General features: G+C 52.4%; 12 protein-coding genes across 41 annotated transcripts; 7 read left to right on the plus strand and 5 right to left on the minus strand.

Moving 5' to 3' along the window:
• Positions 1-2349: 2349 nt before the first annotated feature.
• Positions 2350-81214, minus strand: RGS3 (regulator of G protein signaling 3). Of its 7 annotated transcripts, XM_083807104.1 has the most exons (24): positions 81169-81214; positions 77141-77290; positions 70039-70089; positions 68463-68521; positions 67715-67809; positions 66766-66834; positions 66072-66132; positions 64452-64542; positions 64046-64113; positions 59825-59906; positions 58852-58957; positions 58238-58577; positions 57753-57792; positions 53383-53573; positions 51762-51845; positions 44010-44121; positions 37861-37901; positions 25797-25919; positions 11360-11992; positions 8655-8728; positions 5278-5379; positions 4524-4585; positions 3734-3900; positions 2350-3648 (listed from the first exon to the last, which is right to left on the minus strand). In XM_083807104.1, exons 1-24 carry the CDS (start codon positions 81197-81199, stop codon positions 3463-3465), a joined length of 3018 nt encoding a protein of 1005 aa, XP_083663230.1. In that variant the 5' UTR covers positions 81200-81214; the 3' UTR covers positions 2350-3462. The 7 variants fall into 7 exon arrangements, with proteins under 7 accessions (XP_083663230.1, XP_083663231.1, XP_083663232.1 ...); XM_083807105.1 differs by lacking the exons at positions 77141-77290; positions 81169-81214 and adding an exon at positions 76104-76487; XM_083807106.1 differs by lacking the exons at positions 64046-64113; positions 64452-64542; positions 66072-66132; ... (4 more) ...; positions 77141-77290; positions 81169-81214 and adding an exon at positions 62280-62468.
• Positions 81215-88931: 7717 nt separating this feature from the next.
• Positions 88932-92865, plus strand: POLE3 (DNA polymerase epsilon 3, accessory subunit). Of its 3 annotated transcripts, XR_014574411.1 has the most exons (6): positions 88932-88997; positions 89133-89212; positions 89774-89859; positions 90533-90651; positions 90765-91006; positions 91131-92865. XR_014574411.1 is itself a non-coding variant. In XM_083807137.1 (5 exons), exons 2-5 carry the CDS (start codon positions 89147-89149, stop codon positions 91289-91291), a joined length of 432 nt encoding a protein of 143 aa, XP_083663263.1. In that variant the 5' UTR covers positions 88945-88997; positions 89133-89146; the 3' UTR covers positions 91292-92865. The 3 variants fall into 3 exon arrangements, 2 of the variants coding, with proteins under 2 accessions (XP_083663263.1, XP_083663262.1); XM_083807137.1 differs by lacking the exon at positions 90765-91006 and having other exon boundaries at positions 88945-88997; XM_083807136.1 differs by lacking the exons at positions 88932-88997; positions 90765-91006 and having other exon boundaries at positions 89028-89212.
• Positions 92866-92996: 131 nt separating this feature from the next.
• ALAD (aminolevulinate dehydratase) lies at positions 92997-102815 on the plus strand. Its single transcript, XM_083807126.1, has 12 exons — positions 92997-93117; positions 96544-96691; positions 96917-96967; positions 98794-98890; positions 99431-99566; positions 100067-100150; positions 100430-100518; positions 100827-100882; positions 101526-101613; positions 102142-102228; positions 102445-102574; positions 102677-102815. The coding sequence occupies exons 2-12, from the start codon at positions 96579-96581 to the stop codon at positions 102754-102756; spliced, it is 1011 nt and encodes a 336-aa protein (XP_083663252.1). The 5' UTR covers positions 92997-93117; positions 96544-96578; the 3' UTR covers positions 102757-102815.
• A 273-nt stretch (positions 102816-103088) lies between these two features.
• Positions 103089-103990, plus strand: HDHD3 (haloacid dehalogenase like hydrolase domain containing 3; the record flags this gene model as incomplete). The annotated part of the gene is made up of 1 exon (XM_083807127.1): positions 103089-103990. The coding sequence occupies one exon, from the start codon at positions 103089-103091 to the stop codon at positions 103803-103805; it is 717 nt and encodes a 238-aa protein (XP_083663253.1). The 3' UTR covers positions 103806-103990.
• A 404-nt stretch (positions 103991-104394) lies between these two features.
• On the minus strand, positions 104395-115088 carry BSPRY (B-box and SPRY domain containing). 6 transcript variants are annotated; one of them, XM_083807121.1, is made up of 8 exons: positions 114890-115036; positions 114460-114558; positions 113338-113568; positions 111480-111505; positions 111119-111329; positions 110920-111027; positions 110365-110489; positions 104395-106184 (listed from the first exon to the last, which is right to left on the minus strand). In XM_083807121.1, exons 3-8 carry the CDS (start codon positions 113352-113354, stop codon positions 105658-105660), a joined length of 1014 nt encoding a protein of 337 aa, XP_083663247.1. In that variant the 5' UTR covers positions 113355-113568; positions 114460-114558; positions 114890-115036; the 3' UTR covers positions 104395-105657. The 6 variants fall into 6 exon arrangements, with proteins under 6 accessions (XP_083663247.1, XP_083663246.1, XP_083663243.1 ...); XM_083807120.1 differs by having other exon boundaries at positions 111119-111335; XM_083807117.1 differs by lacking the exon at positions 110920-111027 and having other exon boundaries at positions 110365-110484; positions 111119-111267; positions 114890-115088.
• A 74-nt stretch (positions 115089-115162) lies between these two features.
• On the plus strand, positions 115163-129174 carry WDR31 (WD repeat domain 31). Of its 3 annotated transcripts, none has more exons than XM_083807124.1 (10): positions 115163-115476; positions 117434-117567; positions 118364-118493; positions 118971-119045; positions 122108-122252; positions 122342-122442; positions 123007-123074; positions 123526-123667; positions 124133-124295; positions 125777-129174. In XM_083807124.1, the coding sequence occupies exons 2-10, from the start codon at positions 117521-117523 to the stop codon at positions 125929-125931; spliced, it is 1026 nt and encodes a 341-aa protein (XP_083663250.1). In that variant the 5' UTR covers positions 115163-115476; positions 117434-117520; the 3' UTR covers positions 125932-129174. The 3 variants fall into 3 exon arrangements, with proteins under 3 accessions (XP_083663250.1, XP_083663249.1, XP_083663251.1); XM_083807123.1 differs by having other exon boundaries at positions 115184-115607; XM_083807125.1 differs by lacking the exons at positions 115163-115476; positions 117434-117567; positions 118364-118493; positions 118971-119045 and adding an exon at positions 121787-121978.
• On the minus strand, positions 128050-135863 carry PRPF4 (pre-mRNA splicing tri-snRNP complex factor PRPF4). Its single transcript, XM_083807116.1, has 14 exons — positions 135710-135863; positions 135025-135202; positions 134637-134823; positions 134323-134410; positions 133743-133822; positions 133417-133510; positions 132377-132471; positions 131996-132054; positions 131312-131435; positions 130057-130146; positions 129006-129128; positions 128747-128854; positions 128543-128661; positions 128050-128365 (listed from the first exon to the last, which is right to left on the minus strand). The coding sequence occupies exons 1-14, from the start codon at positions 135779-135781 to the stop codon at positions 128172-128174; spliced, it is 1611 nt and encodes a 536-aa protein (XP_083663242.1). The 5' UTR covers positions 135782-135863; the 3' UTR covers positions 128050-128171.
• Positions 135840-136431, plus strand: CDC26 (cell division cycle 26). The gene is made up of 2 exons (XM_083807138.1): positions 135840-136009; positions 136133-136431. The coding sequence occupies exons 1-2, from the start codon at positions 135929-135931 to the stop codon at positions 136325-136327; spliced, it is 276 nt and encodes a 91-aa protein (XP_083663264.1). The 5' UTR covers positions 135840-135928; the 3' UTR covers positions 136328-136431.
• A 1169-nt stretch (positions 136432-137600) lies between these two features.
• On the minus strand, positions 137601-164849 carry SLC31A1 (solute carrier family 31 member 1). 7 transcript variants are annotated; one of them, XM_083807132.1, is made up of 6 exons: positions 164743-164849; positions 149731-149791; positions 144984-145099; positions 142728-142800; positions 142167-142335; positions 137601-141493 (listed from the first exon to the last, which is right to left on the minus strand). In XM_083807132.1, the coding sequence occupies exons 3-6, from the start codon at positions 145092-145094 to the stop codon at positions 141292-141294; spliced, it is 555 nt and encodes a 184-aa protein (XP_083663258.1). In that variant the 5' UTR covers positions 145095-145099; positions 149731-149791; positions 164743-164849; the 3' UTR covers positions 137601-141291. The 7 variants fall into 7 exon arrangements, with proteins under 7 accessions (XP_083663258.1, XP_083663255.1, XP_083663259.1 ...); XM_083807129.1 differs by lacking the exon at positions 164743-164849 and adding an exon at positions 158432-158498; XM_083807133.1 differs by lacking the exon at positions 164743-164849 and adding an exon at positions 156695-158323.
• Positions 164850-164859: 10 nt separating this feature from the next.
• Positions 164860-192153, plus strand: FKBP15 (FKBP prolyl isomerase family member 15). 3 transcript variants are annotated; one of them, XM_083807101.1, is made up of 29 exons: positions 164860-164996; positions 165467-165576; positions 165896-165986; positions 166619-166688; positions 167929-168003; positions 169098-169196; positions 169666-169815; positions 170802-170870; positions 172345-172488; positions 172938-173083; positions 173860-173908; positions 174638-174757; positions 175009-175108; positions 175869-175972; positions 177398-177491; positions 178000-178109; positions 179264-179374; positions 180076-180170; positions 180846-180948; positions 184390-184561; positions 185068-185204; positions 185532-185687; positions 186380-186532; positions 186900-186992; positions 187462-187572; positions 188111-188218; positions 188422-189182; positions 189688-189778; positions 190207-192153. In XM_083807101.1, the coding sequence occupies exons 1-29, from the start codon at positions 164944-164946 to the stop codon at positions 190279-190281; spliced, it is 3750 nt and encodes a 1249-aa protein (XP_083663227.1). In that variant the 5' UTR covers positions 164860-164943; the 3' UTR covers positions 190282-192153. The 3 variants fall into 3 exon arrangements, with proteins under 3 accessions (XP_083663227.1, XP_083663229.1, XP_083663228.1); XM_083807103.1 differs by having other exon boundaries at positions 186395-186532; XM_083807102.1 differs by having other exon boundaries at positions 165899-165986.
• A 736-nt stretch (positions 192154-192889) lies between these two features.
• On the minus strand, positions 192890-224755 carry LRSAM1 (leucine rich repeat and sterile alpha motif containing 1). Of its 6 annotated transcripts, XR_014574410.1 has the most exons (26): positions 224716-224755; positions 221162-221344; positions 219277-219333; positions 217626-217670; positions 217084-217161; positions 216072-216140; positions 215143-215227; positions 213888-214009; positions 212371-212461; positions 211139-211269; positions 210515-210544; positions 209834-209956; positions 209178-209317; positions 208268-208312; positions 207132-207202; positions 206244-206343; positions 204664-204751; positions 203835-203909; positions 202234-202314; positions 199896-199991; positions 199199-199297; positions 198499-198630; positions 198062-198143; positions 197628-197773; positions 193907-197304; positions 192890-193705 (listed from the first exon to the last, which is right to left on the minus strand). XR_014574410.1 is itself a non-coding variant. In XM_083807111.1 (25 exons), exons 2-25 carry the CDS (start codon positions 221231-221233, stop codon positions 197179-197181), a joined length of 2184 nt encoding a protein of 727 aa, XP_083663237.1. In that variant the 5' UTR covers positions 221234-221344; positions 224716-224755; the 3' UTR covers positions 192890-197178. The 6 variants fall into 6 exon arrangements, 5 of the variants coding, with proteins under 5 accessions (XP_083663237.1, XP_083663239.1, XP_083663240.1 ...); XM_083807111.1 differs by having other exon boundaries at positions 192890-197304; XM_083807113.1 differs by having other exon boundaries at positions 192890-197304; positions 224658-224747.
• A 56-nt stretch (positions 224756-224811) lies between these two features.
• Positions 224812-227459, plus strand: RPL12 (ribosomal protein L12; the record flags this gene model as incomplete). Of its 2 annotated transcripts, XM_083807301.1 has the most annotated exons (7): positions 224812-224985; positions 225070-225143; positions 225290-225388; positions 226025-226106; positions 226550-226636; positions 227165-227277; positions 227367-227459. In XM_083807301.1, the coding sequence occupies exons 1-7, from the start codon at positions 224949-224951 to the stop codon at positions 227370-227372; spliced, it is 498 nt and encodes a 165-aa protein (XP_083663427.1). In that variant the 5' UTR covers positions 224812-224948. The 2 variants fall into 2 exon arrangements, with proteins under 2 accessions (XP_083663427.1, XP_083663426.1); XM_083807300.1 differs by lacking the exon at positions 227367-227459 and having other exon boundaries at positions 224814-224985; positions 227165-227295.
• Positions 227460-233165: the final 5706 nt, after the last annotated feature.

Raw genomic sequence — 233165 nt, forward strand, 5'->3', positions numbered from 1 at the left:
CATTGCATTTTTTGAACCAGCCCTTCAGGACTTCCGGATCATTTTTCCCCTTTTTCCCCTTTAAAGCATTTCCTCGGAGCCCTTTGCCCCCTGGCTGCCGTCCCCTTGGTGAGCTTCATCCCGCGAGCACGCCGAGGGCACCCGCGCCTGGCAGACTTTACCCTGCGTGCACACAGCAAACAGAGCAGAGCTGTGACTACCAGCAGCTGCGCAACCACGGGGTTTTAGCCCCAGGATAAATCCCTGCTATCTGCCGAGATAAGTCCCGCTCCAGCATCCCTCCTTTTTGGGAGGCAGAGATTCCCCGATGGGGATTCGCCTGAAGCAGCGATTTTTCACAGCATCCACGGTGCCACCACACGTCTTGGGCACAGGTAATGTTTTTTTCTCTGTGAAAGGCTGCTCTTTCCTCCCCAGGGCCACCCCAAACCAGGTGACCCCCGCAACAACCCCATCCGTGACCCGATGTCCCCCATCCATCTCCCACCCTGCTGTTCCAAGTTCCTCACACCCTTCACACCAGAGCATGAGGCCTTGAAGAAAATGGGGCAGCTCATCTGCTTTGTACCACGGAGGGGACAAAGCTGGAGCTCCGGCGTCACTGCAGGGTGTGTGATGGGACACATCCTGCTGCCGTGGGCCAGCAAGGGGCAGTGCCAGTCCCCGAACAAGGGACACACACCTGATGTCTCCGCCTCCCACCCCAGCCTCACCTTTCCGACAGATCAGAGCATCTCCGAAGCACGTGGGGATGGTGTTTGCAGAATGACTCACGCTAACCTGAGCTGCTGGTAATAAATTCTGTTACAGCAATAACCAAACCTCCGTCGCTAATGCGGGGCTATTTCCGTCTTCTCCAGGGAGCGACCCTGAGCGCCCCTATCTTCGTCTTTCACACACGCTGGTGCCTCTGTCCCTGAGGGGACTGTCTGTGGGCAGCTCAGTGGTGGTGATGCAAAGCTGGGCACCAGATTCCTGCTCCAAGTGTCCCAGAGTAGCTCCAGCCCTTGCTGCCCGCCCTGACAGATGGGTTCAGACAATTCACACAAGCAAGCGTGGTTGGGGCACGTGCTCCTGGGCATCACCCAGCCTCAGGAGGGGGCGCATGGCAGCCAGAGGTGGCACAAGGCACTGAGCTGCGCACGCTGTCCCCACGCAGCCCCCCCCAAGCAGGGCAGCCCCAGGGGGGAGGAGAAGGGCTGAAGGCTCTCAGGGATGGGGACAGTGAGAGAGTTTGGAGGAGCCAGCCAGGGCAGCCCTGCCCCACAGGAGACATGGGCACAGGGTGGTTCATGGGGCTATGGGGACATCCTGGGGCAATGGGGATGTCCTGGGCCACGTGTTGGGGCTCAAAACAGCCGGGATGCCAGGACCGTTGGCACTGTTGCCCTGGGGAGGAGAGCTCTGCCTGGGCGACGGGGACCAGGGGACATCCCTACACCAGCCAGGGCCAGCAGTGCTTGCAAGGAGGCTGCACCAGCAATGGTGGCCAGGTCACAGCTGGGGGCCATAGCAGGGTTGTCAAAAGCAGCCCCAGGAGAGCCCCGCAGGCATTCTGCAGCCTGGAGGCATTCTGGAGGCGTTCTGCTTTCAGCCAGCCCCGGAGGGTCCCTCAGCCCTGCCTCAGTTTCCCCACCTGGGCATCACCCACTGGCTGGATAAGGAGGGAGGCGCGGATGGATCCCCAGAAGGGACTGTGCATGTTGGGGGAGCTGTGCCCACAGGACACAGGGGCACCACGCCACCTCCACCCCCAGGCATCCTCAGCAGCCCCTCCACACCACGAAAGGGACGGCTCCCTGAGCCACAGCCCCGCGATGCCACGGGCACATCGAGCCACCCAAGCCTGACCGCAAGCGGCTGCAGCGACGGGCACGAGACATTTTAACTATGGGACGCGCCGTGACCGGCCCCTGCAGAACGTCCCCATCATGGACCCCAGCTGTGCCGGTGGGGAGCAGCCCTGCCGAGGCACACAGCCCAGACCTGAAATAGTGATGCCAGGCTTTCTGTTGCTGCTTTTGGTGTGTCCCCAGAGGGACCTGGTGCTACACGAGGTCACTTACGTTTCTGGGCATTTCCTCATTCAGAGGCTCGTGCCCCGCTGTGTATACACAGCAAATGCTGTCCCTGGGAACAGACTCATTTTGGGCAAAACTTTCTGTTTCTGGCCTCAGCCTTTAACCCAGGAGCATCTGGCAGCTGCTGCATCATAAAAAGCAGCTCAGAAATTCATGGAACTAGCTTTTTCCCATCTTTAGCTATGCAATAACAGGATTTTACGCTCCTTGGTGAAACAGAGCAAGCCTGGCTCCACCAGCACTGAGAAACATGCCATGAAGAAAAGGCTACAAGAAATTATATTCTCCTTTTATTTACCTATGACCATGACAATGTATTTTTGCTAGCTGCAGAGATGCTTCGCACTGTAAACTGGGCACCCGGACGCATGCAGTCCGTCCAGCTCCGCCAGGTTCAGCAACAACCCCCGCGTCTCAAAACGCAATATTTTTATCCAGAGTAGGGAGAGCATCTGATTCACAGAGCTGCTTATCTCCATCAGCAAACCCTCTGTCGTCAGGGCAGGATATGTACACCCAGGCTCCCCCAGCGGCCCGCTGCTAGGGAATGTTTTTTTTCCTTTTTTTTCCTTTTTTTTTTTTCAGATAAAACCTGCAAACTTAGAAAATGTTGCACGCACTCATAAAAGAGAAGGCTTCCGCTCCATGGGAGAACGCCGCCGCGACACGCACAAATATTGCACTTGTAATTCGGAACGGGAAAGGACACGAGGATTTCCTATTATACAGCAATGCGTCCAGCTACAGGAGGTCAATAAATAAACCAGGAGGCGAGGGGTGGGAGCAGGAGGGTCGGCTGCACCCCTGAGGCGCAGGGCAAGGACCTGCCACGAGCGAAGGAAGCGCCAGGCCCCTGCAAGTTGGCTGCTCCGGGGTAGCCAGGAGGCACCTCTGGCAGGGGAAGCGCAGCAGCACCGTGGGGACGCTCCAGTTCAGAAGTCTTTTGTCCAGGGATGGTGCTCGCTTCGGTGATGTTTTCCCCTTGCCGGAGCCCTGCACAAAAGTCTTCCTCCTCCCTCCTCCTTGCCGAGTCAGGATCTCTCATCGCCTTCCAGCGATGCTCACAGCTCAGGCTTCACAGTAGTCTTGTGGGAGCTTCCCTCCTGGCTAAAATCCATGCCGGAGCCACCCCGAAGGCGTCGTACCAGCGATGGTGAGATGGGGTGGGTGACGGAGCAGTACCAGACTGCTTGGCTTGTTGGTCCCCTCAGCCTCGTGCTCGGTGCCTTCGGCTGCCCCACGCCCGTCGGCCGCAGGGGTATGGCTCGGGGGCACGACCAGCAGCAGGAAGGCACGCTCCCGCCGTCCCCTCGGTGAGGCCACCACCGCCGGTTCCATGTAAACACGCAGCTCCCAGTCTGCCCCGAGAGAGTCCTTGGGTCTACAGCGGGGAGCTGGCTTTCTTCTGGTTAATTATGTCTAAGTACAAGTCAGAGCGCAGGAAGCGGGGGTACGAGTCCTTCTCCATCAGCCCGTAAATCCTCTTCTGCGCGAGGTCGAAGCAGCCGCGGGTGATGTTCTGCAGGTTCTCCTTGGTGTGCTCCCGCGTGTATGAGTCCAGGTTCACCTGTGGGAAGGGAGAGCAGCACCGTGAGCAGCTCTGCACGGCCACGAGGCACGGAGCCACGCGCCAGGGCAGGAGCCAGCCTCACCTCCTTGCAGGACTGGATGGCGATGTACTCCGCAAAGATCTTCTTGGCCTTGGAGACCATCTTGGACTGGGATTTGATCTTCTTGTACTCCTCGCACGCCAGCCAGAACTCCAGGTTCTCCTCGCTGAACTCGGTGCGCAGGAAGGCCCTGAAGGCTGCGAGCCCATCTGCGGGACAGACACACGGCTCTACTCCCGGACAGACACACGGCTCTACTTACAGAGGTGCAACCTAAAATCCCTCCCTACGTCACCCCCTAAAAAAATCCCTCTCAAATTCCTGTGCAAAGCAGAGGGTGCAGGCAGCACTGCCTGGCCTGGGAGCACCAATGTGAGCCACACGAGTGCTGAATGCCCAGGTCTCAGCCCAGCGGCGTGCACACAGAGCCGAGAAGCGGAGGCTCGGTGGGGAGCGGGGGCAGCGATGGGGACAGGACCCCCCTGCCATCCCTGCGGGGATGTCAGCGTGATGTGGGGTGCCCCAGCTGCGATGCGTGGTAGGGCAAGAAGGGGAAAGGGTCTAAAGCAGCTCCTGCTCTGCAGACCCCAACCTTGCATGCCAATCAGAGCCTTTCCCTCCCCAAGAACCTCCCCCCCCCCCCCAACTCCTATAGCAAAGTCCCCCCCAGCCTGGGAGGAGAAAAATGGGTACAGGAAAAGGGCAGCTCATTGCCAACCCCCTGCTCCCCCCCAGGCACAGGAGGGATTAACAGAGGAAATCGCAGCTTTCCCCATGCACATGCCTGGACATCCCCTGGTGGCAAAGGCAAACGAGAGGGGCAAACACTCACATTTGTGCAGCAGCAGCTTCTCCAGGGACTCCCCCCACTTGAGAGCTTCCTCGGGCGCAGGCCTGCAGGAGAAGGGCCGTGCGTTGGCAAAGCTGCGGCTGCTGCCTGCCACACGCTGCCCCCACTGCCCGGGGGCAAAAACCTTTCCAGCAGCAGCAGTATCACCGCGCGCCCTGCTACGGCCGGCACCGGCACCCACAGCACACGAGCAGCCACAGGCAGCAGCTCTGCTGGAAGGCAAGCTCTGCCTTTCGAGTGGCAGGAAGAAAATCTGATATACAGAGGGCTGGCTGGGCAGCCGTGGCTGAGCGAGCACTGGAAAAGCTCGGGGCAATGCTCAGGAGCTGCGTGACAGCAGGGATTTCAGACACCCCATTCAAGCCGCCAGGCACGAGGCCGGGCAGGGCTCGTCTCCGGCTGCTGGAGCACCTCCAGAGCCAAGCGGTTTCCCAAAGCATCCTCCAGCCAGTTGAAAGTTTCACGTACTGGGCAAAAGCTGGGAAATTTCCAGCCCAAGCTGCTGCTGTGCTACTGGCACAGGGCAAGGACCTCCCCGCTGCCTGAGGGGGTTATTCAGCCAAAAAAGTGCTTTTAACACAGCTCTGGCTACACGAGCTGTTTGCCCGCAGCCTCCCCCCAGCCGGGGTGACCACCCCGGAGGTGACACTCAGCCCAGCCAGGGCTTGTCCCCAGCCCCCGTGCACCTGGGTGCTCCCCGGTGCCGTGCCCCACGCCGCCCACCCGCGGCACCTACTTGAGCGACTTGAGCACTTTGTCCAGCTTGCCGGAGGGGTTGGCTCCTGGGGACTCGTTTCTCCGCCGGAAAATCCCCAGCCGGTTCTTCATGTCCTTGGCTCTAGAGAAGAAGAGCGAGTGTTAGGAGGCGGGCAAGGTGGGACGCACACAGCACCCAAGGGTGCCGGGACCCGCTGGCAGCCTCGTCTCGCCCGCCACCTACTCCTTCATGGTGTGCCGGCGCTGCAGGCTGCCGTTGTGCGGCCGCTGCACGCCCAGCAGCATCTCAGCGTGAAACTCCAACGGCTGCGGCTTGGAAAGGTCACGGAAAAAGGGCATGGCTGTCGGGACGGCGGCTCCCGGCGTGACCGGCCCGGCCAAGCGCTCGGGCGCTCTGACGCCGGCTCGGGGCCGTGCTCCTGCCCGGGGCAGCGGGTGCGGAAGTGGGAGGGCTCAGCACGAGCGCTGCGAGCGCTGCGTGGCGTGGACGAGGCGTGGGTGAGCAAGGGCTGTGTCAGCCCCGCCGCTGCTTCGGGCGGCCCCGCCGTTGCTGGGGAAACTCTAGGAAAGGTGGAAAAAGCAGCGCCGAGGGCGGAGAGTTGGGGCCTTTCAAGGGATGGCGGGGAAAATAATCGCGGCGGGGATTTACGAGCGCTATTTATAGAGCGCGGGCGTCCTGGGGAATGCGGCGGGGCCGGCGGCGGGGCTGAGTAGGGTTCGGAGCTGAGCGGGGACAGCGGCGCTTTGCCGTGTCCCCTCTGCGGGGCTGGAACCCTCTGGTGCTCACACTTGTCTGGTGCCAGCCTGGGGTGGGCACGGCCATGGGGATGTCTCTGTAACGGGGTGGCTGGGACATGCTGGTGACCCACAGCACCGCCACCCTCCTTGGGTCCCCGTACTGCTGTCCCTGGAGAGACAGACACACGTGCACCTGGGCACGGAGCTCCCCGTTTCCCCAGGAAGCTGCCACCAGCACGAAGCAGCAAATTTTGGCAGCTGCCATGGGAAAGGGCCCAGCCCTGCCAAGGCTCCCAGCGGGCAGCGGAAGGTGGCAGAGGTGACGGGGCCAGGACGGGCGCGGACGATGCTGTCCCCTCGTGGCACAGCTCCTGCATGACACCACAGCATGCTGGGGACACGCAGGGGACACACAGGGTGACACAGGGCACAGGGTGTTTGTCCCGCACAGAGGGCACTGAGGCCACCAGGGTGGATGGAGCCTCAGGGGGGCACGGCCGGGCCACCCCAGCCACCTCCCACGGGTCCCACATCGCTGGGTGCCCGGAGGAGCCACCCCTGAATGTGGCCTGAGCCCCACAATGTGCCCAGGGCTGGCTAGGGACACACAGGACACGGGAGGGTTTAAGTTGCCCCACTCTGACTGATGCTGTCTGAACCCACAGCTGTCCCCAGCTGCTGCCAGGCACCATCACAGCCCTAACACGGGACAAATGGATCCAGGCGAGGAGCCTCACACTCCAAACCCCATCTGCATCCCATCACCGCCCCACCAGCAAGCCACCGCGCGGGACGAGCCACCCCACACAGCTCTGAGCAACAATTTCAGCACTGTTCCCAGTTTAGCAACACGGCCACCGCAGCTGGGAGCCTGGCAGGGCTCGCAAAGCACTGAGGAGCCCTTGTGTGCGCACATCCGTGCGAGGGAGCAGCGCACGTGGGCTGCCCGCTCCGCACAGCCCTCTGCAAGGCGCCGGCCACCCGCAGCGGGCAGCCCCGCAGCGCGCCGGGCTGCAGGTGCTCACCGGCAGATCTGCCAGCTGCAACAGGCCAGGAAGCAACACCCAGAGGAGTTCCCACGTTTAAAACCTGCAAGACACCGCTCTCTCACTGCTCCCCTTGCAGATGCTTGTAAATAAATAGCAAACAGCTCAAAACGTGGTAGCACCAGCTGTGGGCATGCACAGCGCTCAGGTGCAGCCAACCTGCAGCATAAGGTGCCACAGCGAAAATAACGTTTCATAAGGAATTGCCGGTTTATGTCTGCAGTCACCCCTATACAGTGATCTGCCCCCAGCACAGCTGCGAGGCCCCGTCCAGCCCTGCCTCCCCGTGCCACATCCAGCCCTGTCCCTGCCAAGCGCATCGCCCGTCCCCGTGGGGAGCTCCGCTCCTACCTTTCCAGGTATTTCTCGGAAAAGTCCACCATGGTGTGGTACATCGGGGAGCGCCCGCCTGCGAGCAGAGACGGTGCCAGAGAGGCGAGTGCCGAACCCCGGCCACTTGCACCATAAATACTCCTGGTGGCCAGCTGGCCACCCGGCCGCGCAGCCAATAGCCGGGCGGTGCGATGCGCCGCGCTCCCCGCGTCCACGGCTGCCTCAAGGTGAGCACAAAACCCTCCCTGCACCCGCCCCCGGCCCCCCGCCGCCCCGATTCCCCCAGCTCACATGGGGGATGTCCCTGCTGCAGATGGCAAGGGATTTATTTTAATTTCAAGTGTCTGGAGTAAAGGGGGGGGTGGATAATGAAAAGAGCTAAAAATAGCCAGCTGCAGCGGTGCGTGGGAGCGCGCGGGACAACAGTGCCGCTCGCTGGCAGGCTGCGCGGCCGTGAAGCCGTCGAGCCGGCGCGTGCAGCCGCCCGCCTGCACAGCCAGGGCAGCTGCAAACACGTGTGGCTGCTCCACCTGCCCCAGCCACGTGCAGCGGGGACGGCCCCGGGCCCCGGCACCCTGCGGCAGCGATGCCCCGACGCATCCTGCCTTGCAGAACCGGAGGCAGCTCGTTCCAAAACAGCCCTGCCGGCACTCCAGCCTCCAGCAAGCTGCAGTTGTGATCGTGGGAAGCAAAGGCCACGGCTTCCTTGCCCTCGCCCAGACCAGCTCCAGGGCATCCCAAATCCTTACCGGCAGTGGCAGGGCTGTGGGTGTCCCTTGGTGGCCCCCATGCTCGGGGCTGCCCCCACCATGCTGCCAGCGTGCTGCGATGCGCAAGCCCCACAGCCTGTCCCTGCAGGGTGAAACCTCCTCCCGGCATGGGGCCAGCAGGAAGGAGGCCCCCAGGTCACGTTTCACAACTCACGCGTCCTCTCACCGAACCCGGCGTGGCCGGAGAGGAGCTTTGCTGACCCCGGGGAGCTGCATCCCCATCCCCCCAGCTCCTTCGTCCCATCCGTCAAAGTAACACCAAGCCACGGATGCTCCCCACTGGGCTGGGCAATGTCCCCGGAGCGCATCCCACCTCCTCCCCGAATATCACAACTATGTGAAACCATAGCTCGTGCCCATCTTTGCTGCTTTCCTCCTGGCAAAGCTTGGGTGAAGGAGATGGGGGGGGGGACCCCAAAGGTTTCCCACATGAGCAGGGCTCAGCCCGACTATCTGACCATGGGAAGCAGCCATGGCACAGTCCGATGCCACCACAGCGTGACACTTACAGGCTCCTGCTCCTTTTCTTGCGGGAGGTCTCGTCCCCTTCATCGCAGCTGCATTCGGGGTCACCTCCGCTCAGCTGTAGGGAAGAGAAAAACAGCGTCTGCATCACCATACTGGTGCATGACCGTGTAGGTGCCAAGTGCCACCAAAAAGCCCTGCCAGCATCTCCTACGGGTCCCCGTGCCCACACAGCAGCCACGTGGCTCCTTCCCCCAGCCACATCTGGCTGCAGCAAAGTGAGGGAAGCCAAGCTCCTCTCCCCTCCACCACGGGAACCTGCGTCCTCCTGCCTGTCCCACGGCACCCCCAGCCCACAGTGGACACCTCACAGGTGGTGGCCCGGGTTCCCCTCTAGTACTGACAGCAGCACCTCCTGCAAGGACACCCACATCCCCCTTCCCGAAGCTTCTATCCCAGCTGGGCTGGGCACCCAAAAGAAACTCAGGGTCCCCCGGAGAGGCTCAGCCAGAACTGAACCACATCATGGCAGCTTTGGGGAGCACCCAGGGGTTCCTCTCCCTGACCACCACCCTGGGGTGGCCTGGGCAAGGTGGGCGAGGTGGCAGCACCTCGGAGGTGCTGCAAGGTTGGGGTGCCACCAGTGCAGCCTCTGAGCTGTGAAGCCCAGGGCCAGGCATGGGGAACCCTTGGACCACCTTAGCTCAGGGGCTTTGCTACTTCACCCGTTACTGAGCACGGCTGGAAGGGGCTCACGGCCAGCCCCACACCCACACCCAGCCCCACATCCAGCCCAGCCCCACGCCGCTTGCTCAGGGCGCTTTCCAGGATCGCCGTCCCGCAGCCATGCCGTGGGAACCAGCTGCGCAGCCCAGCGGCCCTGGGCTCGAGACTTTTGACACTTCCTTCCATTCTGCGCCCGGGTTTCCGGAGTTTATCAGCCCCAAACAATGCGGCCCCTGCAAAGCGCCTTCCCCCCGCAGATAGGGCCCGGCGGGCGGGCCGGCCAGGGCGACGTGCAGCCGGGGCACGCTTCCTGCCATTGTCCGGAGAGGCCCCGCCGCGCTCAGGGACAAAAGGCAGCAGTGGCAGACCTCGGCCCGAGGGGTCCCAGCGCTCCCGGCCACAATGTGCTCCTAGAACAACAGGGCCCCGACCGCGGGAAGGAGGGGAGCAGGGATCCGTGGGCATGATGGTGTTAAAAGGGACAACAACATGAGCCCCTCTGCAGTGCTGCCGGGGAATAAAACACGGTCTGGTGGACATAGCAAGGCCACTGGGTGCCGTAGTCCTGCAGGCATTGCTGGGGCTCGGTGCTGCCGCGGGAGGGGATGCAAACGGGAACTGTACATTGTACGCAGTGTCCTGGTCTGGGAAGCTCAGAGGGTTTCATTGGACTCCTCAAAATGCACAGAGCTCCAAAAGTCCCTCCCAAGGGTAGGCGGGGGAATGGCCGTGGCCGAAGCCCTGTGCACGGAGAGGCAGCGCGGTGGGAGCAGGCTGGAGGACCCAGGGGGGAGGCGGGTTGAGGCAGCAGCCACCCAGAGCCGGACAGAGCCACTGTAGGAACAGGGACAGCCAGAGGTTCCCTTGCTAGCACTGTCTGTCCCCGTCCCTGCTCTGAAAAAGCCAGGTCTGGTAGGCAACGGGGCTGTTTCTTTTGGGGGAGCTCAGCTTGCAGCCTGGTGGCAGCCGGCGCTGCAGCAGCCCCTCGCTGCCGAGCTGTGTGCTCGTGGGCTGCACACACAGCGGCACCGTGAAACCTGCCTCGTGCCATGCCGGCACCTCAGGAGCCCCGCCACCGCCACCACCTCCAAGAGGGTCTGGGCTTCCCTTTTGCACAGCAGCCCCATCTGGCTGCTCTGTCAGCCCTATAAGGGCTCTCACCTGCTGGCCAGGGCCTCTGAGCCCAAATCACGCTCCAGGAGACAGCCTCAGAGGTGGCTTTTGAAGCAGCAGGTGGCTGGCATAGGGAGGGTTAACCCCATCAAGGGTTTAACCCCATCGTGCTGCTGTGCTTGGTGGCGTGCAGGGCTCGGCACCAGCACCTCCTGCCAAGGAGCCAGCCGAGGTGAAGCAGCATGCAATGTGGTCCTGAGCACTGCGCGGTGCTCTCAAGCAGTGTGACGTGGTCCTGAGCTGTGTAACAAGGTCCCAAGCCACGCAACGCGGCCTTAAGCCATGCAGCGCAGTCCCAGGCAGCACAACACGGCCTCAAACCACGCGATGCAGCCCTGAGCAGGGCCCTACCCACGGCCGCTGGCAGGGGCTCAGGCAGGCAGGACAGCACGCGGCCGCTCTCAGCGCTTTCACCCAGGGGGACTGGGTGTGGCGGTCTGGCTGGGATGTTAACTTTCCCTGCAGCAGCCCATACGGGGCTGTGCTCTGCGCTTGTAGCTAGAACAGCACTGTCCTGGCCCTGCCACTGTGAGCAGCATTTCACACGTGCAAACACCCGTGTGAGCCTCTCTCTGTGGATCTCGGCAGATGGTGGCTCTTGTGGGGCCCTGTGGGCTCTGGTGACACCATGGGGATGCCCACCCCAGCACCAGCACATGGTGACATCCCCAGGGTGCTGAGTGTCCCCCAGAGCTGGCACTGGGGACCTCCCTGGCCTGTCGGACACCAGCTTTGCCACGGTCATGGAAAGAGGGGCCCCACACAGGGACACCTCCACCCTGGGGACATCACCCATCCCCAGGGCCAAGCAGGACCCAGCCGCCCCGCGGAGCCAGCACCTTCCACGTACCTTCCTGTGACCCGAGAACAGCAGGGTGAGCTGGTGGATGGAGCCGCCGTTCTTGGTGAGCTCCTTCTTGAGGGTCCTGGGGGAGGGCAGGGCCCAGTGGCCCTTGGTGCCCTGGCTGTCCGAGCAGTTGAGGGTGGTGTCGGAGGTGAAGCAGTGGCTCTTGGCCTCCTGCAGCAGGCTGCCCTCGCTGTGGGTCCGGCGCCGCAGGGAGTTCTGCACGCTCAGCGTGTAGACAGGCTGACAGCCCGACGTCTCGATCATGCTGCTGCGCTTCGCCTCGCTCCTCTCCAGGTAGTTCTCGTCGCTGTCGTCGTCCTCCTCTTCCTCCTCGTCCTCGTCCTCATCCTCCTCCTCGTCTTCCTCGTCCTCACCGTCCGTGGTGCCGCCGGCTGTGCCCGCCGCGCTCTGGCTGAAGGTGCTGTCAAGCCGCACCTCGGGGATGACGAAGGCCGGCAGGGCGCCGTGCCGCTCCTCTCCCTGCTCCGGCTGCTTCTCTGCCGGGAGAGGCCCCTGGGCGGCTGCCGGTGCCTCGGCCGGAGCCGGGGCCTCTGCGGCCGGAGGAGCTTCGCCTGCAGCCGCCTTCCCGTCCTCTGAGTGCATCTGCCCCGGCTTCTCAGCGTCCGTCTCCAGCATCTGCCCAGGAGATAAAGAAGGATGAAGGCAGGAGCATCCCAGATCTCTCGCTGGCCACCCTCCCACGCAGCCTCTCCACTCCTAACATCCCAACCACAAGGCTGGCCCCAAACCCTACAGCCCTAACAGTGCTCCAGTGGGGTGGGACGGCATTGTCGCCTTGTCCCCCCCCCCCCCCCCCCCCAGTCCCACTCCTGCTCCCCAGAGCACCACGTCCCCGCTGTGGCTATGGGGTGGCAGCAGAACGGAGCCACCCAGCTCTGTGCTCCAGCAGCACCGTGGGCGAGCGGGTTTGAAGGAAACCAGAGGTCATGGGGTCAGTGGTTCCACCACGGAGGCAGAGCTCAGAGCAGCATCCTTACCCCGACAGCTCCCTCCTCCCTTTGGGAGCAGCTGAGGGGCCCAGCAGAGGCAGGAAAACCCAGAAACACTCACCCAACAGCTCCAGCCCCTCCTGCCTTGCATTATTAAGGGCAGGAGGGAAGTGCTGGGCTCTGCTCATCGGCCGATTGCCCAAGGCTCAGCCTGGCCACAGCCCTGAACAGTTCGGCCCCCCCCGGCCGCGGGGTGCCCCATGGCCATGCGCTGTGTCCTTGCAAAACCACAGCCGCTCCTACCAGCTCTGGTCAGTTTTTTAAGCCTTTGGGGCCGTCTTTTTCCAGCAAGCGTTGCCCTTTCAAAGGGAAAAGCCTGGGGTAGCCCAAGGGAAAAAACCCCAAGGATTTTTCGTGAGCCGGGGGAGCCTGTGACGAGCTTCCCTGCCAGAGCTGATCCTGTCCCCCCTGAATTTCCCTTGGCACGGATGCTGGGTGAGCCAAAGGGGCAGCAACAGCTCGGTAGGGGAGATGGGGTGAAGCAGATAGAAAGCCCCACCCCAGAAAGCGCTGCCCACGCTGGTGTGCTGGGGCAGGTGTTATACAGAACCCCAGGTAACAAGTCGCACAGCAAAAACCATTACCGTACCCCAGACAAAATCCGGGCATTTTCAAGATCCCAATGGAAAGCAGAAAGTCAGAGTTAGCAAAGCCACCACCCCCATATAAATCAGGTTTACTCCAAAAGGAGTTGGGAATTAGCCCGTCCAGCCTCACATCCCAGTACAAAGAGAGGTGAGGGTGCAAAGACCATGCAGCACCCAACAGCACCCACAGGGACCTCCTAAAGGGCCCCAAAAACGGGCCAGGTTTCCAAAAACTGCTCAGGTTCAGCTGCCCACAGCCAGCTGCCACCTGGGCAGCACACAGGGCAGCTCGCCCACGGCTGCCCGTGCCTTGGTCATCCCCAGAGGTGCCCCCTTACACCAGTGACCATGGAGAGGACCCGGCTCCATCCCCTGCAGCCTGGCGTGCAGCAGCCAGCAATTTGGCATCATCCGACCTGCCCCAGAACAGCTGGATGTGGTGGGAGGCACAAAGCAAACGCTGGGTTCAGCCCATCCCTGGGGCTCTTTCACTCCCCCAGTGTAATTTCTTGCAAAAGGGGATGTTTCCAGACCTGCCGTGCAAGGATGCCATTTGCACCAGTGTGTGTTTTACTGATGTTGTTTACGTCTTATTTGTATTGCAATCACTGTCATCATTATTTCATGAAATAATTAGAGGAGAAACCCACGCAGCCCTCAGTTCACCCCTGCAAAGCCCTCCCTGTCCCTGACAGCTCCCTATCTGTCCTGTCCTTCTGCTGAACGTTTCTGGTTGCCCACATCTGATAAGGCCCTAGAAGGAAACGAACAGGCTCCTTTAAAATGAGAGACATTTGGGGATTAAATTAAATCCCTTCGCTAATTCAATCAGAGAATCTGCAGCTCTTCAGCGGCACAGAGGATGTGAGCAGGAGACTTGCCACCAAGCGAAGGTTTCATCTTGGGTTGAAAGCATCACCGGCGCTGTGAAATCCTGTCCCTGCAGAAGAGCCATGGATGAGCTCTGCTGGATGTCACCTGGTGGTGGGGAAAGGCAGGGAAGGATGGGACAGGCACGTGGTCGTGGTTGGTCAATGAGCCCAGCCAGGGCTGGAGGCACCAGGGACTTCATCAGCATGGAGCCAAGGGACACCTTGCTAGGCAAGGCCAGTTTGGGCCAGTGAGGACAGGGCTACGACCAGGTTTCCTTCCCACCATCATCGTAGCCAAGGGGCTCCAGGAGGAGGCAGGAGACGGAGGCAGTGTTGCTGCTGCCTCAGCAGGGAGGTGAAGGGGACTTCTGTCCTTACTACTTAAGGACTCTGCTGAAGCACTTGGCCTCTGCTCAGCAACTTGGCCTCACTGCCCTCAACATCTGGGTCTTCCATCCTTAAGGTCTGCATCCTCCTGTCCTCCGTATCTGGGTCTCCCTGTCCTGAGCCAGGGAGGCTGAGGAGCTTCCCTGCCTCCTCCCCAGGGGGCCTCACACATCACTCTTTCAGTTTCTGCTTCAGACTTCGTTGCCAAGGCAGCACGTCCCAAGAAGGGGAAGAGAAAATAGAAGAAAGAGCTGTCTCCAACCCCAGCACAGCTTTCTGGGGTAGCATTAGGGAAGAAGAAGGCTTGCTTTGAGATCTACTGAGTCCCTAATATTGATTACCCCATTGACCAAACCTCAACACACCTCAAAAAAGCCAGACTTTGTCCTGCCTACTCCAGCATCTTCACCTCTACCCGCTGCCTGGACTCCCTCTGCCTTTGGGCAGCTCATCAGTCACTGCCACGAAGGTTTTCCTGATGCCAAGACGGAGGAGAACGACTGCAAACCTCTGCTCTTCGGTCTGCAATTTGATCCAGTTTTTCTGGTTGCTGCTGCTCTGACGCCAGCAGAGCAACCTTCAACCAGCAGATGTGGGTTTGTCAGCGCGGCCTCGACTTCTCCAGCACTTCTTTAAATAACATGCCCTTTGTGGTGGCCCATGGCTGGGACTTCCAGCTGGGAAAATACCGGCCACAGTGACAGCACAGATGTGAGATGAAGCCTGTGCTGGCCTTCCCCTTGTGCTGCCTGTTCTCACACGTTGCCAGAAGTGCCGTGATATCTGACAGCCCTAAATCCACGGCTATGGGAGGTCAGGGGATTTTTTTGGGGGCCTCAGCTTCTTATTTCAAAACCTTGTGCTCCTCATGACGATGGAGATGCTGTGGCTCAAGCAAAGCCTGGACACAAGAAAACTGAATTCAGCCTTTCCTGGCCGTGATGTGAATGCTCAGATTTTGCAATGTGCATCTTTCTCTTGTGATGATACTGGGGAAGAGGAGGCTGAATGTGCCCATAACTGCACTGTCCTGTGCCCAGGCAGCTCCTCAGCAAAAATCGGGCTGGGAAAATAGGGAGGTCCCTGCAGGTACTACACTGTTGGACATTGAGCAGAGCAGGAGAGCACAGAACATGCTGCTCCAACTGCGCTGGAGCTCCCGAGGTACTGCTGGAGGAGCTGCTCCCATGGGCTGCCCCTGGACTGCAGCATCCCTGTCCTCCTCCAGTCCCATGGAAGAACTGCTCTGGTTCCTGCTCCCCCTAATCCTACCCTTGTTCAAAGGTGCCCCCAGCTCACCCATCCCTAAAAGCATTTAACCCCATGGCAATGAGACCACATCTCTCTCCAGGGAGATTTTGGGGAGGACAAAGTGCATTCCCTGTGCAGTGGAACACCCCTCCCCAGGGCAGATGGGATGCAGGAGCAGCACCTACATCCCCCAGGGAAACACCAATGTTTCCAAAATACATTTTTCCCAAAGTAGTAGGGAAAAAAAAAAAAAAAGAATTTCAGGGGTCTTAGCATGGGACAGACTGTGTGCAGAGCCATCAGATCAGAAACTTCTAACTGGCCCTCTGCAACGCTACCAAAATCATTGATGATGAGCCCCTTAAAACTTAAAAAGAGGCCATTAAAGACCAATCAAACACATAGCTATGGGAAGCAGCATCTAAAGACACAGCACGGGATTGACAGGAACGAAATGAAGCCAGAAACTCAAAGCAGAACTACCAAAACTTGAGTAAATTTTCTTTGGTCATTCTGAAAGTGCTCCCGAGCATCAGCCCCCAGCAGCGCCGCTCCTCGTCCCTGAGCTGCAGAGGCTCAGCGCAGCGTGGCCGGAGGCCAAGGGCACATCGCACAGCAGGGTTCTCTACCCATTCGCTGCTTCATTACTGCATCGATGAATAATTGATACAGAGCAATTAACGTAACAGCAGAAGCAAGCGGGGATGTATAATCCCAAACAGCAGGATCCAACAGCGTGCTGTGGCGGGGTGGCGAGGGTGGATGTATGCCTCCAGTGAGACACCCACGGGGGTGTGAGTGCCCGTAATGCCCAAAAAAACTGGGCTTGAAACGTTTCAGAGTCCTGGAAGGAGAAGCTGCCCTCCGTGGGAGGAAATGATCCCATGCCAGCAGCCTGCACTAATCCCATTACCCCATTACCGCCATCCCCAATTGATGGCTCTGGAAATGGGCCCTGACTGGGGCATTGCCCAGCCCTGCGGCCGCACTCTGCGCCTCTCCCGGAGCCGCCCGCTCCCTGCAACGCGGCAGGGGACAGGAGCCGCTGCCGTGCCAAGGGCAGCAGCCTGGCACGTGGCAGGGGCCGGGATTTACATTGCAGGGGTCAGGTCCCGCTACACGCAGGATGGAGCCAGGTCGGGTGGCTCTTGCACTCTGCATTTTGGGATCAGATGGCTGAAGGTGTCGGCAAACGACATGGGACAAAACCTCCCTGTGCCACGTGCTCCAGTTAATGTAGGTTTAATGCCAGTGCAGCACCGACTGCTTGGCCCCCGGACAGCCTCGGCCACCTCAGCCCCCGACCTGTCCCCAGCCCAGTGCCTCCCTCCCCACCGAGGCTACGAACACGCACCCAGCTCTGAATTTAGAGGCAAGGTCTGAATTTGTTCTCTTGTCCCCAGTGCCAGTAAACGGAAAGTTTCCAAAAGGTTGCAAAAGCCCTGGGGCAGAAGGTGCGTTGTCGCGCTGCGATGCCGCTCTCTGCAGCGAGAGCCAGCCGATGTGGAGCCGACGGCACAGCCACACACAGCCCAGATTTGCAAGGGAACCTCAGAAAGTCCCCATCACTGCAAACACCCCCTTGTGCCCTCCAGTGCTGCTCTTTACCAGCCCTTCCAAAGCTGCCACAAACAAAGCCGGGCGGCAGCAGCAGGTTCCCCAGGAGACTGCCAGGAACAGCCCGCGGGGACCGGGACCTGTTATTTAAAAGGACACCAGCGCTCCCGAGGCACGGCACAGCTTCCCCGACCTGCCAGATCCCGCCCAACCAAGGCTACAGCCCTCAGGCTGCAAACTTGGCAAGCAAAACATACCAAACGCGGGCTCTCAGATGCATCCCAGCTGGAGCAGCATCTCCCTCCAGCCCCGACGTGTGCCCGCGGCCGCGGTCTGGCGGACGCTGGCGCAGCGCGGCTCTGCCCCTGCCGTTATTAATGTCTGTGTCAAGCAGCAGCTGAAGCCGCCCCAGCCTCTCCCAGACACCGCTCCCTCGTGCCCCGCGTGCTATTTACGGCTCTGCGAGCCATCCCTGGGGGCACCATTACCTGCTGGTAGGAGTGGACGTCCGCTCTGCCTGGAGGGAGAGCCATGCATCACACCGAAACCCGCCGCCTCGGCTTCCGCAGCTCTCCCCTTCTCCTGCCCTGTCCTGCCCCTGAGCGACGCTGAGCCGCAGACCAATTTCGGTGCTGCTAATGAAACCCTGCTGCAGGTGGGCGGTTGGGTTTTTTCCAAAGTACTTTCTATGGAAAAGGGGCAGCTCTGAAGAGGGGGATGCTCTGCGGCGCGGCGTGCCAGGGGTTATCTGCACCACCGCCACCTTTCACTGATGGGTGCCCACGGCCGCGGGGGCACGCCGTGCTCAGCTCCCCTTCATCGGGGGTGCACAGCCCAGGGTGTCACCATGCCAGGGGTGCCTCCTGGGATTCAGAGCACCCCCAGCCCCGTACTTGGAGATACGGCTCCAGTCTGCCCAATCTGGGCTCCAGCCTTGGTCTGCAGCCTCCCCGACCCAGGTAACCCAGCGCAGGAAGGCAGTGAGATGATGTCTGGGTCATAAATATCCCTGGCAGTAAGAAAGCAGCAGGGTGGGGAAGGGAAAAGAAGGAGCAGATCCCAGCAGCAGCAGCAGAGCGGGGCTCGGAGAGGGGCACGGATCAGCACACAGACTTGAGCAGGCCCTGTAGCATCCAATCTTCAGTCCTGTCCTGGCCCTGAGCAAGATCCCAACTCTTTCCCTTATCCGTGTGATCCCAGAGGTCACAGCTTGCCCGGGGAGAGCCCAACCACTGCTGCCACCCCTAGCGTGTCCCCAGGAGAGCCCCACAGCTCGACGGGGATGGCTGTGGGGGCTGGCATCCCCACCACAGGTACAGGTGAGCCACCTGACGGCCATGCAGAGCCATCTCCCGCACCCAGCGCAGCCAGGCTGAAACCCAGTTTGTCAAAATGTGTCCCCACATCCCGAGGGCTGAGCCCTCAGCATCCCTCCCCTGCAGGGGCAGCAGGCAGATGTTACACGGTGTGGTGCTGGCTGGAGGGGAACCTCTCCGTGGTGTTATCAGCAGGGGCAGAGCACTGTCCCCCTGCGCAGGATGAGGGAGGTGACGGCAGGAGCCTGAGCTGCTGCACTCAGCCACCGCAGAGCTGTTGCAAAGGACTCGTCCCAGTGGCGCTCACAACAGGACCACAAGGTCGGCGCTGAAAGCCACTGCTGCTGCTGGCACGGATGGTGGCAAGGAAACGACCGCCTTAGAGAAGGGATCTGGCAGAGCAGCTCTGGCTGTGACCAGCACCGACAGGGCCATGTCTGAAGGTATCCCGATGGTGCCGACGACCCCAAGGGTGGCTACAAAGCCTAACACAACCCACCTGCGGTCACCAAACCTTCCCCTGCAGCTGCATCAGGAGGTGCCTGTTATGGGACAGGATGCTGAGGCTCCCGGAGGGAGCAGGATGAAGCTGTCTCCAACTCCTGCGCCACTCTGGGCATCACCACCCAGAGCCCCCCAGCGCTTCAAACATAACATCCTTCAGCTGTGCAAAAATTTCAGGGTTCAAGTAACTATTGCAATGGCATCGGTGACCCCCCTCCTCCTCCCCAGGGCCACCTTGTTTCCCTGGGGCACTAGTGGGTCCCCGAGGGTGCTGGTGCAAAACCACCCCAATATCCCCCATCAACGTCTTGGCACTGCATGGACACGATGCCTTAGGGAGCTGTGCAGCACGGGGCACAGACACCAGCAGCTTCAGAGCCAGCCTGACTGTGCATTCGCAGCCCCCTGCTAGAAGGAAAGAGCAGCTTCCCGAACCAGGAGCTGTTTGGGTGCAGGAGAGCAGCGCTCCAGCCCAGCAGACGGTGCCAGCCCTGCCTCGCACAGCCAGCATCCCCCCGCCACAGGCAGCGCTGCGCCAAAGCACTTCCAGCGCCTTCATTAAATCACATCAGCGCTGGCTTCAACCACTTAGTCTGTGCCTTTGACAACCCCGTGCAAATGATCTCAACGATGCTCAACCCCCCCCGGGCTGCTGGCACTGCTCCCTCCAGCATGTTCGCTGTTACGAGTCCTTCTGGGGATTCACGAGAAACAACCTTCAAGGGTTTAAAAATGCCCCTGGCTGCAACAGAGGTGCCGGTGGCTGCTTCAGCCCACACTCCACCACCACGTCCTCCTGTTCGGGGGGACGTGGCATTGCACGCAGGAGCACATTGCACACAGAAGCACATTGCACGGCGCCAGAGAAACAGGAGCTGGTGTTTGCTGGAGGGGAGAGGTCTGCTCGTCTAATGGCTTTGGAGTCCAGCTAAGCAAACGAACAAATAAAGCTGGAGCCAGGGCTTTCAGCTGGCCCCATCTGCTCTGCCGCCCCTCCTGGTACGCGCGTGCCTTGGGAGCCTGCGAGCGGCTGTCCCGAGCTGGTGGCCCCAGTCGCATCTCCGTGCCACCATGAAGTGGTGGACACTGAGCATGATGGAGCCAGGGCTTGGTGTGGGGGGAAATGCTGAAAAGCCTGCCCAGGTGAACCCTTGCCGCCCTGCGCTTTTCACCACATCCTTGTGCTTGGGAGTGGAAGCCAACTGTTGTGCACGAAGGGGTCAGGGGGATGGAGGAGCCCCAGGAGCCCTCAGCACCCACATGGGCTCGCCTGCACTGCAGGGAGCTCACAGCCAGGTCAGGACAAGACCCTGCATAAAGAGCACCCCTATGTTCATAAAGGGATGTTTGGGACATGCTTTGAAGCACCACAGGGAGCTGAAGCATCCCCCCACATAGCCTTCAATGGCCTGGTTGTGTCTGGGGCTTGCTCCTGTGGAAGAGGGCTACCAGCCTCCCGGGAGAGCTGACCACAAAAGGGAGCACACTAAACACTCGGGATGGCTCGATCTGGGTGGCTCAAGCTGCGTCTACTTCTTCTATGCTCACATTCACACACATTGCTATCTATTTAACTCCTATCGCAGCTGAATTAGAGTCAACGTGTTGTCCTCCTGGCCCAGCGGGTGCCGAGGGCGAGCTCCCCATGTCAGCGTGCATCGAGGTCACCAGCGTGGATTCAGGGCCCCGCTCGCTCTGGTGGCACAGGGACCTGCGGCGGCGATGTTTTCCTCCAGACTTCTCAGTGGTCGGAGCTGAGCTGGACCCTGCTGGCAGGGGGACAGGGTCTCCGTTCCTGCAGCCTCCCAATTCACGGTGTTACCAGAGCAGCCTTTGGCTGTCCTTAATAACAAGTTTTTCCGGCCCAGGGCGAGACTGGGCTGTGCTCGCTGGCTTGGAACAACACAATTATTTGCTTTACTTTTGTAACCTGGCTCATAAGCGCTGCCAGCTGAGGCTTTAACCCTTACTGAGGCAGAATAAACCCCGATGTTTTCTCCTCCATTTGAGCAGCCTGACAGCAGGAGCAGGGGGCTGGGAGGGCGCGTGGCAGGGGCCGGGCTGGCCCTGTGGGTACTGCGTGATGCGGACTGAAACCTTGGTCCAAAAGCAGCGCAAGGTGCAGATTCCTCCCCTCCTTCCCCCTCAGAGATCTGATGGTGCTGACCATGCCCCCGCTGAGCACAGTGCCCCATGAGTGCTGGGTCGGGGAGAGCATCTCCCCCGTGTCCCCCAGCCGAGTGCTTGTTCCAGCCACCCCAACACCTTGGCCGCACCAGCTCAAGGGCGCACACGGGGAGCCTCCAAAGGGATGGGGAAGAAAGAGAAACGGGTTGCTGAGGGCAGCGAGCTGCTGGGCACGGGGAGGGCAGAGGGACGCAGGCACACAGCAAGGGGCACGCCGGGGGCCCGGGGGGTGAGGAAGAGGAGGCAGGGCAGGCATGGGGGACAGGGGAGGGGTTGCCCCCACCTCCAGGAGCCTCTCCCTGCAGTGCAGGCGCCAGGGGAGTGCGGCCGCCCCTCCGCCTGCAGATCCACCGCCTCGGCACGAAGCCCTCCCGCACCCGCTCCGGCCCTGGTTTCAATCATCCCTCAGTTACACGCTGTTTGCTTTTGTTGACAGCACATTTACTTGCACTTGTCAAGCACGCTGTGAATAGTGAGAGAATCAGCCCTGCCCTTCCTGATCAGAGGAAGGGGCAGGATGGGGCCGGCCCGGCCCTCCCGCGGGCGGCTCAGCCCCAGGGCCGGGGCGCAGGATCGGTCCTCGCCTGCTCGCACCGTCGGCAGCCACGGGACAGAGCGGCGGCCGGGATCTGAAAAGTGCTGCGGATCCACCACCTCCCACGGGAAACAAGGGGAGCGCCCGTCCTGGGCTCCCACGGCCCAAAGTCCACACCACAAAGTGTCCGTAATTATTTAGCTTAAGGATAATCTACATCTTTCAGATACAGCCAGCCATCATCTCCGAGGTAATCTCAGGTCACGGAGTCAGAAGGAAGAGTAATCAGCCGTTCTGAGTGTGGAAGACACAAAGAAACAAGCAGTGAGAATCAGACGGTCGTAGCAGGTTCGTTATCATCAGGGTGTTGTGCCACTAATTTCAGCCCCGGCAGCCAAAGCAGCTGGAACAGCTCCAGCCCTGGTGCCTTGTCCTCACCCCTGCTCTGCAGATTGCCCTCTCATCAGTCCTGCTAATGTGGAAACTGGACCAGTGCAGCAATGCAGGGTTAAAAAAAGCACCGTGCTCTGCACAGATGGCCATTATTTGGCCCAAGGAGGCAGCCTGGCTAACTCGATTAATTCATAAAGCTGCTTTTGCTGTAATCACATTGCCGTGGCTGTGGTTCCTCACCAGCACTGGCCCACCTCCCGGCTCCGCACCTCCCTGTTTGGGGACGTTTGTCACCAAATGGGGTCCCCCCAGTGATGTGTTTTACGGGGCAGGTCCACAGATCCCTGTCCAGCACAACCATGGGGCAGGGAGCAGCTGCCCAGGGCAGACCCGGATCTGATTACAAAGGTTGGGAAGGGTTTGTGGATGGAGAAAATACCAACAAAACAACTCCTGGGAGCTGCTGCAGCCCACAGGACAGGCTCGCCACTCAAGGAAGTTCAGCCAAGTCCTACAGTGGCAGCAGAGAGGCCACCAGAGCCCCACTTCCACCCACATCCCATCACCTCTGCAGGAGCCACCAAGGGACTGGCCAGCAGGACTACACATTCAGCCTGCAATGACTGGCAGGAAAAGCTCATCAGGACCACGGCTGGAGCTGGTTTATCCCTCAGGGATTTCTCTCCCTACACCTCCAGAGCTGGATGCACCAAGTGCTGGTGGCTCCCAGAACGCAGCAGCTTCGCCTCCCAGGAGATGCTCCCCGAGGTGGTGACGGCAGCTGCGCAGAGCCATGTCCCTGAGCCAGAAGAACATGGCCCCGGGGGCCTTGAAAACCAAGAAGTGCCATCCCAAAGTGCCAAATCTGTCTGAATTCCCACACCACCACGCAGCTTTACTCAGACAGTCCAGCCCCTGCTCTCCAGATGGGACCGTCCTGCAGGAGCGTCTTTGCCCCACCACACACCATGTGCTCGGTGCAGGACTAGCAGCAGCATTACCGTGTTGGGGGGAGAAGCCGTTCCCTCCGTGGGGGCTGCGGAGGAGCCGCTCCCTGCCCGAGCAGTGTCCCCTGCTCTGGCGGCAGCACGCAGCTGGCACAGCGCGCGGCTCCGCCTGGCACCGAGGCCACGCCGGCTCTTGGCTCCCGACGCCCAGCAAAGCCCACGTCCCCAGACAAGCTGCCTCTCGCCAAGCTGGAGCAGTTTCGAAGGCTTTGAAAATCAGATTTCCATTTGGAGTAGAAATCAGCCATGCAGAAGCTGATATTCCCAGCCTAATTTTCCTGTTCACAGAGCACAGACACCAGCCGATTTCCCTAAATAGCCCTAATATCAAATGGCTTGCAAGCAACAAGCAAAAGCTAATGGACCACTTCTCCATTTCAAGAAGCAACCGATTTTAGAATCACAGAATCACAGAGTCATTTGGGTTGGAAGAGACCTCTAAGATCATCGAGTCCAACCCTTGACGTAGCACTGCCAAGTCCACAACTAAGCACCACATCTACACACATTTTGAATACCTCCAGTTATGGTGACTCAGCCACTTCCATGGGCAGCCCGTTCCAATGCCTCACAGCCCTTTCAGTGAAGAAATGTTCCCTAATTTCCAACCTACACCTCCCCTGGCACAACTTGAGGCCATTTCCTCATCCTACCGCTTGTTGATCAGGAGAAGAGACCGACCCCAACCCCGCCACAAGCCCCTTTGCAGTAGTAGTAGACATAAGACTTGGTCTCTAGAACATGTTCTCCATGTCCTCTGGCACATTTTCCCAGCTCCTGCCCCCCGCACACCTCCCGCAGTGCCGGTGTCCCCAGGGATGCCCACCCTGACGCAGACCACTCGCGGCAGCCCTGGCTGCAGCCCAGCCACATGCGCGGGCACTTAGCGTGCTCTGATGCCACACTGAGCATCCTCGTCTTGCTGCTCAGGAGCTGCTCCCCGCGCTGTTTCCTCTCGCCCTTCAGGACCATGTTTGTTTTAAACTTGTAGACAGGGCAGTTTCTACCTTGCTGGGATGGAAAATGGCGCTATGGACTCCGTTAAGCACCAGGCAGTTGCTCCCACTGCTTCTTTTCTCCCTTCTAGCCCTATATCCTACCAGTGGGATTTCCAACAGCTTCAGCAAGTGTAGACAAATTCCCATTGTCACAAACCCGGAGGGCTCACCCTGGCTGTCCTCCACTCTCCAAAGCTTTCCCTCTTCCACAGAGGCACAGAAAAGCCTTAGAAAGGTTTGTGCCCTCTCTTACAGCCTTTTTTCACCTGTCTGGTGGCCAGGCCCCTGAAATAGCCCAGGAAGCAGGCACTCCCCAGAGCTTTGCTCTGAGCCACGGGGCTTGTAGGTCCAGCAGAGTGCCAGAACTGAGGCATAACCCCACACCCTGCCTTGGACGCAGAGCCTGGGGTGGGGAGGGAGAGAGAGCTCATATTGTGATGGAGAGCTGACAACATCTCCCCCATTGGAGAAGCTCAGATTTAATGAGACCCTGCAGGGCTTCGTCTCGGATGGCCTCCCAGACCAGGCTGGATTGCACCCAGGCCGGGGCAGAGCCACGGCACCGCGTCATGCCTGCAAGCCACAGCACGGGCAAGCGAGAGAGGTGGCAGAGCCTTGTCACCGGACTGAGCTGCCCGGGGCTCTTCGCATGGCTACAGCTTTGGTTGTTAACCACGTTCTCAGGCTTTTTGCGTTGTTGCTATTTTGGTAGGTCTGGAACAGGCAGGAAAAGGAATCCGGAGGCTCCTTCTCCTGCAGAGCTGATGTTTGGGCTGACCCAGCGTGGGACGCTGCGGGGCACAAGCCGCATTGCTCTGGCAGCAGCGCAGCTCACATGGCGAGAGTGAAAGCCACCTGCCCCCGAGCCCGACCAGACCCAGCACCAAGGCTGCACCCACACTTCCCCTGGGCACGGGAGCTGCTCATCACCAGGCACAGGGAGGTATTTGGGTGTTTTGCCCCCAAGATTCGCATTTGCATCACTTAAAGCACTTTAACTGCTCAGCACAGTGTGTTTCCCTAGTCCCACAGCTGTGGGTCACCCACCAGCCATCCGAACCCAACCCCTGGGGGACCAGAGGAGCCCAGCACAGACTGCCGCTGTCACATACCTCCCCTTAGAGGCATCCCCGGCCACGAAGCAAGTGGACAGAGGTGTTAACCACATCCACACCAGGCACACATGCCCGACAGTGCTTCAAACCCACTCCACGCACACATTTCTCGTGCCAACACTGCCGAGACCACACTCCCAGGCCAGGCTGAATCTCTTCAGTGTGGGAAAGTGCTGGTGCAGCCGTGCTAGGTAGGAAAACCAGCGCTCAGAGGGCCTTTCTGTGCTTCGAGGCCGTCAGTGGGGGCCGGACCAAGCCTCAGAGTCCATCTGAGTGCACAGAAGGGACACGTCTCCGCACCACTGCTCCCATGACCCGAGCCTTTTAATCAGGACCCAGAGATCACGGCCTCGACCTCTCCCTCTGGACTGAGTCCTGCCCTACAGCCAGGCTCTCCAGAGAGGCTGTACACTGGGTTGCACGGTCTCAGCTGTCCAAATACAGATGCTAGGAGGCGTCAGGAGCTGGCAGCTCGCTGAAGTCTGCCTCGACTCGGGTCAGCGGATGCAGATGCAGCCACTGCTTCCCCAAGCAGGGCGGGAAGCTGCAGACGCAGCAGCGCCTGAATGCAGACTCACTCCTCACCTGGCAAAAACCAGCCCCCGGAGCGAGCCGCCTGGCAGGAGCATCACCAGAGGAAAGCCCCCACCGCAGGCAGAGCCCCGTGATGCTCTGAGCAGGGATCTCGAGCAGCAGGGCTGCGTCCGCACGGGTCGCTTACCTTGTTCTCTGTAGGAGCCGATGCCGGATGTTGCTGCTTGGTGATGTTCTCAGCCAGACACCAGCAGATCCTCTTCTTCTGCTCCTGGGAGTAAGCCTCCAAACTTAATAAGCACTCCGACTTCTGACGTAAAGGAAACACAGGCAGAGAGAAGGTCATTAGCTGTGTGTCGCAGGCCCCAGCTTTGTTTGCAAACTACTCGCTTCCAACACACTGTCAGATGAACACGAGTGTAACGGGAGAGCGCGCACCAGCGTCCGGCGCTCTGGGCATGAGAAAGTAAAACAGATGGGAAATCAGCTGCACAGTGGCATCTCCTCCAGACAGAGGGAGAAAGGCTGCTGCGGTGCAGAGCAGCAGATTTCTGCTATAATAAGTGGGAGCAGAGCAGTACGGCGCGGGCAGAGCACCAGCAATTCTGCACCCTGTGCCATCACAGTGCAAACTTGCTAATTCAGCTAAATTAGATGATGGAAATTGCTCTTTGCTGTATGCAAACATCAGTGAGGGGCTGTAGCGCGAACTGATGAAAACAAGTGCCTTTGGGCTGGGCAGGGCTGGGAGGGGTGCAGGGGCAGGCCAGGCTCTCCCTCGCTCCTTCATTAAGGCACGCATCGGGGTCGTTTGGAGGAGGATGCTCCAGCTCTGGTCACGCGCCGCCTGTGAGCAACGTGCAGCAAGGGAGGAATGGAGAGAAAGGACAGGAACCCACCCCAGCTGAGCCCATCGCAAGCCTCAGAGCCTGCCCACCGCCCCAGCCCCTTCCCTACACAGCCCTGTTGTGATATGGACCTGTTCCTCTTTGACATGTCTTCTTTGGGCCAGGTCCCTCTCATTTAAGAAAGCTTCTGACCAAATTCTCTTACAAATGTCTCTCAGTGCTTAAAATGCTCATCTCTTGTGCTAAAAAAAAAAATTAGGCTTTAGTAGCAACTGATGTCCATTGGGATTTTGCAGGTCTCGCTTTAAAAAGGGTCCAGAAATGCCCACGGCTGGGTTACCTCCTTGTGTGGTCAGATGTGAAAAAGAGCAGAACTTTGGGACAGAACCGCAAAGGAAGAAAAAAGTCACACACTAAAAGGGGATAAAAAAGGCCTTTCATTTCCCCCTAGGATTTCCTTGCAAAGGGGCAGGACTCTGCTAGCCTGTTTTTCCCAGAAAGGTCAGACAGAACTAAGGAACTTGCACTTTGTGACTCCAGAGACAACACAACCAAAAGGGGAAATGCCATTTAGTCACACCATTTAAGACTCTGTTTGCATTGGATGCTAACTCGTTCACGTGTAATTCAAAATTCCTGCTAAAGAGGTAAACAAACCAGCCTCCTATGTCAGCTCTAGAAAAACAGATCTCTAGTCCAGCTCTTTGTCCCACCAAGGAGACTTCCAGAGAGACAAGATTTGATTTTTCTTACTTCTGTGCATCACAACATCTATTCCTGGAGCAGAAATGGGCTTAAATATTGAAAATGCATACTCAGGCTTGCTTATAAACCATCAAAATCAAACAGAGGTTTGTGATTCAGGGACACAAGGTGCTGTGTCTGCCCTTGCCCCGTATCCCAACTGCTCTGATGCTCTGTGCACCCGCTGGCGCAGCACAGTGCTCTTTCCCACACCTGATGTCTTGGTTCCTCCCAGTCCCGTGCCGGCAGATCACCAGGCTGTACCCCTGTGACACCCACTGGTCCCTCAAAAGGCACTTAATTGGTTCTGCTTTCAGAGGAGGGGATGGGTGCCCATCTGCCGTGCTGGAAATCCAGGCTGGCACTTACCCACCCTGCTCTTGGGGCAGAAGCAAACAATGGCAAGGACTCAATGGAGCCTAAAAAATATCAGCACAGCTGCTAAGAGCCCAGCGCCACAATGATGCTGTAACTAATGTACGCTCCGCTCCCTACCAAGCTTTTGCAATTCCCCGGGCGCAAGGTTTAAAGCGATTCCAAGGGCGTCTCATCTCCCCTTGCTCATGATGGATGCACAGCTCACCTACCCCTGCTGTGCAGCCCCTCGCTGATTTGATTACAGTCCCCATCTCTCTGATTGAATTTGGCATAAAGCGATGCTCAGCCGCCACCGGCTGCCGAGAGCAAAGTGCCCCTCTGCCTCCCACTCAGCCTCAGCAAGCCGGCGAGGCTGCCCGGCCCCAGCCCGGTGGTATTAAGGCCAGGAGAGGAGATCACCCTTTTGTCCGGTCCAAGAAGTCAGATGGGGAAGCCAACTGCTCCCCCCTTTTTTTTTCCAAGCTGTATTTCAGTTTTATCCAACCCGGGAGCACAGGCTGATTGATCCCTGAGGCACCGTGGGCAGGGCTGAGGTGCGATGTGAATTGCCAAAATTGCATTTGCCCGATCTGTACACATTTTGCTATCATTTCTACTCTACAGCTGTGAGGTCTCAGCACCTTTACAGTGATCTTAAACCTCTCCAACACATTTTCAAAGAGAAGAACCATGTCTCACCATCTCTCATCAAACTGCTCCCCCCAGACAAGGTGCACCTGTGTTGGGGAAGGACGCAGCCCAAACCTCAGGGCTGAGCACTCCCAGCTGCTAAAGCACAGGCTCCGGCTTGCAAAGTGCTTTGGGATCCGGCCAGACGGAGAACAGACCGACTGCTACGTGGGACAGAGCTCTACCTAACGGCACATGTCCCCAGAGGCCAGCCCCAGCCTAGGGACCAAGCTGAGCAGCTCAGCACAGCCCGGAGCAGGGAAGCAGGGCTGCAGCACGAGCCGCCGCGCTCGGGAGCCGCTCTGGGAACCGGCCTCCCCGCTATTGTTTTCATTCAGGGAGGCTGCCGCTTCGCCTGCCAATATTTACAAAGAGAAAACAGGGTTTAATCTCACAGTGCTGGGAAAGGAGGATGCAGATGGCGTGAAGGGGGCGTTTGTGACCAGATAAAGTGAGCGACTGAAGTGGCTGCCAGTTGCTTTCTGACTGCGCTCACCCCAGTGTTTCGAAAAACATGTTATTGCAGGTGCCACACGGGAGCCTCCGGTGAGCCCCCGGCTCTGGGGCAGTGCCGGACCCCGCACCAGGGCAAGGACCCATAGGAGAGCAGAAGTAAAACACGTGTAGGTGGAGGAGGACCCAGACTGGTCAACACAAGCCCCAGATGTGCCGTTTTTCGGCCAGGGATTGCCCAAAGGACGATTCCCATTTGCTACATGGGAAAAGCTCTCTGCTGCCGGTGTCCCCGGGCTGAGCCCCAGCCCCACTGCGGGGAGACGGCAGGACTGGGGTCAGGGCAGGCAGAGCTCCCGGGTGCCCCGGCGGACACCAGCTCCACAGCCCATAGATCAGCCGAGGGCCTCCTGGAGAGCAGCACCATGTCGCAGGAGGGGCCCCCAGACCCTACACACCAAGCCCCTGTGCTGCAGACACGTCCCTCGGTGCAGGACCCAGCACAACAGCATCGTGTGCACAAGCACGGCTCTACACATCGCTGCAAAGCAAAGATGCAATAATAACGAGCCAGCCTCAGCCTAACACCTTCAAAGCCTTGAGCTCAGCAACCGGCCCGGCCCAGGGGCTGAGTCCATTCATTGCCACCACCCCTCACACCAGCAGATGCAATCCCAGGGCAGCCAGGTCCCTGTTTTCCCCAGCAGATCAGGGGATGTGCTCGGCTCCCCTCCCCAGCCCCATAAACCCCCTGCAAGGTTCATGGCAAGGTGCTGGGGGGCCACGGCTCACAGTCCAGCTCAGCTTTGCCCGGCCCCTGGCCTCGATCGTTCTGAGCCTTGGTCCATGGCCAAAGCCAGCAGAGATCCCAGAGGGGAAGTACCTCGGAAATGGGCTCCAGACTACAATAGCTTTCAAATCACAGAGCAAACCCTCCACCGGCGAAACAGCAAGCCCTGGGAATATCCTGTGCACAAAACACGGGCAACTGCTGGCTGGTTACTTCATGACCCGCAGACCTAGGTCTGATGAGAAAGTTCAGTCTGCTCCTGTGCTGGGGGGGCCATGGGGGCCATTCTCTTCCTGTGGTTTTTGGACTGCTGGGCACACCGGTGGTGCCCAAAAATCAAACACTGGTGATAAGAGCACGGGTCCTGTTGACAGCCAGGATAACCAAAGGAGCTCACGGGTGCTTGAGCAGAAGACGTGCATGGAGCAGCCATTCATGGAGCACAGCCATCTCTGCAGAGAAGAGCAGCTTGTGGCTGTGCGGCTTATTTTTCGGCCAGGGAGGCTCTATAGCTGAAGGTAAAGAACAGAAGCATCCCATCCTTGCTTGCAACACCAAGGGCTGGCTCCTTGGAAATGGGTTTTCGTTGTCCTACAGCCACCCATGGACAGTGAGCGGTGCCAGCATTAAGGCAGCACTGCCACTGCACGCTGCAGAGCCACCCGTGCAGGGCCACCCGTGACCCCAGCTCCCCCCGGGCCGGTCTCTGGCACAGCGATGCTGCTGCCGAGCATGTGTGGAGGAACGATGCCGCAGGGACACCGCATAGGGGCAGAGCCTGGAGGATGCTAAGCCTCCAGGAGGATAAGATAATACAAAGCACCTTTTTTTCACCCATGTTCAGAACAGCCAATGAAGACAGGGCTCGATTTGTTTTTGCAGAGCAGCAGGCTGCCCTTAAGTGGTTCATGGTGAAGGTGACAGCCTTCGCGGGAATCCCCAGCCCCAAGATTAGCTAGATACTGAGCTCCCCATGCAAACACTGCTTGGGCAAAGAGAGATCAGGTCCAGCACCTTCCTGCTCTGCAAGCACCCTTCCCTCTCAGGCAGGAAGGGAGGCTAGTGCCTGAGCCTTTTTTAAAATCTCTCCGAGACTTTAACCACATCATATCAGCTGCTCTTTTTGCCAACTTGTAGGAATTAGACCACAGAATTAGCACCAGGATAAAAAAATTAAGAACTTCTCCAAACAGTACATTTTGTGGTCGTCTCAAAACTCAGGTTCACGTTGAACAGCAGAAAGACTCACAGAACCAAGGAAGCAAAGTTCCCCTGCTTATCTGTTTCTCCAAGAGGAACATGAGCCCTCCCTGCTCTGCCCTGAACTGGGAGCTGTCGTAACACCTGGCCATGCATTATGCCAACCCAGAGCTTCTGCCCCTGGTGTCACTTCATATCATCTAACCTGGGTGAACACGCACTGGCAGAAGAGACAGAGCCCAGGGTTCTGTCTGCACAGAGGAGCAGCCTGGCCACCAGCTCCAGAGCCATGGCTTTGCGTGCTCTGGCCCAGAGTAAATGCCAGGAGAATGCTGGCTTGAAGCAAACGAACGTTATTTGAAGGAGAGACCCTCTAATACAACTGCAAGCGCTCCAGTTGCACTGAAATGTGGGACACATCCTGGGGATGCAGGGCAGGGCTGTATTTTAGGAATGCATCAGCATTTGGGGTAATCTGTGCATGGGTTCACATCATGACATCCTTAAGAAGCACTTTTCAAGGCGTTGGCAGCCTTGCTCTGGTGTTAGATCCCCGTGCCTGCAGTTTGGACTTCTCAGCACTGTGCCCAGAGAAATCCAGCGACTGAGACCTGCCATCCTTTGGGTGGAGGAAAATGGAAATTTCCGTTCAGGAAAGAGTTAAGCTGTTGCTGCAGGCGTGAGACGGCAGAGATTCAGCCTGTGCAGATCGAGCATCCAGCTTTCACGTGAGCTGGGTGACTCAAGGTGATGCACGCCACAGCCCCGCTTGGTGTGCGGCTCCGGCAGCCCAGAAATGAGCCACCACTTGCAAGACACGCAGGAATCAAAGGAAATGTCAAAGAGCAGGAAGGGATTTTTCATCTGGCAACATCTCCTGAGAAGGACCAGCTCGGTGGGTAGGGGAGGGAATCATCCTTTTTGCCAAACAGGACTGGGAGCAGGAAGGGGGAGGCAGAGGAGCACACCACATCTTCTCTAAATGTGATTCAAATTAATGTAATAAAACTGACAGGAGCAGGCAGCAAGGAGTGTGCCTGGATTTTTGTTAATGAAGCCCTTAAGTGTGACCTATTCCAACATTTCTAGCCTTGGCTGAGGTGTATGCTCCATTGCAGCCCCTTGGATAAATGAACTTTGAAATCCCAGGGGATCTTCCACCTCACTGCAGCACAACAAGCCCCAGCCACGAGCTCATCTGACAAATAACACTGCCCACAAATCTGACAAACGTCTCTTTTCCTATTACAAATTTGAGAGAATGAGATACAACTTGAACTGAGCACATAATCCACCCCACAGATAACCGCTAATCTCCCACCTTCTCCCTTCCTGCATGCAGCACCCGGTGCCAGCAGACGCCTGACTTTCTTTTTCCAGGCACCAGAACCCCAACTACCTCCACCCCGCGTCGCTCCAGCATCAGGAGGACACCACAGCACAAAGCTCAGGATTTCGTGTTTAGCTGAGGCTGAGGGACTCCTAAATCACTGCTATTTTTTGTCCAGCAGCTGCAGTTAAAGCCCTCCCGCAGGGACTTGTGCTGGGGGCTCACACACCGGGCCCTCCGGCTGCCTTGGGGTCAGGGCCGGGCACAGCCTTGAGGTTTTCTGAGCCCATCTCTTTAAGCTGGCCTTTTTGGCGTTGAGTTGGAGCCATTTGTGGGTGTTTTCTTGTATTAAACACCAGAAGTAGAAATGGAGCACTTCAGAAGGAGGGACCAAGACATCGTGGAGGCTGCTCAAGCCTCGTCAGGGAGCAGAGGAACCAGGAGGGGCAATCACACTGCAGAGCCCAACCCAGGGTACCAGGTCTTCTAAAATGCCAGGAAAAAGGAAAAGGGAAACGAGTTCCTTGGCTTTGACTGCCAAAAACATCCTGTTTGGAGTGGAAACAAATTCATCCCAAAATGCAATTCTTCTGGCCGTTACTTTTGGGTCAGAGAAGAGAGGAATGGGGAAAATCCCGAACTGAATCCCAAACTTTTATCATTACTGATTCCATCTTTACATTGCAGGAGCTTGTGGCTGCTGATTACCCTTTCTTTCCCCAACAAACCTTCCTCAGTCACTTCTTACCCCTGCAGACCTGTGTGTACAGTCCTCTCACCCTCCTGATTTGTGAAAGCAGCATTAGCTTTGACCCACCTTAACAACTAACCCCACTGCTCTGTCACTTAACTACCCTCTTTATCACCTCCTACTTCCCCAAATTTTGAGTCATACACACACATTATCAGGCATGATTTGCTCTTTTCTACCATGTCAACAGCTATTCTGGATGCAATAAAGTAAGAGCCAGGCTTCCCGAGCTCTCCCAGAGAGAGCAATGCTCACAAATGATGCTGTTGAGGTTTGAGACCAGGGTTTTTAACTATTTATTAGGTACCACAGCAATTTCCTGTCTTTCTAGGTTTCCAGGCCGTGTTGCGTCATGGCAAACCAAGTGCCTCTGAGGGCATCTGCTCCAGTATCTACCACGTTGGAGTGTGTCCCTGAGCCTTTAAGGCCTCTGTACCACAAGTAAACTGCTTTTCTAGGTTCAGATTCCCTGCATGGAGACTGGGGCCTAAAGTGATTTAAATTTAGCAAAGCCCTGTTCCTGGGAGGAACAGAGGACACCATGGGGAAAATTAATTATCCTATGGAACAAGCCGGGATATCTCCAGGAAGGCCACGGAGGTGTGCACGTTACACAAGGCACAGTATCGGCCCTCACTGCAGCAGTGGCTCAGGTTAAGGAGCATTTGTTCAAGGGGTGCCCTTGCCAGCAGCTGCGACACAGCTCCATCCCCGCCGGGGGATGCGAACAGGAGCAGCGCCCACGGGACCACACGGGAGCAGGGATGTGGCCGCAGAGACCCAGGACTGAGGGGACGGTGTCAGTTCTCTGAGGCTTGCCTAGAGGATCTCCCGTGCGGACGATGCAGATCTCTGAAGCAGAACGAGATCAAGCACAGATCCACAGCATTAATTTGCTCGGGTCTGTAAGCGTGCTCAGCGCAGCAGGCCAAGGAGCTGCTACTGGAAAGATTTTCTGTCAGAGCAATTTCCCCAGAGAAACACCAGTGTCTGCAGATGAAAACTTCCAGAGAAAAAGATCGATTTTGCTAGCGCTGCTACAATGAAAAACTTAACGAGCTATTTGATTTTAAGTCAGTTTGGTCTGAACATGTTGGGTTTGAATCAAAAATTTCTAACAATGCAATAAAACACTGATCTGCGGTTTCCTATCAGTGGGATATTTCCGGAGCGGGAAAGGGTGTGAATATGGTCCTGGACCACGCTCACGTCTCTGGACCAGCTCCCCGGGAGGCGATCCATTCCCACCGCACAATAGGTGCTTTCTCTGACAGGTTTTACACGTGTCATCACAGGGGCTGTTCGTGCCCTGCAGGAAAGGGGCGATGGGGCCAGTCACCCACACGCAGAGTCCTGTGGGGTGGAGAAATGGGGCCCACACTGACTCAACCCAAAGCTTTTGCCAGCAGGGGCTGCACAACTGACTTTAAACTGTTTCATTTGGATTTAAAATACTGACACGGAACTGGGTTTGTATGTGTTGGTAGCACATTCATATAACAGCTGGCAATTAGAGAAGTTACACAAGCTTCCAGGTCTACCTGACCAAAAGGTACCGTCCTCACTACCCAAATCCTGCCTTGCTGGGACCACCACAAGGAGCCAAGAGCGGACAGCTCAGTGCAGGACCCTCCTGTGGTCCTGCACCCTTTCCAGCACCAACCTACATTCAGCATTTCCCACCCAGGAGGCCATGTGCTCCACCGGGATCGGGGCCGTTTGCACAAGGACTTCCAAACACCACAGTTCACACCCTGAAGAGCCTGTAAAATAAACACTGCTCCTGCTGTAACCTACACAGGGCTATAAAGATCGCAGTTTACCATAAGCCTGCAAATGCCTATAATGCACAGGATTTAAGCCCTGTGAGTGTCTTATTGACACGTGGTTAGGCAGGATGACTAACAGCAGCTTTTCCATGACACACCAGTTTCCCTGAAGGTTGAAGTTTTCTTTCTTGTTGAAAGTTAATTAGGCAACCCCTAGACATTTTGAAACATACTTTCATTTCAGATCGCACTGGATCCAAACGCGCAAATGCCACCTTTTGGGGCAAAACATCACCCACAACATCACCCCTCTGGGTGAGAAAGGAGCAGGAGGCGCGCAGGCTGCTCAAGGCCTCAGTAAAGCAATATTCCTCTGGCAAATGTTAAGTCGGCCCGGCCCCGTGGGCTCCCTTTCAACTCACAGCAGCACTAAGTACATTACAGCTCGTTGCGGGTGATTTGTGGGTAAGGAACAGCAGTACGAGTGCTTCCACCCACCCGCAGGCCCTGTCACGGCAGCGCAGGGACCTGTCTGCCCAGGTCTCGGTGACGGAGGAGCTGGGACCAACCCTAATGCCCCAGCCAGGCCCCCGCAGAGCGGAGCCCACGGACAGCTCCCATCAGGACAAGGCCCTGCTGACCAGCCCAGGGACGGGGCACCGGCTGCAAAGGGCAGGCCGGGAGCAGGTCAGGAAGGAGAAACACCCCTCATGGGTGACACGGGACAGAAAAGCCACATCCAGACGAGTGTCCTTTCCTTCTGCACCCTTCCTCAGAGCTTTCTAGCTGCCAGGAGTTGTCGCAGGGGTGGGCAGCAGGACAGAAGCATCTGCCAGCAGGACGCAGGCTCAGGGCACTGCTGCACCACAGTGCTGGGACCCTGAGGGTGCCGGGAGTGTGCCAGGGCCACCACCACACTGGGGACACCCTCGTGAGACTCCCACTGCCCCGAGTGCAGCCTCGAAGCAGAGCCAGCCGCTCTCTGCAGGCAGCCATCCTTGCAGATGGAAACCATCTCATTACCCAGACAAGGATGCTGAGCTTTGCACCAGCACAACAGGAGGTCACACACAGGAGCCTGGCACCCAGCAGACCCCACGTCCGTCAGGCAATGGGGCTGGGCTGGCCTGGAGACCCCCAGCGCAGCCCCCTTGTGCCACTGCAACACAGGAGTGCTACGGTGGGTCCCGGTCACTGCTTTTATTTAACAGCAGGCCATGTCTCAAACACAGCCCTCCACAGAAATACCCTCAACGGGACAAACCAATGCCCCCACCAGCCCAGCAAAGCGTCCAAGCCCATGCAAGGCCTCCATGCACAGCCATCCCACAGGAATGCCTTTAAAAAGGACCGTTCCCTCCCTCTCAGGGGCTACCAAGTCTTAAAGCCTCCAGATGACAACCCCAGGTCCCTGCAACTAAAGCTTCACTGCTGGGAAGCGAATGTGGGGGAAAAAAGAGGGGTGACCTGATTGTGACATTCTTCCTAGCTCTCCTGCAGGAAGATGCTTGAACACCCCCAGGCTGGTGCCCAGAACAGCATCCCGTCACTTAGCAAGAGCCCATCTCCATCCACCTGAGGTCCCCTTCCACTGAGGACGGTTCAGTGAGCCACAAGAAAAGCCTTTTTCTCCTGTCTTTGCAGGAAAGACCCAACAAAGGCCATGGGGTTGGGGGATCCCCACACATACCCCGCAGGCTAGGGCACATCAAACCCAATCTCCCCACCTTGGTGAGACCACTGGGACCCAAAGCAACCCCAAGGGTCCAGGAGGAGGCCTTTGGGTGGCACAGGGCATCTCCTGCTCAGCAGGATGCCACCTTCAAGCTACGGGCTGCCCTGAAGACAGCCAAAAGCTGGGGCTTGCACAGTGCAGGGTGCAAGCACCCACTGCTGGCTACAGGCACAAGGCTGCCTGCTCCGAAATACCATGGGCGGACAGGAGGAACAAGAAGGGTTTTGCAGAGACCCATAAGCGTGGCCTGTCCAGATGTACTGTCCTCTACAGGGGAGCATGCCTGGAGGAAGGTGAATGCTTCACATTTTCTATGCAACTGCAATGCTCCAAGTGCAATGGGCTCAGCAGAGCCCTAAGAGCCAGGGCCACCTAAGCCCAGCAGAAGGTGAAAGCTAAGCCCTTGCTGCATCTCAAAGATGAGCCTCACAGGGCCACATGAAACGCAGCCATCTCTTGTTCAGTTACTCCTACTTAGGAGCCTGGAGCTCTGAATTAAACTCCAAGATCCACAGGCATTTTTCCAAGCACACAAGAGAAGGCAGGAGCGCCCCATCGCCCAGCCGGGACGGCACCGGCAGGCAGCCGCCGCAGCATTTGAGTCACAGCATGGGGGCAGCTGGGCACAGAGACATCACCCGCGCCGAGCAAGGCCCTGAGGAGGCAGGTCCTGCCCGACCGCCCCGAGAAGAAATAAAGACAGGGAAGGAACAAGAGGGGGACCTAAGAGAGAGCTCGACAGCCCACGGTTGCGCAGCAAGTCAGGCTTTGGCCCAAGTCCCAGCCGCTCAAGGTGAACAACTTCCATCCTGGACATTTTCATCCAACTTTCACAATAGCTTATTATTTCGTGGTGCTGCTGAGCAATGTTTGCCTTTCTCCTCAGCGCCCTGGGGATCTTTCCCAGACCCAAACTTCCACGCTGAAAACACAAGGCCTTGAAACCAGGAACACGCTAAAGTCAGTTGAAAGGAAAAAAAATAACAGCTGCAGCATTTAGTGATTAGGCAGGACCAGTCACTGTGAACCAATTTTGCAGTCTCCTTGGCTGCTTCACGACACAAAAGTAACCGTGCCAACGTCTGAGCGATCTCAAATCTGTTTAGAGCATTTAGCCGTGCACCAGCCACGCGCATTTTTAGAGCTATGATTGTGTCTGTCTTACACTGAGCTTCCTTATTTTATTAGAGGGCTTCAAACCTGGGCGCTTGAAAACGAGAAAAGCAAGATTCCTGAAAAATAAAGTGAACACAGCTGGCAAGGAATCCCTGGGTGAAAGAACCCCAGGAGAAATCAAAGGTGAGATGCAGCGAGGAAGGTCCACCTGCAGTGCACAGGGGGGGAAAGAAAGCCTGTCTCGGTGCTGCCCAGCCTCTCCCAGCTCTCAGATTCCTTTTAGCAGCTTCTTACTAATATATTCTGGCTACAGCCATTATGTTTCCTTTCCAGACCTCTGGCAAACAAATTAAAAAGGAAGTTAAATACAACCCGTCCTGTGCTTCTTGCCCCAGCAGACAGAAGCAGAGTTGTTAGTACGTGTTCAGCTCCCACTGGAAAGTTAATTTGGAAACCAGCAACACTCACCTCTGCAAGGTAAAGGATGCAGAACTTCCGATCTTCCAAACCTGTAAAGAAGAGAAAACAGGATCAAAATTAAGCTACAACTGCATTTCTGCAAGCGGAGACACTGACAGAGGAATTGGCTAAGAGACAGCGTTTAATGAATATTTATTGTTGTCATCCTACAGTACCAGGCTGTGATCTGGGAGTGATGTATGCTGCATCTGCGGGGCCATGCACCGGGCAGGCTGCGCCTGCATGGTTTCTTGCATCAACTCACTGCGCTATCACAGATTCTCCTTTGGGCTTGTCCTTTTGGGAAAAGGGTTGATTCATTCAGAGGCCACGTGTGCACTCTCCTGCCTGGTGTGCCACGGCACGTGCAGCTCGATTCATTTTGGGTGCCTGTCCTGGGCACCAGGGTCGGGTCTCTCCACATTTCCACAAATGCTTTGCTCCCAGGAGGACTCACCAGAGCAGCTCTCGTTCTTATGTCCTTGCTCACTCCCAGCTTCTCCCCCCGCAAGAGCCCCCAGAAAGGGCAGCTCTGCCTAGTGCTGCCTGTCCCAGCCTCCATCAGAGCCAGGAGCTGGGGTCGGTGCTTCTCCAAGGAGTTGGAGCCAAACCCCAGAGCACAGGGAAGCGACTGAGATGGGGCAGTGGCAAGAGCCCACCCTGCTCCACCAGGCTGAGGGCGGCTCCCCAAGGTCCTGCCAGCAAGGTGCCACTCAGGAGACATGTCCAAGGGACCTCCCCTTCCACAGCTTTGGGAAGGGAGAAGGTGCTGGAGGCAATGCAATGGCCAATGCTGCAACCCGTGTCGTGCTAAATCACAGAGCAGCCCAGTCTCCTCCCCGCCTCGCCGCCAGCTGTCCCTGGGGACGAATGTGTCATGCTCCGGCTGCTCCACCAGGCTGGCTCCTGCAGGCCCAGCCTTCCCTGTCCCCAGCACAAAGGCTTTGCTGAGGGTTTCCCTGGTCTTTGATCCCCACTGGTGGGACACAAGTCTGCCCAGCCCAGGGGAAGCCAGCTCCAGGCACACATCAGCCTCGCAGGAGGAGGACATGAAGCCACCACGCAACTGGGTCCCCTCGGCTCTGAAGCAGGACACCCACCTCCCAGAGCCGCTGTGTCACCGCGCTTCCCACCAGCGTGCCCTGCCAAGGCTTTGTCCTCGCTAGCGTGCAGCACTGCTGGGCAGCAGCTTTCATAACCCTTTTAACAACGTTATCTCTGCCGTGAGATCAGCTCCGCAGTCTGGGCACGGCTGCAGATCCTTTCCAAAGCAGCATCAGCACAGGCTCTGCTTCGTTTCAACAGCCCGTGCTGTGCCCACGACGGGAACAGGCTCCGCACAGCGGTGGAAACGCCCCGCTCCCAGAGGGCAGCGATTCTCCTGCCTGCACAGGCAGCAGCCCAGAGGTACAGATACGGGCTGCGACCCACTGAAGGGCTCAGATGTCACTTGAGTCCCTCTGCAGGCAACAAGAAGCCCGTGAACAAGCGCAACAGCCTGGAGCCGTTTGCTGGATGTCTCTTCCAGCTGCCTTTTGGGGGACGGCAGGCTTGCCTCCGCTGCCAGCTTTGCTTTTAGAGCACATTGCAGCAAACAGGCTGGAAAGTCACTAAAGGGATACTGTGCCATAACACGCTGCTGGAACCCAGCCCCAACAGTACTGGTGCCAAGGACCTCCTGTATGAGGAGCTCCTGGGTGTTTCCGTGGGGGTCCCCCCCTGCTCCAGCCTGGCCAAGAGGCTCCAGCACCGCCCCGCTGCATCCTCACCTCCAGGAGGGCAGTGGTGACGGAGCACCTGCCCACCTCTGTATTATGCAAAACCCATCCACCGCTCTCCACAGCTCTGCCCAAGCTCTCCCAGCACCCACAAAGCCCAGCAGGACCATCAGGGAGCGTTTTCCTTGCTAAGCCACAGCCTTCGATGGGAGCCCCTCAGCCGGAGTTTTTCCCACGGAGGGAGGGTTTGGACACAGGATCCGAGCCTCCTGCTGGCACACATCAACCCTTTCTGCTGCTTCTGCTTCCCATGGTGGCCAACAGCACCAGACGTCCCATCTTCTCAGCTGGGCTCTGCACAGCATCAGCCATGAGCAAATTCACCACAGAGGCGAGAGGCCCAAAGGGGAAGCATCCAGGCAGCAAGCAGAGAGCAGCTCCTGAGCTCTCCAGCCCATCTTGCAAAGCAGCTTGCAGGAGAAGCAATGGCCCAGCCACTTGTCCTCAGGAGCTTTAACCCTGTCTGACCCGAGGAAGAGGCCACCCCCAGAGATGTGCACCCTTGGCAGGGAAAGGTGATGCTGGAGTGCAACAGCCTGGGGTAAGACCCCGCTCTTTGAGCCCCTATTTATTCCTTCTGGCTTTCCACAGTAAGAAGTGAATCCAACAAAGCCCAAAACCACCAGAATTAAGTTCTGTTCTGTTCCCTTCTGTGTATCTCAGTGCTAGTGACCTCCGCAGCCAGCAGGTCCTGTCCCCATCCCTGAGGCTCGCCGCCTCATAATCCACGTGGCCAGGCAGCACAGCGCCTATTGGACACGCAGAGCAGGGAGCCAGCCTAGACTCGGGAGCTGCCACAATCCCATTCTTCCATGAAGAATTGCCTTCAGCTGGGAAAAACTAGGAACTAACAGACTCCTCACGCTGCCCAGCCCCCCAGCTGGGCTCCAGCTGATGCCGATCCCCAGCAAGGCATGACAGGAGGCAGGAGAGCAACGGCAGTGCCAGGAAGGACAGACCCGAGCGCAGATTTCAACACAAACCAGGTTTGCTGGGATTCTTTCCCTGGGGATTCTCCAGTCTCCGCAGGGCCAGGCGGGAGCTGCCCAGCTCGTGCTGCTCGTCCCCTGGCCTGCAGCCCACCAAGGCCACGAAGGACAAGGGGGCAGCCTCAGCCCCGCGCAGGGCTCCGTCCCCACCCGACACTGTGCCTTTTTTTGACAGCCGAACAGTGTGAACACCTTCAGCCAAATACCCTGAAATGCTAAAAGGAAATAAGCAGGAGGAAAAAAAAAACTCACTTTAAGATATTTCCGTTTCTTCGTGACGCGTTGTGACAGGGACTGGTTTGTCTTTCACTCGACCCATCCCTGCCCCGGGGCTGGGCTGCTGCACAGGCTCAGCACAGGCAAGAGGAGCATGCGAGGTTTGCGGGGACACGTCCCCGTCCCTGGCTAAGCCCCGTGTGCCCGTGCTAATGTGGGGCAGGCATTTACGCAGCTCCCGGCACAGCAGCAGCCTCCAGCGCCACCCTGCCTCTGCCCACCTCCCCTGTGCAACCCAAGGAGAACACGCGCCGCTCATGGGATTCGGGTGGTGCACACCAGGTATTGGGTCAAGAAGATGGGAGAAAATGGAAAAAAAAATGGTCCTGCTCCTTTCCACAGCCTCTGCGTGGCACAGGGGACAGTGACAATGGCCACAACAAGGGCACCCTGCTCCCCAGCCATCGTATCTGCCCAGCGAGGGCAGGGCTGCATCCAGTACCCTAAGAGGAGCTCACAGGGTGCTGGGGGGCCCTGGGTGTGTGGCGAGAGAGAAAGGCTGCTGTGCACATCCAGACCAAGCACTTGAGAGCGGACAAGCGTGTCACCCTCTGTGGCATGTGTCCTCAGGGAGGTGTAGTTGGGTGTGAGCCCATAAGGCATGCCAAAAACCTCAAAAATCAGAGTCTGGGCCTCTGGATATCATGAAGCTGTTGGCTGCAAGACAGAGTGCATTGGGATGTTGGGGACAGCAACGGGATCCGGCCTAGGGATGGGGCTCACGGGTGGGGGTCCTCACTCGGGTTGCTAAATGGGATCACTCTTCTGTCCCCAAGCCAAGCACACACCCCCGGGGGGGGCAGGATCCCAGCAAGGCAGCAGTGGTAGCATGGAAATTCCCACAGTATCTAGTGAGGAAGCCAGCCCTGTCGCACTGGAAACATTGGCCGGCGTGGTGCTCATCAGCCATGTTCAGCTTCTAAAGCAGGAAGACAGAGCATTGTAAAGCAGATTATACTGATTTGCTTTCGCACAGTGCAGCGAGCGGCAGAAACAGGAAACATCACAATGGTCTTCAGTGTACCGGAGATGTCTCAATTGTTATACTCAGCAATACGCCTGTTCCTATTAATGTGCCATTCAGTTATTTAGGAGACCAACAGAAAATCTCTGGCAAAAGGGACAGGCATCTTTTCGCTTGTTCCACCCACCTTTGAAGCAGCCCTACCCAAACCAGGAGGGCGAGCTGCCTGAAAACTGACTGCGCTGGATTCCGGGCGTACGGGGGGCGGTCCAGCACGGCGGACACAAACATCCCCTTCGGAGAGGCTCCCTAAGCTGCTCCAGATGTGATCTAGCCAAGTTATTATGGTAACAAGGAAATAAGTGGCAGAAAACTGCTCACGAAATCCAACTGCTGTGCCTGAGGTTAGGAGGCACATTCCTGTGCCGAGCTGCAAACAGACCTTGTTGCATGGAGCCGCCGCTGCGCTGCCGGGACGAGCAGCACGAAGGTGATTTCTTCAAGGAGGAGAACAAGAGCAGGGCTGTTCAGCAGCCTTTGAGAGCAGCCAGGAACCGCACGTGCAACGAAGCAGACGCTGACCGACAAGTGCTTCAGTAAGGAACAATTTCTTTTGTCCTTTTCTTAGAAACAAACGCTGCTGAGAACAAACTCAACAAATCCCAGAGAAGCTCAATGGCTTTTCTAACCAGCTGGTGCCCTCCGTGTCCCTCTTCCTCCTCACTGTTTCTGCCCCCACTAAACAGGTCAGTGAATGAATCTGGGCACAGAAAAGTTGTTGGAAATGGGAAATAAGAGATGGGCAGCCCGCAGTGCCATTGCAGATCCCCAGCACCAAGGCTCACGCATCGCGGGGCAGGTGGAGAGCCGCAGCTCAACACCAGAGCTCCCTGTGCGGCTGGAGAAAATCATGGGAAGTGACAAAAGTCATCCTGAAAATTATTTCTTTTGGAGGAGCAGCCACGCTCTGGATTAATCCCTCTTGTTCAGAGCCACAGAAAAACGCAGAGATGTCTGCTCACACAACTACAGAGTAAGTCTGGGCTGGAAGCAGCCTCCGGCCATCTCCGTTCCGCACCCCTGCCCAAAGCACCCAGGTCAGGGTGCTCAGTGCTGTGTCCATTCGAGTCCCGAACACCTCCAAGGATGGAGGTCCCACAGCCTCTCTGGGCATTTGACCACCCTCATCACATGAAAGCTGTTCCTCACACCTAACCCCAGTTTTACACAAGCCCCATCCAGCAAAACCCACTGCCTGGGGCTGCCAGAGCCCTGCACGGCCAGAGGCGGGCGGCCATGCACAAGAGGAGCCCGTGGCCAAACAGAGACCACACCAAAGAAGGAACAAGGTGGGACTGGGCCTGTGGCCAAGAAGTGGCTCCACTGTAGGAAATAGGATGTGGTAGAGCAATTTGCTCATTCCTCTTTTGACCCCGAGTAGCTACGGCCATCATAGCCACACAGCCTCAAAATTTCATCTCAAAATAACTCATTTCAAGACATGCCCCTGCCCTAAAAGCCCTCCGTGAACCCTCAACTGCATGTGAAAGCCCAACCAAGGTGAAGTGAGCAAGGGCACAGCCCACAGCCTCCCACCAAAGCCAGGGTTTGCTCTTTCCTCCCTGACGGGGTGTGCGGGGGGAGCGATGCTAGCAGAGGGAAACCGTGGGCGGCCGAAGGGAGAAGTAGCGAAGCAAAGGTCAGTAGGGCTCAGCCAGCCTCTCCTAGAGACAACTTCTGAGCTCTCTCGAGGCACCGCTGGTGAAAACCTCAAAACTTCGTTTCCTTTCTCAGCAAGCCCCCGCCGTAGGCAGGGTAACAGCGGTGAGGGAAGCAGCCCAGCAGAGCAAGACCCCAGGGAGCGCCAGTCCCGAATTGCTCAGGCAGGGCTCCGAAGCTGTGCCACCCAAGTGTCCCCAGGGCATGCCAGGGGATGGAGCTCCCTGGGACTGGGTTAATGCAGGGCTGGGAAGGGTGCTGCTGTACCTGCACCCCAACAAAGGACGATCTGGCAGCATGAGCTGGCCAAAACTGCTGCGTACTGGAAGTAATGGGACAGGGGGGTGCTATCCTGTTGCTGGCCAGGTGGCTTTGCAGCTAGCAGCCCAGAAAATGACCCGAACACCTCCAGCTGCTGCCGCAGACACTCACCCTCCTGAAGCTTCACACTCTGCAGGTAGAGAGGGTTCCTCAGCACGTTGCAGCGCCCGGGCTCGTCCTCCTTGGTGAAGAGCAGCAGGTCCGAGTACACGAAGAGAGTCACCTGGATGGCACAAGAGCAGTAAAGAAGGTATCAGGAACTCATCTCTTGGCACTCAGTGTCTTGGAAAGGTCCTCCACCCCGAGGAGACGCACCAGCCATGAGAGGCAGCCCGGACACCCCTGCCTTAAGGGTCTGGTTGCTGCTACACCCCTCGGGGTGCTGCAAGCAAGCCTCAGACAAGGCTCCCCCAGCTTGGCAGCCACGTACCGAGGCTTGTGGAGTCCCGTGACAGAAGGGATAAACCTGCCCGACAGTGCAGCGCCGCGCAAACACACCCTCTCTGCTCTCTCGTGTCACTTCCCATTTACATAAGTTATAAATCAGGGGAGCAGGAGGAGAGAATGAGTTACCAACTAATCCCAGCACACTGCAGAATTTGCAGCCTAAAAGCAAATGTGGTCTCCCTGAACACACTCGCGGAGGAGCCTCTCCCTGTTTTCACTCTGCATGCCCTCTTTTGTTCCCTTTGAGGGGGAAAAAAAAAAAACCACTTTTTTTTTTTAACAAAAGCAGAATCCACAAGAGCAGTTGCAGGGAGCAAACTTTATACCTTTTAAACACCACTGACAGGTAGAAAGCAAACACTGAACTGCACGTCTGACCAGCTCTGTGCTTGAACAGCCACTCAAGTGTCCTAGAAGCTGGGAGCTACTCCAGAGCAGTAGTATGTGCTCACAACTCAAAAGGCAGATTTTGTTCTGTTTCTGGCTCTTGCCTGAGGTTGCTCGTTCAATCAGTACAGATTATTGTGTTTTTTAAAATGGAAGAATCAGCTCCTCCGCCGTACTGGAGATCCTTGACCCAGAAGCCTGGTTGGGGTGAGTGGCCTGGTGCAATCGCTGTGCCAGGAGCTGAGGTTTGAGCCTGTCCAGCTCTTCGGCAGAAGGTGGGGGCATGCAGCAAAGCTTAGAAGACGCCAGGAAGGGGCTGCAACATGCCAGGGGGCACACTGATGCTGGACCCTCTGCATAACGCCAAACCATGCTCTGCTCTGGTCTCAGGACACAGCACATGAGCACACGGCTGCTTTTAGCCACTCCTCAGGATGCTCCCAAATGCCTCCCAGCACAAAAGGAGAGCACTTTGCAACACCGAGCAGCAGCAAGGAGGGTTTTGTGGCCTTTTAGCAACTCATTTGCAAAAGCAGAAAACAACCCAGCATCCCAGGGGCTGGCACCACTGCCACCACCAAGTCACCCTCTGAAAGGTGACTTTGCCCAGGACAGGGTCTGAGTCACTGTTTATGGGGACGCATTCCCGGTACAGTTTGTCTCCGTGCCCGGCGGCTGACGGGCACATGTCAGGAGGGGGACAAGCTGGGCAACAATTTATCACACAGCGCTGAGTCGCATGTCAGGACAGCGCATCTGACTTTGCAACCAAAATCAGGCCCTTCCCACATGATTTCTCCTTGCTGTGCAAATTCGTTTTTGTGGGATTCTTAATAAGCAGAAAGCTACCAGCATAGCTTTAATGGACAATTAAACCAGGGAGTGTCTGTTTCTCTCTGTATTATTTGGAAAATCCCTTCCCCTTGCTCTCAACACAGCGTTGGCCTAGTGCCCACATTTCCCCTCTTCATTACTTCTGACATTATTATTACTAATACAAGGAACAACAAAGTACAAACCACACTATAAACTTTCTTCCATGCCTCTCTTGCTCCACGCAGTACCCTTTCTGGGGCATGCCTCAGGGCCACCCCAGGACCCTCGGTCTCAATGAGATGTTCAGGCATTCTGAGAAGAGCAGCTCAGCAAAGCCAAGGAAGTAAAAGCACGACCAGCAGGCGATAAGAGTAGAAATGGAGGAAAGAAAACGCACACCTAACACACAAGGAATTTTAAAGGGAAAGAAAAAGGGACAGAAGAACTAGCAGGGAAAAAATACTACTTTGAAACCAAACGGATTTAAATGGGGAATCATGGCAACACAAACACATGCAAAGTGTTCGCGGGTACCATTGTGCTTTTACGGGAAGATGGGACTGATTGAATTCAGGATGCAGAGGAGATAAAAGCACAGTTGGTGCTGGTTAAGTAAGAGCATCTCTATTAGATGCTGCTTCCAGGAAGACATTTGATATCAAAGCGGCTCCGCACAGCAGGGAGGTTTACAGAAGTTGGGGGGGGACACAATGCGAGGGTGCCCCTCGCAGGCACGCATGGCACAAAGCCCACCAACAGCACCCCAGTGCTGCAAGGCAGGGCTCCGGCTGGCCCCGCTGGTGGAGGTGGGAGCGAGACCCCACTGCAGGGCTGAGCACGGAGCCTGGAGCCCTGGCGACCCTTGGGCAGCAGCCGGGAGGTGGGAGAAGAGGTGAGGGCTGGAGCCAGCCGGCCAGGGATGCACCCAGGGCTGCCCCCACGCCGCCACCGAGGTGCAGCGTGCCCCTAACAGCCCCTTGCAGACAGGTCTGGTACCTGCCACGATGCACCACGGGGCTCAAAAAACCCAAAGAGCAAACAAAATAAACACAGCGCCTGCACTCATCCAGGCATGGCACAGAATCCACCAGAGCTGCTCCTCAGAGAGTTCGAGTATCTTTGTCTGTTTTCCAGAACTAACTTCACACTCTAAAATGAGAAAGAAAACGAATGGGATGATGAAAGGACTCCTCTGAAGGCGGAGACAGGCACACCTGTGTTATTACTAGAGTGGAGCATGGCCACATGGCAGTCATCACACCAACATTTCAGTGGGAGTGAGTAGATTTCTCAGGAAAAAACGTTTGGAGAGGCTGACACTGATGTCTCAGAAACCGTGCATCAGTGTGTGCTTGCTCCACAGCAAGCAGCAAAGACCCTTCTGCGGATAGATTTGACTAACTACAGAACTTAACTAGCAAAACATTGTTACAGAAGGAAGAGGTACGTTTAAAGAATTTCATAAAAGAAAACATGAGAAAATGAAAGCCAGGAGGAGAGGTGGGAAGTGCTGGGTTATGTGCTTCCCCAGGAGGGGAACAGGGGACCAGTGCCGCACCGCCGCAGAGCCCTGCCGCAGGAAGGGGGAAGCAATGGCCGTGCCTCGTCAAGCAAAACATGGTAAAAAAACATAAAAAGGTGCTCAGGAATTAAGCCTTGCAGCCAAAGCACCCTCCCAGTTAGGCTTAAGAGCTTTCCTCCTAAGCCTGTCCTCTTCTGCATACCTACGCACGGCCGCTGCTGTTTGGGGTAGGGCAGGGAGGAGTCTGCAGCCGGTCACTGCAGCGGTGCATCAGCACGGCCCCGGCAGGATGGGTCAGTGCCAACCCTGCCTGCTGACACAGCTCCCCCTCTCCAGCAGGAGTTTCACAGCCATGCCCAGCAAAGCAGAGGGAGCTGAGGAAGCGAAGTGAAGCAGAGGCAAAGCGAAGAAGAGATCTTCCATGACAGAGCTCTCAGATGCTGATCACACAGTGGTGATCGCCTGCATCTCTGGCCAGAGATTGCTGTCTGCAGTTGGCTAGAGCAAGCCCAGGTACCTCGATCACACATCTTTCCCTAGGACTGATCCACACATATTTTATATCCCTTTACTAGTACTGGATTCTTCTCCAAAAGAAATGGGTGCAACCTCAAAGTCCAGTTAGAACAGCAGGAGGGTTGTATCTGCAAGGCTCACGTGTCCCCAGTCACTGGGATGGCCTAAATGAATGAAGCTTTCTTAATCTTCCTCAAATTTTCCAAATCTAGAGTTATCCTCGGGGCTGTCTGGGGGGCCCATGCAAATCTCATATACTCTAGGAAGCAGACATGACTGGTGGACTCACCAGACCACAAATAACGCTGCTCCCTGCATATAGGCTGCTAACACCCACTCACTTCTATTTGCTGCTCCCCGATCACATGCTTCAAAGTCACAGCTTTCTGGGCTACAGCTCTGCACAGCCAGTAATTCACCTGGTTTTCACAGAGACCACAGGAATGGGAGCACACAAACAAAAATAATCAAGTTTCCACAGCTTAGTACATCGGCATCAGTCAGCTGAGCCCCAGTCTAAGTACAGAAGCAGTCTAAGTTTGTGGGCAGGGTAGGTGCACACACACTGGGCACGGTGCTTTGGAGATGGGCAGGAACTTCCCAGGTCAGGGAAACTTTATCAGGTTCAGTATATGCTAAAGCCTTTGAGTCACTGTTTGTCATGCTACAGCCCTAGCCCTCTAATCCTGGATTTTGACTTCCGAATGGGCCCGTACTAAATAGATGTTCTCCTACCAAGACATCCCAAGCCTTTCAGCCCACAATGCATTTACCCTTTTACAACCTCACACATTTTTTCTGTCAAGATTATTGGCAAGGGGGCTATATACTCAGCAAGGAGTTTATACGCTCAGCTAGACTTTGATGAAGACACAACACCACACTTGCCCAAAGCAGATCCATGGTGATGATTTCACCTGTCAATCTTGAGCCTCACCTTGGCTTACTGGAATCAAACCCTTTTCTACTGTGAGCATTTGGGGAGAGCAAGCACTGAAGGCTTCAAAGGGTTGTGCACCTATGCTCAAGCACAAGTATAAGCAGTGGCCGAGCAGATGGGGAAATGGTGTCACCCAAATCAGAAATGATGAAGATGAGGACATAAAGAGGCAGTGGAGAAGAAGGAATGGAGTGTGTAGGACTAATGTGGTGGAGGGAGGAGGTGAACACAAGCTTCTGATATTGTCAGCCAAATGAAGCTGTCTAAAAAAAGACTGAAAATAGGATCTTGAAACATCTGTGCCAGGGAGTAGGGTTTTAGTCAATCCATTGTGTTGGCCAAACCCAGCCACCCACTGAAACAAGGAACTGGCAACTCCATCAACGGCCAGGAGGGCCAAGAATTTGCATTCAACACCTAGGAAAAACAACAAAAGGCCCTTCCCTTGCAGAGAAGGGCCTAAAGCCTGGGTGTGCTGGTCTCCGTTCACCAGACTCCTGGCAGAGCTGGGGTTTTCGGGGTTCAGGGGAGGACCATCCTGACCTGCAGACCCTGCCAGGATGGCAGAGAGCTGAGAAGGGGCTGAGTGTGGTCTGTGTTGTGAAAGTACCACAGGGCATTCGGAAATTGCCTCCAGGTATGTTAGAAAGGCACCAAGAAGGACAAAACCCACATTCAACACCTTGAGCGCAGTCGCCTGCATCACGCAGGTTCCTCTGGCACTCCGCAGGCTGGAGGGATTTCAGAAGACTGTAAAAGCGGGAATTGCAACAAAGTCTAGACAGGATGTGATTAAGGCCTGAACAAGGATTGCCGCAGAGGTAAGGTCAGGGAAAGGACAGATTCTGGCAAGCCTCCAGAGAGATAGGTTGACTCCTTTAGGAGATGGGAGAGAGCTTGCTCAGTGACAAGGATGCATTGCCAGGCATGGAAACTGCCAAGGGGAAAAGATTCTGGTGTAAAGAATAAAAATGAGACGCAATCTCCATTTCCAGCCCCTTCACCTGGGCTCTCTTCTCTCAAGCCACTCAAGCAAAGCAGAATAACACGCAGTCCTGCAAACCACAGGAGCAGTGGTCCAGTTTGAGAGAGGCTGCATGGGAGAAGCAATGGAAAAATGGGAAGATACAAGGCACAAGGTAGAAAGGACCCGTCAGAAACAAGACAGCCTCTGCTGAGGCAGCAGAGAAGCCTGGAACGGGAGTGAGCTCAAGTGAAGAGAGAAGTCGGAGCCCTTCTGAACCAGGGAATCTCCATTGTGGCCAGGCTACTTTAGGTCCTGCTGGCCTCAGAAGTTTCTCTCACAGCCTGTCAGGACTAAAGCAGACACCCTTGCCTTGCTCCACCAGAGAAGGGAGGTCTCTGGCCTTCCAGAAAAGTACACACCAATTCCTTGAAGCTCTGCAAAGCCCTGCTGTGACGCTGTAAGTGACGCACTGCAGACATTCCCAGGGATGTGGCTGATGTCCCGGGGTCCTACCTACAGCTGCTGGCTCCTGACAGTACCAGGCTCATCACCACACCCCAGTTCATGCTGAGGGAAAGACTCCTGCCTTCCAAAGCAGATGCTGCCACATGCTTGTTCCCATTCAGTGCTTCTATTTTTTTATTCTGCGCTTAGTCACAGCTTCTTGCCTTGCCCCTCTGCCAGGCGTTCACAGACACTATAGCCTCAAGGCACCATCATTCTCAAAGGCGGTCTCACGTTCCTGGCCAGTGTACAGCATCCTGCCCTTTCCTGGCAGCAGCTCCAATTGGGAAATCCTCTTCCAGCCTCACGCTCATCCTTAGGGTATCATAAGCAAACAGAGTCATTTCCCTGAGACAACCTCCTCCTAATCCCGTCCGCAAATAGGTCTCCAAAATGGCTAAGGTGGCCATTTGGTGACCGAGCAGCACACCTCCTTCAAACATGCTTGTCCTGAGACTCTCCATCATCTAAATATGGACATCCTCATGCACATATGCTTCACCCCAGCTAAAAAATGATGTGAGTTACTCATAATTATTTTACATTTGGCTGCTTTTTCAGACCTCTGAGTCTGACCAGAAGGCAAGTAACTCCAAACCATCCAGGAAAAGCATCCCGACTTCAAGCTAGCCACCACATTTCCAAGCCATCGCAGCACAGCTGTGCTGCATAGCCATGCGTTTATCTGACTTTTCATTCAGGCAGGTGCCCAGAAGGCCCTGAACAGCAAAGAACAGCAGGACAGACAGGGGAAGAGTTTTATTTACAAATGAGTGACAAGTTCCCTAATGGGTGATACAATTTTTCACAGAGCTTGGCAGGAAAAAAAAAAATAAAAAAAGAATCAAGTCAAAATAAGAGATGAATTACATGTTGAAAACCAGAGGGACAGTGAGAGAAGTCACTCAATGCAATCTTGAACGGTTTTGTACTGTTCAAGCAAACCATTTCTGGGATTCTGCCACCCAAAAGGTGTTACACAGAAACTAAGATTACTCAAGTAAAAGTTCCTCTGTGGTTCTGTGAAGATGACACATTGTTCAGTCCAACTAAATTCAAAATATTCTGTACAGTAGTGAGATTCACTGAAAAGGCCCCAAAAGAAACTGTAGTTTCCTTCAGCACTTGTGAGCAGTGCACGAGTGGGTTGTCCCGGCTGCACTGTTCACTGAGACACCTTCTCTGTCCCACGTTGCACAGTTTGCAGACTTTACAGCTAGAAGCGAGCAAAGCCAACAGAAAATGTACTCAACATTTCCAAACTCTGCCAGTTTGGATGCTGAGAGCTGTCGAATACATGGGTTCAGCCTGCAACCAAAACTTAGTTGTTTCCCCAGATTTTTAATAGCTTTCTAATAATGTTGCAGAAAAGAAGCTGAAATAACACAAAGGAGAGGATTTTGGAAAGGACACGAGACCTGCTTCATGAACTAAATTTCTAAGAAGCCCTGTGGTGTGTTCTATGGCTAGATCTCTAAACTGGCACAAAATATTCTTGAACTCCCTCTTCCTGAGTCTGAGACTGGCATCAATTTGCCCTGCACAGTTTCTCCTTCATGAGTGTGAAGGAAGACAAGAAAGAGCTGATTTCTACCAAAAAGGACATATCAACATTTAGTTTATCCCATGGTAAACTGACTACAAGTTTTTCCAAATATCATGGTAATAGAAGTACCGCACAGTAGACCATTTCCCTTCTCAATCTACTACATGTGTGCAGAAAAGCGAGTTCAGAAAGCTCAGACAGCATGGAAAGTGTCTTACCTGTATAGTCCTGCTTCTGCTCTCATGAAGAAGCAGCTCCTCTGACAGAAGCAGAGTCCGGGCTGGGTTGCAAAGATCTAAGGGCTACATTTGAAAGGAAAATGAAAAAAAAAAAAGAAAAAAGAAAAAGAAAGAAACAGTCAAACCTTCCACTGGAAGTGTGGTTTGCCAGAAAAACTTTCCACCCACCAAACCCACTTTGTCTTCACTTCAAGCTGTAACTCATTCAGGGAGAGCCGCCCCACGCTGCCCTCAAAAGGACAGAAAGCCTGCAGTCCAGTGCCACGACAGAAAAGAAAACCTTACACCTAACACCTACGTCAGGCTCATCTATAAAAAGACAATAATCAGCTGCTCGCTGCTTTGTACTTTAACAGCTCTGCACCACGCAGGCTGGGTTATGGGTGCTCTTCAGCAGGAAGCACAACCACAGCAGCAGCACGTTAGGTTCCCACCTCCCTCAGACGTTTGCTACACGATTTTATGGATGCCTTTCACGTAAGTTTAAGCGCCTTTAAGAAGACTGGCCTTCCCATGCCACATCCAGCTCGCAGGTCAGCGCCTCCAGCTCGTCTCGGTTTCACACCGGAGCAGAGCAGGAGAGGTTGAGCTGTCCCGGCTGCTGCCCAGCCCGGGCAGCCCAGCGCAGCCCTCGGAGGATCCTCCGGAGCCGCACGGCCAGCAGGCGGGGGCAAGGGAACCCTGCACGGGGGCTGTGTAGGACGAGACCGTGCAAAGCATAAAAACCACTTCCTGAAGTGGCAGAAACGGCCCAGACTCAACCTAAGACAAATTTTGGCCAGATGAGTACATAGCCAGGAGTGCTAACTGTGTTCCTACCCAACACCAAACGGAGCGCGCAGCCGTGGCTGGTGGTAAGGTCAGCAGCCACCCAGGTGCTGCTGGGGAGGACAGAGGTGAGCACGAGGCCAGCCCCCAACACCAGCCCGTCTGCCCCTGAGGAGTTCCTCATCTCAGGCCAGAGTCACAGACAACAGAGATCATGGGTTTGAGCCCAAAGCAGATGGCCTGAGCTGACACGATAGTATCGCTGCTAACAGGAGGATCGATGGCTTCCCACAGCCTCAGAGATGCTGCATCCATCAGCAATGTCCCCAAATATACAGACCTTCTGGGGTTTTGGCCATATGAAGGGCAAAAATGGAAGGCACGGAAGTAGTTACACCTACCACCACCACATTTAGGGTGTGATTTCATGAAAGTCATTTGTGGAACTGGGGAGCGAGAACATCCTCTGCCAAGACACTACTGCTCTGGATCCTTGTCAATTATTTTAGTGCTGGCCACCAACTGGACTACAAAACCTTTGTCCACACACTAATAACAGCACGAAGAACCCACATTGATCTTCAGTTGCGCCAAGCTGGTTGCTGAAGCCTGAACACTGGTATACCTTCTCCTGTTTCAAGCAAGCACCCAAGGGCCTGACTTGAAAGCTGAAAAGGGAAAGTCCAGCTCGGGCAGGACACAGCTCCCTCAGAGAAAGTACCTGGCACCGTGCTGAGCACAGCCAGCTCTGGGGAAGAGAGCTGAGGCTGACAGGGGATCCACGCATTGGTATATTGGTACGTACTTCCAATGTACTTCCAGCCACACTCACCTGCACGAAGACGGGGAATACCAGCACTTTGGGAGCCAGCGTCACGTATGTGCCGTAGCTGGAGTGTGGGATGTGTGGCCTCACTATGGTACAGTTCTGGTAGTTCCCATAGCTCTTCATTGTCTGCACAGTCTTCATCAGCCTGGATTTTCTCCCAGAGCCCATGTGTGACTTCCCTTTGCATCCATTTCCTGGACCAAGAGAGGAAGCAGAAGCGCACAGAAAATCAGAAGAGAGCTCTCGCAGAGTTACCGCACGTCGCTGGCGCGGCTCCTGCTCTCACAGGCTGGAGGATGGCACAAAATCTAATGGGAATAGCTGGAGCCTGGAGCTGCAGGGACATTCATCACTCTGCTGTCAAAGTCTCTTGGGGTTTCATGAAATAACAGCACTGACTTCATTTTTCCTAATGCAAAATGAGATGCCCCGTCACGTTTATGCACAATCAAGAGCTACGTTCTTGCTGGACCAGGACTCCACTGGGTTACCTCTCAGCACCAACACGTCCGTGTGCACACAAACACGAACCCAAAGTCACAGCCACCCCAGCTGCAGGCCAGCACATCTTCCTGCGTTTGGGTGTATGTTGTCTTCTGCACAGTTTATGAATACAGTGCTTCAGAGAAAGACATGTGGTGCAATTATATATACCTCCCTATGCAGTAGCAAGAGCACAACATAAAAAATAAAGAAAAAGAACAACCCCAAACACGACCTGAATCACACAAGCACCGAGGAGGTTCCCCTTTCCCCCCATCAGGAAATAGCTGCCTGCACCACCGAACTACAGCCATTCCCTTTCCAGTGGGGGAAAATCATCTATGATTAACTCTGGGTGGGGAAAGAACACTGGAAATGTAAGCCCTGGGACATTTTTATGCACAGAAGTCCTGCCTGTGCTGAATTCAGGGTATGGCAGTTAGAAAAGTACGGGAATTTCACATCATGGGGTGGGGTTGATGCTTTTAATCACAGCTTTTAGAAGACATTCAGATTAGAGAAAGGGACAGAAGCGATGAACGCATTCATGCACAAGGGATCAAGCCATGTCTTTCCAAATCATTCTGGGATGTGATGGTTACTCAGATATGGGGGTGACTTTGAAAAGGATGACCCCAATTTGCATGAGGCTGGCACAACATCATCCACTGTCTTTCAGCATCACATTTTGGTGCTGGAAGAAGTCCGAGCAGCCTGACTGGCTTTTCGCTCTGTCCCACTTTACCACAAAAAGCCATCACCCTCACTCAATAGAGGGATTACACAGAAGTGGTGTAACCCAGCCTCAGCTGGGCGAGCACAGCTACGACTTCTCCCAGCAAGCCAACTCCAGCTCCCACGGCCACTCCACGCCTGCAGCCTGCATCGCTCAAGGCCAGGAGACATTAGGTGATATGCCACACCAGTCCCAGAATCTCTAAAATAATTGCTAACTCTCTGATTAAAAGCACTATGGATTATTCTTGTTCCATACTACCTGCTGCTTGAGTGAGCCCTTCCTCCCCCTATTGCTGGGTAATGGTGGCTGTATAGGATTTCTAAACCGTTTCCTCCCGGCCTTTGAATACATCCAGCCAGCTCCCAGCAGCATTTTGCCTCATGAGTGCAGGCACAGGACACGGAGTGCCCTGAGGATGCTGTCCCTGGGCAGAAACTACCTCTGCGTTGAGGTGAGAGCATCACAGGCTGTTGGGAGCTGGTGCCTCTACTCACAAGCACCTATGAGCACCAAAACAGTTCAGTGGGCAGCAGTGCTGAGGATGCCTTTACATATCTCCTCTTCCCCAGACCCATTAGATGGAGACAAGGGGAGACCAACAGACAGGACCAGAACCAGATGGGAGGTGCCCAGCAGCCCTCTGTGCTGCTCTGCTCTCTGGTGCACAAGGACAGCACGGCTGCCAGCAGGGAGCAGCTCTGCAACACTTCCTCCTGAGAGCACAAGATCCATCAGGTCCCAGAGCCTTAGCACCCTCTGGTCAACCCTGCTCTGTCCTAAAACTCACAGGCAACAGCTCCCATGGGAAATGAGTGTGTCTCTAACCAAAAATTCAAGCTTTCTTCTGAAGAAGCCCCTCTGAAAACTTACAGCATCTCCTCCCTCCAACAGCTGATGAGCCAGAGCAGCTCAGGTCCAGCAGGTAGACCAGGCAAGAAGCTGGAGCATTAGCCCAGGACCCTCACCCACGGCAATGTCTCAGGACCATGAGGAGCAAATCCTCCTGCAGCCCACACTAGAGGGGTGCCGCAGAAGAGACCCCCGAGCAGCCCCGTGCCCTTCCTCCCATCACAGCAGCTTTCAGCGTGGTGGCTTCTGCCTCTGCACCACAACAAACACCCATAGCCTTCCTGAGCAGAAATGGGCCAAAACGCTTCTGAACGTGGCTCAGAGTAGATAGGGTCTGGTCCAAAGCAAACATATGAACCTACCCAACATATATTCCACTAAGTATTAGGAAGTAGTGTGTTTACTTTCGGATAAATGCCAGCAGAGCCAGACCACGCTCTGCTGGCAATCTAAACCCGCTGTTTACTGTTTGCTTTAACAGCCTGCCTTTGCAGGGGGGCAGTTCTCGTGACCCAGGGGTTGTTTCCACCTCTGAGTACAATAATTCTGACATTTTCTCCTTCCTTTTCTCATGGTTGCACTGCCAGATAAAAATCAAAGCACAAGAGACAGCCCAACACAGGACAGATATAAACTGTCTGGGCCACTCATGGTTTGCTTTTCCACTTATCCCTAAATCACCTCATTTCATTTGAGGCATTCATCACCTGCACAGGTCCCGTTTTCTGCACGCTGGCACAGAAACACATCCAGCCTGCCCGAAGCATCAGCTCCTGTCTCAGTGTGACTGGTGGCCACCTCCGCACTGCCACGCTTAATCATCGCTCAGGATAACTACTGCGTTCTCTCTGAAGACTTAGAGTTAAATAAACCGAAAATAATCATTAAAAATTACTATGGGAAGAAGCCTGAGTCTTTCAAATTCCACTCTGCTGTGAAAACAAGTCCCCGCGGCTCAGCTCGTCTTCGCACAGGCTCCCCAAACGGCAGGGAAGAGCTGCAGTTATCCCCGGTGCAGAACAGCCCCTGCAGCTCCGCCGTGGGAAATTCTTCCAGCTGCAGAGCCCCAAGGATGGGGGCATTCAAACACCAGGGCTCGCTCCTGCTCCCCAGCGTCCCCATCACAGCTTTGCCAGCCCCACACCTCACCATCCTGGGGCACTGCCCAACCTTTATAGGCAGCACAAGCTTTTCTAGCTGGAAATTGCACTGACAGCAGTGCCCGCACCAGGGAGGGACAGCTGAGTCAAAAACTCCTGCAAGATCATACTTAGGAGGTCGGCTCTGCTACGGACACACAGATAACCCTCGGGCATCCGAACAGAGCAGAGCGCATGTGCTGCCTCCCAAAGTTCCTGAATCAAGCAGCAGGCAAAAGGTGTTTTTGCAAGGAGCTGAGCATGCTGAAAACTGCAATTTCGTTAATAAAGTCAACAGCACCCAGTGAACACACTGGGGAGTATCCCCAGAACTCACTACTCTTGGGTTGCTTGTGACCCTGGTCTCCCACGCCAAGTGACAGCCACCTGTTGCTGTCCTGCTCAGGAAGACCTCCTGTTGGCCCCCGCTCCCTCTTTCGCAGCCCAGGATTCATGCAGTCCCCCCAGCCCTGACACACACCCCACCCTACTCTCCCTGCAAGCCCAGCCATGCATGGTTCTCCAGCAGATCCATTGCAAAAAGTGAGTTTATGCTTCAAAGGTTTTCAAGGAGAGCTGGTCCAGAGACTGCCAGCAACCTTGCAGCAGCCCAGGAAATGAATATTCCCCAAACATGGCCCTTCAGCTTGCACTGCTGTCTGCACAAATCCAGCTCATGGCCATCCTCACTCCCCTAGAGATAAAATGAACTGCAAAGCAGGGCGACACTATTAGCACCCCCAGGTACAGTATCGTGCCTGAGAAGGGAAACACGTCACGGATAGACCCACAGACGCCTGGGGAACTGCACAATATTTAGCACTTTCACACTTCGTGCTTTCATCATCCCCCAGCGGAAAGCCCCTGCCACCAGCCTCCCTTCTTCAGCCGCGCTGTGAGCACCCACAGAGCCCTTCTCACCATGAGGCTCACTCAGTCACATCAGCAGCTGTGCTCTCCTCTGGGCTTGGTGGAAGGGTTCTTGCTTTTATGTTTGACCCAAAGAATGGGAAGATGCCGCAGCCAAGAGCCTCAGGCTCCTGCCACTGTCCTCAAAATGCGAGGGACTCCAATGTGGGGCTAAGAGCAAGAGCTAGCACTGGAAAGACTGGATCTAGCTCTGCTGGGTGCTCTGAGCAGTTTCCAGCACATCAGCAACTTACCCACAGTAGCATTGTTCTCTTGGTAGACAGGCCTCAGCAGCTGTAAGACACAACCCGGAAAGGAGACCGTCACCTGAAGTGGGCTCAAGGCAGACTTCACAACAACAAACAGCAAATTTCAGCATGCCCAACCCAGCAAAGCCAAAGCACTCCAGAGAGGTGAAAATCTTTTATGCCCACCAGAAAATGAGAGCAATGTTCTATGCTGTGGCCTGCACAGTGGAAGCACTCCCATACCCCTGTCCTCTGAGGGAGCCCTGAGAGGAGGCAGCAGGTCACTGGCCTCGGCTCTACAGTCCTAGTGGTAAATGCTTTAGGAGCAGAGCGGAAGGTTCCCCAAGGTAGCTCTGGCTTAGAAACATGGCAAGTGCTCCAGCAGACATGTAGAGGAGACGCCCCATAAGTGTGGGCCAAGCGAGAACCCAGCAAGCACAGCCAACAGCCGCGTGCAGTAACTCGAGCGCAGGGCTGGAAGGCCGCCCTACCTGGCTCCCGGGGTTCAAGGGTGCTAAGATGATGTAGTTCTGGTCAGCAGCAGAGGGCACCCGGGACAGGGGCGGCATGGTGTTCGGGCTCGGCTTGCCAATCTCCGTGTACCTCTCCCAGCCGTTGAGCACCAGCCCGTCGCTCCCGTCGTACAGTACGTGGCAGCTCCGGCGCTGCTCGGCCCGTGGGGGCATGGTGCTGTTTTTCTCCCGCTTGTTGGGCGGTGACTGCAGGTCGTAGGCAGACTTGCAGGAGGATCTGCGGATCATGCCATCGTGCCCTGATTTGACCTGCGGGACGAGCCTCCAGACCAGCAGAATGATCTCAGTGGGGCAGTTCCTGAAAGAGACGGCACGAGGCGAGTCAGAGACGGAGCAGCGGGGAGTGAGGCACCCCGAGGCACAGCCGGACAGCCACGAGCCCTTCCTCCCTGCAATGCCTCTGCCCTTCCCTCCCCAGCCCCTGCATCCTTTCTTCTTCCCCTTCAAGGAGTCCTTTCCCAGACTCCTGCATCCCTCAAAGCCTTCCCCTTCCCACAGCCACCCAAAGCTCCTGCTCCCCTGCCCCGGGCTCCCTCGAGCTCTCTCCCCCGTAGTCCCGCACTGATGCTCACCGGATTTCATGTGCCAGCTCCACACATTTCCAGTGCTCCACGGGCTGCTCGTTCAACTGCAGCACCGTGTCGAGCTGCTGCAGACCGGCCTTTTCGGCTGGGCCACCTGCGGAGGGAAGGGATGTGTGGGTGTCAGTCACCTGCCAGACACGGAGCTGAGCGTGCTGGGGCAGGGGGTGCCCTGGGGTGAGGGGACACCCACGTAGCACAGCTTCACAGCTTGCACCACGCACTGCAACAAAACTAATCTGCTTCCCCTAACAGAGCTAAGGTTGTTTTTCAGTTTTATGCATTGTATTTTTTGAGTGTTAAATATATCACCGAGGAACTGATAGAAATCTGTTGAAGTTCATGAATTTCACAGCGCTTGGGCACAATGCTCTCCTCGGCAGTTTGCTATGTTAAATACGCATTATATGTTAACATTAGGAATTAGGAAAAGAATATGAATGCATTGTTTTTATGTTGAAACTCCAGGACATGAACAGATGGGTCTCTGTTTCTAGTTTGTGGCCAGAGACACTGTTCCTCATGGACAGGGTGTTGCCAATAGTCCGACACGGGAAGCCAGGGGGATTTCCTGGTGTGCAGTGGGGAGCACCAGGGGGACGCTGAGTCCTGGAGATTCACACCAGGAGGATCCATTCAGGCAACCAAGGGCTCCTGCAGTCCTGCTCCTTCTGTGCTGATCTGGCTCCCCCCGACAGACGCTTCCCACATGTCTCCCAACCACCCAGACAGTTCTCAGGTTGGAGAGGGAACAAAATGTCTACACATTACAGCAACTCACTGCCAAAATAGTAACCCAGTGGCCTCTGTCCTCATTAGAGGCAACAGAGAATTCAGTAAGTGAAATTTCTTCAAGGTAGCCAGAGTCCTGCAAAGCATGGGAGCTTCTGAGCCACAGCCTGCTCTGGGAAGCAAAAAGGAGCAAAGTCATTCAAATTAAGAGGGATGAAAATGAGCCACTTACCAGAGTCCACTGCCTGCACACGGACTGGGGAGTCACAGCAGATTGTGAAGCCAAACCCATCGCTTCCTCGAGGGATCGTAATCTGAAAAGAGATACCAGAGTCACCCTTTTAAATAGGAAAGCACCCACTGTATGTGATCAGCGAGCATCCCTCACTCCAGCCACACGCTGCTTTCAGAAACGCAGACACACGGCATTTCCAGAAGCAGCTGCAGAGCCCAAAGGAACTGCCGTGAGGAACGCTGTCACTCTGTGACCCCACACGGACAATGGGTCTCTCCCCCGCTGCAGCCGAGGGGATGGAAAGAGCACTAAAAAGCAATGTGAAATCAAGTCCAAAGACCAATGGAGATGAGCGACGCAAAGCAAGTGTTTACTGAGCACATGCAAGTCTCCGTTCATGGCTTTTGCAAGCGTAAGGAAAGGTCAGACAAGCCACTGGAAAGGAAAACCTGGCAGTCTGACTCTGACACTGATTTCTAACACAGCTTCTCCAAGCAAGTCACTTAAACATTTCATTTCCAGCTGGGCAATACACAAACAGCAGCACTCCTCCAGAGGAAGCCGTGAGGATCAGTGCACTCCTGTCTGCAAGGCATCTGTGCTGGAGCGGGCTCTCGTGTACTACCCCATTAGCTGGGGTATGTTTTCTCTTGCTGAGTTTGAATAGGATGGATGCTGTGTTGACTTAGGTTCATTTCTCCTCCTGATTCTAGAAACAATGAGCTTATTAATAAAATTATATTTATTTTTTCATGTTGGCTTCCAGCAGCAGCTCAACACGATGGTTCCTGTAAATACCTGATTATCCCCAATACATTTGTCAAGATTCTTGTTTTACGGACAGAGAAAAGAAAAAATCCAACATCTCTGCCCCGTGTTATTTAGAGAACAAGCGGTCAGAGAGAAGAGAAGGAATCCAGTGAAGCAGCCAAGGAGAACTGCTTCCACACTCTTTTACCGCGGGAGGGCAAATCCAGCAAGCTTTCATTTCTTTGCACCTTTCCCCTGCCTAATTGCTCAGCACGTACACACACACACACAAAAAAAAGGGGGTGGGGAGGAGGCTTCAAAAGAGAAACTGTCTTTCTCTGACAAGATCATAAAATAGGTCCAGTCCCACTACGCTGAATATTTTTTTCTCTCTGGAGTTTGGTGGATTCTCAAATAGCAAAGCGACTGCTTTTGGCTCTGTGCCTCCAAACCAACCTCACACCTTAAATGCAAAGCTTGGGGGATCCGAGTTCTGCAGAAGCATCACCACCAGCACCGTGGGAGCCAGCCCAGCATCTCCCCTCCACATCCACTTCCCAGCCCAAAGCTTTCCGCGTGCCGAGAGCTCTCCCACCCCTCCGCGAGCTGGCTGGCTCTTGCCCACCACCAACGGAGACGCCTTCCCTGTGTTCCCTACACAGCAGCTTCTCACCGCTGATCTTCGCTTTCCTCAGCTCCCACCACCATGCCCAATAACAGCGAGCTGAACATACACTGTTGCCGCTGCACAGAGCTAAGAAATATGAGCGCCTGACACAAGCTGCAGGGTGGGCAACAGGATGGTGCAGACTCCAGGACCACGGCTGGCACAGACTCGCTATGCCCAAAACTTCATCAAAAGGTGCAGAAGAAATTGCCAGAACAGCGAAATGAGGAGGTCCAAGACACAAATCACTGTTGTCACTAATACAAACAGAGCAGCATTCCTGCGTGAGGCAGTCACTATAGCCCCAATAAGAAGTGGTCATTTTTAATTAAGCTAATTTTTCGTGCAATCCCCACTGAGCTAAGCCATGACACGGAAAATTAACACGGGAGCACAGAGAAAAGCCGACCACGAGCTGGGAGCCCCAGCCCAGACTGCAGTGGAAAAACTGTTTGAAAGTGCAAGAGACTGGGACCTGCGCAAGCAAAACCAGCACCAGCGTCGCGCACTGAGTGGGTCCGAGAGAACTCACAGCAGCTTCTGCAGGGCGCAGAGACCTGCCTCTCACACAGCAGGTCGCCACTGGCTGCAGCCAGCTTCACGCAACGCTTCGTTCCCGTACGCATTCATGCTAAAGCACCTTTTAAAAGAGAGAGCAGCAGCCTGGCAGAGACTTGGCTGCGTGTGTGCCTCTATAAGCATTAAATTAAGGCAACACCTCTCAGGTTAGCACCTTCATAGTCAGCGTGCTAAGTCAGACCCTTAAGTTACACGGTGAACGCTCCCTGCATCTACCCCCACTGCACACTGCAGCAATGCGCAGAGATAAGCCAGAGCTGCCCGGCCAAAGACGTTTTCCTTCTGTTCCTAATATTACCATTTACAAACGAGAGCAAATCAACAAGTAGCAGCAGCACACACACAGCCCCTAAGGGGGAGAAAGCCCCCAGACAGCCGTGAACTCAAGCGAGAGCTGCAGCAGTGCGCGCACGCCGTGGCACACGGATCTCCGCGCGGGCGCGGGGCCGCACAGACCTGTCTGTATCTCCGCTCCGAGCACACCTTGCAGAGTCCATTGAAGCGGTTCATGGCTGGGAACCCTAAACTCGCCGCTAGCCCATGAAAATCCAGTCCCCCGCAGCAGCCGTGATCCCGATCTCCTCGTGTCGCACCAGTGTGGAACAAACCACAGTCAAACTGGCATGACCGCCCATGGGAACCCAGCTCCAGAGAAGAATGGCAGGAAGCCACCTTTCACCTCCCCAGCCCCTGTCTGCGCTGTATGCCGCTTTACGATAAGCCAGAGGGCTTCCTGAAAACCCTAAGTGACAAGGAAGAGAGAGAGTTTTATATTAAAATTCCTGTCAACTATTTAGTATTCCCTAGTCCCCGCTCTGTTGATGTGGCTTTTGTTCCCGCGGCATTCTTCAGCCGCACGGAGCACTTTGTTATTGCAATGTTCTCACAAACACTCTGAGGATGTTTAAGCGGCGTTTCACAGGCACCGGCTGTGCGAGCTTCACTTCATTAAAAAGACAGCTTGCACTCCTTACACTCACAGAGGACAACAGAGAGGATTTTTTTTTTTTAATTTTTAAAAAAAGAAAAAAAGAAAAAGTTTAGTTTTGGAAGCACAGACCCAAAGGACACGCACGTCCCAATGCTTTGTGCTCACAGAGTCACAGAGGGGGAGCAGAGAGGTCAGCTGAATTGTACCTACGGGGTAATTTCAAAATTAAAGACAAAGAGAAACTCCGAGCCCAGCCAGCAGCAGGGCACAAAGCAGGACACACCGAGTCTGCACGGCGCAGCCCCGACTGCCAGCACTGCAGCACAACCTTCTACACCCCTACGTGGGGATGGAAAAGGAGAGGAAAGGCTCGAGGAAACCCAAACCCTGGACTCCCCTGCCCAGCAGCCAGGGTGGCAGAGCTGAGGGCAGCTGGGATGGGTGTGCAAGGAGCTCCGGTGCTCCCAGGGGACCCGGCAGCGTGGCGGAGCTGCCGGAGGCGCTCCCGGAGCCGCTCGGGGCGCATTGTCCCAGCCGCCGGGCTGGAGCTGGAAGGAGGATCAGTCTTCCTTCCCAGCCACCATCTTTCAAGTCCGCGGCGACTGCCGGAGAGGAAGGGAGGAGAGGGGCGCTGGCTTTGTTTGTCTTGCTCAGTCCTACGCTTTAAAACAAATAACTGAAAACGCAGCTGAGGGAAGCAGCAAAGCGGAATTCAGCACAGATAAATCACGGGGCTGGCTGAGCCCCATTTCCGATGCAGGCCATGTGTTCGCGTTCCCATTTCCCATCCTCGCCTCTCCTATAAATCACTGAGGCTCCACCGTGGGCCTTTCCCTTCCCAGAGCAAACGGCCCCGGGAGGAGGAGGGGAGCAGACGCACCCGTCCGTGGAGCCCTGGAGCCGGCCAGGGGCCGAGGCTGTGCTGCCGGCAGCCAGCCAGCCCTGTCCTCATCGCTCCTGGTTCCCGTCACTCCCAGTACACGGCTGGTACTTTGTTTCTGTGGTGATACATTGGAAAACAAGGAGGTCCTTATATAGCAACAGGGAGCGAGTGTGGGGTTACCAGCCCCATTGCCCACCTCCGCCAATCGGTGCTTGACTGGGAACACTAATTGCCTACAAAAACCATGGTGTCAATAGGGAGGATGACGCAGCTCCCACCTCAGCACCATCCTCAATAATACGCCAACCCTCCAGCTCATTCGAAAGCCCCACACATGGGCTCTGCTCCCGGCGGCTCCCAGCCCCACATCCCCACGCACCTCGTGGGTCAGAGCCCCGCCGCACCTACCATCAGCTGCTTCATGTTGGCGGTGTCCTGGCTTTCGCACGTTGCGCCCTGACTTCCCGGCACTGGCTCTTAAGGAAAATAATAATAATAATAATGATAATAATAATAATAATAAAGCCACATCAACCCAACAGCACACAGCTCCTGACAGCCCCTCTCCCCCCATGCCACATCCACACACCATAAATAAGATCTTTATGTGCTAGGGGGACATCTCTGGGCCAGGGCAGGCCTGAACGGAAGCCCCAGGGGGTCTGCACTTGTGGAACAGGCGATGCCCCCTCACCCCGCTCTGTCCAGCCCTGGCAGCATGTCAAGGAGACCAAGGCAGGAGAAAAAGCTCCCCACGAGCCTGCACGGACCCCAAGAGCCAGAGCCCAGCCCCAAGTCCCCGTGGGACACGCACCTCTGCTCTGCTTCAGCCGCCGCACAGCTACCTTCAGGTGCTTGGTCCTGCCCAGGTCCTCCCCGAGGAGGTAGTACCAGCCGCTGATCTCCTGGGCGGGAGGAGAGAAGCTGCTTGATGCAGGTACTCCAGCCCCGTTTAATTCAATCTGCTTGCCCAAAGCTCCAGAAGGGTCCTGCTGCTGGAGCTGCCCTGGCCAGAGCCGTGAGGCCGCCCGGACACGCTCGTGCATGGAGGCGCAGCCTGGAGCCCTTCTCTTAGGAGACGTGGACCGCTAAACTCCCATGCCCGTGCAGGAGGGACCAACCAGCACAACAGTAATGAGATCCTAGGGTGTTATGGAGAGACAGGGGGCAAGCAAGCAGCTGGTCCCAAGTAAACCACCCACATCGTGTTTGCAGCTGCTGGCAGCCTCGCAGGGAGCCCACGGCTCCGGCCTCATCACCAGAGCTGGGTGCCCAGACCAACCTGCAGCAGAGCTGGGTGCCCCGCAGCGGAGCTCCCCCTGCCCCTGCCCCATGTTTGTGCTGCGGGGGCGCAGCGCTGGCCTTGGGGACCCCTCACATCTCTGCCAGGGAGCCACCGCAGCCTCCCACTGCCCCCCTGGCAGCCAGCAGAAAACAGAGGACAAAACAGCCCGGCCCAAGCCTCGGAGTCAGATGGGGTTGCAAGACCCACGCTCCCAGAGGTCAGAGGAGAGGGATCTGTCTAAAAAAGTCTGACAAGGAGGGGACATCTTGCAGGGGACAAACATGACCAGAGCAGAGGCTGCTCCTAGGGACAGCTGCAGTTCAGAGCTGCTCTAATTATCTGCACTGCTGGGAGAGAAAGAAAAAAGAAAAAAAAAACACCCTGCATCTCATTTGTTCAGCCTACCTCTTATCCTTGTCTCAGGTAATTGCAACAAATAGCTCCTTCTTAACGTCTTGCTAGGGAGCACATTTCCACACCTCGGGGGATGAATTAACACTTCCACAAAGCCCTTGCAGCCTCCCTAGGTCCTCTCGGATGTGCCAGCACCAGGCCTGGGCTGCCCAGGGATGAAAACCCTAACCGCTGGTGGCTAGGATGAAACATTTCAGTGTTTCGAGGGGTCAGCAGGAGCCGTGTACAGCAGGAGCCTTGCTGACTTCGTTAGGAAGGCAAAGCCGGGCGGTGTGAAAGCTGTATTAGCAGGCGGCAGCCAGGCTGGGGCAGCAGCAGTGGCCGCAGCAGGGACACAGACCAGCACGGGCACCTGGCAGCACCGCTGCCTCCAGGAACATCTCGAGATGCGGCCACCTCTACGTTCGCCCTCCCCAGCACCACCTCAGCTGGTGAAGCCCCTGGTTGCTGTGTCCCCACAGAAAGGAGCGACTGTCCCACTGTCCCCTGCCTCGGACCCCTCCTCCAGCAGCCTCCCCATCCCTGCCTCCGGCTGTCACACCGATACCAGTCTCCCAGTGGCCGTCCATACTGGCAGCGGGACCACGGAGCTCCTGGGCACCTTCCGAGCACCTTTGCCCCACGGTGCGAGGAGCCGGCTCCTCCCTGCTCCTGCCCCAAAGGTGCACCACGTCCAGCCACCGGCCTGCAAGGGTCAGCCCCAGCCCAACACGCGGCACTCCAGCACAGCGGTACCTTGTCCAGGGCCAGGAGGGACTTCACGCCGAAGCTCATGCACCCGATCAGTTCACTCTGTCTGCAGAGAGTCAGAGACCATCAGTGAGTGCTTGCTGAAACCTCCCCGCGGACCATCTCCCCCATGCCCATCTCTGCAGGGACCCCGCAGGTACCCCTGCCCACACCAGCAGCTGGGCAGTGCCCAGGACGTGCCCCTCTCCCCGTGCTTTGAGCAAACGTGGTGTAAGCACACGGCTTGGCTGCAGCAGGGGCAGGGAGGAGCTGGGCAGCAGCATCCTGATGATCACCTCCAGCCTCCCTGCTGCTGGCAAGAGCCTGGCCAAGGAGGCAGAGGCAGCCTGCAGGGTGCCAGGCCCCTTGCTGCTGCACTTTCCTCCTCCCTGCATCGCCCCAGGAGGGAGGGAAAGTCCCTGGCCCAGTCCCCAGCCCCACTTGGCTTTACCCAGTGGTGCAGCCGGGATGTTTAAATGCTGGCCCCGGTGACAGCCACTGAGCAGCCGCAATGTGGACAGAGAGTGCCGAGCGCAGGACTCCCTCTCCCCAGCCTGCACGTGCTGCACTGACGTCAGGGACAGCGCTCGAGGCCCGAGGCACCAGAGGAGCTCATGTGGGGTGGCCAGAGCAGATGATGGGTTCACCGTGGTGCCGGCCCCGTTTTAAAGAGACCAAAATGCATCTCGGAGCCCCATACCTGGAATTTCTCTCTCGGTTCCAGACTGTGACCAGGAGACGTTTCTGCTCATCCTCCTCTTGCACTGGGCTGTAACAAGCAGAGGGGACAGCCCATGAGCACTGCTCTGCACAGGAGCGCTCAGCAAGGGCTGCCCCCGTGTTCGTGGCCCCCTCAGAGCCAGGTCTTCTCTGCTCCCTGCACGGAGCACTGCAGCATCACCCCGGGTGGCAATCTCCCCACATGAGCCACTGCTGCCCTGATTTACTCATCCCTGAAAAAACAGCCACAAAGGGACATGACCTCTTCTGGGCAGGTGCTGGGGACACTGTTCAGGTGGTTTAAGGAGAAAAAAAGCGTCATGCAGAAAGACACACATCCACCATTGAAGAGCAAGTACAAGGAACAGTTCATGCTCTGAAATAACTGTTCTGACCCAGATTAGATGTTGCACTAGGACAGAGGACTGACAGACTGGTCTGCTAGCAATAACAAGCTCTACTGAAACATTATGTGCCATACAGCTCCTTTCCCATGCAGAAACATGCTGTAGCTATAGCAAATCCTTTTACCTTCTTCCTTCGTACCAGTGCCCATACTATTGCAGAGGTGCAAAGTCTAGGAAATGGAGTGTGTTTGCCCAAATCCTGCCCACCAAGAAAGTCCAACCGTGCGGGAGCGCCACTGCCATGCTGTGTGCTGACAGCTTTACGAGCCTCCACAAAGCTCTGCCCAAAAGTTCAAGGCATTTCAGCTACAAAAAACAGCAGAATAACGTCTGTCACTCCTCATCTCAGCAGCAGACCTGCTCATGCATGATGCATGTTTATTACAGACCATAATGCAAAAGCAAACACAGCGTCTTGGTGTCGCGAGGGTGCCCAGGACAGCAGCCACACGGGTCCCCCACCACTCAGTGGGAACAGAGCTGGGCGATGAGCCGGAGCTGCCGCTGCCCCGTCATACTCACAAAAGAAAGTGCTCGTGGAAGACGGGATTTTTGCTGTCTGGCACAGTCTTCGTCTTCTGCCTGCATTTCCAGTCGGCATCTGGCACGATCGACATCTTTATGCAAGGAAACAAGCAGCACATCAGCCACCTCAAAGCAAGCACACGGCTGGCAGCCCTGCTGCTGCGGTGGCAGGAGACGGCACAGCCACTTTTACGGGTGGCTAAGCCTCAAAGATCCAACTGAGCCCGTGCTAACGGGTGGCTTAGATCGCTCTACCCTATGTATGCCAAGCAATTGCACTACAAAACTCCTTAGAGTGCAGGGGAAGGAGAACAGCAGAAAATCAGGGGCGGACATGTGCAGATGCTGCTGGCTGATCTCCGACCCGCAGCCCCCGCGCAGGGCAGATGCTCGCTGCGCTGCGTGCCCTGTGGTGGGAGCAGCCTCCCAGGAGAGCCTGGGGCCACGCGGTGCTGGCCACGCGCTTCTCCCTCGGTCACCCAGCGCGAGGCTCTTGCACCGAATGGCTACCACAGCCCTTACCAGGGTGTGCTCCGCTTTCCTTCTCTGCTGTGCCAACAAACCCCACGAGGTTGGGAAGAGGCCAGCCACCTCCCTGCACGCTGCGGGTGCTCAGCCAGAGCAGGACAGAGAAGCCCAAGGAGGAAAGAGAAGAGACAGGCAGCCCAGAGCACGCTTGGAGGAGCCAACCCCAAAACCCCAAGAGAGCGCGAAGTGCCCCGCACAGAGCCCCAGCAGAACCCACCTTCACGTAGGAGTTGCACGGCCGGCACTCCTTCCCCAGCAGACCTTTCGCTTCCATGACTGGAAAGGAAACGAGGCAGTCAAGGCCCAAAGCACCGGGGAAGGCATCTCCCGGCACCGCAGCGCTCTGCTCTGCGGGGCCGAACCTGCCTCACACTGCCGGACCCCGCACAGCTCCCCGCAGCCCGGCCTCGCCAGGCACCCACAGACAGGCAGGCGTTGTGCTGTATTTTTTCTTTAACACAGCCGTGTTCTGCTGGCATCTGTGGTGAGGATGGCAGCAGATTTAATTCAGTGTCCAGATGGCAAGTTGTATTTCATTTGCCGGACCTCACACACCTCTGTGCTCCCTGCCCTGGAGCCAAACGCCCCATCAGGTTAAATACCAAGGGCTGCATCCCGAGGCAGCCGTGCCAGCAGGGACTCAGCACCACCCTGCTGCCAGCAGTGGGGAGCCCTGCCCTTCCCAGGCACACAGCTGGAGGCAATATCTGAGCTGCAGAGCCCCGATAGCCCAGGACAGGCTCGCGGGGCGATGCTAAGCTCGCTCCTAACATCCCCAGCAAGGCAATGGTGCCTTTGTCAGGGAGAGAGATGTGTTCCTAAGAAACATGGTAGTCCGGGCAGAAAGCCCCGTGCACAAGGGGAAAGGGGCTCTGCAAGACCCTCTGGTGCCTTCCGAAGCAGTTTGCAAGGTTTGCCAAGACAGGCTCCACCAGGAGCCTCCTGCTCCAGACAGACCTGCTTTGGGGTTAAAGGTGTTGGGGTGGAGAATGAAGAAATAGGATGGATCACCCTGCCGTCACACAGCTTCCTCCTGCACACGCTGACTACCCTGAGCACCCAGTGCATGCGGCAGGATGTTGGGTCCCAGGCCTTGGGCCGCACTTCTGCCTCTGCTCGACTATTTCTCGTCTCCCAGTCCCCACTTTGAGGGACAACATCCAGAATAAGACAGTGACTCGCATCAATGCTGAGGCTGCTCCAGATGGAGGGATTTGGGGTGAAGCTGGTGTCAGAACTGGGCTGGTGGGAGCCAAAAAACATTTTCCTGCTGTTGTGTCTTTACAAAGCTTCCGTGCACAGCTGGAAAAGGGCAGCAAGTGGAGAAGAACAGGGGCTGAGCATGGCTCAGCCGGTCCTCGTGGCCCCACCAGTCTCAAAACATCCTCTGCCCCCATTTCATTACAAGCAGGCAGGGGCGAGGCTGGCCGTAAGTTGGCTGTTGCCAATATTTTTGGCTAATATAAAGGACATTTCAGAGGAGACAAAACATTTCAGATTTTCTTCCAGTTTTTTTTTTTTGGTCTTTTTATGTCTTCATACAGAGCAAAATAAAAACTTTATATAACTGGAACACAAAACACACTGTGGTCACCTGAAAATGAAAGTTTCCAGAAATTTTGGTTTGGCCACTAAACCAAAGAACTGCTGTGCTGTGGAGCTGTTCCTGACAGGCACCACAAATCCCTCCAGGCCTGAAAGAGCTCAAAGGCAGGGCATGGCAGTGCTGTCCCCACCGCTAGTCCCCCATGGCTCTGGGGCCACCTCCCCACACGCCCTAGGGTGACACTCACCATGCAGTGCTAGGATCCGGCCCCGCAGCTCGATGGACAGCTTCAGCTGGCCTGGAGGAAGGAGAGGGGAGACAGTGAGGGAGACAGAGCTCGCACCAGCGCTCAGCAGGATGGAGACTTCACAGCCCCAAGGCTTGTGCAGGGCCAAAGGCGTCCTGCTCTGCCCTGGGCACAGGGCATCGCTCAGGGAGCCAGGGAAAAGAGGTGAGAACATCTGCTATCAAAAAACTCTTACACCTTCAGATGCAAAAAGCATTCAACAAAAACTGAATACCGTTTTCTCAGCACAGAGTAAGCTCCTGGCATGAGGCAGGAGTCCATGGCAGAAAGGAAGGCAGAGCATCAAGGCGAATAGTTGGATTTAGCAGAGGGTGAGCTTAGCCTTGCCAATGGATGCAGCGTGCTCAAATCCTCCCCCTGCCCGCATTCAACTTCCCCTGCACCTCTCTCCTGAGCTTCTGTGTGGTCACGGGGCTGTCACCTCCGCAGAGGTGCCAGCAGGCCAAGCTGCAGATGGCCTGGACGAAGGCCAAGGACAACCAGTGGCTTTTGGTGGCAGGAAGGTGCCTGCACAGGGTCAGCCGAGGCACTAACCCGGTGTCATGCCTCCGCTGCTGCGGGACCGCGCTCCTCGCACACCTCCCCCCTGCTTGCCCTGCTGCACGCCTCACCCAGCCGGGTGGTGCGGGGAAAATGGGGAAGCTTTAAAAGCCCTTCAGTGGCTGTCACATCCAGAAACAGCTCGTTATCATGGGTACTGTCGAGCAGAGAGGACATGGTGACAAGGGCCAGCACAACACAGCTCGCAGCACAAGCCCAGCCGGGCAGCAAAGCATGGGGAGGGCACCCACACCGCAGCCTCCCCGCGGGGCTGCGTCCCATGGGGATCCCAGCCAGCTGGGGCTGGTAGCAGACAGGTAATCTCCTAAAACCAAGAGTCAATGCCTGCTTTAATCTAGGATTAAACAAGAATGGTTTCGGACGTGTTTTGACACTGAATAGTTGTCAGGTGGCCAACGAGGCCAGCAGCTGCCAACCCCAGGCCGAGCAGCGCCGCGCTGTCCTGCAGCCCAGGGCTTTTGATCAGGGAGGTCGGGGAGAGCCTCGAGGAGCTACATGAACACAACGTGACTTTGCAGCAGGACTGGACGGAGATACCCTTAGTCCCAATGCCCTGGCTCGGCTGCAGCCCCCTGCCAGGCTGTGGGCCCGGTGCCCCTCAGCGCCGTGAGCAGAGCGAGGAGCGGCCAAGAGATCCCAGGCAGGACGGCTCCGGCAGCCTGGGGGTGAGACGTGACCACCACAACGCCAAAGCCACAGTCGTACTTTCCAAGTCCAACACCGTTTCTAAAAAGCTGACCCTGGGCTCTGAGGGTCTGCACCAGGAGCAGAATCGGACTGACCAAAAGATGGAAGTTAGAGAGCAAACCAGGGAGACGGCACCGGCTAGACCATCGGGACCCCCCCAACCTGCTAAAACCACCGCAGCCGGGACCGAGTCTGTGGCAGGAATCACACAGCAGTGCCTGACGCTGTGCAGAGGGGTGGGGAGAGCAAGCAGGGGACAAACCAGACACCCACCGAGCACCTCTGGCCGTGGATGACAGAAACAAGGGAGGAAGTTTCAAGCTGCATTTCTGCAGGGCTTGGAGACCAGAGCAGGGAGGAGATCGTGCTTCCAACCCACCGACAAGATATGGGGCCAAGTGAGCCGCATAACACACGGCGGACCTGCTCCCTCCTGTGGGACTGCCTCCCTTCTCCCACAGGGGGAGAGCAGCAGGTCTGCCCGGAGGTGGGACACGTCAGAACCAGATCCGGGCACGGCCCCAGGAGCCCTGGCAAGGATAAAAAAGCAAAGGGGGTTGGCAGGGCCGAGGCCAGGGCGGCCATGCCTGCCCTTAGCGGTAGGTAGTGAGCCAAGGGAGCAGATCTTGGTGAGGGCAGAGTGAGAGCACTTCTGAGAGCATTTCTGCCCCCCTGCAGGTGGAGAAATAAACTAGAAGAGAGCTCAAAGTCTGTCAGGGACAGGGCCGGCTGAAACCCAAGTGCAAAGGCTGGAGGACCCAGGCCGGCCTCTGAATCCAGAAAGCCTTCTGCAGAGACACAAGGACCAGATGGGAGAATTATTTCTAAAGAACAAACCAACAAAGGAGAATCCCAAATACACCTTTGTCTGGCAGTAAAGTCACCATCTGCAAACACAGCATCCACACCTGGAGAACACACTGCTACAGCCCGCTCGGCATGCAGGTGATGGCCCTTCAGCAGAGCTGAGAATAAAATCCAGCTCTTTCGCGGCTGTGAACCCAACCTGCATTTCCTGCTGCCTTTCACAACACCCATGCCAGATCCCCAAGCTCCCGCTTCTTATCTGGAGCTGCAATTTGTGATTTTTGGCACTGCCTGGACCTGTCCGCAGGCAGCTGATTCCCAGCATTGAACAGCCAAGCGGTCACAGCCCCAGCGCCTGGGAGGGCCACGCACGCAACCCCCCCTGGCTGAGCAAGGGCTTGGGTCTGCGGGCAGCAGCTCTGCTCCGCCATCTCACCCCTACATGTCCTTATTCCCACACACCAACAACTCTGCATCAGCCCCAAAGCCTGCCCACAGCACCCGGACTGGCACGAAGGCTCAGCTGGCAGCGCTTGCTGGGGTCTAGGTAAAACGCTGCCGGTGTTGGGAGCAGGCTCTGCCCCCCAAGAGGCTTCCTGAAAAAGCTCCCAAGGGAGGTGCTGCCCGCCGCCGTGCCAGCCTGGGTGCGAGGTGCAGATTTTGGGGGTGATGCAGGGTCTGACATCTGTGTAATTGCTCTGGACCAACCCAAAACCAAACATTCTCAAACACTCCTGGAGAATCAAACAGACGGAAAATATCTCTGGTGCAACATCTTATGTAGTCCAAAGCAAAATAGCCCAGATATGCTTCTTTTCCCTGGCATACAAAAAACAAACAAACAAACAAACAAACACACAAAACTAACTTGCAGACATCATTTGCACACATCTAGACATCATTTCAACTTAAAAAAACAAAACAAAACAAAACCATTTTGTAAAAGACACACCGAAGGAGTGCATTTACTGGGGTGGGGATATCTTATCTTACGGGATTGTTTAACCTGAAACAATTAACAGAACTTGTACCTCATTTTTCACTCAATAAAAGAATGTTGACAGAAATTTTTCAAATCTCTCTCCAGCTCACGTGTGTGTACGTGTTTGAGAGTGCACACCTATGTGTGCATGTGGAAATGTATGCCTGTGTACATGTGCAAGTGAAAGCAAGGCGAGAAATAAAGACAGGACACAGACTTCCTCAGGTGGGGTAAATCAGGGCAGTTCTATCTAATATCAACTTATAACAATGAGAATATCACCTCCAGTTTCATGCCACCAGAGCCACCTCAGCCTTTTAAGATTTTAACCCTTCTGCTATCTCCAGATCTCCAGCGCGGTGGGAACCATCTCGCTGTTCCTCTATTAGCATTTAACAGCCACTGCAGCGCAAAAGCAGAACGCCCTGTCTAACCAAGCATGACGAGGAGTCAGGCCAGTAATGAATAAGCCCTGGGGAGGAGAAAGGAAGCTTTTGTGCTGGGTAATTCGGGGGGAGGAAGCTCCTATGCCCAGCCCTGGCCTGAGAGTGGCTGGGGCCACTCAGATCCGGGGGCAGCCCCCAGGGCCAAGGAACGAGGGATTGGGTCAGATGGGACTGTGGCCTTGGGCATCGGGTGCATTGCCGCTGCTTCTGGTTTTAGCTGTGCAGGGGCAGTGCCCGTGGCCCCTCTGTTGCTGGTGACACCAGCACCAAATTGAAGAGAGCAGGGAGAAAATGAGCAAGTTTGCCTTCACCAGAAGTACCAAATATTGGCCCGCAGTAGGAGAGGATGTGGAACAGTCAGTGGGAAAGGTCCTCTCCTTCCCATGAGGGGCAGGAAATGTTTCTCTCAATGCCTTTGCTACCAAGCATCTCTAAAGCCACAAAGGGCAAATCGCACACCCCATGCACATGCCCCAGCCAGCCTGCCTGACCCCAAGGGTGTCCCAGCCCACTCATGCAGGGGAAGCACTCCTGGGTTTGCAGCAATTCCGGTGCTTCTATGGGGCCAGGATGGGACAGCAAAGCTGCTGTTGAAGAAGCCGGCCCAGCCTGAGCTGGTGGAGAGGATTTGCTGCACCAACTCATGCACTTGGACAGATCGGCTCAGTGGCAGCGGTCACGTTTTCTGAGATGCACAGAGCAGTAACCTTCCTCCAGGACTGGGTGAGCAGAAACACAACCCCTGTCTAGGCAAGCTCTTAGGCTGCATTTCCACCACTCACCAAAAGGAAAAGGTCAGAAAAAGATTTTCCCCTGGTTTACCTTTTTCAGCGCACCCCTAAGATGAGCCAAGGGAAACAGTTTTAGCAGGGGGGCCCAGCACAGCTCACCCAAGTCGCCTGGATCAATAAGGTTAGTATAAATAAAAATAGGTGCAGTGAAAAGCCAGAGGAAGGGGAAAGAGCAGGCAGCTCATCCCGCATCAGGACCCACACGCAGCTCCTGGCTGCACGCCCCATCACAGGGAGCAGGGCTCAGCCAGGCTCGCAGCACCGCTGCTGAGAGGGCACCCAGCACCCGTCCTTCTGGCCCCCAGGAGCTGGCAAAGAGGCGATTCAAGCTGAAGAACAAAGCCGGCACAAGGAGAACAGGGATAAAGCAGGTAGGAACAAGCGGAGCTGGTAACTGAACAAGTTCCCACCCATGAGAGAAGTTTGCTGGGCTAAAGGAGGGCACACACGAATGGCATCTGTCTGGAGCAGATTCAGCAGGAGGGAAAATCTTGTCCTTGTTGGTCATCTCTGGTGAATGGAAAAATAAGGTTTCTGCTCCTTAAAGTGGTTTTCTGGTTTCATTGAGGGAAAATGCAGGTGTTGCCTAGGCCAGGACAGATGAGAACCACAGGACACGAGCAGGGTGTCCTACCCAAAAGGGGGCCTTCTCAGGAGGGGAAAGCGGTGTCTGTGCGGGAGGTCCCCATGGGCACAAGGCAGAGCACCCCAAGGCCTTAGGCCCTGCCACCAGCCCTTTTGAAGTGACCTCAGTGACCCACACAGTGGGGCTGTGCTGGCCCTGCCCTGCCTGGGTGCTCCTGCTCGCAGCACCACGTCTCGCCAGCCCTGGTCAGCCTGCAACGGGAGCTGTGGCTGCAAAGACGATGCTTGGCCCCAGCTCAGTTACAGGTGCAAAAGGCACCACAAAACTCACAACATTGGGCATGGATAAAGTCTTTGGCTCAAACACAAGAGGATTTCAGCTTCCATGCTGTCCTGAGAAGTTTGACGCTTAAAATCCAAAAGGGGAAGGAGCAGCAGCCCTGGCTGCCCAAGGCCTCTCACGTAACCCTCTCCACACCCCCACGGCTCTTTCATGTGACTGTGTGCACTGCTCATTTACAGAAACAAGCAGCAGCTCTGAAAGAAAACTTCTGCTTTAGAAGGTGGTGTAGGGCACCCAGCTTCCTTCTCTGACAAGCTGCCGCACACCACGAGCAAAGGCCGTGACATCTGCTGCCGCAGTCACCCGCTCAGGGTGGCCGTACAGGGCTCGCTGCCAGGCCGGCTGCAGGCCACAGAGCCCACCGCAGCCCGCGGGCTTCTTCAGCCCACACGGCAGCACCAGGACGGCCACAGAAACACCCACACATAGCAAGGAAGGAAATAGGGGCTCTGTGGCGGCTCTGGCCGGCCCCACAGAGCAATCCCAGCTTGTGCCCATCCAGGGGGCGAAACAACCCGGGTGTTCAGCCTCTGGCCGAGCGCAACGGCACTGCTCGGCGGCTGCAGCCAGGCTTCAGGGCGCTGCCCGGCGTGCCTGCTCGATCGAGCCACACATTATTCCAGCTCAGCGAGGCAGAAGCGAGCGGGCTGCTCAGCGTTAACGCCTTGGGGGAGCAGCGCCTGCCATTCCTACAGCCACAGGGGCTTTGGCCACAGGCTGCTGCGGCTCCCTGTGCTGTGCCACCCAGGGCCACAGCCACGGCCCCCCCGGCACCGCGAGCACCCCGGGGGCTCACCGCTTACCGAAGGTGCTGAGGTAGAAAGAAGCTCCCAGGGGTTCAGCCCGGCGGGTGCAGAGCGAGACCCTGCGGACATTGCCGGGCTCCATGGCAGGACACCTCTAATTAGCCAGCAATTGGAGCCCCCCCGGCTCGCCTGGGAAAGCCGTGCAGCCGTTTCAGCCAGGAGGGCCAGGCGGGCGTGCAGCCGGGTTTCCAAGGGACGCGGTCCAACCGCCGGGCGTTTGAGCGGCGCAGCTCCCATTGGCCCCGCGGATTTGAATGGAGACCGCACCTGGGTGAACAAACAGGCCCAGGCCCCAGCACTGGGCTGCAAGCAGCCTCTGCCCTCCCCGGCCAGCCCCGGCCCACGCGCCGAGAACAAACTGCTGGGAAAAGGGAAAACCTCGCAACGTTTCTTCTCCCGCTCGCCGTGCCAGGCTGTAATTCTGTTGGTTGCCATCGGGCTGGCGAGCGTGAGCTCAGGACAGTGGCATTCACAGCTCCCCGGGGAAATTTCCACAGGCAAGGAAGGGGTGCAGGAGAATTCACCTCTGGGGGATTAACCAAGGAGGGAAGGGGCGGCAGGGCAGCGGTTAAGTGCGTGCTGTCCTGTCACAGGGAAAGAGGCACACAGCCCTGCAGGGGACAGGTCTGCAGACCCCAGAGCAGCCCTTCCCAGCCCCTGGGGGCTGGCAACGCACCCACCAGTTGCAGGCACTGTGCCACAGCTTACTGGGAGGCACCCAGAGGTGGGCACAAGCTCTGCAGCGTGTGGAGAAAAGGTGGAGGTGGTTTCTCTGAGCAAAACCTCTCCCCGGTGCCTGGGCTGGCCCAGAGCTCTCTGCTTCCCACCCACAGCTCCATGCAGCCCTGCTCCCACAGAGCAGGACCCCACGGGGGGTGAGGGTGGGGGGGGGGGTGCGATCTCCAGAGGTCCAGACGCCATCTCCTGCACAGTCCAGGACGCTGGACACACGCACCCTGCCCTCCTCCCCACGCTCCCAGCCAGGGCTGAACCCCAGGCTCACCTGCAGACGCGCTCACACCCCCATCACTTACCTTTCCCTTTCACCCGTGCGTGGCTGATCTTCCTCCTGCTCCCCGATGGCCCCCTCTGCCTCCTTGGGGAGGAAGGTGCAGCCCCACGTCGCCCCTCCAGCAGCGCCGCCACGTGCTCTGGCCCCAGCATCCAGGGGCTCTGCCCCGTCCCTGCCAGAGAAAAGAGGAGATGGGAATAGGCAGGGCCGGGACACAGAGCGGGGACACAGGGGACGTCGCAGGCTCTGCAGTACCCCTTGTTTTAACAGCCACAAGGGTGTGCCCGCCTTGCCCCCAACTTTCTCCAGGACATCACGCTGCCAGGTCTGTGCCGAGCTTCCCCTGGCCAGCTCCACGCAAGTGCCGGCAGCACTGCCCCTCTCCCACACCATGACCCCCTGCCCAGGAAGGATGGAGAGGAGAGACAGCGATATGCCACAGCCAGTGCTGCACCAGAGCAGAGCCCCATGCTCAGAGGGAGTCACCCCCATGCACGTCTCAGCTGCAGCCTCAGCCCTCACCGTGCCGCGCACCAAGTGCATCCCAGAGGCTTTGGTCAACACCAAAGCCTCTTTGGTCAATTGTTACCTTCAATTATATTTAAAACAGGCTACTGGCCCCATCAGGTTTTATTAGCCCATGGGCAGCTCTCCAGGACGCTGGAGATGCTGCCGTGACACTGCTTGGTGTTCAGGACTGTTTTGCAAGGTGCCAGCTTGGACTCAGCACCCAGCCCACAACCTGCTGAAGAGCTCAGGCTCCAAGCAGCAGGGAGGCTCCATGCGAGGAGGCATCGCGGGGTTTGCTTGTGGCCAGCACCCTGCGCATGGCACAGCGGCCCCAGCCTGCCCCTCCTTGGTCACAGCCGTCACACCACCAAAGGGCAAAGACCCAGAAATGGGAGCCTTGATGGAGAGGTACCTCCTAAACGCAGCTCACAGCAGAGGAACCACCACAGCCCAGTTTAACTACTCAAAGTCATAAATATCCACCTATGTGTCTCCCACAGATTTGAGCAGCACGGGATTAGTGCAGCACAACCGTCTTACGCTGCCCTTACGCAGAGGCAGTGCTAACGTCCCGTGGGATGTCCTGAGCTGCAGAGTCACAGGTTAATTCCCCCACCAGGGAATTTCCCCTCTGGCAGGGGTGCTGGGCAGGTCCGGCTGGATTTACACCAGTAAAACTGTCTGAAACTGCAGGAAAAGCAACAGAAGGAACAGAGTGAGCAAGGGAGGGATGCTCTCTGGACAGCCCAATTTATCACTGCCAACAGACACCTATTGTACCACTGCCATAAATCACAGCCCCTTTGGGCATCAGGAGGAGACAGATAACTGCCCGGAGTCTCCAAAGGCCCCAGACAAAGAGCTCGGCCCCATTTGAGCTGCCTGCCCCCCACAGCGTTCAGCCCAAACCTTGGCAATCTGCACAGGCCTTGAGAAGGCGCCTGGCCAAGCAGCCAGCTAACGCCGCCCACCGCTTTACTTGCCTCCTAAGATATTTAGAGCCTGCAAGGTCCTGGACTTTCTGCGGGCAGCTCCCATGCAGAGATCCTGCCCCACAGTGGCAGGGTGCCAGGTGCCTCCTTATCCCTTCCACACACAGCAGCACGAGCCACAAGCATGGCACCAGCCCCAGAGCCGAGTCCACACGGGCTGCGTGGGAGCCACTGACCTGCTCAGGGATCCACATCCATCCCCACTGACAGAGGAAGAGGCACCAGGCACCATCCACAGATGATCTGCTGGCATGGCACAGCACGGCACGGCACAGCACAGCACCTGAGCAGCCCTCCTGCACTCAGTAGGCTCCAGGTCTGTCCCCTGTCCCCTCCACAGGGACCCAGAGATCAGAGTGGGATGAAGAAGAGGACCCTAAAAAGATGTGTTTTCTTCTTTAGTTGCTGCCCTACATAAAACGCAGAGGGTGCACAAGCAGCAGAGGTTATTTCAGCGAGCAGAAACCCCGTGGGACAGGCAGAGCCACAGCACCAGGAGCTCCCACATGCTCCATGGTTTCTCTGCAGCTCCCCCACACCTGTCCTTTCCCATGACACTGCAGGATGTGAGCGCAGAGGAAAGCCAGATCCCTGTTTCCCGGTGAGGCTGACGCTGTCAGACGTAAGTGAGGGGAGCAGGAGATGCAGCCCAGTGACACAGGTCCAGGCCCTGCAGCCTGGGCCACCAATTTAACTCCTTTGGCTACCTGGAGGCCCCACAGCTCCCCGTGCTACCTGCAGCCTCTGGAGCTCCCCAGTCCTTCAGGACCCTGTGACCTGGGGACGCATGGGGGAGCCGGCACTGTTGGCTCCTGCCTCTCCTACAGGCACCTGAAGCAGCGAGCTCAGACCTGGGCCAGGTCTGGTGGAGCACAGTGGGTGCAGGTGGAGAAAGGCCTGACCCAGCTCTTGGGGCTCAGCGATTAAAGCATCTCTGCCCTAGCAAGTACCTGGATTCCCACATCTGGCACGGCTGCTTTGCGTGGGTAGGGATTAAAGCAGACAAGCTGGGGGGATGAACCCCTTCAGTCCTCGCAGGCAGCACCTGGGAGAGGAACCAAGTCAGATGTCTTGACGTTACGGAGCATTACAGGAGCTCTCCCTTCCTCCCCACAGGGAGGGTCTGGGGACTCCTCATCATCCCAGCCGCAGGGGGTGCAGACAGACCTCGTGAAGACTCAAAGCCCCTTTCTTACAGCTCCAACAGCAAGGTCACAGATGGAGGTCCCCAGAAGACAGCCTCCCGATTGCCTTGGGTCACAGGCAGAGCTGCTGTCACCCCCTGGGACGGGAGGCTTGAAGAAGGACCCTGCCACCAGCCCCAGCATCCATCCCTCACCGCGTCCCCCAGAAGCCTTGTTGATGCTGGAGCACCACACGCAGTTCACAGGTAAATGGTGTCAAGGCTCTGTCCTGGGCAATCAGGAACCAGTAATCAGGTTGGACGGACACTGCTCAGGGATACAGAGCGATTTCTAAGGGGAACAGGCACGTCAGAACATTTCTCCCTTCACACTTATAAAAACTCTTCCCCTCATTTTGTTCAGCTGAACCCGTTTGCTGACATTCCTGGTGATCTCCATCTGCCAACCATCCAAATTGAGAATTTATCCCAACAAATGTACTAGTCCTTTGAAAAAAGACACGTGGGATTGCATGTTTCAGGGAACAGCATCCCAGCTATCAGTGACCAGCACAGCACATCTCAACCCACAGAACACACAACACCAAGCAGTCCCACTGGGGAAACAAGCAAGGGACCCACTCCACAGCCCCAGCGATCTCCCTGAATCTCTGTTAACACAAGCAGAGCGCGCACCAGCCCCAGTTTTGCCCTGTCCTTGCCTACTTCACATCCCCACGGCAGTACCAAGACCGCAGCTTACATTGCTCCTCTCCAGCACCGCCAAGCCTGCAGCAGTCCCTGGCACAGGGCCACACGCAGCTGGAGGTGTCTCACGGGGCCATCCTGTCTCCTAGGAGCTCCCCAGGCTCACACAAAGTCTCCCCTCTCCCTGTATTTATTGCAAAATGCTGTTAAAAGGCCAAAGGAAAGACAAACAGGACAGTAAAAAAATAAATGCACAGTTTCTCTAAAGCAGCCGGTCTCACAGATTTGGGTAAAAGAATCCCATTAGAGAGGTTTTTTCCCATCCAAACAAAATAACAGAAGAGGTGAAGAGTCCCTGTGGGACTCTGAGGGTTCAAAGCCATGGGAGCCCCACACATGCAGAGGGATTGAGGTTCATCAGCTGCAAAAATCAGTCCTAATTCTCAAACCCAGCAGGCTCAAGCCCACTCCATCCTGCAGCGCATGGCACTAACAGAAAGCCCCACGGTCTGCCGCTGGCAAACGCAGTCCCACAAGGAGCTGGGCATCTCCGACACCCCACCAAGGGCCTGCGGGAGATACGGTTCCTCGTCTCCTCCACGCACCGGGATGTGGTTCGGCGGTGATAACCAGGCACCTGCCCGCTTGTAACGCACGCTTCGCACAGCAGGCAGAGCAGCACCGCGCGCTCCGCGGAGGAACCACCCGAGCACTCACTTGCCAGCAGCGGCGCTCCCAGCTGCTCCATCGCTCCCACGCAGGACGGTCCCTCGCCCCAGCAACGTCCGAGCACCAGCACCCAGCGCTCACGCTGTGATTTAGCTGCCACGAGCCTTTGACCTTGGCACTGCTGAAAAGGAGGGGGAAAAAACAGCGCAGAAATGTCCAAAGGGAGCAGAGGTTGTGACTTAGAAGTCACAAATTAAATTGCGTGCCAGAAAGAGACAGTGGAGACGTGCCCCGCTCTTTGCAGGCTCCCAACAGTGAGTTACCAACTCTTTCTAACTTCCCTCTTAACATTCAGACCCCTGGAGACTGACCTTAACCTGCATTTCTATTACAGTCCCCAGCAAACTGCACATTCAGCTGGTTGGCTTGGGAGTTAATGACTTTCTTTTAAAATTTAACACAGTTCTCCGTCACAAACTTCAGTTTGTCAGCACTAGGATCTGCCTTTGGCTGGATATTCAAAACCAAACATGTGCTCGCACAGTTATGCCAGGCAAAACGGTGCTACACACTCACAGAAAACTTCCAAGGTTAAAGCTGGCTTTGAAACAACAAAACTAAATCAGTCTGGGAAAATTACCTGCCTTCCCAGACGACAAGAGGATTTTTAGGAACAGAAAGGCTATTTCTGGGTAATCCTGCTGGGATTGCCAAAGTTTGCCATAACGGGCGGACGCAAAACCTCAGCACTCTCCCAGCAGTGGAACTGCTGCAACCCTCTCTCCCTGGGGTCTGCAGCAGACATCGAGTCCAGGGCGTAGCAGGGGTTCCCCGACACCATCTCTGCAGCAAGCACAGCAGTCTTTCCCTGAAAAATGCCAGTGAGGAACCAGCAGAGCCACAGACTGGCTGATTACTAAATCCTTTTCCAATCTGGGACCAAGAGACAGGTTTCCCCTGCTGCAAGGGTATCTTTAGAAACACCTCACCGGCTCTGCTCGCATCCTGGAGCCTGCGTGTCCCACTGGAGCTCAAATCTGTGAGCCAGCCACGGCACCAGCACCACATCCCCACATGGTCCTTGCTGCTGCCTTTGCCAAGCTGCTGCCGTGTCCGCTCACACCGTAGGCAGGATGCACTCAAGGCACCATGCTCCTGCAAATCTGCACCTCTCAGCAGGGGAGAATCCTTATCACACTAGGGATTAAACTTAACATTCCCAGCTAGTATATAGCTACACCATAATTAGACACTTCTACAGGTATGTTTTTCTGAGCCAATTCTGAGCCTGCAGTGTTGCTGTGGATTACTGGCTTTGGACAAATGCTAAGTACTAAGCTGTTGCTTATTCAGTTTAATGCAATAAAAATGATATAACGATCGACCTCAGTCTTTAAAACATTTCTCATAAAAGATAAGTTTTAATCTAGTAAAAGGTCCATGGGAATTATGATTTTTGCCTTGGTGTGGTCACACGGACCAAAGCAATTAAGCCGAAACAGCTTAAAAAGTTACTGCCTGTCTCCTGAGCTGAATTGTGTGCAGAGCCCGACGCTGTGCTCACATTCGGCGGCTGAGCTGCTCTGCCAGCTGGCAGGCACTGGGCACCTGGGCTCTGCTTCGTGCTGCTTCGCCCAGCGTCTGGCACTACCCGACCCCTCCGTGAGCCAGCTTAGCTCACTGATCCAGCGGAAAATGAACTCTTTCTGGCCTGGAAACCGAACCCCAGGAATGAAGGTGTGTGTTACTGCCAGGCAGGTCCAACAGCTTACTGTCACCGAAAACTGTCCCATTTGGGTGGTGACATACCATTAGTTCAGCCTTAACGTGGCCACCTTAAGCCACCTCTCTAGATTCATTTGCCTTCTGGATCAATTAGCAGAGCATAGCCTGATTATTACATACCTCACTTCGTGACAGCTCTGTTCTCTGTAGTCAGCAAGGGGTTCTTCCTTCCCCCAGGCTGAAAACATTCACTTTTCCAATGCTATTAAAGAGCACGAGGTTCATCTGTCTAGGTGAGATAATGTCTGACCCTGCTGCAGAGTTCAGGCCTGGAAAAATAGGTCTTTCTGAGCTGCAGTACAAACAGAAGCAAGATTCATGGCGAAACAAATGCAAGCAAGCAGTATGAAAGGCAAATCAGAGGTTACCCTACAGGTTTCCTCTTTGAAAGGAAAGTGAATTAACCTTCCAAAGTGAATTAACAAAGTTACCATTAATGTAATAATTGGTACATGCAGCTGAAAATAGCTCCTTAGCTTGTACACATAATTTGTCCAAATATCTTTCTTCGGTCAGATAGGAACATCTATTCAATCAGCAGAACTTCAGGCTGGTCATTTTTCAAAGTCAAAACCACTGAATTGGCTTATGGTAAAAGAGGATCCCTGAATGATATCTCAGGGATGAAAGAACTGGATCTGAGAACCTTAATCAGAGGTGATCTACCCTTACAAGACCTGAGGTTGGAAGAGAAGTGTGTGAGTGGCACCTACGTGCTAGCACGCTGCACTGGGAACTGGGCTCCTCTTTGCGGTAGCTATTTTTTCTATAGGAAATGGAGAAAAAGGAATGATTGGAAACATTGGAATCAAATTTCAGGACTGTTATACTTGACAATTTGGAAGATATTAAAAATAAAAATAATAAACTTACTTGCTTTCAAAACCAAAAACGAACAAACGAAAAAAGCAGAGCAGCCAGGGACAGTCTCTAAGATAAGAGAAATTTAAACTAGAAACTAGTAAAAACAAATGCCTGTAACAATATCCCATACCACTGAAGTCACTCTGATCTGAGCTGTGTGCCTGCCTTCAGCTTTGTGAACATTTGGTCTCCTCTTTGTTACAAGCACCGACAGAGGCAATAAGACACGGGCTTGGGTTCGTGTCATTGAGGGGGAAGGGGTGTGAATTGGTTCACAAGCCTACCGGGGTAGGAATACACTCAACAATTTGCAGGCTCAGGGACTAACAGAGCCTTACTTACACCTACCTTGCAGCCTGAGAGCAACCCTGGCAGAACCAGCGGGGCTGTGCTCAGCGCACAGAGCGAAGGTTGCATGGATCGGAGCTTCGGCGGGTACGTGAACCACTTTACAGCATATTTCCTCCCCAGTTTTGAGAAGGGGAAAAGGTTAAACCAGACGTCATTTGAGTCACTGACAGCCTCAATATTACAGGACCTGCATTCCTTGTATCACATCTATCACAGCAGGGCTTCAACAATAATGGAAATTATATATTTGTTCCCCGGTAACTACTCTACATGAGAATAGTCTGTAATTTTTTAAAATCATTTATTTTGTCACGATGGTACTGAAGTATCATTTTCACAGAAGTTAAGCAAGATTCAAGACCATCTATACTAACGGTGTGCTCCGCACAGTACAGAAGGCACTCGGTAAGCTCCGTGTCCACTGCAACAGAAACATAGACGCAATATTTCTGTGATATTCTGAGAAAAACAAGCAGGCTACCAGCCTCCTGCCCACCCTTACCACAGGCTTAAAACTCACAGAAGGTGGGTGTTCAGAGTAATTCACCTGACATTAGTATTTTCTTCTGAGCTTTTTTAGAATCTCAGAGGTGCAGCAGAGGTGGAAAGAGCCCTGTGACATTTGGAACATCTGCTCTATCTCCTCGAAGACTGGCTCAGGGAGATGTTCACAAGTTCTGGTGACAGAAATTAATCTGAGAAAAGTAAAGCAAACCTAAGATGAGCACTGGGGACCTAATGGTTAAAGACTATGCAGTGTACTGCCACAGCAGCTCCGTTGGTGTACTGACCCCATTTATACAGCAGCCAGCATTTCCAGCTAGGCAAACAAGAATTCACCTGATAGCAACTGTAATTTTTCTTTATGCAGACCACACTCCCAGGGCCTACGTGGTAAAAAAGCAAGAAACTGCTATCTCCCACACCACGGTGTTTGCTGAGCCACACACGAGACCTGCAGCCCCTCAGCCCTTCCAAGAGCACGAAGGTTACTGCAACCACAACAGCCAGACTCCTGTGCACAGCGCTACCTTGAGAAATTACAGAAGGCAAGCACAGCAATTCCTTCTTCTTGATTATTTGTCAGTGGTGATCCAATTCTTGAGGACAGCCAGAAGAAAACCCTTTAAGGACAGAACCACAAGATTTGTCTAATACTGATGAATCACTTGGTTAAATGGGAGATCACACCTACAGGCAATCACTAGGAAAGCGGTGATCAATGAGTTCGTAAAGCAAGTTCCTGGTAGTCTGATATACAGAACTCATTTACAAAGACCTAACCAAAGCAAGTTGCTGAGGTTCTCACGTAGAATTAAATCATTAATGAGTGAGGTTTTATGTATATAAATGAGGAAAAAAATCATGTTGAAAATTGAGCGCCTAAACTTCACAACAAGTCATTGAAACCACCTGCCAAGAAAAGCAATAAATGATCTTCTCCTTGAGGTCAGGAGTCAAGTTTACCTTACCAAAGAGATTCTTTATTTGAACAAGCTATTGAGATAAATTCTGGTGGAGACACCTGTTATATAGGTCAGACTGGGCAACCTAATGATCGTTTCCATCTTAAAAAATAAACCAAAATAATCTGGGAGAAGTGTTCAACTCGACCAACTATCTCACGTGAAAAACAAGAACTGCCTTAACTTCACGAGGATTCCAAGTTAGTTCTTCCAAGAGTAAGAATGCTCTTTTCCTTCCTTCAGTGAAATTAAGAATTTAACTATAACTTTATTTTCTCTTTAAGGCTGTAAAACCTGAATCAGTTTTCTAAACAGATCTAAGCACGTTCCTCTCCAATTCTCTTCGGTGTATCCCAGCACTGCGGATATTTTCAAGTAACCGTGCCACAAATGGCTTCACCCCACTGGCTCACACCTGCAGGCATCATCTTTGCAACCACACCGGTAGGGAGAGCAGGAAGATGGTATCATCTGTTTCAACAGTCTGCAGAACAGAAAATTTGTGCAAATTAATTTAGCGGGAAACATAAATAAATAAACAAAGAGGATATATACAGTATAAAATAAAGTTAACAGCACAAAACCGTAGAGAATCAGATTGTGGGTTCTCCTCAGGTATACCCATCCTAGGCCACCACAGGCTGACAAGCTGGCATCACATCCCACAGCTCCAGAGCTTTCATACTCAAATACCTTTTCTGGTCTCATCACGTATAAAACATATAAAACATGACTTACAGCTCATGAATTACAGCTTACAGTGAAGCACACACACTCTTGTTATTCTGTTAGTGACCATTGCATCCAAGAAAGAGGGTCCGTCGTAACAAGCCTTGCTCACGAGCAGAGGAGCCTTGGGTCGTGCCCCTGGCTTTGGGCCAGCATCATCTCCGTTTTAACTCCAGCCTACCCCCTCCGCCACACAATAACACAACTCTGCCTTGCTTTGTTCTTAAATTAGGCATATAGGAAACAACCTCGCCCTCTGGCAAAACAGAAAACAAACCAAGCTTCTGATGACTCTTCTAACAACAGCAAGTCGACAGCCTGTCCAAGGCCGGCATTAGCACCGTCTGTTACAGTTACAAACGGACCAGCTCAATCAGTTGTTATTTCATTAAAAAGTAATGCAACACCTGCTGCAGCACCTCACCTCCAAGAGCCACAGGGTGACCGTAGAGTTAACAGCAGAACAAAGCGTGCTGGAAATGAGACTCAAGAGACGTGATTTGAATGTACAGTGATAGCCTTTTATTAATTCAATCACTATAAGTGGAAAAGTAATCAAGTTGTCACGCACACAAGCCTTCCTTCAGGTCTGACCTCTGTGTGCTCCAAATGCCACGCGCTATCCCCAGCATGCTATTACACGGAATGCAAGCTATAACCGTTACCTATAAACTTGTCTCACGAATGCCCACAAACTATCCCCATTACGATACTGCCCCTGCCACAGGAAAATGCATGCTTTCTGGGGAAAAAGGCTGCACTGCCAATTACCGCTCCCAGCTTCAAGCATCACCCCAACACAGCGCGGTGCTACGACCAACCTATTACCCTCTCGCACTGTGAGTTTACTTAATTACCTCATCAGGTTATCAAAAGAGGGAAAATCCCGTGAAATTAACAGAACAGAAGTTGAGGCCAGGCACGACAGTTATGGGGCAGGGGTCTGCCAGGCGGCACGGCCTCACTGAAGGCAGTGCATGTGCCCTGCACGCCCCGACACCCGCGCTGTGGTGAATGGAGCCAAATCCAGTTGGAGGCCGGTTACTAGTGGAGTCCCCCAGGGCTCAGTGCTGGGGCCGGTCCTCTTTAATATCCTTATCGATGACCTGGATGAGGGGATCAAGGGCACCCTCAGTAAGTTTGCAGATGACACCAAGTTAGGTGCGTGTGTCGATCTGCTCGAGGGCAGGAAGGCTCTGCAGGAGGATCTGGATAGGCTGGAGCGATGGGCTGAGGTCAACTGCATGAAGTTCAACAAGGCCAAGTGCCGGGTCCTGCACCTGGGCTGCAACAACCCCAAGCAGAGCTACAGGCTGGGAGATAAGTGGCTGGAAAGCTGCCTGGCGGAGAAGGACCTGGGAGTATTGGTTGATAGGCAGCTGAATATGAGCCAGCAGTGTGCCCAGGTGGCCAAGAAGGCCAACAGCATCCTGGCCTGCATAAGAAGCAGTGTGGCCAGCAGGTCTAGGGAAGTGATTGTGCCCCTGTACTCGGCTCTGGTGAGGCCGCACCTCAAGTACTGTGTTCAGTTTTGGGCCCCTCACTACAAGAAGGACATGGAGGTGCTCGAGAGAGTCCAGAGAAGGGCAACAAAGCTGGTGAGGGGTCTGGAGAACAAGTCTTACAAGGAGCGGCTGAGGGAGCTGGGCTTGTTCAGCCTGGAGAAGAGGAGGCTCAGGGGAGACCTCACCGCTCTCTATAGGTACCTTAAAGGAGGCGTAGAGAGGTGGGGGTTGGTCTGTTCTCCCACGTGCCTGGTGACAGGACGAGGGGGAATGGGCTAAAGTTGCGCCAGGGGAGGTTTAGGTTGGATATTAGGAAGTACTTCTTTACCGAAAGGGTTGTTAGGCATTGGAATGGGCTGCCCAGGGAGGTGGTTGGGTCGCCACCCCTGGAGGTCTTTAAAAGATGTTTAGATGTAGCCCTTAGTGATATGGTTTAGTGGAGGACTTGTTAGTGTTAGGACAGAGGTTGGACTAGATGATCTTGGAGGTCTCTTCCAACCTAGACGATTCTGTGATTCTGTGCCAGGTCCAGGTGCCAGCACAGGAATTGCTCCCGCCGGAGGCTCCTCACTGTTGTTGCTGGCGGCCGCAAGGCGAAGGCCCAGGGGGTGAGGCCGGGGGTGCCCCGGGGGTGCCGCGGAGGCCCAGTGGGGGCTCCTGCTGCAGGGAGAGGCAGGGAGCCATGGAGGGGGCGAGGCACCTGTCCTGCCCCACGGCCACCAGCCCTGCCCCACGGACACTAACCCTGCCCCACGGGCACCCATCTTGTCCCATGGCCACCAGCCCTGCGCCATGGGCACCAGCCTTGCCCCACGGGCACCCATCTTGTCCCATGGGCACCTGTTCTGCCCCACAGGCACCAACCCTGTCCCATAGACACCAGCCCTGCCCCACAGGCACCAGACCCACACCTCTCGCCCCCTGCCCCCCCTGCCCCCATCGGGTCAGGCCCCCACCAACTCCCTCAGCCCCCCCGGGCCCCCTCCAGTCCCCCCCCCCCAGGTTCCTTCAGGCCGCCACGGCTCCGCCTTGCCCCGCCCAGCTCCGTCCCCTCACAGCCCCCCCCTCCCAGCCCCGCCCCGCCCCTCCGGCGCCTCCTCGTCGCCAGGCAGCGGCGGGCGCGGGGCAGGACGGGACGGGAGGGGCGGGCCGCGGGGCACGCCGGGACGGGGCGGAGGTGAGCGGCAGCGCGGGGCCGGGACCGGGCCGGGCCGGGCCTGGGTCGGGCCGGGTTGGGCTCGGTTCGGCCCGGCCCGGCCCGGCCCGGCTGGGCTCGCCCCGCGCTCCCCGTGACGCCGTCCTTGCCTTGCAGGGGGGGGTCCCAGGATGGCGGAGAGACCGGAGGACCTGAACCTGCCCAACGCCGTCATCACGCGCATCATCAAGGAGGCGGTGGGTGCCGGCCGGGGGGCTGCGGGCGGACAGGCGGACGGACAAACAGACGGACAGACGGACACACACACACACACACAGACGGACACCCGCACAGCCCGCCCGCCCCCGCCGGGGCTCCCCGTGCCGCGGGTTTGCCGCCCAAAGGCCCGGGGAGGTCCGGCCCTGTCGGGCAGAGGGCAGAGGCCGCGCCCTGCCTGGGCAGGGACCTTCCCCACGTCGGTCACTTAGCGGGGGGTGTTCGGTTTGGGGCCGTCAGCGAGCAGCTCGGGGGCTCGCAGGGTATCGGGAGCGTGGCGGTCACCAGGTGAGGTGGTGGCCGCCTCCACTGCTGAGGCCGAAGTGTCTTTGCCTCTGCACGGCTTATTGTGCCTGAGAGAAAACAGTCGCGTTTCTGGGGGCCTTCGGCTGGCATCAAACTTCCTGTGGTAGCGTCTGAGATCAGCACACAGTTTCCAGTCCTGCTCAGTGCTCTGAATGCTGTCAAAGAACCAACACATGCGTTAGGCAAGTTTAAGTCACTTACAGCAGCTGCTGATAAAACTTGAATTTGTTTTCTAGCTTCCTGATGGAGTGAACATTTCCAAAGAAGCTCGGAGCGCGATATCTCGAGCAGCAAGCGTGTTCGTGCTCTATGCAACATCATGGTAAGAATTTATTGCATCACATAACTGGAGCACTTGGTTTATAACTCACCTCTATGCTGGCTGTCCTGGAGATCTGTTTCAGTCTGTGTGTTGGTACCGTCAGACTAAATAAAATAATCTTTAGCATAATCCACGCCACCAGATTGCCATAGTTTGGTTTGGATTGCCTTTTACAGCTTGATGAAGGCAAGAACCCTTGGCTGACTTTCCAGGCTCGCCATGTGGCTGCATTTGGGCAGATGTGAGCCAGCAGAGTCAGCCTTGGAGCTGGCCACGTGGATACAGCAACATCTTTGGGGGGTGGGGAGCATGCGGGTGGGCGTCTGCCCAGAAAATGCTCTGCCAGCAGTTGCTTTTCTGGTGTTGAGTACTCATGGCTTTCTGGAATTACTGCCTTGTAGCCCGTGTTCAGACTTTCTCCTTCTTTCCCCCGGCTATTCATAGAAAAGATTCACGCAAGCAGAAAACTTAAAGATGTGGGAAAGCAATGCAACTAGATGAAAACACTAACAGGCAGTGTAAGCGAGAGGGCATCTTAAACTATTATAGTAAGTGATTTAAAAGCCCTGAATATTTAGGAGATTTTCTTTCTTGAAGTTGTTTGTGTCTTTGATAAACAAGAATAAATTGATGACAGTTATCAATTATCTGTCTTCTTCTTGTTTTTGCCTAGTGCAAATAACTTTGCCATGAAGGGGAAGAGGAAAACCCTGAATGCTGGCGATGTTCTCTCTGCCATGGAGGAAATGGAGTTTCAGCGATTTGTAGGCCCTCTGAAAGAATCCCTGGAAGGTATCGTCCTCAGCTCGTGTCGAGGGAAATGAAGCAGCAGCAAGTCCTGTTTTCCTTGAACATTGGACAAGCAACACTTACTTGCCTGTCTTGTTTCTCTTTTCTTTGCCCAGCATCCTACACTGCAGGTTGCCTGGGGATTAATAATGTGCACCTTAGCAGAACTGGGATAACATTATTTCACAACTGATGAGGATTGAGAAAGTCTCATCTGGTATCAATCCCCTATTATGTTATCTAAGGAAAGTCTTAGGTGCTGCCTGTAAATGTGAACTCCTGCGACCTTTTCAGCATTTTTCTGCTGAAACTTAACGTGATTTCCTATGGAGCTGGTCAGCACAGCTCAAATAATAGGGTGAGTTGCTGCTCTGAGTTCACTGCTCCTGCTTTAAGCCTGGAGAGCTAGTGGACGTTGGACTTGAGCTACTGTAATGTTCATGCAGTGGCTGGCTTGCAGTTTTTCACTGTTTTCTTTTTAGTTTACAGACGTGAACAGAAAGGAAAGAAAGAAGCAAGAAAAGATAAAGACAAAAAGACAGATTCAGAGGAACAAGATAAGAGCCGAGAGGAAGAGAATGATGATGATGATGAAAGGATGGAGGAAGAAGAACAAAACGAGGAGGAGGAGGTGGACAACTGAGCTTGCTGATGAGACGTGCAGGGGTTGGGTTTTTGTAGGGATATAAACGCTGTAAAGAAATCTTGCTGTGTCCCCTCTTGTTTCCAGTAGAGCATTGTACTGTTCTTTTGGGGTCCATCTCTTTTTGACTTTAGCTTGTATATAAAGGATTTGGCTAAAACATTTTTAGCGGGTGGACCACCTCATCCCTGCGCGCAGGGGGCTTGGCAGCCTCCCCAGGTTCTGAGCCGGCAGCAATGGGCTATTTGTGCTGGGCTGGCTCTGAAATAGAATGAAAAAAAAAAAATAGAAGCTGCCCAGGAGAACCTGAGAGAATTGTTGAATAAGCTCGTTAAGCCAAGTCAGAGGCTGAATCTTTGTTAACCCATTGGGGCTTAGAGACTACACGATGATCTTAAGAGCCTTAGAAGCTGACCGCTTAAGCTTTTCGTCTATGTAACGTTTTTTTTCTTTAGTTTCTTGCATTCTGCCTGTGCCTTCTATTTTTTGCTCTTTGACAGTGCTGCGGTGTCCTTCAGCCTTACCAGCTGTGTGCAGCAACGCAGCACAGCTGTACAAGGGCCAGCGAACTGAGCTGGTTTTCTCCCCTAAACGAATCTAAATCAAAAAACCTCACCGTACTTACAATGCAAACTAAATACCAGAAGTGCTTGTTTTGTGTCTTTAAAACCCTTGGAGATGAAGAGGGTTTACTTTTTTTTTATGAAAAATCTGAAGCAAAACTAACTGGAAAAATGTGTATGAGGAATAGTAAAAGGAAGGCTGGCTCGCGTGGGATGTTTGCAGGGCAGCAGTGGATCTGGTGGTCTCACCTCCCTCCTCCACAGAGCTGCAGTTCCTGCAGGCAGGTCGGTGGTTTTTCTGCAAGTCTAAATGTCGTGTTAGAATAGCAGTGTGTTGTTTTTTTTTCCTCCTGAATTGGAGTGGACTAATTACTTCAGAAGACATTCAGGGTGTGCAGCCTACCTCCAGGAGTGCAGCGAGGGCAGTGCAGTCCTACGTAGGAAGGCCAGCCTCAAGTCTGTGAATTTTTTACATATCCCCATCGAGAAAATGGGGTCAAACCAGCAGAATTACCTGTTAGAATAAGCTTCTTTTGGACGCAGTGCTTTATTATTTGACCGATCTTTTTTCAAGACTAATAAACCTAATATTTCAACTTAACTGAGAGCTAGCAAAGGAAATGAACATTTTAGGTACATTTAAGTAAACCCCCCGGGTTTTGCTGATGTGCAGCTTAAACAGGAGCACGTGGGAGGAGTAGTACGTCCTGTGTTTTATAAAGTTGATGCAGAACCCCCCTGAGAGCTCCCCAGCCTTGCCAGTTTTATGGCACAGTGACAACGCGCAGAGACCCAGCTCCCGGAGAGAGCTGAATCACCAGTGATCTTCTGCCATCCGCTTTCCACTGGCACACAGTCAGTAACAGGAGACAAGGCCGCACTGACAACGTCTTCCCGAGGTCTAACTACCAACGAAGGGGTGCTTCTAGCTTTTTTTTATATTCTCGTACCTGTGTGGGACGCGTGCTCTGGCGGGACCGATAGTTAAATAAAAGCCAGACTCTTTTTGCAGCCGCTGCCTCCTTCATTTCCACAGGACGGGCTGGGCTCAGGGCCGAGGGCGGGGGGGGGGGGGGGGGTTGCAGGACGGAACGGGAGCGCGCACGGGGCCGGGAGCGCGCACGGGGCCGCGGCCGCCGCCTTCCCGCGCCCCGCCGCGCGAGACTTCCCGCCTCTTCCCCGGGAAGGAGGGGCGGGGGCGGGGCTATGCAAATCAGGGGGCGGGGCCAGGCGAATTCCGCGCGGCAGGAGCGGCGGCAGCAGGTGAGCGCGGGCCGGGGCGGCGGGGAGGGGAGCCCGCGGGCGGCGGCACCGGGCCGGTGGCGGTGCCGGTGTCCCCCCGCTGTGCCCGGGGCTGCTGCAGCGCTCCGCGGCCGGGAAGCGCCCTCCCGGCTCGGCCCGGCCCGGCCCGGCCCGGCGCCCGGCGGTTTTCCCGTCCGCGTCCCCCTGCAGCGTTCCCCGAGCAGGGCTGCAGGGGTGGCCGAGGGGCCGGGGGCGCGGTGCGGCCGGGGGGGGGCTCGGTTTGTCCGGCCCGGAGCAGAGCAGGCTGAGGGGAGGCCTCCTGGCGGCCTGCAGCCTCCTCCCGAGGGGAGCGGGGGGGCAGGCGCTGAGCTCTGCTCCCTGGGGACAGCGACAGGACCCGAGGGGACGGCACGGAGCTGGGACAGGGGTGGTCAGGGTGGTGTTAGGGAGAGGTTCTGCACCCACAGGTGGTCCGGGGCTGGCACAGGCTGCCCGGGGACGTGGGCATGGCACCGGGCTGCTGGAGCTCAAGGAGCGTTTGGACAAAGCTCCAAGACACAGGGGCTGGTGTGGGGTGGTCCCGTGTGGAGCCAGGAGTTGGACTCGATGGCCCCTGTGGGTCCCTTCCAGCTCGGGCCGTTCCGTGGCTGTGCTTCATGACGAAGCCGGTGGCAGGCACCCAGCTGGCACGCGGTGCTGAGCCCGCTGCTGGTGCCAGGACCCCGGCACTGAGGCACTGTGAGAGCTCAAGCCCGGCTGTGCCCCGCAGGGACCTGTACCGGGTTTTGGGGCCGTGGGGAAGGTGCAAAGCAGCGAGTGGTGGCACCCTGCCGATTCCCACATGGATGCTCCCTCGGCATCTCAGAGTGCACTGGTTTCCAGACGGAAGATGAAATCTTTCCTAACGCCTTGACCTTTGTTAGTGGCTGTTAATTAAGCTGCAGCAGGGTGGGAGCCGTGCGGGGATCTGCGTGGCTCTGGGGCCGTCAGCACATGGGGACACATCTCCCGGCCGGGCCGCACCTCGCAGCCGCTCGCGCTGCCCTTCCTTTGCCCGCCGCAGCCCTGCCCTGGCTTTCGGGCGGTTTCAGGGCATGCAGCGGCTCAGCTTCTGCCAAAGGGGGCCCCAGGCAGCGGGGTACCCCCAGCTGCGGCTGTTATCCCCGCTCCGCAGGCCCTTGGGACCTTCCCCACCGAGGGTGGTGGCCTCTATCTGTCCCGTACAGCACAGCCGCGGCCGGCTGCCTCCCATCCCACCCGGTCCCCCTCCCCTGCCTCCCACGGGATTAACTGCCGGAGCATTTTCTGGATTCTCGAGGTGCATTTTGCTCACTGAACCCTTTGTTCCCGGTGGCTGCCCGCTGCCAGCCTGCCTGGAGCCCTGCCCGAGCGGCGCCCGGGGGCTCTCGGCGAGCAGGGACGGGCTGCAGCAGCCCCGGTCTCTCAGTTATTTCCTAAGGGGCGCCGTGACGCTGCCAGCGCGCCGTCAGCTCGTCTGCATCCCACGCAAACACCGCTGTAATTTTTTATAGTGCTTTTATGTATGTAAGCTGGCAAGTAAGCGAGAGGTGCCCTTTCTGTATCCCCAAGCTAGGAATGCGAGGGCTCGGTTCAAGCCCGGCCTGAACGTGATGCCCCTGTTACAAGTGGGGCGGTCTGCTGCAGACTGGGAACTTGGCTCTGTGTGGGAATGTTTGAAGGGTCTTGAGCTTATCCCAGTGTAGCACAGGTGAACACCTCAAATTAAAGGTTTTGCAGAGGAACGGAGCCATCTCCTGACCAGCTCTGTCGCTGCCTGCTGTAGCAAGTGCCCGTGTAAGACGTCTTTCCCTGGACCACGGTCCTGGCGGGCAGACCCAGAGGTTTCTGTGTCCTGCAGAGAGCTGGGCACGGTGGGCGTGGGTAGAGAGAGGATCAGTGAGGCTTATTGCTGGGGAAATCCCTCCTGGTTCTTGGATTTACGGCAGAAAACAGGAGGGCCGTGGTGGGACTGGGGACGGGGGCTGCTCCCGGGATGGGTCCCGCAGTCAGCCCAGGGCCGCCAGGCTGAGGAGGAACCTCTGCTGCTTGCAGAAGCCAGTCCCCAGCTCTCCGCCCTCAAGCTCTCAAAACAAAGTCCGTGCTGTGCGGTTGGTTTGTTTCCTGAAGCTGAACCTCGGCTCCTGGGCAGAGGCAGAGCTGGGGGAGGCCATGACCTCTGCCCGGGAGCTGGCCGGGCCCCACGCCCTCACCGTGATCCGGGGGCCCTAAATCCTGCGCTGCTGCCCCGGGGCCAGCACTGCCGCCCCTCTGGCTCCTCTACTCGAGGCTCCTCCGCTCGGGGTGGTTGCAGGACCTTGCCTGGATGAGGTGCTGGCGCTGCTGGGGTTATCCCATGGCTCACAGCAGCTGCGCTCAGCCAGAAGTGCTCGAAGCCGCCCCGAAGGAGCGGCCTGCCCCTCGGCTGTGCTTTCCAGGCCGTCCTGGCCGCAGCAGCCGCTCCTGTGCCGCGCCGAGCGCCTCGTCCCCGGGGAACGCCAGCTCCTTCCCCCGGCTCTGGGTGCGCTGGTGCCAGCCCTGTGGTACCCCCCAGGTTTTTCTGTGGGCAAAAGGCAGCGGGGCTTAAGCAAAGCAAAGGATTTATTGTTGTGAAGCTTAAATCTGACTTATCTAGTCACAGCTGTTATTAGTGAGACCTAGTTATTGCAGGGAAAAAAAAGAAAAAGAAAGTATTAAAGGAAGAAGTTTCAACGATAACACAGCTAGAATTTGGCTTGTGCATGCTGAATACTTGCCCTTTGTTACCCCGTAAGCACCTCTGCCCAACTCCCACGTTTGCATTTCTTTATCAGGCGGTACGTAAGTGGGCACTGGGGTTGTGTAACCGCGGCGTTCATAGCCTCGTGGCTCCAGCGCCATCCTGTGCCTCTCTTCTTCACCCAGCGCCCATACGTTCCTGTAACTGCCCCTTCGCACTGTGGCCGTGACTACTTTGTGCTACACAGACCAATTTTCGACCGTTGTCTGTGTGTCACACAGCTGTATCGCACAATCGCACAGAGCTAAGCAAAAGTAGAATGAATTAAGCAAAGAGCATCTCATCATAGAAGATCGCTGTTCCAGCTCCACAAGCTGAAACAGAGCTCCAGGCAGCGCTGGGCAAGTCCTGAGACTGTGCAGAGGTGGTACAGAGCCCGCGGCCGGGCACCGACAAGGTGTTACGGTATTTACTGGGTTACAGGGCGAGAGGCTCCTGCTTCACCCCTGCAGCCTGGGAAGCAGATGCCCTGGGGAATTCGCTGCTGCTGCCCTGCTGCAGCTCACCAGATACCGACCAGAACCACGCTGGGCTGCCACGCTCCCTCTTAACTCACCTCGCAGTCACCGGCCTCAGCCCCCTCCTCGTGTGTGCTGACAGCAGCGGCTTACCAGCACCCGGCCACTAACCTGATGTTTTTGGCGTTTCAGAGTCTCCTTTCTCGGCTTCCTCGTGAATTCTCAAGATGCAGGCGGACTCGCTCCTTCACAGCGGCTACTTCCACCCCGTGCTGCGCTCTTGGCAGTGCACAGCAACCACCTTCGATGCCTCCAACCTCATCTACCCAATTTTTGTCACGTGAGTGAGCCCTGGTCTCTGGGTTAGGGACAAACCAAGCTCAGCTTGACCGCACATAGAGCTACAGGCTTGGGCGCTCCCTGAGCGCTTGGATGGGTTCAGACACCCCAAAAGATTCCCTGTAGACAAGCCTGGGATGGGGGCTGGGTTCTCTGGGCACTGCACACCTCCGATCTTCCTTCTCACACCAAGTGCTCACATCTCTGTCCCATCCGACTTCTGCAGTGACAGCCCTGATGTGGTGGAGCCGATCGCCAGCCTCCCTGGACAAGCCAGGTAAGAGCACAGACACGCAGCACCGCGTGCCCCCTGCCACGGGCAGGGCTGACATGGGCCCGAGATGAGCACAGGCCAGGGGTGACCCTCCCAGCCCCCCGTATTCCCTGTGTTGGGGACCCCCCAGCAGCTGGAGGGGTGGGAGCATCCCTCTGCTTCAGGAGAGAAAGAAATCAGATCGGGATGTTTGGAAAATACCGACACTGGCAGGGAGGGTGCCAGGGCCCCGCGACGTCGCAGAGCGCTCGCACGGTGTGGGCTGGGCACGCAGAGAAGTTGGGAGAGAACGGGGAGCCCAGAGGCAGCTGGACACGGCTCCTGTCCTGCGTTGGGTCCTGTTGCTCCGTCAGCTCCTGTCCTCGCTCGCTGCGGCGTTGGCAAGGCTTGGTCGGAGGCCAGAGGGGGATGTTCCCATCGGGAGGTGGGCAGGACCTTGTGTAGGGCAGGATTTCCAAATCTGTCCTTGCTGCGGGGCGGCAGGAGGTGGGTCGGCGTGGGAGGGCACCGGGCACCTCAGCCAAGTCGTACAAAGCACCTCGCTGCTCACGGCTCTGCTCTGCTGGGCCCTGGGCCCGTGGCCACGGTTGTGCAAGCAGAGTGCGCGGCGGAGCGCGTGCTCTGAGCCGCGCCAGGCACTGCGCCTGCTGCCCAGCTCACCGTGAGCCCAGACTTGGCTTTTGGGGCTGCAACAGGAAAGTGGAGATAAGGGATTCAAGGGCAGGGCGTGCTTGTCCTTTCAGAGCAGAGACAGAGCAGAGCTCAGCCCCCTCTGTGTCCCTGCCGGGTAGATAACTGTCCCGTAGCCCCAGATAAGGTCCTGCATTGTTCCTCCCAGCACCAGCTCCCCTCTATCTCCCGCTGCTGCTTGCGGAGCGGCGCTGCTCACAGACCAACACCCGAGTTAGTGATGAGCCCAGGTCCATCGGAGCGGCCCCGCAGGCAGGGCCCTGCGAACGGCCGGCTGGGTGGCCAAGCACTGTTAGGCGGGGGGGGTTGTGCTGTCCCTGGGGGCACTCGCGGTGTCTTTGCTGGTGCCTGGCAGCCTCCCTTTATGGAGCCAGAGAATCACAGAATGGCTTGGGTCGGAAGGGACCTTAAAGCCCATCCTGTTCCAACCCCTGCCATGGGCAGGGACCCCTCCCACCAGCCCAGGCTGCCCCCAGCCCCATCCAGCCTGGCCTTGGGCACTGCCAGGGATGGGGCACCCACAGCTCCTCTGGGCAGCCTGCGCCAGGGCCTCACCGCCCTCATGGTAAAGAATTTCTTCCTCGTGTCTAATCTAAACCTACCCTCTTTTAATTTAAAGCCATTACCCCTTGTCCTGCCACTCTACTCCCTGACACAGAGTCCCTCCCCAGCTTTCTGCAGCCCCCTTTAGGCACTGGCAGGCCGCTGTAAGGTCAGCCCGGAGCCTTCTCTTCTCCAGGCTGAACAACCCCAACTCCCTCAGCCTGTCTCCATAGCAGAGGTGCTCCAGCCCCTCATGGCCCTCCTATGGCCTTGTTCTAATATTTCCCTGTCCTTCTTGTGCTGGGGGCCCCAATCTGAACACAGGGCTCCAGGTCAGGTCTTACGAGAGCGGAGGGGGACAGTCCCCTCCCTCGCCCTGCTGGCTGTGCTGCTTTGATGCAGCCCAGGACACAGCTGGCTTTCTGGGCAGTAAGCGCACGATGCTGGCTCACGTTGAGCTTCTCATCCACCAACACCCTTCTCAGAGCTGCTCTCATTCCATTCCCCACCCAGCCTGTATTTGTGCTTGGGATTGCCCCAGCCCAGGTGCAGGACCTTGCACTTGGCCTTGTTGAACTTCCATTTGCTCTTTTTAGGTACGGAGTCAACAAGCTGGAAGGGATGCTGCGGCCCCTTGTCGAGGACGGCCTGAAGTGTGTGCTTATCTTCGGGGTGCCCAGCAAGGTCCCCAAGGTCAGTGTGTGTGAGCAGGTGGTGGCAGGGAGCTGGGGGTGGCCACGGGGTGGGGGGAGAGCGGTGTGGGACTGGAGGGGGGTCTCCATATCAAACACGGGCAGCTCAGGGGCTGTGGCACACTGGTACCCCACTGTGCAGAGCAGGATGGGGATGGGAGACCACAGCAACACCTGAAATGCTCCCGGAAACCCTGGGTGCCTTTGCTCTGTCCCTGTAAACACGTGGTGCGACACTGCAGGGTGGAGGAGAGCAGAGAGCTCTGCACTGCCGCAAGCAGGATGGGTGGCTCGAGAGGAGCGCGTCCTGTGCTCCCTCTCCTGGCCCTGCCTGGCACTGGGAGCTGCTGCAGGGTGGCCCCAAGACCTGCGCTCACCTTGGTGTCACTGCTCCGTCGCCCTTTTCCACCACTGGTGATCTCACCGCTCTGTGGTACACGGCCTCGCTGTTCAAAGTGTGTTTCTTGGGCAGGTCTGCTGCCATGGAGGGGCTGGTGGGAGGCCCTCAGCTCTGTGTCCTGAGGCATTTCTCTTCTCACAGGATGAGAGAGGCTCTGCCGCTGATGCGGAGGACACACCTGCCATCCAGGCCATCAAGAAGATCCGCTCCACCTTCCCAGAGCTGCTCATTGCCTGCGATGTCTGCCTGTGCCCTTACACCTCCCACGGGCACTGCGGTGAGCACTCAGCCTGGGTCCCAGGGCGCTGCTCAGGCACCGTCCCGCAGCAGCACCTTCCCCTGACTGGGACGCCGGGGATTTGCTGCTTTCTGCTGAAGAGCTCTGGGTGCTGGTGGGGCCAGGCCAGCTCCTGCCTCAAGACTTCCCAGTGCTTGCATTAAGTCTGGGAGACCTGGATTCTGGCAGCAGCTGGACAGGGTGGGAGGCACATGTGGATAAAGAACCCGCTCCCTGTCCCTGAATCCGTCTGAGCACCCGCCCAGGTCCCCCATCGCTGCCTTCCTTGCCCTGGAGCACCCACACGTTGAGTCCAGCTCCCGGGGGCTGTGCCGTTGGCCTCCTGCTCGCTGCCCCTCCTTACCCAGCTCTCTAACGGATTCCCCGCTGTTGCTCTGAGCATCTCGAGAGCTTGCTCCGAGAGCCGTGCTCCCACCCTGGGGGTTGAGGCAGTCGCCCAGCTGTGCTGCCCAGTGCCCGACTCCAGGTTTGTCCCCTAGGCATCCTGCGTGAAGACGGCACCATCCAGAACGAGATCAGTTGCCAGCGGCTAGCAGAAGTGGCACTGGCTTACGCCAAAGCAGGTGAGCAGTCTCCCGGCAGCAGCACCCACGCTTGGCTCTTGCAAACTTGCCCCCTCTCACTTAGAGCTGGCCCAAAAGCAAACCCTGCCCTGGCTCCAGTGGGAGTGCTTTCACTCGGGGCTGCAGAAGCCTCCACCTGCCCTCCACATGCCACGCCTGAGGAAGTTGCAGGGACCCCAGACCCTTCGCTTTGGCCCTAAGAAGGAGATGTCTGGGGTCGCCTCCTGCAGGCAGTTAGAGCCCTGGGCGGGTCTCGGTATCTCCGGCCTTTCCCCGCAGGCTGCCACATCGTTGCCCCCTCGGACATGATGGATGGGCGCATCGCGGCCATAAAGCAGGCGCTGATCTCCAGTGATATGGGCAACAAGGTGAGCGTGGGACCTGTCAGGAGCAACACCAACAGGGGGGCCGCGCCACGAAGTGACCTGGGCAAAGGGTGGAAGAAGTGAACCCCCCACCGTGCTCGTGACACGCCGCAGGCGTTTTCCTGCCCCAGTGCTGCGTGCAGGATGGGAAGGTCCTCGGCCAGACACACGGGCAAGCGAGGTGCCAGGCCTGCGGCAGCGGAAGGAGGATGTGGGGCAGGGTATAAACCAGCCGTAGGAGGGAATCGCTACTGCCCCGGAGTTGGGATGCAGCACAGAGCTTCTGGCCCTCATGGCTCCATTCTCCGCAGGTCTCGGTGATGAGCTACAGCGCCAAGTTTGCTTCATGCTTCTACGGTCCCTTCAGGTGAGGCTCTGCAGGGAACGGCCCCAGCCAGCACCAGGCTGGCCAGGTGTGTCCCAGCTCGCTACTTGGGAATGGGGCTCAGCCAGAGCCAGGGCTGGAGCCTACCTGGTTGCTTTGGAGCACCTTCTTCCTACTTCCTCGGTGTAAGAAGGAACAAACGTACCTTGCCCAGGAGAGGCCGGCTGGTGGGAAAGTGCTGGGTGAATTCCTGGGTGATCTCCTGTCCCACCCCTGCATCTGCTCATCCTGGCAGGCAGAGGGAGCTGCCTGCAGCTGCCAGGAGCAGCAAGGAGGGGAGTCACAGGAGCCAGTGTTGCCCCAAAGGGTGCATTTCGGGACAAGCCTCAGCTCATCCAGCTAGTAGACATCCCAAGAAAGGCATGGCCCCAAGAGAGTCCCTGAGGGACCTGGCCTGGAAAAGTGCAAAAGGGAAATGTCTGAAGTAACTTCACCCCAGCCCTTTGGGTTTGGAAGCACGGCTCCTGCACTTGCTGGGGCTGTCCCCACATCCTGGTGTGGATGGGGAAGAAGGAGCAGCTGCTCTGGCTGTTGACCCAGCCCGTCCTCACACACGAAGCCGTGCAGGGTGAGAGGCAGAGGGAGCCGTGCTGGCACCGATCTCTGCCCTCTGCCATGTTCCCAGGGATGCTGCGCAATCCAAACCCGCCTTCGGAGACCGGCGATGCTACCAGCTGCCGCCAGGCGCCAGGGGCCTGGCGCTGCGAGCTGTGGTGAGTCAAACCTCACGGTTCTGTCGCTGTGGGGACTGGAAAACCCTCACACGGCGCCCAGGCAAGAAACCTTACACCCAGCACTGCAGAGGGGCTTGGGACAAGCTGGAGGCAGGAGGGGGGAGGCGCGCCAGCCGAAAAGGCTGAGGGGCTTCGCCCTCCACAAGCGAGAGCTGTGGTGCCCACCAGCTCACCAGAGAGCTGGTGCACAGCAGGGACCCGAGGACTGCGTGTTCGGAGCCGTGGAGCTGGGTGTGCTGTTCCTGCTGAGGCTTGGGGGGACAAGGACATGTCCCTGGACAAGGAACACGCAGCCCTGGCTTTCTCCAGGCAGCTGGCGAGGGCAGTGCCAGCTCCTCCATCGCAGCCTGTCCATGGGCTCCTGCGGCCTTCAGGGGCTCACCCAACCCTTCTGGTGGCCCTGGGCCCCTGCGGAAAGCAAACACCGGGTCAAAACTGCTAGGAAAACCAACAGGGCGCTTGCTGGTGTCGTGAGCTGCAGGGATCGCGCGCGTGCTCTCCTCGCAGGACCGGGACGTGCGTGAGGGAGCAGACATGCTGATGGTGAAGCCCGGGATGCCCTACCTGGACCTCGTGCGGGACGTCAAGGACCGAGTAAGGCCCGCACGCGTCCTGCAGGCACGGGGGGCCGCGGGGTAACCCCCGAGGAAGGGAAGCAGGTTGGGGGTGGCCAGCAACATCATTTCAAAACCTACGGGGATGCGACTTGGCGTGGCAGCTGGGTGCTCGGGGAGGGGACGCCGCCCCTCCGTGCCCTGGGTGGCCAAAGGGCCCCCGGCGGGCGTCCCCCGCTGACCTCCCCGCCCGCAGCACGCCACGCACCCGCTGGCGGTGTACCACGTCTCGGGGGAGTTCGCCATGCTGTGGCACGGCGCCCAGGCCGGGGCCTTCGGCCTCAAGGCCGCGGTGCTGGAGGCGATGGCCGCCTTCAGGCGAGCAGGTGAGAACCGGCCGGGATGGGGCCGGGTGGTGGTGGGGGGGGGGGGGCGTCGGGCTCCGGTTCCATGCTCGGCTCCCGGCCCCTCTCCTCGTCCTCCCTCAGGGGCCGACGCCATCATCACGTACTTCGCGCCGCAGCTGCTGCGCTGGCTGAAGGAGGAGGCGGCGGCGGGGCGGGCCTGAGCGCGGCGGGCGGGACCGGGGGGGGGCCGTGGCCGGGGGGGGCCGGGACCGGGCTCCCGGGGCCGGGCGGTTCCCGGCGGGGCGGAGCCGGCCCCGGGCAGCGCGGAGGAGGTAGGTGCGGGCCCGGCCCGGCTCCCCCCCCAGCCCCCCCCCGCGCACCTCGGCCCTGCCGCCGCCTCCCCGGGGCCGCACTTCTCCCCCCCCCCCCCCGGGCGATGCGGGCGGGAGGCGGTGCCCGCGGCCCCCCGGTGCGCGCTGCCGGCCCCCGGCTGCCGGCCGCCGCCGCCGTGTTTGCGTAGGGTCGCCCTTAGTCGTGGCTCGCAGCGGGGGCGATGCTTCGGCTGCGCTTGGTGACGTGGGACGTGAAGGACACGCTGCTGCGGCTCCGGCAGCCCGTGGGGCAGAGTTACTGCGCCGAGGCCCGGGCTCACGGCGTGCGGGTGCAGCCCGAGGCGCTCGGCGAGGCGTTCCGGGAGGCGTACGGCGCCCAGAGCAGGCGCTTCCCCAACTACGGCCAGGGCCAGGGCCTGAGCTCCAAGCACTGGTGGCTGGACGTGGTGAAACAAACCTTCAGGCTCGCGGGCGTGCACGAAGACGGAGTCCTCTCGCTGATGGCCGAAAACCTTTACCGGGACTTCTGCAGCGCGCGCAACTGGGAGCTGCTGCCGGGAGCCAGCGAGACCTTGAGCCGGTGCCGCCGGCGCGGCTTGCGCATGGGGGTGGTCTCCAACTTCGACAACCGGCTCGAAGACATCCTGGCGCAGTGCAACCTGCGGCGCCACTTTGAGTTCGTGCTCACCTCGGAGGCCGCGGGCTTCGCCAAGCCGGACGGGAGGATCTTTGAGCAAGCCCTGCGCCTCGCCGGGGTCCTGCCCGAGCAGGCGGCTCACATCGGGGACGACTACGCCAGGGACTACAGGGCCGCCCGAGAGGTGGGCATGCACAGCTTTCTGCTCCGCACCGCCGGGCAGGGTGGGCAGCCAGAGGTGCCCCCGGGGCACGTCCTGCCCACGCTGAGCCACCTGCTGGCCCTCATCGAGAAGGGGTAGCTGCAACAGCTGCGTTTTGGGGAAGGACCGGTGCTGCTGCTGAGTAGTGAACCACTCATAGCTGTGATTTCTTGCTGCAGTTTGGGACAAGGAAAAGAAACAAACACTTCTGAGTGCAGGGAGAAGCATTGCCCACAGAGCAATAGTGTCGTTAATACAATAAAGTATACTTGGCACGCTCAGCACTCCTGCTGTGTTCTTTCAAAATGCTGTACGGGAGAGGGTCAGTGGTGGTGTCTTCCCCTGCTGGAGCTGGGGACTGGACTGGGAGCAGCACAGGATGCATTTCACCCAGAGTCCTTCATCTCTACACTCCAGAAAGCCAATTCTGTCCAGAGGGATGGAGGCAGACATCAACATTTATCCCTCCCAGTCATCCCCTGCTCACGCAGAGCTGTGGCCGCTCCTGTCCTGGTGACAGGCAGCCAGCAGAGTCCACCCAGAGGACACTGTGACCCTCCACACCCCAGTGGCCCTCAGGTTTGTCACCTCACCAGCACCTCCCTCCCCTGGAACCATGGCAGGAGGCAGTCACAGCCCTCCTGCAGGCAAAGCGCTCTGGAATTGGGGATGTCTCCTCAGTCTAATGTATTGCCAAAAAAAAAAAAAAAACTTTTAATTATTAATTTGGACATTGAGAAATAGATGACAAATTTTAAACACCAAGAAAACATCTTCCTTCCCCTTCACCCAACAGCGGCGTCAGTCCAGCACCTCTCTCCCCTCCTAATGGCAACCACCCGTTTTCACTGCGTTACACACAGCCTTCCCCACCCCTGTGGTGAGCAACACGCAGCTCAGTTTTTTTATACTCCTCTGCTCTGGCATGGGAACCTCCGTGGGCCACAGTCCTCTTGGGGTGTCTCTGCTCCCATGTGGGTCCCCCATGGGTGACAGCCCCACCTGGTGGCATCCTTCCTGCAGCACGGAGCGCCTCCTTCCAAGTGTGTCCCCAACAGTGTCCCTTGCTATGTGCCTCCTCCCTGTTGTTTCTTCATACTTAGTTATTTCCCTGATTTTCATTTTTATTTTTTAACCCCACCATCAAATTTAAACCTTCACAAAAGGTTTTTCATTCCTGCAGCATGAATTGCCCCCTGCCTGTGCTCCTCCCCCTGCCAGGGTTGGAAAGAAGACCTTGTTCTGCAGAGGAATTAAATGATTCACCTGAAAAGGGCTGGCAGAGCCAGGCGTTACGCTGACCCCATGCTGCAGCACAGCTGCTTTCACAATTTGGCTCTCCCCCACTTGCACTCCTAGCTCCACACCGAGCAAAATGCAGTGTTGGGACCAAGGTCCCCCCCTAATGAGCTGGGCTCAGCAGGAGCTCTGCACCACCCAGCTCCTCTCCCAGCCCTGCAGCCCAGCCAGCAGCGCTGAAGCTAAGGGGAGATCACAAAAGCCTTTGGCCCAAGCAGTGCCGTCAGCAGCACGTTACAGCGGCAGCGCAGTCTGCTCCCAGCACAGGGGGGTTGTGGCTGAGCTGCAACGCTCAGGGCCATCGGCTCGCACACCTGCACGCACCAGTGGCATCCCCCAGGGCTCGGGAAGGCTGGCACTGTGTGGAGAGGACACAGGGACCGACGCTGGTTTTCCCCAAAGGTCCCTGCTACAGGGTAATAGTGGGGTCCCGGAGGGCACGCATCAGGTGTGGGGTAGCCTCGAGGAGGAGGAAAGCTGTTGTAAAACAAGAGAACAGAGAGGTTGAAGGCAGGTCTTTTCTGACCGCTGTACGCGAGCTGGTAGCCCAGCCTGGGCACCTTTCACCACATGAAGGCACTGTGTGTTGCATATACCATCCCTGCTCATACAATCATCTATTCATGCCCCGCCAGCGAGCGCAACGCTTCGCTCACTGGACGAGCGAGATGCTGTGGTGCGCCACCGCAAAGACGGGATAGAGCGGTGCCGCAAAGGTCTCCCTGTGGGAGAAGAGGATGGCACAGGAGTCGGGGTCGTAGAAGAGCACCTCCCCTCCTGCAAAGTCAACCAGCACGCCGATCTCGGCCGGGGACTTGATCAGCTCCACAGGCTGGGGCTGACCTGCGTGCAAGAACCTGAACTCCTTGTCGTAGCGCGAGAAAACCCAGGAGGCAGCGTTGAAGCCCAGGCGGACCTCGTTGCCAGACCCCTTCCGCGGCAGCGAGCCGTAGCAAACCCCCAGCTTGTAGGCGCAGCTCTTCTCCACGCTGATCTTCCACGCGTGGAGCCCTGTCTGGAAAGCTGCGGTAGCCAAAGCGTTGGGCCAGTGGTCAAATCGGTCGGGGCAGTCCAAGTCCAGCTTTGCTTTCTTGGGGCTGAAGGTCAGGGTTTTCTTGTCTTCCGACAGGCTCAGGTGGGGGCTGACAGTTTTCTCGTCAATGTGAATTTCTTGAGAGCCTGGGAGAGAAGCGAGCAGTGAGCACAGAGCGGGCTGCCCCTGCCCGAACCCCCCAGAGCAGTCACAGCCAGAGCCATCAGCATCGCCCCTGCAGATCCATCTGCTCCCGCAGGGTGACACGGTGACAAGGACAGCACTCATACTGCCACTTCTCGTGGCCTGGGAAAGGATGGAAGGAGCCAGCTGGGAGCCAGGGACCAAATCCAGAGAGGAATTAGCACTCGTTAAACCCAACAAACATGCCCGAGGCAACAGCCTGGGGGCCCTGCCCCATCCGGCCAGGCTGCCAAAGCCACCTCTGTGGCTCCGCAGCGTTCAGATTTCCCCAGCTGCCTCTCCATCCCTGCGCTAAATGTTTCGCAGTCACACACATTTATCTTATCCTGTCACAAAAGACAATTCAGCAGCGTGGCCAAGCCGTGGTTTGGGTCATCCCAACGAAGAACAGTGATCCGAGCAGAGGCTGGGAGCAGTTTCCACGCGTGGCAAGGGGCAACCCAAACCTCAGCCCTGTTCCCTGCAGTGCCCCTGCCCGGGTGCTGAGTGGGGGCCGGCTCCTCCCTGAGCCAGGTGCGTCAGGGCCGCCTGCTGCTTGGGAAAACTTGCAAAGCCAGTACCACAGGAACAAGGAGGGCTGGGCGGGGAAATCCCTTCCCTCCTCCAAAGCACACTCAGCCCAAGCTGTTCATCCACCCAGCACTGCCCGTCGGCCCTAACTGCGTTCGGAGCAGCCTCAGGAAGAGGCACCAGGCATTAGAGATGAGCCGGGCTGCGACTTGCCTCAGTTTTGCTGTGACGCGAGGACAGGTCCTTAATTCACAGGACAAAACCAGCGATTCGCACCCTCAGGGTCAGCACCCAGCACCACTCGCCCTGCCTGGGCCACACGCTTCCCCCTGCGCCACCCCTCCCCACGGGACGCGCAGCAGTCTGCGAGCAGGGTGTGAGCACTGAACAACTGCTCCAATATCCCCCCTGCCCCATAAAATCCCGAAGCAAAGGGAAAAGGCTGATGCCCAGGCGACTCACCCCTGCCCACTCCCAGGGAGATGGAGTTTCGCTGCAGGTGCCCCTCCTCGCCCTGCCTTCCCCACCCTCACTCATTCGTTTTTATGTCCTCAACTGCCACAGAAGCAGGGCTGGAGCCGGTGAGTCATTCGCCCTCCCAACCGTCCCGCTGGGTTGGGCTGCAGGAAGATCTCGACCACGCGAAGCCTGTTCCTGCCGTTTCCTCATCACCCTCTGCCTGGCGCTCAGCAGCCGGCAGGATGAGGCCTTCAGAGACCCAAACCACCGGGCTGCACCCTGAACGCGGCCGTCCCTGAGCCCAACCTGCACACCAGGGACGTGCCACACACCCGCAATGTGAGAGGCCTGCCCCTTAGGCGGGAGCTATCGCAGGTAACGGGGAGCAGGAAGAGGAGCTAAGGCAGCACCCCCTCCAGCTGAAGCACACAGCCTCGCTTGCTCACGGCCTGTTCCTCCGAGTGCCAGCCAAACGCTTTGCAGCACGCCTGCCCGCCACCCTGCGCTCAGCGCAGGTTTCCGCAGCTCACGCTGTGCCCGCGCTGCCTGCTCGAAGGCTGGCTTTCCAGGAAGCCAGGCGCTGCTGCGAATTCACAGAAAAGGGAGCAGCACCAAACTTCAGCTCCCGCTGAGAGAAGGGCACTAAACCTGGTGCTGTGCAACGCGCATCCATCCTCGTACAGCGTTGCCTTCTGGTGCTCATCCACCCAGGGCAGGGCTGCCCTGATCACACCCGCGTAGCTTCGCTGCAGAGACGTGGTTCCAGAGGAGCACCTGAGGGAGGGGAAGCGCTGGCCTAGCAGCAGAATAATTCAGATCAGTGAATTTTCCTCCTTCAAAGTGTTTTGTCACTATTAAAACTGCCCTCTGGATACTCCTGCATATTCTGACAAACAACTCCCCCAGGAAGTCATCTCACCTCAAAATCTACTTTCTTTGTGTCACTCCCTCAGCACGGTACCCTCAGAGTGGCCTTGCCACTTCTCAGAAGCGATGGACACTGAGTAGGTAAGTTCACGTCTGTTAAGTAGTTACGTGTTAGTTGCAGCACATTTTACTGCGTTTAAAAATCAGAATTCCTATTTCCAAACTCACCCACCTGGAACCCAAACCCTTGTGCCCAGATGCAGGCAGCACGGTGAACGCAGAGCCCCCAGGCCGCAGAACGTCACCGCACAAGAGCCCGGCACCTCAGCCAGCAGGACGGCTGCAGCCTGCGAGTTCTGAAGGCAGAGAGGGGCGAGATGTCTCACCTCCGGAGGGCTCGCTGCTCGTGGCCGGCCTCACCATTCAGTGCCTGCCCCGGAAGGACCGGGGCTGCTGGCTGCGAGCCCAGACCCCTCCTCAAACAGTGCCAGGGGCTTTATGTGAGCTCCACGTTGAAGGCAGAAGCTGCCAAGCCCAAACGTCAGCGATAAAGGCCTGGCTGCCACGTGAAGGCATCAAAGGACTCGCTTTTATTTCTGAAAAAGTGAAATGGAGGTTCTGGTACCTTCTGGGTCCCGAGCTTTTGAGAGCCTACAGGGACAAACTGCCAAGGCTTGGGATTAACCTTTTTAAAGCAGATAAAGAAGATGGTCACTAATTCAACTGTCTCTGGGAGCAGGGAGCACTAAGTAAAACGTAACATTACGGTGTCTTCATGAAAGCTAGGACCACCGCAGTTAATGTTAAATTTTTAAGGCTATGTCCTGGGTGGACTATGGACTACCGAGACAGCAACAATAAGGCAGACACCCTCAACATATGACAGTGACTTGTTACACCTAACCACACAAAAAAAAGGCATCAGAGTGAAATTTCCATGTAATAAGTGCACCAACAGTGCACCCACTGCTAGGACCTAGTGACTTAAGGTCACTACATCTGACAAGGACATTACTGGGAAAGGAATCCATAACAAAATCACGTCACAACAAAGGGGTTAGGGGAAGGTTCCCTGCTTCCCTTGACAGCTCTGAACATCTGCTGAGAACCTGCTTAGCTTTGGCAATGTACAGCTGCAGGATTTTGCATGAATGCCAGTAATCAAAGACTCAAAACAGCAAACTGAATTAACTGCAAAGGGAGAACACCACCAGAGTTTGCAGTGGAAGAAAAATGCTGGCATTGTCTGGTGTGCACAGATTCCCAAGCCAATACTTAAAAACCCTAGAGCAATACCAGTCAGAAGCACACACATTTAAAGGGACCTGAAAAGAGGGAAAAACTGGGAACCACTCATTGACGTCAAGGGCAAGGTCAGCAAAAAATCAAAAGTTATCACTTAAGCTTTGGGAAGATCACCCAAAGGATTGCTGACGGGGAGACACACGGGACAAAACTGTTCACATTCTGAAGGCTGACACCTCCTTTGAGGAACAAAAAAAAAAACAAACATTTGAAACGCTCTACTGATGTCCTGTAAATAATACTAGAAGCAAACATTTCACAATCAGCAATTCAAGCAGATCGCTGATGAAGAAGACTGTCTCTGACTGCTCAGAGCTGGCAGCACCTTGGTAAAACCGTACGCAGAGCACATCACTGGCCTGGCAAACGCCTCTGACGCCACGTCGGCTGTACAGCGAGAGCTGAGCCAGACCACAGACCCCAAACGTTCCTAGCAAACCACCAGCTTGTGCACAGCCACAAGGTCTGCTTATGATCAGAAAGCTACTGCATTTGCTCTATTCTCGCTCCTGCATGTTATAGAGTGCCTTACAAACACCGCACAGGTGATTTCAACCCCTTTTAAAACCACCAGTAGGGCAATGCTGAAAGCAGTAAAGGCCAAGTTCCTTATGGCAGCAGGAGTTTAACTGGTGTCACCAAGTGATCCAGGAAAATGGGAAACGAAACCAAGTGAGGTTGTGCAATGGAGACGATAAAAGACATGGTCTTTTCAAACTCCACTACTCCTCTTCGCCACCAGCAGCTGCTCTGAGCCACTGTCCCCCTCTCCTGAACCCCCTACAGCTGCTGCTGCTGCCCACCTGGCTGGGGAGCGCCAAGCAACCTGCAGGGCCTGGGTCAGCAGAGGGGGCAGGAGGCACCAGGTCCTCCACCTGCCAGGGCAGGACGCAGCATCAGGATGTTTCTACAGGCAAAAATCGAATGAGCTTGCAGAAATCCAGATCTCCAGAGAGGATGAGACCTGAGCAAGACACTGACCTGTGATGCAGGAGAGAACAGCAGAGGCCCACAGCCGGTGCAGCAGTGGACTCTGAACGCACTGCTGATTAAAGTTTAACTTCGCAGACTCCTGCGGCTCCAAGATTCCCTCCGCCACCTCTGTCCTAGCAAAGAAACGCAAGAGTTATTTTGAAGTCTAGTGCTTAATTGACAGTCTGAGAGGTCTTTACAGAGATCACTGGGAAGCAGTTCAGAAATATGAGCTGGAGCAGTTGCAAGGGCGGCACTTGCTGCAGAGAAACTACAGTGGGGGTTTCTAGACAAGCTCTCCTCCTCAGCGATACTTTCGGTTGGCTTTGATCACAGTCCCTTCTGAAAGGACTTCAGTGTTTTAAAACACAGCACCATTAGCCTGAGTCAACAGCTTCCTCGCTCAGCACACACAGATTAAATGCCTCTGAGACCGGCCATCGAGATACAAGAGGAAAATAATGAACAGGCTGTAGGGAGGGAATCAGGTTTCCCTGTGAGTTTTTTTGTGGACAAAGCCTGACTGTTAGAGCAGAGCGAGGCGGGACTCCAGAATTCACGCACCGTATCAAGGAGGTTAAGGATCTGCTGGGTTCCTGTGGCTTCCAGCACCACATGAATTCATGTTTGCGAGCGAAGGCTGAGGCTCTGGCACTGGCTGCCAGTGATGTGCTGCAGCAGGTTTATTGTTCTCTACAGGCCGGCTCCAGGCAGAAATACTCCCGGAGCACGCCAGCTCTTCGGGTGGACAACCCAATCCTACCTCCTGCCACCAGGCCAGGGACCGGCTTGCTCCATCTCGCTAGGAGCCCCGTGTTGTTTGCTGAGGAGCTGGAGGTCTCCTGTGAGCAAGTGCCAGGGCATCTGCCGGTGCCTCTGGAGAGCCATCGCACATCCTGGTCTCCAGCGTTTCTGGTGCAGTGCAGCATGTGAAGCAAAGACCAGAGGACACGTTGGCATCTCTGTGCTCTGTCCTTGTCCTCAGCAAAAGCAGCACAAGGGAGGAAAGAGCGGGTGTCACCGCTGGCAGAGCTATGGCACGCTGCTCACACCGGGAACGCAGAAGGTGCAGGCAAGCTTGGAGAAGGGGTGAGGAAAAGGCCCAGGAGCGGCCAGGTACTAACCTCTCGAAGATCTCTTTTTCTGCACGCTGGGGACAAGGAGAGAGAGAGTCAACACAGCTGAAGTTAATTAACCCCACAGATTAATCCCAAACACAGGCTGGGACATAGCAAACCTGGGCCCCAGGGAGCACCATTCTCCTTCCTGACCCACATAAAACACCCCTCACCCCAGCCCTGACCTCAGGGAGTGTCCAATATCCATTTTCTTTGGCTGCAGCACTTTTCACTCCTTGACTCAGAAAATGAGTGGGAATGGCTGACAGTGATGCACCTTCCCTCTATCTACAGCTCTGTTCTGCTGAGCCAGGGACTGGGCAGGTGACGGAGGCTCCAGTGGGGCGTGGGAGCTTCCAGACAGCCTGCCCTGGCTCTGCTGAGCGTGCAGGCTGCGGTGAGCAGAAGATTGAACGCAGCTGGTTTATCTGGTGCAAGGGAAACACAGGGGAGACCTATGACAGGTAGAAGGTCCCTGGAACCACAAAGAACCAGATCAGACCCCGGACCCTTTGGTATACACCAGGCTGTCTGCATCTGGGAGACTCTTAGTGCTGTGCCCTGCCCCAGGTGTGAAAACCCCAGCCCCACCTGTGTGTCAGGCTCTCTTCTGCATCCCTCCCTCCTCCCCACCCTGCTGGGGCACTGCAAGAACATCCACTGCTTGCAGCCAACAACCCTGAAAGCTTTCAGTAGATGGCAAAAGTGCAGCAAGGGATAGAGAACCAAAGCCAAGACACAAGTAACCTTGTGAGCCATCCCACTTGTTTCTACACCTGCTGACAATGGTCCATTCCCCAGGTTCAGCCCAAATATCAGAGGAGAAGAATTTTTGAGCCCTGCTAAAACAGAGAGCTGCAGGGCACGCTACGTGCCTTTTCATTTTCCTGTGAGATGACACGTATCTACTCCTGATGGACACAACTGCCAACACCAATAACCCAAGGTGGAGAATGTATTAGCTCTATTTCCCCTCCATTTTGTGGTAAAAGGAGAAAGAAGAGGGCCTCATGATTTTCTCCCATCGATACCTGATGGACCTTGCGTTCCAGCCTCCACCGTCGACAGTGAGGCCACAACGCAGCCACCAGATGCCGAGGCAGGACAGACATCATGTTTACCACTGAAGGGACAGTCATCTACCTTCTGTCCCCGGATCAGTTCTGTCTTCCAGGCAGAACTTCTGCCACCCTCTTCGCAAAGTTAGATGTGAAAAGCAGCAGCTAAGAGCAAGGAGGAGGAGGTAAAATGCCTGCCTGCTTGCATCTAACCTGAGAGGAGTCACCTAGTAAAGCACGACAACTTAATAGCCAGAAAAGCAACCGAGCAAAGGCAAGCACAGGCTGCTTTGTATGATAAATACCCCACACAGAGGTATGCCAGACAACAGGTCGGGCTTTGAAGAAGAGCTGCAGGAGCTCCCAAGGATCACATTTTTATTAAAACTAGACAGAACACTAGAAAGCTGATGGCCCAGTCTAACTGCTCCGGCTGTCCTGGCTGTCAAGCCTGGAAGGCACCTGAGTGGGCAGCATCAAGCCAATAGCTTGGAGATCCAAGCCTTAATGGTCCTGACAGCTAAACCTTGCTGCAAAGGTGGGGAAAAAAAAAAACTCAAAGCAGAGGTGAAACCAGGCAGAGCAGACACTCAGGAACCACTAAGAAAACAAGGGGGCTTCTCTTGAACAGTTGAAAAAGCTTCTTTGAGCTAGACCTGCATACGTAGGTCCTGCCCAATCCCATCTCCTGCTGTCACTGCAGCAAGCTACTGAACACCGTATTTAAGTCTCACAATACCCAGGTCATTGTCTAGGTCGTTTCTGGGCTGACGGACCTGTCCCTCGGTATGAGAAGGGGTACTCACCACCAAGCCCTGGTCATCCAGGTTGGTGATCATGTCCACCAGGTAGGTTCGGAGGGCATCCAGCTTCTGCAGAGCCTCAGTCCAGTGCGCCTGCTGAGTCAGGATGCTCTGGTGCACCCGCTCCTCCTCTGCGTGCACGTTCTCCAGCAACCGCTGTTCTTCATTTTCACACACCTTCCCTACAAACATCAGCCTCTGGATGACCAACTCCCGTGCCCCATTGGCCGCAGTCTGCCAGAGCAAGGAGAGAGGAGAAATATCAGTCTTGCTTCAACCCAAACGAGCACCAACAGCTTCCGCCAGCTTTCTGTAGGCTCAGCTTTTAAGATTACCCTGTTAATGAGCCCAAGCCACAGTAACCATCGTGATGCAAACGGAGGTGAATGGGATAACCAGGCCCAAACCTGCTGACTGCCTCCAGGCCCAACCAGCCACCAGAGTAAATGTGCAGTAACCACTAATCACTGTGGCATGTAATGACAACCTCTGCCAGGGACCAAAGTGCCATCCCTCCTCCGAACTTCCAGGACTCACTACTAGCAAGAAACAGGAGCTGACCACGAGAACTGTCTTTGTCCTCAGTGACAGCGAGGCACAAACAGAAACAGGGCTCTGAGACACCGGTCCTAGTTCAATGTGAGACGGCAGCACACCAGCACAAATACATTTCTTCTATTTTTTTGGCAAATGAAGAAGGAATCGCTGGCGCGTTCTGGCTTTTTTAAAACTTCAAATAACAGAAACAGATCTTGAAGCCTGCAAAATTACCCCAGGCGGGAGCGCAGACCAGAGGCGCATTCAGCAGTGCTATCTCAGCACTGCCCAAAGGGAAGGCATTCGCGGAGCAGACACGACGTGGTGCACTGCGATGGAAAGTGCTCGGCGACACGGCGCAGCTCCCCGGAAAAGCAGGCCTGAGCCACTGGGCGGGCACACACCCGCACCACCTTTCCGTGCCTGGACAGCCAGCACGCTCGTGCCGCCCGCTCCACACACGCCGCGGCGCTCGGCCTCCACGTGCAGCAGCGAAGCAGCTGTACGAGGAGGAGAAGCCCCGGGAGCAGAGGAGCCCCCCGGGGACCACCGCGCCGGAGTGAAGGGAAGGGAAGAGAAGGGATTTACCAGGACGCTCTGGCTCTTGGCGGGCAGCACCTCGGCCATGTGCTTGGCGATGGCAGCGCTCTGCAGCTGCAGCCGCTCGCACTGGTCCACGAGTTTGTTCTGAAACACAGAGCCAAGGGCTGTGCTCGGGGCCGGCCACCACCCCCCGCACCCCCACGCCCCCGGCACCCCCACACCCTGCCAGGGTCCCCGCACCCCTCCCGGGCCCCCCGCACCCCGCCGGAGCCCCCGCGGCCGACCCCGGGCAGCGCCGGGGTGGGACCGGATCCCCCCGGGCCTCGGCCGGGCCCAGGCCGGAGCCGCGGCGCCCCGGGCCCCGCTCGCCGCCTGTCCGCGGGGCCCGGCACTGCAGCTCGGCGGGGCCGTGCCGAGCCCTGACCCGAGCCGAGCCCTGACCCGAGCCGAGCCGAGCCGTGCCCCCGGCGCTTACCCGCAGCTCCACCGCCCTCTCGGCCGGCGCCCCCCCGGCCCGCTGGGCCATGCTGCGCGGCTGCGGCCGCCGCCGGCACCTGCGGCAGGTGCGGGGGGCGGGAGGCCGCGGGGCCGGGCCGGGGCGGGCGCTGCCGATCCCGACCCCGCCCGGCCCGGCCCGGCCCCTCCCGGCCCGGCGCGGCCCCGGGGGGGTGACCCCGAGCTCCCAGCGCAGCCCCCCCGGGCCCGGCCCGCGGCGGGGCGCGGCCCCACGGCCCCTCCTGGCAGGCGGGGCCGCCGCTCGCCCGGCCCCGGCCGTCGCCAAGGAGCCGCCGGAGCGGGGGGCTCGGCCCCGGTGGGCGAGCCTCGGCCCCGGCACCTCCTCGGGGAAGCGGCCCCCGGCTCGGTGCGGGCTCTGCCCCGAGGTGTCCGCGCCCCGTCGCCGGCTTTGGCAGCGGGGTGAACGCGTGAGGCGGCCGTGGGGGCGCGGAGCCTGCCGCCGGCTGGCCTCGCCGCACGGGGAGCCGAGGGTTTGTGCCAAACCGGCCGGGATTTCACCCGAATCGGCCGCTCCTACGGCTGCCCGGTGTTGGCAGTCACCTCTCGGTAAGGCTCTTCTCAGGGGCCGCCTAACGCCCCGCGGGGATGGGGCGAGCGGCCCTGCCGTGCCTGCTGCTGGGGGTGTCGCAGCGCCCTTGGGCCGTGGGGATGTCACCGCGGTGTCGGAGCAGCCTCAGGTAAGGGGTATTTAGGGGAGGAAAAAAAAAGTAGAAAATGTTTTTGATTTCTTTTAAGCAGTGCATGTAGAGGGAAGGGAGGACGGGAGATTCGCCGGTGCAATATGTGGTCCTTTGAGGCGTAGCGTTGTACGAACCCCCTGCTGCAGGGCCCCTGAACGCAGCGCAGCGCTGCGCTACAAAGATTTGCGACTGACCAAGTTCATGATAAGCTCCTAGGAAAGCCTGCCAAGTAATAAAACCTGACACGCGCGTCCTGCCAAAGAACTACCGTTCGTTCGTTCAGGAGTCCGAAAAACCTGCTCGTTCCTGCAGCGGGCAGGACGCGGTGAGGCACCACGCAGCTCCCGCTGCCCTCGGAGCCCCCCGGGGTCTCCGGCAGCTTCTCTGCTCCGACCCCTGAAGTCCGGGTCGGGAGGGCCGTGCGCCTGGAAAGCTGACCGCAGGTGTGGGGAAAGATTCCCCGGCCCGGTGCGAGTGCAACGATGGGAGTCGGTGGGGTTGTTACAGCAGGCTAACGAACCAAATCTGACTTCTCAGACTTCCGGAATCGTTGCGCGTTATTATTGCTGCTGTTAGGCACCGAGCTGGGGTGCCTCACGTGAGGCAAACCTAGTAAAAAAAAAAAAAAGGCAGCTCATGAATCAAAGCATTTGCAGTTGTTCTCTTGTGGAAATATGCTGCATTTGCATGCAAATCATGGTAAAAGGCACTTCTGATGCTGTGTCTTTCCTGCTGGGTTACACAGCTGATTCTATTGTCTTGCAATATCAGCGTAACTTTAAAAAAATCAGGATTTAAGTCTTAGCTTTTTCCTGAAATTTTATTTTGCAGGAGAAACAAATTCCCATGTTTTCCTATTATCACAGAAAAATCATGTTTGTTCTTAATGTACTGTAACGCTCCAGAAACTCAATCTGATCAGAAGAAGAAAATTATCAAATTAACGCTGCCCCTGAGCTGTGAGATTTATTGTTCTGTGACATTTATTGTTCTTTGCATCTTTTGATGCGAACCCATGGATAGAACAGGCGGAGATTAACTGGGTATTACTAATTGCTAATCACAAAGGCTGTCAGGATAAAATTAGAAAGGGAATGTATTGTAGAAAACCAGCCCCTCTTGCTTAGTGCTTCCAGTATTTGGTTCTCAAGATTTTGTGGGAGAGACTTGGAGCGTGTGTTTTCTTCACTAGCTCAAGTAGGTAGGGTGTTTTTTTTCTCGTATTTTATTCGCAAAATACTACTTGTCCAGAAGATGGGAGTGTTAGCGTACACCTAGTGCAGTCTAAATCCCATTAATACGTCTTGATCTAAGAAGAATCCAATTACTGTACATGGCAATTCACTGTCATTGAAACAGGTTCGCTGGTGACTGCCCTTCATCTGTGACCGTAGCCGGTGTCTTTAATCAGTGGGGGTTGTGTCACACCCAAGCCAGCCAATTTCCCAGAACATGACCCTTGAGGATAAGTTGTGGAGACTGGGATCTCCCAGGAATATGGAAGTCCCTGTACTGGAGTAAGAGGAGGAGTAAGGCGCAAAAAGAAGTATAGGCAGCAGCTCCGTCTCTGTTGTGGCCTCACCATGCTTGGGTATTCTTAAAGCTCAGCTGAAAGGCCCCAGTAACCACATCTCTGCAGCTGGCCCTGCTCTAAGCAAAAGGTTGGACTGGGGAGCTCCAGATATCCCTTACGCTGAGATTTTTTTCTCTTATTCTAAGCAAAGTTAAGATGTAGATACCATGTTACCTGCACTTTATCCTGTGTATGCAAGAAGCAAAAATCTCTCTGTATTCCTGGTAATGCTGTGTCTCCTCACCCTCAGGTCACGTCCCAGCAGCAAGCACCTGAGATGATGTAGTGACGCTCAGTGCTGCTGGCCGTAGTTGAAGCCGTGCTCTTCAGCAGTGGGATGGGGAAACTGCAGAGTAAAATCAGCTTCCACAGCACCAAATACAGGTAAAGCAATGTCAGATGATCATGTCTTAATAAACCATGTATATGAATGGAGAATATAGCAAGCGTGTGGTTCATCAGCTTCATTATTGAATTTATGAATTAGAATTTATTTTTGACCCTTGCTTCTAAATTCTGCCTAGCTTATTTGGGGGACTAAAATCCAAAATACAGCTCACAGGAGTGGCTGAACGTGTAAATGTGACCCGTGGTTATGCTCTGTGATTGCTAAGGCAGAGCTCTCTCTGAAGGCTAAAAGGTCTAGGAGTGGCTGTTTAGCCCAAATATCCAAACTGCTTCATCATCTCTTCAGACTGCCGTCAGTTTTCATCGGTAAGATGCAATAATTATCTGGCAGCAAAAGTGACGATCTTTGCCTGGAGGATCAGCCGAGAGCGCAGGGTGGCGGGGGACTAGAAGCACCTGGCAAGGCTGGTTTGGAAGAGCCGAAGTGCTGGGCCTGCCAGGACAGCAGCAAAGCCTGAAAGGCATTCATGGAAGTGGAGACTGGAAAAATTGAAATGCGGTGTTCTTCTGTTCTTTGCGCTGGTGTGGAGTGAGCAAACACACAAATATTTAGCAACTTGAGATATAGAATAGACACGCTCCATCTCACCTAGTCCAGGAGACACATTTGTCTGTTGACAGCTTCCCTTCAGCTTTTTGAAGTCAGATGTTGTCATTCTGCAGTCCAGTCAGTGGCACAATCTCCTAAAGCTCAGTCCAAGTGGGTAACATCACCCTGACTTTGCCTTAAAATGCACTGCAGCTCCTGCCACTGTCCCTCTGCCTGTTGCAGGGCTGATGGCTCCGTGGAAAAGACAGGACCTGGCAGAGGTGTTCAGCAGCACAACCCTGTGCACGCCGATGCAGTCAGTTCTGTGGCTGCTCTCAAAGCAGACATCTGTGTGTCAGGAGGAAAGGATAAGGTATGGTACTGGCCCACCACAGGGCACAAAACGCAGTCACGGGCAGGAAAATATATTGGCAGAGACGTTAGAAAAATAAGGGGATGTGGTTTAAATGTGAGTTTTACATGTTTCTGTGATTGCTACCAACTTTGTCAGCGATCTGTCTGAATTGAGAAAGAAAAGATGAGCTTAGAATGAGGGCACACACTGAAGCACACTGGGTCAAATTTCATAACGTACTCCAGAGGTCAGGTCATGTCAAATACTTTCACCCAAGCTTAGAACCAATGAGCTAACCCTTCTCTGATGTTACCTGACAAAAGACAGGCTCCAAAGGGAGTTGTATTGGCTGTAGGAGCTCAAAACCAAAAGTATCTGTTCCCTCTTCAGTCTTGGTCTGTGCACAGGTCTGAGTATAAAATAAACCAAGATTGTGCATGAGCCTTCTTTGTCCTGCTTTGCTGATGATGATTTCCTTCCCCTGGTTCTCTGCAGAGCGTGGTTGTTTGTAACTGGAGATCTGGAGCTGTGCTGAGGCGGTTCGTTGGCCATGAGCATGAAGTCACCAAGGTGAGCATCAACTGAGTCTGGCTGGGGTCTTCTGCACCTGCCAGAAACTGGGAAAACAGGAATGATGGAGCACGGTTTGTCATCCACAGAGGGTTCACTTTGCTCTGTCAGAGTTACCTGGGTATCAGGATGTGTTAGGTGTTTTTCCCAAGCTCCCAGCTGATACTTTGCTGTCCAGAAAAAAAGCACTGGTTGCAGCCAGAGCAAACAGGGCACCAGGACACTTGGCTATTTGCTTATCTTCCCTTCAAGAGACTGCGTGGCAAAAACTCAGAATTAATTACTAGGTCAAGTGTTTGATTCAGAGATGCTCTTCTCTTTTCTTCAGGTTTCATCCCACTAAACTTGTTATTCTACAAAACAGCTGTGCCCAGAAACAACGGGGCTTTAATTTTCCATCCAGCATCCTGATTACAAAACCAAATATGCTACTCTGAGAGCAAACATGCAGGGGTGGATACGTGCTGTGCATGGCTTGGCTGGTGCGCCTCCCAGCTGGGAGTAGCCAGGTATTCCCTTGTGCTCTGGGATGCTGAAGGGATGAAGAGGGCTGGTGGTGCTGCCCTAGGAAGAACTCAGAATTCACATTTCATTCGTCCCACTGCTCAAAGTGACTGTGCACTGGGCTCATTTGGTTGTTTTTTTGTGTTTTGTGGTTTTTTTTAAGGAAGTTTTTCCCATAAAATTAATTGTTTCTGAAAACAGGATGGGGGAAAAGGCTTATTTTGCAGCATTACATTGATTCCAACGTCTTCTTTCAGAAGCTTTAGCACACGTGAGCTTCAAAGCTGGAATTCAAATTTAGCAGCGAGGTGCCTTTGTGCCAGGAATGTGCTTTTGCTTACTCCTGTGAGAATACATCCAAAATTGGAGCAATTTTTTGCTCCAACAACAATTTGTATATGTTGATAGCATGCCCCCCTCCTACAGTTGGTGTCTGTGCAGGTGCCCTTCCCGCAGAGCAGAGCTGACACGATCTGCTGGAGTCAGGCTTTCCTGGTAATTGCACCGTTCCATCAGGTGCCAGAACCCAAGTCAGAAAATCGGTCTTCTGCATTTCCTTTTCTCCCTGTGCTCACCAGGAGGCTCCTTCATTGCCCAGCTCAAGTGGCTGTGGAGGCTGGGAACCCCCTTTGCCACTCAAGGCGGAGGAGAATGGGTGTGAGGCTGTTAACCCAGCAGATCTCACCATCACTCACAGTTTGATTGTGGAAAGATGAAGAAGAAACCAAGAAAACGACAGACGCATTTATTACCACCCTGCCTACTCACAAAGGCACTGCACAGAAATGCCTGGCTCAGCCTCCAGTTTCTTTCCTTACTATAACAACCTGAAAAGGAAGCTAACCCGCCGCAGCCAGCGACTGCCACAGAGCCTGTCTGCAGCCTGGGCTTGTCCCCATGTCATCCCTGACCTCCCGCTGTGCAGGAGCTGGGGAGTTCAGCCAGCTTCTCCACTTGCTTTGGGGAAAGCAGGTTAATATGTGTGTTGCCTGTAGTTGTGGTCACAGGGAAGGTGATCAGAAACTGTCCAGGTTCGGTACAGAGCCAACAACCTGCGCTGTTCCCCTGGACTTGCCCTTGTGCTGGAGAAGGTAGCAGGAGGAGAGGAGGCATTTAGCAGTCGTGGAACAAGTGCCTCCAGACAGCATGCAGCTGAGCTCCATGATCTCTAACCAACCTCAGCACCAATCACTTCTTTTCAGGAGCATCTGTTGTCACTGTGCTATAGGGGTCAGGAAAACAGACTGTCCTCGAGGACAGGAGAGGTTTTCTCCTCCGTCAGCCGTGGCTTTTCCTTGGCAATGCTCCTGTTGCTCAGTGTAACATCACTCTGTTTGCCTCTGTGGCTCCGCTGCACCTTTGGGGCTTAAGAATCCATTCTTGGAGCTTCACTGCTTCTTTCCCCTCTGAAATTTTGGCTGATGTTTGGCTGGAAGCCTTCTTCAGCCACTTCCTGGGACAGTCCTGCACCCTTGTCTGCTTCTGGTGAGTCTATCTGGGAGATGAAGCCCACTCAGGTACACAGCTTGTGGAGTGCCAGGTGGGCAGAGTGACCCTGAGCACCTTGGGAGTTTTATCCCCTCACAAGTGGGAGAAGCTGGGGTCCATCATGAAAACAGTTCTCCTGCGACTCCTGGGAGCGAAATTTATACCTGTGAATCCAAGAGCCGGTGTGTATTCAGTCTTTCTCATCTAAGACAGCCCTTCAGTGCTACACAAGGGATCTGCACCGAGCTGGGATCTGGCATTCATCTGCCTGGGCCAAGAACAGGCAAGCATTTTTCCTTTTAAGTGTCACAGATGAGTACCAAGATGTTCTCCAGCCCACATCTCCAGTTCAGGGCATCCCTGAGGACAAGGGGGGATGCTGAGGGCTTTTCCTTCCACAGATCTTATTAAATCCTGATGCCTCTTGACTACTGTCTGTGCGGAAAGCGCGAGTAGTGATAGCTCTGTAGAGGTCTGATGGTGTTCATGAAGGTGCTAGTTCAGAGTGGGAAGGGAGGTGACGAATCAAGTTAGTGATCTAACCTCTTCTTGAAAAATTCCTTTTGAAGGGGAGGGGGATGCAAAACAGAGACCTTCTCTGAGCTTTCAGGGCAAGAGAGACGCAGCCTTTCAGTGTCATTATTGCCCCAGAACTAAAGATGAAAAATAGCCAAGTGCTATTGACGTTCTTCTTGTACCAGAAATCTAAAACAAGGTCCATCATGGGGTAAAGTCCTCATTCCTCTGCTGCATGTTGTTGGGAGCTGCAGCTGCTGCCTGCCCTCTCCGGTCTGGGGCTCACAGCAAGGCAAGGCAGAGCCCCAGGCCCCGCTGCACTGGGCTTTGCCTGTGGCCAGGATCTAGCAGAGCAGGAGCAAGCAGGAGTCACAGGTCCTCCGTGTGAGCACTGAGCAATGCAGCATTTGCAAAACAGCATGAAGGTGAGGCTCTTCTCTATCACATCTATGCATGTCTTAGACTTTGACGTGATGGCGCAGCATTGTGCTTTCCCTGCACACGGCTGGGCTGGGCAGAAGGCTAACCTACTTCTCCCATCTGGTCCGCGACAGGTCACCTGTGCCCTCGACTCAAATAGAATCTTCAGTGCGTCCCGGGACAAGACAGTAATGATGTGGGAGCTTCACAGGACTTCAGGGCCAAGCCAGCACTTCCCAGGACATGACCTGGTTGTTACTGGACTGGCTGTGAGCCCAGGTGAGGACCAGCACACTCCTATTCCCCAAACAATGATTTCTTCACAGTTTATCATCTTGACAATTTCCTATGTTTACGTGTGGTTGCAGATGCCACTCAGCTGTGCACAGGCTCGCGAGACAACACCGTTTGCAAGTGGGACGTAGAGACCGGAGGGTGTCTGGGCAGAGCTGCTGTCTCCAGGAACCTGGTAGGAGCCGCTGGTTGCTTGCGTCCTGTAATAGCAACTCGCTGCCTACTCGGGTACTTTACGAGTAAAGCCACGTAAAGTGAATTTGCCTTGAGCTTGGCACTACAATAAGCCCTCGAGGCACTGCACAGATTGCCTTTATGTTTGGGGAGATCAAAGCTTGGGGCTAGTTACCCTCTCCTCCAGGAAACAGCACCTCTCGTAGCACAAAGATACCAAGAGATGTGTGGCGATTTATTGATTCCCTCTTGCACCAGCTAGGGAGTGGCGTTGTATCTTCTGGTGCCTGTGGTACCCTTATTCCCATGGCGCCGTGCCCCGTTGAGCTGCTGGTGCCTCTCTGCCTGCTAATAAACCCCAGCCACCTCTCTGGGATCAGACAAGCATTGGTCCCAACAGCACTGGTGGGAAACAGAAAAACCTTCATCCGTCATTTCCTGCTCACTACCCAGCAGGAGGAGAGCGAGGACAGGGGAGCTTTGTGGTTGTGTACCTACAGGCAGATGTCAGCCTGGGCTGCACGCAGAGGTGGGCCGCATGCTGCTCATCCCTTCCCCTCCACAGGTAACGCATCTGTGCTGGGTTCCTGGGGAGCCCTACGTCATCCAGACATCAGAGGATAAAACTGTCAAGTAAGTCTTACAGGTGGCCACAGAGAAGGGAGTTACAACCTGGGGCACATGGCAATGGATTATAGAAAATGTCGGTACACAAGGGGTTGGTTGGTTGCTTTTCATAAAGTCCTGGTGTAGCCAGAAGCCACCTCCAGCTCACCTGGGTCTTGGAGGGTGGTCTCTTGCCAGGGAAGGACGGCATGGGGACACCCGTGGCTGTAAGCAGCACTGGGCAGCAACTATGTGTAAAAAGAAAAATGGTTCAGAGCTCCACGGAGCTGCTCTGGCTAAATATTGATTTAGGACTCAGGGCGTGGGACAGACAAATGCACGTATGCGGTGACAGCATTGGGAGGAAGGAGGGAGACTGCCCCGTGGCGGATGAGATCGAAGGCAAAGTGAGGGCACCGAGGGAAGCCCTTCGTGGCAGTAATGCCCCGTCCTCCTTCCCCACTCTCGTTGCTTCCAGGATGTGGGACAGCCGGGAGCTGCGGGTGGCACACACGTTTCCAGGCAAGCAGCACATCCAGACGTGCTGCGACGTGAGCCAGGACGGGCGGTACGTCCTCAGCAGCAGCAGCGGCTTCGCTGGGGAGGGCTGCGAAGCAACCGTGAGTTGGCTGGGCAGCAAGTCCTGCTTTTTTCTGATTTTTCTCTAATCTCCACCGCACACAGCAGAGGGCAGCAGATCAGTGCTCCAAGGGTCTGTCTGCAGCAGAGCACAGATCCCACTGCTTTGGCCTTACTCTGCTGTCACCAGCAAGGCCTGAGCTTAGTTCCTTCCTGCCCGTCTCTTTGGTGAGTCTTCTGCAATAAGAGGTCTTTTTCCTCATTAAAGCACTGGGATTTTGTTTCAGTTTGCAGGGACGTGTTTGAATAGGCAAATGGTGAAAATCCTTTGGGGTCTGAAGTGCTCTAGGACTGTGAGCATAAGCAGGGGATAGAGGCAGTAGGTGTTGCACTCTGAGGATTGGCAAGGAGCTCTTTAGCCTCCTCCCTTTCTTCATAAAGCAGCTCCATGTTGGCAAGTGACAGTAACGGAGCCTGAGCTCTAAGCACTGCCTGTTGCCTTGCAGCTGTGGGACCTGCGGCAGACGAGGAGCCGAGTACGTGAGTACAAAGGGCATTTCCAGACCACAACCTCATGTGTCTTCCTTCCACGGGGCCCTGCTCTCGCCCCCAGCATTGCCACATCCTCGTACGACAGCAAAGTGAAGGTCTGGGACCAAGCCACTGCAGGTGAGGGAGGGTGCTGCCCACTGACTGTGTGCTAGCTACCCTGGGAAAACAAAACTGCTTCCTTGGTTTCTGTCTCCCTGGGGTGATGAGAACACACCTGTGTGTGCCTGTAACCTCTGGATTTTAATCAAATGCAGCCACGGGGCAGGGCGGAGATAAGCAGCAGAGCAACTGGTGTTGCGCCAGGGGCTTCTGTCTGCCCTCCGGCACAGGAGGGCGTTTGGGTGCATGAGGTTGGAGGTGGTGGGTGTCCTCCTCTAACCAAAAGGAAGCAATGACAAGCTGGTTTTGAAAGGTGTCCAAGTTCAGCAATGAAATGCAAATGATAAAAATGAAAAAGGGCAGTGGAACTCCAGGGCTTTCCTCAGATACAGGTGGAAAGTTGCAAAGCACAGACTGCGCTGCATTGCTGGGGGCTGGTCAGCAGCTGCCCTCGCTGTGATCACCCTCTGAGTGGGAACTGCAGGCATTTCGGGGTTAGCCTGCTTGCTGGAGGATTTGGTGAGGGCTAAGTCCTCACGTAAGCTGGACACAAAGGCTGGTTACCTGCCAAGCCCCGACACAGCAGCAGGTTTGTTATCTAATGCCTTGCGCAGAGGGCAGAGACAGTCCCTTTCGGGAAGCTGTTTGGGTTCACAGACGTGCTGTGTGCTGGGTCCAGCAAAAATCATTAGCATTAGGCACTGTGCTAAGCACCTCTTCACTCACACTTATTTAAAATAGAATAAAAGTAGAAACCTGATGTTGTCCCACAGTAAAACTCTCACCTTCTCTTTTCACTCACCTCGCCTTTTACCCTGGTGCCTGTGCACGCTGAGACAGCCGTGGGGTCAGCAGCAGCTCTGTGCTTCGATTCTTTTGACCTTCAGCTGTCAGCTGTAGTTCAGGTGCTGTCTGACAGGCGTACGTCGCTGCGAAGGGCCGTTGCCTGTATGTCCTTGTCACACGGCTCTGCAACCAGCTCAGCATGGGGCTGGTGCCTGCATAAATACCACGTCAGGATTTCTTAATAATGGACACAAACAGAAAGGCTGATGTGGCTCTGAATACTCTAAATCTTACTTTCTTTTCCCCTCTTTTAGAGGTTTATCAAAACTGCGTGAGGGGTTCATCAAAACCCTTGGAAAAAATTTTTCTTGATCATAAGCAATCTGGGAGAAAAAGGCACGTTGTAATGCCTCCACGTGAGCCCTGCAGCTCTGTCTGTCCGTCCGTATTGGTTTTCTCTCCGGGGAGGTGCCCGGCCTCAGCCTGGATCCCTGTTCTGGCCACTGCCCGGCAGAGCCTGCAGGGACCCCATGGGGGCTCACCCGGCACAACGGGGTGTGCACGCGTGGCTCACCTCCCTCGCTGCCGACCGAGGGGCGAGCAGACGGGCAGATGGCCACACGTGGACAGAGCCAGGAGGTGGGAGCTCGGGGTGGTTGTTCCCTATCTTGGAAAACCGCACGTCCTGAGTGACTTCTCTCTTGCCTCCCCAGCCTGCCTGGCCACTGCGTGCCTCGAGGGAGCGGGACCGCTGGCCTCGCTGGCCGTCTGCGACAGCTCCACGCTGCTCTGCGCCACTTTTAACTCAGGGATCCACTCACTGCGGATGAGAAACGGTGCCGACCTGGAGGAGCTGGCAGTATTTTGACCATAAGAACCTTTCCAGCAGACTGCCCCACAGGGAGCCAGTTCCCCGTCAGCTTCCCCTGACTGCAGGCACAAGACAACGCCGCACCTGCAGAGCTGGGGGGGGGGGGGGCATGGGGGGTGTTCTGCTTACAGCTTGTAGGTGGTGGGAAGCAATTAGAGCTGTCTAGAAGAAAAGCCAAATCGTAGATGCATTCAGGCCAAGTTCTCACTCCTGCAAGAGCGCTGGGTGCTTGATTTGCAAAACCTCCATGCAGACATGAAGTGGGCTAGCAGAAGAGGACCGAGGAGCTATGAGAAAGCGTGTACCGTCCCTGCAGTGTTTCTCAGGTCTCATCAGAGCACTGCTGCCCTACAGCAGGAAAGCTGTTTTTAATGGGAGGAAAAAGAACAACCACCTTGGCCTTTATCAGTCAGCATGAGAAATCAGGGATCTCCGTCTTCTTCCCTGGATGAGATTTAAAGCAGCATCGCTGTTCTGTTTCGCTGAGCCCGCTCATGGCAGCGCCTCCAGAGGCTGAATAATCTACGTATTTACATTGCTGTGATGCAGCAGGCTCTCAGGGCACATCTGGCTCCTGTTTGTGGAGCAGGTTGTTCACATGTGGCCAGTTTGGTTCCTGGCTAAGCCAACGGGCAGCACCGCAGGCTGCCAGGGCATCAAGCAGGGAATGCGTCATCCTTCTCATTGCTCCAGCTCGTTGTCCTGTGTAGTGGAGCCAAACACTGTGTGACAGAAATCTTGCACTGGCATTTATACCCCAAGGACAGTGTGTGTGTAAATGCAAATCGTTCATTGGTGTCCAAAATTTCATCCTAAGCCAGCCAGAAACATGCTGCTGCCTCAAGGGGGAGCAGGCTGGCTAAGTGCTGGGCAAAGGCTGTCCCATGAATGACAACCTGATGAGGTACGCCCTTGGGGAGCTTGTCCTTATGGACAGGGAGATCCCTGGCTCTGCAGCTGGGAGATCGTGCTTCTGGGCTCAGACAGTCCCTTTAGCAGACTCTTCAAGAGGTGCTTGAGCACACAGAGCCCTGTATCTAGGCTTATACAAGGAGAGATTTCAATTAAATATTTTTCTGTGCTATTTCCTGGCCTCCAGCCTGTTAACATGTTCGCTGGGAGCAAACGAGAGTACCCAGCACATGGCAGGTGCCACCACATTGCTGGAAGGAGAAGGCACACAGCTCTGCTAGAAAAATAACCCATGAGTAGTTTGCTGTTGGTGTTGAAACAGCACGGTCCCAAGTACACTGCAAATATTGAAAACAATGGGGTGTCTGCTTTCCCGAGGAACAGGGACAGCTCCAGGTGACAGAGGGGAGATGAATGTCCGCTCTTTTCCTCTGAAGCTCTTTACAGGGGTCAGGGTGCACATGCAAATTATCTTTTGATTTTTCCAGACCACATTTGCAAAACTTCAGTTTAAGGAACAAACAACAACTAGGAAGTTTCCTCACAGTGTAAGTTAGATCAAGACAATCCTGCACTGAAGTAGCCTTCTTTGTATCATACCTCGTGAGACACAGCAAAAACTTCAGCAGGAGATAATGTCCATGGATTTGAAAGACCCAATTTGTGAGACAGCTCCAGGAGCTAGGACATCAGATAGCCTGGGATGGCGTATGGAAAAGAAAAATCCTCGGCCTTTAACATCTACTGCAAGTGCAGTAGCAAAGCACATACAGGCCTCTATGTTCAAACTATCTAGCAGAGGCAGAGGAACTTTTTTCCTCCAACAACTGACAGCTAACTCTTTTTATTTTTTGAATGCAAATTAACTTTGAAGCCACAGACTCCTATCAAAGCATCCTGGAAAACAGAAGGTAAGAACGGTATCGAGGCTGTACAGCACACCATCCATGAAGTGCTGTGTGGCTACCTACAGGTGTGGAAAACAGACTGGAGAAAACTTGTGAGCCTAGCTTGGAAGCAGGTTCATCTCCAGATGGAGATGGAAGCAGATGGTTCATCTCCAAATTACGTCAGAGAAACAGTATCTGCAGCATAAAACAAGAGTCCTGAAAAGTAGAACATCATCCAAGCTTTGACTCCAACCAAGCCCTGAAAAACAGATGCTTCAAAACCACCTCAACCAGGAAACAAAGACACAGCCAGTGACTACAGCCATTGTAATGCATGTTACAATAGCCTTTTTTTTAATTTAATATAAAAAAAAAAAACAAGTCTTAGTTCAAAGCCATTAACATCTCTGTCCCAGCTGACCATCAGCACCTGAGCTACTCTGCTGTCCACAACTTGAAGGTTCTGTCGTAGGAGCACGTCGCTATCAGCTGACCATCAAGGGAGATATCCAGTCCCATCACCTTTCCCTCATGACCCGCCAGCGTCTTCAAAGGGGACCAGCCAGGGTGAGTCCAGATCTTCGCCGTGTTATCGTAAGCGCCGGTCAGCAGGAAGTTGCCATGATTGGCTGCAGTTAAGGATGAGAAAAAGGGAGAAGTGAGATTTGCAAAGAAAACCGTGACAGATCATCTACCACTAACCAGTACAGACCCTCCTGATCTGAGGATGTGGTTCGGAACTGCCCCATCCCCTGCCGCCTCAGCTCAGGGAAGGCAGGGATGAGGAACAGACAAGAGGTACTTACGTTCAAATTTCACCCCAGTCACCAGGTTCTGATGGGCAGGAATGGTGTAGATGCACTTCCTCTGGCGGAGGTCCCATACCTTGCAAGTATTGTCACCACTGCCAGTTGCGACATGGTAGCTGCCAAGGGCCCAAGTAGGAAAGTGTTGAAAGCTAAGCTTTGTACTCAGAGCTCCCACGTAAACCACGCAAACTCCTTTCTTACCCATTTGGGGAGAAATTAAGTCCATAGATCTCCTTCAGGTGACCTTCCAGAAACATGATACAGCGTCCCGTGCGCAAGTCCCACACGCGACCAAAAGCATCCAGTCCACTGAAAAAGAGAGAACCCGACCAACATCACCCGTCAGATTCAGCAACTGCCAGAACACACTCAGCCTCACCAGCAGCGGGGCACTTGGCATCAGTCAGCACCAAAACCTCGACAGTGCTTCGCATACGGTCTTGATGCAAAGCAAACTCACCCAGTCCCAGCAAGAGACCCATCCGTGTGAAAGGCGATGTCATAGACCCCTTTGCTGTGTCCCTCCTGATGGAGAATCTCTTCCTGAGCTTCCAAGTCCCACAAGCGCCACGAGTGATCATAGCTACAAAAACAAAGCATTTCTCCAAATAAATATTTTTCCATACTCCCGATCTGCGCACATAATCCTGTTTGAACTGGGCACACGCATAACAGCTGTCGGCACGTTCACACTGGCTGGTTCAAAACCGTTTCTTGCGCATAGGAAAATATGCCAGGAATGAGACTGTCCACACCAAAACCTCAGAAATCCCCAGCACAACCCTGGGGGAGCAGGGGGCTTCCCTAGGTCCACGTAAACGTGGCATTCTTCAACCCCAAAGGGATCACACAATGGGCAATGCTGATCTGTTGGGTTAGGAGATGCAGTGTACAAAAACCACACGCCCTGCTCAGATGCTGTTGCTTTCTGAGTTGACAGCGTGGAGTCCAGGTGGCCTCAGAAAGCCACACAAAAGGGAAGAGGAAAAAACAGTTATTAGTAACTGCCACAGGATGATTAATACAAGAACAGGGACTGTTTGGTTAACTTTGTAAAGCCTTTAAAGCTGAATTTGAAGGAAAAGAGAATAGAGCGGAACAGTGTTGCTTACAAGGATCATCCCGACTGCCAGAACACAGGTATCTCACTGAAATCCCCCTAGCAGTAGTATCCATTTCTGCTTCTGGAATTAGCTTTTCAGATGACCTGTGCACCATTCAGCTCCAGGGCAGCACAGTCTCCCTCTCCCTCAGCAGTGTTCGTGTCTGCCCACCACATCTCCCATCCCACGCTCACGAGTCAGCAGCAGCCAGTGGGCTGCTTCTCTGGCAGCTGGAAGTCTCCAAGGAGAACAACAGGATATTTCACTAACTTTGTGGATGCTTTATTTCCAACTGGAGACCAACTGGGTCTCAAGTGAGAAAGGAGGTCTTTCAGGAATCTCACTGACAGCAAATAGTAATATCTTAAAGAAAAACAAAAAACAAACAAAAAAAACAAATCTCCATACCAGGTAGTACCCAGGAACCTCCCAGAGGGGTGCCACATCACACGTGCCACTCTCATGCTGTGACCTTCAATATCTGCCACTGGCTCATCACTGGAAAAGAGAAACAGAAGTCATCAGACGCTGGTCAGGGTGGCTGGCTCTAGCCAGGCCTTTGCAGCTACGATGTCAAGAAAGCTGGTACTTAAGCACTGCCCAGATAGGAAAGTCGAGTTTTGACTACAGTGACTCTAAATTCTGCCTTTTGTTCACCCAGCTAAAGCTCTAAGTCTAACCCCTTTATACACACTCATATCCTCAGTTATAAGTTCTCCTGGGATAACTGGTTTCAAAAATTATCAAGGTCCTTGTTATTAGCAATTTGAAAGTCTCAACAGCAGAAACGAAGCTCAGAGTGCACAGCAGGGAGCTTTACTGTGACTACACAGAACACATCCCGTACCACCTCATCCCAACCCTGCTATTCTGATGAAACCCAGGGCAGGCAGGAGAGAGCAAACATTTATTTTCCCAGAATTACAGCAGCAGCTCAGCAGCCTTTAGCGGAAGATCTGAACAGCATTAAGAGCGTCTTTCCAACAGACCAAATAGAGATGTGGTCACATGGGATTAAGAAACAGCTGTTGCTTGGCACAAGTATGCTTCTGCAATTAGAAACCGTGGCTCTCAGGTAAAGATAACGAAGTAAGGACCTCAGAGCTGCCTGCCTCTTCCTGAGGCACTGCAGGGCTCCACTTTTCAAACACAGCAGATGCTACGGCTCACACTTTTCTCAGGCTTGAGATAGATGCTCCACGTTTTCTAAAACTACACTGTGCAATGGCACAGAGCCAAAGGTTTTTCTTACAGGATGAATCTTTGTGCATGGTTACGTATTTGGCTAGTAACTCTCCGCATATGGGTGCTTTCCAATAACCCAGAAGTTCATTTAATATCAAAGAGGAGAAATTCCCTCCCAAATGAAAGGTTAGAATGAAAAACACTCCAGATCTTCCATCCATCACCCGAAGCAGTTTGCTAATGCCCAACAGCCATTCTGACTTGATTCTTTCCAGACAATTTCCCCTCACCTTGATTCCCCTATCAGGGTGATCTCTTTTTCTGCCACAGAAGATGGCATATACCAAGGCCAGGGATTGCACTGGTATAACTACAAGAAAAGGTTATATTTGCAGGAGGATGGTAAATGACCAATGTTTAATAACTCAACCCCCAAAGCACCAATGCTGCAACTGTGCATGTCCAGTGTCATTCTAACCTTTCAAGGCTCCAGAGTTTGACAGAACCATCAGCTGCACACGAGGCCAGGTTAACGTCCTTCTTGTCTAGGGAGACGGTGGCTTTGGGGTGGAAGACTATTGCTCCTACATTGGTGTTATGTCCTTAACAGAAAGGAAAATCAAAATTCAGAATCTGCCACAGGATCTTGTTAGGCAGGTACCAGAGCGTACTTTCACTGTGTCCTCCCATTTTGGGTGAAGCCACACAGCTAAACTGCAGTTCCAGCAGCGCCCACTTAAAGAGTATCAGACACCAAGATTTGCAACCCTCAAAATGCAGTGAAAATTCAACATACGAATGAAGAGATTGTATTTACTCAAACCTCTGTTCACTGTTCAAAGAACCTCACTCTTACTACATTGTCTGGCCAAGAATGCTAGTACTTGGCTCAAAATAATTCAAACCAGGTTTTTAAACAAGGTAAAACAAAAACATCATCCAGAAAGAGAAATAACAAACTGGTCTTTTCTCTAAGAGGAGGGTCAGGACTTCCTCTGGATTATCTGACACGTCCATGCTCTGCAAGCCTGAGTAAAGCTCTCGTTAGAATAAAATATGCCCAAGGAACACAACTTTTTGAGTTACAAAACAATACAGGTATGGGGATTTGGCCCAGAGAGGAACAGAACTAAGCAAAGAATTTCAATGAAAGTTGCTCTACCTCGCAAGGTGTGAACAAGGTTGCAGTCAGGCACAGACCAGAGCTTACAAAGTCCGCTCCTGTTGAACACAAGAAATAGAAGTCAGTGTAGACAGGAATATCAAACGAATTTTCTAACACAGAGCTGCAAGAACACAATGAGAGGTTCTGCACTGGGTAAAACACCAGCATGCTTTGGGACTAATGGGCTCAGATTCAAATTCTTGCAAAGCTCTGAAGTGGAGTGAAGATGCAGCTCTGAGTAGGAAGAAAATGCATTTCTGAACTCACACAATGTACAGGCCTACAGTAACATCCCTCTCCTGCGCTCCTGCTGTGCTGCTTCATCCCCTAAAGTACATGTGCTTTTTTTTTTTAAAAAAAAAAAAAAAAAACACTTACCAACAGGCAGTAGCCAAGAATTTGGAATTGGGGCTGAAGTGGCAGTAGGACAGTGGGCGATCATCTCCAATCTGACTGCAGAAGTTATTCAAGGACTGCAACCAAATGCAAAGAAAACAATAAGTAAGTAAACTACAAACGACCTAGGGAAAGCCCTGGCCAAAAACTGAGGGGAAGATGAGAGACATACAAAGGAACAGACAGGGCACTTTGGAAAGTCACTTCCAAAAGGAGGAGCTACCTCAGAGCCACTCCAGCTTCAAGCAGGAGGGCCACGGAGACAGTCTGACCGATGGAAGCGAGCACGGCTCGGTGGCACAGCTTAGTGCTCACCGTGTCACCCACTGCACTCGCCACTAATAATCCTGCAGGCCTGCTTTGCGACTACAGCTTTGACGGGGACCTCACTGCAGTTTGGGCCTCTTTCTACACCTCAGCCAAGGAACATAACCAGAAAAAGTAGGGCAGGCAGCGCGGTGCTCACAGGGGAGAGGCAAATCCTCTGGCAGCTAATGCATCTGGGGATAAACAGGATTAGAGCTGCAACACACTGCGTGCTTGAGCCATTCTGTTAAGTTAGGAATCGGACTTAACATGCTTGAAAAGGACGTCTCAGAATCATTCTAAAAGACATTTTCCGTTACCGTGTTGGTTATTATTTCCCATGTTTTTAGGGAATAATGACCATGGCACAGGAAGAATTAAACAAGCAGTCCCTTCCTAGCCAGCTGAACCTGTGACAAACCCAGGAAGCAATCTCTTTAGCTTCACAGGCAAGTGACAAGGCAACACAGGGGTGTCTGTTCATCCCTCTGCAACATGGGGGAACAACAAAAGTAGGTCTCTGAATCGCTGAACAGAGGTAGAACATGCATATCATCAGAAAAGAGAGTAAATGCAGAGATCTACAACAGAGACAGGCAAAGCACAGCAAACTACACGCATGTGGACAGCACCTCCAGGCAGCTGATCTTTCTCTGATCTCTTTAGAGATCAGCACAAAGTCTTAAAAATGGGAGCAGAGTAGATGCCAAACCTACTCGCAGGGATTTGTGCAGCTCCTGTCTCTGCGATGTCCTGGTTGCTTCTGGAATCTCTTTGAGCAGTCGCGCTTCTTCTAGCCGCTTCACTGCCCTGGGAAGAGCAAAGATGGAGTAACAAGTCCCTAAGTTTTCCCTGCCCTGCTGCTGGAAACCCTCACTTCCCCCATACTGGGCTAACAAAGTCAGTCACTATTAAGATTTGTCTACCAGAGTCTGTTCCCCACTCTTTTGATCTCAAATTTCCTGCACTACCCACAGCGGGATTAGCAGTTAGATCTTACAAAAGGCTGTATCTCTCCTTCATTCACGTTGTTTTTCTTTACCTGGGAAGTGAGTAGTTAGCAAGCCACAGCCTTGCTGTTTTCAGACTGCGTGGTCCTTCATGGTACCAGGTTTGCTGATACTGTAAGACAAGGAACAAAGCCAAAGAAAAAGCTACCATGATACTGCTCTTCCAGTCAGTTGATGTGACTTCCGCTTACATCAACCTCCCAAAACAGTAAGGGAAAAATGGACTCAGGAAGGAGAAAGGAGAAGCAGAAAGACAAGTCAAAGCCAGAAACAGATGCAGTATAGCAGAAAGTTTTTTCTCCCCGAGTAGGAAGACAAACAATAACAGACTTGCTATACTATGTAACAGTCCAAACATCTAATCTCCTGATTCATATGCTGTACACAACATAGAGTTTGGTCTGGAGTGCAAGCCAGAGTTCACGTTCCCTATTCAGATAATACATTGCCAGTTTTGCTAGAATGGGCGACACAGAAGAAGGAGCAAGAAGGGATGACGTGAGAATCCACAGACCGACCAAACCCAAAAGCTTTGGACATATTGGAGACCATCAGAACAAGGTATCCAAAAGGTTATCATACACATCTCCCTCAGCACTGAGAACACGTTACCTCTTCTTTGGATTTTTTTGACCTGTCGTCATCTTTTCTAGTCTTTTTTAACGCATCTGTGCCAACCACCGAAAGGATATTTCTTAATCTGAAAAGAAAGATATTAGGTCACATTCACTCGGCGAATTCTCATCTAATCTCACAAACACTCACTGAGTGCCATTCTTTCCTCACAACTCTTGCCAGGTAGGAATGTAACATCACTGACTGGCAGCGCTCATCGCATGCCGACTATAAGGAAAACATCAGGAATTAGATAAACTGGGTATAGCCGAGTGCTCCCTGTTTGCAACAGACAAGGGTGGGCACAGCACCTCTCCCTCCTTTCGGCAGGACCTTCTCCGAAGAGCGTGATGGGCTCCCCGAGTGCTCGCAGGCAGGCTTTCACTTCAGAGTCGTCGGTGGACACGTTGATTTGCCGGGCTCTCTTCCTGCGCTCAAACTCAGCCAACACTTCTGCCTGCCGCTCGCTCATATGATCTTCCAGATCAAAAACCTCACCTGAACCAAAAACAAAACCATCAGATTGAAAACAGCAGCCGGACAAGGGATCTCTCTCCAAGAGGCAGACCCAAACAAAAAGACAGTCAAGGCTGAGGTCTCACCTTCACAACCCTGAATTATGCTCAAACTTGATCAGAGAGACTTCTGGCTATGTCAAGTTCAAGAGCAAGGGGAAAAAAAGTGTGTAAGCATTCTCACCGCTACTTATGTTAATGTTGCCAGCCTCGATCGCAGCTTTCATCCCTTCTTTCCCCAGCAGACCCGATTCTCCTTTCGCCAGACGCTCCCTCTCCTTCTCCTCCAAGCTGCCATAGAAGATGGGCGCTTTCTTGGCGGGCGGCGCATCGCTCTCTTCGGACGGTTTGCTCTTTGTGGCCTGCAAGGGAAAGGCAGAGTTTTAGGGCCCCTTCGGCACATTTTGGCTGATCAGCAGGCAGGGAGCAGCACGGGAGCTCTGCCGGAGGCCGTGAGCGCTCCGAGGAGCCCCTGGCACCGCTCGAGGGGCTGGGTGCGGGCAGTCAGGCCGAGGCCGTGCCTCAGGCGCCGGGATCAGAAGCGGAACACCACGAGGCACAGCTCGCTCGGGCCGCATCGCGCCCCCTTTTTTCTCCCCAGGACCTCCCCGGACCAAGCCTTTGAGGCTCCGTTTTTTGTGTTTTTAACTTCGGACGCGAAGCTCTCCCTTCCCCTGCCCCAGCCGAGACGGGGGAGCCGCCGCTGCCCAGCGCCCTCCCGGGGCAGCAGCGGGCGGCGGCGCGGCCCCGGCCCCAGCCCCGCGGTTACGGGGCCAGGGATGCGGCCGGGACACGGCGCAGACACGCGGGGAGCCGCGGGGAGCCCCGGAGGGCCCCGGCCCGATCCCGATCCCGGCCCCGGCCCCCACCTCGGGCGGTGCAGGTGGCCGTGCCGGGGGCCGCGCTCCGCCTCTCGCCGCCGGTGCCCGCGCGGAGGCCATGGCGGCGGCGGCGCCTCACGGCGGCTTCCGGGCGGGGCGGGCCGGGCGCTGGAGGCGGTGGCGGAGGCCGGGGCGGGGCGGGGCGGGCGGCGCGGGGCAGGCCGGGAGGAGCGGCGGCGGCGGGGCGGTGGCGGCGGCGGGGCGGCCATGCTGCGGCGGAAGCCGACGCGGCTGGAGCTGAAGCTGGACGACATCGAGGAGTTCGAGGGCGTCCGGAAGGACCTGGAGGTGCGAGCGGGGCCGCGCCGGGGGCGGCCGCCACGGGATGGGCCCGGGTCCCTGATCCCGGCCCCCGGGTCCCTGATCCCGGCCCCCGGCCCGCCCTGACGCGCCTCCCCCCCCCCCCCGCAGGGCCGCAAGAAGCAGCGGGAGGAGGCGGAGGCGGCGGCCGGCGAGGAGGCGGCGGCGGCGGCGGCGGCGGCCACGGCGCTGGCGCTGGGCACGGAGCACAAGAGCCGCGAGCAGCTCATCAACGACCGCATCGGCTACAAGCCCCAGCCCAAGGCCGGCGGCCGCGCCGCGCACTTCGGCACCTTCGAGTTCTAGCGGCCGGCGCCGAGCCGGGGGGGGGCTGCCCGGGGCCCTCCTCAGCGCGCCCGTGAGCGCCCCTCGGCTGCTTTGTGTTAAATAAATGTCTTTGTTTTTTTTTATTAGTAGGCCAACAAGTCACGCACGCCGCTGTGGAGGCCGGGCAGGCTGGGCCGGAGGCACCGGGAATGCGGCCCCGGGGTGGCGCGGCCCTTCCCGCACCGGGCCGGTGGGACCCGGACCTCGGTGCCCGACCCCTTCAGCCCCGCTGGGGGCGCGGGGCAGCCTCTGGCGTCTGACGGTCTCTGAATAAAGGCCCTGGGTGTCGCGAATCTGGGTCCCCCAGGCAAAGGGTCTCGTAGACGCTGCCCTGTTTTTTCCTGCGAAGGCCGGGGAGGCAGCCCCCGGTCTGTGAAACGCCGCTCGGCCCAAATGGCCCCGTGCCACGGCTGGGCCCTTGGGAGGGCAGCATCCTGCATCTGCTGCTGGGATGATGTTGGCACTAACTTCACACTTCCCATGTTGTAGGTGTGCCAAATTTCAGGCCAGGCTGGGGAAACGTACAGAGCCTCAAACTTTTCACACTGTTCCTCAGACTGGCAAGTCACAATCCGGACTAGCAGTCCTAACACCACGTAGAATTACCAGGGATTACTCTGCCATTCAAACATCCTTTGGTTGCAGTGGGGAAGAAAAACCAACCCAGAACCTCATTTCTCATGAGTGGATGAAAACAGTCAACAATAATACTGTGGGTGGGGGACTGCTATTCCTTGCTGTCTACAGACACCTGCTATACACCAAGCAGGCTCGTTTTTACAGCTCCGTAAAGTTCACATCCTTTGACTCCCTCTGCACCAGAAAGCAGCTATAAGGGGCATCAATTCCCCCTTTCTAGCTCAGCTTTCCGCACACTCTGCTAAGTTTAACTGGACTGGAACAACTGGATTACCCTCACACCAGTAGCTTCCCGCGTTGCCATGCTAGCACCTTCAGGGCTTACTGATCATGGCAGGGGCAGGCTCAGAGGATGCTGCTCCTTACTTTGCTCCCCAGCCACAGGAAGATGGGCACTCGTCCCCTGCTGCTCACTCGCACTGTCACAGCAGGCACAGAAGAGTCGTACCAGAGAAAGGGGCTGGGGCAGTCCAGGCCACAGTTTTCTGGCGCTGGTAAAGCAGACGCTTACTCTTGGAGCTGCGTTCTGAATGTTTCAGTAAAAGCTGCTGGACTTCACCTCAGCTGTAGTCTCTGCACTGAAGATTGTTTCTAAAGCACACATCCACCACAGTAAAATGCAATCTATTTTATTGGTTAATTATATACAGGAGACTTGATAACACAGTAACATTAGACAAGTTACCTCCACAAAAAGCAAGAGTAAAATCAAAAGTGACAGTCCACTGTAAACAAAACTATACATCCTGTTGGATCTGTTGGGACTGGCTCCAGACCAACTGAAAAGGCACTCCAAGAAAAACAACGGAAGCCAGCTGATGAACGCAGCCTGGATACTTTGTGCACTTCTTCCAAGATGATAATCCAGAGGCACAGCGTGTGGAGACAGAATATCAGGGTGCGATCAAAGACAGACACAGGACATCACATTCTAAGCATGCTACATGTGTTGACATATGAATTTAATTTACTCAAGTCTAATAATCATTAGAGTCCTCACCTCCCTCCAAGCACTGCTCGATGCGAGTTTAGTGTTAACATCAGGACAACCTAAATACAGCCAGCATAAAGGCTGGGACTGCAGCAAAAGCAGTCAGCGCAAGTCATCGCCGGGAGGCCGGGTTTTGCTCAGTCTGGGAAGGCAAACACCAGCCTGGGCCAAGAGCACGGCAGCTGGTGGCAGCTGGAGGACCAGAGGGAGGCTGGGACACGGGGAGGTAGGTGGCTTGTCTGGATTGTCAACATTTAACCAAAGAAAGCACGGCCAGAGCTGGGATTACAGATGTCTCTCTCCCAGTTGTGCCTCCCTGCATCAGCAAGCTCAGCCGCACAGAGGGCACAGCTCTCCACTGGGTGCCAAGAGGGCAGAGCTACGGGCAAGAGTCGCCACTGCAGACAGCACATTCTGTAAGAGTGCCATCTTCTCTCCTGAACCCCTTCCTCTTCGGGCCTTCCCTTGTGCACCTCTCCCCAAAGCCCCTGATGTTCACGCTGTGACGCTCACGAGCTGCTGGAAGGCAGCTGGGGCGCCTGCTGGGCTTCGGAGACTTCAGCCCAGTTTCCTGCTAAGTCAGCGTCACTTCCCCCTGCGCGCTGGAGAAAGCCATGTACGGGGTGGGCAGGGATGACTCTTCGAAAACAGAGGTGTTCATCCACAAGGGAGAAACAATTCAAGGGAGGTTACATGTACAGTGATGCAGAACTGAATTTGTATCGTAAAAGCCACAGCAATTGCATGATCCTCAAGTCACCTGTCTGATCGTTTCAATCAGAGAATTCACATCTGGTCACTTGAATGCGAAAGGTGGCTAAAAAGCTCCAGTGACAGCAAGATCAGGCCAAGCACAGGCTTTATTTTAGAGAAAGACATAGCAAGAGGTATATGAATTACCTAGTGTCAACACACAAAGCCACTGTACCCTATAACCACACATCCCTGTAACAGCAACAGCTCCAGCTTGTTCCAGAGACCAAATGTAGAGGTGTTGGGAACATCGGCTCTGAAACCCTTCAGGGATGAGGTGTCTGCAGCGTAAAGCTTTCAAAACACATACAGCCAACTCCAGCACGTAACTGCTTCACGTTTCTCTGACAAGCACTAAGATGTCCTCGCAGCTCTCCCATAGGGACTGGAAGGGTCTGTCTTCCCCTCTCACAGAGAAACATGACTCCCAAAGGGCACAGAAGATCTTCACTTCGTGACTGATGCAGAGAGAGGGCATCGGTCTACCTGTGACTTCTGCAGCCTGCTACAGACACAACTCCCTTCAAAGACCTGACCGGGGAAGAGCTTAGCCTGTCTCTCATCAGGAGATTGCCACAATTTTTCCATGAAAATAGCTTTACTTCTTTCACCCAGAAGCAAATTTGTTACTGAAAGAAGCTATTTAGAAGCCTGAGCTTGCTTTTAATTCATCTCCTTCTGCTCTATATTTGCACTGCCCAAAGAAAACAAGATGACCAAATAAACACCTGGCGTCATCCACAGGAAGGTTGACTTTAGGTGGTGCAATTCAAGACCCGGCAGGACGCCAGGCAGCGGCAGTAACAGGCTTCCTGCTGCCATTCGGAGGGCAAGCTCTGCTGGCGGTAGCATCAGCACAGAGAAGAATCCACACATACAGGAAAGGGCTGTGCTCCCTAAGGCATACAGGCCAGAGGAACGTCTTCACAAAGATCAGCTTTCCTTACGTACCTACTCTTAACAGCGCGACTAGTAGCGTCTTTGGAGGGGAAAAAAAAACAACAAACTGCTACTGAGTGTGCCCAGACACTTTCAACTCAAAAGCATTCCCTGTTCATGTGGCACATCCTAGTCATCAGCCTGAAAACGGTGTCTGTTTTTCAGTGGCCTTCTGGAAATCTCACCACCTTCCCTTCAGCCAGTTACAGGCAAGAAGAGAGCATCCTGGGCAGAACAGGCTCCAGCTCTGCGCCATATTCGAACTGCACAACATTCCCTACAACAAGGAGCAGGGTAATAAAAGTGCTAAACCAAAACTGCTCCTTGGAAAACCCAAAGTGTTTTCTGCACATCACCCATCCAGGAAGCTATCCTGTTTTGCCCATGAAATGTGTAAAGCTCATAGCACCGAATGGGAAGTTCTTTACTGCGCTACATGTATCCACCGCTGGCACTCTCAACTCCTGCACTTCCAAGTTAACAAAGTCACAGCATGATTATTAAGACAAAGAGGAGTCATTTGCATTAGGAATATTTTTTGAATCAGCCCAAGCTGCTCCAAATTTCACCTGAGAATTAACTGAAGGCTGCAGTAATCCTATCTTTTCTTTCTTCACTTTCCTAAATCTCTCTTTCACAGAAACAAGGTTGTTTTCTTTTTTCATTTCACTCAAGGAACAACCTTTCAGACATGTTAGCCTTTAGTGTCAAGAAATCATTTAGCTCTTGCTTCATTAACAGAATTAGTTTTAGTAAGCCAGAAGTCTAGCTCTAGACCCATCCAACATGAAATCAGTATGGGTTCATTGGTCTATTTAAAATCTTTTTGCCCCGTGAATACACAATTCTTGTTCTGCATCTACTCCACACATTTCCATGATTGGGAAGTGAAAGCAGCCAAACTGAAATGTTATCACTTGAAGCTGAGTAAAACCACTGGATGTATCAGAAGACTAGCAACACTCGTCATACTCTGATGGGCTTGGAGGACAGACTCACCTGGACCCCTGAAGCACTGGGGTCAAGGTACTCTCTTGCCAGGACAGACCTGAGTGTGTCTGATGTGCAGCACCAAGTCTTCCTCAGAGGCTGAGTCCTATGGAACTCTGCATTAGAAGGTGCCATTGGCCCCAAAAGCCACAATGCCAGGAAGATCTCCTCCCCTGGCATTATGTACATATTTAAAAAAAAAAAAAAATTAGAATAGCCATTCACACATGTAGGCTCCATTGGAAACTCTGATCTTTACCTACTGTTCATAAAACCTTCACAGATGTGCATTTACAATTTAAAAACAAAATGTTTAAAAAAAAAAGAAAAGAATAACCTCTACATTTCTGTCAGCCAACTAATTTCAATCATGGCAAAATCTAAGACTACAGCAAATCCTAGCCAACGGCTACCACGGGACCCTCAAGAGTCAAACCAGCTGCCTGCCTGCAGCATGGGGGAGCAGCATATTCCAGCTCCTCACATCCCTGCACCCCAGCTAGGAACTTGTGGTGAACTCCAGTTGATTTTCTTTGTATCTTTTCTTTCAGCTTAGGAATGATCCAGTCTTCATGATGGCTGCATTTCAAGAGAGCAGTGGGATGGAGGGGCATCTGGGCAGCGTCCAGTGTTAATGGCAGTGCTCAGTGATATCCACAACAACTGCCTTTTTCCAGCTGAAGAAGAAATAGCCCATCCCTGCCCCTGCTGCCACAGCTATGCAGAGGTATCCGTTGTACGTCATAAAGATCAGCATAAGGAAGTAACTGACCACGACTTGAATGATGTGCAGTACTGTCTGCAGGAGGTGAGGGAAGCTCAGCATCTGCTGCCTGACAACACAAAACCCAAAGAACAGTCAGCATCCGTGAGACGCGGATGGGAAAATGCACATTCCTTACAGGAAAACATAGCTCAGGCTGATGAGATGCCAAGGTGGGTGTGAAATGGTGGAGGAGATAAAGCAGGCTGGACATAAACTTTTGCATGCATTTGTCATTTGGAACTCTTTTTCCCCACAGAGCTGACTGACAGTGAATGAAATACGGTACTTGCTGGGAAGACAAAGGTTTTAGATGAGAAATAAAACTAAAGTTTATTTTAACCCCGTTAATAAGCAAAATGGCCTTTTTTTTCTTTCCTTTTTTTTTTTTTCCTCTGAGAAGAGGCTTTGACTAGCTGTCAACAGGATGATTCTAAGGATTTTGTGTCAGGGTGGCTGGCGATAACACCCAAATTCTGTTTCTGGGAGCTCCCCAGATGTGTTCTTTACTGCTTTGGAAAGAAATAATAATAATAAAAGCTCATCTGCCTCCTTGCTGCTTTCTCTCTTTTGTCCTCCATCCTGAAGGCTGGCCAAGTGATTCAACTGTCAAGCAACGTCCAAGTCTGCAATTAATATACTTTACAAAGAGTTATACTGACTGGAGAAAGTTTATTCTGTCCCAGTTTTTGCCTTTCTCAGGTGCTGCAGAGATTTGTCTCATAATGAAGCGAGATTCTTACCCAACAGTTTTGTGCGTCTCCATCAAGATAGTGCCATTGGGACCTGGCACTGGCATGGAGTTGTAGCGAATGCTGACTTGGGATTTACGAAGCAGACATTCTCGGGCAATCTTAAGGCCTTCATAAAACATGGCTAGGAAGAAGACAGCCACAAAAGCACCAGCCATTTCTGACAAAAGAGGAAATGTTATTCTATCTGTGGAACACAAGATGTTTGCTTTAAAACATGTCAGAAGAGACATCGTGTGATTTAACAACGCCACCCTGCATGGCCTCCAGCAGGGCACTTGTGCACACACATACAGGTGGTAAATGTGAATTTAACTCACACACCAACTGGAATTTCATACATGAAATGAAACCATCAGTCACTTTAGCTAGTAAGACTAGTAAAACTCAAACTACATGAACACCTTCCTCTTTCCTTCACCCCACAGATGCCATTTAAAACAGATTTGCATCTGGCGTGTCTGGATATTTTTGGCATAATAAAAGGTAATACCAGCAACATTCATCAACCACAAACATTTTATTTGGAATGGACGAGACAGCGTTACTAACCTCCAGGAGTATTGATTGTAAGTCCAGAAAACAGCAACGGCACATTCTCATAGCTGAAGTGGAAAGTCATTGCCTGTCCAAGACATAAAGAACATCAAAATGAGCCTGAATAGTCCACGCTGAGATGGAGCTCACAAAAGATTTATCAAAGGCTGTTGTATTATACCAAGAATTTAGATCATTTCAGTCGGTCACAAGATAGACACAAAAAACCTCTGTAGTTGATCTAGTTTAACTGACACAAGTTAGCCATGGCTGAAGATGCTCCCGTTTCCATCTCTAGCTCTTTTAGGTAGTGCCCCTAGTCAAAAGGCATATTCCTTCAAGGTCCCTGCAGAGGAAAAGTGCCTTCTCTTTGCTTTTGGAGCTCATTTTCTCCTCAGCATCAGTATCAGTAGTAGTCAGGGATTGGGGATGTCTCTATGGAGCTCACCCTTGTCTCCCCGTGACTACTCATGGGTTGGGGTACAGGGCACTTACTTCTCCTTCCCAACCTCGTATGAGCTCACACGGGGAAGGGCTTGTATAGCTGAATCCTCTGGCCCAATCCTGCACTGTGCCAGCATACTATCGTCTCCCTGCAGAACCCCCTAATACTTTATGGGAGAAGGAGAGGCCTAAATACATGTACGATAACTAGTATTATACAGAGAGAAGGACCAGAGCTCCCCCTGGGTGAAAACAAAGGCTTCTGGACCTAGACAGTGAATGCTGTGGGAAGGGGAGACACCAGTGATCCCAGCTCAGCTGCAGTACATGTCATCTTCCCATCCAGGTAAGCACATTGCAGCTTAGCATGTTTTGAGCACAACAAACATTCATGGCCCCAGAGCAGAGTGACTATAAAACACCAGTTTTTAAAATTAATTTAGTATCTTTATGTTTAAGTCAAAAACCCCACAAATCAAAGAGTGTTACAGCCTAATTCCATAAACCACAGCTGAAACAGGTATTGATACTTGGTGCAAGTGAGGATGGGAATATGCATTCATTAGCATGTGTCCAGTTTATTATCCAAGATGCTTTACCTATTTACTTCCTTCCCTGATCATTGTACAAGCAATGTCAACTCAAAATGTCGTGCACTTAATCAGACTTCTCAGCTGCAGGATAAGGCATGGTCCTGCAATTATCCGTTAAGATAAGCAAGTGACACTTGTAAAGAAATGGTAATTATACAGAAAGTAACAAATTGGAGAATGTCACTACTTAGCTGTAAGATTATATGGAGAGCTTCATGAGGAGCTCTTGAGACCCTTTTCCAGAGATGTCATCAGTGATGATGCAGGACTGTAAGGTCCACCGGCACTCCTGGGCTCTGTACAGGGCCATGTTCAGAAGGGGAAGGGTTCTCTAATCCTCTCCTCTCCTGCTGTGATACTGTTTGCAATAGAAGTAGCAGCAGTGCTGCTATTTGGGGCGTATGGCTGCCAGGCAAACTTTAACTGAAGGCTTACAAAATGCATTTCTGAGTACATCCCCATTTTAGATTGAAATGCACACTCTCCCCCCTCCCTTAAAAGCTTAAGCTATATTTTAATAATCTCAAACTCACTCCAAAAGTATTTAGACAAGGGAGGAAGAGCTGATAAAGGCCCTAGAAGGAGGCTACACACAATGACACAGATCCTACGGTCATCATGGGAACTACAAAGCTTCAGTGACGCCAGCGTGCACAAGCCTGAACTTGCTTAAATCAAAGCCAGCTGGCGCAGCAGGACTCAGGACCAGCCCACCCTTACTGCCAGTGTGGCAAAGAGCCCTGGTAGCAGTTTGCTCCCCAAACCCAGCGCGTGCCTAAAGTTCAGGAGAAAAAGGGCACCGAGTTTGCTTGCCTGCAGGTCAGCACAACCCACTGTAATAGCGTGCAATCCTCTCAGTGCCCGTTACGGTTTTAGCTAACAACCCAGGCAAACTGCATCCGCCTCTTTTTCTTGCAGGAAAATGCTCACTTTGAATTTCTGCCATTAGCTTGCCAGAGAGCTGACGCCTGGCTGGCTGCTAGAAAGGTTTTTGCAGGGAAGACCACTTTCCCGTAGGATCCCCAGCTCTGAAATACATTTCATGTTGCTTATCACCTCCTACCACTCTCACCACAGGAGAGCACAGTAGGGCCTGGGTTTAACTGGACTGATTCATGCCTTCTAAAGCTAAGCTAAATTTCCAGTTCTGAAGACCACAGTCTTCAAGATGACAAGTTACTCTGAACCACAGACAAGGAAAAACACTCCACTTCATGCTGACTGTGCTACTTACCATCATCATCATCCCAGATCCATGATCATGTCCCGAGGCTGCTGTAGTGTGGTGATGATCAGGATGCATGGTTGGCAACATGGAGCTGTTCATGTGGGAATCGTGAGACATCTTTACTACAGAGATAATCAAAAAGACATGTGGAAAAATGAGACAAACAAAGGGGAAAAATTATATGAAGCACTTTTCTAAACAGAGGATGGTTTCTCTACTACTGCTGCAAGAGAAAATACTCTAAGCCGCCAAGGTATCGCCTGAGAATAACTGTCTCTGGATAAACTTCTGGAGCATCCTCATGGTCCTGCACTCTGACTGCAAAGAACATACAGCAAAGCAAGCAGGAACATTTAAAGGAGGTGTGTCCCTCTCAGCTTTACATCATTGTGTTGCTGCACCATCCTCAACATTCTTGCCAGAAGGGCAGCCTAATGTGATTGAGGTAGCACATGGAGACAAGTGCTCAGCATAAAGGCACATTTCTTATCTGTAAGAGGAAGAAGTCTCTTCTCAATTGCAGTCATGCAAGAGGCAAAAATATCTGGTGCCCCTTTTTAAATTGCATATACTAAAGGATCAGATTACAGTATTTCTCTTAATTGACAGTTATGCATTTTATTGGGAACATGTTTAACCAAGAAACGACGTTAGGTGGTACAAGACCTATTGCCAGGCAAAGGTCTACAATAGCCACAGGCGATCCGATTTCATTTCCATGAGCTTTACTTTGTCACATCTCCCCTCTAATCACATTACACACAATGAGAAAAACATTGAGAAGGCTGCCAGTCTAAATCCCTAATCAGGTTACTGAAAATGAGGTACGTCTGGCCATGCCACGTTAAAAATAAAAATGCACCTAGTGGTTAGATGTGCCCAAGGCCTCTGCACTCTGCACCCAGCACAACCTGGGATGGAACCAGAAACAATTCTTGGTGTGCACTGAAAGTTCACCAAGCGGAAACAGCAACAGGAGTGAAAACAACCCGGGAATACCAGTCAGTCCTGAAACAACAGGATTCATCAGAGTGATGATCCCAGCAAAGACAGCCCCAGCACAGTCCAGGTGAGATACCACTGAAGATAAGCACTGATGCTGCTGTGCTAGATCCTGCCTGGAGCACTCCGTACCCTCCTGGTCCAGTCCACAAGTAAAATAAAGTGAAATCAAATCAAAATACAGACACTTTATCTGATTAAATTATTTAAAAAAAAAAGAGAAGAGGAGGACTTCCTGCTAGACAAATCATCAGGAACATTTATAACAGAGAAAAGAGCTTAAAAAGCTCTAAAAACCTAAACTATTAAAAAGCTCTAAAAATCTGAACTAACTATTTTAGTTTAGAAAACTAAAATACATTTGGTGTTTGAACAGATAGGTGTGAATATATTTAGACCGGAAATCAGAAGTGAAACTCTAGACAAGCTCTCCAAGCTGAAAGCAGAACTAGCACGCAAACACCCAAACGGCAGCCAGCTGACGGTGGAGCTGGTTCGGTCTGTGACAGTGACCTTACGGCAGAGCTGTGCAGGGACCACTGGTGGCCCAGGACATGACGGTCGGTGTGTCCTTGTGGACATCAGTGACAGGAGGTGGTCTCAGAAGGCTTCGGAGTTAAAGCAGAAGGGCAACGAGGGAAGTTAAAGATTTGTGGGAGATAAGGAAGCTAAGTTAGCAGCGCTGGGGAAGAAAACAAGAGAAAGAATTAAAACTCCTTGCAAACACTGAAATTAATGAATGCGAGTAAGCACCCGTATGCGCTCCAGTCAGCTGGTATCAGCCATACACCAACACACAGCTCAGGTGTTTTCTGCTTCTCTGGGCAGAGAAAGTTTGCAGCATACCTCTCACTGCACCAGACTCCTTCACAATAACTTGCTTGGAAAATAACTCATAGTATAAGCTACTGGCACTGGCTAAAAGCAGAACGTATTCCCTGCCCATAGTTCTAGTATTTCGTGGCTATTCCACTTACCTCCCCCTCCAACCTGTGCTTAAATACTGAGACCAGAAAAAGAGCTTCGAAAAATGTTCAGGGAAGAAAAAAAAAAAAAAAGAGAGAGACTAATGCAAGAAGCAGCTCACCTGACACAGGCATTACTGAAGGAAGCCTGCAGAGCAAACAGAGTGATTTTCACATAGTATAGCTTTAAAGCTCACTGTTTCTGAGAGTAAATGTTCAAGAGCTAGAACTGAAGTCCCAAAATACAAACGCTTGCAAAGGAATCCTCTGCCAAGGCACACAAGCTTCAAAATATCTTTTGCAGCAGAGAAGGAAGAGCAGCCAAGGTGGTTTATACCATGGGATCAAAGATAAGCGTGCCACAAGAGGAATGAAGTAATGTAAGAACCGCCCCTCTCCCCCGGCCAAAATCTCGTCTCCTCCTCCTTTTAGCTGACTGCTCCATAACTTTTGCTCTGGCATTCTCACTGGTGACTGCAGCCCAATCTCACCGCTCATTCACTTCAGAACATTACGCTGCCACCAGACTCCGCAGGTCCCAGCGCACTCCACGGACGCCCTGGCTCCTTCCCAGGTCAAAACTCCCTTCGTGGTTGGTTTGGGTCCAATTTTTCACTGACTTACTGCCACCGGTCTTCACAAAGAGTGAAACAGCGTATGTCTTCTCTAGGTATTTACAGTGTATTACCCTTGCAAACGACAAGGCCAGTACTTCAAGCAGCTGCACGTGGCTGGGCAGCCGCTGCACGACGTACGGAGCGTGCTGGCTGCTCACCTGCGTGGCTCCTTGCCCCCAGTCCCCCCGGTGCTCTGACACCGAGCCCGCCCCCCACCGCGGTTACCCAGCCCTGAAAGATGTTTTGTGAGATCCTGAAAAGCGTGGGGGATTAAGTTACTCAAGAGAAAATAGCCAAGACCGACCCTTCAGCCGTCTTTCTGTTACTAAAGATAACCAATGTGCGGACACAACGCTGTTTAAAAATAAATCACTTCCAGCAGAACAACCCGGTACAGTAAGCCTCTGGGTTTTACATCTTAACAGGTCTATTTACACTTGTCTCAGGGTAAAAAGCAGTATCTGGACAGCGGGAGCAATAGATTAATGCTAATATTTCAAGCTGCAAATCTCTGGTTTGCTTTTGCAGGCTCCAAGAAACAGGCTAAGTGACATGAGCTGTGCCTGTCACGAAAAGAAGGTCACCATTTTTAACAAGCCTGGTGCCATACCTAGGAAAAAAACAAACACACCCTGGTTTCTGTTACAGCAAACTCTCTAAATAGGTTTAGCCTTGAACAAACGCGGCATTTCAGCAGCAGGTATTTTTGTCTGAATGGGTGACTTGATCTCCCAGCCGGTGCCTGCTCCACATGTTTGCACAGAGGGAAAGGGAGGCGCTGGGGCGCGTTCCTGAGCACGCCCTGGGCAGGGGACCAGGAACGGACAGCGGCTGCCCCAGGCCCCGGCACTGCTCGGTGTTTGCACACCTGAAGACCTCTCGGTGTACCTGCCTCCACGCTGCTCTGTTACCAGGGACGCGCACATGCGAGGATTTTTTTTTCCCCTCTGCAGTCATCTACCACATAAGAAAACAAATAGGGTGGAACGGGGCAGAGGAATGAGGAAGTTCTTTCCGGGGCTTCATTCTTTCCCTCGAGGTGCTGCCGTCCCAGGTCAGAGAAGCCACAGCCTCCATTTCACGACCCCTTAAATTCTTAGGGAAAACAGCAAGGCCCAGAGCTACGTGCAGCACCTCTCTTGCTTCGAGCTGTCATCTCAGAGCAGGACGGAGCTCAGCACGCAGGCAGGCTCTGTTCGCACAGAGGTTTGTACCCCTCCACTGCAGTGCCGCTGGGGCAGCTCAGCAAACCAGGCTGGTTCCGGGGAACCACAGAAACCTACAGGCAGGAACAGGACCTGGCAACAAAAAACTGTTCGCTCAGGTTCAGCACTGGGATTTACTTTATCCCTCTGCCAACATTTCACCAGCGCTGCCTCACCTCACGCACAGAGGGAAGCCATGGCAGTGGCTCCGGGGCACGCAGAAGGGAAGGAAGACGGGTAGTGCCAGTGCACAACAGAAAGAGTGGGAAAAGGAGCTGAACCTGGTGAGAAGCCAAACACAAAGCAGGCTTCTCAAGCAGATCTCAGCCACAAGACAACTGCCGTTATAACCTCTACAATAGTTTCTCAATCTCTTGTGGCTCTGCTCTGGAAACAGTTAATCCAGAATCCTGTCAATTCATAGGAAATCACGGTTTTCTGCGGCAAACAGCCTTCCAGACACCCAAGGGAGACACACCTTTTCACACAGAGGACACAACAACATACAGGATACACGAACAGGACAGGCTATGGGAAGGAAGGATCTGCCAAGCTCCCAGAAAGCGCTGTGCAAGTCAGCTCAGTCTGAAACGCGGAGCATGAACAGAGCTTCCTCAGTCACATTCAAAAGGAATGAAGCCACTTTCCAAATCAGAAGTCTAACAGGATTAATGACGGAGCCCTGAACGAACACCCCTTCCAGCAGCAAACTCTTCCCTTCAAAACAGTGCCCCATCTTTCCCATGCCAGTTCTGAAAAAGCAAGAAATAAAACTAATTCCCCTGATTTTGCCCAAAAGCCTTGAAATACACCTCTTCAGTTTTCTTTACACTAATTATTTGTTCAACAGAGGCTGCTCTGGCTGCTGGGACCCAGTGCAGCAAGCACGCCAGCCCTGCCTACAGGGCTAGCTCCTGCACAGCACCCCCGGATTTCTGCCCGAGCACAGCTGCGTGGTTCTTACCTAAGTGTCTCCAACAGCGTTTCTGATAGCGAGAACAGGGTCAGGGGTTCCTTCTCTCCTCCTGAACAAGAGGTGAAAAACATTTGGTAAGACTTACTGGCAATTAAAACGAAAGAACCCGAGAGAAAGCCAAGGGAAAAAGATTAAAAACGGCAAGTCGAAAAGGCAAAGGTCTCTTGCTTGCACATCATGTACAGCCCCGTCCTGCATGACACAAAGGAACGCTACATACGAAAGACGTGAGTCATGCAAAAGGCAACCCAAATTTCAGTGCTCTACTCACAGCAGTCCAGCTGGCAGACTGTTTGAGTTACACTGGCTCTGAGCTCGTGGCCTCAAGCCCAATCTTTTCCTTTTCTTTTTTTTTTTTTCCTCCCAAGTGCTGTAACTGGAGGTGGGATGGGAAGCCGAGCGTCTGCACACGCTACAGCACCACTCCCTGGCTCCAGCCGTGGTCACCACCGAATGGTCTGAGCTAGTCAGCATAGGACCCGCGCGCTGCTTCCACTTCATTCGGTTTCCTGGCAAACTTGACAACTTTAACTGCTTCCTTTCCAAACTTGTGGACTTACTGCTCTTCCTCCAGGATCCCAGGCTTAGCTTCAGAGCTGCTTAAAGGGACAGGGGGACAGCCACGGGACAGCCAAATTCCACCTGTTCCTACTACAAGAGCACCCAGCAACGCCAGCCAGAGCCCTCCTGTGCCAAGCTGTATGGGCACACTTTAAAGACAGGGGGATCAAACAGATTGGTCTGCAATTTACTGCAATGTGCTTTACAAATACACACCGCTGCTCTCCAAAGCCAAAACTCCCCTCGGAGCTCTCCTAGTTGCAGTTTCAGCAACCCCAGGCTGAACTCGGATGCCCGAGGAGGGGCTGAGCCCCCACCTCCCCCAGCTGCGTTTGACCCCCATACCTCCGAACTGCATGCCTCTTTCCCCTTGCACAACTCCAGCAGAATGAGCTCTTACTTGTGCATTAAGAATGTAAGCGATGTTCACAAGGTCACAGCAAAAATGCGTGGCTTGGCCTGGAGCCGTGTCACTACCCCAGAGTCCCACCCAGGAGCTTTCACCAGAAGTTTAGGGCTTCCTAAAAGCTCGACACGCTAGAAGGGGTCCAGACAAGGAGCAAGGAAGAGAAGGGAACAGCTTCAGGAGGCGAGCTCCGATATGAAGGTTAGCTTGCCAGGCTGCCTTAGCTTGGATTTCCTGGGTTCTGTCCAGGACAGGAGAAGCTTGCGGATTGTATCAGCGGAGTCAAGCAGAAAGACACTCGCTGCGTGACAGAGCGCACCTTCCACCTGTAAGCACCAGGCCCGTGGCCGAGCTGTTGGTGCAGATGGGTTTCATTAGGCTTAGAAGGAAGAAGACAGGCACTCTGGAGGATGTCCAGCTCGAGATACCAGAGGGTGGAGTGCAGGATGTGATGGGCAGAAGAAGAGCTCCACCAGCAGCACGCCGCGTGCAGCTTCAGGAGGAGACGGTGCCTGGGCAGCACGACACGCAGAGGCTGGAAGCAGTCAGCAAGGGCGTGAGGAGGGAGATGCAGCAGACTAGCAGCACGTGGAGAGCGGTTCTTCAGCAGACACCAAGCACAAGTGGAAGAAAGGACTTTTAAAAATAACCTTGGGGGCTGTTAGATTGCAGCGAGGGGAGAAAGCCACGTGGGAGAACTGATCCTCCGCCACCACCTCCACCAAGGACCCCAGCTGGAACCACTTCAGCACAGCACCCAGCACCCCAAAATCACTCCGTTGTTCACGAACCGTGCCTCAGACAGACGGCTTGCCCAGGCTGAGGTGGAACCTTTCTCAGACCACCCCGACAAACTCCTTGACTAAGGCAGGTTACGCAGGGAGAGCGAAGCAAAACCTTGTGCCACCCACGCAGGGAGCTTCGAGGGTGAACAATTAATCCAGCATTCAGCTCAGGCTCTCTGCAGAACAGCCAGATCCCATGGCTGGGGGCAATGATTACGCTCTGCAAGTACACGCCCCTTCCTCAGTGCCTGAGGGGACTCGGGGGGGGTCTTTGCAAAGCCCCCAAAGAGCCATGCCTAAAGTGCAGTCGTTTTGCTGTTTTTAATTTTCTCACACTTCATCTGAGCTGCAAAGCTCTATCCTTCAGGGCTCCTGGCTGCCACCGTTTGTCTGGTTTTTTCTTTCCAACTCTTAAGTTTCTTTCCCACATTCCACACTTGTACCAATACCTATTTGTCGCTCTCGTTTTAGGGCTGCTCTTTCCCCAAGAGACAGAGGCTGCACCCTCCTGATGAAGCTGTCACGTTACTGTCCTGCACATCACAAAAACGAGTGGTCCAACACTGGAGCACGGATTCCCGCTGGGATGCTGGCTCGCACAGACTTCCTGGAGCTGCAAATCAGTTGGCAGCTCAGAGCACCTATATACATCAGTCAACTTTTAATTAAAATTGAGATTAGCAGAAGCTGATGAAGTATCAGTGTTGGTGCTCTGTGTTGAACCAAAGCAAGACCCACACATACAGCGAAGGTAAAAACTGACTGCCTTCCCCCAGCATGATCCCTGTTACTGAAGGAGGGGCCACAGCTCTTCCTCTTAACATGGCCCCAGCCACGTCCCTCTCAGGGAGTTTATTTTCATAGCAAACTTGTCTGATCACCTTCTGTTAGAGACCCTGCTTGATCTGCCTCCCTGCAAGGGGAAGGTCAGTCCTAAGCTCTCAGCTTATGCAGACTCCCCAGGAAATCTCTAAATCTTTGAACACGAAAAAAAAAAAAATGGTCTGAGGACAAGCTGTTCTTTACAGGACAATGCACCAGACTGCATGAAGCAGAGTATCAGTCTGCCCATGCCATTACTAATGGGCCCAGTAAAGTGGAAGGCAGCAGAAACAATCCTGCATAGCAAAAACACTGACTGTAAAACCCACAACAGTGGAGGAAAAGCTAAGAAATGCTAGCAAGGGATCTGTACAGATGGAGAAAATAACGTTGTGTTAGGCAGCCTGAGCAACAGAGGGACTCCTCCCCAGACAAACGTGTTGCTCAGCCACACCGAAACTGCGAGAGATGGAAAAGCAATAAATGGTGGACAACCACAGGCAGCGCGGCAGAACTGAGGAGTCCTTGCCAACGTTCTCCTGGCTGCAGCCTCGCTTCTGCTACCCAAGTCTGCCGGTTACGGCCCCGTTCACGCACCTGGAGCACGCACACCTCGCGTCAGGACCAGCAGCGGTCCTCTGGTGCCTCACAGCGGGCCCCAAACCCCACCAGGCTGAAGTTCTGCTGGTGCTGGCCACCTCTCAGCCCCATCAGCAGAGCAGGTAAGCTTCCTTCCACTAAGATCTCAGCCATGTTTAGCACGAGGCAACAGCACTAATGCCGCCACTCCTTGCTTTGTGCCTTGTTCTCACAAACCTAGGTCAGCAATGCAGGGGGGCCCATCAGCACAGGGAGCAGCAGGAACTCCCCGCACCTACAGGAGAATCCAGGACACACTCTCACACAGACTAACCTGCATTAAGGTTTCTTTTGAACGCAGGACTGCAATCTTAGAGAACTCTCCGTGCTGGGCCCAACCTGGGGGTCACCACCTCCACCTGCTCCCCGCCACCCCGCTCTTTGCGGGACACAGGGAAGATCGCCGCCTCTTCAGCACAGCAGCTCCCTGCGGTCCCCTGCGCCGTGCGACACGTGAAAACATTTCTGAAGGTGTGCGACAGGCTTTTGGACTCAGGAGACAGCAGCGGGTACTCCTGCCTAGACCACAGTCATGCAGCTGAAAATAGAGCATCGTCCTGGCACTGAGAAATGCAAAAGCTTAGGAAGGGCACGACAGCGGGAGAGCCGCTGGAGTTGCACTTGGCAGCTCCTGCGAGCACCACGGGATGAAGGCTTGCAAAACACGGCGCAGTACTTGCCTTGTCTACAGGTGCTGGTTTTGCAGACACCGCTGAGCACACATCTGCCCCAAAACACTGGCTCGAGGGAGCTATTTTTGGGTGATGGACAGATGCTGAAACCATCACGGTGCTGCCGATGGTTGGCGAGCTATGCGCACACGCATGCACGGCTCTTAGCCACACAAAGGACAGCCAGGCAGGAGGCAGAGACAAGTTTTGGAGAAAAAGACGTGAGAAACAGTATCAACTGAAGCATTCTAGTATACCAGCAACCTTCCACCTTCCTGATAAAGCACAAGTACTTTCAACCTGAGTGATCCCAAATTAATGTGGAGCCCCTGGTGGGCCAGTTGAAAGGATCCGAGCACATCCCAGCCTTGGCCTTCTTTGGCAACTCCAGCCAGTGGGACTATTATAAGCTGAGCAAATCAAAAGTGCAGCTCAGGAAACAAAGCCCGGCCGCCTTGGCCCAGAGCCGCTCACCCACTGACCAGAAGCAGAGGCCAGGGACAGAGCTGTCAGCGGCGCGTTGTTTTTTCACTGCTAACACACGCCAACAAACATCTCAGTCGGCATTCAGAAAAGGGGAGATGCCGCACCAGGGGGCGGCGACTCAGTGACAGAGGTGGCCAGATTTAAAGGCAGCCAGAATCTCTTCAGTAGCTCAAAATCTGCCTGCTCACCTCTGAGGGCGCCGAGCCTTCCCCTTCCCTCACGGTACCGCTCCAGCCCTGGCAGAGCTGCAGCTCCTCCGGCCAGCCCAAAGCGAGGAGGTGCAAGTGCCGTCGGGTGCCAGCAGAGCTTTCACGCCCCTCCCGAGCAGCTTCTTCCCTTCTGTACGTAGGCAGCACCAACCCACACCCATTTCCATTTCTCTATTTCTTCCATCACCGACCTTTCATGTCCTGTATTTGCTCTGCACTGTTTACTCCTCTCCTTTTTGCCAAGCTGCACGGGGCAGTCGCCCCCCTTTTCTGGTCCCCAAGAGCAGAGACGTGCCCGGAGAACGGCAGGAACATGTCCCCAAGAGCAGAGACGTGCCTGAGACCAAGGCACCTCACAGACACAGGGCCTGGGGAGTCAGCGCCAGCCCCACGGCTCCCGGAGCAGGGCAGCCGCCTTACCAAGGCTGTCTCGCTCATCTGGGTGCGCCACGGGATCACAAGTGCCAAAAACTGACAGAGGATGCTACGTTACCGTTTCTTCACAAAACTGCCAGGCTAAAGGGCTCCTCCACCAGGATTCCTTACAGCCAGCACCGGCACCAACGCAGAGCTAGTACCAACAAGTTTCCATCAAAGGCCGTTCCCAGGAGGCATCTGCCGAAGAACCTCTTCAGCACTCCCTGTGCATGCCAAAGGCTTCTGAAGCAATTATCCCGAGACTGCAGTCTGGCAGGGCACTTTATCACAGCTCCATCTCTCCTCCTCAGATCATCAAGGCTACGAAACAGCAGCGCAGAAACACGTCCCCATCTCACAAAACGCCCAACACCCAGGGAACAGAAACCTGGAGGCCTCCCCTCGCCCCAGGGACCGAGCTGTGTTTAAGCAGAGATAAGGCAGAGAGGTTAAATCCCAGTGGTTTAACAGGCCTTGGTGGGACGCCAGCAGAGCTGAGCGCATTCTCACTGTGCCTGACGTTCAGGCAGGACCCTTCTGCTAGAAACTTCTCGGTGCTTGCTGTCAGCCGAAGCGAGCGGCCCAGCCCTCCTTGGAGCCAGCGGAGGGCAACAAGACGGCAGCGGGGAAGAAGAAAGAAGAGCGGTGCCACATGACCCGCACTTTCCAACATTGCACAACTTCTTGAATAAATAGACACTTCCTTATCCTCGGCAGCGGTTTCTGCAGAGATGTTACACAACCGAGCACGGGAACGGTGAGCAGTGAGATGCGATCCACGCGGCTTGAGAGCCGGACACATCCTGCTGCTTCGCCCCGTGCTCAGGGACTGAAGCAGGGCCCGTGCCTCGCGATACACTTCAAACACTTTTTAGTCTAAAAAACCACAATCTACATTTGAAAACTTATTCTGGCAGAGATATTAAATAACTTCTGCTTCCTGATCCCAGCTCTGAAGAAGCTGACATTCAACCCCTCTTCCTATTTTATACGTCCTAATCAAGGACAGCTTCTAGCATGGATTCTTCTATTTACAAGAGACTTTTTTATTTTTTTTAATTTAATGATGGCAAAACTCACATCTGAAAAAAGAAATAATAAAAAAACCTTTTGTGTGCAACTTTCTCCATTGTGTTCACTAATTTAGCAATCAGATTCCTGCAGGTTCATGCCACCTGCAGCACTGGTATGTATGAAAAGGAGAGAGCTTGCCTCACACAAAAAGGGTGTCCCTGCCCAGAGGGTAAGGAATTGTATCATTGTTTGTGACCATTCAGTGGCCACACGCGGATGCAATCAATCCCTAACAAACACTGGACAAGGTACTGCTTGCAAGCTGATATCTGATAAAGCACTGCTACATGGTTTGCTGAAGTGGGAATACACACACCAGTATAAACACTATTAGCAGCTCTGACCAGACCCAGCTAAAATGGTGCCTTCTAGTCTTAAATCCTGTACAATGGTAAAATAATCTCAGGAGACACACAATGAAACTAGGAGCCAGCAAGCACATTCTCAAGTAAGCAAGCAAAATTTTCTGCAGTTGCAAAAATGCCGTGTGACTCACCGTGCCCTAAAAGTGCACTAGCTGGCCTTTAATACAGGTGAAAGATTACAGATGTTATCTAGCGAGATCATAAATACCTTTGTCTCATGCAGATAGAACTAATGCACAAGGTAATAAAACGAATAGCATCATAAAAGGAAGCCAAAAGTCCGTCAACGCAATTCAGAAGATTCACAGATCTTCCTCTACTTGACCTTACTGTTCCTGATGAGACATCAGGAGCGCCTGTGGTTGAAATTTTTCATCACAGAACCGCTGAGGCCTAGGAGACCTCCTGAGATCATCTCATCTAACTTCCCTGCTCAGCTAGAGCAGCTTGCCTGGTCAGCACCTCATCACCACCTAGGCGCTACAGCAACGTGTGTGGTTTAATGCCCTGTACGTGCCAAGGACTTAGCAGGTCTCGCAGAGATGGCGAGGAGCTGCTGCATGCTCTGGAGAGCGAAGGCTCTCCGACTGATGGACGTGGATCCAGATCAGCAGTCTAACTAAAAAGCTCCTGCTCTTGAACATTTCGTCCTGGGAATCCTTCGGCAGAAAAATCTTCCCTCCAGTCAACTCAGGCCATGTCTAAGGCACTGCAGTGGGAACAAAGACACTTTTAAGTGAATGGATCAGCTGACAACAACTTAGCCATAGACACAAACCTGCACACACGGAAAACGGGCTTGGTTTTCACCTTTGGATATTTTTCACCATCACAGCCCGTCTTAAGCCAGAAAGAGCCAGCAGCCACACAAGTTCTAAATCGACTTTCAGGCTATGTTTTGAGAATCTGGACAAGAAGGAAAGCACGCTCCAGAAGTCCTCATAAATCCAGTTTTAGGAATCCATTCCACACATATGACATGAGATATACCCATGTAAGCAATTCATACTTGTTTTTCCATCTCCAGTACAGCCACACACTCATCGCAGGGCAACACCTTCACCGAGCATTAGCTTCTACCACATGTGAAAGCTTCCTTGAATAAAAATCCCAGGAGCACATTTCGCCCTAATTTCTCCTCCCTTTCTTCTCACACTTAAATGGCTGTTTGCCTGCAGTTGCTCCTCAGGTGCGTGTCTGTATGCAGACACAGCATTTTAAGGTGGCCACTCAGCCGTCCGCCTCCCCTGGAGCTGTCATGCTGCAGCCTGTGCCAGACCTTGCCGCAACAGCCATGCGTGGTTGATGTCAGCTCACACGGGAACACGCTTGGGTTTCCGAGTCCTGGTCTGGCATGTCAGGGTCACCTTTTCATGGCAGACTTTTCACTAAACAACTAACAGTTTGCAAAACAGACTTTTAGAAAAATATTTAGTTTTCCCTGCTTACAGAAGCGCAACGCATGCCTGCTCGTTTCACTCTGTGTCACCGTCTATGACTCTGCCTCCAAACAAAAGCTCACTCTACCAGAGCCGAGGAACAAATTATTTGGGGCTTCAATTGTCGAAAACACTGGTTTGTTTTGAGAAGCCTGAAGCTGTTTTTCAGCAAAATGCAAGGTGGAATATATGTCACCATCAGCAAAATCCATGCTACTATGCTTTTAATTAAGCCCAGGATGTCGATCTCTGATCCGGCGGATGGTTAAGACCAAAATATACATCTCCAGAGGCACTTTCCTACTCTTGCTCTCTCATCTCAGATACAAGCAAGAAGATGGAACGTGTGACATACAAACAGTCACGCCAATCTTTGTAAGAGTTAGGGAAACAGATTCATAGCCCTAGTCCATAGAACAGCGCACCTCTACATTTTCACTTTGGGGGATGCAAAAATACAATCCCACCTTGAAGCTTTGTCACCTCAGCAGGGGAAAAGATCTGCGATATCAAGAAACAGGAAAGGGCCGTCAAACCAAGCTGTGCTCTGGGAAGGGACTTGCCTTTGGAAGAGTCAAGTAGTCTTGGTCTCATGACACTCTTCTGACAGGATTACCTCTAGGGTATAGAAAGCTAGAAGTAATAGCGATCAACAGATTTTTGATCCTAGCTCTGAGTGACAATAAACCACCCTGGGAATAAGCCTTAACACTGCCTTTTTCATCTAGCTCTCAAATCCTTGGGCTGCCACAGAGCTGCTAATCCAAAGTAGAAATGATTCAGAGCTTAAAAAAAAAAAGAATCTGAGTACTTACTATTCCAGGGACAGATTTTCCATCTACTGCCTCCAGGAGACCAGTCTTCTCCAAATGGGCTACAATCCTGAGATGGATCAAAGTTTCCAAACTTTCAGATAATGCTGACAAGCAGAATGCATATCATTATCTACAAGAAGGCTAATCATTAACTACTTGCTTGGATTTAACTATGATCACTTTTACTCCGCTTTAAACCTGTTTATTGCCTGATCCACAGCCAATTTCAAGCCAGACCTATTACCTGCAATCTGGTCAGTGGGGAATTCAGCTTCTCCTACGTAGGCAAAAGCAGGGATAAAGGCTGAAGCAGCAGGGATTTGGGCTACATTCTACTCTGGGTGAAACCATCTCTCACAAAATATTGACAATCCCTATTGTTACAGCCAAAGATTTCATATGACCCAAGATAAATATTTACTGCTTTGCCTATGCAGCCCACAGAAGGCAGAAGTCAATCATGTCAGGACCAGATGAAGGGCTGGGATGCTCACAGAAAGCTCCACGATAGCTAAAGTAACTCCCGAGTTTTCCTCACAAGACCTTTGCAAAAATGCACCGAGATTTTAGAACTCTGCCCTTCTAAGACTGATTAAATGTGCTGTAGAGATGATTTTCAAACACACTGCACAAAACGTGTTTCAGATTTTAATTTGCCAGAGAAATTAGTGCTTTGCTTGCTTTTGGATATCGTAACAGAACAAGCTTAGGTTCATTTAGTAGCTATTCCACAAAGAAGAAATGTGAAGTTTTCAGGGGTATAGGTCAGTTTCTAGGGGTTTAGAGGGGTGGCAAAAGATGACAATGAGGCAGATACATGATAAAATGTGCAGAAAGTCTCCAATGACATGTCCTAGTCAAACACCGACTCTCTGACCTCTCTGATTAGTAGCTGGCATCAGCAATTGCGATGGAAGAATAAATGTGACAAAGAAGAAAAAGTTCAAGAAGCTCTACTGGGCTCTGCAATACAAATGCCCGTATTGTAGGCACAGTGGTTTCAAGAGCCGCATGAAAAGGAATCAGCTGGCAAGCAGCGCACATGATCCTACAATGGTGATGCACTGGAAAGTTTTACTTAATTCAGCAAACTAAGGAAAGTTGTATGACTGCCAAAAGGCGTTTTTAAGCTATTTTGTATTCTGCCCGTTTTGCTTCTCCACTAAAAAAGAGTATTAGACTTTATTATGCACAGAGCACGATATTTTATAACTAAGGACATCACTTTGCGTTTATGCTCTGTATGAAGAAGGCGGCTACACAGAAATGGCTTTACAAGTACAACCAAACACACAGCAGGAACACGAGGAACTCTTTCCTTTAAATTGCGTAGGCTTCAGTTTGACAGTTTCTGTAGCTTATTTCTCTGGCCTCCTTGAGTCTCACCTGACATCACCTTAAACATTAAGGTTCAGTACTTCCTTGTGAGATAATGTCTTATCCCAAGTTCATGAGGGCCACCAAAGCTAATGGTAACCTGATTTGTATAAAACTCTCCTGGCAGAGAACCCAGAAATCATGACTCAGTCTCTCATGAAGTCCATTAGACCAGGAGCTCAGATAAACATGGGAGCCATAAAAGAGGCAACCAAGAGAACCAGACCAATGCTCTAAGTTGCATTTTGCTTCCATAATATTCCATGGCTGGGTGTGTTCCTCAGGAGCTTGAGCTGCTACTTCCCTTATCACTTTGATGTCCAAAGGTTGACTTACCATATCGGAAAACCCGCAGGGTATCTTGCTGCCCTCCCACGGAGCACTGCACTGACAGCAGCCGCTGCTGTCACGTCCTGAGGGCTGAAGGAGAATGAGCTGGGATCGCCTGCCTGCGGGGAGCACTGCCTTTGAGCCTGCTCCATTTGTTAGTGTTTTTCTTTCCCAAGTAAAGGATGCAAGCTGGAAAACGCAGGCAAGCTGTGACAATACGTTGTCAAATCTCTATAGCACAAAGCCTTTCAGAGCAGGAAAAGTTAACTGAGGTAGTAACTGATTAATCAGATGCCTGGCTCTCAGCACTGCCTCTGTCCAGACACAACACGGAGAAACCCAGCCGGGAGCTGCGAGGAGCTGCTGGGCTGCACCGTGCACTGAGGCCGGGCACTCACGACACCAAGCCCGCAACGGGCTGCTCAGCTATCCCACACAGAGCATGTTCAGTGTCTGAAAGCAATCAGACAAGAAGCAGGCCGGGTCACAGGGACAAGCACCTCCTTCAGCAGCCTGAAGCCACTCGCCATGAGGTTCTGCTTTTCAAACAGCTGCTTCTCCAAGCTCACAAAGCAGCAGGCTAGCCGGCAGGCTACCGAGCATCAGCCTGTAAGATGAGGAAGTGCACTGCATCTTGGAGGTGGCCTGAAAGTAGCTAATCCTAAAAATCCAAGTCCAATTAAATTACCTATAACAAAGAAAAGCCTGTAAGTTTAAGTGTACGCACACCTTCCACCAAGAGGAGACACATTAAGTCTTTCAAAAAGAAAAAAAGCTAAGACCGTCAAGCTTTCTCTTAGGCAAGTTAGCCAAAAGATCAGCTCAACATATCAAAAAGCTCATTTTCCAAGCTCATGCTCCTTGAGCACAGGAATGAGATTTGAATCTTTGATCCCTACTGAGCGTGCATGGGAAAAGATGGTTTGTGAAGCGAAGCAGCTCCCTGAAGTCACAGGAGAGCACTTGGTGCTCTCGCTCTTCGCTGTACAACAGCTGTATCCTCTTCCTGGCGTTCTCCCAGCTTCGCAGGCCCGATATCGGGATGTGCTGAGCATCCAGTAAGAACAGAAGAAGCTCAATCACTTGCAACATTTTGGTCCGTTATCCAGAAATACCACGGTCAGCTATATTAATTTACATCAATATTAGAGCGAACGGATTGTATGCACGTAGACCTTTTTTAAACAGATTATAAATGGCTTCCACACCTGTGGTAAAACGACTGTGGGATTTGGTAATTTTATATGCGTGCACAGTGAAAGAGCAAAAAAAATTAGATTTAAATTTAAAATATTTTTTCATATAAGCAATTGTTCCAGCTAGCAATCAGTTGCTCAAATGGAAAGGACTCTTGCAGATATGAACTGGTGAGAGAGAGGGAGGAAAAGACATCTTGTGAAATCCTTGCTGAGAAGATGGCAACCACGACTGGAGCAACAGAGAAGGAAAGACATAAGAAAATATTTTATCACAGCCTCCCCCATCTAGATTGGCTTCTAGACCAGAAAAGTCAAGTTCCAGGACCAAAAAATGAAAGGCTTTAGAAAGCTAATTTGTAGTGCAACAAAACAGCAGTTTAATTTGTCTGCAATAACTAGTTCCATTATTCTCTGCATTAGCAGATTCCAGCTTTCAGCTGAAGAAAAGGTTAATGAAAAAATCATTGGTCTCGAGTCCCCTGGGACTTGACTGGGAATATTTCCAGAAACTAGGATTGAAACAAAAGGCAATAGTACTCTATTAACTAAGATTTGATTTTCTTGAAAAAACAAACAAACAAAACAACAAAAAAAACCATTAACTAGATTGAGTCTTTTTCATCCTTCCCTAAGAAAAATTGCCAAGACTCCAGCAATTTCCTGGCAGATTCCTGGAGAAGTTCATGCTGGCAGTCTGCTTCAGCTCAACTTCGCAAAATTCTGAGGCAGATTACTGCTAACTTTCAGGGTGACCTTCAGTCAAGTGTGGAGAAGGCAGGTCTCAGAGACATGAAATTTTCCTGCTGGGCAGAGGAGTCTTTATAGCAAATACAGAAGCCAAAAAGGAAAGGAAAAAGTATGTTTTAGTTCAAAGAATAAAAAACTTTTGTCTTCCCTCTGACCTAACGTCTGACTGAAAAACAAGATAGCTGAAAGGAAGCTCCTTAGGGCACTGACTAAAGACTTACTGTGCGAATACGGCAGGTCTTCTCCTTTATTTGTACTAGAAGACTGTTAAAGATTAGTATTCTCAGTGCCTTCCCTTCTCGAGAGTAAAACTCTCATCCAGGGATAGGGTGTCTCACTCATCCAAAACTTGGAAGTTGCTCTGTAGAAGTGGGAGTGAGAGAAGAATCCTTCCAAACCTTTTTTTGAGAGAGAAGAGAAGAGAAGAGAAGAGAAGAGAAGAGAAGAGAAGAGAAGAGAAGAGAAGAGAAGAGAAGAGAAGAGAAGAGAAGAGAAGAGAAGAGAAGAGAAGAGAAGAGAAGAGAAGAGAAGAGAAGAGAAGAGAAGAGAAGAGAAGAGAAGAGAAGAGAAGAACCTTCTTGTCCTTGCACCACTGCAAGCCAGAATAACTGTCAGGGACCACACCTTTAAAACAAAAAAGCACACATGCAGAAGTGACCTGAAAAGCTTACTTAATTCTTCATCTTTACTGTAGCCTGGAGAAATTATTGTAATTATCCACGTATCTCAAAAGCTGCTCTAGATTAGAAATCCAGTAAGAAATAAGAATAATTCTCTGTAACTTCCAACAATTGGCAAAATTTCAGTAGAGAACAGCTGTATAAAATCTAGCAGTTCATAAGACAAAGTTGCGTGGGAGTGTACAGCCCCTCTGGGAATATTGTTCTTTTCTATTTTTTTTTTTTGGGGGGGGGGGGGGGGGGGAAGCAGGGAATGAAGTAAAAATGCATAGCGCAGATTTCAATCTACCTAACAGAAAGCATCACTTTAATTTTGTGTCATGCAGCAGAGCCGCCGCAGCTGGCTTCACCAAGGTATTCACGCTGCTCTGAAGCCAACACGCATTTAAACACTAATATTTACACATCATTCTCAATGCCCCACGTTTTAAGGAAGGCTGAGGAAAAGTAACACATAGTCCAAACCCTGCAGAAAGTCTCAGAAAATGTTACATCAGAAGTAGTAAGAATCGGAGCAATTAAATTAAATCCTAACTTAGCCTACACGATCCCATATTGTTACGCACAAAAATACTGCAGAAGCTTTACTTACTTCAGGCTCTAGCAGAGGCAAGTGAAGATCAAACAGATTAAAAGAAACTAATAAATACTTGCGAAGAGAGTTTAGTCCACCCTTGCACAAAATACAACACTAGTAAGCATTCTGAAGCTTAGTATTTGAGCATGGACAGGAAAAATTGGTCTATGATTGTGAATTTGTGTGCAGCCACAAGCCCGCTGGAAACTCATTTGCTGAAGAGGGCGATGAACAAAGCTTAAATTAAAAAAAAATGGTAAGTGGTTAAGGTTAGGCTTAGAAATGAGGCTTGCCTTAGTGCTGCAGTACGCATTTCTACCAGAGACTTTCCCCCGCTTCGCTGAAATTAAGACTCTGTGCCGAATCCCAGTTTGGGAAAGCACGTTGGATTCTCAGCTCAGGGGTTGTTCACGGGACAGAAATCCTTGATTGTACCGGAACTGTTATGTTTTACCTTCCTAAGTCTTCCTGCTATCTAAATTAAGCCCTGTACTAAAAAAAAAAATAATAATATATTTTCAACAGGACTTAATAACACCAGTATTCTTAAGTCACTTGAAAATTAAATGCTAGTGCATCACTAGGCCTTATCCATACAGGCCTTCACTGTTTAAAAAATACATCCTGACTACAAACTTGACAGAAACAAAGGAGGCAAAGCACCAAATTCTCCTTTCACTTCAGAAACGCAAGAAGCCCACCCACCTGAAGTTCCGCTTCTATTAGCGATTAACACCGAACTATTTATAAGATATCTATCACGTGTGTGTGTGTGTTTTTTAAATAGAAGCATAGTTTGTCCCTTTGCAGGTTTCACTCTAAAATAATCACACGTCCCTCAGCGAGAAGGGCATTTAATGCTCCTGCGGGTCTTCTCCCCTAGAGCTGAAGTGGCCGCCACCCCCGGTCCCGCCGCACTCCCACCACGAACAAACCCCCGTTGGGATCTGGGTTTCGGACACCTGGCTTTGGGGTTTCTGGCTTTGGGGTTTCTGGCGTTGGGGGATCTGGGTTTGGGGTTTCTGGCTTTGGGGGACCCGGCGCCCCCCGAGCGGCCCCCCAGCGGCGCCGACAGCCGCGGGGCACCCGGGGCCGCCGTGCCCGGTCTGCGGGCACCGCCTGGGCGCACACCGGGGCTCGGTGCCCGCTGCAGGGCCCGGTTCGGGCGGCTCCGGCAGGGGCGGGCGGCTCCGAGACCCGGCACCCGCCGCGGGATCGCCAAGAGCCCTCCCCGCCGCCCCCCGTACCGCCCCCACCGGGACCCCCCGGGACCCCCAGGACCCCCCGGACCCCGACCGAGCCCCCCCCGGGCGGCGATACCGCCGCCCCCCCCCGTGGCCCGCCCACCCCCCTGAGGGGAGCTAAGGGGGGGGGGGGCGCGCGCGGAACCCCGTCACTCACCGCGCGACCGCCACGAGGACGCGGCTGCCTCGCCCCGCCCCCTGCCCGGACTCGTCCGCTAAGCCCCGCCCCCTCCCTCTCCCCCCGCCCGCGGTACCGGAGCGCCCCGCCCCCTCCTCAGCGCCGGCCGTAAAGCGCCGCGCTGGCCCCAGCCCCCTTTACGACACCGGCTGGGCCGCAGCTGTAGCCGCCGCCGCCGCCATGTTCGGTGCGGCCGAGGAGGACGACGCCGATTTCCTGGCGCCCGGCGGCGGGTGGGTGGCGGGGGGGGGGCCTGAGGCGGCTCGGGGCTGCCAGGACCACCGGGGCCGGGGGGCTGGGGGCGGGCGGCAGCTCCCGGGAGGGGCCCGGGGAGCGGCGGCGGTGTGCCCGGTGCTGTTACAGTAACGTGACAGCGACCTGCTGAATATAAAGGCAGTCCTACTCGTTACTTTGAAGTAAACTATTATTTGTTTTTTGGTGTTGCTTCGTTCCTTATTTGTCCCTTACGTTGGTTTTTGGGGAAACGAAACGCAGTGGTGCTGCTTCGCCCGGCCTCTTCACCTAAAAGTTCTGCTTTTTTCCAAAATGCGGTGGTTGCTATTGAGCCGCTTAACGTGCGTCGGTTTTTTATGCCTAAAGTGATGGCAAGCGCCTTGTGTGTGATGTAACTTCCAACTAATGGCGGTCCTTACCTACAAAGCCTGGGTTAATAAGGTGAATTTAGTTCGTTTTTTACTTCTAGTGCCAGATTGGCCTCTCTCTTTGGGCTGGACCAGACAGTCTCAAGCCAGGGAAATGAATTCTTCCAGTACACGGCACCGAAGCAGCCCAAGAAGGGGCAAGCAGCAGCTGGTGAGTAGCGGGGCTCGGTCCCCGGGAAGGGCAGGGAGCCACGCAGCATGGGTCGTGCGGGCTGAACGCGTCCTTGTGGGGAGCAGCAGTGCAAGCAGCTCACTGAGCTGTTGTTTAATGGTGTTATCTTCCTGTAGTGCTCTCTGTACACCTGGGTTACTGGTGTCCTGCAGTGACATTGGACAACCATTCTTTGTTTGTTTCAAATTCTCTTCTGGAGTTACGTTTCCTTGGCGGGAGGAATGTTTAGTGGCGTTGTCAGTGGCCAGTAAATGTGGCAGTTCTGTGTCACCAAGAAAGGTTCCTTCTTGCTCTTCAGCAGGTCAGGCGGCCCAGAAGGCACCCGTGGCCCCAGCAGCTTCAGGAGCGCCGTCGGTCTTTGTGGCCACTGCGGTTCATGCTTATCGATAGTAAGTGCGGCACTGGCTTTCTGCAGTGCCTCTGTGTCTCTGTCTGTGTCTCTAGGGGCCTGGGACCTAATCATAAGGGAAGATATTTTTGGATGAGCAGGAAGAGGCATCTCATGGACATAGCGTTTACATCTCACAGACACACAAGTCAATGAAAATTTCTGCTCAGGAAAGTTCAGTTATTGTGCTGCGGTTCAGGGTTATGTAGTTAAATAAACAGCAAGTGCTCTGTCTCTGCCTTACAGAGAACTGCAGCCTGGGGTGCTGGCCTGACATCTGCACCGTTTCTGGCCAGCTCTGTCAGATGCTTGTGTCTCATCGCTTGTGGAAAACTGAGGCATGAGCATAGAATGACAGCAGTAAACTTCTGTCTGAGAGTGCTGTTGTGGAAAGGCTTACTTGTCCTGGGTCCATGCAAAGAGCAATTTTCAACTCAAACTGCACAATGTGTGTTCCTGTAGTCTGTGGGCAGCGAGGAAGCTGTAGTTTCTTCAAGCTAAGAAAGGTTGCCTAACGTTTGAGCGTGGGGAAAGGGACTTGAACTCTAAAGAGGAAAAGCTTGGCGATGGTAGAGAGAGACCTGAGGCAGGGACGGGACAGTTCTGCAGCTGAATATCTTGCTTGTCTTCCAGTACAAATGGGCAGTACTTGAAGCAAGGCAAGTATGGAGCAGCTGTAGTGGGGAACCATGCCACTAAAGAGGTGAGAAACACTTCACTGTAATATTTTTCATGCCAAGAGTACGCTGGTATGAGGCAATGTTTCTCTGAGCCCACCAGAATGTTGCTTTTGATGTTGGAGGTCTTTAGTTCCACTGCAGCTTATGCCTGCCTTCTCTCCTGGGATTATTTATGGCTCAGTCGTTTACCTCGCTGACATCTTTCTTTTTTTACAATTCTTCCCACTTAAGCCCAAAATGTTTTGCAGTGACTTGGGCACTGCGTGTGTTTTTGGAAGTGATTTTTGGTATTTGCTTGGAACCTCTTTGACAATGGGATCATAAATCTGTGCACATGGAAACTGATATGAAGCAAGACCTTTTAGTAGTACAGAGACGCTTTGGTGAAGTCCTGTTATTTTGGTAGCAAAAATCTCTCTTCCCCACTCCTTCCTTCCCAAGTACTCCTGTAAGAGCATGGCACTGGAGTGCCCAGGAAAGGGATGTATTTAAAGCATACACTGGATATTCTGATCCATCCTTGACGTCGCTATTTATAGCGCGTTTCCTATCCCCATTGTCTCACAAAGTTCCTTCTGCTTTGGCAAGATGGAAAAAAAGTGTTTTGGTGCGCTACTACCCAAGCAGCTTTCAGGTGTGCCATTCATGGGGGAGTTAGGAAAGATGGAGACTGCAGAAGGAGGGCAAGGCAGCCCTTCAAGGCAGCCCTTGTGCTACTGCACCCTGCGCAGCTGTGAGCAGGTCGCTGGTTACTGCCAGGTCTCTGGCAGTGGTGCTGTTGAGTGAAGAAGCCTTGCTACATGTGCAGAAAGGGAAGTAGAGCCAAACATGTCAATGCAGCATTACCTCTGCATTCCTTAGCGCTTGGAAAACCCCAATTTACTATTACTCTGTCTTTTACATCGTATTATTCCTGCGCATCATGCACTTTTTATTGAAGGGTTAGTTTACCATCTTTTTATGCAGCAACAGGGGGAAAATGTGGAATTAGTTGAAGCATCTTGCTTAATGCACAAGAATTATTTTTGAACCACTTTGTTTATCTGCAGGAAAAAAGCTCGCATGTTTTCAAGCATCTTTAATAGGTGTTACAACATTATGTTAAGTACAGCGTTAAGTACTTTTGCTGTGAAGATTGATGCTACAAGCTGTATTTGGCAATACTGTAGTGCTAGGCTCAGAATATGACGAAGCACTGAAATCTAGAATTGAAAGCATTGAGTTTGCTTTTTTTTTTCCTGCACGATTCTTTATGGAATCCAGTACAGGATTCTCCTTTACATCAGTCAGCAGCAACAGATCGCATCTGCAAGGATCCATCCAGGCTTCGTGCTCACGGTAAGACCCTGGATTAGAAAAGCATCCAGTGCTTTGTGGTGTTCAGAATCAAATTCTGTTTGGTGTGAAATGTTTTCTGAAGTCTTAGATTATAGCCTTTGGGATCAAACACCTCACTGACATAGCAAGAGGTGTCACGGTGGCAGGGAGTACTGCTCTCCTAATATGCGTTGCACAAGAGGCTTACGTCTGCCTTTTGCAGAGCCCTATGAAATCAGTGGATTTCCAAAGGGAAGTACGAATGCTCTAGGAGCTGTATTAGTGCCTCTAGATCACTGAAATGTTTTGAGTTTTGCAGTTCTACAACAGAACAAAATTCATCTTGCTAATTTATAGTTAAGTGGCTGAGAGAATACAGCTGAGCAAGCAGATGGAAATGATGGTGAGGAAGTGCTTCCTCTCTGAAACCTGATACTCAGCATTTTCCTGATGATAAGAGCAACTTAGAACACTGTAAGCCTTAAAATGTAAATTCTCAGGAAGTTCTGTTTTCTTCTGGTTTTACATAAAAATGGTGTTTTGATTTGCTGCTGTTAGCTTGTTGTTAGGCGATACAGAATTTCCTGGTTGATAGGTAGAAATTCTGCTCTGAAATAGTAGAACTTCAGTCCAAATTTCTGAGCAGGATTCTAGCTTGCTCTTTAGTTCTATCAGTGTGTTTTAAAAGATTAATGGGTTATGTAGCCAACTAATGGTAAAATGAATTTTTTAGGATTAAGTACTGAGTGACTCTTCTGGTTGAATATGGAAGTGTAAATGTAATCAAAGCTTATGAAAAGGAGATTTCTTGCAGGTAATGTCAGTATAGTAGAGCCTAGCTTCAAAGAACCGTCGCATTAAAGCTGCAGCAACTATGAAGAACGTAATGCTTGCTCAAGTATTTCAGTTATAACAATTCTTCCATTATAACGAGCACAGAAATAATCTGCATTCTCAACTTGGGTGGTAATGTGGCAGGATTCTTCTTTTACCTCTACTTCATCTCATTAGCTTTTATTTTAAGCTTCTGTTGGATGCAGTTTTTTTTAATGATGTTCTATTTTAATTGAATACATCTTTCATGTATAACGTAGGACTGATTTCCTTTCCCACAGGTTCAACCCAACAATTACAGTACCTTCTATGATGATCAGAGACAAAACTGGTCAATCATGTTTGAGTCAGAAAAGGCAGCGATGGATTTCGGTAAACAGGTAACTGCTCGCTCTGTGCGAGGTATGACTTGCTGCCTGCTGTTTGAACTACAGGCAAATGAAGATGTACCTCTAAGAGCACGTTATTGCTGAAAGGTGAAAAAGTTTTACTTTTCCATTGAAGTTCAGCTTTGAGCATCTGCATAATGGTGACTGAGGCAGGTTTGTGAAGAGCCTGGCTGAGGTTTGTTCATTAGCTACAGGCCTCCTGGAGACAGGGAGCCTGTTATTTCTGGTAGATTTTCTGCTCAAGTTTGCTTTAAAACCACCAGTTCTATAGAGCAGAGGGTATTTCCTTCTTACATAGCTCAGCAAAATTCAGCACAAGGGAGCATGAAACACCTCTTGAATGCAGCTATAATCTGGGCTTGATCAGTATGGTAAGAAATGCATCAGATTTGTAGTGAGTCACAGTGGAAACTGCCTGTCTTTTAATGGCCAGAGATGCTGATAAGCCTTCCTTTTGCAGGTGTGCATTGCTAAGTGCAACAGCTCCCCAGTGCTCGATTCAGTCCTCTACCAGGATCTCCTTCTTGGAGAAGGGCAGGGAGTCGAAGGAGGGGACTCTCTGGAGGTTGCCTATACAGGCTGGCTGTTCCAGAACAATGGGCTTGGACAGGTAAAGATGTTTCTGCCACCTACTAATGTGTGTGTGTGATTTGTCTCAGGAAGGAACCTGCCACCTCTGTCATAGTATTGGTGCTTTAAAGGTTTTTTAGTCATTTATGGCAACTTTTTGAGGTCAAGTGTATTACCTGTAGAATAATAAGGGATTCCATTACCGTTCAGGTGATTGAAATGCTTTTAACTTCATAGGTGCTCTGACATTAATACTAAACAAAGCGTTGACAAGGGCCAGTGAAGCTACTTATGCTCCTTTGGAAACAGCTTGGTGAAGGGATAAGAAGAGGACTGTATGTCATAAAGCACATCTGCAAATGATAAATAGATTGTTTTTGTGACCTCTGCATCTGTGTCCTATCCGGTTCCTTTGTAAAGAAAGGCAAAAGATATACTTCGATATTCCAAAGCACTACCTTTTTTAAAACACTTCTGGTTTAACTGTTACTATGATTTGTAGCAAAGGGTTTTTCATTTGCATCCACCTTCAGTTGTATCTTTTAGCAGTTAAAAAAAGGCTTTCTATTTTTCATCTTTGGGGTACTTTGTTTCTTTTTCTTGGCCTGCTTTTCAGAGATTGGCATGCTTATCTCCATAAACCCAGTGATACACATGGCAGAGCTTACTTCTAATCTCCTGTAGGAGTTATTCAGCCACCCATGTCTGAGTTCAATGTACGAAATGTCTAGACAGTTCTGTTTGCATAGTGTGTTTTAGTTGGACCAGTCCTGTACTGACCATCAAGCTGGAAGCAATTTTAAAGTCAGTCTCCAGCTGTCATTCACTTCAAGAAATTGTACTGTGCAATAGACTAGAAACTCTAGCCATGCTCTGTTTTCTGTTTTGAGTTAATTTTGGAAGGTAGCAGGAAGGGAAATAGTACATAAGAAATCATAGAAGCTTATGAAGTGTGTGAAGTAGTGTTCAGAATCTTTCAAGAGTTGGGAAATCCATGTGATTTTTGTTTGTTCTTCAACTCTCTAGGTATTTGACTCAAACATTAACAAGGACAAGTTGTTGCGCCTTAAGCTGGGATCTGGAAAGGTCATCAAGGTAGAACTTCTGGAATTTCATTATAATAAAATTGTCTCAAATCTTTGAATTACTGAAGACCTTGATCAGGATTCTTATATGCTCTTTCTGTTACATGTTTCATTTGGTAGGAAACACTAATGGTGACTCACTCAAAGTGGTGTGTTTTCTTAATTTGCACGGGATAGCCAGGTCTCCTTCTCCGTGGCAATGCTGGGAAGTTGTCCAGCTTTGAAAATAGGAAGCTTCCCATTTTCAAGAGCAGGTTTTGGTGTGGGGTGTGTTTGTTTTGTTTTCTAGACGTAACTTAATTACTTAGAAACAGGGTCCACTGAGACCAAAGAGGAAAATTTAAGTTTGAGAAAAAAATTAGTTCTCCCCACTCATTGTGCCTCAGAAGCAGAATCATAGAATAGAATCATAGAATATCCTGAGTTGGAAGGGGACCCATAAGGATCATCAAGTCCAACTCCTGGTTCCACACAGATCTACCCAAAAATTCAGACCATATGACTAAGAAGGTCAAATAACTCCTCTATCCTGTCTGGAAGAAGGGCATGGAAAGGTCAAGACAACTGACAAATAGTAGAATGGTTTCAGAAAAGATAATACCACTGCCTAGAATGGTTTTTTTCCCACTATAAGTCAAAGTGCAAGTATACTGACCATGTAACAACTTTTCAGCCCAGGTACTCCCTTTTGTTTTTCAGTAAAATCAGGTTGTGAATCAGAGATGTTCTTGTTCAGGTCACTTCCATCACCTGAATAATTCATATTTGGCTTATAATAAGTTGTTCTTTAGAGGTGTGCTATTTTTCTATTTATTTTTTTTACTATGCCTCTTGTTATTAATGTTGTCTGGCTGCGGTAGTCACCCTGTTAAATGCTTGCATCTATTTAATAATTTGCATTGCTCTGACTTCTAAACCTCCTTGCCTGTAACTGTTTTCTGTGGGTGCTTTCTAATTCTAACCATAGCAATTAGGAATTGATCTCTCAACAGCTTAGAATCCTGTTCTTTCCCTGAATTTTGAGAGAAATTGCCGCTGTATCCCCTGCCAGCTACATGCAACTGCAGAATTTCTGCATGCAGTGTGTAGTTCTTTTTTCCAAGATAGTGTGATCTGTGGTAGCTGCTTAAGTTATGGCATGTAAAATTTGAACCAGGGTTCTGGAACTGTATGGAGACCTGGAAGCCTACAGCCTTCATGTTAGAGATTGCTATATCTGTTTGGTTTTATTATGAACATGTCAGAGTCTGCATCTTCATGCTTCATTTAATGTTGTAACTTGTAATAGGCCTCTATGACCCAACACAAGATACAGTTTTAATGCTGCCACTATAATGAGTAAGATTTTACAAGCAGTTCTTCATATGTCTTCTGAAATCTCCTATAACCGGAGGAGTAGTCTTAATCAGTGTAATTAAAAGAAACTGTAATGTCACTAATCAAGCTGTTTGCTTTCTATTTTCTGGTGTCTCTGAATACCGAAGGGCTGGGAAGAAGGAATGGTGGGGATGAAGAAAGGAGGACGACGGTATCTCATTATTCCTCCAGCCTGGGCCTATGGGACTCAGGGAGTGTCTGGCCGTGTCCCTCCAGACTCTACTTTAGTTTTTGAGGTGGAGGTTAGGCGGGTGAGTGTCTCCTCTCAAGTACTTATTTTACATCTACTTTGTGGTTGTTGGGTGGCGGCATCTGTCTGCAAGGTAAAAACCAGCTGTTGGCATGAGATCTATAGCTCAGAAACTGTTATAAACCAAATACCTCAGGAAGATGCATATCTTTTTAAAATTAAAATTTAAAAAAAATCAACACAAATCCGTCTAGGCTGTTTACTAAGACGTGTCTGTTCTAACTGTTCTGGGATCTCTTCATTGTCTTATTTATGGGTCAATTTTTTCAAAAATCTCTAAATTGTGAGGAATGACAAATTATAAAGACTCAGCTCTTCCAGTTCCAACTCAGTTTTATGTTCTTACTTGAAGTGAATAAACTTGACAAAGGAGTAGTCATCAGAAGTCAGTAAGTTGCTGAAAACCCCTTTGGGGAGCCCGGAATAAGTCTTATTTATGTGCTTCTTAAGGTGAAGCTGGTAAAGGAAGGCTCTGGTTCAGATGGACAGAGTGTTAGCTCAAGGGATTCTCCTGCACCTTCTCCAGTACCCAATTCAGATGGCTTCTCTGCAGATACTGCTTTATTGCCTCCGTCTACGATACCTCCAAAGCCTGGGTAAGCAGGAGCATGGTTAAAAACAACTTGCTGCATTAAAAGATGGTAATGCTCTTAAACATCAGAGACAATGCTGTACTAACACATCACTTGGCAAACGTGGGTCCTCTATGTGCAAACTTAGTGCCATCAGTGTGGCAGAGGAATGCTCGCCAATGAGTATTGTGTGATGAGTATTGCGGGAGGGTTTCTGCTCGAATGCTGACTTCCAGACTTAAAGAAATCGAAATGGGCACACAGGAAAGATGTTAGTGATCTACAGTATAACTGAGATCTAGCATTATTAAGCTGTATAGGTACTGTTACAACAGCTTTCTCATCTCAGGTGGCAGTATAGTTATAAGTTCGTTTTGGGTCATGGCTAACTTGTTTAATTACAAATTTTACACTGACACTTGTTTCTTTAACTAAATGGGCCAGTTGTCCTTTTTAGGCAATAGTTTTCAAGTTTAACTGCTTGTTGTTTTCTTGACACAAATAAGTAGTTTGTTGTTTGACTTGGATACAATTGTTTGTACAAGCACGTGGCCATTACTGGAACTGACAAAATCGTTTTTCTGTAATCAGATATTCCACAGCTGTACAACTTCCTTATAATAACATTCTGAAATCTACAGGTAATGTTGCAAAGTATCTCCAAAAGTAAACTAAAGAAATGTAAGAAAACAGTTCTGCAGGGGGAGCTGTATTTGACCTTATTTATAAATGCAGAATACTAAATCCTAAATTGCATCTTGATTGATCTCTAATATTAACACATCTGTTTGACTTTTCAGGGAGCCAGCTGTTCGAGCCAAGTCAAACTCCATCAGTGAACAGTTAGCAGTAAGTGTTTTATTTCCTGACTAATTTGAAGCCTTACATAGGGAAGCTTAGTTAATTTCAACTTTGAATTCAGTATTGCTGAAGATAAAGTGAGCGTCATGCAAGGTATTTTCAATGTTCGCATTATTAGCAGTAGATTAATATCTTGTTTTTGAAGGGGTTAGCAGAACATGAATCTCAGCCCCAGTTCTGAGTCCCAGTTCCTACTCTTGAGTACAAAGTTACTTTGCCCATGTGGATACTCACAAAGCCAGTTGTCTTCTCAGATAAATGGACAAATTTAAAATGGTTAGTAAAGAGTAATTGGAACACTCAACATAAGTTTATTTAGCTACATGAAAATAAGATTGTGTCTGAGGATAGAAAGGACTGCTGAACATCTTGCTTAATTTAGAAAAAACTGTTCTTAACAGAAAACACTTTTCCACATCACTTCCTTACTATTGCTGTGTTTTGTGCAGGGATGGATTTTCTATGTAATGGCAGTAATGTCAGCCCAGAAGGAGAGTATATGAAGTAAGCCAGATTAACAAATCTGTAGTGTTATCTTGCATGTTTGTCAGTGATTGGGTGGAAAACTTTCTGGTTGAAAGAACCAGGTTTGTATAGGCGAGCTTTAAGTGTGAAGTCAGTGCCTTTAAGCATTTAGCAGGATTAGACTCCTCTATTTTGTCTGGAAATACTGGGCTAAGAGGCAAAGGAAAAGTAACTGTAAACATTTTCTTTCAGAATCCAAATGTAGCAAAGGCGAAGTTAATTTCTCGGATGGCTAAAATGGGACAGCCCATGCTGCCTTTCCTTGCTGGGACGGCAGGTAGTCAGCTTGACTCCAGTGACTCAGAAATAGAGGTACATTAATGACTTCAGTGTGACTTCTTTTTTAATACTTGCTATGTGACTTCCTTAAAGTAGAATCCATAGCAATGTCTATTTACGCAGGGAATGCATGTTCTATTTCTATGGCAAAAGATTTTAACAATTCCAGTATTCCTGTCTTGTTCAAATGGGTTAATTGGATAACACCTAGTGTCAAGTGGTCTTGAGTTCAAAATGTTAATTTGTTCTTTAACATTCATTTTAATACGTAGAAATGTTTTTAGGATCCAAATACACAGAGAGGGGCATCACAGCCAGTGGCTTCATCTTCCATGAGACCATCACAGCCAGCTCATGCTGTACTGCCTACAGTGTCACCACAAGGTAATATGCTGGCGAGGCTGGGTTTTGTATAGAGAAATTTCTTTGTTGCAGGCTTCAAATACAAGGGCTGTTTGAGTAGAGGATTGCTGTCAGGAACTGCAGTAGGAACTGATAGATAGCTTCTAGTAAGAGTTGCTGATCCAAAGCTCCACTGGTAGACTAATTCATAAAGCATGATACCGAAGTCCTTGGAGTGCATCTGCATTGTCATCTTGTGTACGCTGCTTGAGGAAAAGCAGCCACGCTGCAAAGTGTGTGAGCTGCCCTGTCATCCCGTCACTGTGTGTACTGGGGTGGCACTGAGATTTCTAGGACATCTGAGATTTCTATGGATTGTAAATGAAACAGTTATAAATCATTTTCCATTAGACAGAAAAATCTTCTGTTTGAAAATGATGGAAATCATAGCAAAGAGCATTAGAAGACTAGCAGTCCTGGCATGGACTTGACCTGTCTCTCCATGATAAAGTAGTAATGTCAGCTACTGGTCAGCTGAGCAGTCTTCAGAGTCAGCCTGAGTAACATCTTGTGTCAGTCAATTCAGAGCATCTTTGAGTGGAAAAAGTTTACCTAAATGGAATTTGTGGTTAGGAGTGAAATTTCTGTGAAAGACAACTCTCTTCTTTGGCTGCATTTGATTTTTCACAAGACTGCAGATGGGATTGTGTTAAATTTTTGTCTTTTTAGTGATATTAACCATGAGAAGGTAAACTATCTCTAGCTACTTTCTGATGTCCTGGATTTCTTTGTTCCCTTTCAGTACCTCAGGTATCTGGTTCTATGCCTCCGGTATCTTCTGCTGCTTTAATACCTGCAACAATCCAACCCCATTCAGTTCTGCCTGGCGGATCACAGGGCTTTCAGGTACCAAAATCGAATCGAGGAGAATATTAGCACTTCCGTCTCTTCTCAGAAGTCCTTCTTGTCCTCTCCATTGCTGGGAGCGAGGACTCTGTAGCAACACGTAAGGATGAGAATCCTAGGCTGCTTCCTGATACTATTTGGCATTCTCAAATTTCAGTCACGTGCCTCTTAGATTTTGATTAGAAAGGGTTTTTGTATGCTGATGGCTTCTTAAAGATAAACTAAGAATTAACTAGCCTTTTTCAATATCAGCTTTTGTAGTGACTAAAACAAACTTCCAAGTACTTGTAGGGCAGGTGAAAACTGCAGTATTTTAGTTAAGGTTTTCCTCAGTCATGGTCTGTTTCTCTGTGAGAGCTCACTTGCACACTTAATATGTTTGCAGGTCACTTTTCATCCAGCAAAAGAATAATCCTTTTAAAAGGCTTGTGGTGTGACCTGCTTGCTAACAAGGAAACTTCTTAGGTGTGGTTTTTTTAGAACAGATAGCGAAGACTTGGAACAAAGCCATTGTACAGATAGTTCTATGAAGTATAAATCCAGGCTTATTATCATACACTTTTTTAGTTATTTAACCTATTTTCAGGAGGTTCTGGAAATCAAGCAGTGGTCTATACCATGTAGAAGCACTATTTATTTTGGAAAGGTACAGATTGAGAAAACATTTGATAATGAATAAAAACAGTATGTAAAGAAAAACTGGCGTGTTGCTTTGGCTTTGTTTTCCTCATGTTGAAATTGCAGGAGCTGTGGCAAGTAAGTAGAAAAAAATGAACTTTTCTGAGTAAATAGAAACAAGTCATTAAAGTGAAGTTTTAGCTTCACAGTGATTTGGATGTATTTTTTTATTTTATTTTAAAGTTTAACCCTGTTTTGAAATCTTAATACAACTTGTTCCAAGTTTCAAGATACTTTTTTTGCTTTCCTGAGAGAGTAAACTGATAGGTGTTTAATGTGTTAATGAGTGAAGTACTCCTAGCATTTTTCAATCTATTTAGCTGCTTCTGACGAGCACTGAGAAGGGAAGTTGCAGTCAAATTGTGTTGCACTTTGTGAGCCTTACCTAGAAATACTCTCATGTTCAAGTTAGCACAACTTCAAAGTACCCCACATCCAGTGAGCTGTCTCTGTGCTGGTCTTTGCCTGCCACAAACACAGGGTAACATGCTTTTGCTTAAGCTTCAGTGAAGAAGGTAACTTACTAAGCTGTAATATGAACACATACCTAAGCCTTTAAAGAAGAGTGCTTTTGTTTTTTTCCTTTACTATGACTGTTGTGTAATTTGACTTTCTGCTCCATACTCTTATTTTTTTCTTTCCAAATATCATCCTTGTTTTGGGGTTAAAAAAGACATGAAGACCTCTTAAGTATGAGGGGGAGAAAATATCACAATATATTCTTATCTGTTGAATTTGTTCTGCAAGCCATATCCAGGAATGCCACTTGCTTACCCCCAAACTGCTACATCTGCTTCTCAGCTCCAGCCTGTAGGCCAGCTGTATCCCACACCTTACCAAGGTATGTTTAAAAAGTACATGCTTTACAGAGGCTTTTAATACCAATAGTGAGCTCTTTATAATGGTGATCTGGGCAGCAATGGTCACATACGCTTTTACTGTCTGTAATGCTGTACTGTTTCACAAGTCCTTATTTTTAATACCAATGAGGGGGAAATACTTCCCAGTAAATATACTTTTTCTTAGCTAAAGGAACTTTGAGCAGTGTGAAAGGGGAGGCAATATCTAGGTGTATTCCCAAGATTATGTATTATTAAAGGTGTTTTATAGCTGATGCTTCCAGTTGTGAATATAACTGTAAAAACAACAGTAACTGTTTAGTTTCTAATAACTATCTAGAAATGTTAGGCTGACGGGGGAGTGGGGAGGGCAGGTGTGTGGGGCAGTGAGGGAAAAATAGTGGTCATCCGATCTGATAGGCTGCAAACTGCTAAACATTGCTTTTGGTTCATCTGTATGCAGAAAATTCTCCCTTGTGACTGTAGTTCTCTCTCTCCTTTCCATTCAAGCACCTGGGGATGTTACTTCCTTTTTGATGACAGAAGCTCGGCAACATAACACTGAAATCCGAATGGCTGTTAGCAAAGTAGTAGATAAAATGGATCATCTGGCTGCAAAGGTAATGTGTGACATAGACAGGCTTGTTAACAAAGTTGGTGCAATGTGCTCTCCAAACGTAGTCTGGAGAGTTGGCTCTGTTTAAATGCCTACGTTAAGCTTGTAAGCATGTCCTAACTTAATGAAAATTCCAGTGTCCAGTATTATCAGACCTTAAAGTGGTAGCAATTCAGCTACTATGCAAAAGTTAATACTAGCTTTGGGAAAGGTGTTTTGCTTATTTTTTTTAAATGTCATATGCATTTTGTTTGGAGAGCTTCAGTGCCCTTCAGGAGATGTCACAGTTCATAGAATCATAGAATATCCTGAGTTGGAAGGGACCCTTAAGGATCATCAAGTCCAACTCTTGATACCGCACAGGTCTACCCAAAAGTTCAGACCATGTGACTAAGTGCACAGTCCAATCTCTTCTTAAATTCAGACAGGCTCGGTGCAGTGACCACTTCCCTGGGGAGCCTGTTCCAGTGTGCAACCACCCTCTCTGTGAAGAACCCCCTCCTGATGTCGAGCCTAAATTTCCCCTGCCTCAGCTTAACCACGTTCCCGCGGGTCCTGTCACTGGTGTTAATGGAGAAAAGGTCTCCTGCCTCTCGACACCCCCTTACGAGGAAGTTGTAGACTGTGATGAGGTCTCCCCTCAGCCTCCTCTTCTCCAGGCTGAACAGGCCCAGTGACCTCAGCCGTTCCTCGTACGTCTTCCCCTCCAGGCCTTTCACCATCTTCGTAGCCCTCCTCTGTACACTCTCCAACAGTTTCATGTCCTTTTTATACTGTGGTGCCCAGAACTGCACACAGTACTCGAGGTGAGGCCGCACCAGCGCAGAGTAGAGCGGGACAATCACCTCCCTTGACCTACTAGCGATGCCGTGCTTGATGCACCCCAGGACACGGTTGGCCCTCCTGGCCGCCAGGGCACACTGCTGGCTCATATTCAACTTGCTGTCTACCACGACCCCCAGATCCCTCTCTTCTAGGCTGCTCTCCAGCGTCTCATCGCCCAGTCTGTATGTGCAGCCAGGGTTTCCCCGTCCCAGGTGCAGGATGATGTCGTAGCATGTGCCCTAGAGCTCATCAGACAGAAAGGTGAATTGGCAGATGTCTGACTCTTACCTACATCCATAAATTCATTTCATCTGGCTTGATTTATCCCTACAGGTGGAGGAGTTGAAGAAACAAAATGCTGGTAACACCTCACTACTGCCTGGTATTTCCTCTGTTACTATGGAAGCCTCTATGATCATGAGCAACATCCAACGTATAATCCAGGTAAGTGTAGGCAGCCTTACGTGACTGTTTACTCCATGAACTGGAGCCCACTGTATTATTCCTAATGAGGATACCTATATGGGTTTGGCCCAAATGTACATCCATCCTTGTGTTCTATTTCTGTGTGGCCAAAAACAGCTGATTAGGGAAAAGCATGTGATATACAACAATTTACATCACAGCACACATGTAGGCACACAAACATGTGCTATTCTGACCTCCCAACAGTTAGTTTGGGGACTTTAGGAGCCAGAGTTTATATGTTTGTATTTAATAGCCCTTGACAGAGAGTTCATGTGAAAGAAACTCAGTCTCTTTTTAAACTGGTACGCGTTTAACCCACCATGTCTTGCAGAAGGGAGTTCCACAGAGGACGTACCATGTTGCAAGAACCATCTACTTCTATTTGTTGCTACCTGTCTTCTGCTTCCTAGTTTTTCTAGGCAGCAGCTTTACAATCTTTTTTTCTTGAGGGTGAAAAAGTTAACCAGATGCAATATTACTAAGTACATGGCTTGGCAACCCCTGTCTTGTTCCAGGATTCCTGCTGAATTTAGCATGGTGCCTTTTTGTGATGGCCTGTGATTGCCACAGGAGGTGATAAGCCTCACCGCTGTATTCCATTTGTACAGGACAAAGATTTAGGCGGTGTTGTAAGGAAGTCTGAGTAAGTTGAATATTCATGTTAAGCTGTACTTTAGGAGAATGAGAGACTGAAGCAAGAAATATTTGAGAAGAGCAGTCGGATTGAGGAGCAGAATGAGAAGATCAGCGAGCTGATTGAGCGAAATCAGAGGTAAGGAGTGAAAGGATATGGTGTGTCTGCATTTGCAAAGGGTATCTAGCTTACACCCACAGGCATAACTGGGGGGTGTCCTTTCTCTAGGATGGAGATGTTCTGATTTTTTTTGTACTGATGTTATTTTTAGCCCTCTCTGTCCTTGTATGGCTTATCTTTTGTGGGGTATATCTCCAAAGTCAGGATTTACAGTAAATGTGAATATGTAAAAGGGAAAGATCTTGAGCCGTCTTCTTTGAGTGTGCTTTTTCTGTTCCTAGGAGTTATTTTGCTTTTGCTAGCCTTTTAGTAAAATGGAAAGAGTTGTACAGGAAGCTGTGTTCCTAGTTCCAGTGTTGTATTCCATTAAGTTTAAGAAGGGGAATAACTTCTTCAGGGAAATAGCAGAGGCCAGTGGTTACCAGATTTTCAAAAATCTTGACTCTACGGTAGGAACATTAAACTAGTATCAGGGAGGTGGAGCACATATCTGAACAGATATAATCTGGGCTGAAAGCCAGGCAGGCACACCCATTCCACTTTAAGATAACTTCCTGGTGCAGGACGTTGTGCAGAATCATCTGGGACTTCTCATTAATGAAAGCTGGTTTGAAGTACTGCCTTTTGTCTGATCACCTTTTGCTCCGTGTCCTTACTTACATAAATGCTCATTCCATCTACAACTGTTCACAGATACGTCGAACAAAGTAACTTGCTAATGGAGCAGAGGAACCATTCACTGCAAACAACGAATGAAAACACACAGGCAAGAGTGTTGCATGCAGAGCAAGAGAAGGTAAAACCATGGTGACAGCATAGATTTCTGTCAGCAGCCAGGAAGGGGGCTTGTTGCAGTAAAACCTGCTGAAATCTCTTTAGTCAAGTCAGATCTTCTACAAGGCCATTGCAGTTCTCAAATGATGTTTTGAAAAAAAAATGGGATGTTCTAACGGCTTTCATGATAAAAGCAGCACAGAGTATTTAGATCTTTGTGCTTTCACAGCTTAAATATTCTTAGTTTAAGAACAGTGTCTTTCTTTTAACTTCATAGGTATATGGCCAACATGTTGAGGTATTGTGCGTGCCGTGGGGCTTTGGCTGAAAATGCACATCACTTACTTAGTTGTACTGAGAGTTTCTGAGGAGTTTTTTCTTCTGTTTAACTGGCATAAAGATTGAGCGTAGCTATAAGAAAAATAATTTCCTACTAGGGCTTCTTCATTCTGGTTTTGGTACATCTTTTATAGCAATCAAAAGACACTGTCTTTAGCATAAAGTATTGTATTTTTGAGTAAGAGGCTACTGAGAGAGAGCTTCTTAGACCAGTTAAATCAACTTTTTATCCTGTGAAGTGCACTCATAACAGCCTAACCCTGGTATGCCAGCTTTGAGATCTGTAATTGCATGGTGTCTTCTATGCTTTCTCTAGCAGCTTAAAATTATACTAGGCTGAGCCTTGCAGTGTGCTCCCCTGCTGAGCTGTGCATCTCTCCAGTACAAATAAAAATGTTTGCTCTGCATGAGAACCATGACATGGTGCACCTAAGTGTGATGGAAACAGCTGCTCTCAAAAGTGTGCTAGCAAGTCTATCTGTAGGGTAAAAATAAAGTAGTATATGGCTGATGCACATCTGCTGATATGAGCAGATGAAGGTCGACTATATTTTTCCACTGAGAGCCCAGGTTGCATACCTATAACTGGGAGCGTAAGAGATTCTAACCAAGTCAGACTGAAACAATAAATACAATTATTTTCTGTCAATGAGCACAACATCCTGCTTGCACGAAAAGTAACTTGGGGAGAGAACGTCTTCTAGAAGTATAAGATAAAATCTTCAGGAATCTTTTGGACATCACCTGCAGTAGGACTCCACTTGACTGAGCAGACACTGCCTAGGTGACAATACTATTACATGAAGAGACTTCAGGCTAGACTAGGCTAGAAAAGCCGTGACTTGCACTAGAGAAACTTTTCCCTAGCTTTGAGGGAGGATTGACTGTAAATCTGAAGCCTGGTGTTCCTTCCTCTGTCTTTTATCTAACATAGTGTGTTCTATGACTGCTGCTGTGGACAGTTGCACGTGTAGTTTTTGGTAAGAGAAACAAGGAAGAGAATTTTAAACTGTTTTATCTGTTCTTTATGTAAAAATTGGGACTTGCCATTTATTTCATAATAAAGGCCAGGCATCTGTAGACAGGGTCTCTGTGAAAAATATTAGTAACTTGCTGCTTTGGGGTTACGGATCTTTGACCCTGGCAGAGCACATCACAGCTTTCAATCTAGGCTTATGTTCTGTAACGATTGGTAGTGCTCCGCACTCTCTACTGCAACAAAATAGTAGTCACGTGTAGGACCTGCTGACTGCCAGTCTGCTGACTGCTCCTCTGTAATCCACGTGGTGTGCAATATATCTGTAAGGATCTCTTTAGATTCTTTCTTTTTAAGCCAGGCTTTTCTAAGTTTTTACAGTCCTTGGAAAAAATTAAGTGCTTCTCTGGCATGTATCAGGCTCCTGTAATGAAGCATTTAGCTTTTCTGATGATGATGAATGTCTCTGCCTTTCAAGTTGTGTTCTTAACTCTTCCTGTTTCCTGTCACTGCTTTCTCTTCCTAGCACATGCTGCCAGTGGATCGGGGCTGGGACCAGGTGAGGCAGTGTCTGCTGACTGTGTAGATGATAGCTGATTGTGCCCTAGATAGTGCCAGCCCAGCTTCCTCTTGAACTGGCTAGAAGAATTGCCTCAGATCTTAAATTAGCACAGATCTTCCACTCAGAGAAAGGCTTTATAGCTGGCAGCGTAGCCACTGGCCCCCTCGTTCTTGGGGAGCCCTTTTGAAGAACATTGTCACATTGCTGCTCATTTCACCTCCTCTGTGGGAGAAATAGGATGTGATCATATCAGATCAAGTATGGATCACACATTTTCACTACTTGAAAGTTGGAGGCTGGAGCTGAGCTAGTATAGACATGAAGTGTTCCCTGCAGAAATGTAAGTCTAATAATAGTTCCTGGCATAGAATTTCCTCTTTACTTTTCTTTGCGTGCCCTTAAAAATAATAGCAGGTGTTAAAATAGCCTTTAGATATGCTGTGGGGTTTTATTTTGTTTTTAGCATTCTAGAAGTCAATATCCTGAAATGTGATGAGATGTTTATGGAAACATAAGAAGAAAGCAGGTCTGTCTTTAGACAGTCTCTGTCAAAATGGTTCTTAAAAATTAATGGTGTAGAATCCCAGCTCTCGAAGTCAGCACGTATGCATCTTTGCCATGTTTGGAAACATTTTGCTTACGGCTCTTCTCTGCCAGAAGGTGGTGGTCATAGTCTGTAGTTTTCTCATGGAGATCTCTCTGAGAGAAGCTTCAGTTCAGGAGAACTTACTGGTTTCAAAAACCATGAAAGCCTGTTAGGAACCCAAATGTAAGCATAGATGTACGATCTGTTCAGGTGTTCCCTGCAGCAAGAGAGATTTTCTGACAGATGTAGTTCTGTCTCTGCAGAGCATCCTCCGAATCTTGTGTATCCCACACAACAAGAACGGGAACATAGCTTTTGCGTCTGTCTTGATGACCTGAGCCTCTCCTAACATGTTGCTTGCAAGTAGTCTAACAAGCTCTATCAGTACCTGGTTTTCCATGAGTCACTGACTTTGAGCAATACTAAATTTAAACAGGTTAACAAATTACTGTGAGAACCACGCTCCAAAATGGCAGCATTACACATGCAGGTACCTCAAGGTGACTACATGCTGTGTGCTTGGGAGAGAAGGTGCTTATTTAGCTGGAACAAGCCTGTGTTGTGGGGCTTTTCAATGATTTGTAAGCTTATTGAGAATAATTAGATCTTACAGTCCAGGCTTTTACTTGCATAGATACTGTCATAGCATGACAACTCTGAGCAGAGCCACCAGCACTGGTAATAGTCTTAAAAATATGTTTAAGCTTTCCTGGGAAAACTCCCTGACGTAAGTTAATATGATGCGGTTATTGGTGGCCTAACATAACTCTCTAGTCAGTCTGGACAGGTTACAGCTGAACGACTCTTGGTAACACGGCTAAAGGTTATTAGTACCTCTTCAACAGGGAGGTGTCTTCTAGGAGCTGGATCTCAGCACTTGCCCTGATAAGGTCTTCTGTACCTTATCAGTTCTTCCTGTGAGAACAGTTCTGGCGCCTCCTCATGCTTTTTTACCCTGTTATTTTCTTTCTTCCCCCTTTTTCCATGCTCTGTGATACAGGCCAAAGTTGCGGAGGAGTTAGCAGCTGCCACAGCACAGGTTTCCCAACTGCAACTGGAGCTGACTGCCCACAAAAAGAAGGAAATGGACCTGCGGAAACAGCTCTCTGCTGCTCTGCAGGAGGCAGAGCGACATGAGACACAGCTCAACAAACTGCAAGCACAGTTAGCAGGTAAGACTTGTGCTTGTTCTGTGAGAGCTCCTTAATGTCATTCTTCTTCCACTTCTGTAAGTCATAGGGTTTTTTTCTTCTGGGGTGTTTATTCCTGCTTTCCCTAGGGTCAGTCACAAGGGTATCAAAGAATATAAATGCACTGAAATGTCTGAAGGGTATGTGCATCCTTGCTGCTGCTAACAGGACAGTGGGCTGAATTGATGAACAAAGTCGGTGTGTTACAGGGGTTCCTTTTGTAGAAGCAAGCTCTTGGCCTTACTGTCTTAACATCTTAGAGAGGAGCTAAATTTTCTATTGGTTTAAAAAGTTTGGATGGAGGCTGAGGTATAAACGGTCCCGTTTCACAGAAAAAGCTCTTAATAAATTCAGGCTTCTGCTGCAGATAGAAACCATAGGTTTTCTCATTGTGCAAGAGATGCACTGTTCATTTCTATCAGTCTTAATCTGAAACATAATCTGAAACATGTAGTGCTGAAACCCATGGTAAAGCGTGTTTTTTGCAGAGCTCCAAGAAGCCTCTGAGGACACTCAGACTAGGTTCAAAGCTGAGAAGCAGAGCCGTAAACACCTGGACATGAAGATTACTGCACTGGAAGAAGAGCTGGCAGACCTAAAAGTAGAAAAGGAGACTCTTGAAAGGGTATGTCCTGTGCCAGCCTTGCAGAGAGGTTCACAATTTCAGCTCTCTACTTAAAAATAAACAAATAAAACAAAACTTGATCTTGCTTGTAAATGTGTAGGTTAAGTGAATCATCTGCAGACAAGGATCCATGTGCTGGTGGATCCTCTGTGTTTACATGACCTTTTGTTTTCTTACCTGATAGTATGCTAACCTTCCTATCTATAAAATACATTTCAGCTTTGTTTTGAAATATGATTCTCTCTTCAAACAAGCTCTTTAAGCAAAAGGAAGAGAAGCTACTTTTGTGCAGTCTGGCCTATGCCTGAGTCCTGTTCTGTATTGCAGAATCTTGCTGAGAGGAAAAAGAAATCCCTTTCAGAGAGAGCTCAAGCAGAGGAAGAGATGGAAGAAATACGCAGGTCGTATCAGCAGGAACTGGACAAGCTTCGACAGTTGCTGAAAAAGGCGAGGACTTCGACTGACCAGGCAGCAGCAGAGCAGGTGAGGAGTTGTGGGAGCTTCTCCAATGGGTGTCTAGAAAACTTGAAGGAATCTATAGGTAGAAAATAGTCACGAAAACTGCTCAGGTAGTGAAAGAATGAAAACATTAGCCACTTGCTTTTAAGGGTGAACTTTAACATAGGGTTCACTTTTTTGTCTTTCTGAAATATCCTTGGTGTGTGACACTACTTCTGACTCCAGGATTTACACTGATGTCTCTCTAAGGAAGGGCATGATTTGAGTAGGCTGCTGGGTCCCAGTCATTCTCTGACTTGAGTCACAGGCTCCTGACTTTGCTGCAAAGTTTTGATGCAGCGGTGATGCAGACTGGCACACAGCATCTTTAGACTGTCTTAAAGAGAATGAGGTCTCTCCTTTCCTCAGATTGACAAATTCATTTCCCAGTAGAGATGAACACATCACTGCTGATGAGTGGAAGACTGCTTAGAAATACGCCAAGAGACCTGAAGTCTGGGCCAGCCCTTTAGGCCAGCCTGCAGAATTGTGGCTGGAATTGAACTCTGAGAGGTGTGGGCAGGAGCTGATGATGGCTGCTGTCTTTGTGTAGGCATTGCAGCCTAGGGCAGGAGATGTTGCTTTCCCACCTCTTGTTTGGGCCCTAAGCTTTCAGGCAGCTATGCAAATACCAATCAAATGTGTTTGTTTCTAATGATCTCTTATGTGATGGGCAGCTATCGCTCATACAGGCAGAGCTGGAATCCCAGTGGGAAGCCAGATGTGAACGTACGTTGGCCTCGGCCAAGGAGCAGCACGCCAGGCAGTACCAGGAGGTGTGTGAGCAGAGAGACTCCCTGCAGGATCAGGTGTCCCAGCTGGAAGAGAAGGTAAAGGGCTGTTCCTTACTGCCGGAATACAGTGCTGAGTAACCAGTGACTGTAACCAAGTCTTCTGCCACCCGATTGTGGCTTGACTTCGAACTTCTTGACTGCTTGCGGAATTTGATCTAGTCCACAGGATGTGTCCAGACTTGCATCTGTTACACCGGGTTGGTGGGTGGGTGAGCTGGCTATTGCAACCCTTGAGTGAGCTAGGCCTGAGATGTCAACGCTGACAAACTAAAGCAACAGCTGTAGTCTCTTCTGCTTGTCTATACAGTTATATTTCTGCTCAAAACCAGTTATTGAAATAGTCTTGAATTTGGTGACATTGAAAAGGGCTGTAAACTGATGGGCTCTAGTTCTTGTCTTTCAGATTGGGGCTCTAAAACACTTGAAAAAAGCAGAGGAGCAAAAATTGTCCGACCTTCAGCAACGTTTGGAACAACTGGAGTCTATCAAAGAGAAGGTGAAGGGAATAACACAGCTGAATGAAAATTGTAGTGCAGTAAAGATTAGCCTCAGGACATGTGTCCTAAATAACAAGAACATGAGTTCAGGAATATGAGAGGGAAGGAAAAACTCCGTGTTGCTTCCAGCAAACCAGAACAGGCCAAATGATGAGACCTAGCCCTTCTTTCACTGGCATCTTAATAATGCCATGGCCATTCTTGGTATTATGTGAACTGGAAGAGTTAATTACACGGTTGGTTGTGCATCTCCAAGGATTTGGCTGTGTCTGTCTGTGCTTGGCTATATTTGGATTTCTTTACTTTGCTGGTGTTACTTTCAGTAAAGTCTTCTGCAACTCTATAAAAGCCCTGCTTTTGAGTCCACACTCAGCAATTCGCACCTCGCTTTAAAAAAAAGTTTACCAGGTTTACTATTGAATTGAATTTCATTATGGAGCTGTTCTAACTTTTGTTTCTCTTTGGCAGTATTCAGCCTTGCAGTCTGATGCAGCAGTACTGAAGGCTCGCTATGAAGAACGCATCCAAGAACTGGAGAAGGATCAGGACAGATCTTCACCTGCGGACTTCACAGAAGAAGTGAGTTTGACTATAAAAATTTTCTCCTTTCTGAGCAGATCTATTTACCCCCAAATTATTTCTCTTTGAGCAGAGATGAGAAGGAAAAACAGATAAAAACAGCCTTACCATTTTCTTTGCATTTTTCTCCATTAAAAAAAGCACCATGGCTCTGGTAACAGGGTCCATAGAGGAGCAAAGGACATCTTCCTGATGACCACTGTTGCTTTTTTTAGTTTAAAACCTTAAATCTTAAGTTTAGATTGAAAATCTGAAGTAATAACTTGAAGTAGTAAGGGAGAAGTGCCTGCCTTGGGTTTGTACAACCTGCTTCCATTTTGGAGGAATGGGTTTGCTGTGTAGGTAATGGTTCTGAATTAAATGACATAATGCGTTCTGCTTTGTTGTTGGAATTCCTGATTTGAAAAGTAGTGGATTGTTTGAAACAGCATGTGTTTGCTTGGGTTTATTGCTCTTCTGTCTGGAGAAGTATCTGTTCTTGAATCAAGTGCTTCACATGTTAGTGAATTGTATCTCTTTCCCTCTTACTCTTTTCCAGGTAAAGAAAATAATGAATGGGGTATTTCAGTCTCTTCGGGGTGAATTTGAACTGGAAGAGACCTACAGTGGCAGGACAGTTCTGGGTGTTGTCATGAACACTATTAAGGTATAACAGCAGTAAGGGATATGAGGTGGTAAATGTGAGAAATTAAGGCTTTGGCTAAAACAAAAAAAGTGTTGTGAATCTGAAACAGCTGAAGCAGAAGTTTGTGGGTGGCAAAGCAGCCCGGCAGTAGGAGAACATACAGGGATCTGTGATGGCTTGTCTGTCTAGTGTATAACCTACACTCTTTCTGTTCAATTTCTTAGACTGTAACACTGCAGCTACTCAACAAGCAGCAGGAGAAATCAGAGCACGACAGTAAAACAGAAGAACCTGGAGCAGGGAGGCCGGAGGGATCGCTTGGAGCAAAGAAAGACCACGAAGAGTCTGTGCAGCACAGCCCTGCACAGGGCACTGCTTGCCCAGCTGGTCCTGGAGAAGTGAGCACAGGCTCCCCGGTGTGTGACCAGAAAGGTGAATCTGCGCCTCTGGTTGCCGGGGCCAGGATGCCTGAGGAGGAGCAGACAGCACAGAGCAACGGGGTGTCGGAACAGGAGGAGGTCCCTCAGGAGTCCCTCTCTTCCAGAGCAGAGTCCTGCCTAAATCCCGATAAGCAGCCTGAGCTTGCAGAACAGGCTGTTCCCAAGGTGGATGAGGACTTTGTCCTAGCTGGGCAGAGGCAGGAGAGCAGCCCCATCAAGAAAGCTGAGACTGAACGCAGTCCCTCCAGAGTGTCTTTGCAGGCAGAAGTTGCGGAACCTTCTGTTCTAGAAACAGGGTCTGGAGAAGTGGATGTGGCTGTGCCTCCAGAGGAGCCATCTGCAGAGCAGAAGGCAGAGGAGCTTGTGGGAGGCTTAGAGCCCCCTCCCTTAAGTAGTGAAGGAGGAAACTGCACAGACCTGTCAGATGGAGCTAGTTCTGACCAGGAGCCTGCTTCAGTATCCACAGCAGAGAAAAGCTCAGCTGCCATCAGAGAAATCCCACAACAGCAGGAACTGGGCTCCAGCCCCAGGCAAAAAGATTCCAGGTAAGGTATGACTGCGGGGGTCACCACAGTCCTGTCTTCCTGCTGATCAGCTTGGACTGGTGTGGCAGCACCGAGGGAGGGGTTCAGCCCCACCGGTGGCTGGCACAGCATGCGTGCAGGGCTGCAGTGCCATCACGGTGCTAGTCCCGGGAGGCACAACCGGCTGCTGGTGTAGCGCAGGCTGTCCTGGGCACCCTCTGCGGGGAGGCAGTTGCAGAACCAGCTGGTAGCTGGGTGGAGGTGGTGTTGCCATTGTCCCTTGTGAACGATTCCCAGCTGAGTGCGGGGTGTGTGCCATTCCTCTGGGATCTGCTATAGATGGCTGCCAGGCCCCGTTACTGAACTGTCCTGCGCTGGCAAGTAGCACGTGCCTCAAAACCCTAAGCAGTTTGGGTGACGAGGCTTTTACATCATTCTTAATATAACATGGAAAAGGAAGCTAAGATCCCATAGTCTGCAAGTAAACTGTTCTTTCTTTGTAAACTGTTCTTTCTTTGTCTTCTAGCCTCTTTGAGGATGACAACTTCTTTAAAACAACATCTCGTAAACCACTGAAGCCTCAAGTTCCCTCTGAAGAGGAGGATGAGGAGGAAGTGGTATGTATTTGTCTTTCCACTACACTAAACTAATTCATTTTCCCTGAAAAATCCTTCCTGTGGCAGCAGGTGCTCACTGGCTCCTGCCTGCTGAGCTTGGAGCTTCGATGCATTCTCTGTATAAATTTTCAGTGTCTGGATTTGTTTCTTGTTGAGCTTGGAGTTGCATGGGCTGGGGTAGTGACAACAAACTCCTGCTGGCATGACATTAGGAACTCTTCACAGGTTAACTGAAAGGTTTTTAGTCTTCCTCTCTCCTATCCCTTTAGCCTGTAGGCATCTCCTGGAAGATTTGTATGAGAAATACAAAAACATCGATAATGAGGCTCCATAAAGTTGATGAGATCTCAGAGCTTGGGTTGCATAGCAATTACTAATTACTGGGAAGCTGTTAAGACTGACAAATTTCTTCCTGTTCTGACTTCCAGAGCATGAAGGGGCGTCCCCCTCCTGCTCCGCTCTTTGCTGATGACGATGATGATGATCTGGACTGGCTGGGATGAAGAGCTGGCTGGTGAGCCTGTGTGCCCTCTCCTCTGGGCACGGTCTCTTCCCGTGCACTTAGCACTTAACAAGCTGCAGATATGGGACAGTTGTGAACAACCAGGGACTTCCCAGGCTATTGTACTGCAAGCTGACAGGGCCTGAGAGCAAGTGTCTCTGGTTTGCACTCTTGGGCACTCAGACCCGTCGTTCTGACCCGACAGACATGCGCAGAGGGTGGGACAAGCTGCAGGAGCTGACCAGTCTCGCTGCATGTTTGTATTGCTGTCCTACTTCTGCGAACCGTTGATTCATTAATCTGAAACGTTATGCAAATATGAGCTATGTAAAGTGCTTCAGAAGAACGAGTTTGGCAAGACTCTGCAGTAGGTAACTATTTTCATAAAAGTCAGACTAAAATTTCCTCTCCTTCCCCAGTGATGATCTTGGAATTTTCCTGTTAGTCCCCAGCGTTAGGCTCTATGCCTCTGCACCACCTCACCTCCATAGGCTTAGAGTGCTGTGGGATCTCCAGCTGAGATGCAGGTGGATGCTTCCTGGAGGCTGAAGGCTCTGCACAGGCAGCTTCTGGAAACCCCAGGGGCTGACAGGTTCAGGTCGGTGCTGTTGTACGTTCAGTGCTGCAGCACACGTGGGCTCGCTGGCCTGCAGCCTGCTGGGGGGAGGCACCCTTTAGTGGTACTGGAGGTCGGGCTCTGTTGGGCCGCTGCTCCCAGCCCACAGGTAGCACCTGGTAATTGCTGTTGTGAGGAGCCAGATCCCCAGCTGTGGCTTACAGAGGAGCTTGAGGCTCACCAAGGCCTCACGAAAGTGATTCAGTGCGCAGCCTGTGCGGACAGCTCATCTCTTCTCTGTCTGCATGCAGAGGTGAGGTTTTCTCTGCTGGGTTGCGCAGCACTGCCAGAGAAAGCAGCAACACAGATGTGTAACGTGCTCTTTTTCAGAGAAGAGCTACTGTAGGCAGCCAAACCCCTCTCCTGTGCCTTTTTCTCTGCTGCTTTAGGTGTGATGAGCATAGCACAAGTTAACCTGATGGTGGCTGGACACATATAAAGCAGCCTGACCTGGGCTCTGCTGTGCAGCCAGGGCTTGGGGTGTAAATTCCTGTAACTTCTCTGTCTAGGTGGAGCTAGAGGGGAGAGCAGTGAGGACAGACAGCTGGGCAGCCAAGTTGGATTTCTCATGGCACTCTTATTTCTAGGCTCACTGGCACCTGATGCAACTTAGTAGAAGTAGTTCATACAGTGTCTCTAAAACAAATAGCACCACCACCCTCTTCCGTTAATAAAAATTGAAGTTTTTAAAATAATCCTGCCACCATTTAGTTTCCACTGCCTTCTCTTGTCCTCTCCAAAGTGAGTTTGATCTCTGCCCTCTTAAATGCCATTTTCTTGGGGAAAAAAGAGTAAAAGTACTGGGTGTTCCTGTGCGTCAGGGTAGCAGTCTGGCAGGTCCCTGTCCCTGCTTTGCCCTCTGTATGTGGCAAATGGCCAAGCGCGGAGCCCAAAGCCTGTGAGACAGCCAGCCACGGGGCCGCTTGTGTCACAGGGTGAACTTAAGCTAAAGTTTCCTTGAAAGCTGCTCCAGGAATCAAAGAACAGAATAATTATTCAGTGCTGAACCGTGACAGGGTGTGAAACCCTGACCTTCTGGGCCTCTTTCCCTTCTGGGGCTTCCCCCTTCTGGGGTTCCCTTCCCATGTGCAGGTCTGAGCATAAATACTGATGGGGCCTCTGGAAGCCCTCTCTGGGGCAGTGTCCTAGTGCAGGTCCTGACTAGTACTAACACATTCCACTTCTTGTTTTCTGATACAGATAAACAACCTGGAGGATTTGCATTTCACTTCTTGAAAAATAAAGTGCAATTAAACCTGTATCTTTTGTTTGCCTGGACTTTACTTGAGTCAGGATGCATCTATCTGTACGCACTTGAATACTGACTTACATGGGATTCAAGTTTGGTCTAAAAACTCTTCCTTTGGGACCGTTCTTACTGTTAAACCCTTCTCATGGGGGACAAAAGGAGTTTCCTTTGTGCTCTGGCTGCAGCTCCTCAGGATGTCACATTGTAGGGACTGGGGTGCAGAAACTGAGGCTTAAAGCAGGTGCAAGCGTTTCTATGTGGTGGCAATTTCCTGTGCCTTCACCCATACCTACCCCTTTTTTTCCTTAGCACCTAAGCTGAGTTGTGTTTGTCCTCTGTACCTTCCTCTAGTGTGAGGTGCTGGAGCAGTGAATGGGAGAAATCTCTGGGCTCCCTGTAGGGGCAGCAGGCTCTTGGGTCGCTTGCCCAGTCCAATACCAAATACCTTCAAGAGGGACTCGGAAGGGCCTGGTTTGGCTTCTGGGTGCTGGTCTGGGGCCAAAGGTGCGTGTCCCAGGGAGGGTGAGTGAGAGCGGAGGGACAGGATGGGCTCCAGTCCTTGGTGCTGGGTGGAGATGGGGCTTGACCCTGGGGGCAGGTGGGGACACCCCTCTCCTTGCCTGGGCCCTGCTCATCACCTCCAGTCCTCACTTCTGGGAGTGGGACAGCGCCTTGTGCTCCTGAACACCCTTGGTGCAAAGTGCTCTGCCTCAGACAGGTGGATAAATGACCGGAGACTGCTCTGGACCAACCTTTAGTACATCTTTAATGTTTCATCTTTCCTGGGCAGTGCCCTTCCCCAGGTTCCGCCTCTCTCTGCGTACACCCGCACCAACCAGGCTTTGTGGCTCCACTCTGTGCACCATGAGGAGAAGCATTGAAAAACTGCTTTTTAACAATGTCTTACCAACAGAAAGCAACGCAGGACCTTTCCCATCCCCTCTCACATTGTCCTGAAGTCCTTGACGGGATGGATGGCAGCCAGCTCTGACGGCTGAAGTGCACCAAGGTATCCACCAGCTGCCTATGGATCATCCTCACCACCTTGCAGAGCGCACACGCTCAAAGCACCCCCATGGGGACAATTGCCCGCAGGCCGTAGGCTCTCTCTCAGGTCCCCAGTGTGGATGCAGCCGGTGTTTTCCAGTCCTGGGGACTGTCACAGCAGGCAGCCGCGACTCCTGCTGAGCTGTGACCAGTGTGTCCAGAGGCTCCAGGAAAGTCATAAGCACAACACAAGCTCGGCCAGACCCCAGGGGGTGAAGGCAAGCTCTGACAGAAGTTAATTTTTAAAGAGGCTGATGCCTTGGGGCCCATGGCGGTGCTGCTAGCGGCCACGGCTGAGTGCACTGCAGCCCCCCCACAGCTGAGCTGGATCCTGGGGGAAGCTGAGCCCATCCTCCATCCTCTCCCTTCCTGTCTCACTGAGATCCAAAGCGCACGATGGGGCTAAGCCTGAAGCCCCTGTCCCACCTGGGTCTGTCCTGGCTGCCTGGAGGCGAGTTGGGACCCCAGCAGGGGCTGCGGTGCCGGACAAGAGCCCCCTCTCCCGCTCCAGACCTACTTGAGGAAGACAAGCAGGAAGAAAGTGGCAACGATGAGGACGAGGATGCCGGCAGCAAAGCCGAGGCGCAGGTTCTCCATGGAGGCGAGGGGTGGCTGCGTGTCCAGCAGCAGCCCCCGCCCCGGCAGCCCCAGCACGAAGGCTCCCGGCGCCTCAGGGCTGCGGCGGAAGCCACAGGGGGACACCATGCCGCTCACCGTGAAGACGGGCGCGTGGGCCGCACACGCCACCTCCATGGCCACCGAGCGCCCTGGGGCCCGGTGGGCACCTGCGGGGGCACCGCTGCCTTCTTCCTCCTCCTCCTCCCTGGGCGGCAGCTGGGCGCCACGCGGGGTCCCCAGGGCCGGTGTCGCTCCACAGCCACCCAAGGCCAGCTCCGGCACCAGCGTCACCATCCTGCAGAAGGGGCAGCTGACGAAGGCGACGGCGGCGGCGCGGCACACCAGCTTGCGCAGGCAGCTCTGGCAGAGGGAATGGCGGCAGGGCAGCAGCTGGGGCGCCCGGGCCCCCCCGGCCCCCCGGTACGCCTCGTAGCAGATCCCGCACTCCCCGCTGGCCTCCGTCCCCGCCGCCATGGCGCTCCCAGGCAGCGCGACGCGGCCACACCTGCTTTTGAAGGCTGGAGGCGGGCGACGGCCGTGCCCCACGAGGCGGGGGCTGAGCGTGGCTGAACTTCAGCCCGGCCCCGGGGTGCCCGGCGGCACTGGAGCGGCGCGCTCCTCCTCCAGCACCCGCAGCCGCCCCCGGGGCAGGGGCTCGGTGGGGGCCTGGGGCTGCCCCAGCAGCTCCAAATGCCCTGGTGATCCCAAAAGCAGGGCTGGACCCCGAAGGTCCCACCAGGTGTGCGCAGTGGATGGGTTATCAACCCCAATGCACGACCACGCAGCATTTGGGGGTGGCTGCATGTTCTGCCCATGGCCCTGTGACTCGCGAGACAGAACGCTTTTTTTAAAATTCCTTTTCCTTTACAGAGCCATGATACTGTAATTATTTCCTAAATGCAATGTGTTGGGCATTTCATTATCATCATTTTGGTTTAGGCCGAGCTCACCAGGAGGAAGCAGCCCCTGTGCACCCCGCCCGGAGCTGTTTGTGCTCAGCCTCATTTCACGCCTGACCTGGGGCACGTCGCTCACGTTTGCCAGGGGCTGCTCAGGCCATGGCGGTGTCCCCACACGCAGCTGAGGGGGGTCGGCGCTGCACCGCGTGGGGCTGTGGTGGCCCTGGGGACGAAGGGCAGCTTGGCCCTGCCGGTGCCCCAGGGACAAGCAGCTGCACTATGGCCGGGGGGGGTTCTTGTGGCTCTGGGAGTTACTGGGAAAGACCCACAGCAAGCAAAAGCCAGAAAGGCCAGCAGAGCCCCAGCGAGCCCAGCCCTGCACGGCCTCAGGTGCCTGGCACGCCCTGAAGGTGTACATGGGGAGGGCTGGGCTGGTTCTGGGGAAGGGGCTGAACCCAGCTCGTTATGAGCTCCCGCACTGCCCACACCCACCGACTCCAGCTGCAAGCAGTGTGCCCCTGCCCCAGCCCCTGCCCCAGCCCAGCAGAACCCAGGTGGTTTTCTGGGGTCTGTGGCCAAGGCTGGTGGCACCAGCAGGGAATTGGCCAGGTTGCCCCAGCACGGGTGGGCAGAGGAGGGCAGCTGAGCCCCGCGGTGCCCCAGCATCCTGCCTGCATCGGGGCACAAGGGTGGGCAGCTCCTCCTGCGCCCCCCGGCTTCCCAGGCATGTCCAGCACAGGTTGTTTATGGGCAGGCAGCGAACCTTGCCCCAGAGCTTGTCACTGATTACCGCTCCCTTGGGGACATGGGCGTCCACCTCTGCGAGACCAGCTGGACGGTGGGGCTGCACCATCGCTGCTGCCCTCCCCTCCCTGCCCGGATGCAGCACCGGGTCTCTCACCCCTCTGCAGCCAGACACAGGGGCCTGGCGTGGTCCTGGCCGCCCTGGGGGACCGGGGCAGGAGGGAGGCTCCCTGCAGCGCTGTGCCTGCTGGAGAGGACAGTCAGGACCTGCCGGCCTTCCCGCTGCCTTGCTGAGCCTCATCCAGGCAGGCTGGCACCTGACTCCTCTTGGGACACACTGAGCACCTGCACCCGTCCTTCTGTGCCCCAAACACCATAGCTACAAGAAGCCCAAAGAGGGGCAAGCTCCCCCTAGAAGGGACGTGCCAGCTCCTGCCAGCTGTGTGGCCGCAGCTCAACGCGAGCACAGAGGCTGCAGCAAGGACACGGCTGTGCCAAGATAGCGAGGGCCACGCGGCCCCAGCGGCTCTGCCCCTGCTGGGCTATCCTGGCACACGTGGCTGTGGCCGCCCGGCCCCTCTGCCAGGCCGCACATGTGCCGCGGGTGCTGCACAGGGACGGTCTGCCCCGGCACAGCAAACACAACGTGATCCCTGCAGAGGTGTCCGAGGTCTCCGGCTGCCTGGAAGTCATCAGAGCTGCTCCAAGATCCTCAAATTCTTCCCCGTTTTGACGTGGGACAGGAGGAGGTGACACTGGGACAGCCAGGCATGTGACAGGAAAAAGGGAGCACACAACCAGCAGAAACCAGCTGCCTTTTAATAGCTTCTCCTGGGGGAAGGGCTGCAGTGGGACCAGGCTTATCTCTGCATTTTATACGTCAAGGTCAAGAGACAAGAGACTTACTGGGACTGTTACTTATTAATGACAATGGCGAACTATCCGAATGCCAACAGACAGACGTGAGGCAGAGCTCTGCCAGGCCCAGCCCCAGCCCACCCGGACTCGTGCCGGCTCTCAGGGGGCAGGACCACTTCCTGCTTGCAGCGCGTTTTCAACAGGGAATCCCACTGGGCTCCTCTGGCCAGAGCGGGTCCCTCGAGTCCTGGTTCTGGGGCTGCTGCAGACTCCCCTCCCATGGGAGCATGACTTCGGGGACGGGGAGCGCCTCACTCTGCCCCATCACCCGCTGCACGTGGCTGCAGCCCACCAGCTGCCCCAGACACACTCCCACAGGTTGCCCGTGCAGAAACCTCAGGCCTTTGGCAATGACATAGGTGCAAGGCACTGTTAGCATCCCAGAGCATTGCAGACCCCTGGCCGAGTCCTCCTGCAGGAGAATTCACCCACCTTCGGGCAACAGTGCTTGACGCAGGAGCACAGCAGTGCCGCGGCCACAGCAGGGGAGTGCAGAGTCCCAGGGGCTTCAGAGGCAGCACTAACTGCATCCCTGCCGAGCAAGAGGCATTTCTGAAGGCAAATCTATCAGCCGGAGAGGAGGGGGCACCAGTTTGCCCGGTTTCATCACCCAGTGATGAACCATCAGGGAATGTGGACAGCAGCTGAGGCCCGGGGTGCAGCCAGCAGCCAGCCCAGGGCTGCGTGCAGGGAGAGGGCAGTGCTGGCCATGCTGTGCGAGTGTATTTAATACTGATACAGAGGAGCATGGTCCTGAGAAGGGGTGATGAAGGTGGTGCCGGGCAGCCTTGCCTTACTCCGTCCTGCCTAGCGGCTGTAGAAGATGCGGACGTGCTGTGTGATGTCCTTGCGGCACAGGGGGCAAGCGCGCAGCTGCTTGCCGCAGGTCTGGCAGCAGCACACATGGCCACAAGGTAGGAAAACTGTCTGGGCCTGTGGGAAGAGAGAGCAGAAAGGACACAGAGAGTGCTGCTGCCCCATAACACTCATCCCAGCACCACCGCACCGCAGCAAAGCACAGGAGGAAACGGTCCTGGAGGAGCTGGGCATCACCCACGGGTGTTACAGGGTGGGAGGCAGAGCCAGCACCCTGCGCTCCGTCCCTGGGCACAGCCCAGCGCTGTTTGTGCACAAGCACCTGTGCTGTGCAAAGAAAGCACTGGTGACATGAAGGGAAGAACGCCGCCAAGCGCTGCATCTGGGCCGGCCCCCCCCTCCACCCCTGCTCTGGCCCCACGCATGTGCCAGGGCCTCACCTCCTGCTCCATGCAGACAACGCACTCGGACTTCTCATCCCACCGCAGCGGGGGAGCAGTCGGGGCCACGGTGCTCGGAGCCTCCTCCTCGGGGGCGCTGGGCTCTGGGGCTGCAGGCACCTCGGCATCCACCGTCTTCAGCAGCTCTGCAAGCACCAGCAGGTCTGAGCACCAGAAGCACTTCCACCTCCCACCCACTGCGCACTCATGGGGGCAGCTGCAAGCTGATGGGAGCTCAGGGCTCTGAGTACGAGAGCCGAGGGGGCCGGCTTGGTGGTGCTGCGCTCCCTGCCTCTCCCGCTCGCACACAGGCCTCGCAGGGCTCTGCTCCCCACAGCAGGCACCTGGCCCTGTGCATCTCCAGGTTCAAGGATCGGGGGCCTGCTGCTACCACACAACACGCCAAGGACCAGGCAGAAAAGAGCCGGTGTTACCTGGGATCGTCTTTGCCACAGCCAGGATGTCCTGAGCTCGCCTGAGGATGGCACGCTGCAGGCCAGTCTCTGTAACACCCACCTGCAGTGCGAGAGGAGGGCTGTTAGCACTCGGACGGGAAAGCACGGAGGGGGCTGAGAAAGGAGACATCCCCAGGAGGACACTGCAAACTCTGAGGGACATATACTGAAAGACAGAGCTAAGTTACAGCTCACCCTGCCAGTGCTCTAGGAGAGCTTTCACCTACTTGGACAGGGCACAGGGCAGCACTGGCACCTCTCCCTGCACGGATGTGACACCCAAGAAGCACTCACGTTCCCACCTGCAGGACCTGCTGTGGGCACAGCCCTGAGCACAGCCATGCTCGGCGTAAAGGCAGGTTCTGTCCCAGTGCACAGTCAGTGTCGCCCTGTGCCGTGTATCTGCTGTCTCGTACCTTTTCCAGGTCACTGGCAGTCATGGTGCTGAGCACTTGCAAAGATATTCGATGGTGTGCAAAGACAGGCACGTACTGTTCAGCTGACAGCTCGATTAAAAGGTTCACCAGCTGCTTCTCCAAGCCCTCCTCCTGCAAAACACAAGGCAAGCTCCCAGACTTCACTCTGGAGAAAAGGCGTGGGGACACTGCTGCCTGTCACCACGCAAGGCTGGCAGCAAGGACAGGCAACGTGCATGTTCCTGCTCTCGGGAACAAGGCCCAGCTCGCAGCATTTTGCTTCCCCAGAGACTCTAAAGCTCAAAAACCCAACAGCTGGAGGAGCTCTGGCCCCAGATGTTTTATGAGCACAACTCAAAACACTGTGTTTTAGGAAGAATGAAACAACCATTTCGCCAGCTGATGACTGCAGCACCAGCTGCTTTGCAAACTCCAGCTGGTCTGCACAATGGGCAGAGCTCAGATCAACCTCCTTGGGGCCACCCCTGCAGCTATTTTCACAGCACAAGGTCCCTGGCTTAGTACCAGAAACCAAGATGAGCTGTAGCGCTTAGATGGATTTGCATGTGAGTTCGGGGAGCCCAGTGGAGCTGTTTGGGGGTTTAGTTGAAACAGAACTTTACTTGCTCTGCTCCCTTATGAGCAGAGCACCATGTTAGTTGTGCACAGCTACAGTGGCAATATTAAATGCAGAAGCAACCTGGAGTTTCAGGGAGAGTGGCTTCTGGTTCAGCAGGCGCTGGTACTGGATCAGCCAGTAGTTCTCCTGTTTGGTTTCACTCTTTGCCTCCATTTCCAGCTGAAAAACAAACTCGTTCATTCAACAGCCTGAGATAAGAAAGAAGCGGTATTTAGAGCAGCCTGACCTGTATGTGTGGGGGGAAAGCAGCAGCCTGGGCTGCGCAGAGCTGGTTCGGAGCATTGCTGTGGGCACAAGTAAGGTAAGATGGGCACCAGTAGGGTAAGATGGGCCTTCTGCGGCCTGGTCCCACTTTGATCCCCACATCCCACATCCAGCCTAGGATTCTGCATCCCTCTTTGGGGTGCAGAATTTTGCCCTGGTCTCCTGAAGCTCAGGAGAGTCTGGAGGTCCTCAAAATGACAAGGCCCCATGCAGACACCTCGCAGGATTGTGCTCATCCTCCCCTGTGATTTCCTTTCCAGATGGGGTAGATTTCTGATGGCAGTACCTCATGCTGCACCAGGGACTGGGGCTAACTGTGCCCCAAGAGCTTACATCATCACTTTGTGAAGTAAAAGAGGTCTCTGGATCTGAACACGGCCCCTTGGAGCCCTCCCCTGTTCTTCTTTACCCCCATGCTGACCCACGGATTCTCTCCCTGCAGCCAGCCCACGTGCTTCCTTGCCTACAGCACATAACTAGGGGCCTTCGTTACCAGTATTTGTTGCAATTCTTCTTCCCTTTGCTTCTTTTCTTTGAGGAGCTGCTGCAGCAGGTAACCAAGTGCTTGCCGTTGCTCCATGATCACCCCCTGCAACAGAAGGACTCTGGCATCCACACCTCCAGACCACAACACTGCGAGCAACCTCCCGGCCCTGACTGCCAGCAAAGCACTCACCATGCCCAGAACAGTCACAGCAAATGTTAAAGCCCTGCACTCCGGGGGCCCTCAGCATAGCTGAGCAGATGGCCTCAATCCTCTCGTAGGGGTTGGCACGGCAGACCCATTTCTTCTGGCCCTGCACTGCCCACCAGCCAGCAGTGCCAACCCTCAGCGCACCCAGGACAGCCCCAGACCGTGCTGGCCTGCAGCACACCACTGAAAGTTCATCACTCCGCTAAAAGTTCACTCAGTGGTGCTCATCAGAATTGTTCATGGTTCCCTTCAGGTCTAGGAGCCTGCAGGTAAGCAGCACAGGCAAGGTCGCAACCTCTCCGTGTGCCAGGGAAGGGGAAGCCATTTCCGCAGCCACGCTACTGAGACCCGAGGAGAGGGGAATTGTCTCAGGAGCCTCAGACACCCTCATGGCCATGGGGTGTCTCTGCACGGTTCAGTCCAAGTAAACTCACACCTGCAGAGAAGATCACTGACTGAGCAGAGGCCAATAGGCATCAGCCACAAGGACTTCAGAAGTCCGCGGGCAAAGGGACGAGGATGCTGTTAAGAAGGCTGACCTCCAGAAGGAGTGGTCTGGGGAAACCTTGGCTGATCAGCAACTGAAATAAGACTTCTACCTGTACCCCACACAGGGGCCTGGCTCTCTGTTTGAGTAGGAGACACAAACACCTGCCTCTCATGGCTGATCAGAGATGTTTTGCCCTGGTAGAGGCAGGAAAGCTCTGCTGAGCGGGGACCTCTGCAGAGGGAGCAGGAGCAGCAGCAGGCAGCACCGCTCGCCACATGCTCACCTCTCTCAGCCAGGAGCAGCAGCCGCCCAGCTCACCTGCACTGGTGGAAACCCACCAAAGCTCTGCTCTTGAGGCAGAAAGTTTTTTACCCCAAAGTGGTAGTTTAGCTTCAAAAGCAGTAAGATGTACAGCAGTGCAAAGCACTGCACTATTTCAGGGCTTCGCCTTCAGAGACGAGTGCAGTTGCTCAGCCTCCCCAGGAACCCGGACACGTGCTGAGCGCTGCAGTTCACTTCTCAGGAGGAGGAGGAAGCAAACTGTTCTTCCCTGGAGCTGGCTAATGACAAGTGGGAGCTGCTCCAGAAGAAAAACCCAGGCAGGTTCAGCTAATCTTGAGAATAACTCTCCCACCCACCCATGCTGCGGACACCCCATCAGGATTGCTCTCTCCCAAACTGACCTTGCAAGAGAACCGTGCAAACACCTTCCTTTCTCAGGTTGTTTACAGTTCTTCCTGCTTTTAAATGATTTATCAAGCTCATTACTAAAGCACCTGTATCTTAGAGGAGGAGCAACAGTCTGCTGCACAGCAGGTATCGAACGTGACTGCAGAAATGCTTCTGCCGAGGCACTTTGTGGGCACTGCCTGAGCAGTAAGGGTTCAATCACAGCAGGAGCTTTTGGGCTGTAGACTGCCAAATGGCAAAGGGGATGCAGACAGATGAAGCTGTCCCATGCCTTATTTCCTGGTGTCTGGTGCTGAAGCAGCAAACATACTGTGCTGCCCTCCAACCGACATGCAGGTGGGTACTAGGACAGATCCTCCTTTTCTCAGGCTGACCAAAAAGGTTACCTAGCCTGGCAGAAAGTCCACACAACACAAAAACTGATGCAAAGGCATAGTAACAAAATCTAAAGCCAAGCTGCTTAAGCCAAACTTGAGATTTCTTAATGAGTGACTGGGGAGGAATTCAACCCATTGAACAGTGGGATGGTGAGGTGGAACAGCCTGAGAGGCATGGCTTAGAAATGAAGGGGAAGAGCTGACAGCCACTATCGGCGGGTATTTAAAACCAAAACACCACACAGCTATGTGAGAAGACATGGGATGCTCAGCAGGCATGTGTTTCTGGGACAGCCAACAACTGGATCGCAAAATCCTTCCCCACCCAGCAAACCTAGAACTGTCCACTTCTATCGGGGCAGGTTATTTGTTCCCTGAAAATTCGCCAAGATGTTTAAGAGCAGCAGCAATGCTTCCATGTTACCAAGACAAAGAGAGATTTTTGGTGTCCTGTGGGTAAGTGCCCATCTGACTAAGCATAAAACCATCTGGAAACTGCAAGGAGCAAGAGAAGCAAGTTGAGCTTTTGCGATCCCAGAGCAGAGAGAGGGTGGTGGGGCAGCCCCAGAGCCCTACATACCTGCAGCGTCTCTGTGTCCAGTTCTTGCCTCTTTAACTCCAGCTGTGTCAACTGCAATAACTCTGTTTCTATTAATTTAATCTAAACAGAAGATGAAACATTTTTACTGACATTTGAAATGACTTTAATTTATGCCCTTTCAAGACGAGGTCTAACTACTGCCCTCGGAAGGACAACACTGCAGAGCTGCCCAGAAGTTCGGGAAACCTGCTAGTCCCCTTCCATGACACATGCTCTAGGGCTGCTCTTCATCCCGTGCCTGAAGAGCTATGTCCCCCACTCTCTAATTGCCTCTCTGCTCTAAACACCTTCTGTTCAAGTCTAGAAGCACACTGCAACCAGCTTGTTCAGCCAAACCTTGCAGCCACTCTGGAAAGCAGCAACCGGTTATCAAAATCCTCACAGCACCACTGATCAAACTGCAGATGGACTGGGGGCAGGGTCCTGGTTTTTAGATGCTTCAGCAAATCCCGTCATGATACATGCTCTTTCAGTCAGGGCAACTGAGACACAGAGAGGTGAAGTGAGTTGCCCCAGACCCCACAGCAAAGCCAAGAAGAGAGCCCAGCTCACCTAGCTGCCAGGCTATCTGCTCTCCCCAGGCCATGCTGCTTCATGTGCACCACCTACCACGAAATTCCTGCTGACACTGGGGCTCTGCAGCAGGCAGCACCCAAGGCTCCTGCCCTTTCCCTGGCTGTGCAGGATGTTGGTGGGATGGGATGTGTTTTAATAGCAAAAGGCCCGCCCTGTGGTATCAAGGCACAAACGCCCTTTGTTTCCAAAGCAAGTGCAAGCAAACTGCTGGGCTCTTATGGAACTCATGCCATGGAGAGTTGTTAGAATCATCTCCTGGATCATCTGTGCACAGTCCACAGGCTTCTAGCACAATGCAAAGATCGGTCACTGAGTGACTGAATATACCAAAGCTCTTAAGCTTATCTACCAACTCCAGACCTGAGACTTTTCTCCTAGTGTCAGATCAAGAGAGGGAAGACTCCTGGAGCACTGTGTCAGAAACCAGCTTCCCATCTCCATGCATCAACCACTGCTACTTTCCCCACCAGCTCTTGCTCTTCCCCCTGACTATTGCATTTCACCTTCTGCAGAATGGAGCTCAGAAAGGCAGGCTGAGAATGGGAAAGAAAAGGTGAACTTATGGCTGAAGGTGCAGTTCCCATGTGCTGGATGGAGATGCAGTGGACTCATGTGGAGACAGCAGCCCTGCTAAGGCTACGGAAACCGGAAGGAAATTGTAATTGCAATTGCAGACCATCCCTACGGAGCCAAGGCAGGTCTGTCCTCTAGTGACCACTCTCCAGCATTTCATCCACATTAGTGCTGAGATGGCTGAAGCAATGGCGATTCCACTACCTCCCCAGCTGTAAAATCTGCCTTTATACTATCTCCTATGGAAGTGGGAAACTGTAGTTTAGCCAACACTGCCCAATGCTTTGTTACAGAGCTCTTAGAAATACAAGAGCTCATTTCCTTCAGACCCTGCTCTGTGCTCATAGCACTTCGATCTTCCTCAGAAGGATCTCATCAAATGATGGTATGAGCTGAGTAGCTGTTTGTTCTTCCTTCTGTTGCTGACTCACCTGGTTCCTGATCTGTCTATGCATAAGATCCTTCTTCAGCTGGAGAGCTTCAAAGGCAGCTTTCTGCATCTCACTCTAAGGGACAGACAACATCCTGCTTAGTGAGGGTTGTTCATTCAGCTGCAGATGTGCTAAGAAACTCTGCTACCTTGCAGTGGCTCACGTACATCTAAATAGCGCTTACTCTGCATTGACAGTATCCACATTGCACCATGACAGACCTCACAGTCCCAAAAGGTAAAACCCTCTTTACAGCTGGACAAAGAAGTCATAGTCATGTTCTTCAAACACACAAGCTGAATACTGCACAAGAACCTCACCTCTCATTTTCAGCAGCACTCAGCAGCCAGGCTGCTAGGTCTGTGTAATAGGCCATGGCTTGCCAGCTCTTCTGAAAAATGAGCTGAAGAGGTCTTATGTTGAAAAGGAAGTATTCAAAAGCAGCAAATGCTTTGTAAATGCCTCAACAGGCATAGGCAGCTTGTCTAAAGTCACACAAGAAATCTGCCATAAAGACAGGACTTCTGTATCAAAATCCTCTACATTAATCATCAGACCAGCTTTGCTTCCGATGACTTGTGCCGCTGTCCTTTATGAAAAGTTGCTGTCTGGTTAAAGAATAAATACATTTTTCTCTCAACCAACAAAGTCAGTTTGTTAGAATACCAGACAGTCTCAAAGTTTAGCAAATAGTGTCTGTCCTATAAAACAACTTCTGCAAGCAGCCCAGTCCTGCCACCATTGCTCCTATGCCTGCCACTCAATCCTGCTTTTGTATGCAGTTGCTTTCCTTCGAGCCCCCCTGCAAACAATTTGCTCTCTTGCCTACCTGCTGCAAGATCTGACTAACAGCCTTGTTCTGATCCAGCTGTTGCCAAGCCAGGATTTGCTGGAACTTCTGATCCATCTCAGCCAGGCTGCAAGAAGATGTATTTGTCATGGAGTTACTGCTGGGTCTTAGACTCTTGATACAAACAAGAGGAAAAGTGGGTAACAGAGAATCTAGAAATGGAGGAATTTGTTACAGAACAAGGGTGAACAGCCATGACTCGGCACAGCTGAATGCTCTGATATAAAACCTTCCCTATAACCAAAGCAAACCTGCACGACAGCCTTAGCCAGAGCAGAAGCACCACTGCCTGCATATGCACAGCTCGAAGTGCAAACAGGGGCTGTAGCTGCCCCAGCAAGCTGCTCAGATGGTGAATTTGCACATTCTGCACTGGAAAGGGTGTGCTGATGAAGGACACCCAGACGATGTGGTCATGTATTACTGCACTTGCATGCAGGACTGTGCCTGCCCACTGCCCTCTGCTGGGCAGGACACAGGTGTATGAGGTTATTTCTGTTCAGTGTTTGCCAGAAACTGCCAATTAAAATTTCTCACATTCTTACAAATAAAAAGAGCCAGAATGTTCTCTGCACCTATAGCAATGAAAAGTGATCCACATATATACAAACAGCCTCCATGTAATGCTTAAAGTCAAGAGGACTTTTTAATATTCTGTGCCTTTTCCACATATTGCGAAGTGTGAGATTTTTAGGTATCCTGTTGTAACACTGCTCAATTCCACCTGCCATTTCATTGCTGATGGGAATGAAACTCAGGGCATTTACACAGTGATTTCCTGAAGTGACATGTCTCAACTTTCATGTGTCAGTGGACTCAAGGTCTCATAGCTTTGTGGGTGATAAACTCCACTAGTTCAAAAATTTTTCCTCCAAAATTCTTGATTTGTTTCACTTCCCCAAAGACCCTGCAAGGAACACCACATTTTAGAACAGAGTCAAGTTTTTAAGAAACAGAAGGTGACTCTGTAATTGACCATGAAAAAATCTCAGCTCTCTTGTCTCAGAGGAACTGGACTTGGATCTGAAGAAAAGACAATCCCAATTTTCTCTGTAATTTGTCCAGGAGAACTATCAAAACGCCACAGTAAGTGCAACAAATGAAAGGCTCTGGCTGCTGCTAACAGAAGTCCTGCACCATAATTCTTATCTTCTCCATGAGAAGTTATTAAATGCAATGAAAACAGGAACATTATCCTGCAGACAATCCTGGGAAGTGACAAAAGGATTTCTGTACCACAGTTTGACACTGACCTAGCTAACAAAAAAGACCTCCATATTTAGCAGAATGTATAAGGTAAAATAAACAGTGCAAAAATGTGATAGTTAATTCAAAGTATGATTGACAGGCATTTTCTTGTGGTTAAAAGGTGGCTCATTCAATCAAGTTTGACAGTTTCTTTAAATTGTATTGTCACCTGCTCACGTACAGCTGTCCTGCTGCATTCCAGCAGCTGCAGGAATTCCTGGCTGTTTATATGGGAATTACACCAGGGACTGTTGGCAAGAAAGGGACTTTACAACAACATTACCTCCAGCCCCAGAGATCTGCCACTGTACCTGGAGCAGGCCTGGTTGACAAGGTCTTGCCGACGAGACTCGTAGGTCATTTGGATGAGCTTGTTCTTGTAGCTCTCGGCCAGCATTTGTTGCATGGCAGCTGGGAGACAGAAGTGCTGTCAGTCTGAAACAGGAGCTGGTGTCTAGAACAGACACTAATCTGCCACTGCTGCTACAATAACCTGCAATTAACAGTGCCTTCTCTCTCATTTCAACCTCTCCTAGTTTTTTCCATTTCATTCACTTACAAGCAGATTCATTCAGCTACCAGAATCGTAGCTATTTACTGGGAAATTAGATGAGCGAACTCCACTCTGCCTGTGCTTGCATCTCTTCAGTGCTCAGAGGAGCCAAGTCACTGCCACTGACCCTCAGATGGGCTGCAGCCCTGCCTGTCCCACCACGAACAATCCGTCCCTTAGTGTGATAACACACACACCATTTCCCTTGTAACCCCATCAGATCTGTTCCTGTTCATAAGGAGCAGAAATGGTTCCCTTGTTCCGTTGTTGCTTACCTCCTGGTAAACCTCCTGCCTCATGAACCTGAACAGTTAACATCCATTTGGTACCTCTAAAATATGAAGCACTTTGCGTGCACACGGGATGGCTTACGTTCAGTCTCAGACTGCTCGTGCAACACGCTCTGACTACGCCAGGAGCATAGCTCACATCTCGGAGACCCAGCAGTGAGCTGCAGGTGGAAGCACTGGATCAGCTATGGTAAACGTGCTGCCCCCTGCCACTCTGCCCTGCTGCACCAAGCAACATGCCAAGACGTGTGTGTAACAGAGCATCTCCCATGTGGTTATCACCTATTCAGTGCACCTCCAAAGGAACCGTGTCTTTCTAGTATCTTTTACCACCCCAAAGAGTCATCCACACTTACAGGCCACTTCCCTTCTGCGCAGTTGCTCCGTCTCCTCCTGTGTTATTGCCATCAGCTGTTCCATCCTTATTCTAGCAAGTAAACAAGAACAATTCAGCCTCTCCTTCAAACAAGCACTATCTCACTCCTCCTCTGCCCACCCGGCTCAGAGCCCAAAGGCTGGGCAGATTCACCAAGCAACCTGTGCAGGAAAGCCACACGCCCATCAGAGACTCAAAGTGTTCTTGGTAAAGGTCCTCTAAGTCTATGGGAGAAATCATAAACCGTGGGAACAATTGCTTTTTATACTGGAAAGCTGATCCCAGAAGACCTAGCAAGGGTCTGGAAAGTCAACAAAGAGAAAAAGAACATCAGTGCAACGTCCACACACCGTCACCAAGCACAGTGCCAGCCCCTTGTTTGGCTTTCTTTTCCCTTGAGGCTTGACGGTCACTTCAAAGCTGACTTATGTGAGTAATGACACCGAAAGCAGGAGCCTGGCCTCCATCCCCACCTCCTCATTCTTATTCCAGCACAATTATACATAACACCACTTAATAGATCAGGAACTGGTTTGACTGAAAAACTATCTGCCATACAATGAGATTATTTTTCAGCCAGGTCAGTTTACTGTGTCATAGCACAAACACTTGGCTGAAGGGAGGGGACAACATATAGGCGGGGGAGAGTTGGGGAAAACCAGTATTGGAGGCAAAGCTAGCTCAAAGTGTTGGCTGAATGGGAGCATTGGCTTTGGTGTATTCCTCCCAGCCTGTACACATTTTTGGGCCACCTTTGTAGATGCTTTGCTTTCCAACAGATACAAGATTTCTGTTGGTCCGTGATAGTGGAATATAGGGGCTTGTTCCCAAACTACTTAGCTAGGACCTTTTTGAGATGAAAAGAAGGTGCAATCACCATCTCATGGGGTTTGCCAAACTGAGTGAACTCAGGCACATCTAGTCCAGAATCTTGCCTCCAGCAGTGATCAGAACCAGCTGCTTCAGCCAAAGCAGCAGGAAACCTTTCAGATAGCAGGTCTGAAATGAACTTCCCCTAGCTTAAAGTGAATTCATACTGGTGGCTCTGCAACAAATCTCAACCCTCCTTCTAGCTCCTCATCCCTTTTCTGGAAAATTTTATTTCAAGATACTTACCTCTCATTCTCCAATGATTTCAGAATGTCTGAACTTTGTTTTTGCCTAAAAAAAGATAAAACAAAAGATTTTCATCTGGCTGAGCAGCACACCCTGTTCCCCCCAAGGGGCAGAAAACAACTTTGCTTCTGCACAAAGAGCAGCCTTAAGCAGGCTGGTAACCTTGTGTCAGCACTAGCACAATGGGAGATTCAGCATATCTAGGTCAGTGGTACCTAAGAACCAGTGTTCAAATAAGTACATTCCGTGAGGAATTTTTCCACAGCACTGCAAAAATTCAGCAGCACAGATATCATAGAAGCATAGAACAGCTCAGGTTGGAAGGAACCTTAAAGACCACCTAGCTCCAACCCCGCTGCCATGGGCAGGGATGCCACCCACTAGGTCAGATATGTGTGACACATTTTTTTGTGATGCTAAATTCCACTTTCTTTAAGTGGGATTTTGTCAGTTCAGCAACACACCATCTATAGATATTGATCCTGGTATTTTTATTTGCAAACCTGTGAGCACAGACCCCAGTGCAAACAGCCAAAACCAGTGTAGCTAATCCATCTGAGAAGGGAAAGAAACATAACTGTATCCACAGCAAGGACATCAGAGAGGTCCATACAACTTCACTGGGTTTGTCTGTCCAACACAGGCTCGCCGGGACAGCCTGGCTCTGTAGCCAAGCCTGCAGGCCCTTTGGGAAGGTCTGTCCAAAGGCTGCAGGCTGGATGGTGAATGCAGAAAGAGAACATCCCATATCAGGGATTTACCCTCAATTCTTCACCAATCTCCTAAGTACCAGGACCGATCACTTCTGTTAAAACTCAGAAAGGTTGGAATGAACACCTCTGAGTGGGACAAAATAACATGAGCCCCCATGGGCCAGAGTTCACTGCAGGACACCCTGGGGCTGCCTTACCTCTGATTGTCCTCTATCAGCTTCTGGATACGGCTGGCAATGCCTTGCTCTGCTTGTTTCAACTGCTGCAGCAGTTTCAGGCGCTCCTCCTCCAAATGGCGCTGGTGCTGTGTCAGACCCTTCTCCAGCCTCATCTGATCCTAGGCCAAAGCAAAAAATAAAAATAAAAAAAATGCAAAGGTGGTCAGTTTAGGAAGGGCAGTGTCTTGTGCAAGGCCAGATAATGGACAATTTGGTTGCAGTGACCCAGACAGATCCTGGGAGATCTTATGAAAAGGAGAACTCTCATCAGCTGGGACAGCCTAATCCCAAATGAAATGAGGAATCATTTCAAGGTGCATTCAAGGAGATGCAGAGAACCTGTGAAGCCAAAGAACTATAGATGGGAAAGATGAAAAATGGAAGTACTCCAATCTGTACAGCCAAACATCACTGCTCCCACCTGTCAAGTCTCTGTTAGAGTGTCCCTAATAACCTCAGAGAGAAAGTGGAAGAAAAACACTGAATGCAGTGAATTAGCTGCTGTCTCTAGAGGGTAAGTTTCTGCATGCTTGGACACTTGGAACACCACTCCACTTTGAGTCTCTCTATGGCAACAAGCACAGCCCTGCCTCAGCAAGTGGCAGGGCCAGAGTGCCTGCCCTGAAGAGACCTACCTCTCTCACTGTCTGCAGTATCTCATCCTTTTGACTGTTGATCTGCTGAACAAGCAGAGCATGTTCTCTTTGCCCCATGTTCAGGCGCCGCTCAAATTCAAGCTTCTCCTGCATTTTTTTTTCCTGAGAAGAGTAAGAAGAAAGATGAATGCCAGAAACTAGAAGACTGCTGGCTCTGCTCCTTCTCAAACAAGAACAAATTCTGGCAATGTAAAACAACGCACAGTAATCCTCTCAACTACGAGAGAGAAAGACAAATGGCAAAACAGGAGGCTTGAGTAGGTGACAGAAATATTCTGTCCTCAGGAACCCAAAAACTGTGAAGCAGAGATTGCTGCTCTTTTTATGACAGTCTCCAAACTCCCCACAACTCATTTGATAGTCACAAAGCCAACATCCCAGGGCACCAACCCGTACAACAGAAACAGAGAGAACTGGAACTGCTCGCTCATGAGAGACTCTGCAGCTCACTGGCTGTATTTGTCAGACAATTCAGTCACAGATTTCCCCACACTACTGCCTGTGTTCTGCAGCGAGGAGTGAGCAGGTTCGGGCGGAGTTCTGCAAGATCTCAGTTCTCAAAACATTGTTTTGGCTGAAAAAACAGATAAAGAAATGGAAAACAAGACATAGAAGTGGCCCTACTCTGCAGAAAAAGTACTTGCAAGGGTTCTTCCTTACCTTCCTCTTCTCATAGTCCAAGAATTTGTTCTGAAAAATAAACAGCAGATATTTACTCCCAGGAGCAAATTTTTATAGGTATTATTAGCCCACTTTATATCTTCCCCTAACTGAGTAAAGACATCAACCAAAGGCACAAGAAGATTAACATATCCACAAAGCCCAGTCATTTATGTTTCTCCAGGGGCAGAGAAATTTACTCTGTAGTTGACAAATAGCACAGGAATTAACACAGCTTGTCAAAATTAGAGGCCTAGCCTCATCTTTCCCAGGAAGGGCTGGCAATATCCAGCACTTGGCTGCGAATCACAAGGTGCTTCTGCAGTTTGCTGTCCCTCAAGACATTATTAAAAACGTGTTACCATGCTGCACACACTGTATCACACTGTCATTACTGTCCCTTGGATGCGTCATTTTCAAGATAATGATTAAAACTGACATAGCTCAGAAAATATGCACAATCACAGAAAAAAATGGGTCAGAAGAGACCTCTGGAGGTCTGTACTACAACCTTCTGCTCACAACAGCACTGAATTCAAAGTCGGAGCAGATTCCTCCAGGCCTTGCCCTGACAAGTTCTGAATATCTCCAAGGATGGAGACAGTTCTCTGCAGAGAGCCTCACCTGCCACTTGCTCTCCTCCTCCAAGTACTTTTGCACTGTCCTGTCCACCCCATCCACCGACGTTTCTCCTCCATCGCTCTCCAGCGCAGGGAGCACGTACTGTGAGGGAGGGTAGTATGCAATTCCGCACTCTGGAAGAGATCAGACACAAAACAAGACATTTGGTGCCTAAAGACCTTGGCAGCACGACTGAGGGCTGGCCTATGTGTGAGACAGCTTCCAGCTGCGCTCCCTCTCCCCCAGCATCGATGGGTAGCTACAAGAGCTTTCAGCTCAGGTCTAGCAACAAGAAGCTGGGAGAGGAGATAGTGCCACCCCATTCCCACCGGGAAGGCAATTAAACAACAGCACGCAGGAGGTTGTGGAGAAGGGAAGCACAGAAGCTGGGAATGCTGTTCCCACTTCTAAAATCAGAGGACAGAACTCCCTCCAGAAACAGACTGAGCACTTGGAGCTGGGCCAGTGCTCTGCTGACCTACTCGGAGAGAAAAGCTTCCTTTACACAGGTACAGGCATGTTCACTTTGATGGAGCTGCAAAAGAGAGTTTGCTGCCCACACTATAATAAGTTCTGACCATCCTTTTATGTCAAGGATTAGGACAATGTCTGACAAAGCATTTCTCCTGCACAAAATCTCTGCCAGACCTTCCTGCCTGTATTAAATACAGTGTTTTATAAACTCACAGTACATTGTCTTTGCCCTCTGAATTTTCCATCTGGTTCCATCTTTCTTTTAGGAACACATCAGCCCGCAGGCCCCCACGCCCTTTCTCACAGAAAATGAGGGTACAAGGGACCTCAAGTGACTGCTGAGTCTACCTCTTCGTCCCAAGGCAGGGTCAGCTGTATCTGTGCAATGCCTAACCCTCCCACTGGAGAAAATACAAACGAGAAAACAAAAGCACAGAGAGATGCAATGACTTTGTACGGTCACTCAGAAAGTCCATGACCCAACTGTTCTGATGTTTTAACAAAACCATCATAAATTTCAGTTTGCAAGTGAGAAGCAAGCCTCAGTGAAGGACTCCGGTTTTGCTGTCTGCCATCAAGGACTTACACGTAACTCCTTGACCTGCCTGCCCCATGTGCAGAGCATCAGAAAACACCTGAAGCAGAGCTAACCTGATATTTGTGCTTTGTAAACACAACCTTTGAATATGCCACAACACCTAATTAGAGCACAGCACAGTCCCCCAAGTTCTCACCAGCATCCACAGACTTTTCTTGCTTACCTTTGCAGAGGAACTGCTGAATGGACTCTGTACCTGCACTGCAAATATCAGCTGATGGGTAGGTCATGGAAGAAGCGTCCAGGGTCAGCATCTCCAAAACAGAACACACAGAGCTCCAGTTTATTCTCACAGCCCAGCCGGAGTCCAACTGCTTCAAGGCTGGGGACCCAGGAAAGTGAACTGCAAGATTTGACTTGTACCCAGTAACAACCAAACCACAGAACATTTGTCTCAGCGTGTTAACAGTGCTATTGTTTTCCTCTGCAAAGCTTTAAGACTTCTCAAAGAACATGGAGCGGTAGATGGAATATTTAATGTCATATCCGGTTGAATGTCTAGATTTATTAAAAGGGAAAGAAAATCTGCCAGATCACCTTTTCTGCTGGTAGCGGAACCAGTTTGCCTTGCAAGTCCCCAGAATTTCACTTACGAAGTGATAATTTCACATTACCCCAAAAACTGACATAAATGCAAGGTTATATTGAACTTTTGCTGGGTGTTTAGCAACTTTCAGAGCAGTGGTGATTCCGCTGTCCCTGATTTAGGAAATTCTGAGCTGGTTCTTCAGTGGAACATCCGCCTCATGCAGACATGTCTATTTTGTCTTTAAGCACAAAAAAGCACAGTGCTTCTCAATTACATGCATTTTCTACTACATTGCTGTGTGTTGGAGCCCTTAAGCATGACACACAGGAAGAATGGTGATGCAAAAAGGGCACTGGGAGAAGAGGAGCACCAGTAAGAACCAGTGGAAGGACCATCTTCTGTTTTGTTCTCCTGTGGCCAACAAAAGGACCTAATGTTGCCTCCTGTTGAGCAGAGTTTAGCAGGACAGCCCAAAAAGGAACTCCTTTATCATCAAACACAGGGAAGCAAGCTGAACAGATCCCTAATCTCAAAGACTGCCTACAGCAGAAGTGAAGCCTGATGTGTGCTCAAGACAGGATAGCATTTATTCCTATCCTCAGTGCTGGTGTCTGAGTCAGCCCTGTTGCCTGACATTTGCACAGTTTAGTGCTGACAAGTTTGGCAGCCAGAAGGTAACAAATCCATAAAAATCCTGATGCTTGTATCATTTTGAATGTGCTCTCCAGGGATCCAGAAACCTACGGAGGCTGACAGTGAGTCAGAGATCTATCATGGCAACAGAGGCAAAAACCTCATCAGAAACATCTCAGAAAATCTGCTCAGTCAGAATCAGCCTCTGCTCTCGGAGGCAGCTGTGGCAGAAAATACTTGGAGGCTTATTTCCTATGGATTACTTTTGCCATGGTTAAGCCATGGCAAGAAGTGATCAGAAAAAAACAAAGCAAGAAGAATATGCAAAACTAACTTTGGACACCATGAACCACATATAGCCAAGTTACAATCCCCTACAATGAGTGCTGCCCAAGCCCTAAAAACTTATTCTCTATGCTAAATTTATTGTTGTATAGAGCAAGTACGAAGGAAGGCAGCCTGAAGCAGAACAAACAGCTGGGAAGGGGAGACACAGAGACAGCAGGCTGGGTGCATACCTCCAGCGTGCGGATGTGAGCCAGCACCCGGGGCAGTTCTTGCAGGAGGTTCTCGCTGATATCCAGAGTGCGCAAACTCCGCAAGCCACTCACAGTTGCAGGCAGCTCCTTCAGCTTATTGCCTATGGGGGGAAAAGTCATTTAGTGCCATGCAACCTTGCCAAAGCTGCACCCAGCACGTTCATCTACTGGAACACCAAACTGTATCTGTAAGAGACACCTGTGAGCCGCTTTCTGTACTCTGCTACAGGGATGGGGTTGTCACAGGGCACACCAGGACTCCAAATACCGCCACTGACAACCAAGGTAAATGGGATCGACTTGTACACAGCCCAATTGCACAGATCCAGCAGCACTTCCACAAGCCAAAACAGCCTTCTCGGCTGAGGTAAATGCGACAGACTCCACCTGTGCTCTTTATTAGGAGAATATTCATAATATGGAGCCTTCCCTCCTTCAGTGTAAATCCCAGAGACAAGAGAAAGGGAACTGAATGTGGGACTGCAAATTTAGAGGTCAGAGGCCTGATGTTGCAGATGGATACAGCAATAAGCTGAGCCACACCTCCAAGTTCCTTGCCCTCCATCTTCTTCCCTGTTTCAGCAACAACTCCCTGTAACAAAGGCTCCTTTTTCTCCCAGATTTATGGCATGGTATATCAGGAAAACGTCCAAGAGTCTTAAAAAAAAGATATAATTGTGACCTTAGTTTTAGGGTTGTGCAAACCTGGAAGGTTACACAGGCTCACAGGAGTGAGCTCTGGGTGCCCAGCTCTGAATAGGTCTCATGCTTCTGAAGGAAGACGTGTGCCTTGAGCCCTCTTAGCAGCCCTCATCGCAGAAATGAGTTAGCTTGGGCGTTAAAGTGCTGGCAACGTGCAGGCACACAGAGAAGCTTTTGGCTCTTGAGATCAGGCATGATGACCAAACAAACTCTCCTTTGAAAAAAGGCAGTGGGATGAATGAAATTATCATCTGATGATAATTGTCTGACCCAAGAGCCATGAATTGAACCATACGCCACGAAATCAAGGCAGATAGTGTGTGTATTTGTTAAGAAGCAAACAACCATAGTTACTCCTAATAACTCACAGAAATTTTTGAATTGAAATCTGTCTCATGTTCTTCCTTAACATTCATAATGTAAACCATTTGGTTCCTGCCTTGGTTCAAAAGTATAATTCCTAATGCAGCTCAACACAACCCAGAAAATAAATGGTGCTTTGCCCAGAGCACCAAGAAGAAACATGCCATACCTTTCACATTGAGGATCTGGAGCTGGGCAAGATCTCCTATAGATTGTGGAAGACATTTTAAGAGATTCCGTTCAAGGTTTAGGACCTAAGGTATTAACAGAAAAGATATTCAAGATATTCTTTATACAGTTCTCAGGTTTTCTATACATCTATGCTGTTGGGACTACCTTCAGGCCCAGAAGGCCAATGTGAAAGTCATTTTAGATACTGCCTTCTAGGTTATAAGAATGAAAAAGCTATTAGAATGAACCCTTAATCATCTGACAAGGAAAAACGCATGTCTATTAATAGATTCGTAGGCTGAAAACCCAGAGAGTTTTTTCTGATTTTCTAGAACCCTGGATACAGATACATCTAGCTACTGCATTATTGTTGGCTGTATTAACAGCCAACAGCCAAAGTAGGTGCTGAATGCAGATGCAGGGAGTGGAAATCTGAGTGTCCCTTCCTCCCAGGCCACACTCCCCCAGCCCAGTGCACACAGGAGAGCAAGTGGTGATGCCATGCATCCAAAGGTGCGCCCTCAAACAGAGGGGATCCTCAGAGGTGCACTGTGACACACTGCGCTGAGTTCTCAACATAATCACACCAGGGAGAATGGTAAAATCTGAATATTTTAGGAATCCAACTGGATTGGAAACTCCAGCTCCACTTGCTCACAGCCCTGGCTTGGCACAGTGTGAGCTATTCGGACTAACAGCCCTTGCACTAAGCAGGGGCTATATAATTCAGCATGCTCTTCTCCTGGTCTCCCTCTCCAACAAGCCAGTTCAACACAGTGACAATAAAGTCAATGACACAGATCTGACACATTGAGGATCACCATTTAAATTGTAGCTAATTATAAGACAAATAGCAGTGGAACCCCATATTCATGCTGTCCCTTAATGTGCCTTTTACAGACACTTGGGATACAGCAAATCTTTTACCTGAAGAGATGTTAGCTGACCAATATCAACAGGAAGTGATGCCAGTTGGTTATCATGCAGATCTAGAACCTGGAAGAGCAGATAATTTCACCAGACAATGTTGGGGAAAGACGCTAAGGTGCTAGAATGAAAGGTCATGAATTATCAAGCAATGAAAGTTATTTTCTTCCAATAGGGCTTCAAAAAGTGGCTTTAGTTTTCAACAAGACACACGCACTTAACTCTTAATTCTTGCAGATCTTATGAAAACTCCAGCCTCCATACATTGATAAAAAGAAACAGATGATTAGGGAGAGGAGTGACACCAAGGGAACTGTTCCACAAAATTGGATGAGCCAAGTGTCTAAATTATCCCCATGAAACCAGCCTGGCAGGAAAAAAAAAAAAAGTTTTCTGCAGGGTCAGTGAGCTGAACTGCTCTATGGAAAGACCAGCACATGGAAATACCAACACCAGCACTGGCACATGGAAAGAGCAGGACTACTGCTGAAGATATCCTACTCTGGGGGGCAGTGATCTGCTGGAATGACCTTGCCTCTTGTGGAACCACAGCACAGGGGTGGTGGAGCTGGAAGCCCTCACCATTTATATGACAGGAACAGCGACGCTGCCCTGTCACACACTGTCCCCCTTCACCAGTTTTGTTCACGTTCAAGTGACCCACCAGTGAAGGAAAGAGAGGGATCCACCCCACAACACACTCCACCCTTGGCTTTTCCACCAAGACGGACCACTGCTGTGAGAGGCTGCTGAGGGGGGAAGCGTGAGGTAGTGCAGAGGATAACTGAAGCCTGGGACTGCCTATGATTTTAGACAAAGCACTCAGCTACCACTATCTGTTTACTTTGGAGGTGGCTGATCTGTAAACCCACGAAAGGAAGGTTTCACATTTTGTTACCAGTTTCTGGGAACAACAGTCAGACAGGAAGATTTTTGGGGGGGTGGTGTGTTTTAATGCAGCCAGAATGCAAGGAAAAGAGGTTGCAAATTAGCAGTTAAGAGTTACAATTACCTTCACAGTTATGAGACTCAGAAGGCTACAGGACTTTGGAACTAAAGATGTAAGATTATTTGTATGAATAATCAGCACCTGAGGAGGAAAAATCCCACTGAAACATGAGCACAAGAGACACCACAGTCTAGGACAAGCACATTTGTTAAGATTTAATTGCAGAGGTTGCATAAGAGTTCAGTATCTTATTCTGTATCATCTAAAATATTAAAATAGTAAAATAGCAAATGCATTTTCACAGGTCAAACATTTAATGTGAGATCTAAACAAGAGCTTAGTTATTTTCATGAGAAACATCATTAAATAGGCTAAGATAGAACTAATCATCTCATCTTTCATGAAAGAAATTATATCTAAAACACACACAGAGGATTAGTTCTGCCCAAATTGCTCTTGATTTAGTATCGTACAAATGGCTAAATGCATCACAAGCAAACTTCTTCTGAAACAACATAAAAAACTAAATACAGTTATTTCAAATATAACAGTAATACTCAAGCATAAGAACAGAACTATCTAACAATACTGAGTTGTAACATTACCTTTTTTTGCAAGACTTTACAAGTTGCAAAGGCCCCGTAAGGAACCTGAAAACAAATAAAAAATAGTCCCATCAGACTTCACAAGATACTATATTTCTAAGCACTTCTACAGTATTCACCTGCAAAGTCTGAATAATTAACTTTAATGAAAATGCGCATGATACTTAAAATTTTTTGCCACCTGTTTTGGCCCAGGATGCCAGTGCTTGCTGGTTAGCTTCCATTTAAGCAGCTTGCAGTGGCTCTCCACAACATGACAGCGTGGCGCAGAGCGCAGAACAGACTGAGGCTTAGGCAGGAGTCCAGGTCCTGCATGACTTAATATTCAGTGTACAGATGACTCAAGAGTTCAGGCATATTTTCCCTTAGTCATCACATAAATGTATTCTATGGTTTTGTAACCTTGGCAAACACGCTGCAGTGGGCTAAGTGACAAAGGTGAGCAACATCGGGACTGAGTGTCTTCATGTGTGCTAGGCTCTGCAGGAGAGGGGCAACCAGAAAAGTGATATTCCAGCAAATTCTGCCAGTGCCAGCCAGGGCTGTGAGCACTGTCACCTGCTCTGCAGAATGGAACTGCTATTGGCTAAATCATTGCCTTGGCTCTAATTTCAGAGTTAATTTTAAGGCAAAACTCATGGCTTGCTTTATTTATTAAACTACAAAGGCTAAAAGAAACAGCAAGACAGCGTTTTAGGGTACCAATCCAAAAGAAGCAGCTTGGGATCCAACACCAGCTGCAGCTATGAATGGAGCTAATTCAGTACACGTGCTGTCTGCCACCCTTTTACCCAGACTGGCTTACAGACTGTCCCACACAGCTCACAAACCTACACACAAGATGCCATTGGCTTCTGATCTTGGAACAAAACATCCCAAAGACAGCAAAGCCATTTCATGCTGCACAGTAGACAGCTATACTCTCCTGGATGATCCCAAATCTCTCCTCAAAGAGCAATACAATAACCATTAGCTTGCTTGGCAAAGGCATCCTGTGACAAAAGGGTGCACAGGTACAAACGTTTTAGAAACACAGGACAATAAACAAAAATTGAGAGTCAAATAGCAATGGGCTTCTGCTTAACAGGATTGCCTAGCTGCCAGAATACAAAACTGTACCTCCACTGAAGGCCTGGCAATCTGTCACTAACCACTCACACTCCAGCAGCCAGCTCGTTTCTAATTTAGTTGGCTACAATAACAGAAGCCAAACTGGAAGTGAGATTTCCATCCTCAACTAGCAACCTGGAACCAGGGATTTGCACTTACAGAGAAAATAAGTGCAAGTGGCAGACTTCGTAGCTCTAACTTAGAAATAGTTAGCTTTTTGCAAAAAAAAGTCCCTTGTGACTAGCATAATTTGTCATACCAAGGAGGGTTTGAGACTGCTCTGCCCTTCCCATTTTGTCAAATGAAAAAGGATTCCCAACACAGAATTAGTGTGGAAACATCAAATAGGATAGGACAAAAAAGAGGAGGAAGCCCATGCCTGAAAGACAGAACTCAACACACACAGTAAGAAATGAAGCAGGCCCAAGGTCATTTCTGTCTCGAAGCTCGTAGACATAATACAAAATCTGATGTCTGGTAACAAGGAGTAGACTGAGAAATCAGACCTGTTAGCTAGTATCGGAAGTTGTAGAGAACATACCTCTGAAAGTTCACACTTAGATATGTCAAGAACATCATCGGCACCAGCCTCTTTTGCCTGGAAAGAGAAGATGTGTATCCAGAGAGTCAGAACATGCAGATAAATGGCTTCTTCCTGCATACTGACAGAACTACTCAACTGGCCCCTCCCTACAAAATGTAATTACAGTTCTCTGCTGCAAATATGCAACCTGATGAAACCACCAGGAGCAAAGGGGGTGCTGCTACAACTGCAGCAATCAAAAGCAACCAGGAAGCCAAACTGCAGGAAAAAAAAAACTCTTGGTGCTATGAATGAATTTCTGCATGAAGAACCAAATCACACCCTAATTCTGCAATTTTAACTGAAAGCACACAGAAAGGAAATGATGGGTTCTCAAGCACCAGTGATGCACTCGCTATGAGCAACAGCGGTGCCCTCCTAGCCTGTGAAGAGCCTTTTGTGTCATTGGCGTGTCTCACCCCAATGATGGACCTTCCACACTGCATGGAGAAACAAAATAACCACTGTTGCCTTCCTGCTTCCAGTAGACTTGCAGAGCCAACTTTGCTGTTTAAGAAGAAGCAAGGATTCACTGCTTCTGGACAAAAGTGGCTTTCCATGTTCTTATCAGACAGACCCAACGCAGCTGCTAACAGCAATGAAATTGGACAAATCTAGCTGTGAGCAGCATTACATCTCTGGAGTTATTTCTTAAACACAAGATGCTGTATGAGGCAATAAAACCTGCTTGTGGTAGTGCCTCCAGTAGGTTTTCAGAACTTGATATTCTGACCCAAGACTACGTATGTGCAATACAGAACTCATCCTAGAATAGACAGTTGAAGTTATCCCTCTCCATTCCCACAGGAGCTGGACAGAAACCCTACAAACTGAATAAATACAGTAAAACTGTTTTAATTATTGGTATGTAACAGAGCTTTCCTTTCCAAACTACCTTACTGACATCCAACAGGAATAATTTTGTCGTTCCTAAAATAGAGCTGCCTCTGGGGTAGAACACAGCACTGGTCTGTGCAATGTTCCTATGGCAGAATAGGGATAATAATTCAAAAGAAGATTGCTTTAAACCTGTGGCTGCTGTCAGACAGGTAGTTTTGCTGACCTGACTGGCATGACAGCAACCTGCTGAGGATCCACCCCAGAGAATCCTGGCCAAATGCTAGTCCAGGAAAAAACTTTGTGTTTGTCTGTCTTTGAGACCTTACATTGAACTCATAACTTCTCTTACTAGATGTGGACCACATGTGGACCACTCCAAATTTCATGTATCAGCGGACAAATCTCTAGGGATTCAGAGACACCAGAAAACCAGGAAAGAGCAACAGAGAACGGAGACTTGTACCTTATCAGTAAGTACATCTGCAATCCTCCAGTTAGTGAACTCACTGATGACACCAACTGAAAACTGTCAGTATAACCAGAACTGTCTTTGAGCTGCGCTTCTCCCCAGCTGTGTCTAACAAGTTAGTCCTCTGAACGACAGGTAGAAATAATAATGAAAAGCAAAAGAGGGGCACAAGAAAAGCCAAGCATGGCGGGAAAGCAGATGGCACAGGCTCCTTGCTAGGAAAAGCAAACTGGGAGATCTGTCATGGTGAAGTGGCATGGAGGAGAAAGGACGAGGTCCTGGATGGTTACAAGGCATGCGGTGTGGTGGACATTACGTAGAACCACACGAGCAGAGAGGGAAAGAAGTAGCACAGTGGGGACATGTGGAGGGGAAGGCACGAGCAGACCAGGAAAGCAGGAACTCTCTGACATATGCTAGGAACACGACCTGCAGACCTGGTGGGATCAGTAATATGATTACTGGTAATGTGGGGGGCCTACCGACTCACCAGGACTAGGTGCAGAGAGCAGAAGAGACGTCGACATTGCTTACCAGGCACATTTGGTATTCAAGGCGCTTCCGAGCATCATCACTGGGTTTCTTCTTACGGAAGAAGAGTGGCATCTTTAGCTGTGACTACAACTCTGTCTCAACGACACAAACTATCAGCACAAATAAAGGCCGGTGGTTCCTGAAGCACGTGTTTGCAGGGAACCTGGACTACAGAACTGCGCTCTAGTAAGTGAAGAAAAAAAATAAAAAAGAGAGAAAATCACCACCCAGCAATTGTCCTTGTTTAGGCCTTTCTTTGGTCTGATCAAACAGGCAGAGCCATCACACCTCCACAGCAGAAGTGTTAACGTGAGTCACAAAAATAATAAGCAATTGCAAAATAATATAGAATAAAGCTAGGTTAGAAATGTGAACAATTCCTAATTGAGAGCAACGTGGCTGCCTTCACCTTCCAGGGCAGGTGAGACGAGGCAAGACCCTAACACAGACCAGAATACAGGCAGCTGTTGGAAGGGGTCTTCACGACCACTGGCTACAGCAGGGCCCCCTCTGGGACATCACGCAGCTGGTTCCCTGGGGCTCTGAACAGATGCAGGAGTCAGGACACCCAAGCTAAGCTTGCTTTGCTTCTCAGCTCCACTGTAAGAGGCCAGGACCTTAAACTTCAGGGCAGGGGTTATCCCGAGTTAACAAAACACTTGGTTCATTTGCTTTCTGCACAGAAGCAGTTGCACAGCAACACTTTTCCTATTTTAGTCATCCAGGGAGGTGAAGAGATGCTGCCTAAATACCTAACAACTTAATGTCACATTTTTAATAGGCTTATAAAGCAAAATTAATTTCCAATAGTCTAAGAGCTGCCTGTAAAGCCAAAATAACCTAACTTCAGAAAAACTCTGACTACACACCAGAGCCGATCACTGTCTCCCAGACGTGCTGGGGTGAGCCATCTGCCTCCCCTGGACTCGCACGCATCACCCAGGCTGCGTGTCTCCAGCACCCCGCTGGGCTCCTCCTGCCCTTTGCAGCCCTACCCGTGACCAAATTGCCGCCCCTGGCCAGGGCTTACAGGGCAGTCAGATCTTCCCCAAAATGGGTCACCATGGGACTGAGAGCTGGAGAATGTTTTTCTGTTAATTCAGCCAGACTGTATGCAAAGATGCGGGCTGATGCAAGTGTGAAGGAAAGAGAAATTGAACCAGGAGAGGAAAGAGCAGATTGCGGTAAGATGCCTCCTGAAATCACAACTGGGGGTGGATGAAGGGGTAACAGAAACCAGAGTCGATTCTGGAAAAAGGCTCTGACTCAGCAGGGGAGAAATAGGGAGTGTGCTGGCAGATTTTGAAGGACCAGCAGAAACATAAGGCTGGACAAAAAATGGGGAGACTGGGCAAAAACTTGCAACGCAGAAAGTCAGAGTTGGGAGTGCTGCTGGACAAGGGCTTCACAAAGAGCTGACACAGGTGGGACTGAATCCGGCTTGGGAGTAAGAGTGGGATAGGGCAGAGCAGAGCAGAACTGCAGCAGTGAGCCCAGAAGGGGGGAGCTACCGGCTGGGCAGGAAGCCCCGGGGTACGTGGGGATCAGCACTGCACGGCCGAGGCAGGAGCTACAGCTGCCAAAAGCCCAAGTCGAGACACACTCTATGAAACTTGCACTGAAAGGCTTTTTTTATTTTTTTAATAACTTTTTTAAACATCATTTTAAAATCAATACAATAGAGTCAGTATTTCACCAATACATTCCCCAAATGTTCACCAGCAAATGGCACAGCTTCACAATGGAGCTGGTTTAGTGTTCACTAAAGCTCGTGTTACACATAAAAAAGATTGTTCTCTGCCAGCTCAGCAGCTACAAATTGGTCTCAAACTACACTGAAAAGCATGTAGCCACAGGATACAGAGCTGTTCCTCACACAAGGGGAGCCTTACCAAAAACTAAGAGTTTTACGTAGATAAATCCTTATTGTTAAAGCAAGATATAACTTTAGCCTACATGCCTTCAAGGAACTATCCACCATTTCATTCCAGAAACAAGGAGGCAAAGATCTGCCCTGTTTCACTGTACTGCTGTCATACCTGTCTACCACAACAAGCCAAGAGATGCAGCAGAAGGTGGCAAAAAATTACTTCAGCGTGCTAGAATCAGACTCCAGCAGTTTCACGATTCCTTCCCTGACATCCCACTTTGCTACCTTTTTAATAAGCTTGGACTACTGAAATGCCCAAATTAGGAGCTGGACTCGATGACCCTTGCGGGTCCCTTCCAATGCTACGATTCTGTGGAACGCTCACTGGGGCCCACTCGCCTCTCCCACTGTCTCACCATGAAGTCAACAGGCTCACCAGTCAAGGCAAGCCAGAAGGGATGGGTAAGAGCAAAAAATCAGAAGATTAAGCAAGAAAGGAAGGTAACTGTCAGGAGATGCAGTTAGGAAATCCAGGAATGCAATCAAGAGCCACAAACAAAGGTCCGACATCACAGACGGAAACAAAAGAAGGAAATTTAAAGATGAGAAACCAGGACAAGGGTACATGCAGCAAGGTAACAATAACATTGCTGAAGAACACTTTGCTGAGGACTTATACATCTCTTTGACCCTTCTTACCTTTCTCTGTTACAGCTAGGTATCTTTTATTAATCCTACAGACAGTGGAAAATCATTATTTAATTTTCACCCAAGAAAACGCAAAGAGATGAAGGCTGAAGGATACATAGTCCAACAGGGAAAGAACCGCTTTGGGCAGAAGAGGAAGGATCAGAGACTTATTAGATGGATTAAACGTCAAAACTTGCTTCAACGAAAAGACACATCAAATCTGCAGGCAGCAAAGCTGTTCCTCCCTGTGACACTGGCCCTGCAGACCGGTGAGACAGGCACTTGTCAGTCAATGAAGAGAAGCTGGCATGCGACTACAACTTATGCACTGCAGTTTTATTTATTTTAGTCATGGAAAGAAAACTACCCACAGGTACCCGGACAGCACCCACCCTGCAGCAGGCGAGCATCCGCGAACTGCAGCCCTAAGGCCGCCAGCAGCCGGGCTCTGCAGGCACAGCTCTGCCTAGGCACAGGCAGGAGACAGGGCTGGGGAATGCCCACCGTGCGTTTTACAGCCCGCAGCTGCTTGGACGTCGAGAGCAAAACGACAACAAAATTGTAATTTTTTTTTAAAAAAAGCAACCGAATAGCAGCACGGCTCTACGAAAAGGTCCAATCCAAACCCTGACTTTTAAAGCGCCCCGGGCCCCACAGAGGCGGCATGGCGCTGTGCCACAGCGGGGGCTGGCAGGCAGCTGAAGGCAGGCAGGCTGCGTCCTCCGGGGGCAGAACCGCCGGGGCTGTGCGGGGCCGCCTGCCCCAGCTCCGGGCACCCTCCGTGCCTCCGCCCGCTGCCCCCGCATCCTTCGTCCTCCTCCTCCTTCATCCTCCTCTCCTCAGCGCCGGCCCCAAGCCGCGGACAGCAGCAGCAGCGGGCAGCAGCCGCCCCTCAGGCACCCCATCCCCACCCTGAGACCCCCGAGGGTCCCTCACCCGCCGCCGAGACCCGGGGGACCGACGACCCCGCGCCCCCCGGCCCGGCCCCGCTCACCGCTCCCCTCCGCCATGACGCGCCCCGCCCCGCCCCGCCCGCCATGACGCCCCTCCCACCGCCCACCCCCGCCATGGCACCGCCCCCGCCGCCATGTTGCGGGCGGGCGGCGCCTCTCGCGAGAGCCCGGCGGGTATATCCGCCGCCCCCGCGCCGCCCGCCGCCTTTCCGCCGCCGCCGCCCCGTCAGGATCCGGCTCCATCCGCCGCCATCCTCGCCCCGGCGCCGCCGCCATGCCGCCCAAGTTCGACCCCACGGAGGTGAAAGTCGGTACGTGCCGGGCCGGGGGGCGGCGGGCGGGGGGGAGGAGGCGGCGGCGCGGCCCGGTCTGACGAGGCGTTGCTGTGCCCGCAGTGTACCTGCGCTGCACCGGCGGGGAGGTCGGCGCCACCTCCGCTCTGGCCCCCAAGATCGGACCCCTCGGGCTGGTACGTGACGGGGACAGGGGGACGGGGGGGGATCGGGGGGCTGTGCGGTGTGGGGAGCTGCGGGCATGGCGGCTGGGTGAGGTGCGGTGCTCCCTGCTGCTATCCAAGCTTTATTTTTGTGTCCCTAACGTCTCCGTTCTTCGCAGTCCCCCAAAAAAGTCGGCGATGACATTGCCAAGGCCACGGGAGACTGGAAGGGGCTGAGGATCACGGTGAAGCTCACCATCCAGAACAGGCAAGCTCAGGTACTCGATGCCACGAGGGATGGCTTCGTGGTGCAAGCGCTGAGCAGGAAGGAGCTCTGCTTGCCCGAACCACAAGCGTAAATCCCGGCAGGGTCGACTCAGCCCTTCATCCTTCCGAGGTAGATAAAATGAGTTCCACATGGCGAGCTGTGTGGGGGTCTTCTGGGGAAGACCTTGGCAGAAATGCAGCTGTCTGATCCTTCTGAGTGCTCCTGGCCTTAGTGACGCAGCAGTTCTGTATGAATATAAAGCATTTGACCTAGAAAAATGTGTCAAGCAGCACAGAAATAATAATAAAAAAAATCCTGAACTCATCCTGCAGCCACCCGCCACTATACCTGTCTTGAATTCAGTGGCTGGTATATTCCAGTGGTGAGCTGAGAGGAAGCCCCAGCCCAGGAAGCAGTTCTCTTCTGGTTGTGGAGAGGCCTGTGCCGAATGGCTGGGAACAAGCCTCTGCTTCACGGGAGGAGGCCACGTGCTGGCTGGTACACCCGGCTGCGTGCTAACCACTGAGCTAACTGAAATGCAGTGCTCTGGGCAGCTAGCTCTCCAGACACTGACTGCTAGGTCAAGTATTTGCGTTATTTACCTACTGAGATAAGGGGAAAAAAGAATTAATCTCTCTTCATTCAGATAGAAGTTGTTCCTTCTGCCTCTGCCTTGATTATCAAAGCTCTGAAGGAGCCTCCCCGTGACAGGAAGAAGCAGAAAAACAGTAAGTTTTCTTCTGGTTTTAGTTCTGAATGTCATTTGGTGCTAAGAGGGAGCATATACCTGCCTCTAGATTGTTTGGCATAAACTGGCTGACAAGTGCCAGGGAACTATCTTGGGCAGCAGGGTACACTTGTGTACAGTCAAGTTTGTATACCTTCAAGACAACTAGAATAGCCACCCGCCACTGTACCTGCCTTGTAATGCAGTGATAGTACAGTCCAGAGGTGAGCTGATAGTAAATGCCAACCTAGGAAACAGAGTTATTCTTGTGGGTAACTTTGTGCCGAAGGCTGGGAACAGGAGTGTTTATGGCAGTGCCACTGTACCTAGTAACCTCTGGTCTCTGTGTGTCTGAGTGCTGGAATGGTGCTTCTCTAACAGTGTGGGGAGCTGGAAGTGTGCTGTGCTTCAGTGAGCTTACTGTGCCATTGCTTTGCTTCACAGTAAAGCACAGTGGCAGTGTCAGCTTCGATGAGATAGTGAACATTGCTCGGCAGATGAGGCACAGATCCCTGGCTCGAGAGCTGTCAGGTAAGTGCTGGTCTTAGGGGTTTGTACTGAGTCCTGCTGCTTGATCTGAGTGTCTCAGGCTCTGGTTTGATTCCTGGGATGGCCCCATGGCTCTGGTGTTAAAGCTCCTTGTACACATTGTTTGCTCTGACACTGAACTGTCGGCTCTAGCACATGAACAGCCTCACAGCCAGCCTCCTACCTCCTGATGGAGGCAGTGCAGGGTATGGGTGTGTGTCAGGACTCACCTCAGCATTCCTGACCTGGCTACAGCACCTGCTCTCATCACTCTATGAGGCTGAGTAGTAGGCAGCAACCAGCTGGGCGCCAAGCTTGCTTGTAACAGACATAAAGGGCTTTTCTGGATGCTTCTGGAAATGAGCACACCAGAACTGGCTTCAGCTGCCTGCTGTCCTGTTCTGAACCCTGTGGCTGCAGACCTCCAAGGGAAGGAGTGTGAGACAGCTGAGGGTGTTAGAATTGAGTTCTCTACTGTTTTTTTCTTTTTCCTGTGTTTTAAAGCACTGATGAGCTTTCTTCTAACTACAGGGACAATTAAGGAGATTCTTGGAACTGCCCAGTCTGTGGGCTGTAGCATTGATGGCAGGCACCCACATGATGTCATTGATGACATCAATAACGGGGTGATTGAGTGCCCAGCTGTAAGTATCCATCTCTAGCTGAAACTGCTGTATTAATTTATTTACTAAAGGGCTCTTTACTAATGAGCTGTATTTGCTTTTCTCAACAGAGCTAAGAGTGCAGAAAAGTTGCCGAATGAAGGTTCCTTAAGGTTTTTTTGTAACACCTTAAATGCTTAATAAAACACCAAGCTGTCTGTAAACAGTGTGACTGGCTTAATTTGTCCTTGTCCCATGCTGTGCGTAGCGGGTCTGGGCCAGGGTCTGCCTGCCCTGTGCCCAGGTACCAAGGTGACGGTTCTTGCACAAACTGGAAGCTGTAGGGTGCTCATTTCTGAGATCATTTCCTTGCAGCAACACAGAGCTTACAGAAGTAGAGTTGCCTTGAGCAAACATTCCCATGTGGTGTAGAGGGCAAACTGCTAACTTGTCCTGTGTGAAGTGTGAGCTCTTGCAGTGCCAGATGCATGGCTCCAGCAGCTACAGGTAGTGCCCTTCATCAGGGTAAGTGGGGTTGTAACGGGGCCCCCTTCCCCTGAGCCAGCACAGCCGGGTGTGCTGCTGTGCCTAAGGCTGCCTGTCCACATAACTGAGTTAAGAGTAGCTGTGTGCGCTTGTGGGATGAAAATGCTCTGTCCCTGTTAGAAATAAAATCCTACATGTGGCTGGATGTCCGGGCCTGTCCTTGTTAAGTCCATAGCTCCTCGCTCAGCATTTGTGCCTGATGGTGTGGAGCGTGGCCTGGCATTTAGCCAACACTAGGAACATCTGGCTTAGGTGAATTTGTGAGTTTTTCTGTTGCAGACAGATGGGATCCTTTGCTCAGCTTTTTCTTCTGCCTTGGAGCAGAGGCAGGATTTTTTTGGTGACCAGGACAAGTACACGATAGAATTACATGAACTTTTGTGCATTCCTCACCAAAGAAGAGGAGCAAGCCCTTTGATTAGGAGTGGAATCCTGTGGTTCTCTCCATTTCAAAGAGTTGTAAAAGGGCCGGTTTCGTGTCTCTTGGGTCTCCTGACTCCTTGAATGGTGATGCTGGGGGAGCTGGGTAAGCAAGCTCGGTAGCCCCTCTCTACATCATATGCTCCAGGTCCTGGTGTCTCTGAAAGAAAAATAAGCAGTTTGTGTTGGTATTTTCCTTTGTATGAGTGTTCTGTAAATCCAGTTTACTGCCTGCCAAGGAACAACCCGAAACCTGGCTGAAAACCGGGGGTGGAGGAGAGGTATGCTGTAAAACCTGAGGGAAGTGAAAGGTTTAGCCTTGCTTATTCAAAATGAGATGTACTTTTTGGCAAAACTAAGGAGGAAGGCCTTGCAAACACCCCCTGGGGGGGCTGATCCAAACCACCCCATCTGATGAGGTGTTAAGAACCTCTTCGAAGCTCAGCTATAATGTAATTTAACCACGGTTTTCTGGAGAGGTTCCTGTGTTTCAGGCTTGATGCTAGAAGTCATTGTACTTTGCAGAATTCGATACTTGGCTCTCACACCTGAAAACTGCAGAGCTGTTACTGTGGTACTGCTGGAGGGTGTGGGTGAAACCAGAATTCTCCAAAGATGCTGGGGAAGCCTTGTTCTGTTTCCAGCAAAGGCTGGTTTTCCTTTGGAGTGGCACAGCACAAGGGATGATGCATGATCTTTCAGGCTGTAGAAAGCTCTTTTAGAAGTGAAGTGAATTCATCCTGGTAACAAAGCTTTAGCTGACTCTGGGGTATTATGACTGCACTTCACTTCAGCCCTAACAACATCCTGGGGGGCCGGGGGGGAGTCCTGTTAATTTAGATCCATTTTTCTGGAGAGAAAGGGAATCAAATTCTTTCCAGGGTGCTGAGCTGGAAGGGCCTTGTTCTCAGAAAAGTGTCCTGGAAGGTACATTTCCCTCCTCCACAAAGCAGTGTTGGTACTTGATCAGCTTTTCTCTTGCCACTGGCTTTTCACTTCTGCAAATAACTCTTAAGTTATAGAGCGCTTAAAGCCCAAGAAGAAAACTTTCTGGCTGGAGCTCTACTATGGCAAGCAGAGCTGTATGAAGCATGTTTTGTGGTGACTGTGGGAGGGGATGACTTCTTGGGGTGTCTGGGAGCGAGCGTGGTGTATGTACTGGCTGGGCTGCTAAAAAGCATCAAATGGCATCTCGAGCACCAGGAGCTGCCCAAGTCCCTTGGGAGCAGCCAGTGCTGCAGGAGGGAGAAATCGGCTGCACCAGGGAAGTGGCTGCAGCTGCATCACGCACCAGGTGCTGAGACCTGGAGCCTCTGAAAAAGGGAGGAAAACTTAAGAAACTGAAGCCTCCAAACGAATCCCAGCCCAAACCGGATGGGAGAAGGTGTGTGGTGGCAGCTAGCTTAGACTTCTGGGAAGCTCCTGTGCTGCGTGCACTGAGCCACTGCTGTTGTAAGGCTTGTTTCTGAACTATGTGCAAGCACCGTGTTACCTTCCAGTACAGGAAACATTGCACAATTCCTAAGCAGCTGTAGTTTAAGGCTACTTGGGTGCAGAGCAACTGTGAGCTGATTTGGAGAAACTAAACCTTTGTGTTTGCTCTGGTTTAAATGCAGCTTCTTGGCCACGCTGCCTCTTGGCATGCAGCAGTCATGCCCTAGGAATGCATCTCGTGCTGCTTGTGCAGCATAAAATGTTAGCATATGTACATAATAGCATATATACATAAATAACAGTATGTTAGCAGTGGGATCTTCAGAAATCACGTTTGTGCATAATTCAACAACAAACTAACTGCTACTTCGACAAGACCTCTTATCTGCTCTGCTTCTGTGTTAAAGCACCTGGTAGCAAAGCAGGTAAAGCTTCACAAAGTGGACCCTGGGAAAGGAGGAGTCTGCCTGCCTGTCCTTGCAAGATCCAGAATGCCAGGTCAGCATCAAGGCCAGCCAAAAGAAACTGCTAATCATGTCCATTTTCCACCATAGTTCTGCTGCCTGAAATGTTTAATGGAGCAACAGCTCTGTAATTTTACATTGAGCTCGTGGGCAGAAGTGGGATGGGGAGCAGCAACAAGGGAGGTGCCAGGATCTTTGGAGACAGGCTGGGCTGGCAGTTTAGCAGAGGGGAGGCGGTTGCTGGAGGGAGGATGTGCGGGTGGAGGAATCTGGGCTGACCGACGTATTTACGGTTCCTGAGAAGATCCAGCTTTGTCCGCTGTTCCCTGATGAAATGCGGGTACATCGCTCCAGCGACTTGGGGGCTGCAGATATTGCAGACAGGCTGTAGCGAAATGGGGAAAGACATGACAAAAATAAATAAATAAAATAACTTCTGTCAAGTCAAACACTCATGGCAGGTATCAACTTAAACTGCACATCCCAACCCGTGGCTGTCAGCGTGCAGGATTTTTTGCAGCCTCTTCAGCTGACAGAAGCAGAAAGCAGGAGAGCTTGTGCCTTTGCTCTTTCTTCTGCTCCTTCTCCAGCTGGTTGTAGGGCCTTTTTCTGAGGCAACCAGGGAGTAAAGTAGAAACAAGGCTGAAAACCCAGACACTCGCTATCTTTAATTTCTTGGCTTGGGGATTCCAAGCAAGGAGCACAGCCTTGGTGCTCTCTGAAGTGAGGTGTGATTCCTCATGGTCTGTAACCCTGCGTGTTCCCCGCCTCTCTAGGGACACAGCTTCCAAAAAATCTCAGTTAGGTATGAGGAAAAAAAATCTCTGAGTGGCTGCAGACTGCACTGGGGATGTGGTGGGGTCTCCGTCCTTGGCGATGTGGGGAGCTCAGCTGGGCACGGCGCTGGGCAGGCTGGCTGCACGCTCAGCAGACGGCTGGGTCCCTTCCAGCCGCAGCTTGCAGCAGTTCCATGACAAAGCTGCACAAACACATTGCTGGAGAGGAGGACAGCCTGGCAGAGGACTGCAGCACCCCTTTCAGGAGCAATTTTAGTTTAAACAGGTTTGAAATGTTTGCTGATCCTGGTGTTAGTGGAGCTGCCACTGGTGTGAAGCTTGAGAGCTTCAGGAGTGCCCTGGCCTGTCCAGTGTCGCAGCGCACACACTGCTGGCTTTCCCTCAGTTGACAGTCCTGGAAATGATTGGAAAAAGGACTTTTTTGCTCAAGGGAAATTCTCTTGGGGGCAGGATGTGTAACCTTTCCCATGCTACCTTAGGGCACGTGCTCTGGTAGAAGCCACGCAGCACTTGGAAGCAGGGCACTACCCTGCCAATAATTCATCTTTTCCCAACCCAGGCTTCTTAGAAAGGAGGCAAAGGGTTTGTTAAAGATAGTAACAACCTACATTAGCTCCATATTTTAAATCCATTTTCCCAATAACTGGGTCTGTGCTCTGACGCCAGGGTCTCTTCCCACTGTAGTGATCTGCACCTTCACAAGAAAAGAGGGAAAGGGACGTTGAGAAGCCCTGAGCCCTTCCCAGGAGACCTTCACTATGGTGGCACAAGAGCTTTGAGCAGTTTAAGGAGAATTGAGTGTTATTTCCCTGAGATAAAATGGGCCCTGAAGAGCCAAATCTTTGGAATTCACATCTTCCTGCTTTGTAAAATGTTAGGATGGAAAATCTGAATTTCGTTACGTCTCAGTGTGGGGTGCTGAAGCCCTGTGGGGCAGCTTCTGCCCGTGGCATGTGCCGTACCAGTGTGCACGGTGAAAGTGAGAGCTCATTACTGTGGGCATGGGGGCGGAGGAGGGCCGCATCCAGGATCGCCTGTGGGGAGGACGGGAGCCATGGGCCTGTGCACAGGGGGGTGCGGGTCCCATCCGAGCAGCACGGCGGTGTCCTGGTGGCTCTCCCTTTTCCAAACCAGGAGGTGGTCTCCGTCCATCACCTCCTGCCACATCTCCTGGGGCCTTGGGGTCACTGTGTCCTTCTGCCATGTCCCTGAGGGCAAGGAACTGTGCCAATGGGGTGATGTGGGAAGTGTCAAAAGGGGCAAAAAAAGCCTCAACGAGAAAGGGAGCTTTTTCCAGCATGAAGGAAAGGAGGAGCCTGCTTTTCGAGGAGCTGCAGACAGAACCCTGGATGGAAATGGGGCTTGGGCAGCTCGTGCCCACAGCTCACCTCTGAGCAGAGCAGCACCCAGCGCTTCACTGAGGGCTCAGGCAGGCTGGCATCCGCGCAGAAGATAAATGCAAGCACTACTGAGAGCAAACCTCCAAAATGGAGCTAGTCCTACCAGCCCTGTGGGTATTTTGGGGGGAGAGGAAGCCACATAGCATCCCCCATGCTGAAGTCATGAACCCAACTGCTGTAACCCCCTCTCATGCACCCAAAATTACTCACAGAGCTGGGCATGAAACGTCGGCTGCCACTCACTCCTGCAGTAGCTGGCCAAGTATCTGACCATTTGCTGGTGGCTCTCCATCGCGGGGCTGCCCGTGGGGAGCCCTTTGCCTGTGGGCGACCTCACAGCCGTGTTCTGTGAGGGCTGCGCTCCCCCAGCTCTCCTGATGCTGCTTGGGTGCTGCAGCCCCCACACAGGGCCCCTCGTCTCATTACCCACCCCCTGGCAAACCTCAGAGAAATTGTCATCACCAGCACCGCTCTGATCTCCCGGCACGACCTCTTCTCCCCTTCTGGTGAATGAGAACCCACGTGACCATCAGCAGCATGGTCACAATCATCAAAACTCACAATCATCAGTAATGAAGTCACCCCCCTGATAAACCAACCTGTGTGTTCATTAATTCACTGCACGTGTTCTTTTCCTTTCTAGCTAACAGAGTACTTCATCGTGGATTTTACCAACTTTTCTCCCTTACAGATTCTTTAAAAAGCAAAATATTCTTTTTACCGTGCATTTTGCTTCAAATCCAATGTCCTGCTTGGCTCTCTCATTAACCACAAAGACTTTGGCACGTCGTACTTTGAAGGTTCATGTGTCCGGTTAGCCGTCACGACGAAGGCGGTCGAGGTGGTCCCAACCGAGGGGCTGCAGTCAG

Source organism: Anser anser (genome assembly GCF_964211835.1).
Source record: "Anser anser genome assembly, chromosome: 21".
NCBI classification, from domain to species: Eukaryota; Metazoa; Chordata; class Aves; order Anseriformes; family Anatidae; genus Anser; species Anser anser.

Excerpts from the sequence above, each read along its gene's own strand:
- ALAD (XM_083807126.1), top strand. The coding sequence starts at position 96,579 with ATGCAGGCGGACTCGCTCCTTCACAGCGGCTACTTCCACCCCGTGCTG. Across the intron at positions 101,614-102,141 it reads GCCTGGCGCTGCGAGCTGTG|GACCGGGACGTGCGTGAGGG; the intron begins GTGAGTCAAACC and ends CTCTCCTCGCAG. Across the intron at positions 102,229-102,444 it reads TGCGGGACGTCAAGGACCGA|CACGCCACGCACCCGCTGGC; the intron begins GTAAGGCCCGCA and ends CCCCGCCCGCAG.
- BSPRY (XM_083807117.1), bottom strand. The coding sequence starts at position 114,940 with ATGGCCCAGCGGGCCGGGGGGGCGCCGGCCGAGAGGGCGGTGGAGCTG. Across the intron at positions 113,569-114,459 it reads CCAAGAGCCAGAGCGTCCTG|ACTGCGGCCAATGGGGCACG; the intron begins GTAAATCCCTTC and ends TTGCTCTGGCAG. Across the intron at positions 111,268-111,479 it reads GAAAAAGAGATCTTCGAGAG|AAACGCTGGAGACCAGGATG; the intron begins GTTAGTACCTGG and ends GCACTGCACCAG.
- LRSAM1 (XM_083807111.1), bottom strand. The coding sequence starts at position 221,233 with ATGCCACTCTTCTTCCGTAAGAAGAAACCCAGTGATGATGCTCGGAAG. Across the intron at positions 219,334-221,161 it reads TTGAATACCAAATGTGCCTG|GCAAAAGAGGCTGGTGCCGA; the intron begins GTAAGCAATGTC and ends TTCTCTTTCCAG. Across the intron at positions 199,992-202,233 it reads TGGACACAGAGACGCTGCAG|GGGGTGATCATGGAGCAACG; the intron begins GTATGTAGGGCT and ends CTTCTGTTGCAG.
- RGS3 (XM_083807104.1), bottom strand. The coding sequence starts at position 81,199 with ATGGAGCAGCTGGGAGCGCCGCTGCTGGCAA. Across the intron at positions 57,793-58,237 it reads CCTTGAACCCCGGGAGCCAG|CTGCTGAGGCCTGTCTACCA; the intron begins GTAGGGCGGCCT and ends TGTGTCTTACAG. Across the intron at positions 4,586-5,277 it reads AAAGTGCTCAAGTCGCTCAA|GCCTGCGCCCGAGGAAGCTC; the intron begins GTAGGTGCCGCG and ends CTTCTCCTGCAG.
- CDC26 (XM_083807138.1), top strand. The coding sequence starts at position 135,929 with ATGCTGCGGCGGAAGCCGACGCGGCTGGAGCTGAAGCTGGACGACATC. Across the intron at positions 136,010-136,132 it reads GCGTCCGGAAGGACCTGGAG|GGCCGCAAGAAGCAGCGGGA; the intron begins GTGCGAGCGGGG and ends CCCCCCCCGCAG.
- PRPF4 (XM_083807116.1), bottom strand. The coding sequence starts at position 135,781 with ATGGCCTCCGCGCGGGCACCGGCGGCGAGAGGCGGAGCGCGGCCCCCG. Across the intron at positions 132,472-133,416 it reads AGCTGCACAAATCCCTGCGA|TCCTTGAATAACTTCTGCAG; the intron begins GTAGGTTTGGCA and ends ATTTGGTTGCAG. Across the intron at positions 128,366-128,542 it reads GACTGGGGTGAAATTTGAAC|CCAATCATGGCAACTTCCTG; the intron begins GTAAGTACCTCT and ends CCTTAACTGCAG.
- FKBP15 (XM_083807101.1), top strand. The coding sequence starts at position 164,944 with ATGTTCGGTGCGGCCGAGGAGGACGACGCCGATTTCCTGGCGCCCGGC. Across the intron at positions 165,577-165,895 it reads GAAGGGGCAAGCAGCAGCTG|CAGGTCAGGCGGCCCAGAAG; the intron begins GTGAGTAGCGGG and ends CTTGCTCTTCAG. Across the intron at positions 184,562-185,067 it reads ACTGCAAGCACAGTTAGCAG|AGCTCCAAGAAGCCTCTGAG; the intron begins GTAAGACTTGTG and ends TGTTTTTTGCAG.
- SLC31A1 (XM_083807132.1), bottom strand. The coding sequence starts at position 145,094 with ATGTCTCACGATTCCCACATGAACAGCTCCATGTTGCCAACCATGCAT. Across the intron at positions 142,801-144,983 it reads GATCTGGGATGATGATGATG|GCAATGACTTTCCACTTCAG; the intron begins GTAAGTAGCACA and ends TGTCTTGGACAG. Across the intron at positions 142,336-142,727 it reads TACAATCAATACTCCTGGAG|AAATGGCTGGTGCTTTTGTG; the intron begins GTTAGTAACGCT and ends CTCTTTTGTCAG.
- POLE3 (XM_083807137.1), top strand. The coding sequence starts at position 89,147 with ATGGCGGAGAGACCGGAGGACCTGAACCTGCCCAACGCCGTCATCACG. Across the intron at positions 89,860-90,532 it reads GTGCTCTATGCAACATCATG|TGCAAATAACTTTGCCATGA; the intron begins GTAAGAATTTAT and ends GTTTTTGCCTAG. Across the intron at positions 90,652-91,130 it reads TCTGAAAGAATCCCTGGAAG|TTTACAGACGTGAACAGAAA; the intron begins GTATCGTCCTCA and ends TTTTCTTTTTAG.
- WDR31 (XM_083807124.1), top strand. The coding sequence starts at position 117,521 with ATGGGGAAACTGCAGAGTAAAATCAGCTTCCACAGCACCAAATACAG. Across the intron at positions 117,568-118,363 it reads TTCCACAGCACCAAATACAG|GGCTGATGGCTCCGTGGAAA; the intron begins GTAAAGCAATGT and ends TGCCTGTTGCAG. Across the intron at positions 119,046-122,107 it reads ATGAGCATGAAGTCACCAAG|GTCACCTGTGCCCTCGACTC; the intron begins GTGAGCATCAAC and ends GGTCCGCGACAG.